The following is a 218623-nucleotide window of genomic DNA, read 5'->3' as shown; positions in this document are numbered from 1 at the left end:
TGCCATGTTGCCGCAGGAGTGTGTGTAAATGTCTGCAAGGATTCTGAAAAGTTTCAGAAAAAATTTCTCCTCGATGTGAGGAAAAAAGATGAATGATAATAAAGATATAATAAATTAATTGGGGTTTTAGTGCGTTGAAGGAGAATGCAAACCGCCCAGATCTGTCAAATCATCCAACAGATACCCAGGCAAGTTAAAACCTGAGCAAGGGATGGGGTGGTCCTAGCCACCCAGACAATAAAGACGACAGTGCTCTCTAGGACTCCTGAAAACCAGTGTAAACATTTTTTAAATGGTGGGTGGGTTAAGTAATTTTACACATACAAACAAGTGTGTCCTTTCAGATATTTTTGTAAAAAAAATTGCTCCTTCATTGGAATAACGAGGCTATTACATCTGTTACGCTGAAGAGACGCAAGACTGGTGTCAGCCCCACAAAAAAAAAAAAAAAACTCTAAACCAGCCACTGGGTAATGGTTTGTCTTAAAATTACAGATTCAAAATCATTGTTATGCTCCACTGAGCTGTAAAAGTGAGAGAAGTGTCTCTTGTTGCTACTCTGGGTTCAACACTGTAGAAACTGCACTATGTAATTTTGATGGAGAGTAGGAATATGGTGGTGTGTTCTTTTCAGAATGTTAAATGTTTGTGTTATTTATATACTTATCAACACACCAATAAGCCATAACATTATAACCACCCCTCCTTACAATGGCACCTCTACATTGATGACCATAGAGGAGCACTTGATAGGTCTGAAGTTACAGACTGGATCAGACACAGCAGTGCTGCTTGAGTATCTGAACACTTTCCACTCTATGAGACACTCCTCCCTCTTTGGTCCACCTGTCGCTGCACAGTGTTTGTGGGTTGTCCTCTAGTCTTATTCCTAGGACACAAGACACTGTCGGCTGGATGTTTTTGGTCAGTGGACTATTCACAGTCCAGCAGTGACACTGATGGGTTTAAAAACTCTTATCAACCTTGCTGTGTCTGATCCACTGGTACCAGTGCAACACACTACACCACCATTGAGTCAGTGTCAGTGAGAATGGACAGTGGGTGTAGAAACAAGAAGGTGGAGATAATATTTTACAGGTTATTGATATATGTTTTCCCACTGATATGTTTTATTTCTCACATGCTTCTGTGGTCTGACTGCTTCATCACATGCTGCTCAGTTTACAGCGTTTGGAAGAGTGTTGTCTTTGCATAAAAGTTGCTTCTGTCTTGTGGTTTGTGTCTGTATTTGGTGGATCACGTGTGTGCGTCTCATCTTGTTTTGCATGCTTTATATTCTGTGGTGGACTGTAATATGACTCAGACATAGCACAGGAAAGAGAGGAAGGCAGTAATTTATTAAAATATCTCTCTCTCTCTGTCTCTCTCTCTCTCTGTCTCTCTCTCTCTCTCTTTCTTTCTTGAGTGTAATTATAAAGTCACATACTCTAGACCCCCATCTCTGGATTCTGAGAGAAGGAAGCAGCTAGAGAAACGTTAGAATAATGCTGTGAATGATTAATGATTAATCAGTTTGCTGAAGTGACTCAGTCCTTGGACTTGGTGTAGTTCTTACTAAGGAACTTGCTGAGAATATACATGTGTGTGTGTGTTTGTGTGTGTGTGTGCAAGAGAGACTGAGCGTGAGAGTGACTTGGGTTTATGTATGTAAATGTGTGACAACCTGAAAGAAAATATTATACAATTAAATGAATAAGGAAATAATTCATTAAAAGGATAATTAATTAAATATTTCATTACATGATTAAAAATTGAAATAAAAGCTTAAATAATTTGATGGGACTTATTAAATCGTTATTTAAATGTGCATGTTAAATATATTTTTATTGTATTACTGTCCACCATCAGTCAGTGGGCGGATCCACTCTCAGATGATGGGTGATGTTGACAGATTTAATTATTTCATGGTGCAAGGAGGATCAAATAAATATATAAATAGTTAAGTAATTAAATTATTTAAAATTTTAAAAATATGCAAAATTCACATTTAAATAATGAATAAATAAATCACATCAAATCATTTAAGCTTTTATTTCAAATGTTAATGAAACATTTAATTAATTAATTCTCCTTTTTTAATTATTTCCTTATTCATTTAATTATATAATATTGTCACAAAAAACCCTCCATAAAAAGATACACTGGATCCAACTTTTATTTTTTTTTTTTTTTTTTTTTTGCGCTTCTCTGGAAAACATAGAGAACAATGGATCATCTGTGACAAGAGGAAAGATCATTTCTCTACACTTCTCTAATCTAGTCTAATAAAAGTGAGAGCGTGGTGGGGAAGAGTAACAAATGTTGGTGTGTTCAGTGTTGCACAGTTGCAGGTGACGTAGAGATTTACAGGTGTGAATACAGATTTTTACAAATACTGATTTACAGTGTCTTTTGTGTACAGTAAATAGTAAAACTGTCTCTCTAATATCTCTTGAAATATCGATGTGTTTGAGGGAGAATAACGACTGTTGTTGTATGTGGCTGAAGTGTAACGTGTTTGTAAGTTTTTATTCACTGAATTACCACAGACACTCATTTGTAACTCGAGTTGTTTAGTTTTGTAGCACTTTCGGTGATGCAATTAACCTTCTCCTGAGTTTGAAGACATTTCCTCCTTAAGTGATAACTCAGTATTTCCCACCAATGGAGCAGAAGTAGATCAATATCCTCATTTCAGCTCGTGATTTTCAATGTTTGGAGTTCTGTCCATTGTCTATAACAACTCCAAATGCCTCTGCCATGAGCACACACAGAGAGAGAGAGAGAGAGAGAGAGAGAGAGAGAGAGAGAACCTAGTCTATTGGACTGAGCCAGTTTGTTTTTTCATACATTTACAGACACTAGGGCTTTGGGTAACACTTTAAATTACAGCCCGCTTAATTACTGGGTAAGTACAGAGAAAATACCTGTTAAGTAAGCCATAAGATAAAACAAGTACTGAGTAAGTAAAGGGTATGATAGTAGAAATATGTAGTTATTAGTGGTATCTTACAAACACTTTACAAATAAGGCACATAACTATGTTCTGAATTCATTGTACTTCTGAGCATAATTATAGATTGAATTGAAAGTATGACAGTTTAAACAAGTGACTATTACTGTCATTTTTTAGAAATAATTTTTTGAATTCACTGAATGTAATTATAGATCCTTTAAAGTGATGTACAGTGCACCTACAGAGAAGGACATGGTCAGCTACTTTCATTACTTGCACTAGCAAAGTTTCAAGGTGCTTTGTACTCATTAGGTTCATGACATGTGATAGCAGACTAATGATGAATGGGTGTTTCTCCTTTCCTATGCATCAGCGTTGTCTTCCACACTTTCCTTCTTCCTCAGCTCAGCAGAATTACCTTTGGGTCATCGTCTTCAAACAAGAAGTCCTTGGCATATACCATTTCGTTTATATATTTAACATTCTTTGAACAACCCAGACAATGAAGTAAATGTGCACTCTCTAGACTTACCCTTAAGTGTTTTTAAGTACCCTGTAATACAGGTAGTGTGGACTGTAAATGAAAGTGTAGCTTAGTTCCCAGTACTTTCCTGTATCTTATCTTTAATTACCCTGTAATACTGGAAGTGTGGACTGTAAATAAAGTGTAGTTTAGTATCAGTAATTTCCTGTATCTTACTTTTAATTACTCTGTAATACAGGAAGTGTGGACTGTAAATTAAAGTGTAGCTTGGTCCCCGGTTCTTTCCTGTATATTTCCTTTAATTACCCTGTAATACAGGAAGTGTGGACTGTAAATTAAAGTGTAGCTTAGTACCAGTATTATCCTGTATCTTACCTTTAATTACCCTGTAATACAGGTAGTGTGGACTGTAAATTAAAGTGTAGCTTAGTACCAGTATTATCCTGTATCTTACCTTTAATTACCCTGTAATACAGGTAGTGTGGACTGTAAATGAAAGTGTAGCTTAGTCCCTAGTACTTTCCTGTATCTTATTTTTAATTACCCTGTAATACTGGAAGTGTGGACAATAAATGAAAGTGTAGCTTAGTATCAGTAAATTCCTGTATCTTAGCTTTAAATGCCCTATAATACAGGAAATGTGGACTGTAAATTAAAGTGTTGCTTGGTCCCCAGTTCTTTCCTGTATATTACCTTTAATTACCCTGTAATACAGGAAGTGTGGACTGTAAATTAAAGTGTAGCTTAGTACCAGTATTGTCCTGTATCTTACCTTTAACTACCCTGTAATACTGGAAGTTTGGACAATAAATGAAAGTGTAGCTTAGTATCAGTAATTTCCTGTATCTTAGCTTTAAATGCCCTGTAATACAGGAAGTGTGGACTGTAAATTATAGTGTAGCTTAGTACCAGTACTTCCCTGTATCTTACATTTAATTACCCTGTAATACAGGAAGTGTGGACTGTAAATTATAGTGTAGCTTAGTACCAGTACTTCCCTGTATCTTACCTTTAATTACCCTGTAATACAGGAAGTGTGGACTGTAAATAAAGTGTAGTTTAGTCCCCGGTACTTTCCTGCATATCACCTTTAATTACCCTGTTATACAGGAAGTGTGGACTGTAAATAAAGTGTAGTTTAGTCCCCGGTACTTTCCTGCATATCACCTTTAATTACCCTGTTATACAGGAAGTGTGGACTGTAAATTAAAGTGTAGCTTAGTCCCGGGTACTTTCCTGTATATTACCTTTAATTACCCTGTTATACAGGAATTGTGGACTGTAAATTAAAGTGTAGCTTGGTCCCCGGTACTTTCCTGTATAGTCGCAGGAATCTGAAAGTAATTTAGCACCCTCTGTAAATAGAAGCTAAAATATTCTTAATGTAATGCTAATGATGAGCGCAGACTGATATCTTTTAATTACGGACCAATACTAGAAATTCATGGAACAGAAACCCAGAATAGCAATAACTATCCACAAATCTAAGGTGGGCCATGCAAAAGAGTAAACTAGGTCAAGCTAAGTAAATCAGTACACTGGAAAAATCATTTACAGAACGCTTAGTAAAGCCACGTCAAGACAAAGGTAATGCTTTGCAAAGCACACTGGTGAGCTCTTCACTTAAATACCCTCCAGACAGGTGTCTAATCAGTACTCCAGGGAAACACAGCGTCCTTGAGATCTCTCATTAGTGTGGGAGCTGTCCATCAGCATCGTGATCTCCTGAGAATTGTCCTCTCCTCAGAGTTCCTGAGACTCTGTTGGGCATGGTCACTGGACAACATGAAACTTACCACGAAATACATGTTGACTAAGTAGTAAAAGACCAACTTGAACTCGTGTAAGTATTGCACCTACGTGACCTGGGCATAAGGCTGTCAACACAAGGTTTGCATCCATTATCTGTAACCGCTTATCCGTTTCAGGGGCGCGGTGGGTCCAGAGCCTACCTGGAATCATTGGGCCAAGGCAGGAATACACCCTGGAGGGGGCGCCAGTCCTTCACAGGGCAACACAAACACACACACATTCACTCACACCTACGGACACTTTTGAGTCACCAATCCACATACAAACGTGTTTTTGGACTGTGGTAGAACACAGACACGGGTAGAACACACCAAACTCCTCACAGACAGTCACCCGGAGCGGGAATCGAACCCAGAACCTCCAGGAGCTGTGTGACTGCGACACTACCTGCTGCGCCACCGTGCCGCCCCAAGGTTTGTTTTAAATTTAAAAAATAATTATTCAATTACTCAGCGAAATCAAAACATAATAGCTTGCATTTAAAAAAAAATACTTTTAATAGAATAATTTGTCAACAAAGACTCTGCATCCAGCCCACCAGAACACATAAACACAATCTGTGTACACAAACACCAACCAAAGCTTTATATGCTTCTCTTCTTTAATTACTCACCAGAAAAACACACAAACAAAATAAAAAAATATTATATTCTGCTTATTTTTCTTCTCCTTGTACTTTTCCTTATTCATTCTGTGGGACAGGTCGGATGGTGCATACCTTAAAACAAAAGTAATTGTTGACATCATAGATACTCAAGGCTCATAAATATTATTAGAATAGGCAGAGCAGACATTGGCTTATCATGGAAAAAAAAACAACATTTTGTGAGAATTACAGATTTACACAAACATTATTAGGTCTTCGGGGTTGACTTTTTTAGGCTTACACTTTAGAATTGTGGCTAAAAACTAGAGCCTATTTCATGTTAGTGGTGTTAGATTAACATGATACAAACTATAGCAAGCCACTAAAAGAGCACAAATCTCAAGCAAAATTTCAAAACGTGGATGCAATTGTAAAACAGGCCTAGCATTACCTGCAGCCCGCCCTACAACTAAACGGTTGCCTGTGGTGCCCAGCTCATTTTATTTACTTTGAGTATTTCCATCTACTTTGAATTTACCCAACTATAATCCCTGTGCATATAAAAACCTGAAAATATATCACAGAGGGAGCATGTTAACTAGCATGTTTAATCAATTATAACATTTCTTTAGCCTAGCGTTAGTCACTGGATGTAGATAAGGTTACATGTGACTTAAAGATAATAACAAACTATAATATAAGAAAGCCACACAGACAGTTACCCAGAGTGTGACTCAAACCCACAACCTCCAGGTTCCTGGAGCTGTGTGACTGCAACACTACCTGCTGCACCACTGTGTAACCTGACAGAAACCTGACAGACAGGCTCTGTTCTCCTTATCACATCTCAGTGGAGCATCACAATGATATCAAGCTCTAATTTCAAAGTAAAAATACCACCTAGTGTTATGTTACTTTAACTCTTGGCCTACGGAGTCCTGACAGTTTTGCCTGAATTGTTCACAAAGTGTAGGCACAGGGAACAATGTAGTTTGCTTGTCTAGGAAATAAGTAAATTCGTTTTAAAGAAAAGATTAGGCAGAAATCAGTTGGGCCAGGTTGGGACTAAAGGCTCTGAAGAGAAAAGTGTGTGTGAATGAATGGAAGAGAATGATATTGTGTGTGTGTGTTTATTAATGACATTTGTTCCTATTTATATACTTTTTACCCACCCACATTCCCCTCCTAATGTTACATAGCAGTCTTATCAGGTACAATATGGTCTCCCTGAGTTTCAGTAAACACTGTCCTCTTCCCTTTTTATGTGACTCTTTTAAATCGTTCAGAAGACATGGAGTCTTCTGAACCCCGAGAAAGAAAACGTTCTTTCTTCATTTTTCTCGTGGAGAGATCAGTTTAGTAAAATAATATTTTTACTGGTATGTCCTTCGTTTATTGATTAAAAATCGTTTAAATAGGACAAAATATGGACGAAAATACCATTCAAATTGATGAGGATTTGAAACAAGTACTTTCCGTTACAATACAAAGCTGTTAAACCAAGCTTCTTATTGGAATGTTCAGTTCCACCTTAAATTGTATAGCAGTTACAGCAACATTTAAGGTGGAATAGACAATTCCATAAAGCAAGTGAATCTTAGCCTCGTTTAGAGAATTTTGCTTTCGCTACTGCAAATTTAGCAGTGATATAAATGATTTTTTATACTTATTTGTCTGTAAAATGTGAAGAAAACCTGTTAAAACACAAAAACACCGCCGGTTTCAGTGTTGAAGTCTCCTCTCTGCCCTCTTGTGGCGAACAGTGGAACAGCGCGGTGAGTCGAGAGACCATGAGGTTGCACCAGAAAACAACGCCATGATTGTTTTTCAGTTATTTTGAGCTTTAATTCACATCTTTATGAAACTGAGACAGTTTTCACGATGAAAGTAATGACAGCACAAGCGCAATTGTTTTTAACCTGAAGTGACACCAAAACACATTTTAATGTGATACTGCCATGACTGTAATGACTAGATTACAAAATAACATTGATGTACATTATATTCACTACGCTACTCGTGATTTTGATCATACCTTAGTAAATATAAGGATCTGTGTTAGTTCTTTTTACTGTGCTTCTTGTTAAATATTCCCTTCATACAGAGATGTAAATATTGATTTTCACAGTCAGAGCTAGAAACCTGAGACGAGTTAAAGACTCTTCTAAAGTATTTCATACAATGTGAAAATTCCATACATTATAATAGAGTTAATTGCCAATTAGACCAGTAAATATGTAATAAAAACAAAAGCTTATTAAATGATCAGAAGTGTCTATATAATTAAATATTTACTGGAATATACCTTTATAAATACGTTTGGAATTAACAGTCTAAGTGACAGAAGAAATACGTAAAGTGCTTTGGATTTTTGGTACACACATATGGAGACCAAAGGGGTTGGGTGAAAAAAAAATATATAGAGATTTTTGTGGTAACAATTTGTGCATGTTTTTTTAATGTGTTCACAACTTACAGTTTGTCTTCTCCTATGTCTTTGAAATTGAGAAAATGTCCATTGGGTTATAAAAAATCTAACTGGGATACTTTATAACATGCAATTAAACATCCATCTGTGTATTAATATATATTCCAACTCAATTGTTTATTTTAAATACAGGTTATAAAAACTGTTACCTGAAGCACACTCAAAATTAGGGACAGAGGCATGTTTACAGCTGTGTTAAGTCACTTTTTCGATGTACACTACACGTTTTTCAGTTTTGCAAATGGAACTTTTGTTCATTTTGGCTTGATGTAAGACTTTAGCTGCTCAGCAGTCTGTGGTTAGCACGGTTTGATTCTCCTTGTCATGATGAGCCATAGGAGACAGATCTGGACTGTAGATATGTGGATGAAGAGCATGCTCTCTCTTTGGGGGATGCTCCTTTTTACCCAAATATAATACTCACCAATTCACTTTTAATAACGTAAACGTAACGTAAACATAAACGTTTTTGTCTTATTTTGTCTCATTTTTTGAGTGTGATGGAGGCCTCAAATCCTACATTTATTTATATTTATCAAAAACAATAAAGATTGTCAGTAACAACACTGGAGATGTTTACTTTTTATTTTGTCTGTTAAATAAATGTTAAGAAATTTAACTTAATTTAATAAAGATTCTGGTTTTTATTGCTTTTTTAATAAACTGCCACTGTGTCTTTATTGACATAAAATAATAAACATAATTAGCTCTGGTCTGATTTGGTGTCACATTCAGACAGCGTTAAAAACAATAAAATGAAATAAAAGTGAGTAAATGATAGAATCCGATAATAATAATATTTACATTTTATGTCAAATTCATTCATTTGACAAAAGTGGAGGAGATTAATTCTCTGTGATTAAAGCTCTTTGAACCATGTTAACGTCACACAGATAAAATACTGAAAATCAGATGTTGACCTCAGAATGTATCCAGCTGGACGAAGCGTGTACTGTTACAGCTTCATCTGGACATCAGCCGGTCCCTAACAGTGTGTGATGAGTGCTGTGTTGTGCAATGTTCCTTTATGACTCCCTCTCTGTGTCTGGATGGATATTCAGATGAAATGAGAACGATATTTAAACAAAGAAAACCCATTAAAAATCTGCCTGCATCAGGCATCATCGTGTATTTCTTTTTACCTTTTTATCTTCATTCAACTTCTGTTATTTCTCACAGCATCACAACAATCACATAAAACTTAAGGGTTCCTCAAAGGTCGTGGGCTTGGACGCCTGGTTCTAGGATGAGCCTTTATTTTATTTCACTCTTTAAGGGACTGTGACATCCTTCATCATTCTGTAGCACTCAAACACTCGGTGTGACATACTCGTATCCAGCAGCTGAACAGCCGTCCTCACCTACTTTCATCACTGTCTCTGACAGCTGTGCTTTTTCAACTTATACCCAGTAAATTCAGACGTACGTATCCTTGAGAATCGACTTCCTTAAAGTCATTTAGATTTCTTTCCATGTTTTTTTTAATAATAGTCAAGTGATTTATCTCATGTCCACAGAGGGTTTCCTGTCGTTGTTCCTTTCTCCCCCACGTTTTAAGGTTGACTTCTCATTGCCGTTCTTCATTTTTCCTGAGTCATGGCCAGTTTTAAGAAAAGCACGGATTTTCGAAGTGTGAAAAACCAAACATAATTCCAGCTTTTAAAAGTGTTATGATCAAATTCCCTTCTTTCTTGCTCCAGAGCATGATCTTCAGTCCAGGTTCTTTGCACCTCTCAAAGATGTCTCTTGCCTTTGTTTTCTGTCCCGTGTTTGTGGTCTGGGCTCCTTAGAAGTTGCTGAAGATCTGTTGTTTCTTGCTCCAGTCCATGGGGGGCGCTCTCTTGTTGGCTCTTTTGGCTTTGGCCTTCTGCCTGGCCTCAGCCGCTGTGGGGCTGAGCCATAATCCGCTCTCCAAAAATGCATCTGACTGTGCTTTTAACTCCTGCCTTGGACAGGGGGCGCTGTGGCGTTTGTGACGGTCCAAATCCAAAATCTGCGAAGAAAATACATCAGCTACTTTAAAATGATGATCATTTTGTTCCATACAGTGAGTGACACACAGTCTTGTATATGTGAATTGTGGGGACATAGACTTCCATTCATTTTATGGAGGCTTTCAATTTAATTGTCCATTAGCACGACCTTAATCCTAACCTTAACCCAACCCTAAAACATTAAAATATGATGATTTTACATATAACATGGTTGAGACCAGCTGGTGGCCCCCACAAGGAAGACAAGCCCCCACAATATGACTGTGTTAACACATTTTGGTCTCCACAACATGGTACATAAACACACACACACACACACCTTGTAGTTATTACTGAGCTCAAAGCTGGTCTCTGACAGGGTGGAGTGGGAGGAGGAGCTCCCGTATTTCTGGTGATTCAAAGAGCCGTTTTTAATTGGTCGATCGAACACGGTCACATTTACGACTGATGGAGAGTTAAGGGGGCTCTCTGTGATTGGTGAAGGTGAAGCAGAAGCAGAGTTGCGTGTGATTGGACGATCTGACACTGGGCTCTCTATCAGTGGTCCGTCCACACAGTCCTCTTTTAAAGAGAGAGAGCGAGAGAGAGAAGAAAACACAGAGATAACAGAGAAAATATGATTTTATTACCTTTATATAACAGTTTTTATCCTGTAATCATCTGTTACACCATTAACATACTTTTCACAAAAGGCAGATTAGTCTCAGATTGCCAGATTCCTTCAGGGAAAGTCTGGCACCTTTCGCCACTTACCATGACCAAGACCCGCCTATTACTGCAGGAAAAGAAATTTGACTCACACACAAAAGGACCAATCACAGGCCGGTTATTTTGGCATGATGTGTAGAAGTAGGCAGTTTTTATGGTTCACTTTGGACCAATACCAGAGTCAGTACAAACCCATACACAGAAGTGTTTATACGTGGATGTACAGAGAGTCAGTCAGAATGCAGCTGGCAGTGTCCGGACAGTGAGGAAAGGTTTGTGCACTGAAGAAATCAGTCTCCATCAACTTGTGGGTAGAGCCTCTGTGGCTGAGACTCAGATTTACAATCCGTAAGCTCTAAATGAACCTATCCATTCCCCGCCCACAAATGTGCTCTTCCGTAGTTATGGTTGCTAGGTTAGACAAGCTTTACCGAACACTGGCCAAAATCCCATTCATCCTAATGAGAAATTCTAACCCACATCAAATACAGAAATTGAGAGACATTAATCTGCATGTCTCTGATGAACAAAAATGTATATGCAATTTAAGAATTAAAATTAACAACAATAATAATAACAACAACAACAATAATAATAATAATATAACAAATAAATAAACAGAAAATCAAAGGCTAGTCAGAGTTCAAAAGCCTGCAGCCCACGTTGAAGTTCAGAGAGGTATTGATGGTGTACTCTACCTTTAAGGTGTTCTGTGGTGGGTGTAATTCCTAGTTTTTTAAACAGTGAGTCTGTTTCTGAGTCAACCACAAGCAGCTCTGTGTGCCCCCCATTTCCACGAATTAACGCCACAACATCCGAGTGCTTCAGACCCTCAACAATGCGATCGTTCACCTGTAACACACACAAAGAAGCGAGGGGTCAAAGGTGCACTTACACAGGAAGCATGTGACCACCAGATGGCGCAGCAGGCCAATTCTCGTCCCACTTTCTACTGTTGCTCTGTACTAATATAGAATTACACAGCAGTGAAGGAGTGACAGTGTGATCTCTGGAAAAAGAGGGAAATTTCTCTGCTGTGGAATTAATAAAAAATTACTCAAAAGGATACTCAGCTGTCTGCACATTTACATGTAACTTACCAGGAAAAAAAGTTGTACATACACATTTTTTTAAATCTTAATTACATTTTCCACAGCCTGAAACCTGTTTCTAAGACAAATATAAATAGGGAACTTGTCTATGTAGTATGAACAAACATGTTTAATGTGAACAACGCCCCCTGTACACAGTTTTCAGCAGCCAGCCACGTGTCAGAATACTTGGAGCATCCCGAAACAAGCATTTATATGTTATGGCATGTTTTCAAGTCTTAGAAATAGTTATAATTAACATGTGGTGCTTCAAAGCAACATTCTCTTTTGTTGTTGTATAGCAATAATCTTTTTTGTTGTTGTATAGTAACATTCTCTGTTGTTGTTGTATAAGCTACATTCTCGTTTGTTGTTGAATAACCACATTCCCTTTTGCTGTTGTATAGCAACATTCTCTTTTGTTATTGTATAGTAACATTCTCTTTTGTTATTGTATAGTAACATTCTCTTTTGTTATTGTATAGTAACAGTCTCGTTTTTTATTGTATAGTAACATTCTCTTTTGTTGTATGGCAACATTCTCTTTTGTTATTGTATAGTAACATTCTCTTTTGTTGTTGTATATCAACATTCTCTTGTTGTATAACAACATTCTTTTGTTGTTGTATAGCAACATTCTTTTTTTGTTGTATAGTAACATTCTCTTTTTTGCAAAGCAACATTCTTTTTTGTAGTTGTATAGTAACATTCTCTTTTATTGTTGTATAGTAACATTAATTTTTATTGTTGTATAGCAACATTCTTATTTGTTGTTGTATAGTAACATTCTTTTTTGTTGTTGTATAGCAACATTCTTATTTGTTGTTGTATTGTAACATTAATTTTTGTTGTTGTAATGTAAAATTATCTTTTGTTGTTGTATAGTAACATTCTCTTTTGTTGTTGTATAGTAACAACCGGATAGTATAATACAAAATAAAACACTTAACTTTTTATTAAAAAACAAAAATTATTTATTAAATGCTACAGTCATGATTGCTAGCACAGATCTTTAGCACAGCAGTTACCATAAAAGCACAAAAGAGTAGGAGAATTTTTGAATTCTCAATTACAATTATATGTTACACAAAAAATACTTATTTTGTACACCTAATACCTACTATTTTTTATGACATTGTTTTCATTGCAGACTGCGCTTCTTCTCATTTAGCACCAGCTGTAAGTTAAAAATGTCACTTACAGATTCTCTCCAGTTTTATCTGCGTGAATCTGATCTGCTAAAGGCCTGTCTGGTGTTTGAACTTTGCTTGTTTAATCTGCACTGGAGCCACGAGGCCAATGTTTCTAACAAATAATGAAAGGTTAAGTACATTATTATCTTCAGCCTAAAACATCACACTCTCCCCACACTGTGCCTATTTGTTAATTAATCTATAACAGACCCAATTGTTTTGTTTCTGCCATTATGAAATAGTGCAAGTTGCACAACCTTCTTCATGCCCATTTTTAGATTTAACAGACAAATATTTCCTTTCCCATTTTCTCTCCAGTGATTCTGATCTTAATCCGGGCTAATCCAGGTTAATCCCTGTGTTAATCTGAAGGTGCTCTGAGCTGGATTACCTGCACCACTCTGTCTCCAGGCCGTAGCCCAGCTCTCTCTGCTGGAGAGTCAGGATCCACAGAGCGGACAAACTGCCCCACGCGGCTCTTATCACAGTGAAGGTTAAAGCCATATCCTCCATCAGTCATCTCCATACAGCACAGACGAGGGCGGAGGTCCTGCATCACTTCATCTTCCTCCCCGAACACAGTGTGCTCCTACAAAGAGAGAGAGAGAGAGAGAATAAAATCAATACTCACACTAGAATACATCAGCAACCAATGAATCTACACATAATTTGTTTTGGTCAAAATACCACAAGAATCAAACCCTGCAGCAGCAGCGCTATGTGTTTAGTACAGTGTCGCCGTCACAGCACTTGAGCATTGGGACCCTCACAGACCAAAGGGACAGCGCCCCCTCTTGACCAAAACAACAAATACTGGCCCAAACCTACTTAGCTTCAGTGAATTTGCATAATTGTGTTGACTGTAGACGGTGTGTTCCCATGGTTTCACTTAGAAAAATCAACAAAATATGTAATTTAACCCGGAGCGCACACATAAAAGTTTTAAGAATCTGAGTATGATGCAACAAACCACGCCCTATACTCACACCGCTGATCATACGTCAGGTTGGAAAACCTTGGGTTTGTCCATCCACATCTTCACGCCAGACTCATTTTTCAAGAACCACTACTTAAAGCAATTCTAGGTAGAACTGTACCTTAAAATGTCAGCTTTAAAATCACTGTGATGATCCACTGAGCTGTAATAGGGAGAACAGAGCCTCAGTTGTCGCTACTCTGGGCTAAGCACTGCAGAAATTGCACTATGTAACTTTTGGAGGAGGGTAGGAAGCCATCCCCCTTGATTTCAGGAAAGTGAATTACATTCTGCAACTGTAGGAGGAGCCCAGGAGCAATAAAATTGTCTTTAATAGTTCACCTGAGGTCATTTTGAGATCATAACTTTGAACACAAGCGTTTTAATAATTTCATACCCGTGTCTATGGTTGTTTTATTCAATTAGGAAACAGAGTTTCACTTCCAGTGACCCAGATCAATATCTTTACTGCCCTGATGTGTTTTTGTAAGGATGTCATCAGCTGTGAGGCAGAGACTTTGATAAACCAGGTGTAAGTTAAAAATGGGCTCTTTCTAAATTTGAATAAACAAGTTTGCTCTCAGATCTGAACCCACAGAACCTGTTTCTTCAGATGGATTTGCATGATTTTAACAAGTCACTTACACCTGACACACACACACACACATACATACACCCACACACACACACACACACACACACACACAATCTTTTATCAGCAAATTGTGGGGACATTACATAAACTCCCTTTCATTTTGTGTACATGTACCAATTACTTTTCCATACATACTACTAGTTAAACCCCAATGCAACCTTAAAACATGCCGTCACCTTAAAATATAATGATTTACAATGTGGAGACCAGGTGGTGGTCCCCTCAAGAAAGACAAGTGTGTAAACATATTTTGGTCCCCACAATGTAAAATATTTGTGGTAGACACACACACAAGCAGTCATGTAAAAAGACAAATTCAGACAGTGGTGGTAGGCTGTTACTTAGGTGGATGTTTCTGTGTTCTGTTTTTTATAAAACGAAAAATAAGTTGTAGGGAAACACATGATACAACCTACAAATCAAACCTGAATGTAGTTTGTTAGGTAGTGTATTGTGTGCATCATTTCATTAAAGTGATATCACTGCTTTTATTGGAAATTGTGCCTTTAATTGTGCATTTAACTCATCTGTTACAGTGAAATACACACACAGACACACACTACTGCACTAGGGGCAGCGCACACACACACACATCCTCAGAGTAGCTGACAGCCATCTGCCAACTAGTTGGGGGTTAGGTGCCTTGTTCAAGGACACTTCAGCTGTGGATGTTGAGGGAAGAGACAGAGCTGTTCCTTGACTCCCAGGTAGAGGGGATCGAACCTGCTCATGATTTGACATTGTTTTACTGGAAACGTATTCAATAAAAGCAGAAGAGAGCTAATTTAATCAGTTTGAGGCTGATCTGGATATGAGCATCTGCTCAAAGAATAAACTGTGAATAAAGCTCCACTCCCTTTTTGTGAGCTTCTTGAATGAAGGAGGAAAAGTCCCTGTGAAGATCATAGGAAAACGTGCGTGTGTGTGTGTGTGTGAGAGAGAGAAAGAGATACTTTCAGCCTCTTTTCTAAAGAAAGTTAGCCAAAAACACCCAGCAGAGGCACAGGACATTCTTTAAGCCATGATGTCACTTCCTGTCCTCAAACAATGCAGGGATGGAGCCTGTTTTAATCGGATGAAGCACAGGCCCACATTTAGACACACACACACACACACACTTACACCCGAACACAAATGGACACAAAAGCAGTCACGTAAATAGTTTGAATACAAGACAATCCTCCCCAAAAAAATAAATAAAACCAAAAAGATCAGGCTACACAAACAGCCCTCCCTCTGTACACCGCTTTCACACGCACACATGAATGAACAGTGTCAAGGTGGTGTGTGTGTGTGTGTGTGTGTGTGTGTGTGCAGGTGTCCTGAGGGAAAGGGGAAAAAAAGAACGTAATCTAATCTCAACACACTCACAAACACACAAACACACACAATGAGCCTTTTCCTGACGCTTCTGGGAAAATACCCAGGAATCAAACACCTAGTTCTTCACACAACGAGAAAGTGAGGCATCACAGAGGCCCAAATACACAATCTTCTGAGGAGAGGACCTGCCTACGTCAGAAAAACATGGGATAAAGCGTGCCGTTCTGATTCTGATTCTCTTCTAATGTCAAGTGCAGAGACTTTAGAGTAGCCCCGTCCACTCTGAGTTTTTGTCCAATCACAGCGATGGAACCACTGGCTGTTTAGACAGGAAGAGGACACTGCTGTGGGGTTTGATCCTTGTGGTGTTTTGAATAAAGCAGCTCCCAGACTTTCCATTAAGTGGTGCAGAAAGAATGATATAGACCTATAGATATCTGCTGAGAAAATAAACAAAATGTGTAATTTGACCCATTTGTATATGTGCACCAACAATGAGCCGTCCTGAACTCTGATCTGCCACGCTTTCTGCACTCACGTGCTTTCATACATAGCTTGTGTGTGTGTGTGTGTGTGTACCTGTGTGTTGGTGGGTATTGTGCTGAGATCCGTGAGGCACTCGCTGCCTGTGTGTGATGAAGAGGGGGATGGAGGGATGCGAGGAGGACTGACGGGGTCAGCTCGCAGTGGCAGAGAGCCAAGTAACATTGATGGAGAGATGGGAGGAGTCTGTAAAAGAGAGAGAGAGAGAGAGAGAGAGAGAGAGAGAGAGAGAGAGAACAAGTCAACGTTTCTTCACCATTTCTTCAACTCCACCTAGGTGGAGATTCAATGTTCTCTCCGTGTCTGTGTGGGTTTCCTCCAGGGTCTCGGGTTTCCTCCCACAGGTCAATAACCTGGGGGTTTGGTGAATTGGCTTCTCTACTAACTGTCCTGTCCTGGTGTGTGAATGAGTGTGTGTGTGTGTGTGTGTGTACCTGTGTGTTGGTGGGTATTGTGCTGAGATCCGTGAGGCACTCGCTGCCTGTGTGTGATGAAGAGGGGGATGAAGGGATGCGAGGAGGACTGATGGGGTCAGCTCGCAGTGGCAGAGAGCCAAGTAACATTGATGGAGAGATGGGAGGAGTCTGTAAAAGAGAGAGAGAGAGAGAGAGAGAGAGAGAGAACAAGTCAACATTTCTTCACCATTTCTTCAACTCCATCTAGGTGGAGATTCAATGTTCTCTCCGTGTCTGTATGGGTTTCCTCCAGGGTCTCGGGTTTCCTCCCACAGGTCAAACTGTCCTGTCCTGGTGTGTGAATGAGTGTGTGTGTGTGTTTGTGTTGACTGAGTGTTGAATAGAATGCTGTTCTGTGCAGTGTTGACTGCAAAGCATCCTTGGGTGTCTACAAAGGTGCTATATAAGTTTAACTATTAAAATTATAAAGAAATAAACACTATTATAGGACAATGGCTTATAATCAGATGCAACAGTTTGGACACTATGTAATTATATTAGTTTATAATATTATTATAATTATTATATAATAATAATTATATTAGTTTCTGCCATTATACATGTGTCTAACCTGGTTTAACCTGACCTGTTGTGTGTGTGTGTGTGTGTGTGTGTGTGTGTGTGTGTGTGTGCACGTGTGTGTGTGTCAGGAGGTCACTCATGCTGATCCTCTGTTGTTGAGTTAATCCGAGTGCAGCGAGAAGTCAGAAACCAAATCTTTGTCCTTCTGACTGTACGCTCCTGACCAACACATTCACTTTATCAAAAACCAAACGCTCATTAATCGGCTGGAACTGATCTGACCTGAGTTTTGTAGCACAGTGAACAGAATCCCCTGGGGATGTGTTCAGATCTGAACTGAGACTGGAGCTTGATGCTCGCCTCTATAATAAACATACACTAGAAAATTCTGGAAACACTTTGAAAAAACCTTTAAAAGACTAAAGTCTGGCACTCTCTCACGTCTAAAGCCAGGTCACTTCACTGTCACTTCTTTATACAAATGGATTACTTTATTATTACAATACATTAATGGCCTTTTTGACTTTGAAAAAAATCACTGTAGTGCAGTGCTATAGTCCTACACTTTAACGCTAAGCTTTAAACAAAACATTAAACATGTCAAATGGACACTGTTTTAAACAGTCTGTTTCAAGAGACACTTACATACACACACACACACACACATTCTTTTCTTTCTTTTTGTCTCGGTTTGCGCTCCAAAGGGAGGGGCACACAAACACAATGGCTGCAAGGTTCAGTCTTCAGTTTCAGAAACAGGAATTTAGGGCAAAACTGGAAACTTGGAAACAGGAAAAATCACAAATCAAACATACACTTTCACACTGCAGCCTCTGCATAAAACACCACCACCCCCTGCCCCTCTGCCAACTGTAGACATTCAATAAAGATAACATTTCTACTTTATTTTAGCCTGGAGCTATAGCTAATGTAGCTAAGAGGTAATAATTAAAAAAACTTTAATTGGAAACTTGCAAACTACTGGTTTATAACATTATCTCACCTACACAGGAATATTCCGTTTCTGTCACACTGTTATAACCCTGAATACAAACAACAACAGAATTTAAGAACTGGGTTACCTGCGGCTACTCTTTTAGCTATGCTAATGTAGCTTTGTCCAGTCATTTGTGTAAAGTATGACTTCAGAGGCTAAACATTAGCTGATGGTTCTGACTAACAACAGTGGCTTATCTTAAACCTAAGTAATAACAAATTGCAAAGTGTGAGACATGAAATAAGGGTCACCAGAAATGACTGCATGTTTATATATATATATATATGTGTGTGTGTGTGTGTGTGTGTGTGTCTGTGCAGAAATATTTAACAACCTGGACAGCTGTATGTTTTGAGTTTGAACACCTTCAGAGCGGCAGGTTTCAGCGTCTGTTCCCTTAAATGATAACGAGCCACTTGCAGTTCACCCCGACCCCGAGTGCACAGCAATGAGGAGCAAGGAGAAGAAGCTCTGGTTTTTAGCCATTTTTGCTCACTTCTCTTTGTTCTCCATTCTCGTTCTTCTCCATTTTTCTCAGTGCTCTTATTTCTCCACACTTCTTGTGTCCACTTTGCTAAGTTTAACTCTGAGTTGTGCTCTCACATAAACATGGGTCCAGCGCTGTAATTGGACAGACCCAGTTGAGGGGGCGGGGCAATTCTGAAATCTCTGCACTCCATTTATATAGCTGCACAAAGTCAGAAAACCTCATGTTCTTACTTAGACAGCCAACAAAAATCAGACTGTATGGCCTTTTTTCACAGTGTGTGGGTTTGTAGACCCTACAGGACACGATTTTTCATATGTCTCATTTAAAACTAATTAATATTACTGCAACCATAATATCATTTTTGTATTAATATGTCAGCTATAATATTACAGTAGTTTTGAGACTTTTTTAGCTTGATATTCAAGAAGTTTACAGAAGAGAGAGAGTGTGTGTGTGTGTGTCCTTGTGTCTGTATCCTTTTCTGTTGTGGCAGACTTATCATCTTTCAGATTACACCACACAGATTTGTGTACTATTGTTTCAGTGGTCATATCCTGACCAGTGTAAATCCACTCTTCCGCTACAATTGTTCTAGTCCAGTCCCTACCAGCCCCTAGTCCCTAATCTGTAATATTTCTCACTTTGAGGACATCTTTCCACTGAAGGACATTTGCCCTTCTGTCCCTTTCTTAGTTTTACAGTATTATCTCCACTGTCATACTGGACATGGCCTGGAGCATGTTCTCTTTACTGTAAAGTCTAAATATAGGCCTTTGGGACTTGGCCCCTCTATAGGGCGTGGGTCCACTTCCTAGACTTCCTCCCAGACACTTACAGCCCACCCTTACACAATCACTCAACAAACAGCCAATCCCGAGACACGGAGAGGACACAGTAAAGGACTAAGATTCAGCTCTAAACACCACCACACACCGGATGTCCAACATTGCGTCCAAAATTGAGGGCCACACTCGAAACACCCCCTCCTACACATTCCACGCCCTACACTCAGCTTCCTGCACCACAGAACTTCCCATCCCACTGCTACCATGTCATCTCCCATTTCTCCAAGACTGCTTTCTCTCTCCTGCTGAGAGACTTTTTTGGGGAGAGGGGGTCCAGCTTCCGTTCCCACAGTAAACTCACCACGAACTCCTCCCCTGTCCCAAGCTCAGATTTAGGTGTGGTCAGTGTATTCAAATTGAAGTCTACATTATCAATAACAATCTTAGGTTTACAGAGGGGACATTTAACCTCATATCCCAGAACCTATGAACCATCTCTAAATGACTTGGGCCAATCATAAGTTGCCAAACAGCCAGGTGCTATGACATCACAATCACAACTGACTGACAGTACAGCCCACAATGTTTAACCATAAAAAGTAGATATACTGGATTTCATGGCAAAAATAACAGGACCGGACCTTAATTTAAAGTATTAAAATATTTTTCAATACCATATTTCCACCAAATAACTTATCCCTAAACTTTTGCTGGGACATTCTGCTGGCCATTATAGAGAGGCTACTGCAACAGATACAGGTACAAACACACAGGTCGCTCACAGCATCACTGTCCGACCAGCACCACAAACCTCCACAAATGTGACTTTACAGGGAAACGGAATAAAAGATTATCAGTGTAAATTAGTGTATGAGTTCAGTTTGGTCCATTTTTATTAGTTCATAAAGTTAAAAAGGATGCTGTTATTCAAATTATGTATAAAAAAATGTTTTCTCAATTAAAAAGGTCTGTTCTTCCCAAGATCTAGAATATATCATTTAGATGTAACTGTGTGTGTAAAGAGAGAGAGAGCATTTGTCCATGATGTTAAAGTCCTTGCTAACGTGTTCTGTCAGCCGTGTTCAGGGACTGAAGTGCTAACCTGGCGCTAACCCCCTCTCCCGCGGTGTGCCCTTCCTGCTAAAGCTATTATTCTGCCTTAGGTCAAAGACTGACTTACAGCAGCATTTCCACATTTGAGAACAGGAACTGTGTGTGTGTTTGTGAGTCAACCTCCCTGTGTGTTTTGTGCATGTGTGTGTATTTGTATGTGTTTGACAAGGAGAAGGATTTGTGTGGGTTTTGTTTCTGTCCAAGGTAAAACATAGGATCCACCATGACCCTGACCAAGAAGAAATGGTTACAGGAAATCAATAAGCATCACAAAAGTGCCTCAAGCATTAAGAATAGTATCAATTCTTCAACAGAGAATCTGGAGATCTGGAGTTCACCAGTCCACACTATGAAACAACAGCACACAGTCCGTTTTCTGTGGTATACATAAGACATCTTACAAAATGAGCCGCTCTGGTTTGGTACCACATCTCACATCAAGTGCAAAGACTTTATATTTATCCTGAGCAACTGAGCAAGAGAACTGAACAAAAACAGCTAAAAAAACAGAGCTTCTGCTCCTCGCTCCTCACTGCTGTGCACTCAGGGTCGGGGAACAGTGAGCGGCTCATTATCATTTAAAGGAACAGGTGCTGAAACCAGCCGTTCTGAACAGGGCTGTTTATACAGGGGGAGAATGCTACTGTGTGGTTTGATCCTTTTGGTGTCTTGACCAAAGCAGGTCACACATTAATTGTATTAACTTGTTCCCTTTAATATATAGACTAACTACACTGATAAGTGTTCCATTTCACCTACCAGAGTGTTCTGTGTATGCTTTAGTCTGTACGCTTTCATGGCTTATATACGGTCACTCCATCTCAGTTCCAAGTCTAAAAAATAAAGTGAATCTGAAGGACAGAATGACCCAACATTTACCAGTATGTAATCTGCACACACTACATCAATAAAGTCATGATGTCCAAAAAACTATAGGAGCCTGTAGAAGTCCTGGGCCATTCAGGATAATCCAATTAACCAACTTAGGCCCGGCAGCCCGCTGGGGCTCAGAGATTTTGGTAGGACCACACAGTGAGCAGGTTTTTCCACATCACCACCTGCTGATACAAGAGCTTGGCCTGACTCAGGCACCTCACTGTGATTTTCAAGAACTCTACTAATGACATTTCTGAGGTTTAATGTTCCTAAAATAGTCATGATGGGTATATGTAAATGACCTCTGTTGTGATTGGATGCCCACTGTTGTGCCTCACTCTAAAAGCAGTTTGGGCTGAAATATAGCTAACAAACTTTGAGATCCTCAGGTGCATTGAGAAAAAGGCTTAGTGTCTATATATATGAATTGTAAGCAGTATATAGAGAGACTTTAATATTAATAACTAGAATTATGATTATTTTATTATCATCATCTCAGTGATTCTTGTTTATTTTTTTTTATCTTATTCTTCTTGTTTTATACTGAACCATTTTAATGGTTGTTTATTATGTTAATTGACCTAATATTTTTATACTTAATTTATATAATTGTATAATTATTCATCTTTTAAATTAAAATCCAAAATGTTTAATTGTATTATATAATTTACTCTTATTCTTCTACTATGTTGTTTTCTTCTTAATGTTTTTAATATAATCTTTTTGACTCTTTGTCAATTTTAATTGATGAAATATTATTTGTATTTTGTTTTCAATCCTTGTCAAGAGTAATTACACAGCTACAGAGAAAATGAGGGTCATCCTCATTGTATTCTCTGAGTCAAAGTAAAGGTCGATTGATTGATTGATTGATTGATTGGCTGATTACATACTACCAAAATGCCCAGGAGGTTATTCCACAAAGCAAGATTTCTCAGTTTAGCCTGATAACATAAGTCAAGCTCCTCCAATAAGAAATAAGCTGAGAGGCATTCCTATTGGACAATCCTCAGTTCTGGGTTTAAGTTATCTGGTTAACTGCGAAATCTTCCTTTGTGGGATGTTGAAGTTACCTTGTTGCCGTTCCTAATGAAGGCCAATTTGTCCATCTCCTTGGCTGCGATGGCCATTCGGAGTTTATCGGCGGAGCTCCTGCTGAAGGGGGGAGTGATGGAGTCCCGTGGGGAGTTGGAGAGTGAGACATGAGGTGAAGAAGAGCAGGACGTTCTGGGAGAGGAGGCGAGAGAGGACGCACGAGGGGAGAGGCAGCCCATCTCCACGGCCAGGTCCTCAGTGCAGGGAATTCTGTGGAAGTGCAGGAACTCGTCCGTCTCCCTGTCCACCACCAGCAGCCTGGTCCTGTGCTCTACAGCCATGATCTTCTCAACCACCTGAGACAAAACCATGGACAATCAAACTGACCGATTCCCCCACAGCTCCTTATTTAATCACATTAATTTAATCTTATTTAATCACGTTCTTGTCCAGGATTCACAGTCAGATGTTGTCTATAGTTTTGTATAGTTTATATAGAGCTGGACGATGCAGACAAAATTTATATCACAATATATTTCTTAATTTCAGGTGATACAATATAACTCTGATATTGATTTGAACAATAAAAAAGGCACAGAACAACTGCCAAGAACTGAAAGAAACACGGCATTACCATCAAACAACAACCTCTTGGCTTTGTCAATATGAATATTTGTAAACTAACTTTAAAATTGAGTGCAATTAACCGACGACAGCTCCCTAATGACCATCAATCAGTGACCGATGCTGCAAATAATGTATACTGAAATATTGAAAAATTAAATATTGAAATGTTTAAAATTCATATTGTTACTGAAACATTTTATATTGCGATTATATATTGATATGGAATTATTGTCCAGCCCTTATGTTTCTGACCTATATTTGTTATTTACTCCTTCAGTTTGCAGGTGTTTCAGAAGGCATGACAATAAAGTAAACTTTGACTAGCCTATATCATAAGCCTGAAAAATCTTGGCAAACAGCTTTTCAGAATAGGTTTTAATAAATGGGCATGTTTTCTTTGTCTATTTGTATTAACACCTTAAACTAAAAAGCTGGTTAAAGTCCAACCTTGGGATTAAAGCCAAAGCCACACTTTAAATCTTGTGTGATGTCAGAACTTAAGAGTGCTCAAAGATTTCTGGCCCAAAGAACTTCAACATGTACTTTAATCAGTCATTTTAAAACGTCAAACGTGTTTAAAAAGATCAAAACCTGCTCTTCAAAGTAAGGATGAAACTCTGAAGAAACTCTGAAACTGAGTTTTGGATCTAAATATAGCATAAGCAGTAGAACTAATTTTCACAAACAAAACATGGTAACACTTTAAATTACAGCCTGCTAATTACTGGGTAAATACAGAGAAAGTACCTGTAAAGTAAGCCGTAAGATAAAATAAGTGCTGTGTATGATACTAGAAATATGTGGTTATTACTGGTATCTTACAAACATTTTACAAATAAGGCATGCTGTAAGTACAGAGTTAAGTTAGGTGTAAGAAAATGTAAGTACTGAGTAAGTAAAGGGTATGATACTACTTTCATTACAGGTGCTAGCAGAGTTTCAAGGTGCTTTGTACTCATTAGGTTCAGGATGTGTGATTTACCACAATAATCATCATTTATAAAATTAAAGATTTTTGTTAATTTACTGACAAGGAACAGCAAGAAAATCCCAAAAGCTGTCCTGAAAGTGTGTACAGGCCATGCACATGGACCTGAGTAAATGTGCTTAGTAGCTATTCAAATAAACTAAGATGAAACCCTGAGGGTGTGGAGCCTGCTTTGTCTCTTCCACAGAAGCCTTACAAGTGTGTATCTAAACATAATCAAGCACAAGTTCAACACCCATCAGAGGGCAGTGGATGGCTAATGCTAAATTATGCCCTATGACTGCTGGGTGCAGAGAAAGTGGGCCAACAGGTTTCCTGAACAAACAAAATAAGTATGACATACTGTTATCAATTGAACTGAGCCATAGTATGATGATCAAGCGTCTAAATGTGTGAATGTTAAATGTGAATATAAACTGTGCTGTGTTTTGCTATAAACTCTGTATGCAGCTACAATGGGGTATGGTTTGAGGATTTTGGGAAAATAGGTAATTATGATATAAATAAAATTATTTTCTATTATTTACACTGCAGACATGTCTTGTAATGAATGAATTCAGCTACTTTAACATGTGTAACAATTGCTGACAGGTGTACAGGTCCACAGAACGTACTGCCAATATCCTTGGAGACTCCGGAGCAGAGGCTAATCTCACCATTTTTCACCATAAAAAAGTAAATGCAATCTTTGATCCCAGTGCACCTGTTGATGGTCAGTGCTTATGGGTTCTCCCTGCATCTGCATGGGTTTCCTCTGGGTGCTCCGTTTTCCTCCCACAATCCAAAAACACACTTTGGTAGGTGGATTGGCGACTCAAAAGTGTCCCTAGGAGTGGGTGTGTGAGTGAATGTGTGTGTTGCCCTGTGAAGGACTGGCGCCCCCCTGCTCCCAGTGATTCCGGGTAGGCTCCTGACACACCGCGACCCTGAACTGGATAAGCGGTTACAGATAACGAATTAATTTTAACGTAATGAGAAAAATAAGGATTTAGGATTGCATAATTCGTATTTTAGACTAAATGTTCACCCCTATTTAGTCACTACCCATTACAACCATAGGACTCCCAACAAGACCCCTAGGCTCAACACGCTTGAAGGAGAACACAAACGGCCCAATTCCGTTACTCCATGTTGCCAGCATGGCGTAGACTAAGGGTCAAATTATTTCCCCTTAGATAATCAGGGCCATTGTGTTCTCTTGGCCTAGGATGGCTGGGGAATCATCAAGCTCACAATCTGCAGATGATAGTTCTTCATAACTCCATTAAATAAATAGTAATGACCATTTTGAACAAAGCAGCCCATGCCTTTCCATACAACTTTGTATTATACATCCGGAAACTCACCTCATGGTGTGCATCCTTCTCTACATTTTCTCCATTGACCTCCACCACTCGGTCACCAGAGCGAAGTCCAGCCAGGTCAGCAGGTGACCCAGGTTCAATCTTTCGAATGAACTGGGCTCCACGGTAGCGTTCCCCATGAAGATGGAAACCAAAGCCACAATCACCTTTGGTCAAATAGCAAAGTCTCGGCTGAAGGCCTCTGTCCAGCATCTCCTGCTCCAGACTGTATGTCATGTCAGCCATAATGTGTTAAAATAAAAACACCCAGACAGTCTTTAAAATATGCCAGGATTTCCAGAAATCAAGAATGTGTTAACATGTCAGACTACTGATGTGTGGTGATAATGTATGCTTCCATGAGAAAGTTACTAAATTAATCCTGCACCTATATTAGTCCTCAGAAAATGTTGTGTACTTAAAAATGTAGTCCTCTTAAAAGCTGAAAAATAATTTACATTGTAAAGTAACTCTTTGCCCAGGTGTACATCGTTGATTTAGGCGCCAAAATCCAAACTTTCTGTGCTCGAGCGCATTCCAATGAAAAAAAGGCGCCAAAATAACTTCTACAAAAAAAAAAAAAACGTTAAATGGCACCCATGCCAAATAGACCAAGAAAACAGGCAACAGCCATAATGCTACCACGAATGAGCCATGTGATACACAAAGCAGACAAAAACGGGAAAACTAACATTAATACGAAAAACAAAAAAGAAAGAAACAAAAGACGATTAAAACTGAAATAACTGAGTCTCTCGTGTTAAAATCCAACAGTCAGCCGCAGGAGGAGAGCAACAAGGTACTGGGTGTTCACTGTATGTTAATACCACTTGGAGAAAAGTGACCAGGAGGATTTACATAAACTGAGAGAAAGGGAGGGTACATAAAACCCAGTTTCACACACACACAGAGAGAGAGAGAGAGAGAGAGCGTTTGAGATCTATTTCAGGATAAGACAGTCAAACACATCCAGCAGGAACTCTTCCTCTCCCCACCATTGTTTCTGAGATTTTGGTGGGGAAAAGCGAGAGAATATTCTGGAACGTATTGAAGTCAACGCCAGAAGCTGCCATGCCCTGTCACCAATTTTTGTTCATCAGCTTCTGTTTTTCCCATGTGTATATAAAACTAAATTCATTAGAACAACGACAATGCATCGTTTGAATGTTATGTCACGTAGTACATTGCAGCATTGGCGTAGGAACCGCGGGGGATGTGGAGGACGTGTCCACACCCCAGTTCCAGATAAACAACCATTATTTTCATTTTGTTGCACCGTTTTCAGGTGTGTAGTGCTTTGCGCTTTTAATGCTGAACCTGTACTGCCCTCTAGTGAAATATGGACACAATCTCAACTTATTATCATCGTATATTTGCACATGCGAGTAAAGACACGCAACACAAGCTGTATTTTTATATTTAATGAACCATGTACAAGTAAGAAAATACAGCTATGACGTTAGTTATATAACATTAAATTCAAAGTTGTATGTTACAAAAACAGGTCACCTAAACACCAGTATGAAGATTGTGGTAAAATGTTAAACTTGGTTCATTTTTATAGCTCACAGTCTGTCAGACCTTTCTGAAGAGCTGTGGTTTACGTGAGTTGAGAGAGGTTTTGGGAATGTATTCATGGACATAATGTGGGTGGCTGTTAACTTGTGTTTTTTGGTAAGACATGAACTCCTCATGGAACTGGCATGTAATTCACTCAAAACATACTCGCTCACATTTAGGAACTGCACCACAAGCGGGCACTATCAGGAACATTTCTGGCTCTCCTCACACACAGACTCATAAAGACATTACCAGGATCTGTACAAGGGTCGGCAGGTTAAAGTCCTTGTAACGCCTGGTGAAACTGTTACAGACATTAGTGTTTACACACACAGCTCCTCCAGGTAATGTTCAGGAAAGTTCTGGGTTACCCATGCATGAGTGAAATGGACTTTTGTTCCTGGTGTAGGGTACATTTGGTAAAGTTAAGGGCTTGGAGTAAAAGTCAGTAGCAGGTTGTTTGGGTGGGTTATGAATACTGCTGTAAAGGCAGGTCATGAAACTGACCCTTGCTCTTGAGTGGTTGGCATTACTTAGGCCAATGTACATAACTTAGCATGTAAAAATCATTACACACTTGCTGTTTAGTAATCTCAAATAGACTTGTTTAAGTGGCTTCTGCCACTGTAAAACATACCCATATATGAACACAGACAAAATGACAAAAGATGGCTGCTGTTCTGCTAACACAGTGTCTGAAACCAAGAGCAAGTGAGATTACTTATCAACTCGATGTTGTCTGAGTACAGGACTAAACATCCAAGCTGCTCTCAGGGTGGAAAGGTGGACAATAAGCAACTTAGATTTTTCTTTTGCTTTAAAAAAGCGAATGCAGTATTTGATCGTAGTGCGCCTGTTGATGGTCAGTGCTTATGGGTTCTAGTTCTCAGTTTTGTAGAAGATGCAGGTCCACCTTTTTGCTTTTCTTTAATCCCTCCAGTAGGAACAGACAATCCTGTTTTCCCCTTCCGTTTCCTCAGTTTAACTGGTTGAGGCCCAGCCTGGACTTCTGACTGTGCTTTCTTCCCTTTGGTGCCAGAGGCCAAATGAACCACTGGCTGTTCTTCTTTAGGCTCTTTTGTGGCCACAGGTGCCTCTTCTGTGTTCCTGGCTCTTCTCCTATGGGAATGAACCGGCGAAAGAGGAATGTTGGTGGGCTCTTCCTTAATCTCCAGATTAATTTTGGGGTTCTTGTGCATGGTAGCAGGCTCTCTTGGTGAACCTGGAGAGCCAGGTTTGGGTCTTTTATTGGGTGAGGTGAGGTGGGCAGAGGGACAGATGTGCTGGTTTAGACAGGCAGAGCAAAACGGTCCAACTGGTAAACACACCTGCTGCCCAAAGCCCACCAGCAGCAAGTTTATCTCCTGCCATAGATCTCTACAGTGAGAGAGAGTGAGAGTAAGAACACTATACACACACACACTATAGTTTATAGCTAATATTGTGAGAGAAGTCGTATTTGACTATAGTGTTACCGTGGTAACCAGTCCTCTAGTGCCTTCCTGGTCTCTTCTGGGTTCTTGGTCTTGGTGCGAGTCCATCCCAGTCTGTTAGAGATACGATGGACATGTGTGTCCACCCCTACAGAGATATAAAGAGAGAGAACAGGAGTCTTACAGTGTTACAGAAGGTGACTACAAAAAATATGGACGACAAAGACAATGTTTAACTCTACTTCTGACATCACAAAAATTTAATAAAATTATTCACCTCTACTTTTCATACAACATCTTTCATTCTCAACAAACTTGAAGAATGGTATTTAGCCAGATGTGTTAGCTAAGAGTATCTAACCCACAGAGAGAGAGGAGAGAGAGAGAGAGAGAGAGAGAGAGAGAGAGAGAGAGAGAGAGAGAGAGAGAGAATATTGTCCTCTGGGAGTCAAGGCCTCCTATAGCTGAGCTGTTACAGAATAATTTACTTGTTCATTATCAGGGGTCCAAGTACATAACCTTGGCTATTACTATTATTATTATTATTACTACTACAACATATTGCCCTGTGAAGGACTGGCGCCCCCTCCAGGGTGTGATCCCACATTGTACCCAGTGATTCTGGGTAGGCTCCGGACCCACCGTGACCCTGAAGAGGATAAGCGCTTACAGACAATGAATGAATGAATTATTACATATTGAAATGTATTTTTTAACAGATCTATCACTAATAAGTGTCTGCTGACCGATGCCAGAGACTTGGTTCCAGGCGATGGCCATGGCGAGGTGGGCCATCTTGGGACCGACGCCAGGGAGCCGCACCAATCCCTCCAAAGTGTTAGGGATGTCTCCTCCAAACTCCCGATGGATAATCTCTGTCGTCTGCTTTATGTACTTCACCTTTGTCTGCGTGTTTGAAAGGCAGAGGGGAAAAATAAGGCCCCAGTGTCGCTCCTCAAGATCTACTACACAGAATTCATCTCCGCATTTGAGGTAAGCATCAGAGATAAGTCTATTTTAGAGTGAAGTTTGAGCCATATCTCTGATGCTATGGTTACGGGTTAATGGTTATACATCTTCTACAATTTTTGGCTACATTAACTCAACTCTATCATTTATCATTCATATTTGTCAGTATTAAATCTGGCACTTAAGATGTGGTGTGTATTGGGACACTTTGGTATAACAGGGAAGGCAAGACACTCTGGGAAAAGGGAATATAAAGTAGCAGGATTAGTCTTGTTAAATATAACAGTATCTGAGAGCTGTCTGAATATGTAGATGGTGTACAGCAGTAGCCCCCCTTTTGTAGATTTTTTTGAAGAATATTTCCGAGCCCCACCCCACTCCAAACACGCTTACAGATATTTTGCTTAAAACATCCAGTGGATTTTATTTTAAATATTATAATTCATACCAAACTGCAACTTTTAATTGAACAAAAAAAAGTCACAGTACACCTTTACAATGGAATTATTACAAAGGACATGTATGTATTTTGTTCATTTGTCTTGCTGTGCACTGCCTAATATTTCTACCCCCCCACACACACTTTGGGAAAACTGATGTGTGTGTGTGTGTGTGTGTGTGTGTGTTTTGGTACCCTCCAGAAGCCCACAGGGTAGATCAGTTTGCCAAGTGTGTCATCGTCAGTCTTGAGGATGGTTGGGACGGTGAGGCCGTGAGAGCGCAGTCGCTGCATCGCTGCAGCTGTCACCTGGTCCTTCGTTTGACTGGACAACATCAGAGACACCAACACCTGGTAACGCATCACCTGGAGGGGGAGGGGGAAAAAAAGCTGTCTGTTACCCTAAGTCGTCAAAGCCCAAATCACTGTAACATAGTAAAACGAGCACCACTGGGAATGCTCCCTCTGACTTTTAAATTGGTTTTAAGAGAACTTGATCACCTCAGGTGAGGCCTGAGGGTCATAGCATTTCTCTGCCCCCATGTGGTCCACAGGAGCGTCCCGCCCACTCCTCATCTCCCTGATGAAAGACAGCTGCCTCCTCCAGTCCGGCGGCTCCCAGGGCTCCCCCTTAATTTCAGGCACCTCCTTTTCATACTTCACTTTAACATGGCCCCTCCTCTTGGTCTGTAGTGATTTTAAAGGGGAAGGGCCCTCCCTCAGCTCTGCCAAAAAATAAAAAAATAAAATTAAGCAAGTAAGCTTATTGAATATGCAGCCAATCAGAACTGAGGTCATTTGCATATACAAATCTTAGAAGCCCCCGTTTCATTCTAAAGGGAGAAAGAGTGTATGGAAAGTGGTCATTTAAAAAGAAGCATGGCTGTTACAACTCCACATGAACATCTGGGAACATCAGACCTCAAAGAAAAACAAATCAAGAAAACAAGACAATTGGGCTATATTTAAACGCCTATAAGTTTTTTTTTAATGGATTTGTTAGGGCCCTACAAATACTACATTCATACTACTAAGTCATATACATTTTCAGCAAATCACTGCAAAGAAAGTAAGCTCCAGCTGTTCTATCGAAGCTTGTTCTTGAGCCCACCTGAAGGCTTTCCTAGTGCAGACTGAACAGGAGGAGACCCCCCAGTGTTAGAAACGCTGAGCTCATCGGTTTCTTCTTTTATTTGCGCCTCATTTCTCCCCTCTCCTTTAATAATGGTGTCTCTCAGTCTCCGGAGCCCCCGTCTTGTTAGTGAACTATCTTCTAGGAGTTCTCCAGGACCATCTTTGGAGCAGTGGGAGAGAACTCTGCTGTGAGGCTCACTGCTGAAATACGGAGAGCTCATTCTCAAACCCGAGTATTTGAGCGTGGAAACCAAACGGAGCGAGTGAAACATCAGCAGACGACTATTAGCTTCAGGTTACAGCAAGTCCATGTTGAAGAAATAACCAGACCAGCACTTTCCAGGGCTCGTTTTCGCGGCGTTAATGCAGTTGTAGTCTTTGCCGACTGGCTACTAAATAGATATGAACGGAAAGGCGAGCGCTTAAAGACTACATTTCCCACAATGCCCCGGATGCGTCGTTGTTTTTTAAGGAAGTCTAGGTTTGTGGGCTGATTGTGAGGGGGGTGGTTTGGTGGTGGGGAACAGGACAGAAATGTACATTAATTCATAAGAACTGGGCTTTTTTAAAATTACCTCCAGGAGTGTCCTCTGCTCCGAGACAAGCTTCATGACAAGATAACGACGCGTCGGTGCTAAAGCCCCGCGGTGAGAGCTGTGAAATCTGCTGCAGTTGGTCTGTGGGAGATATTTATTTATTTCGTCTTGTTTATTTGTTTGTTACTGGCTCTTATTTACAGCACATAACTCTCATACGCCAAAAAAAGCTTAATATTGTAAACGAAAGTGGCTCTGCTTTAATTAACCCGCGTTTTAACGGCGGATTTGTGATTAAAACAGGCACATGAAGGCTCCACAGCTTTCAGAGACCTCTTGACATGAAATATTCAGCTTGGCAACGTTGGGTCGACTTCTTTAAAGGGCCTTTACCGTTCAAATCTCAATCCTTCCTCGCCTGTTTGAAATAGGGCAATGAAATATAGCGAGTAAACCCTGTTGAATGTGTCTCTGCACGGGGTACACTGATTATTTGGTCAGATCCACGTTATAGTTCTAAAATTGCAGACTGCAGTCCATTTTTTGTTCTGCATACTTTAACCCTACTCTCCCTCTGTTCTTTAATTACCAGCAACCCCCGAGACCACAAGAGTACAGGAATCCCTTGGGTGGTGGATTATTCTCGGTGCTGCATTATGTGTTGCGCTATTATGAGTGGATCAGACAGAGCAGTTACTGCTGGAGTTTTTAAACTCTGTGTCCACGCACTGTCCACTCTGAGACACTCCTCCCTCGTTGGTCCACATTGTAGATGTAAAGTCAGAGTCAGTAGCTCATTTGTGGCTGCACAAGGTGTGTTGGTCGTCCTCTAGTCCTTCATCAGTGACGCAGGACGCTGTCGGCTGGATGTTATTCTCAGTCCAGACACTGAGGGGTTTAAAAACTCCAGCAGCACCGCTGTATCTGATCCACTTGCACCAGCACAACACTATACTAACACACCACCACCAGGTCAGTGTCACTGCAGCACTGAGAATGATCCACCACCACATCACACCTGCTCTGTGGGGGTCCTGAGCATTGAAGACCAGGGTGAAAATGTTTCTGCAATTGTAGACCTTTATAGATTGTATTTTCATATTTAGGTTCCAACCTTTTATTTTTCCTTTGAGACCCTTTAAGCGTTATGTATTTTAATGACCTTTGTTCCAACTGGCTCCCGTTTTATAGGGCCTTGTTCAGAAAGCAGTCTGGTCTGAAACACTCCTTATAACTTCAGTGTTTATGAGCAGAGGTTAGCTTCAGCAGGAATGTTTTTAAACATTATAATTCATACAAGAAGAAAGGAAAGTTTTTTTATTATTTGAACATGTGACATTTATATTTACCGACTGGAGAAAGTACAGACTGCAAGACCAGCTTCTGTAAAAAGAGTTTGAAAGCTGCAAACACCTGTTTTAAAGTTAAACTTTCAGTGAGGGTGTAAACTTAAAGCCTAACTTCATTATTACTCTGCTGGCTGTTGGGATACTAGCTCTGGTTTAGAAGGATTTCTCTTTCTGTTTCTCTCTGTGTCTCAGGAAGTTCCTCTCTTAGTGGGACGATGAATAAGCAACCAAGTAAGGAGTCTCTGAAGGAAAGGATTAAGGGTGTGTTTGGTCTTGGGCCGTCTCGTCTGCCGAGTAAACAGGCCGAGAGCAAACCGTCAGAGTTCATCATCACCTGTGACATCCTAAAGGTCAGACCTGCTGCACATCCTGGGCTCTGTGAAGCAGACCCTAATGAGATTCTGGCCTTGAATGCTGTTCCACAGTGTACCACTTATAGATTCATAATATAATCTCTCTCTCACTCTCGTTTATAAGGAGCTGGCTCCAGAGTGTGGGCTGAGTAACAGGATCAGGGTCATCAACCATGTGTGTGATCTTGCCAAGTCCAAAAAGTTTGAGGAGGTAAGGGAGATTTGTTATTAATCATCAATATACATCAAGTGTGCGCATGCTTACTATCAGATATGCTCAAAGGGTGTGTGTTTATTTCTGAGTCTCTCACTTTGTGTGCGTGTTAGCATGCAGTGGAGGCTTTATGGAATGCAGTGGGAGACATGATGCAGCCAGACCAACCCCCTGAAGCTCGACATGCTGTATTACTGCTACTTAGAGCTATTATACAGGGACAGGTAACTTTTACACACACACACACACACCCACACACACACGTGCGAAGCATAGATGTACATTTCAGTTTTCAATGTTCCCTTTGTTACCTGCTGACTACTACTACAAATTAAAAGTCATCAGACCACGGCTGACCAGATTTCTGTATTATTTTCTTTGTGGTGGAGACTCTGGTGAACACACCACACATTCTGGGCACATTCTGTGCTTTGTCTTATTAAACACACCTGATTCAAGCGAATAAGTAATAAACATACTCAGTTTGAGGGAAGGTCAGCACAGGGTTGGCAGAAACTGAACAGAAAACTTTGGGCTATGTTCTCTAGCAGGAAAACTAGTTATGTTTCTGTGGGGGCACAATCTGAATATGTGTGTGTGTGTGTGTGTGTAGGGGGAAAGGCTCGGTCCTCTGAGAGCTTATTTCTTTAAGATCATCTGGGAGTACCAGCCTGGTAATGAAGACCTACCTGAGAGACTCGGGGTGTTCAAGGCCCTCACGGAGAACGGGAAAGATGTCACATACATGGAGGATGAGATAGGTGAGACACACACACACACTCTTCTGCTATCTGAATGAGAAAGTTACTCATCGGATAAGGCTTATATATAATAATGTAACCTTTTTTGCCTGAGAGGCTGCTATTACCTTACAGCAACCTCAGAGTTATTGTGCAGCACTCATCCCAGCAGTTTACATTCACTCAATGTTTGTGTTCATTAGGAAGCATTAGTTTAGGTTTCCTTACCTACTTGGCTGGAAGGCAATGGCTACTTACTTGAATAGGAGGTTGAGTGCTCAAGTCCCTAATCTAAAACTCGATCTGTACGTTATCAGTGACCGTGCTCTACAAATCTGCTAGTCTCACAATTTTAAAGCAATAATAAGTAGTAAATTTACCTTAAATATACAGCTTCTAAATCATTGTTTTTTCACCAGTTTGTAATAGGGAGATCGAACGTCTGTTATAGCTACTCTGGGCCCAGCACTGAAGAAACTGCACTATGTAACTTTCTGTAGGGGAAGCCCAGAGGCAAAAATACCAAATCTTACCTTGTGTTCTTTCAATAGTCTCTCAGAAAGACCTTGCTTGTCCTCAGCTGAAGGCAGTTTTTGTGTGTTCTGTCCCTGTAGCTCGGTTTGTGGTGATGTGGATGGATATGGGTTTGAGTGCAGATTTTCTTCAAGTACTTGTCAACCTGGTGAAGTTCAACTCCTGCTACCTGGACCAGAACGTCTCACTGATGGTCCAGTAAGTTTATGTAACAGCACACACACCCACACATGTAAAGCTATGTGTGCTAGCTATAGACTTCAAGGCCATAGACTGTGTCTTATCACCTACAGCCAGTCAGAAGAGCTGGAGATTTGATTTATTACCAAAAGAATACACAGGATTTCACTCCCATCTCGAGTGTGTGCAGATTGCATTCCAGAGAGGAACATTTCATGTTCGTGGTCCCTCACAAAGAAGCTTCATTGAACAAAGGGCACAGAGTTGTTTTATATTTTGTACTTAATTAAGTATCAGCTCTTGGCTAATAAGATTTATACATTTTGTACTAATAACTGGTAATATAAAAGCTCTGAACAAGTTTTTCTCCCCTAAAAATACTTTTTGAAAGTGATATTTTGTTCTGTTCTTTGTTTCAGGAAAATCTGCTTGCTTTGTAACAGAACCACGTCCTCCACCGATATTGAGGTAGTTAATTTCTTACAACATTTAGAGCAAAGTGCCTACAGACCCCTTAAAGCAGTCTTATCAGAAATGTTTATTTCTGTGTCTTACTATGGTTACGCTTACTGTAGTTTACTTCTGTGTGCAATACACTAGTTTTGGTTCCTGTTATATTCAGGAACAAAAGAGGGCAAAGTCATCCAGTGTGTCCTGAGTTTCTTGCTGTTTGTTTGTGTTTAGGTGGCTTTGCAGGTGCTGGATGCAGTGGTGTGTTATAACTGCTTGCCCTCCGACTCTCTGGCCATCTTCATCGTCACACTCTGCAGAACCATCAACGTTAAGGAATTCTGCGAGTCTTGCTGGAAGGTGAGAGCCTGTGTTTGATTTGTAGACAAAGAGATGTTGTGTACTCTGCCTTTGGTCTGGAACTGAAACGAGGTACAATCTGTGTTTGGCGTCTGGGACTGAAATGAGGTACAGTCTGTGTTTGGCGTCTGGCACTGAAAGGCTGATGGGAACTGTAGTTTTGTAGGTAGAATCTGCGTTTGAGGTCTAGAAATGAAACGAGGTACAGTCTGTGTTTGGCTTCTGGCACTGAAACGAGGTACAGTCTGTGTTTGGCTTCTGGCACTGAAACGAGGTACAGTCTGTGTTTGGCTTCTGGCACTGAAACAAGGTACAGTCTGTGTTTGGCTTCTGGCACTGAAACGAGGTACAGTCTGTGTTTGGCTTCTGGCACTGAAATGAGGTACAGTCTGTGTTTGACGTCTGGCACTGAAACGAGGTACAGTCTGTGTTTGGCGTCTGGCACTGAAACGAGGTACAGTCTGTGTTTGGCGTCTGGCACTGAAAGGCTGATGGGAACTGTAGTTTTGTAGGTAGAATCTGTGTTTGGCGTCTGGCACTGAAACGAGGTACAGTCTGTGTTTGGCGTCTGGCACTGAAACGAGGTACAGTCTGTGTTTGGCGTCTGGCACTGAAAGGGTGATGGGAACTGTAGTTTTGTAGGTGGAATCTGCGTTTGAGGTCTAGAAATGAAATGAGGTACAGTCTGTGTTTGGCGTTTGGCACTGAAAAGAGGTACAGTCTGGCACTGAAACGAGGTACAGTCTGTGTTTGGCGTCTGGCACTGAAACGAGGTACAGTCTGTGTTTGGTGTCTGGCACTGAAACGAGGTACAGTCTGTGTTTGGCGTTTGGCACTGAAACGAGGTACAGTCTGTGTTTGGTGTCTGGCACTGAAACGAGGTACAGTCTGTGTTTGGCGTCTGGCACTGAAAGGCTGATGGGGACTGTAGTTTTGTAGGTAGAATCTGGGTTTGAGGTCTGGAAATGAAACGAGGTACAGTCTGTGTTTGGCGTCTGGTATTGAAACGAGGTACAGTCTGTGTTTGGCGTCTGGTATTGAAACGAGGTACAGTCTGTGTTTGGCGTCTGGCATTGAAACGAGGTACACTCTGTGTTTGGCGTCTGGAACTGAAACGAGGTACAGACTGTGTTTTTCAGTCCCAGAAGCCAGGCTGATGGGAACAGTAGTTTTGTAGGTAGAATCTCCGTTTGAGGTCTGGGACTGAAACGAGGTACAGTCTGTGTTTGGCGTCTGGGACTGAAACAAGGTACAGTCTGTGTTTGGCTTCTGGCACTGAAACGAGGTACAGTCTGTGTTTGACGTCTGGCACTGAAACGAGGTACAGTCTGTGTTTGGCGACTGGGACTGAAAGGCTGATGGGAACTGTAGTTTTGTAGGTAGAATCTGTGTTTGGCGTCTGGAACTGAAACGAGGTACAGACTGTGTTTTTCAGTCCCAGAAGCCAGGCTGATGGGAACAGTAGTTTTGTAGGTAGAATCTCCGTTTGAGGTCTGGAAATGAAACAAGGTACAGTCTGTGTTTGGCGTCTGGGACTGAAACGAGGTACAGTCTGTGTTTGGCGTCTGGGACTGAAACGAGGTACAGTCTGTGTTTGGCGTCTGGAACTGAAAGTCTGATGGGGTGTTGAGTGTGAGGTTACAATGTGAACATGTATCTCTGTGTGTGCAGCTGATGCGTAAAGTCCTGGGGACACACCTGGGCCACAGTGCCATCTACACCATGTGCCGCATTATGGAGGAAAGGTACTGACATTTACTAATTCTCTGTGTGTGTGTTTTCATAACTTGCAGGGTTCATAATTCGTTCATGTTAACAATCCGTCATTGTCCCTTTAAATCTGAATGGTCTGTTTTTATTTTAAAATGAATGTATGTAAATGACCTCTGTTCTGATTTGCTGCTCATTTTTGGGACAAGTTCAAAAGGTGTTCTTGGCTGAGACTCTGTGAATGGGACTGAACCTATATATAGGTTGAACTGTTGTTTTGTGAGATTGGCCGTTTAAATATCATGTGCATTCCAAATACACAAATGTCCTAAAAAAAATCTGAACTTGTCTGTGTGTGTGTGTGTGTGTGTGTGTGTGTGCTGGTCATTCTGACCTGGTTTCTTTATCAGGGCGTATATGGAGGACGCTGCTCTACTGAGGGGGGCTGTGTTTTTTGTCGGCATGGCCCTCTGGGGGGCTCATAGGCTTCCTACTCTCAAAAATACACCCACACTGGTCCTGCCTTCATTCTATAAGGTGTGTGTGAGGGAGAGAATACTAATACCGTTTTTATGTATATTAATATCCTTTTGTCTATGTCTACAGAACAGTGTACCCCACAGTTTTAGAAACCACTCGATTAAACGTTAAAGTAAACGTTCCTCTGTTAATTTTGCACTTGTGGCTCATAAGAAATGGAAGTCTGTGTCACTGAAGACGTCTGTGTGTGATAAATACCTGTTAAATTAGCCTGGTAACTCCAGCACCAATCTAGATACAACCTAGGCTTCTGCTGGACTGTACCCTTTGGTATTCCACACAGGCTTGGTTTTCTTGTTCTGATGTTTGACTTCTCTGATCCAGGCCATGAACTGTGCTAACGAGGTGGTCTCCTACGAAATCGTACTGTCTATCACACGACTTATAAAGAAATACGGCAAAGAGCTGCAGGTGGTCACCTGGGACATTCTGCTGGCCATTATAGAGAGGCTGCTGCAACAGATACAGGTACCAACACACAGCTTCACTGTCAGACCAGCACCACAAACCTCCACAAACGTGACTTTACAGGGAAACGGAATAAAAGATTCTCAGTGTAAATTAGTGTAACAGTTCAGTTTGGTCCATTTTTATTAGTTCATAAAGTTAAATGCTAAAATATTGTTTAACAAACTGATCAAAAATGTTTGTTCCTTCCAAGATCTACAGTATGTAAACTATGTGTCTGTGTGTGTGCCGTAGACTATAGGCAGTCCAGAGCTGAAGGCCATTGTGTTTGAGCTGTTGAGTACGGTGGAGGAACTATATGAACAGAATGATTTTCACGGCTCGTCGGAGCGGTTCTTCGGCCTGGTGGAGAAATGTGCAGATAAACGACCGGTCCGTCATCAGCTTTTTCCCACAAACACCAGAATTCATTATTGGTTCTTGTTTAATTTAAACAAGATTAATGTAATGTAAAATTCAGCTAAACTTTTAATTTTACATTTCAGTCTCTTTGATGTTCAGAAATTCAGAATTGCAAAATAATTGTTATTTTCTTATTATTTTTAAACCAATCAATGTATTGGTCTTCATGTCAGGCAAGTCTTGTCTTGCTTTGCCATGTGTAAATGAAGTTAATGTGTGTGTGTGTGTTGTAGGATGCATCAGTGTTGACTCTGATCTCATACCGAGCTCAGTCCATACAGCCTGCGAAAGATGGCTGGATCCAGAGCCTCCACCGCCTCATGGAGAAATTCTTCAGGTCTCACACACACACACACACACACACACATATACACACACACACACATATATATATGTGTATTTATGTATGTCACTGGGGGCGGGGGGTTGTCTAACAAATCATCCTCTGTGTGGGTTGGATGACCTCAGTATCACCCCATTTGTTAGCATAATGGTAGCCAGTGCAGCCCTCTGTTAGCTTACATAATTAGAACTGGGTCATTAGTATTCTCCTCCAAACATGCTGAGCTCCAGTGACATGTTTATAAAGAAGCAGTGGAGCTTAACATGTCTCAAAATCAGTCATCATTTGCCCAGCTTGGTAGCACTGTGTGACTGAGTCATATTTGGTTTTTCCCTGTGTTTCAACATCTCTCTCTCTCTCTCTCTCTCTCTCTCTCTCTCAGGAATGAGACACGTAGTGTGATCAGAATTAAAGTGTTGCACATCCTGTCATTTGTCCTCAGCACTAACCGTCAGCTCTATGAGGTCAGTGTTTTAAAACAAAACGTTCTCCAGCGTCTACCCCTCCAGCTAATACCCCATCAACGCTTAAACCTCAATCACGCACCTCTAAAGGACCTCTTATAACGTGGTGTCAATGCTAAAGAACTAAGTCATTTTAAGTCATACTTCTTGGTCTGTCAAGCATGTTTTTATTTATTATTGTTTTTATTTTGTTTACTGTTTCTCTCTCTGTGTTCTTGTGCCCCCTGCAGGAGGAGCTGATAGAGGTGGTAGTGATTCCTCAGCTGGGGCAGATTGCAGAGGACAGAGATCTATCCGTTCGTAAACAGGCCACACAGCTGCTGGTGGATCTGGCCGAGGGCTGCAACACACCCCATTTCAACAGCCTGCTGGACATCATCGAGAAGGTCAGGCACACGCTGTCCGAGGAGTTGGGGACGAAGCAGGGGTTTACACTTCTTTATCTGAGAGCCAAAGTTACACATTTACAGCCTTTAGCAGATGCACTTTTCCATGGGGTGGATTGTCCGAGATTTATGAAGGTTACCTCTGTCAGTTGATTTCTGTATGTGGTCATTGCATGGTGGAAGTCTCATTTATGTTGTACTTGGGGTTAAGTATCTTTACGGTAAAAATACTACCTAATGTTGCTTTAATTTTTAAATAACAATTCAAATCATATCATTAATTATTTGGCATGGAATAATAGAAAATGTGTGTTTTGTATGAATGCACCTGTCTTTATTCTGTAGGTGGCGAGTCGTCCGTTGACATGTTCTGTGGATGGAGAACGAGATCTTTCAGCTGAATCTCCAATGGAGGATGTTAAAACTGCTGTACTAGGCCTGCTGGAGATATTGCAGGTACACAGACACACACACCATGTTACCCTACTTGTCCTCCGTGTCCTTTCGTTAAAGCTACGTACACACAAATCTCTGCACTTTTCTAATCCGTCTGCTCCTGTTTGTTTTTTCCCCCTTTTAAAGTATTTTGTTAACATCCAAACAAAGCAGTGCTCCTCTTTCTCTGTCTCTCTGTCTGTAGAGTAAGCTGTACAGCCTTCCTGCCAGTCATGCAAGTCGAGTGTACGAGTTACTGATCAGCCACCTGCAGCTGCACTACAAATATAAATACGGCTCAGCCCTCGCCAGCTCCATACGTCTGCAGGTCAGAGCTCTACACTGGGACGTTACACAGAATAATTTTATTCCCCCCCTTTATTGATAACATCAGTGAATAGTGAGATATAAGAATCCCTTTTTCCCCCTCTTTCTCTCTCAGGTGTTTGATTTCTTATTGTTGATGAGGGCAGATTCGCTTCATCGTGTGGGATTCCCTAATAAAGATGGAGTCCTCAGATTCAGCCCCTACTGCTACTGTGACATGGGGTAAACGCACAAACACAGAGTCAGCGTAATGCAGCACAGGAAGTGATAGACCACAGTCCCATCATGGACTTCTAGCTCACTCACTCTGTCACACACTTGCTCACATGTGCTCACTCACATAGACTCTCACACATACGGTCACATGCATTCACTCACAGACTCACTCACTCATATGTGCTCACTTACATAGACTCACTCACTCAGTCTCAAACACACACACACACACATAGTCACATGCACTCACTCAATCACACATACAGTCACATGCACTCACTCAATCACACATACAGTCACATGCACTCAGTCACACACACTCACTCACTCAGTCACAGACACACATACAGTCACATGCACTCAGTCACACACTCACTCACTCACTCAGTCACACACATGCAGTCACATGCACTCACTCAATCACTCACTCAGTCACACACATACAGTCACATGCACTCAGTCACACACACTCACTCAGTCACAGACACGCATACAGTCACATGCACTCACTCACTCAGTCACAGACACGCATACAGTCACATGCACTCACTCACTCAGTCACAGACACGCATACAGTCACATGCACTCACTCACTCAGTCTCACACACACTCACTCAGTCACACACATGCAGTCACATGCACTCACTCAATCGCTCACTCAGTCACACACATACAGTCACATGCACTCAGACACATACAGTCACATGCACTCACTCAATCACTCACTCAGTCACACACATACAGTCACATGCACTCAGTCACACACACTCACTCAGTCACACACACTCACTCAGTCAGACACGCATACAGTCACATGCACTCACTCACTCAGTCACACACACATACAGTCACATGCACTCACTCACTCAGTCTCACACACACACTCACTCAGTCACACACATGCAGTCACATGCACTCACTCAATCACTCACTCAGTCACATACACACATGCAGTCACATGCACTCACTCAATCACTCACTCAGTCACATACACACATGCAGTCACATGCACTCACTCAATCACTCACTCAGTCACATACACACATGCAGTCACATGCACTCACTCAAGCACTCAGTCAGTCACATACACACATGCAGTCACATTCACTCACTCAGTCACATACACACATGCAGTCACATTCACTCACTCAGTCACATACACACATGCAGTCACATGCACTTAGTCACATACACACATGCAGTCACATGCACTTAGTCACATACACACATGCAGTCACATGCACTTAGTCACAGACACACATGCAGTCACATGCACTTAGTCACAGACACACATGCAGTCACATGCACTCACTCAGTCTCACATACAGTCACATGCACTCACTCAGTCACATGCACTCAGTCACACACACACACATACAGTCACATGCACTCACTCACTCAGTCACACTCTCGCTCACATGTGCTCACTCACTCACTGAGTTACACATATACAGTCACATGCACTCACTCAGTCACACACATACAGTCACATGCACTCAGTCACACAAGCACTCAGTCACACAAGCACTCACACAGTCACACACATACAGTCACAAGCACTCAGTCACACACACACACACACACATACAGTCACATGCACTCACTCACTCAGTCACACACTCGCTCACATGTGCTCACTCACTCACTGAGTTACACATATACAGTCACATGCACTCACTCACATTTAGAAACTGTTCCACAATGGGCATTATTCAGTGCTTCAGGTTTCCTTTGGAGATGATGACGTGGAAATGATGATCTTACATTTAAGCACAGTTTAATTAGGTTTATTTATTTATTTCATATTTGTAAATGTTTATTGCTAATTTTATGATTTAGGATAGTTTCATAAAACACTGTTTAAAATGTGAAAAAAATACCTGCCTCACTTAGTTTCTCTTGTGTATGAATCTGCAGAGGGACGGAGAAAAGGGAGGTGGAGAAAAAGCCAGCTGGGACAGTTTCACCACCAGCGGGAAGCCCTGCCCCGGCAGCCCCACCCACTGCCAACCGCACCGCCTACCTTCCCTATAACCTCGCCTTTAACGTGCTGCTGCAGTGCCTCAAGATGGTACAAATGCACCATCTGTCCTCTGTATATGTTAAAGGAATCTTTTAACATTGACTACTCCCACAGCGCTGTTAACACATTCATAAAAGGTTTCAATAAAGGTTTAAAATGTGTGTTTTGCAGGAGACAGACTGGAAAGTGCTGAAACTGGTTCTGGATAAAATGCCGTGGACCCTGCAATACAAAATCCTTCTGCTCACATCTCCTTGCAGTGTGGATCAGCTCTGCTCCACACTATGCGCCATGGTACAGGATTGACATAACCTGGGGACACCTACACAGCTTGTTTTATAGCATAGAATTCATACAACCCAGCGTCACGTCTATGGCTTGATTAGTAGCAGGGGCTTAATATAATCTGTAGTAATTTTTATAGTTTGTTATAGCACTGGATTAAAAAACTTGGACATGTTTTTATACTTTGCCACACATTGTGCTTCAAACACTACACCTACATTTTATACAATACTGTCAGTCATGATGAGTTTGCTAGTGTGTGTGTGTGTGTGTGTGTGTGTGATTGTAGGTCTCAGACAGGCTAAAGAGGACACCTGAGGGTTTCTCTAGAAATGATGTGCAACTGGCTGTTGTACCTGTGCTGACAGCCCTCACGTCTTACCACAGCTACCTGGAGCAATCCAGAAAGGTACACACAAACACACACACACACACACCCAACCCATTGATACACAGTAGTGATTCACTACACCAAAAAATATTAAAGCATCTGTAGGTTCTGACTAGGCAGAGTATTTTAAATGAAAGAAGAAATTTAAATAATTTGTTCCATCTTCAGCCATTTTAGGGATTTTTACACATGATTTGATTGCATTATATAAAAGTCTCACTGCAGTTTTTTAAACTGTTTTTGCCTGATCTCTAGTTGCTATGCATTTAAAAAAAAAGAAACTGAAATATACATAAATCTTTTATTTAACAAACTGCTGTCATTAGGCTTTTGTAAATTTCTCGGCTCCTTTTTCACTTTTATTTTCCATCTCCCTCGCTCTTGCTTTCTGTCTGTTTGTCACTCTTTCTGTCTGCATATGTCTCTCTCTTTTGCTCGCTCACAGAGGGAGCTTGTGCAGTGTTTGGAGACTGGATTAATCTATCGCTGTGCGAAGCAGTGTGTGGTTGCTCTCACTATGTGTACAGTGGAGATGCCCGACATCATGATCAAACTCCTGCCCGCCCTCATTGTCAAGCTCACACACATTTCCGCCACCGTTGCCATGGCGACACCCATGCTGGAGTTCCTGTCCAGTGAGTGACTGGCTCTACCCCAGACCCACAGCACACACAAATAGAAAGAATTAGACACTAAGTATGTTCCGGGTTTATTTATTTCATTGTATGCATATATACATCTCTCTCTCTCTCACAGCTCTTGTACGGTTGCCTCACCTGTACGCAAACTTTGTCGCAGAGCAGTATGTCAGTGTGTTTGCGATCTCACTTCCCTACACCAACCCCTCCAAGTGAGTCTTTAGAACATACAACCAAGAAAAACAAAGACCAAACAAGAAAGAAAATGAGGGAAGAAGTTATCTGAGTAAATGGAACTATGGATATGAACTAATTTCTATCACTGTCAATCCTAAATATAGCTTTTGTTCTTTATGTATGTTTATAACTTTCCTTTATGATTATTCTTAGTAAGAATATCTCTCTCTCTCTTTCTCTCTCTCTCTCTGTGTAGGTTTAATCAGTACATAGTGTCTCTCGCCCATCACGTGATTGCCATGTGGTTCATCCGCTGCAGATTGCCCTTCAGGAAAGACTTTGTTCAGTACATCACCAAGGTGTGTGTCTGTGTTTCACTGTCTCTCTTATGCCTACTTTGTTCTTTCTCTCTTCTCTGTTAAATCTCTCTCTCTCTCAGGGTCTTAGGTCTAATGCTCTGCTCCCCTTTGATGACACACATGAACAGAGCAGTTTCAGAGCACGCAGCACCAGCCTGAATGAAAGACCCAAGAGGTACACAAGCACATTATACACACACACACACACACAGATATACCCATTCACACATGACTGTGTTTTTGCTCGTACTTGTACCTTCAGGCATGATGACCATTGTTCGTTTATTTGCTCTTTGAGGATGTGTGCATTTATTTAGTATTGATTTCTAATTGACTGCGGTGACAGTGATTAATAATTCAGTGTTTGTTTAGTCATGTATTATTCCTGTTAATTTTGATGTGTTTATGGCAGGTCACAGTTTTTGTTTTTACTCATTCATTGGTCTGACTGTGGGACGTGTTGTGTCTTTTTAAACCTTATATTCTCATCCCTATTTCAACACTTAAACATATCCCACAGTCAAACAAACATCAACATGTGCATTACATACACTCACACCTACCTCAGACATGACTTATTTATGTCCTTTCCCTCGTACTGATCTCTGCGTGTGACTGACGAAAGCATTAGTAGCACGTCACGTCCCATTTTTGTCCCAGATGTGTTATTGTAATTCCCTCAACTGTTCCCAATGGCTGCCAGTCCACAGTCCCCTGAATAAGGACCAGTTAGAGAAGACCTTAACGGCAGTAGTCAGTAATAGTCCGGCCCCTTTTATGACTGACCTCTGTTTGGAGATAAACAGGAAATGTAAATACTGCCCAAACAGGAACTACTCCTTTCCTTCTCTTCACTTTCCTTGTCCCTGTCTTTTTTCACACTGAGTTCCTTTTTCTTTTTATATAACTTTTTTTTTTTTTTTCTAGTTTAATTAAATATTTTACTTTGACTTTCACTGAAAATTACGTTCCATTGAAGGTTTTTTTTCCTTCTGCTTTAATGTTTCTTTTTTGGAGATGCATGTTTTTCTTTAGACAGTGACAATATGTGGATAAACACACATATTACAAAAATAGAGGCATATATTTTGCATGTTTTTCTGGAAATGATGGCAATTCTCATTTTTGTCTGATTTTTAAGTAAAACTTCATTCTCTTTAAATTACTAAAATTCTCAAGATCTAAAATAACATTTCTTTTAAAGCATCTTTGAAATGCTGTGGTATACTTTCCCTTTCTCTGTTTTATTTACTTAATTATTATTATTTTGTTGTTTTGCCAAATCGTAAACCAAAGCACATGGCAGCCATGTAACTCCAAAATGTCCATCGTAACCGTCCCCAAGATAACCACGTTAATCTCATCGGTAACAGTCCATTCTGACATGTTAATTTTAACCAGTGCGCTTTTAAAAATCACAATAACCAATATAACCACTGTTCATCTGCAGTAACTGGTAACAATAACCCTTTCAAGGATTTGTCAGGATGCCTGTCCATAGCCACCACTTATTTATATATTTAATTTTTATTTATTTATTTATCTATCTTCCTCACCATAATCCCTCTCCCTGCTTTGTTTTTGTTGTTTGTTTAATGTCCATTGCTAGTGGAGTTGGAACAAGGGATTTAAGGTTTGAATTCCTGAATATGGTCAGCTTCAGCATCTAGAGCTCTAGCTGAAATTTTATTGCAGTTTAATGTGAAGAGGCTTCGTTAAAGGATAAGCTTCCCCCAACAGTTCCAGAGTGTAATTTGTTTTTGCAGCACTATTCTGAAATCAAGGTGAGTGGATAGAGGTGTGTGGGGCGGAGTTTCTACCCTTCTCCAAAAGTTACATAGTGCAGTTTCTGCAGTGCTGAACTCAGTAGCCAGAACAGATGCTCTATTCTCTCATTACAGATCAGTGGAGCACCACAATGATTTTGAAGCTGTAATTTTAAGGTGAAACTACCTAGTGTTACTTTAAATGATATGTACTCCCTCAGAGACTAGACAGAGAAAACCAATGGCCCAGTAATATCCCTTGTTTCCACTCTTCAGCTTAATATAGCAAAGCCTGGTTATTAATTTGTTGTATCATTTGTATAATTTGCTGCATGTCTCATATATATATATACACACACACACACACACACACACACCCACAGCTAGCACTGTGTCCTTCTATTGTGCTAATTGTTGATTTCCAGAATGATGAACATTGCAGGATGTATTTGCCTTCTCTTTCCTTTTAGACTCCTGTGTTCTGTTTTCTTTGTTTTCTTAATATTTTTCTTAATTGTTCATTCCTTCTGTGGAATGCAAACGATACGGCCTCCTCTATGGCTGGTTGTGTGTTTTATCTTTTTTGTGTTTCCTCTTTCTATCCTCTTAGTGTTCTGTTTCTTTCTATTTTAAAATGGGGTTTTCCACCATATTTTCAAATTGGCTTCCTAATTCAGTTGTTGAGATGTAGCCTCAGATGTTCAGAGTGTTTTGACCTGAAATGGCTCAGTGTAGAGTGCTGTACCGAGCTGGATTTCTCATGGTTGTGGTGACAAAGACCAGAAGTCTCAGAAATTCAGCCATTTTGTTTACTGTTCACATCACCAGTGAACCTACGGATGTCCTCTGTGATTTTATGTTTATAATACTGTAATGGGGTAAATTAAAAAAATAAATAAATTGTCTGGGGGCTATTTTGTGTAGATTAAGACTAAAATCATATTTGGAATCTTTTGCATGACAATATGGCCGACATTTTTTGAAGAGCTCCTCAGGCTCATCAGAGTTCTGTATCCTGTTAGCAAGACTGGGAACTGTATTTCACACCAAACCACTCTGAAGTTTCATTGGTCTGAACCTTTGAATTAGGCAGAAATTTTGAAATATTGGTGGCATTCCCCTTCAATGTTTCCTGTCTATTTTGTAGTCTGCACTGCTGACCAAGTTACTTTTTGTTTTGTTTTTTTCCTTTTACTTCCTATTTTGACTCCTCCCCCTCCTCCTCCTCTGATTGGGCTGTGTGGTGGGTGTGGTTTTGGGGCTCACCAACACTACGGATCCCTATCCTTCCATTCATTGGCCACCTCTGTGCCTCACGACTTTTGGCCCCGCCCCACCCCCATCGACCCTTCACTCGTCCGTTCCGGATTCGTGGACCGTTCTGACGTGGATGACCCTGTGACTTCATGGCCCTGACCCGACCCACCGCCCCTCCCCTCCCCTCCCCTACCCTCCCACCCTCTCTTCCCAAAAACAACTAATCTGATCTTTCCCTGCTTCCAAAAACCTCTTTGATGGCCCTGCCTCCCTTGGCCACACCCCCTTTTGGCAGTCTGCGGACCGCCAAAGTGGCCAAACAGAGCCAGAGCGCGAACTCCCCCGTTAAAGAGCTGAAAGATCTGTCGGCCATGGATGCCTTCCGTTCCCGAAGCATCAGCGTATCCGAGCACGCGGTGCGCAGGTAGAGCATTCTGGGTAACATTTCAAACACTGTCACCATAGCAACCGTCTCCGCTGTTTCTTTCCTGCTTTAAAGTTATTTTCTTTTGTCTTGTTTGAATTACTTTTTAAGGGAGGTAGTGGGAGGGGCTTTGGTTGGAATAAGGCTTATGGGTGGGTGGAAATCGAGTCGATGTCATGGCCATGCGGCAGGTGATGGGTGGTTGCCAGGACAACTCTGGGCGGGCCGTATTTCATTGGGTGGGAAAGGTGCATGCTGGAGGAGGCTTTTGTATTTCAAGTGTGTTTTTGTTTTTGTTTTTTTTTTTTTATTTGGTGACTTTTCGGCTTCTTGCATGCGCTTTGCAAGAGCTTTTCAGGACATCTAAATCTGTGCTGGTGTGCCTTCTTTTTGATTCAGCTTTAACCTCATGTTGCTTTTATGTTTGTCTGTGTAGATATTTGTGATTATTATTATTATTTTTATGCCTAACTGATAAACCTATAACAAATTGGCTGCATACAGAAGGCATGCACAGCAAAGGGTGGGGAATTTTGCTGACCAGTAGCCATGAAAACCAGTGGCCGATTTCATACTTACAGATAATCACAGGGCTGGATGGTGCATATATTTACTTTGGCACACTAGGAGGCGCCCTTGTATTATCCACCTGCTATGCCTGCTGACTGTTAGTGGCTCTTATTCCTTCACTTATTCTGTGAACAGTGTCTTGACACACATCGTATCACACATTCTGTTACCTAACTTGCAGGTAAAGTATGGGGTTTCAGTTTAATGTGATGGATTTGTTATTTTTATTCGAGAGACACAAAATAGTAGATACTCATTTCTGATGTTCTAATGTATGAGCACTCATGACATTTACAGTACTCAAATCAGAACCCATTCTTGGTTTGTTTAGTTTTCTATTCAAAATGGCTGTTACGTGCTACTCATTGATATGTCATTTATTTTTCAGAGTCTGGAAATAAAGCATAACACGTACAGTTTGCTAAAATATTACACGGAAGCCTCAGCTTGTAACACAGTACGCTTTAAAGTACTTCCTGGGTCCTCAGTTTGACTTCATTAAATATCCAAGAGCCTTGCTTTAAATTTTTATGAAACCTGCAAAGATATTAAAATTAAAAATAATAGCTTCTACTCATTGGCTGTTTTGATGGGAAAGTCTAACCAATGATGGGTGGTCTCTGATTATTGGTCAGTTTTGTACATGTCTTGAAATCTACAGATAATGTTTCACCAAGAGCTTAGCCCTCTTTTTGTTCTTCCTTCGGATGTGCTTGGGTGCAGTGAATTGTTTGGTTTTCACTGTACTTGGCTCTAATTAGTGTAAAGTTGTGTAACTGTGATTTAAGAACACTAGGGGGCAGTGTGGGATCAGAGCAGCCGTCACTAGCCTGAGGTGGAAACAGAAATGCTTGCTCCTTAAAATCTTTCTTCATATCGTTAACCTTTAACACTGTCATATGGTTTAGATCTATTCATCTGATAATTACAATTCCCCTAAAGATTATTTGCCTGCTTATATTGCCCTGCAGTCCACACCTACAGGTTAGGCTTTCTCCTCAGTGCAAGGACACTTGCAGGGACATGTGCTTGAATATTCATCACATCCATGGCAGTTTTTTCAGCAAGAGGGTTTTTTAAAAAAAATCCATTTATTTTCACTCTTGTTCCCTGGCCTTTATTTCAGTTTTTGAGCCAGTCTGCTTGGGAGATTTATTTTTCTGGATGTCAAAGTTGAGCGTTGCAGTGTAACAGGAGATTAGCCTTATGATGTGGAATACAAATATGGCTTGTCACCTACTAATCAGTAATTTCTAAGCGTTTAATACCCTACAGCAGTTTCTAAATTCCTCACTCATTTTCTGTTGTCCTTTTGTCCCTGGTATTGGATTCAGACTAGCTAATATTATTTAGCGTTGTGCTAATTGGCCCTGATGAATTTCCAGAATGAGATTTTTAAAAATCTATTCTCGGTGTATTTTGAATTTTTCTTCGTTGTCTCTCCATTGGCCTAAAGTTTCATAGTTTAATCATGTACTCATGGACATATCACAACTTTAGCAAACATTACCTAAGACTAAGTATAAACAGTAGCTAAGTAGTTAGCTTAATTAGCTAGCCAGCCTCATAATTTATAAGAGGAAATCTACTGCCCCTGCCATTGCTACTCCGGGCTCAGCACTGCAGACACTGCACTGTCTGCAGTGCACCACCACCCTTTTGTTTTCAGGACAGTGTAAAAGTGAATTACAGTTCATACACAAGTGAATTGCAGCTGTATGAGGAGCCCAGGAGGAAAAAAAAATGCAAAGCTAGGTACGATTTGGTAAAGCTGGGTTTGGTCTGGTATCATATTTTTATGATTATTTTAACCCCTCACAAATGGAGATGAATTCCAGTTCTCTAAGGTTTAAAGGCAGGTTTAAAAGCCCAGTTTTGGTTTATGTTCCACTCTTTGAGCATTGCGAGTAAATGTTGTATTGAATTGAATCAAATCTAGTTGGCTGAATTGCTTGTCAGCCATGTATTAGGAGTAAAGGATTACTCTTCCCAATCTGGCTTTAGCAGATCTGAAGCGGTGGACTGTGTTTACTGTAAAGTGCGCTAGAACATTAGTGTAATATAAGTCACTTCAAAAACAATCAAACAGTAATCTCTCAGATTTATACTAACCCGTATTTCCTCAACATCAGTGTAGCAACAGGTTGTCAAATCATGAACGAGGTGGCGTATTATGTTTTTCTCCCTCTCTGCGGCGGCAAATGGAATGGACAAAAATTGCAGTCTATTTGAAGAGCGAGGGAGCGAGCGAGTGGTGAAACATTGTCTGTTTATGTTGTTGCTGTTGTTGCAATGAGCGCAGAAAAGGGCGAGTGATGAGGGTGGCGTGATTCTCTTCTTGAGATCCATTAAGGGGAAAATTGCAGTGGCCCAGGCTAGCTATCATGGACACTCTCGAGTACAAAGAAAAAAACTCTACTTAAACCATCTCTGTTAGAATACTTAAATGGATATGGACTTTTCACTACAATGTGAAGCAAAAAAAAGCTCAACTTTGGCATTAACTTTGCTTAAAGGGGACATATGGGATTAAAAAATATTTTGTTCAGTGCCTGTGCATGTTAGGGGCTTAACAGGGCTTCAGAGTTGCCCTGCCCCCTTGTCCAAGTTTGTTGGTTACAGCTGTAGACCTGTGTTTATGTGAGAGCACTAAGAGGGAGGTTAAACACAGTGAAACAGACACAGTGAACGTAAAATGAAGCACTGGGTAAGAACGGAGAAAGGAGGAACAGAGAAGTAAGAGAACCAAGCAAAAAACAGCTAAAAACCCAGAGCTCCTGCTCCTTGCTCCTCACTGCTGCGTGCTCAGGGTCAGAGTGAACAGTGAGTGGCTCATTATCATTTAAAGGAACAGGTGCTGAAAGCGGGTGTTCTGAACAGGGCTGTTTACACAGGGGGAGAACACCGCTCTGATGTTTTGACCAAAGCAGGTCACACACTTCATTACAACACAGAACTCTGTTCACTTGTGAAAAATGTTATGGTATGTCCCCTTTTAAAGCAACAAACTCTTGCTCTTGATCAGACTGAAGTTAAAAAAGGTCAGAATGAATTGGAAAGGGCTTAAGTATGGAGATGAGTGTCCACCATAGTTCAGGGCCCTAACACTGTTTGATTTATAGCTGTGCTGCATTGATGGATTGATGGAAGTATGAATAGAAGCTGGGACTTGGGGCTTTGGAAGTTATGAGCCAGCCATTGTCACTCTCCAAAGAAAGACATGCATCTCCATTCTTGTGGATGTTATGCATGTTTTTATTTAGACAGTGACAATATCTAAAAGTTGTTCAGTAACTTCATATGGATTGGATCGTGGGGTTCGGATACTGTATTGTCGTGTTTATCTATGAACACGTATAGAAGTTCAGTCTTTTAAACTCAAGATGTTTTCCTTGTGTCTGCGTGGGTTTCCTCTGGGTGCTCTGGTTTCTTCCCACGCTCTGAAAAGACAAGGTGGTAGATGGGTTCGCGACTCAATTGTGTCCAAAGCTGTGTGTGTCGCTCTGTGAAGGACTGGTGCCCCTCCTGGGTGCGTTCCTGCCTTGCGCCCAGTGATTCCGGATCGGCTCCGGACCCACCACAACCCTGAACTGGATAAGGTTTACATTCATTAATTCATTGTCTGTAAGCGAAGTTCAGTCTTCTGAAATCCAGACTTCAAGATGTTTTCTTATGTCTGCATGGGTTTCCTCCCGGTGCCTCTATTTCCTGTGGATTGGCTGTAAAACAGTGCACACAGGTGTGAGTGTGTGTGTGTGTGTCTGTGCGTAAGTGTGTGAAAGACCCTGTGGTAGTCTTGACCTACTGCAGCCCTGGACAAGATGCAGCAGTTACAGAAAATGAATGAAAGATATACTTATGTCCACTTATATAGATGATTATTGTTTCCTGAGATAGTGACTGATACCTGCCTCATTTTAAAGGTTTTTAAAAGGAATAGTTTAGCTTTCCCCTGCTGTATTTGATCAGTCAAGACATGCTTGGTGTCCCGATTTTGCTTCTTTAGTGCTGAAGCGATGAGGCAAATGGTGCTAACGAACATTAAGTATCACTAGTCAATGCCCAGCTCTTCGTTAAAGGGTCCCAGGTTAGGGGCACAATCTCAACACCTTCAGTGTGTGACTGAACACTGACCAACCAAAGAGTTCAAGAGAACTCTGGGCTTTTGGAGGAGTTTGGGGACGTATTGATGGTAAACACTTGGATGACTGTTGCTTCCTTCTGTTTGTGTGTCTGAGTCACTCTGGTGGTCTTGCATATGCAGCGTGTATGTGCTGAGGTGTTGGTGGGTGACGCAGGTTTTAATAATGTTAAATTGCGGTTTCTAGCTTTTCTTAGTCTCTCCTGCGTCATCCCCCTCTCTTTCCCTCACCCTCTGTCCACCTGTCTTATCGTCCCCTGTCCCCCTCTCTGTCAGTAGAGATTTACAGAAGCAAGAGAGAGGTAAAGTAAGCGGAAGTGAGATTGTGGGGCTGCTTATATCATCACATGCTCCTGCACAGGCTCTGTCCCAGCTCCTGCCGTAAGTGTAGTGTATGAACTATAGGGGTGTGAGAATTAAGGCTGTCAGAAACCCGAAGAGAGACCTGGAGCGCACTCAGCTCAGCTGTGTTTTGAACACCAGGCTCTCAAAACCGTTTCAAAGTTTGAAAGCTCCTTTGTGCAGTTAAATTTACTTTTGACTCCATTTTCCATTGTTTTGGAGCTGGTTTTTGTGTGAAACCTCACAGGATCAGAGTGGATTGTGAGTAATAGATTTTACACTTGTCAGAAGTGTGTATTTAATGATAATTCAGGGACTCTAACACGCCTGCAGGGGAAAATACAAAAGATTAGACAGAGCTCTCTCTATCTATATGTAGATGGATAGATCTGGGCTTGTTTGATTTCCTTGATTAGCCTGTTGCCGTGGATACAGGGGAGCAAGTAGAGTGCAGAATGATGATCGGCAGCTGATCTACATTTAGATCCAAAGTGTTAAACTTGAACGAGTGCATGGAGAGGAACAAGTGTTTCTGGTTAGTATATGGAAAGAAGTGTCATGGAAGTGTGTGTGTGAGAGAGAGACATGACATAAAATCAGACTGCTTTGATACACAATATGGAGTGGACTGGGCAGTTGGACCAGACGTTTATTCAGAGTATTGTTTGTTTGTTTGTCTTTGTAAAAAACCAGAAAACTCCATCTGAGCCCAAATAATGCAGTAGATTTTAAGAATTATTGTGATTAGTTAAAATATTTTGTAACGTCCCTTTACTGATACAGATTCCGTGTATCATGACACATCACTGCACTTTCACAGCACTGGTGTGGATAAGTGTCTTTCGTCATGAATGATGGTGATGAAGTGTGTGTGTGTGGTTTGGCTGAGAACATTAAAAAAACTGAGCCAACCTTGGATAGACAGCAGGATACATTGCTTTGTGGTTTCCTTTTGTTGGATTTGATTGTAAGAAAAATGTTATTTGTAATTGCTTTGTTGTTGCTGTGGTAGTCAAGCAGCCGGAGGGCTGTGGAGGGATATTACAAGGCCAGCTTTTCTCACTCATAGGCCAAGTCCCAGCTTGTGTGTGTGTGTGTGTGTGTGTGATTGTTAAAGGAATCTCAGATGAAGGATTATAGCGAGGGGGGTATGTGGGATATGCATATGACTCATTTGTGAGTGTTTCTTCACTGTGTGTTTGCATGAGGCTGCTGTGTTTTCACCTCACCTTTAAAATCCCAGTTCATTACTCGCTCAAATCCCACTGTGAGTGACCTGCTAAAACCTTTCAGAAGCTCAGGAAATCAGACTCAGGGTTATGTATATATTAGGTGGCTAGTTTAGCAGAGACATCTATCTCGTACCACCTCTCAGTGGCCACTTTATCAGACACACCAGCCCTATAGAGTCACAGCAGAAGACTGTTGTCCATCTATTGCTGGGAATGTGGTCATCCCCATCTTCCTCCTTCATCATTGGACGAGCCCCCAGAAGCTGACCACTGATGAATGGTCAGAGGATGGAGAACCCGGACTCATGGGGCATAAGAAGTAGGTTTCTGATAAAGCGGATGATTCGTGTAACCTCAGGTAGATCAGGTACAAATGACCCAAGTGCTCATTTAACACTTTCGGATTTGAGCTTGTTCTGAGTTGAAGTTTCAAACTGAAGTGGCAGTGGTGGGCTTTTTTAAACTTTTGTCTGTCTGAATGTGTGTGTGTTTGTGTGTGTGCGTGTGTGTTTTCTGTTTGTGTAGAATGCACACCTCCACCACCACCTGTAGCCTTGGTTCTGCAGATGAGAGTGCAGTAGTCCAAGCTGACGATGCGCTGAAGACCGTCCACCTGGAGCTCACTGAAACCTGCCTGGACATGATGGCTCGCTATGTCTTTTCCAACTTCTCTGCCCTCCCAAAAAGGTGTGTGTGTGTGCGCGCTATAAAAATAAAGCAGTAATTAAATAATGGGACAGAATGCACTGCTTAGCACTAGTCTTTGTAGAAGATACCGGGTGATGAGGCTATGTTTCTCCAGGTCTTCCATTGCTGAATTCTTATTGGCTGGAGGACCCAGCATGACCTGGCTAGTGGGCAACAAACTAGTTACCATAACAACCAGTGGTGGGTCACGAACCCAAACCCTGCTGGGGCTCGACATGGCCGAGAGACCTGGTGGAGGAGAGATGACCAGGTAACTAACCCCCACACACACTTTTTTTGATGCTGTTTTTCTGTTTCATAAATACTGGCTGCCTCCTTCACTTGACTACATTGTTTACATATTGTTCACCAGCATTGTTTTACTTACTCACTCACTTTGCACTTTTACTTAACTATTAATCTACATGAAAGCACAAAATCTTGAATGTTTTCTTGCCAGTTACAATAAATTAATATATTTTGTCACTACTAGGTTTTGTTTTCATTAACAATAATAGCAGTGGTGAAACAGGGTTATCAGTGTGTACAAAACAGAACGCTGTCAGGAATATAATTCTCATTACTTGTTAGTAACAACAGATCTAAAACCTGAATCCTTTTGAATCCTCCATTAACAGTTTTCATACCACTGTCATACTGTCTCAAAATATTAACACTATATACGATATTACTGTGAGGTCTCATATCTACAAGTGTGGGTTGAATAAAGGGTTTTTGGCGCTGTGCAGTTCAGCTCAGCACAGTCAGCTTCTGAGAGAGCACAGTGACTGATGCTGGAGGAGAAAAGTTAGATATAAGATGGTTCTACACTGTTTAGGACAGGGATGGGCAAACACTGAGACTTAAAAAAATTGACAGGTGGGGATTTAATTATTTTACTTCTTTAATTAAATAATTAAATTATGTGAACATTTATGCATGAATGTGATTTTTGTAATTTTATTTTTAAATATTTGTTTAAAACCAATACAGAGTTTGAAGCAGCACTTCCAACAAAAGTCAATGGTTTATGTGTGACGACTTAAACTAGCCGAGTGGTTAGCTCACACTGCCGTAATCGGTGACTTCAGAAGGGTAGTAGCACTCAACTTAATGGCAAATGTGACGAATGAATATCAATAGACTTCAGGTAGGGAGGTTAGTAGTGTTCTAGTGGACTTAATGTGAAATTAATGCGGTTTTGGATAATTTTGTAAATAATGAAAGGGCTGGATTAAACAGCCTAAGAGGCAGTATATGGCCCGGCCCACAGCCCATAGTTTGCCAATCGCTGGTTTAAAAGCACAGCTAGCGCTAAGACACTTGTGATTTAGCACACCACAGCAGATGGTTTTCCAATGAAACTGAGGCTCAAATCACACACATTTAGAGATAAAGCCTCATAGCGGTGAACACAAAGTCAAGTGAAGGGTCTTCTGAGTATTTTGTCTGTTTTCAGCTACATTGCTCTGTTTTTTTTTTAACCCAAACTCAAAGCAGAGAATGAATAAATATTAAGAAACAGCTCTATCGGAAAGAAGACTGAGCTGATTTTCTTCTTTACGCTGCCCCCTGCAGGTCAGACCCAACTCTGCACAGACAAACCAAGGAGGCTCCAGCCAAACTGGAGTCCCAGTCCTCACAACATCTCAACAGAGCCACACGCATCAGAGTCCGCTCCATGTCTGGTAACACACACACACACACACACGGCCCCCTTCATAACACTTGAAATATGTGTGTTCTGGACAGTTAACGTCACTGATATATTGGAGAAGGTCTTGTTCTACACTCCCTCACTTAGTCTCTCTTTTCTCTTTCTCTCTCTCTCTTTCTGTCTCTTTCCTCTCACCCTTTTTCTTTCTCTCTATTCTCTCATTCTTTCTCACTTTTCTCTCTCTCTCTCAAGGTGGTCATGCTCTTCGAGCAGGTCCAGCTCAGAGCCTCAGTCCATTGGTGTCTCCCTCAGATGGAGAGTTTGGTGGTCCACTGCCCCCTCCAGGACCCCCGCTGGATGGGTCAAACTGCCCTAGAGCTGCTGAAGAAATGTCCCAGCCCAACCCTGCTGCCCTCCCTGTGAAAGATAAGACTGGGCTGGCTGAGTTTGTACCCATGCTGACCCAGGGGTGGGCTGAGATCTTCATACGCAGACCTTCAGGTGACAAGTGTGTGTGTGTGTGTAAGAAAACAGTTTTTGGGTCTGAATTCACCTTCTCTGGGTTTGCAGTGGAGTTAAGGCTGATACTTAACCACAAAACTGTTCTTTTTATTTCTTCTGCCCACGTATCACTGAAAGATATGACAATCCACGGTTCATTAACACCCACTCACAGAGCTGCAGGGGGGGCACATTTGAATGTGGTGCTAATAATACACTGCCTTAATGGAGTTTTCACCCTGACAGTGTCCTTTATCTCTGCGTTTAATACGTGTCTTTAGGGTAAAGTGTCCCGAGTCTGAGCCGAGTGCCCTCCGGAGCCGCTCTCCTCCTGTTTTTCTTCTCCCCACTCGGAGCCATGGACTTTTTTTATTTGAAAGGTTTTTCATACCAGACTCTTGCCTTTCTGCCGGTCCCCTGTGGTTCACACTCTAATTCTCAGTGGATCAGGCAAAGACACGTTTCTAACTCACTCATCTCAATTCTACACGCTCCCTGCTCCAAATGTACACATCTGCTGCTCTCCCTCTGCTCTCTTTATCCTCTCCGCTCATCACGCTCTTCCTTTCTGTCTTTTTGTTTTTCTATCTCTTCTGTTTCTTTCTTTCTGTTCATTTGTTTGTATCTTCTTATTTTCTTGCTTTCTCTCCTGTCTTCCTCTCCTTTCTTTTCTTTTTCTTTCTTTTTTCATTCTTTCTTTCTTTGCTTTCATCCTCCTTTCTTTTTCTTTCTCTGTCATCTTTTCTATCTTTCTTTTTCTTTTCTTTCATTCTCTCCTTTTTCTTTCTGTCATCTTTTCTTTCTTTCTCTGTCGTGTTTCTTCCTCTCATTTTTCTGTCTTTCTTTCTCTCCTTTCTTTCTTTCATTCATTCATTTGCTCAATTTCACCTCTGGTTTTCTTTCATGTCTCTGTTGAACACTTTATTTCTCTACTCCTCTATTACCTAGTGTGGTCTTCATTTATCTTTCTCTCATTTTTTCACTTTGCTCTCCTATACTGCTTTTTTGCTCCCTTCCTATCAATTCTCAATTAAAATACTCACTTTCTCACTTCTTTATATTGAAATGTCTTCTCTCTCTCACGTTGCTCTTGGACATGAATTAGTTAAAGTTATGTACATTTCACTGTGTTAGATAACAGCCTCTGCAGATGAATCAGCGTGTTTCTCCTCAGTTGTCTGGTAAATATAGTGATATACTCAACCCTGTGATGTGATGTTTTTAATTGCTGAAAATAATGCGTGAGCGACAGAAGAGCCTGACTGGCCCGAGGGACGCTTTCCCACAGCCTTTAAAAAGGCCTCATTTAAAGCCTGAACACACACAGGCCTTTCTCAAATGAAACCTGACGTCTTAAGCCTTGACGTTCACCTAATTTTGGCCTCTGTTGAATTAGCTCTGTAAATGCGTGTCCTACACTCTCCTCTAAGATGGATCCAGATTGTCTGAGCACATCCTGCGCCTGGCTGAGATGGGGCAGCCATGTTGTGAGAGCAGGCTGCCAGATGTTTCTCCACATGTTGAATAAATGGATATCGCTTTGGGCTAATCGAGTAGTCCCAGAAGCCATCACAACAGAGGGTCTACTGATGTTGATGGATTTGTTTTTATCGGAGCTCTGTGTGATCTGAAGATGGTCCTGCGGTGGTAGCAAAACAGATGTGCTGCAGAGTCTGATGGGGTAGTAGTGAGGATTGCGCTAAAAGATAAGTGAAAGATAAGACCACACTTTTCTTTGTATATCTTCCAAAGCTATAGCTAGAAAACGAAATGGATAAAGAATGAGTGAGCTTGCACCAGGACTGAACATTTGGACTGAGGTTTTATGGACTTCCTAGTTCTTAACATGAGTCTAAACTTAGATTGTGAGAAGCAGAGATATATATGTTATATAAATTACTGCATCCGAATCTTTGTGATGCTCGACTAAGCTTTAAAAGGGAGAATGGAGTCTTTCGACGTTGCTTCTCCGTGCTCAGCACTACAGAAAATGCACTATAACTTTTGGAGGAGGGTACGACCTCCCCCTTGATTTCAGGACAGTGCTGTAAAAGTGAATTACACTCTGCAACTGTAGGGGGTGTTCAAGAGCAAAAATATAAAATCTTATCTATTCTTTCATTCATTGTCTGTAACCCTTATCCAGTTCAGGGTCACGGTGGCGACACACACTCTCACATTCACTCACACACTCAAACCAGAGCACCTGGGGGAAGCCTATGTGGACACAGGGAGAACACACCAAACTTCTCACAGACAGTCACCCGGATCGGGACTCGAATCCACGACCCCAGGATCGTGAGACAGAGACACTGCCTGTTGCGCCTATGGTACAAGCTTACAGAACCTAGGGTCTTCCATCCAAGGGCTTACAAGGGCAGACCCTAGTTGGCTGCAAAGCTCAGCCAATAGCAGGTATTTTGAGAGGGGTATGACCACAGGCCAAATCTTACCTACTGTGTCCTTAAATAAATGAAGGGGGGTGTGTTTGACTCTGAAGATTTGATGGATGGTCATGTACATTAAGGCAATAATAAAAGTATGCAGTGCTAAAAGTGTAGCGTGTGTGTGTGTTGTATAGGTACCACCAGTTGGCTGATGTGTCTGGAGAACCCGCCGAGTCCATTCTCCTCAGAGTTGGGGAACATGCCTCTACAGGAGCTCTCCAGTGTCCTCATGGCCATGGAAGGAGTCAAAGAACCTCAGACTGACCAGCCTAGTGCCCCCTGTGATGCCCCCCAGAGCCACAGCAAGCCCAGCCTTATCCAGCGATCGAACACAGGTGAGAGTTAAGGCCAGACAGACATACATCGTCGATCCCTGAGTTCAGTCTGAAAGATGAGGGGCCTTTATAACACAAAGGTAGAAGGTTCGTAAACACCAGCGTTTCTTCTGAAATCATGGGATTAAGTCACAGTCTGTTCCTCTTTTGCTGCAGTAACAGATTCTACTCGTTATGTGTATGAACATTAGCTGTGAGGATTTGATGGTGCATGTTGGATTAGTTTTGGATCACAAACGCCACTCCAACTAACCCCAAATGTGTTTGATGGAGGTCCATCGCTCCAGAGAACACAGTTCCACTGCTCCACAGCCCAGGGCTGGAGGGCTTTGACGGCAGTCCGATCCTCACACACCATCTTCCTGTGTGTAGTTTAAAACCTTCCCAGAGGAGTAGATGGTACAACCGCAGCGAAATAGGACAAACTCCCAATGAATGCCCTGATACCTACCAAAAATTTGCTGTAAATTCTTGGAGAAACCACAGAAGTGACTCCAGTTCAGTCCAAACAGCAAGGATCATGGGTACAGAAATGCTGCGCATGTTCTGTTGTTGTTGTTACTCTTGTTCCTGCTGTCTCTACCTCGTGTTTTTGTTTCATTCCTTTGTTTGTGTTCATCTCTTTTAACTGTGGTTCTGCATTGCACTTTCCAAAGGATCCATAGTAATGCGCCTCAATTTAGCCCAATGTTTGTGTGCGTGCTTTGGTTATTTAATGAATCTGAACATTTTGCAGGGAATTGGACTCGCTGTGTACTTCTCTCTTCAAAACGAGCTTCAGCATGAGGCCGCCCCTGAGTGAACAAAGGAAAAATGATCAAGCCAAAGCCCCGAAATCACTGAGCCTCCCAAATGGCCACAGTTAAAAGATGAGGCAGTTGTGAAAGGTCGTTGTTGACCAGTCTGAATAGACGTGTCCTTGTTTAAACTCGAATACAAGTAGAGCGTTCAGGGTTTCTGTGGGTATTTTTAAATTTTTTTTATCAGACGTGAATGCTACGATGCTGGTGACCTGATCAATCGAGACGCATGTTAATGCCAGCTGTGAACACCATTCCTTTGTTTCCATAAACTCTCCTAAAAGGTATAAATAAAGATGAGGGAGATCACATCACCAAAACACAGCCTCCAGACGCCTCGTTCTATTTCACACTTCTGTTATGCAGTGGAAAATGGACACAGGGACTTTCACAGAATGCAGAGAGTTATGGGTTCGGTTTAGGGATGTGCACGGAATACTCAAGACAGTATCTGAAAACTGAAATCACTATCTGAGTATCTGCCAGAGGATTGAAGACCACCACAAAGAGAGTAGAAAGGATAAACAAAGAAAGCTAATGCCAACATGATGATAACTTATTTTATACATGAGTGGAAACTAGGGCTGCGCCGTATCGCATCATTTGGGATAATGTTGCTGTAATTTGTAAAACAGTTTAAAGAAATAAATCAATACTGTGCTAAGAGTGATATTCGGACTTGTTTACAAAATGAGGTCAGGTTAATTGGCATATGTTAATTACGGGGCTCATTACCTCGAGAAGAAGCACCCAGTTAAGTACAAGAAAAGTTAAAAACCCCACAAGGAGAGGTCAACAGACAATGAGAGCTCTAACCCAAGCAGGTAGACCCCACAGACTCATTATATTATCTTTTCTGTATTTGGTTTGTTATTAGATATATAGGTAGATTTATATGCTACGTTTTATACATCCATGTCTTATCACCAAGAATATCGTTATAGCCAGAATACCCTGAAATATCATGATATAATTTCAGGGCCATATCGCCCACCCCTAGTGGAAACTGGAATTTTTTATTTTTTTTGGGTCGCACTGTTTGGAAGAACGATGCGCAGTGATCATTTGTGGGACTCACAAACAAAGGGGATTTCCTCCTACTGGAGGAAACTGGACTTTTTATTGTTCCAGGTTCTGGACCTTTGGGTCTCCAATCGATGAACTGTTCACTAACTTTTACGGCTACTCGAATATTAAAAATCATTTTGAATGCACATCCCTAGTTCGGATTAGTAACTGAACCACACCATACCGCTCTGTCCAATGGAAAAACATCGTTAGTTTCCAATAATTAATATTAATGATAGGTTAAAATACAGTCAGTGCTCCCAAAAAAGAACTGGGCAGTTAGTATTCTCCTCCAAGCGTGTTGAACTGTCCGTTGGGTTTTGTGTTAGTGGCATTTGGAAAAGCATGTGCTGCCTTCGCCCTTCCCACTCGAGACCAAGACGATGAACCTTTCAGTTTCTGTCCTTCATTTTGCTGTTGTTTTTTTTTTGTTGTCATCTCTCGTTTTTGTGTCCTCTGCTCTCTCTCTAAGCTCCCAGTGTTGATTGGTTGTTGTGTTTTATTTGTTTGTTTTCATTGTTGTTTTTGTTTTTCCGTTTGTTTGTTTACTCCTGCTGGGTGTGTCGCTGCAGTGGGCTCTCTCTGCTCTCTCTGCCCCTTCGATCAGCCAGGCAGGTTACATAGGAGTATATCCTGGGCAGGTATATCTTACCTGTGCGTGTGTGTCTGTCTCTCTCTCTCTTTTTGACTCTCACACATTCTATCTCTTGCTCTTTCTCTCTCTCTCTCTCATACACACACACACACACACACTCTTTCATCTTGGTCTTATTAACGCTCAGTGAGAGTGTACTATGTAAAAAGACGGAAAACTATAACCAATCAGGATCAGTAATTTATCAATCAGCAAATGACAATGAGAAACCAATCAAGTTATTAGATTGGTGACTGATTTGTCTTAATGGAGTGGTAATTGTTCTCTTCACCTTTCCTGGACCCTTCTCTTGTGTCTTTTGACTCTTTTGTGTCTTGTGACCTTTGTTGGAGAATGTGACGTGAGAAGCAGCAGTCAAGCTCAGACCTTTTACCCGAACAGTTACAGGCCTTATGACATTTACAAAATCTTTTTGTAAAGGTGACACATTCTACCCCTTTTCAAAGAGTGAACACAGTTCTGAGGTCGAAATGAAACATTTGTGACCTGCTTTCGTCAAAACACCCCAACGATCAAACCCCACAGCAGCGTTCTCCCCCTGTATAAAAAGCCCCGTTCAGAGCGCCTGCTCTCAGCACCTGTTCCTTTAAATGATAATGGGCCGCTCGCTGTTCAACCCGACTCCAAGCGCACAGCAGTGAGGACAAGGAGCAGAAGCTCTGGTTTTTAGCCATTTTCACTCTGTTCTCTTACTTTGATTTTGTGCTCTCACATAAATGCAGGTTCAGAGTTGGGATTGGAGAGCTTCAGACCAGGTGGCGTGCAAAATTGAGAGTGGTCTTGTTTCACAGTGTGAGGGTTGTTGGGCTCCAGATTCACACATTAAGTGATTACATTGTATGCCCTTTTTCAAATTTTAATCAAATACTGAAATTACAGTCATTTTAATGTTCTATTAAAATCAAGAAGGTCATTATAAATGATTCCACCTCAGTTCACAAAATCTCCCCCCCACTATTTGTCCAGTGGACAGAGGTCTAATCTTGAGTGTTGCTGCTTGAATAACTGAACAGAGGACAGTATATATGTCAGTGGCACTACATATATATATATATATTTGCTTGTGCTTGAGTGTTTTTCTCTAAAACTGAAGAAATCATTGACAATCCTAATGGAGCATCTGCTTTTAGTCCTTGTGTGAAGCCTGTGTGTGAGATTATGCAGATCAGCGTGTTTTGATCTTGTCTAATTGACCGCTGTTTGTTTCAGTAGCTAGCGCAGTGGGAATGTAGACGAATGATGGCTTGTGTTTGTGGTTTCATGTAACGGAACGTAGCGTCTGTGTGTGTCACTGCTGCGTTGATCAGTGTGGCTTTATTATTTCTTGTTTGTGTTCTTCGGTCTATCAATGATCTGATTTCTTTGGCTTTCCGTAGCTAGTTTTTATACCACTGCTCTTTGTGTTTTATGCTAATAGCCCCCTGTTATTAACCCTGTTTTCCACCCCCCTCCCTCCACAGACTCTGTGGTGGTTTTAGAGGAAGGTGTACAGGGCAGAGGGCCTGATACACCCTCTGATTCTGGAGAAATACAGGAGTTTGAGGCCATTTCTTCGGAGCCCATCTTCATGAGCACTGAGCAGATCACCAAGACCCCAACCTCCATGCTGAGCAGAGTGAGTTCATGTGAATCTAAAGCAAGTGAAGTGTAAGCTCTAGGGATTTGAGAAACTGCAGATAAACAATCAGAATTTAAGCCATGTGTGAGGATTTCACCGTCTCTACACAGGAAAATAAAGAGTTATTTATAATCACGGTTAATAGTGTGCTACCACAGGGTTCAACACCCTTTACAGGACCACCAGAGGTTTCAGAAACAACTGGAAACACACCATAATTTTTAAAGGAACACTAGATAAGATTTTTTTTTTTTTGCTCCCTGGCTCCCCCTACATTCAAAGAGTGTAATTCACATTTACAGCACTGGGTGGCTTCCTACTCTCTCTTTAAAGTTTAATTTCAGTTTCTGCTGTGCTGAGCCCAGATTAGCAACATCAGTGGCTCTATTCATGTTCAAACTGAAGTTATAATTTTAAGGTAAAAAACATTGCTTTAATACAGAAAACAGAAAAACGCGAAAAGTAGAAATGTAAATCCCTGCCATCAAATTTAGATCATAGTAAAACTGTGACAAACACAAACACAGTCTGGATTGAAAGGTTTGAATCTGCTCTTTCAAGCGACCACCTTCATTTGAATCTGTGAGCTACGAATAAGAAAAAATCAAAATAACTTCGTGAAGGGGTGATTCAAGGCATATACAACATGAATCACCAAATTAGGTCAATAACCAAGCTGTTGAGAGTTATAGTCACTGTATTATGTTTGAGGAAACGGTAGAAAACAATTCAAATGCTGTGTTTACATTCTGACACTGATAAAACGCATTTCAATATCCAAAATCAAATGAGTTCAGTTTCTGGCGTAGTCTAGTGAAGCACAGATTTCATTATCAGATTTTATTATTTGATGTATTTATTTATTTATTAAAGACTATAATGACAATAACGTTCTCTTAAACATCTCAGACCAGAGTTGCGCTGATAACTGGTCCTTCTGTTTCCATCCTCCCCCTACAGTCCTCCTCCACCTCCAGTCAAGATGAAGAGAAGTCCACTCTGGAGGAGGTCAGTGAAGGCGGGATCCCAATCGACCAGCCGCCCTTGACCTTCTCCAGCGCCGCAGCGGATTCAGACCTGACCTTCCCTCACTCTCAAACTCTCAACAAGTCCAGCTCGTCTCCAGAGCTCCAGACCCTCCCTGAGGCTTTTGCGAAAGCTGTGAGCTCTGGATTCGGAGACATCCCCAGGTCCTGGACTCCAGTGGAGGGGAAGGTCCTTCCAACTCAGGCCTCAACTGAGAGAGAGGGTTCAGCAGACGCTGGGGGGCAGGGAGAAGGCCTGGGCTCAGCTGGACCCCCCAGCATCAGTGCCGCATCGAGTGTGTCCACGTCCTCTTCCTCTGCGTCTAAGATGAAGCTGGAGTTCCCCAGCGTACAGCCAGGAGCGCTCTCCCCCAGTGGGCACCGGCCTCGTGGGCACACCATCTCCGTATCTGCCCCCTCCTCTCGTAGGGAGAGGAAATCGGAGCGAGACTCCTACCACAACAGAGGGGGACCCAACAACGCAGAGAAGAGCTCCGGACTAAGCCCCAGGTAAAAACCCTGCCAGACTGAGTGAGGAGTAGTTCAGGCTAAGGCTGTAGGAACGTCTTGATTGACTGGTCCTGGGTATGTCCTCACCAGGTGGGTGTATTCTTGCTGCCATGTCTGAAAGAAAACAGTTCCTCAGTGACAGAGACAGCTTTGATAAAAAGTGAACTAGAGCTGTCATGCTTCTGTTATGAGATGTCCATGGTAGTTCCAGTTTGTGTAGAAATTTGTATTAAAAAGATTTAACAGTAATTACATATAAAACTATTAAAACCCAAAGGAATTCATTTCCAAACTAATCATCTTGGTGTTGAATTGACAGTCCAAATTGAATACATCTTAATTTAATTGTTTGTCAGTTTACTAGAGAGGATGAGACGGACGTGAGAGCGAGGATAGCCTTATTTTATTGTCCCATAAAAACAAAGAGCAAATGCATCCTTAATAATGCACTTCAGTCTGCGTTACTGCCATTAATCAGGCTCTACACTCGCTAACACACAGAGGCACGTCATGTGTTGCCGGTGTTTGCTGAAGAATTTCCTCAGATTGCCTTTATTCCTCTGCAGCAGCTCCTGCCCGAGCACAAGGCTGGTTTCTCATCTCTCATCAGAATAGCTCCTAATGCCAGTGACGTAACATTAATAATCAGAGAGAAGTGGTGCGAGCCGATTGAATTTCCTGTGATGCGTGTTCCCTTCATGTGGCCGAGCTCTGACTTGAAAAAGTGGATTTGATCCTTGACTCAGCTGGCGGCCGCTTTTCGCTTAATAAAACCCCCTGAGCTGTGATGGCCGCTCTTATTAAAGTAAATGAGAGGAGGTGACGGGCCATTCCCCCTCCTCCGGCACCGCACCATCGAGAAAGAAATGTTTTATTTTTCTACCTGCATATTTCAGTAGTCATTTTATGGAAGTCCATCTGTTTGGTCAGTTGCTTTCCTGACGCAAAATGTCTAATAAAGGGGACATACTATGGAATAAGAAAAAAGTGCATTTTAATATAGCAATCTGGAGCCCACCAATGTGTATAGTTTAAAACTAAACCACTCAGTTTTTATCAACCCAAGTCTGAAAACATGGGAGGAAATGGAGCCGTTCTGATTATATGCTACACCTTACATCAAGTGCAGAGACTTTAAAATTGAAAATTCTCCCACCCCTTTGTCAGAGTCTCTCCAACTACAGCGCTGCATGTGTTTGTGAGAACACAGATGAGAGCCGAGCAAAAACAGCTAAAAACCAGAGCTTCTGCTCCTCGCTCTTCTCTGCTGTGTACTCAGGGTCGGGGTGAACAGCGAGCGGCTCATTATCATTTATAGGAACAGACGCTGAATCCAGCGTTTCTGAACAGGGGCCAGGCTAGAACGCTGCTGTGGGGTTTGATCCTCGTGGTGTTTTGACCAAAGCAGGTCACAGCTGTTTAATTAGGAACCATTGTAGGTTTGTAATGAAATATCTGTGACCTGTTTCGTCAACATACGGTCATGGAGAAGGGGGAGAATGTGTCTCCTTTAATGTCCTGGAAGCTTCCAAACTTCAAGGGTGGAGCAGCCATAACAAACCTTCCTGTATAATCACAACAGAGGAGGATTCACGGGAGCAGATGTTAATATAACAGCAGCTGCTTCTGTTCCTCAGCTTAAAGCCAAGGCTAATATAATTAGCTTCATACAGGGGAATAAGGTCATTGCTACTTGAGGGGCCGCTCATAACAGTCTCTGCTCTTCAGTGCATCTGCGACGTTATCACAAACACAGGTCGTGGTGTTATTGCACCCTGTTTGCTGAAGTAATTTCAGAATACTTTAGGCGCAGTATTGCTGTGATCAGTCTTACAGCTAACCGCTGCAGAGGGGCTCTGGTTTGGCTGAAATGAGCTGTCCTCTGGTAATTAAATCCAGGATTATCAGGAGAGGTGCTTTGTAAGAGTTTCAGCAGGGTCTTGTTTTGGGGGGGACTTTCAAGCTTTTAAATGTCTTTAATTACCGTCCGTTCTGCTTTAGTGCTCTTCATGGACTCTTCCAGCTCATGTCTCTCTGACAGTGTGTAATTGGTTTGGCTTTTTCTTCTTGTAAAGATGTTTTGGGCTTGTTTTTGTGGTACATGGTTTACTTGTGAGTAACAATGCTGATAGTTAGTATGTAAATTTAGGGACGGGCGGTATCTGCATTTTTCCATACCGTAATACCGCCTCAAAATATTATCACGGTATTATACGGTATTCCCGTGGGGAGGGGGTGCTCTGTCAGACTGCGCTGAGCCTTATGTCTCTGAGCACGAAGTCGAGTGAATTTAGCTAAACACAGCCCGACAGGGCACACTGACGATAAAAGCTAATTTCAGCAGCTTGTGCTGAAGGAGCAGACAAGTTTGAAAATAAGGGAAATTAGATGGCTTTACACTGTTTAGAGACACAGCTGACGCTAACGGGCACTTGTGGTTTAGCACACCACAGCAGTTTTTCAGAGGCTCAAAACACATATTTAGAGGATAAAACCGTATACCTGTGAGCACAAAGTCGAGTGAAGGATTTTCTAAGAATTTTGTCTGTTTACAGCTTTCTTTCTCTCTTTTAAAACAAACTCAGCGTTAAACTTACATCTGTAGTGGGCTACAGGGCTGGTGTTTTTCTCCAACCGTTTTCAGCCCGTGACATCAGCAGTCAATGAGCTCCCACAGCGCCCCCTCCCTGTGACTCTTATTGGACCTCAATGAATATTTCACATTATTTTAGTTACTGACATATATAAGTATGAATTAAATGAAAATAGCAGCTTAATTTGCTTTAAAACTGACAATTTTATTAAATTGACGGAAAAACCCGAGCTCGCTACGGAAATTCTTGAACGCAACCGTGACGTCACCGGTGGACAACCGCTGAACAACGCCGCGGTAAAACACCGTTATGACCGATTTGCAAGCTAATTCCTTGAATTATTAAGAAATAACATGTTTTCTGACTATCAATAAACACAATTTAGGAACTCAAATTCCACTGTATTTACTTGTTTGACACTTTCATAGAGCTGGGGCTTAGCCTTTAAAGACACAAAACAGAAATTTGACACACCACATACACGTCATAAATACCGCCCTCATTTTAAGATACGGTCCACATATCATTATACCGCCCAATCTGATGACTGACCAATAGGAATCTCCATCTGTTCTGTTCTTATTGGACAGGCCTGCTTTTAAATTATCTATCTCGCTTAGTAGTAAACCCATCTGGTGTTGTATCAAAACATCTCTCTTTAGTAACACACTGTGAGGTTTGGTGTCTTTGCTCCTGGGCTTTGGGTCCTGAAATCAAGGAGGGGGGATTCTTCCCTTCTTTCTGCAGTACTGAGCCCAGAGTAGCAACGACGGGGCCTCTATTCCCTCAATTACAGCTCAGTGGAGCATCACAATGATTCTGAATGCTGTGATTTTAAGATAAAAATACTACCTGGTATTGCTTTAAAGATTTCGGTTTGAGAGACGCGAATGTCACCTTTCACTCTCTCTTCTGATCTGAACACATCCACAGCAGTGTGTGCGTGTGTAGGGAAAGGAATAAATAGAATGAAGTTTAAACCTAAAGTTTCTGTGTTTGTTTTCTTTATTGTGTTTGTAGGTAAGGTGAAGTAATGTTCTCTACTTGTTTCTCTTCAGTTTTGTGTTTCTGCAGCTCTACCATTCACCATTCTTTGGCAATGAGGCCAACAAGCCCCTCCTGCTGCCCAAATCTGAGGTCAGCTCACAGTCCGTCCACATAGTTTGTGAAATAATGGGTTGTATAAAAATGTTAAAAATGTTAAATAAAAAGCACTAAAATTGGAGAATAGTTCTGTGTGGAGACCATGTTGGCTTAACCTTTTCATTTAAATCATTAAAACCTGTCACTCACCCTGGGTTGTTTTCATACAGCCATGTCTAGTATAAATCAGAACCTTTTTTACTGGTAAGTTACTTGCCTAAGGGCTGGAAAACGCACTCTTTTTAATTTTTGGTTTCTCTGTCTCCAGCTGATTGATCGAGCTGTGAAAGTGTTGGATCAGATGCCACCATACGACACTCATAAAATCGGAGTGGTGTTTGTGGGACCTGGACAGGTAAGACTATAAATCCCAGTAAAAGTTTCTAATCACACACTGTCCTTTACATCTTCCAAGATCCAGAATATGCCTCTTTCATACTTTTTTTTTTCCCTATTGATCTGAAGTTGATCGATACATATCCAGCAATTTATGGCAGCTTTGTAGGACCCTGCACAATAACACCTGCAACTGATGTTTGTACTTTATTCTCACTCCATTTTTAGCAGGTTTTTGTTGCAAGTTCATAGAAAAACATTCAGAAATCGATGCACAGCTACAGTTGTAGTCTACCGAAAGGACACAATTATATCGGCCAGTGAAAGGTCACACTTTAAACCCTGCTCTCAGATTCATCTCCTCATCGTTCCGTCCAAACTGCTTGAGAAAATGGATACGAGAGAAATCACAAACCCAGGCTCAGGTTTTTCAGCGGAGGATGGTGTAAACCGTGGTGCAGATTTAATACAAATATTTAAATACGAATGCAAGTGAAACCTAAAGTGTAAAAACAAAGGTAAGTGAAATGGATGAGCTGAATCTGGAGTGTACACCTGCAGTGCTCATGGAGAACTGTCTTGTTTTGGTGTGAAGGCGAATAACGAGGTGGCGATTCTGTCGAACGAGTACGGCTCGAATCGTTACGCTCGCTTCCTGACTGGTTTGGGGAAGCTCATCCACCTGAAGGACTGTGACCCAGACCAGATCTTTCTGGGAGGACTGGACCACGGCAGATACGCTGATGACGGAGAGTTCACCTACTGCTGGCACGACGATATCATGCAGGGTTAGTGTGTGTCTCAGGACAAATATGCTGTTACACATGGGGGGGTCAATGTTTGTGCACCTCTGATCAAAAGATTTCTCCTCCTTTGCTTTTAATCGTAAAAATATGAAATAAAAACTTTTACATAAAGTAACAACACACAAAGCAGTGGATGTCCTGACAAATATAGTAATACGGTTAACCTTGTCTTTTTGTGTGAAATTCATATTTTAAACAAATAAAAAACACAATGCCATGAGTTTAATGCCCTCCCATTTGTCTTTGGCATGTTCAATATATATAAAGAAAGGAATATGACCGTGTTTAGAGCTGGTTTATGGACTTCACCTTCCTCAGGGCTTTGTTACACAATGTGTTTGTGTGTTTATCTCTCCTTCAGCCATTTTCCACATAGCCACACTGATGCCCAACAGAGAGAGTGATAAAAGCTGCTGTAATAAGAAACGACACATTGGGAATGACTTTGTGGTGGTGGTTTACAATGACTCAGGAGAAGAATACAAACTCGGTACTATTAAGGTGAGACACACACACACACACACACACACACACACAATCATGTATCTCTGAAATGTGGGGACATTACATAGACTTCCATTCATTTTGTGGAGACTTACCAATGAACTTTTCCATACATTCTGGTAGTTTAACCCTAACCTTAATCCTCAGCCCAATCTTAACCCAGTTTTCAAACCTGCTTTACCTTAAAGTATACAGGTGCTGGTCATAAAATTAGAATATCATGAAAAAGTTTTATTTATTTCAGTAATTCCATTCAAAAAGCAGGTGTTTTGAGTTAATTCGCTGATTAGAGTGTGGCACCAGGTGTCTTCAATATTGAACCTTTTCACAATATTCTAATTTTCTTAGATTCTGAATTTGGGGTTTTCATTAGTTGTCAGTTATAATCATCAAATTAAAAGAAATAAACACTTGAAATCTATCAGTCTGTGTGTAATGAATGAGTATAATATACAAGTTTAACTTTCTGAATGGAATTACTGAAATAAATCAACTTTTTCATGATATTCTAATATTTTAACCAGCACCTGTAATGATTTTCATTGTGGGGACCAAAATGAGTTTGTAAACAGGTTTTAGTTTTCAAAATGTGATATATTCCTGGTGAAAAACAGGGAATTTCGATTCTCTTGGTTCTGTTTACATTCAGTAGTCTTTTAAGATGGAACAGTGTGTTTGAGGAAAAAAAATGTCAGTTGTATGTGTGACGCTGAAATTGATCTTGTCTGGTAGTTTTTATTCATAATTCCCACAGAAACACATTTGTAAAACAAGTTGTTTAGTTTTGTAGCACTTTTCATTTCATTTTCAACTTTCATGCAGTTAGCAGTCTCCTGAATTAAGAGTCAGTCCGACACAGCAAAAATAAGTCGTTACCAACCTAGGGAGAGATCCTTTTTAAACCTGTTTACTGACACAGGCTTTGTAAACACATTAGACTGGTTTCAAGCACAAACAAACTGGACAGCAGCAAATGGTGAGGAAACATCTTCTGAATGATATTAAAGACATTTAATTTTATTATTATTATTTTATTATTATTTTTTTTTTTTTTATTAAAATCGTAGATGTCACCTTTTATGGGCTTATATTTCCATGATACGTAATTGGTTTCAAACCACAGGGATTATTGCACACACACACACACACACACACACACACACACAGCATTTGTACTGTATCTGATGAAGATGTTTGTGTTTGTTTAGGGCCAGTTTAACTTTGTGGAGGTGCTGATAAAGCCGCTGGATTACGAGAGCAATCTGGTCACTCTTCAGTGTCGCAGAGGTGATTACACCACCATACACACACTATGTGAAACTCCACTCACTCTCTGCTGTGTAAAACAGAGCTGAAGTTAACAAGATGTCCTGGGAGAAGTGGTGGTATGAATGACTGATGTTCTTGCAGAAAGACTTTAATAGCTGATATGTTCCCAACCGTTTCTCCGAGACGAGTTTTGTGCGTGCCCTCCCCAGAGAAATCACTCCAGCCAAATTTCAGTTCTGCATTCAGCCCATGAACCACACTCAGTCAGATGCAGTCCTCTGTTAAAAAAAATATATTTAAACATTATATATTATATTATATATTATATATATATTTGTCATGGACAGATTAATTAGTGTGACACCGTTAGCGCTACATTAAAGCCGAGTCTTCTCTTGTAAACAGTGGTTAGGGCAGTGGTGGATTACAGCTGAAGGAACAGATTAATCCTTTAATCATCTGAATCGCTAAGGACTCATCTCATTACACATTATTAACAGTAGAATAAATATTTAATGTGTTTATAAAACTCTTTAGAGAGATAATCTTCATAAAACGTAATCAATAACTTGTAGTAATTGTTCAGTATTTTGTATGAAGTGCTGAGTAATTCCCAAGGTATTTTATAGTAGTTACTGAAAATCTGGAATAATTACTGAGGATGATGTAGTAGTTACTGAATAATTCATAAAAACTCAGTAATTGAGTAATAGGCCATTTAAATATTTAACGTTAGATAGTGTGTGTGTGTGTTAGTTATATCACCATAAATCATCTGTCTTTAATTCCATTTTGCCCTTGTCTTTCAGACCTGGAGGGGTTAGTGGACACCACAGTAGCCAAAATTGTCTCCGACCAGAACCTTCCTCTGCTGGTCAGACAGATGGCCCTGCACGCTAATGTGAGTTCATTCTGTTTTCATATCTCTCTCTCCCCAGGGCTATTGTCTCTCTCTCTCACTCTCTCCCTGATGTACACATTGGCTGTGTGCCAGCTCATTCAAAGATCAAATTGTGCAGCAAATGATGGTGGAGTCAAACAATACCAGCATGATCTCAGTACCCTCGTTTCCGTCTTCACTTCCAGGTCTGGCATTTCACTGCGGATTGTTTCAACCCAAATGTATCCCTTCTGAATGAGATTCCCTCTTATTGCATAACAGATTGAGAACATACAGGTGCTGGTCCTAAAATTAGATTATCATGAAAAAATTGATTTATTTCAGTAATTCTACTCAAAAAGTGAAACTTGTGTATTATACTCATTCATTACACACAGACTGAGTGCTTATTTCTTTTAATTTGATGATTATAACTGACAACTAATGAAAACCCCAAATTCAGTATCTCAGAAAATTAGAATATTACTGAAGACCAATACAAAAAAAACAAACAAAGGATTTTTAGAAATGCTGCCCGACTGAAAAGTATGAGCATGTACAGCACTCAATACTTAGTTGGGGCTCCTTTTGCCTGAATTAAGTGCATCAATGTGGCGTTGCTTGGAGTTGATCAGTCTGTGGCACTGCTCAGGTGCTATATGAGTGCCCAGGTTGCTCTGACAGTGGCCTTCAGCTCTTCTGCATTGTTGGGTCTGGCGTATTGTATCTTCCCCTACACAATACCTCATAGGTTTTATGGGGTTAAGATCAGGCAAGTTTGCTGGCCAATTAAGAACAGGGATACCATGGTCCTTAAACCAGGTACTGGTAGCTTTGGCACTGTGTGCAGGTGCCAAGTTCTGTTGGAAAATGAAGCAGCAGGAAGCATACCATCTTCCTGGTAGATGGCTGCGTTGACCTTGGACCTCAGAAAACACAGTGGACCAACACCAGCAGATGACATGGCACCCCAAACCATCACTGAGTGTGGAAACTTTACACTGGACCTCAAGCAACGTGGATTCTGTGCCTCTCCTCTCTTCCTCCAAACTCTGGGACCTTGATTTCCAAAGGAAATGCAAAATTTACTTTCATCAGAGAACCTAATTTTGGACCACTCAGCAGCAGTCCAGTCCTTTTTGTCTTTAGCGCAGGTGAGACGCTTCTGACGCTGACTCTTGTTCAAGTGTGGCTTCACACAAAGAATGCGACAGCTGAAACCCATGTCTTGCATACGTCTGTGTGGTGGTGGTTCTTGAAGCACTGACTCCAGCTGCAGTCCAGTCTTTGTGAAAGTCCCCCACATTTTTGAATGGGTTTTGTTCCACAATCCTCTCCAGGGTGCGGTTTTCCCTATTGCTTTTTTCTACCACATCTTTTGCTGCCCTTCGCCTCTCTATTAATGTGCTTGGACACAGAGCTCTGTGAACAGCCAGCCTCTTTAGCAATGACCCCATGATTGTGTAGCCTACAGAACTAGACTGAGAGACAGTTTAAAGGCCTTTGCAGGTGTTTTGAGTTAATTAGCTAAACACTTGAAATATATCAGTCTGTGTAATGAGTATAATATACAAGTTTCACTTTTTGAAAGGAATTACTTTTCATGATATTTTAATTTTACAACCTGCACCTGTACATGAGAGAGGGGAGGAGTCAGTTTAGACAATCCTAACTCTAAATCCATGCTCCAGTGAAGGGAAAGAATCTTTGGTAAAACGAAAAGTAAAAGTACAGCACGAGAACAGGCTTAAAGACTAGGTAACTTCTAAAAAAAAAATCAGCACAGGATAAAAGAACAGCAGAAATGAAAAGCTAAAACCCCAGAGTCAGTGATGCCAAACTATCACAGACCAAAACACTTACCACACACACCCTCACACTACACACATCAACAACACACCCTCACAGTAAACACAGATGAAATATGAACCACTAAAACAGAACAGAGTGAGAAACTTGTGAATATACTTTACTCGGGAATATATTTCAGATTTAAAATTATTCCCACATAAAAACACTGAAATAAATGAGAATTAAATAAACCTATAGTGTGTATAGGCTTGACTGCACACACACACACACACACACACACACTCATTAATCTGGTTTCTATGGCTGCACCCAGAGAATTACCTGCTGATCGACAGTCTCTGGATGAAGCTGTTGGCGTCTGCTAAAGTTTGACTCAATTTTTTTCCCCCTTTAAAAAAAATGTTACAAAGAAAGTGAAAGTCATCAAAGCTCTTTTAATTGAGCACTCTATCAACCACAGCCTTGTCCTTTATATAAAACACTGACAGTGGAGCATTTTTCCAAAGCTTCATTAGAACTGTTATTTGGAAATGGAACATTTCAGCATGTCTTTTAAACGCCTGCGAGGAAAACTTTAACTCTCAGCAGTTTGAATGAATAAATGCCACTGAAATATTAACAGAAGAGTTTGAGGTCTGAAGCCTGTTGTGTTTTTCTTTCTCTCACTCACTCAAAGATGGCCTCGCTGGTCCACCAGTACAGAGCGAATCCGTCTGATGCCTACGCGTCTAAATGGCTGGCCCGACTCCGGCACATCAAGAGGATCCGAACCCGGGTCTGACACGAGTTTTCCTTTTTAATTTTGTTTTTTTCAGACTTTAGAGCAACATTTAAGTAGTATTTTTACCTTAAAACCATAATGATGCTTAGATGTAGCAAGGAGAATAAAGCTTTTGTCGTTGCTACTCTGGGCTCGGCACTGCAGAAACTGCACTATGTAACTTTTAGAGGTGGGTGGGAAACTAACACCTTTCCTCCTCCTTGATTTCAGGGCAGTGCTGTAAAAGTGACTTACACCCAACAAATATAGGGGGAGCCCAGGAGCAAAAAATACCAAATCTTACCTAGTGTTGTCAGGTTTGTTTCTGGAGCGGCGATGCTAATGTAACCAACAAGTAACTCCCCTATAAACATTAACAATAACTCAGAACAGTAGCAGCAGCCTTCTAGCTAGCTAGCTATGGGGCAATAGCCGGTTAAACAATAAACAAAGCCTCTGATATATCAAGTTGTTTCCTGGTGTGTAGGCTTGAAGAAATTCTGCAAAAAATCAGCACTCTCAACCTGGTTTTTAGAGATTTATTTATTATTATTATTTTATATAGGCAGCAGTTAGCTGTGTTAGCGTCGGAGCGCCAGTAAAACCAAAGCAGCAATGGAAATGTTGTCAAATGGGTGTGAAGAGTTTATCCTGAGCTAATTCTTAACGTTTCTGTCCCCTTTCTACACCCTAGGCTCAGGAGGAGATCCAGTCTCGCCCCACGCCTGGAATCTCCCTCACTCAGAGCCACGGCCCCATGCAGAACAAACCCACCCACCAGCCCTCGGCCCCCACCTCCAACCCCGACGCCGGCCAGAGGAAGCGTCTGGTCTCTACTGTCGACGACTTCACGGATTTCGTTTAGGACGACTGACTTTGTTCTGACCCCCACACAACACCCCCCACCCCCAAACACCTGCGCGGTTACACTCTCCTAACAAACACCATAGCCAAGGGAACCGAGGAGTCGCAGCTCTGTCTCAGAAAGAGTATCGTTTATTTAAAGGCCTGTGGGGCCAGAGAGAAGACCCTTTAAGAGCATCTCCACTGAGCTGAGAGATTACAGACGGTTCACAGAAAGGGGTTAGACATATCATTGGCTACAGGAAAAACGGACGACATTTCCACAGACATTTAGCACCCTGGGTCACTCTCAAATAATCAGCCCTTAGTTTGGGGAATAGTCACATGCCTCTGTCACGTGGTGAGAGACGAAAACTCTATATCCATAATTAATATCATTTCAACACAGCTCTGATTTTTCCCCTCACTCCCAGTCTGAATTATCTGTAACTGAGAGGCCTTCAGCAGCCGCCTGATTTTAATCCAGAACCTGATCCATCAGCCGGTCGCTTCTGAAAAGAGCTCTCAAAACAAATAAAGAACCTGCACATTTTTAACCCTCAAAAGTCCAAAGAAGTGCTGTGACTCATATCTCACATTCTTCTTATGTAGCACACACACACACACACACACACACACACACCTGAAGGAATTCACCACACTTTGTTCGACGTGGTTCTGTCTTTTTTCTGCTCTCCTTTTGCTTGCTGAGCAGACTTTGTAACCGTGTCTTGAAGCACTTTCACTTTCTTTACTTCAGTGTTGTCTTCTTTAAACACACACACACACACACACACACACTCTAGAGGTCTGCTTCTTGACCAAAGCCAGATTTTTTTTTTTTTTTAAGTAATGTGGTAAGTTAGTTTATATTTAAAGAAAAAAAAAATCCCAAATTTCTCTCCGTGCGTCTCTCGGTTCAGTTCTGACAGCTGGAGTGTGCTGTAGAAGTCTTACAGGCTAAAGACCCGGTCCTCAGTCTCTTGACTGATGAGAGAGAGGGAGAAAGAGAGAGAGTGTGTTGTGTGGTGCTAACTCTGAAGGAAGCTCTGTCCTGTTCTCTCTCTCAGTTCAGTAACCCAGCGACGCACTGTCTGCCTTCATCAGTCTCTGTTGACGTTAGTGTGTGACTGGGTTTGATTTAGGATCGTGTTTTATCTCCGGAGCTGTGCAGGTCTTTAATGCACTGTGGTGGAAGGTGACCACTAACCTGCTCCACACGCTGCTTCATCACCGAACACTGAGAGCTTTTATCTGTTATCAGCTGTGTGGGTGCTGAGGGAAAACTGAAAGTGTGTGTGAGAGAGAGAGAGAGATGCTGCTCATGTATTTGCACAGGTCCCTCCTGCTAACACACACTTGTTTCAGTGCATTTTGGGGACATTGATTTAATTTTGCCGAGACTAAATATAACCTTAACATGTCTTCACCTTAAAATTAAATGTACATTCTGTGGACCTGGTTATGGTCACCACAACGAGGACAAGTCTCTGCAATCTCTCTCTCTCTCTCTCTCTTTGTCCCTGCAGTAGTGCCAAAGCAGTGCCGGTGAATACTTATACGACTGTAAGTGATGGTTGTGCTGCTGAGAGACAGTGGTCTGAGGGGAGGGTTAGCTTTACTTCTCTGGAGGTAAATGAAGATTACTTTAAAATTGTTCATTGAATTGAAGGATTTTAGGAAAGACCCCCATCATTAAGGTGGACTCTGATAATGTGCCACACACGACTTTATCCCCAAAAAAAACACAACAAACAGCCGGCCCTGAGTCTGTAAACCAACATCCACTGTTCAGACTTTTAACGGTCACCTGACCATCCCTCGGCGAAGGCTGTGCGAATGTGTGCGCGCTTGTATTTGAAAATCCATTGATTTTACTGTTTGAATGACTGAAGTGGAGAAAAGCAGGAATAAACACTAAACCCTTTGTGAAACTACGATGTTTTTGCTTGTCTGTGTTCAATAAAATGTTGCAAAGCCAAAGCTTATGGTTCATAATTTTACTGTTTTATCAGTTTTTAATAGCATCTATTTCACCTTTTTATTATTAAAAGTCATTGAGTTGGTCTCGGTTAAGAACAGAGATGAGATGGTTTATGGGCCATTAACTCGGAGGGAATTTCTTAATATTTCAGTGTAAAAATGTCCTCTGATTTCTGTGCACTGCTGGTGATGGCAACCAGAAATCACTTTAAGTTTAAGCACCATTTTATTTACCATCTAGAACTACTGAGCGTTTATATTAATGAAAGTAAAATGGTGTTAAATCATAAATATTTTAAGGAATAATTTACTCTTCGCCACCCTGCAGGTTTCCCTCTGCTTAATGGATTTAAAAATGACTCTAGGCCATAATCTTCCCTCAAAGTAGTTTATTCATCACCATTCGATTTAAGATTTTTTCCGTGAGGACTTTTTAAAGACACGGAACTCCTACGACGTCTGGCTCCATTCACCACCACCACCCTGTGGGCTTCTGTAGATCACGGCACGTCACACCCAGCTCGCCTCAGTGACGGTTTCCGTCTGATTTAAGTCACAACAAATTAATAAACAAACCCTTTAATGGGATAGTTCCAGTTCAAACACGAGACACAAGTGAAAGGAATCCGCCGAGTGTAGCTGTCAAACTCTTTATTCGACTTTGTCAAGTGCAAAAGCGTTTTAGGCGAAGTGCTACAGACTTAATACAGCGGCATGAGAGGAATATAACACAGACACAGACGTTACACCAAACACGTCATAGAGAAGCACACCTCAGAACCGGAACTGGATTCGGCACCTGGTGTGAATCTTCCTTTACAACACAACCTCATTTAGACCAACACCGCCTCTAAGACCAGTTAAAGCAAAGCTTCTTTGGAACCATAAGCACATTTAACAAAAAGAAAAAAAAAACCTACACACGAGCAGGAGACCTTCCTTAGTGAACACACTCTTTAAACACGTTTCTGCTTTCCTCTGGGTGAATTTGTTCCGCGGAGAGGTGCGTTAAGTCCGAGTGAAGACTGGGCAGCGGTGTGGTCGGTGCAGGGCAGTTAGAGCACGACAAGAGAAAAGCGGAATAAACATCAGGGCGCACAAGATATGTACAAACCGCCTCACCGCTCTGTGAACGCCTCTGTGGCCCTAGAGGGCGCTACTTCCAAGCCGTGACATAGAGAGCACACATTCCGACAACTGCCGTCAGAAGGTGACACCCCGCCCAATATTAATTACGTAAATCTACTTAAACATGAAGGTTTATAAGGTTTATATGAAGATTCAGTGGGGGTCTTAAAGAGTTTTGCCGGGACTATGAAGTAGCGCCCTCTAGGGTCACAGACTTTGGCGTAACACCGGACAAAACACAATTCTGTTCCCGCTAAACGAGGAAGGTCTGAATTTTATTGTTTAGTGTTTAACATACGGAGCCCTGAGATTTCAAGGTACAACAACACATTTAGACTTAAAACACAATTCCTTAATTTAATAAATCAATCGCTAAATTTAACAAAATATTTTCTTAATTTAATAAACTGTTCCCTTGGTTTAACTAAAGTCTCCCCTCAATTTAATAAAGCCCAGCTCCGGTCATCAGTTAAACCCCTAAAAACTCATCTGCTCATCAGAATTACAGATCAAGAAAATATTCCAAGGAAAAATAAAAATCCCACCCCTCTAGAGCTTTGCCTTCATTCAGTATGCGAGGGTCTATAAGCATTAATTATTATCAACCTCTATCTCCACCCACCCCTCCACTGTTCACTTGCAGCTCAAAAGCCCCGCCCCCACAATTTGCCATGATTGGCTCCTTAGGTGTGTGAGGTATGAAACCCTGTCTGTCTGAATCAGCTATTTTTTTTTTAGTGAATAAACATCACCACACACACATCTGGTAAGTAGATTAAACATTTTCACAGGCGGGGGGTCTTTTAATGAATTCCCTTCACTCTAATAAACCGTTGCCTCCTGGTGGTGAAGTGGAATGAGGCACTAATCTGGGGCTTTGTTTAGTTTAAGCATTTTAAAAGCGTTTCTGAACCTTTGAGTACATTCGCATTAAAAGACCTTCACGTGTCCTAACGGAGACAGACTAGAACACAGAAACATACTTCAAACACTGTAACATCCTCCTGGTTTGGGTTATTCAGAGGGTCCCTGAGCAATTTCATGGTAAACAACACATTTATGGATAATTAGTCTTTCCAGGAAACATATATTTAAAAAAATGACACTGAAAAACTAGCGCAGATCAGATTCGTTTCCCGATTGTAAATACTCCAATGGACAGGGATTTGAGCAAAAGGACGAGAGAGAACGAACGATTACGAATGACGTCTTAAATACGGCGCAGCATTGAAGCTTAACATTGAAATAAAGTGCTAGGAATAAACAAAAACACCTCTTTTTTTTTTAGTTAAAATAAATCTCTTGACGCTTAAATGAAAAGCAATTCTTTGGCAAATTTACACGGAGCGTAATGTCCTCCAAACCTTCTCGTGTCTTCTCTGATTTCGTACCAAGCTTATTTTACTTTACATTTCTTCCAAAACAATAAAACAATTAAAAACAAGAACCCCCCCTCCCCCACACACACATTCGCTCGTCTGAGCGCCCCCTGCGTACGTCAATACAAAGTGCTTTTTAAATAAAACTAAAAACGTTTAGAAAGCCACAATAGTAATAAAAATAAAACATAACAGAACTTAGTACAATGAATAATGCACTCTGGCGTGTTCCTGATGGTGGCGCTGTGTGTGGTGAGTGAAGAACCTGAAAAGGCTGGTCCTGGCTTTAGTTACTGATCTTTCTTTTATCCGTTTCTTCCCTTTCTTCATTTTCCCCTCGCTGTGTCTTTCACTCTCTCATCTTCTCTCTCATTCTTGCTCCTCTTGCCTCTTTTCTTCCCTACCTTTAATTCCCTTTCAGCTCTTGCTCGCTCATTCAACTTTCTCAACCTCAGCGCTCACTCACTCTCTCTATCATTCACTCACTCACTGTCATTCACTCACTCACTGAGGTTCTTTGCATTTCATACATCTCTGGACATTAAATGAAGAATGCAGGAGTCAGTCTAGGATTTGTCCGTCACCGTACTGTGGTGTAGAACCTGCTGCGAAGTTGGAAAAGCTTCACAGAACGACAGTAAAGATCTCACTTAGCTTAAAAGAAGAGAGCCTCTGTCGTTGCTACTCCGTGGTCAGTACTGCAGAAACTGCACTATGTAACTTTTGAAGGTGAACAGTCCCCGGTTTCAGCCAGGAACTAGTCGTGTAGCGACTCTAGACACAGTGAGCTTCAAATCCTCCACAGTTTGAATGAGACTCTTTCATAATGTTCTTTAAAGCTTCTCCAACCTGGCACCAGCTGCTGGACAAGACACTTAATAAAAGGACTGTATGGAATAGTGAGCCTTGACGATAGTTTAGCACCCTGATAGGATTTATGGAAGTGTGTGTATGTGTATGTGTGTGTGTGTGTGTGTGTGTGTGTGTGTGAGGGAGTTACATACCTGTATGATAAGAAGCATGCATTATACATAAGTACCTGCAAGCATAGATCTATGTGCTTAATACTGATATGTTAGTCAATGTATATATCTATATATGTGTGTGTGTGTGTGTGTGTGTGTGTTGTTTGTGTTCAGCTTGTGAACAGACCGCACCAATGGGCAAACCTCTGCCCATGACATTGCAATAGCTTCCTTCTTTGAAACATCAAAAACTCTTAAAACATAAACAAAACAAAACATCTCTCACAAAAAACACAACTCAAACACTGTACAACATCATCGCTGCACCACAGACTTGTGATGTCACTTCCCGCCACCTCCGTGAGTTCGTTTTGTTGCTACGACAGCACGAGTTGTGCTCTTGTCGGTTTCGCCCGTCTGACCGCCAGGGTCATGGGGCTGGACTGAGGTCATTCGAAAAAGGGAAGGACTTGAGTCTGAGAGTGGGTTGGGGGCGAAGTCCGAAAAGGCGGCCAGCACCTTGCTGCAGACGGGGGCCACGGGGTCACCCCCTGAAAACCTCAGCTGCTCTGGGACTGACCGAGATTAAGGCAGCTGGGGTTCTGTCTGCTTTTCTTAACATGTAGGCTGTAGACTGTGGTCAAGACGTTCCTCTTCTGGAGGAACCGGAAACAGAACCTGCTGTACCCAGCGTCCCCCGGTCGAGAGTGTGGACCACTGATCTTCACCTGACTGCAATCTTACACGATCCTCTCTCCAATCATCCAATAGGAATCCATGGGTCCTCAAGGTTTGGGGTGTCCTGAGATAGGTTTGTCTGTGTTGGGATGGACCTTGTTTTTCAGGGGTGGGGGTTTGTGCTTGCGTTTGCGTGTGGGCATAGTAGTGGTGTGCGCTGGGTGATGGAAAAGGCTGGAGGGAAGGTCCTCACCACTGCTAGGTGGGAACCATTCAAGGGCACGAGGGATTGGGACTGGGGATACTATTGTTGAGCTAGGGGCAGAAGAAGGGGCAGTACTTGGAGTGGGTATTGGTGTTGGGGTGAGCATTGGTTTGCTGGCACAGCCAGCAGCCTCTGCATCTTTCAGGATGTTGGAGACCGCTCTATGTGGACCTTTGGCAGTCTTGTGGGCAGTTGCTTCTACCGTGCCTGGACTTGCTTTAGCCTCGATGGCACTATCCTCTGCCTTGGGACTCGAGTCTGCCTTGTGCGTATTCTTTTCAGTCTTACTGGCTAGCGAGTCTGTTTGCTTGAGTCTTGCTTGTGCTTTTTGAGGACCTACGTCTAGCCTTTGGGGACTTGCATCCTTTGGCAGTGAGTCCTTCTGAGGACCTGGAGGTGAAGTATCTCCCTTGCGGAGGACCTTATCAGGTTTGTGAGAACTTTTGTCACTTTTGTGATGAACCTTGTCCAAATTGCCAAGTCTGCTCTCGGCTTTATGGGGGCTATTCCTCGTCTCTGTGTGGGAGTGCCTGTGACCTTTCGCATGGGACCCCCTGTGTTCCCTGCTGTGTCTCCTCTGTCCTGCAGATTCAAGACCTCCACAGCTTCGCCCTCGGATTTTTCTTTGCACCTTCTCCAGCCTGCACTCGGTGCGGTACAGTTCCTCCGTAGCTTGGGTGACTCTGTCCAGCTGATGCAGCAAAGCGTCAAAGGCCGGCAGGACCCTTCTAAGCGTGGCCTCGGTTTCTGCCCTTTCCCTCCAGGTTTGGCCTCCTACCACCCCCCCGAGGCCTAAGCCAAGGCCCAGCCCAAGCCCTGGAGCCTCGGCCAGACTACAGGGGCTGCTGGATGCTGGGCGCCAGGAAACCTCTGAACCGCAGTCCACACTGTCAGGGGTAGGCGGAGCCTCTGGAGTGTCCAGTGGAGGTAAGCAAAGGGATTTACAATCGCTGGTGGAGGAGGAGCGAGATGGAGGGAGTTCCATACCCTCGAAACGCACCTTGTGGCGAAACTGTAAGGAAGAAAGCACAAATTGAATAGGGCAGATGAATAAATGGAGACTTGTACAGGTAAGTATTTAGATTTTCTTTCTAATCATCTCTTCCACTCATGGCTCATCTTTTCTCTGGCTGAGGTTAACATCTGTAATAATAATCTCACGTCCTCAGTGCATGTGCATATTAATGTGTGGATCTAGAACCCACCAACCCACACACAAGAGACCACCCAGTCAGTTTTCTGTGATCTGCATAAGTCAGAAAACATGGGATAAAACGAGCCATTTTGATCTTGCTCCGATTCTGACACCAAGTGCAGAGACTTTAGGATCGCCCCGCCCCCTCGTCCGAGAATGTCCAATCACAGCACTGGACCCGCGTTTATGTGAGAGTACAAAGACGAGGCTAAACTCAGCAAACCAGACACAACGAGCATGAAGAAATAAGAGCACTGAGTAAAAACAGAGAAGAAAGAGAACCGGCTAAAACGACTAAAAACCAGAGGTTCTGCTTCTTGAGAACGCTGCTCTGGGGTTCGATCCTTGTGGTGTTTTGACCAAAGCAAGTCACAGATGTTTCATTACGACTCAGAAATGTTTTCCCTTGTGGAAAAAAGAAGGAGATTATGTAGTTTAAATGTTTTCTTGTGACAGCAACAGAAGCACCTCCCTGACTGACGTTCAGAGTCCTAGATCTGAATGAACTTTATTTAAAGTGAAGAATACGTCAACACTCTGTGTATTGTGTACGCACCTCTTTTGTCCGACTGAGGCCCATCCACATCTTGAGGCGTCGTAGGAACAGCTCCACCATCTCGTAATCCTGCAGGTCCACCGCCGGCTGGTAAAGCTCCGCCCTCACGCGGTGATAGTTCCTTAGCAACACAGAGGTCACCAGCCACAGCAGGATGAGACGCAGCACCGTGAAGCTGACGTGGAACAGGAAACAGGACACAGAAAAAGAGGAGGAGAAGGTGCCTCCATCTGGTCGCCATGACAACGGGTCACGACTCCCAGAGCCCAACAATGACAGGCAGGCGGAGCCAACCGTCCCATAACCCTCCACCACCGAGTGGAAAAGCTAGAGAGAGAGAGAGAGAGGGGTTTGTCAGTTATAATACTTCTACACATATGATAGAGACTCAACAAAACTTTTGATCATGGTGCACAAACTTTATCATTCATACATTCATTCGTACATCTTCTGTAATCAAATCATCTGGTTCAGGGTCATGGTGGGTGTGGAGCCTACCCGGAATTATTAGGTACACATTCACTCAGTCACTCACACACACACACACTTGTGGACAATGTCACACTTTCACCCAGCTACTCTCACACACACACACACTTGTGGACAATGCCACACATTTACCCAGCCACTCACACACACACACACACACACACACACACACACACACTTGTGGACAATGTCACACTTTCACCCAGCTACTCTCACACACACACAAACACACACACACTTGTGGACAATGCCACACATTTACCCAGCCACTCACACACACACACACACACACACACTTGTGGACAATGTCACACTTTCACCCAGCTACTCTCACACACACACACACACACACACACATACACAAACACACACACACTTGTGGACAATGCCACACATTTACCCAGCCACTCACACACACACACACACACATACACAAACACACACACACACACACTTGTGAACGATGTCACACATTCACTCAGTCACTTAAACACACACACTTGTGGACACTGTCTCTCTCTCTCTCTCTTCACCCAGCCACTCTCTCTCACACACACACTCACACACACTTGTGGACAATGCCACACATTTACCCAGCCACTCACACACACACACACACACTTGTGGACAATGCCACACATTCACCCAGCCACTCTCACACACACACACACTTGTGAACAATGTCACACATTCACTCAGTCACTTACACACACACTTGTGGACACTGTCTTTCTCTCTCTCTCACACACACACACACTCATGGACTATTTCACTCACACACCTGTGGACAATGCCACACAGTTTGTGCATCTAGCAACATGTGTGTTTGCACTGTGGGAGGAAACTGGGGCACCCAGAGGAAACCCACACAGACACAGGGAGAACACAGAATTAAACCCAGCCCTCTGAGAACCTGGAGCTGCGCGGTAGTGACACAACCTGCAGCGCCCACATGTGGCCAACGACTTTAATATTCCATGTTCCATTGTTAAAAGCTGCAGGTGGAGTTTTCCCTCAGAGTTACCTTGAGCTGTGCATAATCACTGCTCATGACTCTAGACTCTACACTTCTACTCCTTTTATTCCTGAACACGCTTCCAACCACAGCTCTGTGAGAACGCTTTATTTTTAGGTCTGGACACAATGTGGATGTTGTATAACTGACAGATCCAAGGTCCCTAACCCAGTCTCTAAAATAAGTCCTAACCTGCAGGACGCCACACTTTTCCCCACTGTACTCTGCTCTCGCACAACAACTTGACTTTTGTTGCTCTAAGGTCAGTGGTGTCCTCCAGAATTGATGAGTAATGTGAATAAAAAAAGCAGCCAGGAACATTTCCAGCCAAAAACCCCATTACGTGGACACCATTTTTCAGGTGACCCTTTTGAGGAGATTAAGTTTAAAATATTCCAGAGGCATCAGAATGAATAAAACGAAGAAGCAGGGGTTTCCAATACTCTTCAAAATATGATTAAAGGAAATATCTCTGTAGCTTTCTCTGAAAAAACAGGTCTCCTGAAAAACTGGAGCTGCAACAAAAACTAAAGGTTACGACTACGTAAATAATTACAGAAAGGAAACTATATCTTGTTCAAGTGCAATTTGTTTAAATGGTTTCTTACTGAACAACGTAAGAAAAGGAAACACAAATGAAAGGCCTCTGAGAGCATCCCCTCATCCACGGCGTTCACCCTCCCCACTGCATCCCCACTGTGGACGGTGAAGGTGAGATCCTGCCAGTGTGTGTGTTTGTGTGTGTGTGTGTGTTTACCATGTGTGCTGTGTGTGAGTAGGCCAGCAGCAGCACCAGCAGAGCAAGCGCAACACTCATCAGCTCCCACATTGACCTCCTCAATGTCCGGCCAAACACTGCCCACTCCCGCAGAAACCGCAGCTGATGAGATGCCTAGAGAGAGAGAGAGGGAGAGAGAGAGAGAGAGAGAGAGAGGAGAGAAAGATGGAAAGATGAGTGAGAGCGAGAGAGAAGGAAAGAAAGATGCAAAGATGAGAGAGAGAGAGAGAGAAGGAGAGAAAGATGGAAAGATGAGCGAGAGAGAGAGAGAAGGAGAGAAAGATGGAAAGATGAACGAGAGAGAGGAGAGAAAGATGGAAAGATGAAAGAGAGAGAGGAGAGAAAGATGGAAAGACGAGTGAGAGAGAGGAGAGGGAAAGATGAGTGAGAGAGAGAGAAGGAGAGAAAGATGGAAAGATGAGTGAGAGAGAGAAGGAGAGAAAGATGGAAAGATGAGAGAGAAAGAGAGAGGAGAGAAAGATGGAAAGGAGAGAGAGAGAGGAGAAGAGAGGAGAGGAGAGGAGAGAAAGAGAGAGAGGTGCAGGTTTAGTCCTGATCCTTGTGTTAAGGAAAATAGTGCTACAACTGAAGTTACAGGTACAGGAGACCCTTCATGTTAGCTGCACGCCGTTAAACATCCAGGTCTTTGCTCTTCGTTTAAATTACGATTAATTTTGTGATTGTTGCTCCTCACCTTGAGCACCAGCAGGAAGAGCAGGGTGGAGCTGAGGCAGGTCAGGACCTGGCTCAGCTGGGCCAGGGGGAAGAAGTCAGTGAAGGATTCCCGTTGCTGTAGAAACGAGTCCCAGAGGTTGTTGGCGAGGGCGGAGCGACTGAAGTGGAGGGCGGTGACTGTGGCCGCCAGCAGCAGAGTACACACCCCCATCAAGTTCCACACTCGCAGGAGGTAGCTCCGCCCCTGCCGCCTCAGGGCCACGCCCTCTCGCACCGAGAAATACACTATCAATAACAGCAGCAGGAGCTGAGAGAATCAGAGAGACAGAGAGAGAGAGGTTAGTTCATATCTTCGTCTGTGAATAATGCAGCAGCTGCAGATCCAGACGTTGGGAGACACATATTTCTGTTGATGGCTGTAATTTGATATGAATCATTTCTCACTTGTCGCTCATTAAAAGACGTGGAGCAGGTTCTCATCTACAGCAGTCTACCTTTGTGTTTGTGAGGAGAAGTTATTACCGCGAGAAGGTCATGTTTTGAGGTGAAGAAAAATCCTTATACAGTGATAATAATCAGCGCAGACAGCTCAGAGCTGAAACACTCATCCTCCCTCAGCACCAGTAAACAACACAGAAGACCACACACTGCAGGGTGGGTATAAGCTCACGACTGCAGTGGGTAAAAACCCTCAGCAAGTGTCAAATCAGAGCATGTGTGCTTTTATTGCGTTGTTTCACTTTATTTATTTGAATTATTTTAATCAAATTTTTGATTCTTGTTCTTCTTTAATTGCTTTTTATTTATTTATTCTGTAAAGTACTTTGAATTGCCTTTGTGTATGAGAGGTGCTCTGTAAACAAACTTGAGTAAATCTCAAAGACTCAACTCCCTTTTAATCATTTTTATTATATATTCCATTTTAAATCTATTTTAATTCTTTTTAATTGTTTTTATTTTCTTTTACCTTTTAAATTCTACTGTAATTTCTCTGTATCGCACTTTGAATTGCCACTGTGTACAAAAGGTGCTCTATAAATAAACTTGCCTTGCCTTGCCTGAATGAAGGGAAGGTGCATCATACTCTGAATCAGTTCTGAATCACTTCTGAGGAACTGCTGGTGTCCTATAGCAGACTGGACGCAGCAGGCTGGTGATTTAACACGGCTCGCTCAGTCTGCTGTTGTAGCGGCACTTATGCTGCATTTACATTATAACAGCAGGTGGACAGCGGGAGATTCGGATGCACCGTCTTATTTAATGAACAGACTGGAGAATTCCGCCCCGGTGCCAGACGGCAGCATAACGCAGCAGCCAGGAGTGAGAATTCAGGAGAGATTTTCCTTTCAGAAATGTGTCTGTACAAGAAAACCCAGACTTCAAATAGCGTTTTTCCACCACCGAGAACCAGAAAAGTTCCAGTTTGTGAAATAAATTTGAAATCGTTCGGCACATTTCCACCGACATAAACTTGTTCACGAACCAGAAAACTTAGCTCCCAGCTGGAACCAAAGAAGAGTTGGTTTTTCAGCAAAAACTGCGATGTTGTCCAGGTTCAGTAACTCAAGTTTGAGCTCAGAGCCTCACACACAGCGTTATCGCCCAGTGGAGCCGAACGAGGTCATATAATGTTTCTTATAAATAAATAACAGGAAATAAAACAGGAACACTCTCCGTTTGTGTGTGTTTCTGGGGCTGTGTTTGGCGCGACACCACATTGATCAGTGCCACGGCTCTTGGTTATGTTTCTCCACTGTTCACAAGCTCAGCAGGACGCCTCTGAACTCGGCAACATTTACACAGTGTTATATCTCACTCTGGGCTGACTCCACGGTAAACAAAGAATAAACAATGACCCTGTCATGACTCTAACAGTTTATCTTTGGCTATTCACCCACAGCAACGCCCCCAGCTGATGACGTATTCCTGGCTTCCCACTAAACGTGTAGAAACGCAGCCGGTTCAATGGAAAGAACCAAGGTTCCAAGAATCAGGAACAGAATCAGTTCAAAAACCAGAGTTCTTTTGGTGGAAAAGTGCAAAAAGAGATCTTTAAAACCCCTTTAGGATAAAAGTGACTCCGGCCTGATCAGCATTTAACACACTTCTAATCTCAAAGAGGGTATTCAACTCATTATTCTGAGCCTTATCCTTTAATGCACACTTAATACAGGGTTCTTGGTCAAAGGAAACTATTCACCAGATAAACACCATTTAAACACAGAAAAATATTAATAAACACAACCAGTGTCTTTAATCGAGAAGCTTTTTTAAGAATACAACAAGGATCAGGGTGAGCTGTGTGTGTTACCGTGAGAAAAAGCGGCAAGTCCAGGCCCTGGTGGAGTATGTGTAAGCTGCAGATTTTCACATCCACGCTGGACTGAGCACGCTCAGACACTGGAAACTCCAGCAGCAAAGAGAAGACGGCCAGCAGGTCAGTGTTCGTGTTATAGAAAGAAAAATCCACAAACAGAGCCCTTGTCCTACACACACACACACACACACACACAAACACAATTACATAATGTAGTATTATAATCTCTGGTATTGGTCTGTACTATAAAGCCTCTGTGTGTGTGTGTGTGTGTGTGTGTGTGTACCAGAAATATATAACATTGTAGGGACCAAAACCTTTATACACACTTGCATTGTGGGGTCTTATCTTCTAGCTGGTCCTCACAATGTCAATCAGTACATTTTAAGTTGATGACATGTTTTAAGGTTATGTGTGTGTGATTGTGTGTGTGTGTTTGTGTGTGTGCAAACACTCACTGTGGATCCAGCCACTTGTGTGTGTGGAGTTGTTGGATGAGGGCTCCAGACTCTTCAGTGGTTCTGCTGAGCTCCTGTACAAACCCACCGCTGCTGTAGACAGACGCCTGACCCCAGTGCCATGCTCTATACACACACACACACACACACACACAGAGGGGAAAAAAGGTGTTAGCACAGTACACTGATAGTGAGACTGCTGTCCTCTGGTCTTAGGGAGTGTCTGTGTGCTCTTACCCGTCACTCTGAGCCACACTGCGTGTCCAGTTCTGTGCGTACTCAGCCATTGACTCCTCCCACCCGCCCGGGCCACACCCATACCAGGGGGCTGCTGGGAATCGGTCGCTGGTGGGGCAGACTGAGAGATACAGAGAGGTCATATGAGAGTCGTAATACTCTCCTGCTGTGTCTAGACACTGGTCCACACGGCTCTACCTCACTCAACCCCTCCCCCATGCTCACCTGGCTGTGATCTGATCTGACGGAGGCGGGGCTTCCCCAGCAGCAGGGTGCCCGTCTCCACCATGAGGGCGGAGCCATCCAGCAACCGTGGCAACAGCGAATCAGAGAGCCAGTCCAACACGGCCTCACGCCTGTACACAGATCGGTGTGTAGGACGAGACGTTGCATGTTTAGAAAATATACAAGATATATATTTACACACATCAGCCACAAGATTACAACCACTGAAGGGTGAAGTTAATTACACTGATTCCCTTGTAACCATCAGTGAGCATCGAGAGAAGACCACCTTTGTCAGGTACCAGCTACTGCACAATGGGCACACCCCACCAGACCTGTCAAAGTGAAGCTGCTCTGACCACAACATTGTGAACATCAGGGTTTGGCTCAGATACTTAGACTCCCTTAGGAGGGAATGAATCTGTGGACTTCATACTTGTGCTTCTCCTCGCTCTAACACAGTAAAACATGGTTTGTTTTGACTGTTTACTGGCTGAGAAGGGGTTAAATATTCTGACAGAACCAGTATATTTCAAGTCAATATAAATTTGGGAGAGAGAGAATGTGTGCTGTGGATTTAACCGATGTCTGATTATAGTCATTTTTCATCACTTATAGATGACTGTGAGTGAGAAGGACTTGCTCAGATCAGTGAAGCTTTAACTCCTCCCCTCTCCTCCTTACAAACACAAATGTGGGGTGGGGAATGTAAAGCTGCAAATCTGCATTTTCCATAGACACTTATTTTTTAAACAGGAAGTCTCCAAATAAAGCAGCAGTGTGTTAGGTGTTACCTGCTGATGTTACTGAAGCTGTGTGTGTGGAGGTAGTTCTCCAGCTGAGTGCGCAGTCTCAGTCGGTGAGAGTCTTTGGCTGAGTCGCTGTAGTTCAGAAGCAGGACCACCAGCAGGAACAGCATGTAGACCAGAAATCCCTGCAGAGAAAACACAAGTCATCTACCACCACGAGGCCACCACTGAAACACTGCAACGATTAGAGTCCACCACTCCACTCGCTCATCCATGCACCCTATGAGCAGCACTCTCTTTCACACACTTGCCACATTTCCACTGCATGGTACTGACTCTACGTGACTCTACTCTCTGATTGGTAACCCCGGTCCCTCGTTGGATTTCCACTACTACAGGCCCACCCCCTGAAACATGGTTGGTGTTGTCGCAAAACCGTGTCTCTAATGGTAACAGCAGGCTTTGAGCACCACAACAACGGCAGCGGTAACGTTAAGTGGTTTTTACTCATGGTGTATTGGTGTGTTGTTGTTGTTGTTGTTTTTTTTGTTTGGGACTGAACACAGCTCCGTCATCAGTTCAGACAGATCAGTAAAGTTTGTTCATTCCTTGTTGCAGTGTCCAGCTCTCGCTGGATTCTTTCATCGACCACCAATCCAAGTATCATTTGAACCTCTTCAACAGACCACGGCGTAATTTTACGAGCTGCCGTCGTGAGTCGGATAAAAACAAACGTGATCTCTGCTGCAGCTGGAGATTTTACAGATGGAGAGTTGGTGCTGGTCGTCTGCGTTGCGTGGCGTAGAGTGACGACTCTCTCTGGACAATCAGCGCTCTGCAAGGTTTAGTCCCTACTGGCTTCCATAATGGAAAAGCGATAAAAGCAGAGTAGAGCTGAGTGGAGTAGTGTGGAGAGCGTGCAGTGGAAATGGACTATTGCTCAGTGCAGTCCGACTCTCCCTGTGCACAGGTAACTGTCAGTCAGAGCAAGCATCATTCATTAGTAACGACCCTGGTTGGAGTACCATTGTTAGAGCTAAGATCCCTTCTTTCTGACAAAGTCCTCCATACACTTCCTTCCACCCACAGACGTCTTCCATTATTCAGAGAACAGCGGGTCCCCTGTCTCCGTGTTTACAGGGTTTCTGAAAACTGCTGATGTTGGGGTGTCCACAGATGCAGACAAATGAGCCCTGCTCTCTGGCCCCTTGACACTTTGTGCTAGTGTCTGTGTGAGTACAGGATACACACAGTATAATGAAAGGAGTGTGGGGTATGAAGTGTGTTCTTCTTTGTTTGATTTTTAATAGATATTGGGTAAAACTAGTAATACTATCATGGTACAATGTCATCCAGTCCTCACAGAACTTTACATCACTGCTTCAGTCCTTCAGACACCCAACTCCACACACACACACACACACACTTTCCTCTCATCACTGTGTTCTTCTCAGTGTGCAGCAGTCACCTGGTGTTTAAAGAAAAACAGCTCTCCCTCTATCTCTCAGCCCTATAAACACTTCTGGATCCTCTGTTGTTTGAGGTAACTGTAAAATCACCTGCTGATCTAAAGATCTATCTGTTCTCTCTGTCAGCTCCAAAACATCCTCAGCCTTCCTGATGAGCCTGAGCCCTCATCCACAACTCTGCCGGTCTGCAGTAATATCAGAGGAGCTCTGCTGGACTTTAGGTCTATTTAAGGCATCATTCACCTTCAGAAAAGTCTCACAATCTTATATTATATAACTCCTCACATGAATTCAGCTTCGTATTCAGCGGAATTTTCTTCAAAACCAGTTCCACCTTAAAAGCTGCAGTAGCATCAGGCACCAGAGTGTAAAAGCTTCAACTGGAACTGGATATGCACAGCTAACTACAGCGAAATCAGAGTACTGTGGGGATCTTACAAGCTGTTGGTGCACAGTTGTGTCCACAGTGTGTCTGTCCACCTTAAAGTAGAGGAAGAGGTGTGTAGAAATGCTTGGATGCAAATGCCTAGAGATATTAATGACCCATGAATGCCCCGACTGGCATGTAGTCATCACAAAACACAATCAGCAATAATAATTGGCTATTTTACCCTTTGCCCCTAACCCAGGGGTAGTTTGTCTAAATTCTTGTAGGATAGAGGAGATGGGTGAAGTGTGAGGGTGACATGGCCCTTCAAACAGAGTCACACTCCTAATGGAGGGTTATGACACCTTGTAAATCACCAGTGAGACGCTGCACAGGGAAAACATTGCACAGGGAAAACATCACCAGTAGTACACAGATCTAAGCAGTTAGCTGTGGGGGCTCGAGAGCTATAAAGCCCCCGAGGACTGGACTGAGGGGCAGTGGAACTGGGTTCTCTGGAGAAACTGAGGACCATTCAGTACTTTTAAGGCTGAGCAGTGGACTGTGCATTTTGTGATAGCATTTTGAAATATGCTTTTTATTTATCAGTGTGTGTGTGTATGTGTGTGTACCTTCAGCATGCTGTGCAGCAGGTGGATCTTGCGTGCCTCCTCTCTGGCCTGGTTCAGAGCGAAGCCCTGTGGTGGTCTCACTCTGGGAACTCGCTGGACCACTCGCTCCACCCGCGGGCAATCCACCAACACATCACCCTCCTCCGGCCTCAACCGGCCCACCAGCAGTCCGAAATACAGCCCCTCCAGCAGCACCTACACACACACACACACACATAAGTACTAGAGTATCAGTGGGTGTCTGGAGATAAAAGTTCATGAATCATTAAGGCACGTTGATCTGAAGGTGACGATGAAGGCTGCATCGATTTAGGAATCAGATACAGGGGATAATTTGATTATGGTGAGTGCCATTCCTAAAAAAGTTCAGTTCTAAACAAGCCACTGTGCATTTGTTATTAAGTATATAAAATATATATTATCCACCTCTGAGTTACGTGAACTGTTTCATCACAACCGTTCCCCTGAGAAACCCCTTCACTTTACTGTGCACTATGTTGCGGTTCTGTCATTTTATAATGGTGTCAGAAAACACAATGCACTGCAATAAGTGGTGTACAATCAATGTAGCCTAGTGGATAGCAGACACCCATAATACACTGGTAAAAACCCGCATGAGGCTGTGTCTGAAATCGTTCACTATCCTCCTGAATTCAGTTTCCTATAATAGTGCACTATATAGTGAGTAATGTAGGGAATAATGAGTAAGGAGCTATTTCGAACTCAGCTGGACATAGTCTAGAACTTATTACTATCTCTGATTGGTTCTATGACAGAGCTGATGTTACAAATGGCAAGTTTAGCCCCACCCCCTAAATCCAACAGAAAAAAAACTGCAGAAAAATATTTAAAAAAAAATCTCTCTAAAGATAAAAGCCTTGGTTATTCTCTCTGAACCACATCAGAGCACATTCACCATTAAGCAAACAGATCACGGTCTGAAATGAGTAAAGGGTGGGTTTTAAAAACCTTACATACAGTCTTCACTCTTTAAAATCTGTCTGAAGTGCCACCTGAGCAGAGGTCACCAACATTTAGAAAAGTAGAGGCTGTTACTGCAACAAAGCAGAGACAAACTCCCACTTTAAAAAAAAACACTAACTATTTTTACCTTCAATTTAATTAGAGCATCTGCTATTCTTACTCCAGGCTCAGCACTGCAGAAACTACACTATGTAACTTTTGGAGGATGCTGGGAAACCACACCTCTCCCCATCCCCACTGTTCATGAGCAGGTGTGTAGAATCTGATGGATGTATATAGTGTATATAATCGGTGTGTGCACCTTCAGAGGTTCCAGTACGCAGAATGACATCACGAAGCTGCTGAGGCAGGAGACCAGCCACATCAGTGCCACGCCCTCACTGAAGCCCCGCCCCAGCCAGATGGACAGGCTGGTGGATAGGAGTAGCACAGCCCAGCTCCCCCAGAGAGCAGACAGTCCACAGAGAGGAGGAAACGGCCTTGGCTTACACACATCTGTCACCACTGAGAGACGCACAGAGAGGATTTAATTATTAGATAATATATTAATATATATATGTGTGTGTGTGTGTGTGTGTGTGTGTGTGTGTGTGTGTGTGTACCTGTGCGTGAAGTAAAGGCTGTTTTAGGCGGATCTCTACGAAGAGCTGCAGGAAAAACAGGTTCATTCATCTTCTGCAGCAGAATAACCTCCGTCTTATCTCCAAATATACTGGAGCTACAAAAAACACACATACACACACACACACACACACACACACACACACACAGATTACCAACTACAGAAGGAGAAAAAGCTGTAAGGTTGAAAATCATGGAGCTGGAGGGACACTCACAGGTCGCCCATGTCACTGTCTGTTTGAGAGAGCAGCTGACCGTCCGCCAAGATTCGCTTGATCAGATCCTCATCTGTCAATCACAGCAATCACAGGATTAATATAACCTGGGGCTAGTTTATAGAGTGGGATTAATATAACCTGGGGCTAGTCTATAGAGTGGGATTAATATAACCTGGGAATAGTTTATAGAGTGGGATTAATATAACCTGGGGCTAGTTTATAGAGTGGGATTAATATAACCTGGGGCTAGTCTATAGAGTGGGATTAATATAACCTTGGGCTAGTTTATAGAGTGGGATTAATATAACCTGGGAATAGTTTATAGAGTGGGATTAATATAACCTAGGGGCTAGTTTATAGAGTGGGATTAATATAACCTGGGACTAGTTTATAGAGTGGGATTAATATAACCTGGGGCTAGTATATAGAGTGGGATTAATATAACCTTGGGCTAGTTTATAGAGTGGGATTAATATAACCTGGGACTAGTTTATAGAGTGGGATTAATATAACCTGGGGCTAGTTTATAGAATGGGATTAATATAACCTGGGACTAGTTTATAGTGTGGGATTAATATAACCTGGGACTAGTTTATAGAGTGGGATTAATATAACCTTGGGCTAGTTTATAGAGTGGGATTAATATAACCTTGGGCTAGTTTATAGAGTGGGATTAATATAACCTGGGGCTAGTTTATAGAGTGGGATTAATATAACCTGGGGCTAGTTTATAGAGTGGGATTAATATAACCTGGGATTAGTTTATAGAGTGGGATTAATATAACCTGGGGCTAGTTTATAGAGTGGGATTAATATAACCTGGGACTAGTTTATAGAGTGGGATTAATATAACCTGGGACTAGTTTATAGAGTGGGATTAATATAACCTTGGGCTAGTTTATAGAGTGGGATTAATATAACCTGGGGCTAGTTTATAGAGTGGGATTAATATAACCTTGGGCTAGTTTATAGAGTGGGATTAATATAACCTTGGGCTAGTTTATAGAGTGGGATTAATATAACCTGGGGCTAGTTTATAGAGTGGGATTAATATAACCTTGGGCTAGTTTATAGAGTGGGATTAATATAACCTTGGGCTAGTTTATAGAGTGGGATTAATATAACCTGGGGCTAGTTTATAGAGTGGGATTAATATAACCTTGGGCTAGTTTATAGAGTGGGATTAATATAACCTGGGACTAGTTTATAGAGTGGGATTAATATAACCTGGGACTAGTTTATAGAGTGGGATTAATATAACCTTGGGCTAGTTTATAGAGTGGGATTAATATAACCTGGGGCTAGTTTATAGAGTGGGATTAATATAACCTGGGACTAGTTTATAGAGTGGGATTAATATAACCTGGGGCTAGTTTATAGAGTGGGATTAATATAACCTTGGGCTAGTTTATAGAGTGGGATTAATATAACCTGGGACTAATTTATAGTGTGGGATTAATATAACCTGGGGCTAGTTTATAGAGTGGGATTAATATAACCTTGGGCTAGTTTATAGAGTGGGATTAATATAACCTGGGACTAGTTTATAGAGTGGGATTAATATAACCTGGGACTAGTTTATAGAGTGGGATTAATATAACCTTGGGCTAGTTTATAGAGTGGGATTAATATAACCTGGGACTAATTTATAGTGTGGGATTAATATAACCTGGGACTAGTTTATAGTGTGGGATTAATATAACCTGGGGCTAGTTTATAGAGTGGGATTAATATAACCTTGGGCTAGTTTATAGAGTGGGATTAATATAACCTGGGACTAGTTTACAGAGTGGGATTAATATAACCTGGGACTAGTTTATAGAGTGGGATTAATATAACCTTGGGCTAGTTTATAGAGTGGGATTAATATAACCTGGGACTAGTTTATAGTGTGGGATTAATATAACCTGGGGCTAGTTTATAGAGTGGGATTAATATAACCTGGGACTAGTTTATAGAGTGGGATTAATATAACCTGGGACTAGTTTATAGAGTGGGATTAATATAACCTGGGACTAGTTTATAGAGTGGGATTAATATAACCTTGGGCTAGTTTATAGAGTGGGATTAATATAACCTGGGACTAGTTTATAGAGTGGGATTAATATAACCTTGGGCTAGTTTATAGAGTGGGATTAATATAACCTGGGACTAGTTTATAGTGTGGGATTAATATAACCTGGGGCTAGTTTATAGAGTGGGATTAATATAACCTTGGGCTAGTTTATAGAGTGGGATTAATATAACCTGGGACTAGTTTATAGTGTGGGATTAATATAACCTGGGGCTAGTTTATAGAGTGGGATTAATATAACATGATCTAGAACAGACTCTGATGCCCCTGTGCGTATGAAGGCTGCTGGTATCAGGGGGCGGTGCTGGGATTAGTACACAGCAGAAGTGATAAGTTCTCAGTGAGTTTCGAGCTCTACCTGAAGATGTGAAGTATTTGTTCCTGTGGTCGTGTACCCCCATGGTGTCCTCCTCCTCTGGGTTAAAGGTCATGTCCACCCCCAGGTGTCTGCTGCCCTGACCTCTCTTCAGCCGAGGAGGAAACCCCGCCCCCAGCTCCACAGAGGGCTCGGTCAACACGTCCGGCCAATCAGCATCCGGAACACTCCACCTGCGCAGGGAGGGAGCAGACAAAAAGAATTAAAGGATGAATTTTCACACACATTGCTCAACAGTGCTGATACCTGTCAATCACCACAGCTGTCACCATGGAAACAGAGCACTCACCTTTTGGAGGAGGGAGTCGGCAGGTCGATGTTCGTCTCCTCTGAGTATGTCTACAAGAAACAAAGGAAGAAAAAGGGAGGGAGAGGTGGAGGAAGGAAGGAAAGAAAGGTACAGAGTGAAGGATTTTAGAAGGATGACAGCAAAGAAGAAAAGGGAGAAAGGAAGTAATTGATAGATAGATAAAAAAAGGGAGGGAGGGAGAGATGGAAAGAAGGAAGTAAGAAAGAAGTAAAAGAAGGAAGGAAAGAGTAAAGAAAAGGCAAGAAGGACGGAAGGAAAGAATTGAGAAGGAAGGAAATAGGAAAGAAAGAAGGAAGGAAGTAAAAAAAGAAGGCAGGGAGGGATAGATAGAGAGACAGAGGAATGAAGGAAAAAGGGAAGGGTAGAAGAGAAGTAGAAATGAAATAAGGAAGGAAAGCAGGACAAACGTGAGGAAGGGAGTGAGAGAGAGATGGTGGAATGCAGAAGGAAGATGGAGGAAGGAAGGAAGAAGGGAATGAGTGAGAAATGGACAGATGGAGGAAGAGAGGAAGGAAGAAAAGAAGGAAGGGGGTGAGGTAAATTGTCAGTGTTTTCCTGTTTCTCAGATTTCAGTCCATTTTAATATTGAGTGTTTTCTTGTGGAACGTAGGACTGCGCTTTTTCTTTTCTTTATGACACTATGGTGTAAAGAAAATCATCTCCAGAGAAACAGAGCGGTCCCGCCCTGAAACTCCATTTCCCACAATACCTCTGTGGGGATCCCATTAAAGATGAGGAAGGAGCTTCCCGTCATGGAGTTGTCCAGAAAGTCATCAATCTCCAGGGACTCCTGATCCACCTGCGGAGGGAGCTGTTCTACTGACACCTGACACACACACACACACACACACACACACACACACACACACAGCATATACACTATTACATTATTGTATGTGTTGTAGAGACTCTAATCCACACAGGGCATGATATTATTTCAGGTGTGTGTGTGTGCGTGTCTGACCTTGCTGCGGCTGAGTCTGAAGAGGCAGAAGACAAGCAGATAGAGAGGATACAGCACCAGACAACTGACCACACCCACGGCCACGGACTCCCAACTCAGAGACACCTGCTCTGAGACAGGAATAGAGCTGCAGCGCACAAACACACACACACACACACACACACACACACACACACACAGACACAAAGTCATTCACACCAACAGACATTACACAACTGTAATAAAAGTGGTTGTTAATGTTTTTACAATCGTTTATAGTTCTCCCCTGTGTTTAAAAATTATATAATTGTTATTGAAGCATTTTATATTGCGATATATATTGATATTTCGTAATATGTCCAGCCCTAGTGACAGCCAGGCTTTATTACATCTTAAACCTAAGAAACCAAACCCGTCAGCTTTTCCAGTCCTCTCATTAGAATGGAATAAGGACGGACATTTAATTAATGTAGCTATAGTGTATTCTAATTAAAGACTCCCACAAGAAGTGAGTCCGATTCCAGATGCTCCTCTTCAGGGTGGTCTCTCACCTGTTGTAGTGGGCTACAGTGGCGTACCACACGGTGTTGCACAGCAGCATGAGGTGCAGTAGCACTGAGCAGCAGGTGGCCCTCTGGAGGCGAGTGAAGGGGCTGCGTGGGGGTCTCTCCCAGAGCGAGAGCCACACATGAGTCTCACACAGCGCCCTCTGAAGCTCCCAAGAGAGGAGACGGGGCCAGTGACGGAGCTCTGATTCCTCTGTGAAAACAGGGCTGGGTTTAATCTGGGCTCAGAGACAGTGAGGATGGTTCTAGTGAACACAGTGGCTGTGGTGATTCAGCCTTGATACCTGACGCCTCCGCCTCGATCTCCACCCTGCCCTCCGTCCGCTCGTTATCCACAGACAGCCACTCCTCCACCAGGAAGAAATATGAGCTTCCGGTCTGCAGATCCTTCACCAGAACATACTGCAGATACCATGCAGGAGACAGGCCTGAGAGAGAGAGCGAGAGAGAGAGAGAGAGCGAGCGAGAGAGAGAGAGAGAGAGAGAGAGGGAAAGAGAGAGAATGTTCATAGCTGTCTCACCCTGACAGAAGAGTCCCACTCTGCACTAAACAAATGACACACACTCATCAGAGTCAAAGGTACTGAGTTAACTGTACCTTTCCCAGTATAAACTCAGCTCCCTCTGCCCCTCGCTCTGCCCCCTAAAACCCAGCTCCCTCTGCCCCTCGCTCTGCCCCTAAAATTCAGCTCCCTCTGCCGGTAGTCTGTCAGATCTGTGTTTCCGAGGTGTGTGGTCACCTTTGTTGTCGTGCCACACTCGGATCTTGAGCACACTGCCCAGGCTGCTGTCTGAGGCGATGTGGAAGATGTCCAGACTGTTCCGGCTGAACGCTCCAACTCTGTCCAAATGACGGTGACCACTGCGGCCCTCACTGCCCTGCAGACTGATACCAACATGAGCCGTCGTGCCTGAGAGAGAGAGAGAGAGAGAGAGAGAGATTTAACCTTTCATCTATCCATCCACCTTCTTCACTTCTCCATCAGTTCATCGAAACATGTACCATCCATTAATACATCCATCTTTCACTCACTTCTTCATTGATCCCCTACACACTTCTCTATGCATCCATCCATCATTCATCCATTCCTCCATCCCTCCCCCCACAGGGTCCCTGTGTAGTGCCATGTGACGCAGTGCTGTGGACACTGACCTGCTCCTCGTATCCAGCCGGTTTTGACCTGAATCTCGTATTTGTAAAGTCCGTCTTTTCCACACAGTGGAACCACAGAGGCTTGTCTCAGGTCCATCTGATCCAGCTTCCTCAACACAGCAGCAGCTACAGCATAACACACCACACACACCACACACACCAGCAGCACCACCATGCTGCGGCTCGGAGATGGGTCCTGTTACTCACACACACACACACACATATATATACATACATTATAGAAAAGTTAACTGCGCAGTACAATAATATGTAATGGGTCATAGTTAAACATCTGTGACTTCTTTTGGTCAAAACACAACAAGGATCAAACCCCACAGCAGTGCTCTCCCCGTCTAAACAGCCCTGCTCAGAACGCCCCTCGCTGTTCACCCCGACCCCGATCGCGCAGCAGTGAGGAGCGAGGAGCAGAAGGTTTTTGTGTTGTCTTAGCGTGCTCACATAAACACAGATCCAGCGCTGTGATTGGACAGACTCAGATGAGGGGGCGGGACAATTCTAAAGTCTCTGCACTCTGCGGAGATGAATCAGACTTATTTTATCCCTAGTTTTTTGACTTAGGGAGATGACAGAAAACTGAGTGGGTGGTCTTGTTTCACAGCGTGTGGGTTGGTGGACTCCAGACCCACACATTAATGTGTGCCCACACTGATCAGGTGATTACTATAATAGGTCAATTTTTGGTATAATTAAATAATATTTTAAAAATGTGCATGTTGTTTTTGTTTGTATTTGTTTGTGAGCCCCCACCCTTCCCTCTGCGCGTGAGACTCACGTGGATGATGAAGCTGACAGAGTTGAGGGGGACGAAGAGGCTGGCAGCGAAGGAGGTGAGGTGGCGAGTTCTGCATACAGCTTGTCTGGCGCTGCTCTGAGCCAGAGGTACCATCCCATCCGTCTGCCACCCCCGAGCTTGCTCGCTGAAGTACTGACACAGAGTAGTGAAGACCCCCACTTCCAGCTTCACACGCTCCGGCCATGCAGCACTGCAGCCCCCCGACACGTTAATGTAGTGGTCCTGCGTCGTGTCATACACACTGCATAAACACACACACACACACACACAGACAAACACAGAAAGATGTTAAACCCAAAGGATTTGGATGAAGCACCCTCAATCCAGAACACAGTTCCACTGCTCCACAGCCCAGTGCTAGGGGCTTTATACCCTCCCAGGTGGGCACTTTCACTTAGTTATCACTAATGGGGTCTTACTGGGCAGGTTTAAGTGGAGACTATTTCTGCTTTGTAGGTTTGGTCTGATCCTGCACAGTTAAACCCAACAGAAGACACAAAGGTCTACAGTGTCTGATGTAAACAGAGCGGCTCTTACAGTGGAGACAGGAAGAAGGTGAAGGGCTGGTGGTCCTGGCTCCGCCTCCTCGTCATGCCCAGGGTGATGTGTTTCCTGTCTGTGTTGTTGTACTCATTGGCCCATTGGGAGGTGTAGAGGTACGCTGTGATTGATGGGTCTGCGTCACGGCCATCTAGAGCTTCTACAGACACACACACACACACACACACACACACAAAAGATGTTTACATAACTGTGGACTACAGACTGACTATTTGGTAACAGCTCTATTGTAGTAAATGAGTGATTAAAGGGCCGGTCTATATTCTGCTTGCAGTCAGTGAGAGTACACTGACTATAGATTGACTCTTTAATACCAGTTCTTCAGTAGTTTACAAGTTAAAGAGCCAGTCTATAATTTGCTGGCAGTCTGTTGAGAGTCCAGTGATTGCAGATTGACACTTTGATACCAGTTCAGGAATATGCAAATTAAAGAGCCAGTATATAACCTGCTAGTAGTCAGCTATAGCCAGTCACTGATATATACAGTCCAGTAATATATCAGTGATTAAAAAGCCAGTATATAATCCGCTGGCGGTCAGTTGAGAGTACACTGACTACAGACTGACTCTTTAATAACAGCTCTCTGGTAATATGTATGTGATTCCAGTGCTGCCTCCTGGTGGACAGTATCCAGTCCTACCTTCTGCTGTGGTGAAGTTGAGTTGGATGTAGACTCCCGCTTGCTTGTTGTTGTTTCCTGTGCTGACCCTGACGATGACTGAGCCACAGCGGCTCACATTGACCACTCCGACCGGCTGCAGCAGCTGCTCGGACCCGTCTCCATCCAGCCCTGCCGCCGAGCCGTTGTTAACGGTCACTGTGATGGCCTGACTCTCGTCCAGGTGGGAGATGGGGATCTGCGTGCCGTTGATGGTGCGGAACTCCATGGACACCACCTCAGTGGTCACGGTGTGGTTGGGGACGTAGTTGAAGGGGAAGGGGTTCGGATCCACCTGAGGACATTTAAGAATGGACATTTAAGGGTGGACAAGTTTAGACCATAGTCATATAGGTTTGTGTGGCCTCATCCATCTGTACCTGGACAAGCAGCTGGACTACACCCCCTGTGGATGGTCTGAGGCTGGAGTTGAAAGCTCGGGGGATGGAGAAGCGCCGACACTCAGGGGAGTCGCTGTAGCCGTAGCAGAGCAGACTCTGAGGGTCCGCCCTCTTCCCCGCTGCGACGATCTCAGCCCCCCGCAGAATCAGCGGCTCCTCGTTCAGAACACGGGACAGCATCAGGATCCTCATCAGCTCCGAGGACAGAGTGTAGGCCTTAGCGGCCACTCTGAGGTGGGGAGGTTCTTCAGGAGCAGACCGAAGAGAGAGCCCCTCCTCAGGCTCCACAGAAACCACCGCCTCACTCACCTGCTGGATCAGATCACCTGCGCAAACAGGAGTAATCATTCATATCCCTACATTCATATCTCTGATATGTATGATTAAAAACTGCAGACTCTGTAACAGTGCGTGTGTGTGTGTGAGAGAGAGAAAGAGAGAGAGAGAGAGAGAGAGAGAGAGAGAGAGAGAGAGAGAGAGAGAGAGAGAGAGAGAGAGAGAGAGAGAGAGACTCACCCATGATATTGAGGATGTTATCAGCGATCTCAGTGGGGGTCACAGTGCCCTGTTTGCTGTCTGTCTGCAGAATCTCCAGCATGGACTCCAGTTTGTCCAGAGTGCTGTTCTGACACTCCTCACACACAAACTCACGGCTCACGGCCTAAACAAGTCACATACATATGCCATATTTTACCATTTTTGTTTTAGGAATCTCTGTAAAGCACATTTAGCTGCATATGAATGCATTTGTATGAAACGTGCTATATATATATATATACATACACACAGGGGTTAGACAATGAAACTGAAACACCAGGTTTTAGACCACAATAATTTATTAGTGTGGTGTAGGGCCTCCTTTTGTGGCCAATACAGCGTCAGTTCATCTTGGGAATGACATATACAAGTCCTGCACAGTGGTCAGAGGGATTTTAAGCCATTCTTCTTGCAGGATAGTGGCCAGGTCACTACGTGATGCTGGTGGAGGAAAATGTTTCCTGACTCGCTCCTCCAAAACACCCCACAGTGGCTCAATAATATATAGATCTGGTGACTGTGCAGGCCATGGGAGATGTTCAACCTCATTTTCATGTTCATCAAACCAATCTTTCACCAGTCTTGCTGTGTGTATTGGTGCATTGTCGTCCTGATACCCGTGTATCACTGACTTCAGGACACAATGTTTGAACCATTGGATGCACATGGTCTTACTGGTGCAATGTGCAATTAATGAAGATTGTCCACCAGGCTGCTCCAATTTAGCCAAGAAACCTCCCACACTAAAATGACAGGTGTTTCAGTTTCATTGTCTAACCCCTGTGTGTATATATAGAGAGAGGAGAGAGAGCCAGTGGAGCTGAGAGTGAGGATCCAGTGATCGTAGAGTGTGTATTTACACACTGTCACTGTCCACAAGAAACATGCAGGTTTTTACATATGTCTAATATGTTTTGTATATGTATGTATATATAATATTTTGTAGGTGTGTGTGTGTGTGTCTCACCGTGCACTGTGCAAGGGCGGCAGAGGTCTGCTGGATGTCACTGACCGTGTTGAGGTCCAATGACGTCAGAGCTCTGGTGATGTTCCCCCTCACACTCACTCGATACTGTCTCTCCAGTCTGTTTACGCGCTCACGCCTCATTGCCATTTCCTTCTCATACTGTGCATACACACACACACACACACACATACACACACACACACACACACACACACACACACACACACACACATAGAGGTTAAAGCTATAGAACACAGAGGTTGATTTACTGCTATACAACAGGAGAGCAAGGAGCAAGACTGTACTGTACACATTATTTGCTTATTTTAGTGCATATATATATATATTTTTAACATATTATTTTCAAATTTCTGTGCACAGAGAGAGAGAGCGAGAGAGAGAGAGAGCGAGAGAGAGAGAGAGCAAGAGAGAGAGAGAGAGCAAGAGAGAGAGTGAGCAAGAGAGAGAGAGAGAGAGAGAGAGAGAGAGAGGGAGAGGAAGAGACTGACCTCATTGAGAACAGTAATGAGGGTGAGGGAGAGTTCTCGGACCCTCTGAGAGTCGCCCTGGTTCAGCAGCTCTTTCAGAGTGGTGTCTGTCAGGACACTCAGCCAATGAGCCACACTGCTGAAACCCTCAGGAGCTTTGGGCAACACCACCACCATGGTCCTAAAAACATACACACACACACAGGGAAAAACATGAAACACAATGTTACACACTGGAGCGACTGCACATAAGCATCAGGACCCCTGACTCACTTGTTGATGGAGGTGTTGGACGCCCCCTGGTGGTCCTCCACCGTGACAGAGACGAACACTTTGTGGTGGGCGGAGCTGAAACCGGGCGGCAGGAAGGCGGAGTGTTCGGGGCTGGTGCCTTTATAAACACAGAAATCTTCACAGAGCAAATCAGAACAACGCAACACCAGCAAACTGTAAACCAGAGAAGTGGAAGTGCCCAGATCAGCATAACCTGCAGAGATATAGAAAAAGAGAGAGACAGAAAGAATGGAATGAGACAAAATTTTAGAAAATTTGAATCTCTTAACAAATTTTAGTTTAGTTTTAGTTTCCAGATATCCCCCCATCCCCTCACCATCTGTCCCCTCTCCACCTGTTCCAGCTGCCTCACCTGTCCTCTCTCCTCCTGTCTCACCTGTGCATTTGAAGTGGACTCTCTCCAGCAGTGTCTGCACCTCAGGCCCCTCCCCATCTGCCCACAGCATACAGGTCCCCCCAGTTGGAGGGTGGTTGGGCTGGAGCGTAACGCAGGCCACGCCCTCTCCGTCCATGCTGTCGTCAGTGACATGGAGGCTGAAGATGTAAGAGTCTCCGTCCCGCAGTGACCCCTTCCTCAGGACCAGGTTCATGCTGTCCTGCGCCGTGGTGATGGTGTTGTTGTCCAGGACCAGGGTCTCGTTCCGATGATTCACCGCCGTCCATCTCTAACGGAAACACACAGAGCGAGAAAACGGTCACTGAGCAGGACGGAGAAAAACGTCCTTCTGCTTGAGTAACAGATTCACACGAGAGAGTGTGTATTCTGATTAGCAGTATGTGTCTCTCTAAGCTTCTGGAACACCGCTGATCGGAGGCTGTGGTTTACTCAGACGCGGGTTTCATATTCCTGAGGCTTCATCCGCAACCTTGCAGCAAGTTGAGAAATGGTATTTACTTAGAAAATGTTTCAGAGCAAAGCACAACAACAAAACAAAAGCGCCATGCTTTACAAAGAGAGAGGGAAAGAAAAGAATGATAAGAATAAAAAATTAAACCCGATGTCGTTCTCTGAAAGTGAAGCTCTAAGAGTAAAGTTCTGAAAGTGAAGTTCTGAGAGTGAAGCTCTGAGAGTGAAGTTCTGCGAGTGAAGTTCTGCGAGTGAAGTTCTGAGAGTGAAGTTCTGAGAGTGAAGCTCTGAGAGTGAAGTTCTGAGAGTGAAGCTCTGAGAGTGAAGCTCTGAGAGTGAAGCTCAGAGTGAAGTTCTGAGAGTGAAGTTCTGAGAGTGAAGTTCTGAGAGTGAAGCTCTGAGAGTGAAGTTCTGAGAGTGAAGTTCTGAAAGTGAAGTTCTGAGAGTGAAGCTCTGAGAGTGAAGTTCTGAGAGTGAAGTTCTGAGAGTGAAGCTCTGAGAGTGAAGTTCTGAGAGTGAAGCTCTGAGAGTGAAGCTCTGAGAGTGAAGTTCTGAGAGTGAAGCTCTGAGAGTGAAGCTCAGAGTGAAGTTCTGAGAGTGAAGTTCTGAGAGTGAAGTTCTGAGAGTGAAGCTCTGAGAGTGAAGCTCTGAGAGTGAAGTTCTGAGAGTGAAGTTCTGCGAGTGAAGTTCTGAAAGTGAAGTTCTGAGAGTGAAGCTCTGAGAGTGAAGTTCTGCGAGTGAAGCTCTAAGAGTAAAGTTCTGAAAGTGAAGCTCTGAGAGTGAAGTTCTGAAAGTGAAGCTCTAAGAGTAAAGTTCTGAGAGTGAAGTTCTGAAAGTGAAGTTCTGTGAGTGAAGCTCTGAGAGTGAAGTTCTGAGAGTGAAGCTCTGAGAGTGAAGCTCTGAGAGTGAAGTTCTGAGAGTGAAGCTCTGAGAGTGAAGTTCTGAGAGTGAAGCTCTGAGAGTGAAGTTCTGAGAGTGAAGTTCTGAGAGTGAAGCTCTGAGAGTGAAGTTCTGAGAGTGAAGCTCTGAGAGTGAAGTTCTGAGAGTGAAGCTCTGAGAGTGAAGTTCTGAGAGTGAAGCTCTGAGAGTGAAGTTCTGAGAGTGAAGTTCTGAAAGTGAAGCTCTGAGAGTGAAGCTCTGAGAGTGAAGTTCTGAAAGTGAAGTTCTGAGAGTGAAGTTCTGAAAGTGAAGTTCTGAGAGTGAAGCTCTGAGAGTGAAGCTCTGAGAGTGAAGTTCTGCGAGTGAAGCTCTGAGAGTGAAGTTCTGAGAGTGAAGCTCTGAGAGTGAAGTTTTGAGAGTGAAGCTCTGAGAGTGAAGTTCTGAATGTTTGTTGTAAAAACTGAAGTAACTTTAGATTTAATTCAGTTTCAAATGTGGAAGATTCAAAGACAGAAACCCTGCTCACTGTATTTCAGACTGAGCTCTTTACTTTCAGATTCAGTTCACTGCCCAGAACCCGAATCTGAACCTCAATCAAACTGCACACGGGTGGCGAGGTGAAGGACACTGGGCAGGAGAACGCGTGTCTGAGTGCGCTGCACTGGCCAAACAGAGACAGCTAACAGCAGAGGAATGCATCACATCATGATGATGACATCATGCTCTACATCTCCTCTGCATTTCATTCCTTTTCTGAGGTCTGACATCATACAAAATAAACATTATGAGAGAGAGAGAGGGAGAGAGAGAGAGAGAGAGAGAGAGAGAGAGAGAGAGAGACAGACAGAGAGAGAGAATGTTGGGTGTGGGGGGAAAAATGACATTACTGTCAAAGAATCAGACACAAAGCAGACTTTGATTATTGTACAGAAGAGCTGCCTAAAGGTGGGAAAGCTGTGAAGGCTGTTAGAGCTGGTTCCGCAGTTCTGAAACTAGACAGAATCTCTATGGGATTTCTAACAGCGATAGTGCTAAGCTAACAAGCACTTTCTGGTAACTCTAAACATGAACATCTGAAACATGAAACAGGTGTTAAACCATAACTCTCTGCATGCAGAGACTTTAGAATTGCCCCACACCCTTGTCTGAGTCTGTCCAATCACAGCGCTGGACCCGCATTTATGTGAGAGCACAAAGACAGAGAAATAAGAGCAATGAGTAAAAACTGAGAAAATGAGAACGGAGAAGAAGGAGAACTGAGCGAAAACAGCTAAAAACCAGAGCTTCTGCTCCTCGCTCCTCACTGCTGTGCGCTCGGGGTCGGGGTGAACAGCGAGTGGCTCATTATCATTTAAAGGAACAGGCACTGAAACCAGCCGCTCTAAACAGAGCTGTTTAGACAGGGGGAGAACGCTGCTGTGGGGTTTGATCCTTGTGGTGTTTTGACCAAAGACGGTCTCAGGTGTTTCATTACGACCCAGAACATCTGTGGGAAAGGGGAGAACGTCTCCTTTAAGTGTGTTTCGCTGTACAGGGTGGATTCCAGAAACCAAACCCCTGTCTTTCGACCAAGGGAACCTCGTGTGTTCAGATGTAAACTCCAGTTACAGCCATGTTCCTCTCAGGCTTCTGGAACCTATTCTTCCTCTCATTAACTAATCACTCGTCACCTGATGTAGCCCTGAATCTCGCACTGGGCTGTGTTATGAGCTCATCTCTCTCGGGGCATGCTGGGAATGGGGCTGTGACCTCATCCCTCTCTGGGGCAGCTGGGTAGCTGTGTTTGGGCTGAGTGAGTCATGTTCAGGCTTCACAGTGATGGAGAGAGACAGCCGAGGTTTTGAAGACTGAGATGAGGTCATGACAAGGAAAAGACAACAAGCTTTTTCCCAGAATATGGATTTTCTTTTCTGTAATTTAGAATTCAAGAGAAGCTCTGCTGGTAGAACTTCACTGTAGTTAGATCTGGAGTCTTAGCCTTGGTATTGGAAAAAAATATTTAATGTAATTACAGTATTTCACTGTTTTGGTCAAAAACTAAAGGGTTAAAGTCCTTAAAAACACTGAAGTGAACATATACAACAAGACTTCCCACTGATTAGTATTTACGGAGCTGGACAGAAGGCTTTTCTCATTAAATACGTTCATTCATTCATGTTTTGTAACCACATCATCCTGGTTCAGTGTGACTGGGTGAGTGTGTGAAATCATACACAGGTGTGTGTGTGTGAGTGAGTGTGTCATGCACTGTCAAGTGTGTGTTACTTCCTTGCACACAATGATTCTTCTGAGTAGACTCTAGACCCACCAGGACACCTGTGCCGGGCTTCACACAGTCATCCTGTCACTCTCACACTCACCCTGTCATCAGCTCCATTAATATCAAGTCTAGGTTCTGTAAAGCTCCAACCAGTAGCTATGAGGCTAATGGACAGAGGAAAGGTCCAGACGGATTGCGTTGTATAGTGAATGAACAGTGTGTGTATGTGTGTGCGTGTGTGTGTGTGTGTGTGTGCACCTCACCCCTCTGTATGAGTCCAGGCAGTTGATGCAGGTTCCGGCCAAATAAACATAGGAGTTCTGACTGATCTCATAACCAGACTGAGCCTTACACGACACACACTCCAGAGACACAATCGGGATATGGCCACTCTTCACCAACACCTGGTACAAAGAGAGAGAGAGAGAGAGAGAGAGAGAGAGAGAGAGAGAGAGAGAGAGAGAGAGAGAGAGAGAGAGAGAAAAAGAAAAAGAGAGAACACAGCTCATTACAAGATGCTATATACAAACACAGGATATTTGCCTTATTTATCATTTGGGCCATAAGCAAAATTCATTCATCGTACTGCAATGGGATTAAATTCAAGGGGGTGCAGGTGTCATCCCTCATTTACAGACACTCCTCTGTGATTTTATTGCTGTCCAGATTGTCTCAGACTGTGTTTTTCTCCCTCCTTCTGTGAGAAAACGATTTAGCTGCTGTTCTACCCTCACTATCGCTGATTAAGCTGGACCCAAACTCGTTCCTAAACGCTGGGGGTTCTTTGGCTGGAGAAGGCTGCAGAAAACTCTGCTGCTCTTCCTCTGGCTCCAGGAATGTTTAACAGTGAGTTTTCAGTAAGTATTCATTCAACCTGTTCTTTTACTTCAAAAAACTTTTGTCACTGAAATACTTCCATAAAAGTCGCTCAGATGAACCCAACACTAACAGGCCTCTACTGCACTTTTGACCCTCTCTGATTCCCTCACAAATAAATCACAGAAAAAAACAGGGTACATTTTCAGATTTAAAGACAGAAGTGCACTGTAATATCAGCCCCTCGACCAGCAGCTAAAACAGGAGCACCTCTCATCTGCCTTTTTAAACCTGAGGCTATCAGAGAGAGAGAAAGAGAGAGAGAGAGAGAGAGTGAGAGAGGCGTACACACACTAATAGCCTATCAGAGATAATGGGAGAGGTAAAATTGGTAGATATTTCTTCCAAATTTCCCCTGCTCTTAAGAGTACCCTGCACATCGAGAGAAAGACAGCGAGAGAGAGAGAGAGAGAGAGAGAGAGAGAGACAGAGAGAGAGAGACAGAGAGAGAGAGAGAGAGAGAGAGACAGAGAGAGAGAGAGAGAGAGAGAGAGAGAGAGTCTAATAGAGAGAGTGAATGAGAATATTACACATTGGTATCCTCTCACTGAGCTGTATGAGGTCCTCAGTTTATGACACTGCGGGAATGAACAGGGCATAAAAGAGAGATGATTTCACTCAAATCTAATACTCACATTTGTAAGACACCTTGTTCCCAAAGAGTCGAATTAAAGCCCCGCTCCTCACCCAGACCACAAAACATCACAAGACAAGTGAATTCTGTCTAAAATTAATTAAACATAACTATGCAAATTACACCTCCTATTCATCTGGTACCTCTTCTTCCAATAAACCTAGTCACTTCCTGGCAGTTAGCTAGAAAACAGCAAGGCAATGAAGGGTTAGATAACAGACACAGAACAGGAATAACCATCAGACCTTAATACACAGTGTAGCTCTAAGGTAGCACTTTCTTTTGCATTAGTGATTAGACAGTCTTTCTACACTGAGAAAAACACTGCAGGCTCTGCACTGCTGTCTGGTGCAGTACTGAATTGTTAGAGAGAGTAATTTGCTTGGCCAAATGAGTTTTCTGTTAATTTTGTAGCAAAGACAAAGTTATAATAATAAAGACTTAATTCAGCCTGTTAAATGACTTCTTAGCTACATGTATTTTTTTTCTTAGCTACGTATTTTTAGCTAATGCTAATATGCTCATGTCTATTTTTAATAATAATTATGTATCATATAGTATAAGAAACATCTTAATTAATCTATTAGAGATTATTTAACATCTCTACACAGAAAAGTACATGGGGAAAGGTTTTAGTTGCAGTTAACAGTTCCTTTTACTTGTTAGCAACATTAGCCTCTTAGCCTCTTTGTTTTACTTATGAATTTATTCATAAATAGCTACTGGGGCTGAATAAAAGATCTTGCTGAGCTCATTAAGTGGACCTAGAGATGGGCAGTGGAATCCTCCATGGCCTGGTCATTTGGAAAAGCATCTCTTCAGTGAAACTCTACCGATACAATAGACTCTCTCCTTAGCGCTGAAGAAGCCTGCTTTTCCTTTTAACTATAAATACTCAAGACTTTTTTTCACGTTTTAGATCATGAAATGATAGAGGAAGAGCAGAGAGGCGGGATAATAAAATGAAGCAGGTCTCATATGGCCACTCTACTTCTGAAAGAATGAATTTTACATTTCAGTCATGCCTTTGATATTCTGCCTCACTTTCACCGAGCTTCGGCCAGATGAAGTTCAAAAACAACAGCAACCAAACAACAACGGAAAAGAATTACACTCGCTCTCCTTTCCTCCTGCTCTTTGCTTTTTGAATCAGCCACGGAATGAAGGAAATAATAATGCGAGGCAAGCAAGAGGGATAATTAAAAAAAGCTCAGTGTGCTCAGGTCACCTGCTCTTTTCGAATAGAAGCTAATAAATATAAAGATAAAAAGAATCAGAAGAAAGAGGCAGCGATATGAAAAGGCATTTTGAGTGCGTGGCCATTCTGGGTTCAAAAAGCTCATCTGATATTGTCAGGCTGTGATTGCTCAGCTACACCTTCTCAAAAAAAAAAATAAAGGTACGGTAGAGGTACATTATTGTCACTAAAGGAACAAACAGTGAAAATTCAAGTCCAGTTGTGTTCCTTAAAGGTTCATTTCATTCTCTTCACCAGAATAAGAGGGGGATATTTGTAATATATCATTACAGAACTGTGTAAAAAACAAAAAAGAACATAATATGAATCCTGGACACATAGTTGGGTGTATGAAATTAACACAATTTTAAAATTGCACTTAATAATATTAATAATAATAATGAATTTAATAGGGCGGCACGATGGCGCAGCAGGTAGTGTCGCAGTCACACAGCTCCAGGGTCCTGGAGGTTGTGGGTTCGATTCCCGCTCCGGGTGACTGTCTGTGAGGAGTTGGTGTGTTCTCCCCGTGTCCGCGTGGGTTTCCTCTGGGTGCTCCGGTTTCCTCCCACAGTCCAAAAACACACGTTGCAGGTGGATTGGTGACTCGAAAGTGTCCGTAGGTGTGAATGTGTGTGTGTGTGTGTGTGTGTGTGTGTGTGTATGTGTTGCCCTGTGAAGAACTGGCATCCCCTCCAGGGTGTATTACCGCCTTGCGCCCAATGATTCCAGGTAGGCTCTGGACCCCCCGCGACCCTAAATTGGATAAGCGCTTACAGATGATGGATGGATGAATGAATTTAATAAAAAAAAACAAAAAAACGGATTTGTCAAATGTAAAAAAAATGTTCTTATTGTCTTTGGCCAGTCATATCTGGTAATAATCAATAAAAACAAATATGAGCACCCAAGACAGTGGTACAAAAGATGGAAGGCACAAACCCAAACTACTGCGAATGCACCAGCATTATCTGTCTCTGTTGGACCTGGTTTATTGCTATTTATACACTTTGAGACCTATAAATCATGGACAGCTTCTACAACATAAACCTAGACTTCAACTGTCAGCTACAGCCCAGTCAATGCACAGCAATAACAAGGCAATAACATCTATTCATTAAAGCAGCGATATGTAAGGTTCACCAACACAAACTAGCCGTATTCAAGAATGTGATGAATATTTTTTACATATGTCTGCAACTGTCATGAGACGAAGATGATCCATAAAGGAAATCCCGCAGAATATATGATATTTCCAGGCCACCTGGTTTCAGAACATGAAGAAGAATAAATGGAGAAAATTGACTGAGTGCACCTTTAAAGTGGGCGTATATATAACGTTGAGGACTCACCTTCTGAGTGGTGGACTCTGGAGGAATGCCCTCTTTGCTGATAGTCAGACGGAACGTGTACTCAACGTCCACCTCCAGCTCCGACCCGGAGATGCCCAGAACAGGACCCCTCGGACCCAGGCCGAAATTCAGAGTAGAGCAGTGAGAGGCCCCCTGCAGCAGAGAGAAATGAGGAGAATTCATCAAAATAAGTAGAATATTACTTTATTTATAAAAGAGTTTAATTAAAGCTCTGTCCTGAGTCCCACTCCTCATCCAAACTAAATATAAAACTGAATACAGAACATATATGAATATAGAATATAGGTCGGTTCAAGTCCAGCTCTGGGTGACTGTCTGTTTTGGGGGGGTTTGGTGTGTTCTCCCCGTGTCTGCGTGGGTTTCCTCCGGGTGCTCCGGTTTCCTCCCACAGTCCAAACAACACACGTTGGTAGGTGGATTGGCGACTCAAAAGCGTCCCTAGGTGTGAGTCCTCACAGACAGTCACCTGGAGCAGGTCTCAAACCCACAACCTCCAGGTCCCTGGAGCTGTGTGACTGCGACACTACCTGCTGCACCACCGTGCCGCCCCTAAACAGATTATAAAAAACAGAAAGGGAAAAATCTGACAGTGTGATGGAGGTAGCGCAGCTAACCAGTGTCAACAGTGTCAACAATGTAAACAGTCCAGTGCAGTGCAGTTTTGGCCGTGTGGGGTATATCAGCCATAGTGTATGCCTTTAATAGATTTACTTTCTGAAATATGAACTTTGTTCTCTTTATACTGTATGTGTTGTTTTTGTCTTTTTGCTGTTGCGTTTCCATCACGATGAGCACAGACAGAAACCTCTCTCCCCTGGCACTATACACTGAATCTCAAAATCAAAACCAAAATAGACTTATCAATAAAATATTAAATAGTAACTGAATTTCAGACTCAGGTGGCGTCTCTCTTCTCCTCTGTGCTGTGTTTGTGTTCTTAGCCCTGATGTATCGGCCATTTCCTTTTTCCTCTGTCCTCCCTCCTTCAAACCCACTCCCTCCCTCCCTCCTTCATTCCTCACATCAGAGACAACACATCCAATTGGTTCTTGTTGAAAGATGATATGGTCTCTCTCTCTCTTCCTCCCTTCTCTGTTGTGTTCTCTCACTCCACCGGGAGCATGGACTCACTGCTCTAGCAACTAATACAAACACAAACAGGAGTAGATATAAACAAACAGAAAGGAGAAGCGAGCAATAGCTACTGATACAAGCATCCAATCAGCTCAAAGATTAATCAAAGACCAAAGGATTTCACACAGATAAGAATCCAGGTGCAAAAAGGTTCACGCTGCTTTCTTTGAATGATATTAAGACTCCACCAACACATTCAAAATGTGTTACAATGCAGTGTGTTTAAACATTCCAGCACTCTGTGCTGTGTCTGATCCACTCAGACCAGGTCAGTGATCCACCATACAAATCATACCTGCTCTGGGGGTCCTGACCATTGAAGAACAGGTTGAAAGGAGGGAAATAAAGTATTCAGAGTAACAGATGGAATACAGTCTGTAATTGTAGAACTACAAAGTGCTCCTGTGTGGTGAGTGGAGCTGAGAGAACGGGCAGTGAGTGTAGAAACAAGGTGCCTTTAAAGTTATGGCTGACTGGTGTGTACTGTATTTGTGAAAGTAAAGTTTGTTTTCCTCATTCTGATCTGTGTGTGTGTGTGTATCTTTGTGTTTTATCAGGTCTGGAGGTGGATCCAAGATGAAGGAATTTATATGCTCCATTATATAACCTCAACATATCCCTCTCTCTCTCTCTCTCTCTCTCTCTCTCTCTCTCTCTCTCTCTCTCTCGATCACACACACACCTACAATCTGCTACAGTTAGTCTCTCCTTACAGACACCTTTGAAATTTCTCACCACATCTACAGACTGTGGGTCTTATTTGCCTCGAGCAAACCTTAAAATTGGTCACAACAGATGTTAGACCACAGACACAACACACACACATACACACACACACACATCTAAAAACCCAGCCACGCAAACACCCACCCTCCAAACGACCACAGTCTCAGAAGTGTCCATCAAACCCTATATAACCCCTCCCCGGACCTCCACCACAACACAACCAGCTCTTACTCTTTCATTTGTTTATCTGAGTGGTTCGGATTTCTGAAAGAGGAGCAACGCAAAGCAGCCAATCAGAAAAGGGCTCATTTGCATATATCAGGCTTAAAGACATGTAAAACTGCGAAAGGGAAGGTTTTGAGATGTCCTTTAGACATATAAACGTCAGCCGAGTGAAATAATTAGATACATACCACTTTTGTTTTTGTCACAGAAAATACACACACGACAAATACACACATGGCTTGAGACTCTTTCATGATAATGGCACATATTTGGCACGGTGTTTTGCTAGACAGATTGACAGAATGGTCTCTCTCTCTCTCTCTCTCACTCTCCCAGCATTCCCCACCACTCCAGAATGTTTAGTCTTTAAACTGGAATATCCGAACTACACTAGATCCAGCCCCCGGAACTGTGCCAGGGAAGGAGAGCACTCAGCACAGGAATCTGACTCTTTTAGGAGGGGAAAATGAAGAAAAAACCGAAGCAGAGCAAAGCCAAGTTGGAGCATAAGCGCCTCCTTAGACCACATTGAGGGGGAAGAGAAAGGAGGGAAGAAAATACTTCAGCTTTAATTATGTTTTCCAGTCATTTGACTGGTTGAGTATCTGCTCCAACCCCCACCCCCCCTCCCTCCCCACAAATAACATCTTAAACAGAGGACGTTTTAAACTCGACAGTGCCCTGGCCATGCTTCATAAACATTCTCTTCAAAATATGAGAAGAAGGATCAAACCCATTGAGCTTTGACTGCTACAGGTCCAAGCGAGCAGCCATTGCACCTGAACACCAGGACCAGCAAACCCACTGACGCTAAACAGGAAACCCTGGAAAGCATAGGGGTCTGCTGGAAATGTTTGGTTTCAGCCAAACCTGGGGGCGCTGTCCCTGTGGTCAGTGTGGATCCCAATGGGAGGTCCCACCGATCCTTAGCAGGGTGACACATTCACACCTATGGGCACTTCTGATTAGCCAATCCAATTCTATTCTGTTTTATATTCATTCATTCATTCATTCATTATCTGTAACCCTTATCCAGTTCAGGGTCTGGGCGCCAGTCCTTCGCAGGGCAACACACACTCACACATTCACTCACACCTACGGACACTTTTGAGTCACCAATCCACCTACCAACGCATGTTTTTGGACTGCGGGAGGAAACCGGAGCACCCGGAGGAAACCCATGCGGACACAGGGAGAACACACCAACTCCTCACAGAGTAAGGCTCGAAACCACAACCTTCAGGTCCCTGGAGCTGTGTGACTGTGACACTACCTGCTGCACTATTAATTGTATATTAATTAATATTAATTGTAACTGTCTGTGCAAAAGCCTTTCTGGTGTTCTACTATAGATGTGAGGTTCTAATGGTTAGATATTTTTCAGTTTAATTCATTTCTTTAATGTTTTAATTCTTATTTTAATTTCAAATTAAATATTTTAAATAGCCATTTTTTAATCCTTCTGCTGTAATATTTCTATACTGTTCAGTAAAGCATTGTTAACTGCCATTGTGTACGAAAGGTGCTCTATAAATTAACTTGTTTTCTTTCAGATGAAATGTAAATCTGAGGCCCTGACTCTCTGAAGTCATTACGAATCTTTGGGCATTTCCTCGCACAGAGTCTGAGGGTGACCCAGATGCTCCACTAAATCTACCACTGTGGTCACTTCTGGTCTCTCATTCCTATCTTTAAATACACTGGCTCTATCACTGCTCTCTAATCCTCACTAACTAACAGCTGATGTGTGGTGAGGGGGCTGGAGTGGGTCAGCTGCTGTTGCATCTTCCAGGTAGACACTGCACATTGGGTGAGGCAGCTCCCTAATTTCCCAAAAATGTAGAAGGCATTGGGGGTCTAGAAAAGGGCTGCAGAACTCATTCATTCATTCATTCAAAATGCCACAGAAAACAGCTCACTGGGAAAGTAGATCTACAGTGTCTCAGTGATGGATCACTCTGTGTAACAGTACCTGGAGCTCCCTGGGCTCATAGGTCATGCTCATCAGGGCATGATCAATCATTTTCAATCTATAGTCATGAGTTAAGCCACTAAATCCACAGCATTAGTTCAGTACAACAGCTAATTACAGCTGTAAACATCTGACTTTGTGCACCTTGCTGAAAATAACATGGAACTGGGTCTAGAAATTCACTTTCCACTAGCCATTTTCCACTGTATGGTAACTGCTCTACTGGACTCCACTCTGTGTTTGGTACTCGGTATCTGTTCAATTTTCAACTACCACAACTCACTCCCTGAAATATAACTGGTGACATCACAAAACCACATCTGCACTCTTACCTTTGAGGTGTTCGTGCATTCCCAGTGGTAGTTGAGAAGCGTCTGACTGTTGGGCTCAAGATTAGGATCATAAGACTGCTCTGCATTCAGCTGCAGGTCCTGAGTCTTGGACCAGACACGATAAGTTCCACCTTCAATGATGGGCACCAACTTGGACAACATCACAGACAGCTGAAGACAGGCAGTCTTCCTCAAAGGAACACCTTTGTAGGACAGGGAGAAGACCAGGGTATAGTTCTTGGCAGCGAGTGACATCTTCGGTATTGAGAGCTGCAACCTTCTGACATCAACTTCTGCAGGAAGGTGGACTCTAGGAGCTGGAGGTGAAAGCTTTTTAACATCCTGGCAGTGTGGAGTCGAAAAGATCTCCCAAAGATAGTCAGCAATATAGCGAGCGCAGCCTTTCAAGTCCACCTTGGCTTCCACCAAAGCTGGTTTGGAATGCCAGATTGCCAACTTTGGAGCTTGAACCACCCTAACCTCTGGTTCGCTGCATTCTAGGTCCCTGATATTTACCTTGCAGTGAACAACAATCCAGCTAACCAGGTTGCTGATGTTCACCTGGACAGTGTACTGGCCTTTTAGAGAATAGGTATGATTGGTGTATGGATCACTGGAAGGCATGCCAATGGTCCCTTCACCGAAGTCCCACCGGTAAGTGAGAGAGGTGATCTGTACAGAAACCCTTGCCTGGAAGGTGACCATCTTGTTGATAAAAGTATCCTGAGGGTAAGCCTCTAATGTGGCTGATTTTAGGGTATGCTGAATCTGAATATGCTTGGTCTCATTTTGGATGCTAATTAAATTGAAGGCAGAGACGCTGACGGTCAACAAACCTGCTTCTTCAGGTACATAAGTCACTCTGGGGTAACTAGACTGTATTAACTTGTGCATCTTGCCTCCATGAAGGTCAAAGGTCCATAGGTAGTGCACAGGTTTGCCCTTCACTATGTAGGCTTCAAAGGTCTTGGGCACTCCCACGGGTAAGGCTTCTTCACAGCAGTTCCAGATGGTGAGCCCGGTTATAGGTTCCAAAACACAGATGTGCAAATTTCTCCGTTCTGAACTGATCTGATTCCAAGCAGTCAAGTTGACATAGTAGCTGTCCACTCTGTTGAACTGGTGTACGTAAGTCATGTTAGGGTGAACAGTTGCATCACCGCTCACGCTCAAGGTGTAGCTGACAGAGGTCCCAGATTGGACAGTGATAGTGAATTCCACACTCGTACCGACTGCAACAACCTGCTGGCCAGCCTTGAATTCAAGACCTTGAATTCGGTCTTGTACAAAGAAATCACGTGTCAACACCTGGCTACTGATGTTGTTTGAAACCTTCAAGGTGACTGTGAAGGTGCCTGGGGTTGGGAATATGTAGGATGTTGCCTGCTGGTTTGATTGTGCACCATTCGGTAATAGCCACAGCCACGAGACATTGGATCCAGTTTTGATGCTACCTAGTAGAGAAATATTGACCCCGGAGGCTACAAAGTTCTGCTCTGTTACATTAGTTGCAGTAATTGATAGCTCTTTAATCGGTTCTTGCACACTGATCAACACTGAGGCATCTTCCATACTAACTCTGTTTGAAACCTCCACGTTTACCAACTTCAGCCCCGGGCTGTCAAAGTAATGTAGGACTGAAGAGTCAACACATGGCAAATGGTGACCATCAACTGACCATCTGTACTGCAGATCACTGCCAATATGAGCAAACACTGTCAAGTTTGTTGCAGTGCTGACAGTTGTGGGGTTGGGAGATGCTTCAAGAGCCAACTTTCCAACCGGATCCAGGAACTCAATGGTGCGATTGACAGCTAGTTGGCCTAGCAGGTTGGTGGCCTTTAGAAAAACTTCACAGGGTCCTGGAGTGGAGAAATTTACCTCTATGTTCTTGCCTGAAAGATTGAGGGCGGCAGCATTTTCATGTCCCCTCAGAATGTTCCAGCTGAAAGACATGTTAGTGCCCTCTTTTAGTGATGCTTGCAAATGAAGGACACGATTGGTAGCGAAACAGCATCCCTCTTCAAGTTCATCTGATGATATCTGCAAGCCTTCCAGTTCCCGTTGTACAAATATGAAGATACTTGCCTGTGTGATGCTAATGTCATTCACAGCAGTTACAATGACATTAAACGTACCCACTGAGCGGAAGGTGTAGAACATGGTCTCAATGCCTAAAATGGAAGTACAGCGGTCACAAAGGATCCACGAGTACCTCACATCATCCCCTTGGTCAAGGTGGGCCTCAAAGTGGACCGAGGCATTCAAAGGGACGTTGATACGAGTGGCGTTGATGGTAAGTCCCTGAATAGGCGCTAAAACTGTCACAGGGATTTCAGTTTTGTTTTCACTCACTTCATTTTTACCAGTGAGACAGATATTGAAGGTGCCTGATGAATTATAAGAGTGGATAACATTGCAGCCTTGAAGGACAGTGCCATCTCCAAAATCCCAGAAGTAGGAGACATTACCTGAGTCTAAAATTGACCAAAAGGTGTAGTCCTGCCTCAAGGCGAGATTGTTTCCCATTGATCCATTGTGCTTTATCTGCAGGGATCCCACTGGCTGATGCACTTCAATCTGCACCGAGCAGTTGCTATCGGAAATGTTGTTGAGCACAGTGACGGTCACCAGATAGAGACCTGGACTTTTGTAAGTAAACGGCATCGTGTCCCTGCCTTGAATGGGACCCTTGGAGTCCCTTACTCCAAAATCCCACCGATAAATATAGTCAAAACTTGGAAGTGCTGTTACAGTGAATCGGCTTTCTTCTCCAAGTCTGATGTGTCTGCTCAAGGTCTCCAGAGTCACATTGGTGATTGCTGGCTGGACACAAATCCAGTTGAAGAAATTGGCCTTGTTGGCGCTACTTGACATGAGCAGAGAAAGGTGGTAGTTCCCACTACCATCATAAGAGTGGGTGATGCTTGGGGTCCCATAGTGAGTTGCATTGGTAGTTCCGTCCCCAAAACTCCAGACGTATTGGTGAGCTGATGCATTCCCAGACACGTAAGCGTGAAAGTTGACTTCTGCTTTCTCCTGCACACACCCTGCAGGCTCCAGCCATAAGACTTGCAGCACAAACACCTGGACGTGTACTGTCGCCCACTTGGAGCTGATGGCATTAGAGGCTGTGACGTTCACGGTGTAGTTTCCGTCTTTTATGTAGGTGTGCTCCACACGTGGTTCCACACCCGTTTGCACAGTACCATCGCCCATCGCAAAGCTCCAGCTGATATTGTTGCCAGTTTCAAGAGTAGCAGTAACAACTGTAGGGGTGTTGAGTTCGGTGGGAGAAGATGACATCACCTCCAAACCTTCAACGTCCTCGTACACCATCATATCAGCACAGCTGTCCATGCTGCTAATGGTGTTGTTCACATTCACACAGACCCTATAGATGCCGCTGCTTTCGTAAGTGTGATAGACCCTTCGCTCACGTCCTGCCTGTAAACTGGAGCTATCATTGAAATTCCAGGTATAGATGATTCCGTAAGGAGACGGCAAAGGATGAGCCTCAAACTCCGCAGTCTTTCCCGCATGGAGAAGCTCCGGATCGGACTTGATGTCCACCACTGTTAAAATGCTGTACACGTACACATGGACGCTTTGGGTCCTGTTTTCATAGCGGTTGGAGACAGAGACTGTTAGGGTGTACTTTCCTAAAATGAAGACAGAGGAAGACACATGGTTATTAACTTTATCTGGAGGTGATTTATCAGTATTTTTGGAAAACAGAAGTTAACAAAGTCACTTCAGGCAAGTTTGGCTGACACACTCCTCATGAAAACTACAAATTTATAACTCTTATCTCTTAAAACTACAATTTCCTTCGGGATCGGTAAAGTGTTTTCTTATCTCATCTTATCTTTATGCTTTGTCTGACCTCTTTAAACACTGAATGTTGTTTAATGAAAGAATGCTGTTCCTGCATCCCGTACTGTTGCTAGTCTCTATTATCATTTTTTCAGCGAATACACAGTCTCTTCTAGTTTGTCCATGAATGTCAGGGTTGGAATGATAAGGGTATTTACCTGGCTGAGTGTATGTGTATTTGATCGCATTCGTCAGGAGAACCTGTTCTGTAGAAGGGTCTTCCTTCTGGAACGTATCCTTGTACGGTGGTTTAAAGTGAACCGTCGTATTACCTCCATCTCCAAACGACCACCTGCAACACAGAGAAATGTTCATAACATTGTCCACAAACGCACACAAGCGCACAGTACAACAGAAACCCTTATCATGCTCAATGTCAAATGAGACACTGTTTCTTATTGGTCAAACGCATGGACAGGAAGTTCACCAGCTGCGTTACTGTGCCCATGACTGTTGCTGATAGGTCTCCTGCAAGCGTGTTGAGACGTCCTTTGATGCTTTGTATTTGACTTCAGCAGTTTTTGGCTTCACATGTCTCAGAGGAAGTATGTGCTTTGTATCACAGAGTCTTAGCTGGAACTAGCTGTGACTAAATTGGGGCGAGATAACTACAATTATAACTCACAATATCAGTTACAATAATAGAGAGTCGCAGTCAATCTTTGCTGAGAGCACAGACTGCAATTGCAATTGGAGTATGGAGACCAAGGCAAAATGATACAGACTCCAAGACAAGTCTGAGACAAGAAAAAAAAAAAAAAACAGGGCTCAAGTCCAGACTTGAACACCACAGCACTACTTCAGCACACGGGGCGACTCTGGCGAAAGAGGGTAAAGAGTGAATTGAGTTGGGGGACTCATCTGAATCTCTTCCAAAAGTACATTAAGTTGAAAGCATGAGGGCACATGCAGTGGCAGATGTGTCTGGAAAAGAGCGAGGGAGAGGGAATGCGAGTGAGAAAAGAGAGTGAGAGAGGGACAGAGGGAGAGAAAATGGAAAGTTTGGAAGCGGAGTTAAGCTCAGTGGCAGGAGCGGCGCAGGGGGAAAATTCTTGTCAGCAATCTTCACTGACCACAGGCTGTAAATTGAGAGCAGTCGTGCGCACTGTAGAGTGCCATTACAGGGCATGCTCTGTGTGTGTGTGTGTGTGTGTGTGTGTGTGTGTGTCAGAGGTGAGAGAATGCGAGCTGTTAAAATGTGTACGGAGCGTTTGTTAGAACACGTGGGAGTGAATGTGTGTGTTTCTGCCCCTCGAGCCGACTGTACGTTCTCACAGGGGTCTGTGTGTAAAGACTCTACATCTGGAAAGTCCCCTCCCAGTTGAGTTCCAGGAAATGTCTCCAAGTCTTCCATAGAATATCCAAATCACAGCCTTTCGTTTGGTGATGAAAGACATCAGATACAGCATGTGCTGACTAAATGACCCCTTGATTAAAGCAGAACGCAGCGTGGAAAGATCTGGTAGACATTACAGCAACTAAATAGCCATCCAGAATACGCTCAGTGATACAAGCTCTCTGTAGTACCCTCCAAACACTCAAATATAAATAACCACCACCCTTTCAGGCACAGAATGAAGGGTGTCTCGATTCCTGCGCTAATTTGCTGTAGAGAAGTACGACTGTCCCAGTGTTGGCCCTTCCGTCGCTGAACATGCCGAAGAAAGCCAGTGAGGGCATCTGTGAGCTGATGTAAGATTTTGGCAGTTGGTGTTCTCCTCCAAGTGTGTTGAGCTGGAAGCGCTGTCATTGTATTCATGTCTCAGAGGAGACATAAACAATAAAAACCAGGCATCATTATCACGGATGCAGTCCAAACAGATCATCTTGCCTGCAGCAGAGTATAGAAGCTAAATTGACAAAAATCATGGCTAGAAAATAATGTGGCAATTAAAGAAAGCCACCACAGGGGGCTCCCAAGCAGTTTACTCTAAAAGTTACCTAGTGCAGTTTCTGCAGTGCTGAGTCTAGAGTAGCAACAACGGGGGCTCTATTCTCCCTATTACAGCTCAGTGGGGCATCAAAATGATTTAGAAGCTGTCATTTTAAGGTAAAAATACTATCTAGTGTTATTTTGTGTCCAAATATATTTAACTTGCTATGAATAGGTTTTAAGTTGAAAGTCACAGACCCACCAACAGCATCTCCTCTTTCAGGGTTATTTACCCACATCAAAACTGCCAGCAAACTGCCTCTCAACTCATATTTTTCTTGCTGAGCGCACATAAGAAATCTTCACTAGTAAATACGCCAGGTCTCTGATTATTATTCAAATCACAGCTCTGGCTGTGAGCTGAGGCTGGATTAACTCCAACAGGCTAAAAAAATCAGTTCTCCTTCAGGAAAACTCCAAAACACACACCAGCCCATCAGTCGGAGAGCAAACAGACACCGTTATAACATCAGGCTTTAAGCAAATGACCTAAACAAACATATTCACTTAGTAAATGGAGAAATGGACGTCAGTGTATAGAAACAGGGCTCAATTACTGTCAGTATAAGTGGACTGATTCAAAACCAAGTGTAAGGATTCATACATTCAGTCATTTTCTGTAACTGCTTCATCTTGTTCAGCATTGGCGTGGGTTCCAGTCTACACTCACACACTCACACCTGTGTGTACAGTCACACACTCACACCTGTGGACAGCTTCATACACTCACCCAGTCACTCACACACTCACACCTGTGGACAGCTTCACACACTCAACCAGTCACTCACACACTCACACCTGTGGACAGCTTCACACACTCACCTAGTCACTCACATACTCACAGCTGTGGACAGTTTCACATACTCACCCAGTCACTCACACACTCACACCTGTGGACAGTTTCACACACTCACCCAGTCACTCACACCTGTGGACAGTTTCACACACTCACCCAGACACTCACACACACACACCTGTGGACAGCTTCACACACTCACCTAGTCACTCACACACTCACACCTGTGGACAGTTTCATACATTCACCCAGTCACTCACACACACACACCTGTGGACAGCTTCACACACTCACCCAGTCACTCACACACTCACCCAGACACTCACACACACACACCTGTGGACAGTTTCACACACTCACCCAGTCACTCACACCTGTGGACAGTTTCACACACTCACCCAGACACTCACACACACACACCTGTGGACAGCTTCACACACTCACCTAGTCACTCACACACTCACACCTGTGGACAGTTTCATACATTCACCCAGTCACTCACATACTCACACCTGTGGACAGCTTCACACACTCACCCAGTGACTCTCACACTCACCCAGACACTCACACACACACACCTGTGGACAGTTTCACACACTCACCCAGTCACTCACACACTCACACCTGTGGACAGTTTCACACACTCACCCAGTCACTCACACCTGTGGACAGTTTCACACACTCACCCAGACACTCACACACACACACCTGTGGACAGCTTCACACACTCACCTAGTCACTCACACACTCACACCTGTGGACAGTTTCATACATTCACCCAGTCACTCACATACTCACACCTGTGGACAGCTTCACACACTCACCCAGTCACTCACACACTCACCCAGTCACTCACACACTCACCCAGACACTCACACACACACACCTGTGGACAGCTTCATACACTCACCCAGACACTCACACACCACCTGTGGACAGCTTCACACACTCACCCAGTCACTCACACACTCACCCAGACTCTCACACACTCACCTAGTCACTCACACACTCACACCTGTGGACAGTTTCACACACTCACCCAGTCACTCACACCTGTGGACAGCTTCACACACTCACACAGTCACTCACACCTGTGGACAGCTTCACACACTCACCCAGTCACTCATACACTCACCCAGACACTCACACACACACACACCTGTGGACAGCTTCACACACTCACCCAGTCACTCACACACTCACCTAGACTCTCACACACTCACCTAGTCACTCACACACTCACACCTGTGGACAGTTTCACACACTCACCCAGTCACTCACACCTGTGGACAGCTTCACACACTCACCTAGTCACTCACATACTCACAGCTGTGGACAGTTTCACATACTCACCCAGTCACTCACACACTCACACCTGTGGACAGTTTCACACACTCACCCAGTCACTCACACCTGTGGACAGTTTCACACACTCACCCAGTCACTCACACCTGTGGACAGCTTCACACACTCACCCAGTCACTCACACACTCATCTAGTCACTCACACACTCACACCTGTGGACAGTTTCATACATTCACCCAGTCACTCACATACTCACACCTGTGGACAGCTTCACACACTCACCCAGTCACTCACATACTCACCCAGACACTCACACACACACCTGTGGACAGTTTCATACACTCACCTAGTCACTCACACACCACCTGTGGACAGCTTCACACACTCACTCAGTCACTCACACTCACCCAGTCACTCACACACTCACAACTGTGGACAGTTTCACACACTCACCCAGTCACTCACAGTCTACGTTAAAATATGATATTCAAAAACACTTTTATGGTGAATACTACAACACAAGTAACCAAACCAACCGGAACGTTGCGTCCACTGAGATGTCCACTTCCAGTGATGCGGAGAGGGTCTGAAGAGACCCCTGAGTCACAATGTCCGGGACCCCACTCACAGTGATCTGGCTCATGGGGTTCATCCTATCCACTGTCACATTGAAGTCCTCCGTCAGGCTGCTCACATTGTTCGTGGCTGTTACCTAGGAAAGCAGACAAGGTTCCTCAGTCCAGAAAATAACACTGACCCCTCACCTACTACGCTCTGTCCTAAATAACAATCTCCTCCCTAAATAGGGCACTTCAAAGATTTATAGAGTAATTCTACTACACCACTGCATTGGCTACTATGTAGTGTAGAGTAAGATGTTTGAGATTCAGCCCTAGTGGGGTGGCAGTGCAATTGCAGAATGATGCCGGCAATAATGCAGAAGTATAAATGCTTGCAACAGCATAGGGCTCTTGCGTAGGCTCCGCGTTGAGTCAACGCAGAAGTATACATTGGCCTTCACACACACATCACACATTGTAGCCATATTCAGAATCAATAGATCAATAAAGAGCTTGTCTACTCCACCAGGAAGGCTCAGTTTGCATCATGCTAATAGCTGGGATTAAGCATCTGTCTCTTCTTGGCTGCGTTATCTTATATCAAATCTTATATTACATCTCATATCACTTGTCTCTCCTCTCTCAAACTAAAGAAGCTTCCAATATGGAAAGGTGTGTTGGCAGCTCAGTTGCTGGAGACAGATGATCCGTGGCCAAACGAATGCTGACGACACTTCACCGAGCTTGGCACAACTGCGCCTTCCATATCAGTGAGAGACTGGACAGCATCTATCAAAACAGAGCTAAGCAGTTAGTGTTCTCATCCAAGCGTGTTGAGCTCCAGGGAGCTTCTTGAAGGAGTGAAGCTTTGTGTGCTTCGAAGGAAGCGTGCTCTACATCTGGTCCACTCTTCTTGGTTGGATCATGTGACTGAGGGAGAAAACGGTGATTAACCCTTGCCTGACCGGACGACTATGCTTTTTAAACAGGCTTACTGTGAGTTTATAGACAGCGTCGTTCTGGTAGATGATGTTGAGCAAGGTGTTGTAATACGTGAAGTACGGCTTATCGTCCACTGTCCACCGGAAAGATGGGTCAGTTCCTCCTTCCACAGATGCTGTGTAGCTCTGATGGAGAGAGAGAGAGAGAGAGAGAGAGAGAGAGAGAGAGAGAGAGAGAGAGAAGCTATGTGAGAGAAAGCTGTATATATAAAAAATGTGAGAAAGGGAGTGATAGACCAAAGCGGAAGAGAAGAACAAAGCCAGGTCATTTAAAAACATGAGGCTGGACGTGAGGAAAAGCGAAGTCATTAGTGTCTGATGGATAATTAGAAGTGGGCAGGAGAAAAAAGATGTGAACATCAGGGTCAGAAGAATGTCAAGAGGGGGAGAGGTAATGAGCAGCCATAAAAATGGAGGGCAGCTGGAGCATGTCTCCAGACATGGACTTTATGAAGGAAAGCCTTAAATATGTGCTAAAGGCCCTTAGAGTAATGCTGCTGATTCAGAGACAACCTGAAAAGTGATCAAATATTCAGTGAAGGAGTTTATATATAATTACATCTAGTCACTTCCTCCTACAGGGTCTTACGTCCAATCCCACTTCTTATTTTTACCCCATCCCTTGTTTTTAAGTGTCATCTTTCCCATTGGAGTTAAAGGGTGCAGTGGGTTCAAATCTTCCACGTCCCTTCAAGAGCCTGAGACCTCATCAGTATATCAGAGGAGCTGCTGGATTTATATTAAATTTAGTGTGTCATACACAGTCAGAAGAGTTTGCCAATCATATCATATTATCACCCTCTCCTCACTCTTTGTGAAAAGAAACTGAATTCAGATTCATATTCGGCAGCTTTATCTTCAAACCTTCCAGTTCCCATGCTTCAGTAGTCTCAGGTGCCAGAATGTATTTGCTTCACTGGAAATTAACAGCAATCTACAGAGACATCAGTGTACTGCTTGTGATGTTTCATGCTATCATGATTTCTGGATAGTTTTGGACAAACACCTTGTGTCTGTGAATTGTGGGGACTTTACATAGAAGTCCATTCATTTTGTAGACACTTACTATTAATTTTCCATCAATACTACAAGCTTAATCCTAACCTAAACCCAACCCTAAAACATGTCTTCCACCTTAAATGTAACAGGTTACAATGTGAGAAGCAGCTGATGGTCTCCACAAGGAAGGTAAGTCCCCACAGTGTGTAAACATGTTTTAGTCCCATCAATGTGATATATGCTTGTTACACATACACACACAGGGTTCATAGAAACACTAATGTAGCACCATTAGAGTAGTGAAGTAGACAATGTCACGTCCAGTACTAGGGTCTTACCACAACAGACTCCATCAGGACCCTGTGGCTGGGGTGTGGATGGATATGAAGACCCCTCAGTGGCTCCTCCACCTTTGCCTGAATCTCCAGTACAGCCTCCGTCACCTCGCTGTGGGCCTGTAGCACCACGCTGATCTGACGGGGGGTGGAGCCCAGCTCAAGGTCAAGCCAGGCCCAAAGGGTGTGGTTATTTGTGTCTAGTGTCTTGCATTCGGGCACCTTGGAGACCAGTGTTGGGGGACACGAGGGCTGGAATGGCATGGTTTTATTGGTGCCCTGCCAGCCAATCACAGCGCTGTGCTCAGAGTGTACTCTGACCAGAATTGATGACTGATTGGGCAGAAAGTAGACCATCCCGTTCGGATTGGCCGGAAAGATCACGGTGAGGCCCAGAGGTGGGACGACGTGGATGGGACAAGAAGCGGTCACTGGGAAGTCAGGATCGTCTGAGGTCACCTCCAGGCTGTAGTCGCCCGTCTGGGGGAGTCCAGCTTTGAGAAATGGACCCCGCAGTTTGGTTTCGTTCTGGCCCACGTACAGCAGCCTGATCTGACACACAGACTCCACCCACTTTTCCTCTCCGCCCGCCTCCAGAGTCTCATTGGCGTCCACCCAGTCGGAGCGGTTCTGGACCAGGTAGCTCTGCTTCCATGGCGAGGACGGGTCAGCAGGGCAGTCGAGCAGGCCGTCCGGTCCGGCATCGTGCTGGAGGGCGATGAAGTCACCGGGGACAGCCAGGAGGTCCTCCAGCTCCTTCTGGACCTGAAACGAAACAGCAGCGGTCAGCTCAGCAGAGGAGGTATGAGTGGAAATGTGGAAACCGGTGGAGTTACAGTAGAGTATAGTTATACACACATTTTGTTCAGGTCCACTGTCTCAGACTTCCTGTACAAGTGACTCTTTAAAGTTACAGTAGGTAATGTTTACACCTTATAATTACAGCCTCAAAATTATTGTGATGCTCCACAGTGCTGTAAAAGGGAGAATAGGACGTCTGTCGTTGCTACTCCAGGCTCAGCAGTACTGAAACAGCACTATGTAACTTTTGGAGGAGTGTAGGATTACCCTTCTTCGTTTCTGTCTCTGCTCATATGACATCATATTATTTAAAAGGCTTTACTTTTGTTTTTGTTATGACTTTTGTCCACTTCAAACACTCTTCTGTTTTTTAATGACATCACAGAGATTTGAAATGTGGAGGTCTGTTTGCTAACAGAATTGGGCAGTCTCCTGCAAGCGTGTTGAGCTGTCCAATGATGTTGCATTAGCAGCAGTTGGAAATGAAATTTGGGAACATTGTGTGATTTTGGGAAAAGTAGCTAACGGATATGATTCATACTTAATAAACGGTGACGTAAATGACTAAAACAAGGTGGAAAATTGTCTAAACATAAAAAAATGCTGATAAATAATACAGAAATGTGAGTTGCGACATGCAACATTAATCCAGCTTCTTCAACACTGACAACAGTCTTCAGCAGCAAAAACTGTTTCATTTGTCCACTTTTGAGCTCCCAACTTATTCCATGACAACACTACTACCCTAAAGGCAGAAAAATAGAGCCTTACTCTGGAGCTGAAGTTCCCCTTCCATTTCCCACCTCGACACTAACGGCTTCCTCTCTGCCTTTAAATCAAACAGCAGCATTTCACACACTGTATATAATTATCTCTCTTCCCCAATGGACTGTTAAGTGCTTTAGCGTAATGCTGCTGTAAGCAGGGGCGAGTACTTAACACCAGACTGAAAATTAATTGACAGCTTTCGAAAAGTGTGTATCCTGAAAAGCAGTAATGCTACCTGTTCACACTCGCTCCTGCTCAATTACAGCTTCACTGAAGGACCAGTAGGAGCTTCTTCGAGAAACAGGAGCATAATCTGCCAAACTGGAGAAAAAGTTTCACGACTTAAATTTCCTAAAGATTCGAGGAGAACTGTGGAAGCTCAGAGGAAACAGTCAGAGCTAATGAAGAAGTATTTTCCCAGTGTTTAAACCTTAGATGTCGCAGTTATCTGAGGTGATTATGTGCTGCTATTAATTATGAACTACAATTATTCCTCCCACACTGTAACGGTTAGGGGGTCACCCCCTCAATCTGGAACAGTTGTAAAATTGTGGGCCTTTACTTTTGTACCAGAGAGGTGTGAATGTATTCTTATTGCAGTAGAGTGATAGGCCAGACAGCAGTCAGTGTCTTATAGCATGTTTGTGTAACGTAGTCATTCATAATTCAAACATTTTCCCGCTCTTTTGTAATTTTACGGTGACTGTTGCGTAGCGTTGTCATTTTATTCAACAAAAAATGTATGTTCTCTCTCCCTCTCCCAGTTCTGCAGTTTGTTCCAGTCCAGGTTTTGTTCATCTGTCCAGAGTTCGTTCCACACTCCAGTCCATGTGTTCTGTCTGTCACTGTTTCCTGTACGTCTTCTTACCGGGAATCATAAACTTACAATAGTAAACTTTTGTAAATACGTGCATCGTGTATGTATTTTTTCACCAGAGTAGAGTTGGCTGTCGTTTGTTTTGGGAGTGGGATTTGTGTGTGTTTTTGTACATAGTCAGGGAGTGAGGTAAGCTTTTTGTTTCTATTAGGTACGTTTGAGTTGTCTTTGGTCAGTTAAGTGGGCTGTTTGTTATTTTGTCGGCATAAGGCCACCCTGAAGTTCCCTGGTTTGTAAATATCACATATACAATATATTCTGTCCATTATCCTTCCTGTGTTTCCGATTGTGTCCTTTTCGTCCGCATATTTTTTGTCCACATTCTCATCTGTTACAGTTATTCATTTCCCACATTCCAATCACAACACACACCTCATACTGTAACGGCTCCACACCAGACTGTGTCGTAATACTAAAAGTTAAGTCGTTTTGAAAGTTGAGCTCCATCAGGAAAAAGTGCTGCAAAATCATGTGATTAATTTGTTCTGTTCTTGAGGATAATATTGTGTCTAAAAGCACGTGTGAGTGTAGGTTCGGACGATTTAAAGATGGTGACTTCAGTGTTAGTGATCGTGAACGTAGAGAATTAATACTTAATTTTAATTTACTCTGCTTTGTTTTTTACTAAAAATAACAACTGTCTTTTATAATACTACACTAGAGTTACAATAGAACAAAAAGAGTGGGAGAAGCTTTGAATTTTGAATTACAATTATATATTACACAAACTGCCTTATAACATTTGTAAACCTAACACTGACCTCAAATACAGTGTGAACATTAATTAAAAATACAAAACAAATACAAGAATTTTTCAAGAATAATATTAACATCCGGCTTTTACTGCATTTTACGCATTTATGAGATATGGGATTCTGCATAACTCCCTTATACCGTTATTCATTCATTCATTGACTGTAACCCTTATCCAGTTCAGGGTCCACAGTCTACCTGGAATCATTGGGCGCAAGGCAGGTATACACCTTGGAGGGGGCGCCAGTCCTTCACAGGTCGACACACACACACACACACAGATTCACTCACACACTCGCACCTATGAACACTTTTGAGTCGCCCTTCCACCTACCAATGTGTTTTTGACCGGGGGAGGAAACCGGAGCACCCGGAGGAAACCCATGCAGACACAGGGAGAACACACCAAACGCCTCACAGACAATCACCTGGAGGAAACCCACACAGACACAGGGAGAACACACCACACTCCTCACAGACAGTCACCTGGAGGAAACCCACGCAGACACAGGGAGAACACACCACATTCCTCACAGACAGTCACCTGGAGGAAACCCACGCAGACACAGGGAGAACACACCAAACTCCTCACAGACAGTCACCCGGAGGAAACCCATGCAGACACAGGGAGAACACACCAAACTCCTCACAGACAGTCACCCGGAGGAAACCCACGCAGACACAGGGAGAACACACCACACTCCTCACAGACAGTCACACAAAGGAAGCCTGGAGCTGTGTGACTGCGACACTACCTGCTGCACCACCGTGCCACCCTTCCCTTATACAACTCCCATTAAATGTTTTGTGCAACCTCTGATTTATCGAGACTGCACTGAAGAAGGGATAACTGTATATTCAATAACATTCAAAAAAATATATTTTGTCTAATAACAAATGCATTTAAAATTGATGTGCTGCACTGTGCCACAGAGACAGCTTCTATTTTTCTGGAAAGACATTTCTGTGAATTCTTGACTGCATTCAGAGCCCCAGTGAGGTCAGGTTCTCATTTTGGATTAGTTTTACATCTCAAAGTCCACTCTAATTCATCCCCATCACTCCAGACACCACAGATCTGCTCCACAATCCAATACAGAAGGGCATTAAACCCCACTATCCAACAACTGGCCTTGAGCATGACAGGATTAGGCTCATTGTGCAGTTACTCCCGAGTGTCTCTTTGCTTTATGCGAGCTTTGTCCGTGCCACCGCTCACCAGAATGTGTTTGGAGGGTCCAGGGGGCAGTGTGAAGTGGACCTCCGAGACCAGGCTGTAGTGCGGCCGCTGGGTTTCCAGGCCGCTGGGGCAGGGTCTCGGCACACAGGGGCTTCTGAGGGGCAGACAAGAGGACGTGTGTGGACACCACTGCTGCAGCATGGGGCAGGGCTCTGCATGAGGAGTCAATGAGGAGCTGCCATTGGGAAGGTCGTCCAGAGGCAGACACATGGCGATGGAACTGCACAGGTTACTGCCATCTAGAACAGGGTCAGATATTAGAAATGTATCACAATCATATCTGCCGATCAAGACCATAATAACCAGTGACATCAGGCTGAAATCTGAGGAGGTTACAGCATTGTAATTATCAGAGACTAGGCATGGTATTAATATCATATCCTAGCATCATCAGACCAGTTTCTGAGACTGGTATCAGACTAGTATCAGATACAGGCTGATTATCAGATACCATTAAAGGGTCAATACCAGGTGTAGCTCTATCAGGCTAAAATTACACAGTGCTTCTCTTCTCACAGCTTCCTCTTCAGCCTTAAAAAGACAGTTCTCCAAGGGTTCTTTAGTAAAGACGCACTGGAAGAACCCTTTGCATGGTTTGCACAGTGAAGGGGTTCTTCAGATTGATAGAGAATGGGCTACAGAGGGTTCTATACAGCACCTTTAAGCGAAGGTCATGATTGTTATGATGTCAAGCTTGTTACAACAGAGGAGCCGTTTTTGATGCCACATAGAATCTTTTTCAAAAAAGGTGCTGTATAGAACCCTCTGTAGCACATTCTCCATCATTCTGAAGAACCCCTTCACTGTGCAAGAACCTGTTAATCATGCAAAATATTCTTTCAGTGTTCAGGGTTCTATATAGAACCATTTCTTTACTAAAGAACCCTTGTAGATCCATCATTTTTAAGTGTGTAGAGGAACCCTTGTTGGTGCCATAAAGAACCCTTCACAGCCCTGTATCCTGCAAAGGGCACGTCCAGTGTTCAGGGTTCTACAGAGAACCATTTTCTTTTCAAAAGAACCCTTATAGAACTAGTGTTTTTTAGCATGCTCCCTTCTGCTGAGGCGGAGAGAGAGAGAGAGAGAGAGAGAGAGAGAGAGAGTGTGGAGTGGTAAAATAAATGTCTTTTTATTTAGTATCAGTTCATTCTCCTGACTCTCTCCCTCTCTCGGTCGACTGTCCTCTGTTGACCACAGTGTCCTTCTCTTCTCTGCTCCACTTAGGCCTCGGAGGCTGGTTGCAACAGAACGCGTGTTTTGTTCGGTCCCCCTTCTCCAGCGCATTCTGTCGTTCTGCGGGAATGAATGGATGAAAGCGGAGAGCAGGCGCTCATTGTCCACTGGAGTCGTGTTGAGGGATAAGACGCAGCGAAGGACTCTAAGTGAAGGTGGAGGAAGGTGAGGGAGTTCTAAAGGCAACCGACCTTGTACTGTGTTAGACGTCTCTCTTTCTTTCCATTCTTTCTATCTCTATTTCTGTGGATTTCATTCTTTTTTCTTTTATTCTTTCTTTCTTTTTCTTTCTTTCTTTCTTTCTTTCTTTCTTTCTCCTCCCTCCCCTTGCTTGTTTCTTTTTTCTTTTCCTCTTTCTTCTTTTTTCCAGTTGTGCACTGAAGATAAAAGCCTGTAGCTAATAAGAACTGGAAGTTTACATAGAATTATAAGCACTTTGCTACCTGCGTAAATCATCACACACTCCCCTTGAACTGTGTCTCTGCTGATTCATCTCTAAATGATTGATTTATTGATTGATAACTGTCTGATGTCGTCTGACACACAGTGTTCTTTAAAAATGGAGAAGGTACTGCTACAGTGTTTAGTTAAAACTTCTGTCCATGTTTATAATACAGTCAGTGTGTGTGTGTGCGTTTGTGTGTGTGTGTGTATGTGTGTGTGTGTGTGCACGTGTTACCTGGCAGGTGCAGGTTTACTCCAGGCTGAGGGCAGTGTGGGCGATACACCTGGAATCGAACCTGTGTGTGTGAGCTCAGAGACGTTGTGATCAGCTCCAGAGACGAGAGACGGCCTTCGTAACCAAAACTCAGAGCAGGGAAGAGGAGCAGCTGCAGTGCGCGCACAGACACACACACACACACACACACACACACACACATACATACACAGATGAAAAACAACAACAACAAAAAAGAACATCAGAATGTGAACCGATAGTGTGTTTGTACTTAGTACTATAAAACCTTAATGTATTGTTGAACACACACACACACACACACACACACACACATACACACACACACACACACACACACACACATGCTGAGTGGACAGACCTCTCCATGAGTATTTAATGCCATAAGACTGTAACGTAGAGATGAGGACAGGTGTTTTAGAGGTTTACCTCCACACTGTTGGACACTGGGTGAGCTGAAGGAGACAGGGACACATTTGGAGTGAAGAGGCTTCTCTGGACATTAAACACCGCCGGACCCACCCTGTACACACCAGCCTCGGATACACTCACTACAGAGAGAGAGAGAGAGAGAGAGAGAGAGAGAGAGAGAGAGATAATAAGAGTTATTGGAGAAGTGATTCAGTGGTTAGTCCAGACACAGAGATGAAGACGGCCTTTCATCTTCAGCATCATTCTTTAATATTCTCTCAGCGTGAGAAAGTGCACCACTCTCCATCACCCGTGTGTGTGTGTGTGTGTGTGTGTGTGTGTGTGCACAAACAAACAAAATATTCTGAATTCAGCTGGAGTGTGTCTGCTCATTATACCGACTGCTGTTATCAAACAACGACTGTCAGCACGTCTGACAGTCTCACACACACACACACACACGAGACACAGCACAGCTATCAGTTCCATCAACCAATGAGACTCTCAATAATTCACTAACCAGCTCAGAGATAAGACCACTCAGGACCCTCGGTGAAAGAAAGAGAGAGAGAGAGAGAGAGACAGACAGACAGACAGAGAGAGTCATAATGAGGCGTGACTGATGTGTAGTAGCTCAGAGACAGTGAGCTCCAGTGGAATATCATCGCTGTTGGAACAAAACCTCGTTCAGTCACCTCACATTTTACACAAGTTCATAATCCACAGATCTGAAATAACGCTACAGGTTATTAAGGGAAATATGGATCCATTATGTGGCAAATAAGAACATTACGCATATGAGCCCCCCCTCGCTGAGCCAAGCCACCCCCCAGCACCTCCTACACATACTCTCCAGCCCCTCCTACACATACTCTCCAGCCCCTCCTATACAACCCCCCCAGCCCCTCCTACACAACCCCCCAGCCCCTCCTACACATACTCTCCAGCCCCTCCTACACAACCCCCCAGCCCCTCCTACACAACCCCCCAGCCCCTCCTACACAACCCCCCAGCCCCTCCTACACAACCCCCCCAGCCCCTCCTACACAACCCCCCCAGCCCCTCCTACACAACCCCCCAGCCCCTCCTACACATACTCTCCAGCCCCTTCTAAACATACCCCCCCAGCCCCTCCTACACATACCCCCAAGCCCCTCCTACACACACCCCCAGCCCCTCCTACACATACCCTTTTTAATAAGCAGCTCCCACACTCCCACACATCCTTTTCAATAAGCCGCTTTGATTTCCTTCCCCTATGGAGTTACGAGGTTTTGTCCCGACGACGACGCTGTTCCCCTCCAGAGCCTTTATCCCAGAGCCCGCTCTGTGTTAAACTAATGTTGTAAACAACGTGTCAGCCAGGGCAAGGGCCTGAGGTAGTGTTCTCCTCTGAGCATGATGAACTGCAGCTGCAGGGTCGGAGCAGAGCTGCTCAAGCCTGTGAGATGAGCTCCTCAGTGAGGTGTGTACCTTGGTGTGTGAACTGGCAGACGTAGGCGCGTTTGGCGTTACAGGGGTGGGCACTGGTCAGTCCCGAGTGGTCCAGAGACACACACACATTTCCTCCCACCAGCGTGGCCCGATCCCTTGCTCCGTCTTCCCCCGGCAGAGCTGCAGATCCATCCACCCAGCGCAGAGAGCCCGGAGAGTCCACATCACTGAGACCCAGCCACACGCCACGCTCCCTAGAAACAAACACACACACACACACACACACACACACACACACACACACACAGAGGGTCAGGCATATGTTCCACAATCTAGAACAGTGTGCTTCAAAATGAGCAAGTTGTAGCTATTGGTTCCTCAAAGCATCTGCTCACTGACTGTATAATAGGTGCATGTTAAAGGGACAGGTCCTAGCTATTTGTTCTTTAAAGAAACACTTGATAATATTTTTACCTTGAAATTACAGCTTCAAAATTGTTGTGATACTCCACTGAGCTATAATGGGGAGAATAGAGCCTCTGTCATTGCCACTCTAGGCTCAGCACTGCAGAAACTGCACTATGTAACTGCTGGAAGAGGGTAGTCACAATCTTTCTGAATCCTAAAGTCAAATTCGAGTGTGGTTTTGAGGGCAATGCAAACTTCAACAATGCACTTATCATTAACAGTAAACATCGTCGTTCACTACATGAGCTGAATGTGGACCAGGATGCATTGCAAGTTTCTTTGTTACCAAGCAACGGACAGTGGACGTGTCTGAATTCATCTGTGTTTCACTACTTAGTGAACTGAATAGAGCCTCACTACACTGCACAACAGTAATGAGGGATTAGGGAGCCTTTTCGGACACAGAGCCTTGTAAGATACATCTACCCGTTAGTGGATGTGAGAAAACAAACAAACAAACAAATTAATAAATAAGTGAACACACCCTCTACAGAGAACACACTTCTACTCCTTCAAATACACAACCACTGCCCACTTACAGAAATCACACACTACACAAACACAACAGAGAGTGTGGCCTCGGAGGGAAAAACTTACACCATCTTTAATAATTAAATTTTTATTTCTTCAAAGCGTCTTGCTTATAAACCTCGGGCCTTTACTGCCTCTGACCACTGACCTGTACTGACCAGACGTCAAGACAAAAAAGCAAATCACACACACACACACACACACACACACACACACACTGTGCAGAAGAATGCGGCACACACTGATTTTGTTTTGATTTTTTTTCTTCTCAAGATCAAGTTTCTGAGGGGATAGAGCCAGCAGCTCACATCTGTGAAAGCTACAAATAACTTGAAAAACACAATAAAAACAAAAGTAAGGAGACAGTGACAGAGAGAGAGAGAGAGAGAGAGAGAGAGAGAGAAAGAGAGAGAGAGAGAGAGAGAGAGAAAGAGAAAGAGTTGGAGTTGTGCCAAAACAGAACCATTAAAAAAACGTGTTGTGTTCATTTGTGTTCATTCTTACATAAGATTGAGGGGTGGAGAGAGAGAGAGAGAGAGAGAGAGAGAGAGAGAGAGAGAGAGAGAGAGAGAGAGAGAGAGAGAATGTGTATCCATCCCATCTGGTACAGGTTAAACAGAAAAAGAAGAAAAAAGCTGTTAAAATTCACATCACCTCCCCTTCTCATTCTACCTCTCTCTCTCTCTCTCTCTCGCTCTCATTCTTTCTCCCTCTCTCCCCTTCTCTTTGTGTTTTCTCTCATTTCTTGTAATGCTCCAATTCCTTCTGTCTCTGCTTCTCCCACTGTTTTTTCTCTCTTTGCCTGCCTTTCACTTTCTTTCCCCATCTATGTGTCTCATTCTCTCTCTCAATTTCTCTCTCTCTCTCTCTGTTCCACTTTCTCTGTCTCTCTCTCTCTCTCTCTCTCTCTCTCTCTCTCCTTAGTAGAAATGTAAATCTCCGATTAATGATGGGTGTGGAACGGGAGACGGGAAATACACACACATTCTCTCTCTCTCTCTTTCTAACACACACACACACACACACACACACACACACAGACACACACACACACACACACACACACACACACACACACACACACACACACAAACACACACAGTACCACAGATAAACACTTATACACTGATGTTTCCTCCCAGCCTGGGTGGAAAATGTTTCCATAGCTCTGTGTGTGTGTGTGTGTGTGTCCAAAGACCAAGTGTTGTGCACTATAGTTAAGTCTGTGACACACAAGGGTCCTCGCTGCAGAACCAGGTCGAAGATCAACTCACTTCTTTAAAAGCTTCTGTTTTCACATTTTTCTTTTGATTCTAGATTGTTCCAGATTGTTCTTTTACTCCGAGTCAGTCCGGGCACAAATGAACATCAGTGTCTACATTTAAAGTATCTGACTTTATTCATTAGAAATGGTGTCTACAAACCTTTGGCCATATAAAGGTACAGTGTGTAATTATGTGGAGATGTGGGTGAAATCCACTGTGAATCAGGCTCGGGACGAGCAGATTTCAGCCGGAGGTCACTCGTGTGCTCTGTTATTAAACAGAGAACCTGGAATATTTAGTGTACCATTACCACCCAGTCAGTTTCCTGCGGGCTTCCGCATGGAGATCTGAAAGACCAAACAGTGGCCTGTAGTCAATGTCCACAGATTAGTTCAGTCAAATAGTGACACTGAGGGGTTTAAAAACTCCAGCAGCACTGCTGTGTCTGATCCACTCGTACCAGCACGACACACACTAACACACCACCACCACCACCACCACGTCAGTCACTGCAGCTCTGAGAATGATCCACCACCGGGGCTCCTGAGCGTTGAAAACTATTTTTAAAAGTATGCAGAGCAACAGGTGGACTACAGTGTGTAACTGTAGAACTACAGAGTAGGAATAAATCTCTCCCTCTCTCTCTCTCTCTGGCATTATCACCACGTCCCCTCTGCACTCTTCGAGCTGTATTCTGTGGTTTTCTAGCAAATTCCCAGAGGGAAAGAAGCATAAGCTGCTGGAGGAAAAAGAAAAACAACAGACAGAGGGGTTGGACAGAGACGTTCCTCCAACACAAGAATGGCCTGAGCTTCTCCGAGTGCCATCCTGATCTCTGCTGCAGCTAAATAACACACACACACACACACACACAATGTTGCATCTGTGAACTGTGGGGGCATTACACAGACTTCCATTCCATTGTGTGGAGACTTGGCATTAACCATAAATAATATAAGTGTAACCCTAATTCTAATCCTTAAAGGGAAGATGGTGGGGAAATGCAGCTTTAGGCTCTGCATTTTTTAAGGTGGAATGATATGTTTCAGGGGGATTGTTGTTGGATGAAGTGTAACGTGTCTAAGTTTTTATTCACGGTTTGAATTACCACAGAAACTCATTTGTAACTCGACTTGTTTAGTTTTATAGCACTGTTGCTAATGCCGAGTTTGGAGACATTTCCACCTTAAGTGATGAGAAACATAAAAAATAAGCTAATATTTCCCACCTATGAAGCACGAATAGAGCAATATCCTCATTTCGAATTGTGCTTTTCAACGTTTGGAGTTCTCTCCGCTTTCTAAAAAACTTCAGATGCCTCTGCCGTAAGTCTATCATACCGGACTGTTTATTTTTATACTCATTACTGGTTTGTAAACGCTAGGGGTGGGCGATATGGCCCTTAAATAATATCACAATATTTCAGGGTGTTTTGGAAATAACGATATTCTTGGCGATATTAAATAATAAATATGAAAAATACTTGTAATAATTTCAAAAACAATCTATTTAAATAAAATAAACATTATATTAATATGACTTATATTAAATTAAATATATTTAATATACATTCATAATATTAAAGGCTTCTTTGATTTTTAATACAATACCATGGTTTATTGTACACTGTGAACTTGTAACCAAACCACCTCCACAAGCCACTCCACTTTTTTTAGAGCAAATTCTTCCACCTCAGTGTGGCTAAATGTAAAGAATGTATGCCGTGTTATGGGTAACTGCATGACATCATTACAAGTCTGAATATCACTAATATCACGATATTGTTTATTTTTATCGTTTTATCGTTTGCGATATGATACAATAAGGCACGATGCTAGTAAACACATTAGACTGGTACTGGAAACGGAAATGAAGAGCAGCAAATGGTGAGGAAACATCTTCTGAATTAAACCTTAATCCTACAACTAACATTAAAACTAACCCTAAAAACTAATAATTAACCTCAACCCTAAACTTAGCACTAACCCTAACCCTAACCCTAAACCTTAAATCATGGTCGAGACCAGCTGGTGTTCCCCACTAAGAACAAATGTCCCCACATACGCAGAACACACGTAAGGCTTTTAAAGTCTACATTATGACGCACATCACAGTCTAGAACCCTTTCCTGTTACAGTCTCAGCACTGCGGCATTGTGGGTAATTGCTGTTGTTGAAAGCTTTTAAAGGAACATTAAAAGCCCACTCTCCTGTGCAGTACGAGCGCCCCCACCGAGAACACACACATCTTTAACGACAGATGACTGTTTCGCTCCAGGAGTAAAAGCCTCTGGTTCCGAAACAAAAGCACTTTCCAACATGTGTTTATCAGCCACTTTAAGAGCGGGAGGGAAGATGTTCTGTTCCTATTTCTGTTCACAGGACAACAAGGATTTCAACTTAAATCTTCACACAGAACAAAATTGACCACTGGTGGAAATCAGAAAATCAGGATATTTGGCATTTGTCAACAACGTGTTTGATCCCTGAGAAACACTACTACCATCTGGTGCCTGGAGACCTACCCTCCCAGGTCAGAAGCATGGCGAGGCTCCACTGTGATGTTCAGAGGGCTGTACTCACTGCGTGATGTGAGGAGCGAGCAGCTTCCGAACGTCTGGATTTCTGACCACGGCCAGATTTCCGCCACGAGCCGAACACTGGCGCCGAGCATCGGACCAGCTGAACTCGCCCGGTACCAGCTGGAAACAGCGCAATGAGTCCTCATGATGCACAGCATCTGGTACACACACAGGTTCCGCTACACACACACACACAGGAGAAAGAGGGAATAAACATCATTATATGGCAGATACTCATCTCATGGTGGCTAAAAGATAACATTTCTTCATTGTTACTGTAGTATGTCTCTGTTGCATGATCTCAGAAGCCTGTAATATGTAGATGAGCCATCTGTTGCACAAAATCACTATTTGGATTCTGGATCAAATGGATGTCAAAGCGGTCTATGAATCCCCGAGCATCCAAGACACAACGTAATATGGGGATCTATAAGCGGATTCAACAGAATTGGCAGGTTGTGCTCTCCTCCAATCACGTTATATTAGCACCTTAGCTCTTTAGGTCTGAAGTAGAACAGCTTTCTGGGTGTGCTCACTCATACTTCGATTAAAACTCACTGTAACGCCCTCAATCATATCTAGGAACTGCTCCACATAGGGGGTGCTCTGCAACAAAGACACTATGTCCTTGTTAAAGCAACACTAGGTAGTGTTTTACCTTAAAATAACAGCTTCAAAATCACTGTGATGCTCCGCTTAGCTATAACAGGGAGAACAGAGGCTTTTTTGTAGCTATTTGGGCTCAGCTCATGTAACTCATGAAGGAGGGTAGGAAGCATAAACAGCAGCACTAAAGATGCATGAGTTCATTGATATTATTATTATTATTGGGAATCCCGCTGTCTAACACTGTAATGCTTTAATGTTTGTAGAAAATTGTTCTGATTTTCATGCTATCAAAAAATAACTAAACTATCTGAATATTAAACATGAAAAGGAGAGAGATTACAGAGATGATTTTGGTGAGATGTGTATGTGATATTTTTGAGTCTGAAAAACCTTCTAACCTGAGTGTAGGGAAAATGATTAAAGTCTTTTCCAAGTGCCATAAAGTAACGCCATTTAGATCATGGCAGCACACATTCATCAAAATTTCTCTCTCTCTCTTTCTCTCTCTCTCTCTCTCTCTCTCTCTCTCTCTCTCTCTGTTCTATTCCCTTCCCTCTCTCCTGAGATCACACCTTCAGTCTTTTTATCTACTCTCACCAAGCTAACAATGATGGATGGAGTGGGGCAGGGTTCGCCAAACAATAAACATGCACAGCAACACATTCACATGGCTGTGGGGGGACGGGGACGGTGGGGGTGTATGAGAAGAGATGCAGAGGGAAAGAAAGAGCTGAAAGAAAAAAGAGGAAAAAAAGGTTTATTATTTATAAGCTTCAATCTCCCCACAACATACCCACGCTCCCCTCACTGTCGAACAGATTCGAGGCTTGTTCACGCCAAGAGACATTTTTTTTATGTTTAGTTTACTGCATCATCTGAACACAGCATCCTTCACACTGTCACTGTGTCCAAAACTATATAGTGCCCTATTTTGGTGTTCCGCCATTTTGTAGCAGTGTCCGAAAACATAGCGGACAATATTCAGTGCCCTCAAACAATCCCACAATGCACCGCTGATATGTGTCAATAGTGGATACCCATAATGCACCACGCTGTTTGGTAAAAACAAACGAGGTAGTGTCTGAAATCGTTCACTACCCTCCTGACTTCAGTTCCCTATAATAGTGCACTGTATAGTGAGTAATATAGGGAATAGTGAACAGGAAGCCATTTCGGACACAGGATGTGTGAACATATCATGACAAATGGACCAATAGAAATGCTCCAAAAATGACTTGGAATTCAATCTTCTTGCATTGACCACTGAAAGTTATGGAGCATTAGTGCTTTTCCCGTACAGTTACCATTTTGGAGATACATGTTTTTCTTTAAACAGCAATGACATGCACATAATACAATAAAAGTGGGTTAATTAATTAATTAATTAATTATTATTATTATTATTATAACTGCATGTGTTCTCAGAACAATGGAGTTGCCCCAGGAGCCCTGACCTCAGCATCACTGAATGTGTTTGGGATTACTTGGATAATCAGAAGCAGAGAGGGCAACCATTGTCCAAGAAGATGGTATTCAGTTTATTCTGGACACTGGAAAAAAAGATGCCTCAGCCACCTTTTAAAGAATTTGGATGGTATTTACACATGAATATTTGGATTTAGGTCCCAACAACCCAGAAGTCTCAGATCATAGTTTAAAACAAGTCGTTTAGATTTTGTGCTGCATCATATGTTGTTGATATGTGAGAACAGAGACAGGGTTAAACTGAGCAAAACAGACAAAACATGTGCAGAGAAATAAGAGCACTGAGTGAAAACAGAGAAAACAAGAGCTGAGAAGAAAGAGAAATGAGTGAAAACAACTAAAAACCAGAGCTGGTGCCCCTCGCTCCTCACTGCTGGGCACTCGGGGTCAGGGTGAAGAGCGAGCGGCTCATTATCATTTAAAGGAACAGGTGCTGAAATCAGGCCTTCTGAACAGGGCTGTTTACACAGGGGGAGAACGCTGCTGTGAGGTTTGATCCTTGTGATGACTCTGGACAGGGTGGGTTCCAGAAACCAAATCTCTCAAGTCTTTTGAGCGGGGGACTCTGTCTGCTACTCCAGCACTCAGCCTGTTATTTAAGCATTCATCAGGTTCTGGTTCTTGACGCTGTGATTTTCTATCTCCACGCCTCTGATGTGACTGTGGACATTTTTTGACTGAGTTATGAAACATATTCATTAAATCTTCCAGTCTCTGCGGCTTTTTACGACAATATAAACTGAATATTTATAAAAAGAGCTTTCAAACACACTTTCGGACACGGGAAACCAATTTAAATCAGTTATGGAGAATTTCCACAAACATCTGGACATTGTTTAATGGTTAGTCTCCACAAAATGAATGGAAATCTATGCAATGTCCCCATAATTCACAGATACAAGTTTGTGTGTGTGTCTTGTATCTCCCTCTCACCTCGGGCCACCTCCTTCCCCTCCTTCTTGATGGTCCAGTTCACAGCCACGCCCAATCCGCCCCAGTTCACCAGGGTCACCTCCTCCTCCAGGCTGTGATTGGCCACCAGCAGTGACGGGCAGTGGAGCTCCAGTTTCGGCGGCAGCTCCACGGTGACCTCGCCCACAGTGGTCACCTCTTTGTGCTCGGTTGAAGCGACGAGCCGCACGCTGTAGAGGCCTGGGACGGCGAACTTGTGAGACGCTTTAGTGTCGGGGCTGGAGGTGTTGAGATGAGGTGAAAGGTCACCAAAGTCCCAGGACAGGGAGACAGGCAGCACGGACGAGGAGGCGGTCAGGTGGGCCTCAGAGTGGACGCTGGTGCGGACCCCCAACACACGCACGGAGAAGTCCACCTGCATCGGTAAATTAGACATAATGCACACAAATAAAAGACCTATAAATATAAATCACTAGAGAGAGACAGAGAGAGAGAAGCGGTGTTAGATAAAACCTAACAGGGCTCCAGTCACACACCTGAAAAACGTCCGGGGCGATGGTCAGGCCGCACTCCCTCCTGACGTGTGGGTCTGAGCAGGCGGCAGAGCACTGGGCCTCGCTGATGTGGTTCGGTTCCGAGTTGGTGCTGCACAGACACTCGCCCCTCGCCCCAAGACCACCGTACAGCTGTTTATCATTGAAACACTTGGAGTTACACTCCTCCCGAGAGAAATTCCCTGGCACTGAGTAGGAGAAGATGACCAGCTCACTGCCCCCGTGATGACCATCGTCCTTCAGACAGCCTGCATAGTACAGCTCTGAGAGAGAGAGAGAGAGAGAGAGAGAGAGAGAGAGAGAGAGAGAGAGAGAGAGAGAGAGAGAGAGAGAGAGGAGGTTGATCATGGATTATCTATGCTAGCTGTGTTCTAAGGGCTCCCTACTCACTATTCCCTACATTACTCAATATACAGTGCATTGTTATAGGCAACTGATTTCAGGAGCATAGCAAATGATTGCAGTAGGATACCTTAGTTGTACACACACACACTCACCCAGTCACTCACATACTCACCCAGTCACACTCACATACTCACCCAGTCACACTCACACACTCACCCAGTCACTCACACACTCACCCACTCACCCAGTCACACTCACCCAGTCACTCACACACTCACTCAGTCACACTCACACACTCACCCAGTCACTCCCACACTCACCCAGTCACTCACACACTTACCCAGTCACACTCACCCAGTCACTCACACACTCACCCACTCACACTCACCCATTCACTCACACACTCACCCAGTCACTCACACACTTACCCAGTCACACTCACCCAGTCACACTCACCCAGTCACTCACACACTCACCCAGTCACTCACACACTCACCCAGTCACACTCACCCACTCACACTCACCCAGTCACTCACACACTCACCCAGTCACTCACACACTCACAGCTATGGACAGTTTCACACACTCACCCAGTCACTCACACAGTCACTCACACACACACTCACCCAGTCACTCACACACTCACAGCTATGGACAGTTTCACACACTCACAGCTATGGACAGTTTCACACACTCACCCAGTCACTCACACACTCATACCTGTGGACAGTTTCACATACTCACCCAGTCATTCACACACTCACGACAGTGGACAGTTTCACACACTCACCCAGTCACTCACACACTCACAACTGTGGACAGTTTCACATACTCACAACTGTGGACAGTTTCACACACTAACCCAGTCACTCACACACTCACAACTGTGGACAGTTTCACACACTCACCCAGACACTCACAAACTAACAACTGTGGACAGTTTCACACACTCACTCAAAACTGTGGACAGTTTCACATACTCACCCAGTCACTCACACACTCACAACTGTGGACAGTTTCACACACTCACTCACAACTGTGGACAGTTTCACATACTCACCCAGTCACTCACACACTCACAACTGTGGACAGTTTCACACACTCGCCCAGTCACTCACACACTCACGCCTGTGGACAGTTTCACATACTCACCCAGTCACTCACACACTCACAACTGTGGACAGTTTCACACACTCACCCAGTCACTCACACACTCACAACTGTGGATAGTTTCACATACTCACCCAGTCACTCACACACTCACAACTGTGGACAGTTTCACACACTCACACCTGTGGACAGTTTCACATACTCACCCAGTCACTCACACACTCACACCTGTGGACAGTTTCACACACTCACCCAGTCACTCACACACTCACACCTGTGGACAGTTTCACACACTCACCCAGTCACTCACACACTCACAACTGTGGACAGTTTCACACACTCACCCAGTCACTCACACACTCATAACTGTGGATAGTTTCACATACTCACCCAGTCATTCACACACTCACAACGGTGGACAGTTTCACACACTCACACCTGTGGACAGTTTCACATACTCACCCAGTCACTCACACACTCACACCTGTGGACAGTTTCACACACTCACCCAGTCACTCACACACTCACAACTGTGGACAGTTTCACACACTCACCCAGTCACTCACACACTCAAAACTGTGGACAGTTTCACATACTCACCCAGTCACTCACACACTCACACCTGTGGACAGTTTCACACACTCACCCAGTCACTCACACACACACACCTGTGGACAGTTTCACACGATCACCCAGTCACTCACACACACACACACCTGTGGACAGTTTCACACACTCACCCAGTCACTCACACACACACCTGTGGACATTTTCACACACTCACCCAGTCACTCACACACATACTCACACCTGTGGACAGTTTCACACACTCACCCAGTCACTCACACACACACCTGTGGACAGTTTCACACACTCTCCCAGTCACTCACACACTCACCCAGTCACTCACACCTGTGGACAGTTTCACCCAGCTGCTCCAGCTATTAACATGTGTTTGGACTATGGGTGGAAACCCACACAGACAGAGGGAGAACACTCCACACTCCTCAAACACAGTGACCTGAGGAGATGATGGATCCCTGGCCCTCGAGACCCTGTGGAGAGACCTGCAGCCTCACTGTTTCGGTCCATTTTCAAAAGCCTTTGCCTGTACTGCGAAAGCCGGCTCTGCTCAGACGGGAGTTTATTGATCGCTTTATCTCAGAGTCTCTTTCATGTGTTGGTTATATCTCAGCCGTATTTATTCACACACACGCAGGAGATGTTTCTCTGCTCTTTATTGATTCTCTTTCTTCCTCTCTCTCTGCTGGGACATGACCGCGGATTATTCGCGGAGGTCCGGAAGAGCAGCAGCGCACAGAGCCTGGACAGAGTTGTGTGATGTGTTTAAGTTCCATTAAATCACCACACGGCACGTGAGACCCCAGAGACTACAGTAAAGCACCAGGTTAATGGCTTTTACACTCAATTTGTTCTGATGTCCAAGGTCTGGACACCCGTTCATTCTAGATTTCCTGTGAAACGTGGGTCGTAACAGAGTGTTGGCCTCCCTTCCATGAAGTAACAGCTGCTACGTTTCTAGAAACACTTAAAGCAACACTAGGTGGAATTTCGCTCTCTGGGTCCATCACTGCAGAAAAGACACTATGTAACTAGGTCACCCCCTCCCTCCACCTCAATTCAGGACAGTGCTGCAAACGTGAATTACTTTACTGCAGCTGTAAAGAGAGACCAGGAGCAAAAACACCAACTCCCACTTAGTGTTGCTTTAATAGTGATGCTTGAACATTGCTGTGAGGACTTGATGGTATTAGTGAGGTCAGATACTAATGTTGGGTGATTAGTTCTGGATCACAAACACCACTCCAACTCACTGTTTATGAACACGGCCTAGTGATGCTCATTGTTATTTACGGTTAAATGTTTTAAAATCACAACCCCATAATGATATCTCTCAGGGATTTGAGACGCTGTCAGAACAACATTAATTTCAGCATTTTTATACGTCGTCATAATCGCATTTTGAAATGTCAGTGCACAGACTAATAAAAGGAAAATGATTTTACATCCCAAACATGTTTGTTTTTACATTTATCAAGGAGAAAGCAGTTTAGTCACAGGCGCAGTGTGTACGACTGAGGGTGATATATGAGTATGAATGGAGGACATTATACAAACCCCTGTATTCATTAGTGTTTCTTAGAATCAGCCCTTCATCTACAAAGGGTGTGGGTCGTCTTCTAACAGAGAGCGACGTGTTGTTTCTACAACAGCGGCAGTTATATCTCATGCTTGTACAGCAGCCGAAAACGAATACTCTTTGAAACTGAAGCGACAGCTTATAAAGGGAGGGGTGAGGGTGAGGGTGGGGGGCTTTCAGTTAGATGCAACTCAGAACAACCCCCAGCATAACAGAGCCTGCCTTTGCGCTCTAGTAGTCTCTAGTTATTCTTTGCATTTGAGAGTTATAGACTGCTTTCCTTATGGTTTCTGCAGGGGCATCTAAAGCTCAGGGCAGTTGTGCTTTCAAAACTGTGTAAATTAACAGAATATTTGGCATCATTTTGTACAGTTCACAAAGTAAACAGGGATGCATTGTGTCTTTGAGTCAAATCACTGAATAACAGCCACTTCTGGTGCTGTTCATAAACGTATGTGAGAAATAGCACTATTTCTCACATATTCTTGTGCAGTTCCCTAAACTAAGGCAGTGAGTGAGTGAGTTTCAAGCCAGTTCCCATCTAAAATCATGGCAGAATTAGTCAACCACATTAAATATCTTGTATATCTAGGGTTAAAGGTGAGAGCAGAGAATAAAAAATCAACTAATATATTTATAGTTATTGATTGTAATTGATTAATTAAGGAAAGGTACATTCCCCAATAATTCTGTTGTCAGACCTTCTCCACTTCTCCTGAGCAATGAGGGATGAAACAGGTGAAGACCCCCAGCTGTGAGGACACTTCCCACCTTTCCACACAGACAGCTGTGGGAAATCTGTCACTAAATATAGGCTCATAATGTCTCAAGATAAAATCCCCCTGGATGGAAACACAGCTGTGTGGGTGCTGATGGCCGATGGAGCCGAGCGGAGTGTGACTCACTGCAGTTGTGTGAGCTGATGTTGAGCAGGGGCTGGTCCTTCAGTTCTGGTGGGTTATCACAGAGTGTGTGGTCCGACCTCCTCAGAGTGACCCCTCTCCTCTTCAGCTCACTGACCAACTGCTCCAGCATACAGTCGCACACAAAGGGGTTCCCACTCAGATCACTGAGAGAGAGAGAGAGAGAGAGAGAGAGAGAGAGAGAGAGAGAGAGAGAGAGAGAGATTGAGTGAATTTTTGTGTGTGTGTGTGTGAGAGAGAGAGAGAGAGAGAGAGAGAGAGAAAGACAGAAGGAAAAAAGAAGTGGAGGAGATATGAGAAGAGGAGAGTCACAAAGATGCAAAAGAAAAATGAGGGACAGAGATACTAGGAAAGGAGAATAACACATGAGATAGCAAGCAAGAGACAGACAGGGAGAGATAGATAGATAGAGAGACAGAGAGAGAGAGAGAGAGAGAGAGAGAGAGAGAGAGAGAGAGAGATTGAGTGAATGTTTGTGTGCGTGTGTGTGTGTGTGTGTATGTGTGTATGTGTGTGTGTGTGTGTGATTTGACAGTCCAGCAGCGGTTTGGTGTGCATTACAAGAACTGGTCACTTCTGATAAGTATAATGACATCATAAGCATCAAAAAGTGAACGCCTCATTCATAAAACCAGGGAGAGAGAGAGAGAGAGAGAGAGAGAGAGAGAGAGAGAGAGAGAGAGATGGATTCAGCGTAACAGTGGTAACTGGAAGAGCTTGACTGGGTGCTCTCATTCCCGCTATAAAAGAAAGATTTAGTCTCTTCCTCCTGACAGTGGAGTTGAGGTGTAGCCATCAGTTTGTCTTTATTTGACACCAGCCATCACCGAAGCCAGAGCTCCTATTACGACTTACATAAGAGGGCAATAAAACACGTCATTACTGAAACGCACGGTGCTGGAAGAGGACAGTGAAAAGGAAAAAAATAAATAAAAAATACAGAAAACACAGCAATGTACTGTTTCCGCTTCTGAACATTGCACAATGAGCTCTGTTTCAGATGTTGGATGCGTGAGACCATTTTACGAGCCTGTGGGGACAGTCTAACAGAACAAGCTTATCAAACAAGCCTTAAAAACAATTCTAACAACATTTTAAACCATTTGTATCTTGAATAGGCTCATGAAGAATAAACGATTTTGACACATATCCATGGAAACTTGCAATGTAAACAATTACATAAGCTACATTAGCTCAAACGTTGGCTAACTCAAAAGGCTACAAGGTTAATCTTGCTGTTTAGCTGTTATTTCTACCATGCGATCTGTATGCAAAGTCAGAATGCTCACTTTGCTGTCTTACCTAAGCTATAACTAGTTAGCATCATTAGCTAGAGCAGCACTGGTGCCTATATAGCAGTCTTCTCATTTCCGGCCACTGCCGTAAATGGTGCAATTCCGCTCTCTGTTCGCTAATTGCAGGGGTAAAACAATAACATGTAAGTTCACGCCTTTAAACATCTGTCTGGCAAAAAATCACATACCTAAACAATATTTAAGTATCTCTAACAATGTTGTAATTCTGTGTGTGCAAAACTGCATGTAGAACACAACCCATTTCCATTTCACGACAGACATTTCCCTCAGTGTAAAAATTAGCTTACTGGTTAGCTTCCTTTTCTCTGAGGGGAAAAATCTGTCCTTACACGTAGAATACGGATACCAACACAGGACAAACGTAATCTCATTGTAAACCTCTGAAAACCATTGAATATGGTAGCAACTGTCTCATTTGACTGTCACAAGCAGGGGAGGTGGCCAAATTTAGGGGGCGCCAATAATCTTAGCAGTACTGGCACCTACTTTAACAAAAGTGTTTTAACTAAAAACATATTTTCTTTCAAAGTCAAGCAAGTCTTTGACATTAATCTACACACATATGACTCCTGGAAAATGTGGCTTTGAGTAAACTCCTTCTATTTATCTACAGTTAGCTAAGATTTCCATTGTTGTATTTACAAGTGGCCGGAACTAGGTGTATCGACGCTAACATTAGCGAGTTTGCTAATATGACCTAACTAATGAAATGCTAAAGCAGTTTAAGCAGTGGGGGTATTGCGGGGGCTCGACCGGTTGGTTCCAGCATCGCTGTGACTGAATTCAGCCAGAGTCATGGTTTATCCACTGTTGGTGGGTCATCTGCTGAGTTGGTGAACAGAGGAGAAAATTAGCCTGTGTCCCATGTTGTTCTGAACACACCCCCAGAAAATATACACAAACTGAGCAATTTTCTGTTTAGATTTGCTGTTATTTGCTTATATAACATGCTGCAAATGACCACGGCCAGCTCCACTGTAGGTGGGTTTCCATCCCAAACCTTTGTATATATATTGGGTAATAAAGAAATATCGGCCGAAAAAAATGAAAAATTTCCATCCAATGCACTTTTGCGAATAAATTGTATATCAAAAAGCTTGATTTCATATTTTTTTTGTTGGGCATCTGTGTCATTTCTGTGGTGTGGAGCTTGTTCTTAATGTTTTGAGTGGATAGTAAAATGCTGTGTGTCTACTATATTGAATGCACCTGCACTAAAATAAGAAGCTTGGGTGCTGGTGTGAAAACAGAGTAGTAAAATTGGGAGAGGAGAGAAGGGGAAGGTCAGAGGGGAGTCGGTTAAGAGTCAGTGGTCGTGGAAACAGTTTAGCATGAGAAATATTGATTTAAGTTTGGTTGATGAATGAATCAACGAATATAAGCTTAAATCCAAAATCTTGTTTATTTTCCCACCAGTCTACTACCAGTGAATTGGTCAATTTGTCTGACATGGACTTTGACATTTTGCTTCTGAATGTGAACCCCGACGTGTTGACCGGCGACACTGTTTGAATTACAGTGATCCCTCGCTACTTCGCGGTTCATCTTTCGCAGATTCGCTACTTCGCGGGTTTTTTCAAGGGGGCTTTTTATTATTTACATGTATTAGACTAGGTCTGTAGGTGACAAAATATATCATTTACAAGTATTTCTTACGTACTGTAGAGTATTGTCCACATCCGAGTGAAATTTACTGACGCTAAATCACAGTTTAGGAATTACTCTATTAAAGAAACTGGTAGGATATCACATGTAGTTCCAGCTGAAAAACATTATAGAATGACTGTTTAATGCAAAGGGTGGGTTGTTAACAGTAACAGGGAGGGTTTAAAAGTCCAAATACTCGTTAAATACATAAAAAAAATATTTCCTCTACTTCGCGGAAATTTGTTTTTCGTGGGTGGTCTTGGAACGCTTCCCCCGTGAAAAACGAGGGGTCACTGTACTGTTAACATTACTGACCTGGGCGCTAGCCCCAACATGTTTTGCGCTGAGGTGGTAACGAACGGTGGAAGTGCTCCTGTGATAAGCAAACTCCTTCCTGCATAACGTGCAAATAACAACGTTTTTTTTTGTACTTCCATCTGGAGGTTTCTTGTATTTAAATTTCCCATCCACCAGCGTAGTCTCTTCCGTCATCTCCATCATGTTCATCACATATAATCTGTATGCCTGGAACTCATGCACTGAGGAACTTTCCATGGTGCAAAGTGCGATTAAAATGCGTTACATTTTTTATTTAGTTATTTTCCCTGTAATTAATTAATCGAAATTAACACATTAAAGTCCCACCCCTAGTATAAACCATTGTTATTTTAAAACCCCCTTTTGCTCATTTGCGCTTTAGTGATATTCTAACATTTCTAAGCTCGTCCGAACGTAAAACTCTTTTTGCAATTTTCCATCCAGGTTTTTTATGCACTTTTTCATAATTCACAAAACGGCGGTGGATGGAAAACCTCCTTGTGTAACAACTGCTCCACATCAGTTTCACAAAAGAATCTCTCTTTTTCTCTCACTCTCTAAATCTGTCACACATCTTCTCTCTGTCACTTTTCAAACTGTGTGTGTGTGTGTGTGTGTGTGTGTGTGTGTATGAATGTACTCACATTGTAGTTAAATTAAATAAGTTTTCACATATTCTTCCCTCAATGGTTGTGACCTGATTGTTGCTCAAATCCCTGTGAGAAGAGAGAGAGAGAGAGAGAGAGAGAGAGAGAGAGAGAGAGAGACAGTAAGAAAGAGAGATACAGAGACAGTGAAAGAGTGGTTAGTAAATGACTATTTTTCTGCACTCCATTTCTCCTATTACTACTCTCTCTTTCGCTCTGTCTCTTCATTTACTCTTTACGTCTATCATCTCATTAATTCTCTCTCTGTCTCTCTTCGGGGGATAAAGGGAGAGGGGGGGTTGTATTACAATAATTATAATAATTTGACAAAAAGTATACGTAAAAGTCTCTCTTGTTCCCTCTCTCTTGTTCCCTTTCTCTCTCTCTCTCTCTCTCTCTCTCTCTCTCTCTTGCTCTCTCTCTCTCTCTCTCTCTCTCTCTCTTGCTCTCTCTCTCTCTCTCTCTCTCTCTCTCTTTGAATAATGCTTCCCTTGTCTGGCTGTTGGAGCAGCATATGGAAAAGCTCTGGAGTGATTTTGGTGTACCAGACAGGGATGAAGGTGTGTGTGTATGTGTGTGTGTGTGTGTGTGTGTGTGGCAAGACTGGAAAATGGAGCAGTTGCTGCCAGAGGCGATGAGATTTAATTGGTCTTAATGGCCTTGTGATTGGACAGACTGTGTGTGTGTATGTGAGTGTGTGTGACTGACATTCTCCAGAGACGTCCTGTGTGTTTTAATTCCTGAAACGTTAAAACTGTTCGGTTCATTTGTGAGTCGTTTAAACTCTCGCTGATTCAGCCACAGAACACAGTTAATGCTTCATTTGTCCAGTCACTGGTTCCTTTATTTGACCTGATGTTATGCCCTAGATCCATTTGACTCATTTGAAGTGATTCACTGTGGATATGTGCCCTTCAGATTTGTATGAATCACTGGCCTGATTTGTTTCCCAGATAGCAGAGACATTTGGGTCAAATCTGTCTCACGTTTGGCACAGGAGAGTGTTGTGGTGCTGGACTTTGTGAGCTGGGCTTGACTGGGTTATGGCGCGTGTTGTGTGGGCCAGACGTGGGCCAGCCATCCATTTGGCCCGGATTTGTTCCACAACACCTGACACATGACCTGGCCCATATCGGGTGGAGCTGTGGCTGAGTTGAGGCAGTCAGCCTCACTCTGAGTCAACACCGTCGTTCAAGACCAAATTTGGGCCATGAGAAAAGTGCAGATGTGTCACATCTGGGCCAAACATTGACTGCTATCTGGGATGTTTCTGAGAACTGTGTTTTGACGTAGTTATATTTCGCTGATTTAATTCTGGAGAGGGAAATTATTAATTCATTCATTGTCTGTAACCCTTATCCAGTTCAGGGTCATGGTGGGTCCAGAGTCACCAGGAATCACTAGGCGCAAGGCAGGAACACACCCTGGAGGGGGCGCTAGTCTTTTGCAAGGCAACACACACTCACATATTCACACCTGTGTGGAAACATGAGCACCCGGAGGAAACCCACTTCACAGACCCCCAACCCCAGGTCCCCGGAGCTGTGTGACAGTGACACTATCTGCTACACCACTGTGCCACCCACAGTGCCACCTCACTTAGTATCCAGTTCATTTAGTCAGAACGGTTTGCAGCTTCAGCCCTGGTCCTACACTGTGCTACAGTTTTGGAAAATAAAATCAATTCCATATTTAACCTCCCCACATACCCCTGGAGGTAATCCCTGGGCATTAAAATTCTCTAAAGTGGAATGGGAAGGTTTTACCAGCAGACCCTCAGAATTACAGACATCATCAGTTTGCCAGTGGTTGAGGGGGTGGGTCAGTTTTTTTTAAAACATACCACGTGCCTGCAATTCCTCTGGGAAGTAACCCATCGTGGTGCGTATATATGATGCATATACAAATCTCTTAAAGTTGTGGAGAAGTAAGCGAGGAAATTGATTTTGAACTGAGGGCTAGTCAAGCATATTTGATTCAGTTATATGATTCATCATCTTTAGTCTCAAAGTATTATATGACTCACTAGAGAGAATCAGTTTTTGTTTTTAAATCTGTTCATTTCGGATTGTGTTTGACACTGCAGTTTTTCTGCTTGTTTAATATAAAGTCATTTCCACTCAGTGGAAACTGAGGTTTGCTGCTCATTCGTTATCAGTTCTCATTTCTTGAATCTTTATTCGTTCTGGATCATTAATATTTGAACTGATTCGGTGTAAATGTGTCAGTGTCAATGCTGCAGTTTTAATTCCCAGGGGAATCGGTTTGTATGTTTCTGATTCAGTTCAGTTGGGTCTCATTCTGTTTGGGAGGACTAACCCCAAACACCAGATGAGCACAGAAAAATGTCTGAGAAACTAGAACACAGTTCCACCGCCCACACACACCCACCCACACACACACACACACACACACACACACACACACATTACTTACAGCACAGTTAATGAGGCACATCCTAAAAGTCTGTGTGGAAGAGCTGTAATACGGTTATTCTGGAGATACCTAAAAAAAGAGAGAGAGAGAGTGAAGGACAGGGAAACGTATGAAGAAAATGGTGATAATTTTGACACTCATCATCAATGGTTTCTCTGATCACTACACACACTTACAGCTCCTTGACAGAGTTCAGATGATCAAACAGGCTGGGGTCCACAGAGGTGAGGCGGTTTCTGGACAGATCGCTACAGGACAGAAGATAACAAGCAGACAGTTAAAGTGCAGCAAACACACGAACCATTAACCGGACCTAAAATGTGTACATCGTCTCCTTGTTAATATAAAATATATGATCAAAAACATTTAATTATGGTATCCGTGGGTTTTAGTATGGGACTAATGTAAATTGAAGTTTACATTTATCAAACTTTGTAACAAATCTACTATGAAACAGCGGGTCTTTTTGTTAGATCTGAACTCACAACGCTAAAAGACCATTATATATGGATTGTATGTGAATCCATTTCTGCACAATGCAGCAAGCACAGAGAAATAAGGGTATTGAGTATAAGTGAGAAAACAAGAATGGAAGAGAAAGATAACAGAGCGAAAATGGCAAAAAATCAGCTCATTATCATTTAAAGGAAAAAGCGCCGTTCTAAATTAGGTTGAATGCTGCTGTGGGGTTTGATCAAAGCAAGTCAGAGATGTTTCATTAAGAACTGTGCTTCCTTTTGGAAACAGGGAGAATTTAAATGACGTGCTTGATTAAAGAGCTCATTTTAAAGCTTAGTGTTTTTGAAAGAAGAAAATTATTATCAGTGTTTGCTTAAAATCAGGGTCTGTATCTGTAAGGGTCAAGGGAGCTGCATGTGCAGCCCAGATGATTTACACAGGCACACACACTCATGTAAAAATAGATTGTGTGCATATGAAAATAAATTTGCACAATACACTTTTTACATCAGCTTTAGAAGAGTAGGAGTGTCATAATTATAGAGGAAACCACACACAAATGAACCACACACACAGGTTCTGTTTGTATTTATATAAAAATACACAGTACACAGTATCTCAGCTTCAGAAGAGGAAAGCCAATCATAATTACAGAGACACCCATGCGCATAGGAACCAACCACAAACACACACACAATGTAACCCAATCCCTGCAGTTTTTACACACTACAAGGTTACTGCTGGTTACCTGTGGCTCAGTTTGAATCAAACATCTCCATACTCCGAACAGCTCCACCACATATACACCACCGCTTACATCATTACGACTTCTATCATTTTCTTCAACATCAGTTTATGCCACAGCAAAGAACACAGAACTGGCTGTAGTTGCAACAAAACTGACAACATCATACTCCATGACGTTTAAAAAGAGCTGTGACATCTAAAAGGACATGCTGATTATAAACAGGGCTTGTAATGAAGGGTATAAATTGTGTTTGGTAGAAGCTGTGCCCTCAATCTTTAAAACAACATCAAATAATTGTTTTTATTAACATAATTTGTTAAAAGGGTTAATAAAATGTTAAATTATCAAAGGACGTACAGTATTAGTGACATTATGGTGTTGCTTATAGGGTTTTTTAGGGTGTGTAGGTCATATTTTAAAGGGTTTATCTGATATTTATTGGGTTGTAAGTCCGGGATGGCAGGGGGAACCAAGGCAAAGTGTTTTTATGTAAAGAAATGTTACAGAGACAAACCTGCAAGCCTGTCCCCAAATGGTGTGTCTGGGCTCCAACTTAACAGCACTTTTCACTACATGTTCAAGTAAAGGTAGAATTAGCTAAAGTGATGGCTACAGTTAGCCTTTGTATTGGAGTAACATTTCTACTAGAACAGAACCAGCAGATAGCAAGCATTAGCACAGAGGCTAACTCTGCCATTGTCTTTTACAATATGCTTGGTCCACGTATGAATGTTTAGTAGCGTTTATGTTACCATGGAGACCGTGTAAAGCCAACTTTAGCTTAGTGAGTAATTATGTTGTTGTCTTTTTAATGTTTCAGAGTCCATCCTGGGGGAGTAGTCTGTTACATTAACATTGGTTAGCAGAGTGGCTATATAAAGCTAACAATTTTCAGTTTGTTACTCTGTGGGTTTATTTTTTTCTCACTGGCCTAGTCCAGCTTGGTAAAGAATATAAATCCGCCACTGCAGAGCTCATATTAGCGTGGAGGCTAATTCTGTCATCATAGCCAACTTGCCTAGACTAGTCCAGTGGAGCAGCATTTACATTAGCACCTCTGCTACAAAAGGCATATTTTAACAATAACAGGAGAGAAGAAACAACAACTGACTGAATAGGATAAGACTGAGCACAGTTTACGGAACCAGAGAGAGAGAGAGAGAGAGAGAGAGAGAGAGAGAGAGAGAGAGAGAATAAGAATGAGGTGTGTGGCGGTTTCTGAGGAATTAGCAGGAGGAAATTTGGACGGACGGAGTGAAAAGTGGAGGGGAAGAAAAATGAATGAGGGGAATGAGACCGGATGAGGAAAAGAAGCAGAGTAGATGTGAAAGAAGACAGGAAATGAAAGGGAACTGAACCAGATGGAGGAGAGATGGAGAGACTGAGGGAGGATGACAATGAGAGAAGAAAGTCAAAAAGGCACAAGGCATGTGAATGAGTGTGTATGAGTGGGGGGTCACAATAAGGCAGAGTTGTGCTCACACAGAGCTTTTAAAGTAATGCTAAGTATTGTGCTCCTTAGCACTCCCTACAGAGTCTAATTCTGTTTTATGGCACTGTCCTGAAATCAATAGGGATGGGGAAGAAGAAGGTGGTTTCCTACCCTCCTCCAAACACTCCACAGTGCAGTTTCTGCAATGCTGAACCTGAAGTAGCAATGCCAGAAGCTCTGTTCTCCCAATTACAGCTCAGTGGAACATCACAATGATTTTGAAGCCATAATTTAAAGGTAAAAATGCTACCTACGGTTGCTTTAATCACACTGGGGCTTGGGCCATCCTTGTTCTGTTCATCAGTTGATTTAGTTTCAGCCTTCAATTTGTTCAGATCTTATTGCATTATATGCAGAATGCAGAGAAACACAGCTGCAGCAGATGTGCAGTGCAGCAGGAGTGTGTGTGTGTGTGTGTGTGTGTGTGTGTGTGTGTAAGAACAGCGTTCCCAAAAGGAAACATCTGTCCATTCCAGACAGACTGTGTAAGAGGGAGGGGAGCGTCCATGAATGTGTGTGTGTGGGGGTGTGTATAGGTGTGTGTGTGTCACTCCTGGTACAGTCGTTAGTGCTGTGGCTCGTTCTCAGCTCTGTCTAACGTCTGTCTGTCACACATCATCTGCTTGCATAATGGAGAGGTGGGCGGAGCTAGAGTCGCCATAGAAACTCTTTTGCTTAAAACTTTGTGAGAAGGTTCTACTTTGGCAAACCACTTTTATGAATGTGATTGTGTGTGTGTGTGTGTGTGTGTGTATGTGTGTGTACGCTCCTGCAGCTGTGCTTTATAAACAGTGCTAAAGGAACACTTCTGTTTGAACTTCAGATACGCTGCAGTTGGCCAAACTTCCAGAACAATCCTTTCATCGGATTTAAAGCCACAGTTCAGTAGGAAAAGGCCCTAAAATTTACACGCTCCCAAACCTACACACACACACACTTTGAACGCAGTCACTCAGCCGAGACCTGCCTGGTGCCTGAAGCTAACGCAGCTAGTATCACATTCTATAGGAGAGGAGAGAGGGGAGAGAGAAAGCCCCCAGAGCTGGAGTGTGTTCTGTTCGTATGAGCAGAAAAGAGGGGTGGGGGTCTAATTCTGAATACCTCTGCTCTATATGATAGAAGTGTATATGAACCCCATATTCAGGCAATGCGTATGGAATTCATTCATTCGTTCATTATCTGTAAGCGCTTATCCAGTTCAGGGTCGCGGTGGGTCCAGAGCCTACCTGAAATCATTGGGCGCAAGGCAGGAATACACCCTGGAGGGGGCACCAGTCCTTCACAGGGCAACACAGACACACACACATTCACTCACACTCACACCTACGGACACTTTTTGAGTCGCTAATCCACCTACCAACGTGTGTTTTTGGACTGTGGGAGGAAACCGGAGCACCCAGAGGAAACTCACGCGGACACGGGGAGAACACACCAACTCCTCACAGACAGTCACCCGGAGCAGGACTCGAACCCACAACCTCCGGGTCCCTGGAGCTGTGATAGAGACACTACCTGCTGCACCACCGTGCCGCCCATGTGTATGGAATATAACCCTTAAATCTACACCCCCTCCATCCTTAGTGCTAACAGACACTGTCCAGCTTTCGCAGGATTCTTTTGTCGGAAACAGATATAAGGAGCGTTTGAACCTCTTCAAAAGACCATGGTGTCATTTTACGAGCTGCCGTCGTGAATCGGATAAAAACAAATGTGATCACTGCTGCAGCTGGAGATTATACAGATGGAGAGTTGGTGCTGGTCGTCTGCGTTGTGTGGCGTAGAGTGACGACTCTCTCTGGACAATCAGCGCTCTGCAAGGTTTACACGCCACGGTTTAGTCCCTACTCGGCTCGCTTTGAACCACAAGAGAACAGCGACTAAACAAGCACCCGCTTCCAGGACCAAGACCAGATAGAGAAGAAGAAAAGGAGAGCAGAACCAAGTCGAACAGTGTAGGGACCATGCAGGGAGCCATGGTGAGGTTTCTGATATAAACCTGAAGTACAGAACAAACACACACTCTGCTTCTGGAGGGAAGCACACACCCAGCTGTGTTTCTCAAAGCCGTTTAGCAACAGAGGTCAACTGGACTCTGAGACTCAGACTCTCTGAGTTTCCTCACAGTGGTCAGTGACTGTAGGCGATTTTGAGAGGGGTGGGTTTTCCCCTTTAGTGAACCTCCTCATTCTGGTACTATGATCATACTCTGACATCATTCACTCTATGAACATGGCTTGTTTCATTCAATCCAGTAACACAGCAACAAAACTGTTAAAAACAACATATGTCAAATAAGTTTAATTAATTAGTTAATTAATTAATCATTCAGAATAACTACAGAAATACAGAATACATTAATTAAAATACGAATACACTGCAACTGCGACTACTAAATGAGATATGAGATACTAAATGAGAGAGAGAGAGAGAGAGAGAGAGAGAGACAGAGAGAACATACAATGAGTGAGCGAAGGAAAGAACAGAAAAAGAGAAAAGGACAACATCAATGTGAGACTGAGATTGAGAGAGAGACAGAGGGAAGGACAGAGAGAACACACACAAAGAGGGAGAAAGAGAGAGAGATATTTTCCAGTCCCAGTGCAGCTAAACTCCCATGAGTCAATGGAAAGTATATCTATGACATCATAATCCTGCAGCAGAACATGGAGTACAGAACGGTCGGAGCCGGACAGACGTGAGGTCACCCACCACCATCCCAAACCCATCAAACCTACCAGACCCCTCCAACACGGTCAGTTTCTCTCGTCCACATGGGCTACAACAATCTGTACATACAGACTCAGAATGGCATCCTCCATAAGTTACATAGTGCAGTTTCTGCAGTGCTGAGCCTACAAAGACAGTGCTGAGCAAAGACAGAAGCTCTATTATCCTTATTACTCTTCAGCAGAGCATCACAATGATTCTGAAGCTGTAATTTAAGGTTAAAAAATTACTACCTATTGTTGCTTTAACTCGAAAGAACACAGTTCCATTGCACCTCAGCCCGACGTTAATGGGCTTGATACCCCTCTCGTGGTCATTTAGCACTGCACATGCCTTAGGCTCATGTGCAGCTGCTCCAGAGCATCTAATTCTATGGGTCAATGCTTTTGAGATTATCCACTAAATATGTGACCTCACTGGTCACAAACGGAGTCCACAAACTTGTGGCCACCACACATGTAGCCTCTATGTAGATTTGTATGTGTCAGAGCATACACAGCACCCTGTAGCTGTAGGTCAGCGTGTGCGCCCAAATCCTGACCTCTCTAACAGGAATTAGGCTCCTGTGCGCAGCTCAGCCACAGAGCCCGAGCCCCATAGCGGAGCTGCGTAAGGGGGCCCGCGAGCAGCATATGGTTCTGCTTTGCGCTGGGTGATTGCTCCGCTGCCTTATAAGGGCCGTCTGCTGCCCCTCGACTCCGGGCGGACGACAGGAAAGGGGGAGGAAAGAGAGGAGGAGGTGGGGGGGGGCAACACTTTACCACCATGGCAGTGTAGAAGGCTGTAAAAGAGAGAGGGGCAATCAGAGGGGGAGTTAATTTGGTGCTGTTGAAAAAGACTGAGAGAGGAGATGAAGGGAGGCGGAGAGAATGAAGAGAAAGAGAGGGAGAGATGGTGAGAAAGGCAGCAGAAGAAGAATAAAGATCACATGAAAGGCGGCAGAGTAAAATCAGAACGTTCCATAAAGTGGAGACTGTGAAATGAACGGTAGACTGTGACAGATCTGAGATTTAGAGAGTCGTCCGGTCAAAGTCTGAATGACCACAGTTACGTGTGCAGGCCACAGGCGACCGTAACCACGGTTACACACTAACCCACTAAACAGCAGCTCTCTGATGTGGGGAGAGAGAGAGAGAGAGAGAGAGAGATGGTTGAAGAAAAAGAGAAGGAAAAATTGGAGAGTGTTTCTCTGCACTACGTCAAGTTTATGTTTAAAAATTGAGGAGGAGGGGCACTGAGATACAATGACCACCACTGTGTGTGTGTGTGTGTCTGTAGAAAAAGAGAATTTGGTAGGAAAGTAGGACTTCAGTATGTGTTTCCTCTGCATATGTGTGTTTATATATGTGTGTGTGTGTGAATGTGTAAAACTTGCCTTCTGTGTGTGTATTGTGTGTGTATGTGGTAGTAAAGTGTGCCTACACTGTCGCTCTGTCTGGAACTGTGCTCTATTCACAACACAGAGCACTATATTGGGGTTCCGCCATTTTGTAGCAGTGTCTGAAAACATAGTGGACTATTTTCAGTGCACTCAAACCCATAATACATTGCGCTGTTTGGTAAAAAACCCACATGAGGCTGTGTCTGAAATCATTCACTATCCTCCTGAATACAGTTCCTTATAATAGTGCACTATACAGTCAATAATATAGAGAAAAATGAATAGGGAGCCATTTCGAAGGTGTGTGTATGCCCTATACGTACATGTGTGTGTGTGTGTGTATCTGGGCCTGGTACATTAATGTGTTTACTACTAAAGCAGGGGTTCAGTCCTCACAGGAGACGTCTAATAAACTCAGAGCTGAGTCTAATGCTGCTGACAAAACACAACAGTTAAAACTCAGCTGACGCTTTTCTGTAAATACATCCTCAGACCCTCTCTGACACCTGCCCACACACACACACACACCCTCGTGTCCATGGCCAGGATTCACAAAACTGGCTTAAGAAACATATTCTTCTTAAATATAATGTTTTTCTTGACTTCATATCGTTGCGGTCCAAAGAAAACCACACACTCAACGCCTTAGAGTTGAGTTCAGGTAAAACTTCAAAAGTGATCAATGTAAAGAGCCGGATCACTATAAATGTCTAATTGAACATGATTAAAGTGTTTTTAAAGCATGGCCAACCTGCTGTCTGTTTCCTCCACCTTCACTTTGAGTTCTTGTTTACTAAAAATGTGTAATGCTTTGATTCTGCTTCATGTTCATTTTGCTACTTGCTCCAGGGATTTAACGGAACACTGATAATAACATGGCATTAATCAATTCGTTTGTAAAAATGCCTCTTGTGGCATTTATAAACGGTACAATGCCTCAGGAAAGGTTTCATTAGATAGAAAGAAAAAACAATGAAGCGTGTGTTTTAAAAATATTAAGAAAATATCTTAAGGAAAAAAAAATGTCCCCAGGTCTTTATTAAAGTCACAGGTTTCTGGTTAATGTTCTCCTTCAAGCGTGTTGAGCTGTTTGCTGTGGTTGTGTGGAACTATGTTATGAAAGTTTAACATGTTCGGTGCATGAGAACGTTAATGTGTGAATCTGGAGCCCACCAACCCAAACACTGAGAAACAAGAACCCCCCCCCAAAATGGGTTAAAACGAGCTGTTCTCATTCTGACATCAAGTGCATAGACTTGAGAATTGCTCCGCCCCTTTGTCTGAGTGTGTCCAATCACAGCGCTGGACCAGCGTTTATGTGAGAGCTCGTTATCATTTAAAGGAACAGGCGCTGAAACTGGCCGCTCTGAACAGGGCTTTTTAGTCATGGGGGAGAACGCTGCTGTGGTGTTTGATCCTTGTGGTGGTTTGACCAAAGACTTTCTCAGCTGTTTCATTACAACTCAGAACTGTGTTGACTCGTGGAAAAAGAGGAGAATATGGCACTGAACTGGACTGTGTTGTTGCAGTCAGTAGGAAGCAGGCCGTCTGTAAACAACAACTTTGAGTAGTTTTGTCATTTTAAACTAAGTGTGACCTTTCACGCACTTCCACAATAAAAGTTCTGCACTAGATTCTCAGTAGGTTGATGGAAATTGTTGTGAAGTAGGCGTCCAAACATCGATGGACTGGAGATGCTCAGGCTACACACACACACACACACACACACACACACACACACAAGCTCATCACAGCTGGAGCAGAACTACAGGGTACTTTCCAAACAGAGAGAGAAAGAGAGTGGGAGAATGATGGAGAATGTGTAAAGAGGGAGGGAAAGGTGTGTGTGTTCCTGGGAGTTGGGGACCCACCCCCTTTCCGCCTCCTCTAAACCACAAAATCTCTCTCTCTCTCCCCCCTCCTTTACCGCATCTGTCTGTCTCTCTCTCTCTCTGTCTCTCCCTCTCTCATCTTCACTGCCTCTATGGTATTCTCTATGGCTTATCTTCGTTCCCCATTTCTCTCCTGTTCTTTCTTTTCCGCTCTTCATTACCTCTCTCTTGCTCTTTCTTTTACCTTCTATCTCTCGTCTTCACTACCTCTCTATCTTTCCTTCTCTCTGTCGTTATTGCCAATCTTGTTCTTTTTTTCTTTCTGCTTTCTTGTATTTTGTCTTTTTTGCTCCACTCTCTCCTCCTCCCCTCTTCTCTGGTACATTCTGTTCTTTTTCTCTCTGCTGCCTGCAGTCCAGCTGGCTAGTGTGAAAACACACACACACACACACACAGAGAGAGAGAGAGAGAGAGAGAGAGAGAGGGAGAGGGGGACCAGTGTACAGTGGGCTGAGAGGGTAAAGCAGAGACCCTCCTGCACTTGTCATGTTCATATTCTCCTAATCAAAGAAGAACTAGAAATCACGTGATCATTCCTCACTGTGAACTACATTCACTCATTCATCTTCTCTCCGCACTTCACCCAGAATCATTCAGAGCAAGGTAGGAACACGACATAGACACAAAGCCAGTCCATCACACACTCACCCTGTCACTCTCACTCTATCACTCACCCTGTCACTCACACACTCACTGTGTCACTCTCACACTCACTCTGTCACTCTCACACTCACCCTGTCACTCACACACTCACAGTGTCACTCTCACACTCACTCTGTCACTCTCACACTCACCCTGTCACTCACACACTCACAGTGTCACTCTCACACTCACTCTGTCACTCACACACTCTCTTTCCTGTGGACTGATTCACACACACACTCACCCTGTCACTCTCACACTCACTCTGTCACTCACACACTCTCTTTCCTGTGGACTGATTCACACACACACTCACCCTGTCACTCACACACTCACAGTGTCACTCTCACACTCGCTCTGTCACTCACACATTCTCTTTTCTGTGGACTGATTCACACACACACTCACCCTGTCACTCACACACTCTCTTACCTGTGGACAGTTTCACACACACTCTCACCCTGTCACTCTCACATTCACCCTGTCACTCTCACACTCGCTTATCTGTGGACAGTTTCACACACACTCACCCTGTCACTCTCACACTCTTTTACCTGTGGACAGTTTCACACACACTCACCCTGTCACTCACACACTCTTTTACCTCAGGACAGTTTCACACACACTCACCCTGTCACTCTCACACTCACCCTGACACTCACACACTCTTTTACCTGTGGACAGTTTCACACACACTCACCCTGTCATTCACACACTCTCTTACCTGAGGACAGTTTCACACACACTCTCACCCTGTCACTCTCACATTCACCCTGTCACTCTCACATTCGCTTATCTGTGGACAGTTTCACACACACTCATCCTGTCACTCTCACACTCTTTTACCTGTGGACAGTTTCACACACACTCACCCTGTCACTCTCACACTCACCCTGACACTCACACACTCTTTTACCTGTGGACAGTTTCACACACACTCACCCTGTCACTCTCACACTCGCTTGTCTGTGGACAGTTTCACACACACTCACCCTGTCACTCACACACTCTCTTATCTGTAGACAGTTTCACACACACTCACCCTGTCACTCACACATTCTCTTACCTGAGGACAGTTTCACACACACACACACACCCACACACACACGACCTGCAGGGCCATGTACAGCTCAGTGCACATAAACTGCCCTTAAAGCAGTGGTCCACAGTCAGTGTCTGGGTCTGGGACATCACTCAGCAGCAGTTACGCTGTGCTCATCAAAAGCTGCTCGGCCAAACCACTGAAGCAGGTCTATGTCACGTCCAAAACAGAAACGGCATCCTCGGAATTGTTCTGGACAAGGAGAAGTGGACAGTGAAAACTGACTGACCTTCAGCTCTATGAGACCTCTGTGATCCCTGACTTAAAGTCAATGTAGATGATTCTGGAGGACTACAGTTCTCACAGTAAAACAAACTCCCCCTCCTGATCATTCAGAAGCGCCGCATGTTTTAAGGTGGAATGGTGTGTTTGAGAAAGAAGCCGAATGTTGTTTGTAAGTTTAATTTAAGTACGTTTTTATTCAGGGGCAGCACAGTGGAGCAGTAGGGATCAGTCACACAGCTCCAGGGATCTGGAGGTTGTGGGTTTAATTCCCGCTCCGGGTGACTGTCTGTGAGGAGTTGGTGTGTTCTCCCTGTGTCTGCGTGGGTTTCCTCCGGGTGCTCCGGTTTCCTCTCACAGTCCAAAAACACACGTTGGTAGGTGGACTGGTACTCAAAAGTGTCCATAGGTGTGACCGAATGTGTGTGTGTCGCCCTGTGTAGGACTGGCGCCCCCTCCAGGGTGTGTTCCTGCCTTGCGCCCAGTGATTAAGTGATGAAGCATTTATTCACTGTTTGAATTCCCACAGAAATTCATTTGTAACTTGAGCTGTTTAGTTTTGTAGCTATGGAGCAGAAATAGAGCAACACCCTCATCTCTTTTCACGCTTTTCAAAACTTGGAGGTCTCTCCACCGTCTAAATGCCTCCAGACACTGTCTCTCAGTCATGGCTCAGCAGCGATGCAGACAGAGAACGTCTGAGACGCACAGTTAGTTTCCCATTTCCAGTGCCTCAACATCACTGGAGGTATTTGAGATTTACTGGGGTCATGTCACAGATCCGTCTCCGGCGGAGCACACCCAGCGCTCCGCCCCTCCTGAGTGCTACCACCTGCGGCCCCTTCCCTCTGCTCATCACCTGCCCACAACACACACCACCGCAGTCACTGCATCCCAAGTGTGTACTATATCAGCTTCAGCAGGGAAACAAGACGTGAGAGCTGTCAAACAGTGTTTTACACACACAAACACTCTCTCTCTCTCTCTCTCTCTCTCCCTCTTTCTCTCTCTCTCTCCCCAGACAGCCACCCGGTTAATTACAGCATGACAAATTAAATGATTGCTTTCTCTAAGCCCTGTCTTTAACAGTAGAAAATTACAGACTCTGAGTGTGGGGGAAGAGAGAGATTTGAGGGAGGGGGCAGGGAAAGAGAATGAGGAAGTGAGAAAGAAAAAGATAGTGAGAAACAAAGAGAGAGGGAAAGAGGGAAGAAAGCTAGACAGAAAAGAGAGAGAAAAAGACAGAAATAGAGAGATGGCCACAATGAAAGACGGAGATGGGAAAAGATGAAGAGAAAAGGCAGGAGGGGAGAGATGTTAAAGGATGGTTGAGGGAGTTACACTTAGACACATCTATTGTGATCTATTGTGCTCAAAATGACATCACCAGTGTGTGATTAACCCTTGAAATGCCTCATATGACATGGCTCAAACACACACAGACAACAACAGGAGCAGAAATCTGGGTCAGCACCCGCACGCCACCAGCATCTGGAGTCTCAGAGACTGAGACAAGGGAAACAGTCACACACACTTCACTGCTGTGGATGATCAGGTGTTCCCTGTTGTCTGGGACGTCTGATGACTCCATCCTGTAATGTCCAGAGTAAGCTGTTTTTCTGTTAAGCTTATTGCCAGCCCTGGTTTGGTTTTGGAGCTCCAGTCCGGTCGAGGCAAACAAACCTCTCTGACCTGCTTTGGTCAAAACACAGCAAACCAACATTTCAGACAGAAATCCACCCCAACCTCTGACCACTCCATTGCTGTTCATTCGGGCAGTTAATCAGACACCACTCCTCCTTCTTCAAACTGTACGCCAAACGACAGCCGAAGAAGCTCAAATTCAGCAGGATTTTGTGTGGTTCGGTTTGAGACGAACAGGATTAAATCTCAGCCTATGACCAACGTGGCATGGATTTAAAGTTTAGGACGTGTACTTTCCACACAATCTTTCCATCTGCTGCAGTGAGAAATCACCACCGTAAACCTGCAGCCTGCCTCCCTTTACCATTACCATGACTACAAAGGGTTAACTGTGATATTGAACTCCAATGAACATGAAGTGACTTTACCAAGCACCTATCAAAATACTGCAACACACACACACACACACACACAAAGAGAGATCTGCACTACAGTGATATAACAGAAGCAGCTGCAATGACTCACTGAGTCATTTGTTAATCAACTCATTGAATCATTGTCTGAATAACTGAGTCAAACTGAGCCAAACTGAGTCAGCTGCTTCTGCTGAGAACTCTTTTTTCCCCATAAACGGAGAACAAGATGTTTACTCTCTCTCTCTTTCTCTCTCTCTCTCTCACACACACACACAGAGTCACAATCCTGTGCCTCTGTTGTGCTCATTGGAGCTGAATATGGAGTTACACACACATCCCAAAACAGTGACTCTTCCACAAAACCAAAACAGGTCCTGCCTCAAACAGGAATTCTTGCTGCTTTTCACAATGTCACATGGCTCTGCTCGCCACGTGGGCGTTTCTCTGACATCACAGACATTGAGTAAATACTCAGAGCAGGACTTGTCTGCTCACGGCAAACTTCCTAAAGACAATGTGGCTGCCACAATCATTTGAATGAAGCTGGACTTGCTTTGTGTCGAGTCTGAATCAGTCCCACTTAGTTACCACAAGGATCAAACCCCACAGCAGTGTTCTACCATGGCCCCTGTTCGCAGCGGCCGATTTCAGCGCCTGTTCCTTTACATGATAATGATCCGCTCACTGTTCACCCGCTACTTGGAGCGCACAGCAGTGAGGAAAGAGGAGCAGAAGCTCTGGTTTTTAGCCGTTTACGCTCGGTTCTCCTTCTTCTCCGTTTTTACTCAGTGCTCTTATTTCTTGTTGTGTCTGTTCTGCTGCGTTTAACCTTGTATTTGTGCTTTTACATAACAAACTTGCAGTGCTGTGATTGGACAGACTCAGAGGGGGCGGGGCAATTCTAAAGTCTCTGGACTTGACATCACAGGAGGATCAGAATCAGAACGGCTCGTTTTATCCCATGTTTTCTGACTTAGGCAGCACACAGAAAACTGACTGGGTGGTCTCTTGTTTCACAGTGTGTGGGTTGGTAGGTGCTCTGGATCCCTACATTAACATGCACATGCTCTGAAATAATGAATCCTTTAAAAGAATCCTGCTTTATAACTGACATTGAACTTCAAAACAGAAGAACTGACCTTTATGAAATGACTCAGTGAATCAAATTACAACAACCACCTGAAAGAATGAACCTTATGCGCTGAGGCAGGACTGTGAGAAGTGTCTGTTTGAGTCTTATATGACTCAGTGAATCAGTGATTCAGTAGATCGCACTGAGTTTGCATTTATTAAATGTAATAATCAACGTTCCATGAAGATTGCTCATTATTTCTCTGGCACATGCCACAGTGTTATGATTCATCTCATCCACAGCAGAACCAAACAGAGAATCTGAATCAATTATTTCAATTAATTGGTGCTTTCATCTTCTTTAATAAGAAGCTCATTAACAACTGTGATAATAGACGTCTTAGACGGTTACTGGGACATGATTCAAGCATCTGAAGACCATGCAAGGGAAAAAAAACAAGGAACATATTGAAAAACAAATCAACCAGATACATTCAATCAACCAGAGCTCCTTGTTCACTGCACAACGCCAAAGGTCCACGGGTTTAAGGAGTCCGTCTGCAGATTTATCTTCCCACAGCTCCCTGAGACACTGCCAACACAAAATGAAGCCTGCAAGCCATGTCAAGTCTTAAAGGGGACATGACATGGAAAAATTACTTGTTCAGTGCGTGTGTACATTAATGTCAATATCTGGAGCCCACCAACCCACACACTGTGAAACAAGACCACCCAGTTAGTTTTCTGTGTGCTGCCTAATCAGAAAACATGGGATAAACTGAGTCGTTCTGATTCTGATCCTCCTCTGACATCAAGCGTGGAGATTTTAGAATCGCCCCGCCCCCTCGTCTGAGTCTGTCCAATCACAGCAGCTTAAAACCAGAGCTTCTGCTCCTCGCTCCTCACTGCTGTGCGCTCGAAGTCGGGGTGAACAGCAAGTGGCCCACTATCATTTAAGGGAACAGGCGCTGAAACCAGCCGCTCTGAACAGGGCTGTTTAGACAGGGGGAGAACGCTACTGTGTGGTTTGATCCTGGTGGTGTTTTGACCAAAGCTCTGCCACTCTTTCTCATCTCTCTCTCTCTCTCTCTCTCTCTCTCTCTCTCTCTCTCTCTCTCACACACACACACACACACACTCTCAGCCCTGCCACTCCATCTTTCTCTTTCTCACAGCCCTGCCACTCTTTCTCAGCCACATCTATCTCTCTCTCTCTCTGTTCCCCATCACGCTGCAGTATTCTCCTGTCTTCAGGGTGATAAAGCCTCTCTGACAGTGGAGTTGGGAGGGATTTTTACAGAAAGACACTGGATCTAATGAGAGAGAGAGACGGACATGAAAAAGAGAAACAGGAATCGAGAAAAACATTTCAGTGTTATTAATATTCTCATTATTCTCCTGTTCCACCCACACACATCAATACGGTGAGAGAGTGGAGGGCTATAAACCTCACTTCAACTGCATACTCTTTATTCATTATATACATTTCAATAAACCACCAAAATTGCTTAGAGACCACCAACACTGCCCCCATCAGGCACACACACACACACACACACACACACGCACATCTGCAGCTGTCTGTGTCCATCCTTTCACTATGAGAAGAACACCTCAACACTGTGGGTCTGAAAGGACGTGGAGCCCTTACCGGCTCATACTCAGGGTGATGGAGTGAGGTGGTCTCTGACTCTGCACAGTTCTGTATAAAGGGGAGGGGCCTCAGCTTAAGGTTAGAGAAGTTGCCGGGTCGATCCCCTAGAACAGCCGGAAATTTGGGGATGTAGCAGAGTGAAGGAACAGCACTGTCTCCTCCTTCAACATCCACAAATGAGATACCCTAGAGAAAGACACCCTTAGACTTAACAGCTCCCGGCACTGGGGATATCTGCCTGCCTCTGTGTGTGTGTGTGTGTGTGCACTGACTGCAACTGATGGGTTAAATGCAGGCACAACAAATATAAAACATTAACAGCTCTCATTGTTAGACTGAGCTCGTTATAAGCAATATGTATAAGGGTGCAATGACACACACACACACACACACACACAGACAGAGAAAGAGAAAGAGAGAGAGAAAGACAAAGAGAGGGGTGTAAATGTGGATATTTCATTTGCCATCTCCTCACACTGAGGGATGAGAAGTCGTGTCTGAGCAGATGAGAGATGCTATTTTTGACCCGTCGGGAAAGAACAGAATCAGACGAGGAGAAATGAAGGAGGGGAAGGAGGAATACAGCTTTATTGAGGGTGGCAACAGCGCACTTCTACCACTGAGAATAAAACCAAAAATAAATCTACTGACTGCTGCCAAAAATAAGGCTTTGTCTGTCTCTCTGACACACACCCACCCACACACACACACACATATTTTGTGTGCGGACAGTACATTGACTTACATTCAGTTCACCCTAAACTTAACCTTAACTTAGAGTTATCTAAACCTAACTTATCTAACCTTCACACACTGCTGTAAACGCCCTTTAGCAGAGTGGAGCTGAGAGTGGAACACAGCCAGAACCGAAACAGTGGAAACAGTGACCCAGCAACAGTTTCTCAGGAGCAGAACCAGCACCGTTCCAGCAATGTTCCACAAACACACACAAACCAATCACAACACTGAGGAATAAATTAAGTGTTCTGTGGTTGGCTGGTGTGGTTGGCTAACACACTCACACCTGTGGACAGTTTCACACACTCACCCAGTCACTCACACACTCACACCTGTGGACACCTGTGCATCCTCAACCAATAGCACTGCTGCTTTAGGCTTAACTGTGCTGAAGGGGCGGGTCTTTGTGGTGTAGTACTCGTGATACAGGAAACACTAACTGTAGCCGAGCGTGAGGAGGATGTTTAATATAAAACAGTAAATTATAAAATGGTTTATAATCAAGAGGTGAGCTGGAGTGTGGTCTGTTTGGAGGGTGTACATCTCCTTCAGTGTTTAGTTTTTACTGTTTATGGTGGGTGAGTTAGCTGGTTTCTTAGCTAAACACACCAAAATAAACGACCGGTGGCACAAGAGAACTCTGGCGCGACTCTGGCCCCGCCCATTTCACTGAGTGATGTAACTGCAAATGTAACGTGAGAACCACTGACAGATTTACACCGAGCACTTGTGGAGACGTTAATGCAGCATTGAGATAAATCTCTCTCTCTCTCTCTCTCTCTATTACATTCTCTCCATCTTTCTCTCTATTTATGACTTTCCAGAAAGTCCATACTTCTGTGTGGAGGTGATGTCATGATGTACGGTTTCCATGGCAACAAAACAATCCTCCCTGGCACATATGGCCAGTGAATTCACACACACACATACACACACACACACATACACACTGCTCTTAACTTCTAGACGCATCTAAAATGTGTGCTCCTTCTTGCTCTCTCCGTTTCTCTCTCATTCTATGTCTCTTCCTGCCCTTCCCTCTTTCTCTCTGTTTCCCTCTGTCCGGGCTCTGAGGAGGATTGTGGGTAAGAGAGAGTCCCCAGTGGATTCTGGGAGACTGGAGAAAGAGGCAGTGAGGCCCGAGACGGGGAAACCGATCAGAGCAGCACAGTCCAGCGGCAACTGGATCCAACCAGAACTGCAGCTAAAGACCAGCACTGCTGCTACATAATCACCCCCTCAACATCGGCACACAGAGAGAGAAAGAAAGAGAGAGAGAGAGAGAGAGAGAGAGAGAGAGAGAGAGAGAGAGGGAGAGAGAGAGAGGGAGAGAGAGAGAGATCTGTGTTGTATTGGTCTAATAATTCTGACTAATTGACTGCCACCACTGTTCAGATGAAGTTTCTGATTGGCTGAGAGAGGAGTCGGAAAATCCTAAAGAACTCATGTGAAATACGACCAATAAGAAATGACAAGAACTGACAGATTTCTGCATTTTTAAAGTTCACACTCAATGCAATGTCCAAACATGCAGAGCGTACACTAACAAAGAACAGACCAAGGCAATACACTGTGCAGGACACTTTCAGGTTTGGAAAGTGAAAGTAGAACTTCGTTCAGCAGCTGAGACTCCTGAAACAGATGGAGGATAAAATACTGCCTCATCTTTATCGTTGGAAAATGAACATCGGGTTGGCAGAAATAAATCACACTGAACGTGATTTCACATTAATTTGAATCATTAGAAATGTACATAATAAAATACAAAGAAAATGAATCTACAACGTGAAAGTTTGGATGGGCGACAGTACCCAATAAGAAGCGGCATAATCAAGACACAGCCAATCAGTGCTCAGTTGCTTTTACAACAACAACAACAACTATGGTCTCAGAGAGCGAGAGTGAGAGCAAGAGAGAGAGAGAGAGAGAGAGAGAGAGAGAGAGAGGGGGAGAGAGAAAGCAAGAGAGAGAGAGAGAGAGAGGGAGAGAGAAAGCGAGAGAGAGAGAGAGAGAGAGAGAGAGAGAGAGAGAGAGGGGGAGAGAGAAAGCAAGAGAGAGAGAGAGAGAGGGAGAGAGAAAGCGAGAGAGAGAGAGAGAGAGAGAGAGAGAGAGAGAGAGAGAGAGAGAGAGAGAGAGAGAGAGAGAGTAAATATAACATAACTCACTTAAAACAGTTCAGAAAAACTGGCTCAAAATATGGAGGGATTTTGGATGTTGTTGATATGGAATGGAGTCAATGGATGGCTGTAGGGTTAGTGTGTATGTGTGTGTGTGTGTGTGTGTTAGAGGGTGATTTCATACTAAATGACGCCACCTAAATGAAAAAAATAAACACACTGTGATTGCTGTAGTGTAATGAGCACAGGAGACTCACTCAGCTGACCATGGAAAGTGTGTGTGTGTGTGTGTGTGTATTTTTGTTTGTAGGTCTCTTTGGTCTCCATGGACCTTCTTGTGGTCAGTTAATCAGTCACTCATCTGAAGTTCAGAACCCTGGCACTCCCCACCACAGACCCTCACAGAACTGCACTAACTCAGCCCGAGTCAAACCCCTCATCATTACGCCCTTTACTGAGAGAGGACACCGTCCTCCAGCTCGGCTGCAAACACTGCATGTTTACATCAGTGTTCAACAGAACTAGAACCGGACACTGCTTCATACTAGAACCCTGTTTTGCTGCACAACAATAATGCACACAGCACAATGAAGCAGTGTTCTAGAATATTGCTTTGCTGTGTTATTCTAGAACCTTGCTTTATTCTACAATAAAAAAATTGTAGAATAAAATTTTGTTTATTTTAAAAGCTTCATTTACGATCATTTCATATTCACACTTGAGTTTACGATTTTAACCCTGATGTAGTCATTCAGTTAGAGTCATGCCAAAAGGCTAATGTAGCTAACAAGGAGCTTATATTCCTACAATTAGCATCACTCCAACTTTTAATTCGCCACACACGCTGTTGAAAAGTTTATAAATGCCTTAGAGACTAGTTTATGACATCATGTAACACACTGCTATACAAAGACATATGAAAATACATTAGCATTTGCTAAAAACAATGATATCAGCCATCTACATCTACATCTAAGATTTTTCCCACAGGGTCTCAGCAGTTTTCTGAGGTCTGACTTACAGTTATATCTGAACACGTGAGGACAAAGGAAGAGGAAAGGTCTTGGAGGGAAACAGATGTGTAGTTCCACATCAGTTCCACAGCAGTTCCAGAAAAGATGGGACAGTGGGTGAAATTAAAATAGAAACAGAAAGCAGTGATGTGTAAACCTGTATTTAAAATAACACTGTACAGATATTTTTGTTTTAGTAGTTATTAATCTGAATTTATTTATACCTCTATCTCCTCTTGTTAGCATTAGCATATAAATCCGACTATTTTCGACCTGATGTTCATATTTTTGAGGTTGATGTATGACTTTATCCCACCACACCTGTTTTAGTGGCTGACTTGCAAACGTAAGAAAGGAAAGAGCTGATGCATCTGAATGGGAGAATATTGATCATTACGGCTAGAACCGTTCTATGGTCTAATGAAGCCTCATGCTGCTGGAAAATCATTCAGCAAATGGCCTTCAGCTCACAACAGCGTTCTTCTCTCGCAGAATGAGGTGCATGAAAAATGACAGTTCACTTAAGTTCACTTAAGGAGAGGGACACACTGCAAATACTGCTGCAAAATTTCTTACAATTTACCACAGTCTCTCTCTCTCTCTCTCACACACACAAACACACATTAACCCTCTCATTCCCAGCTTTTACACTTGGTGAAGAAATACGCCACAGAACTTGAACTGATTGTTCTGAGCTGAATTTTTGTTGTTGTCATAGCTTAGATGAATATACAGCAGTACTTACAGGAATGCTTCTGACTACATGCTATTTTCACATATTAAAATTTAACTCAGTCAGATGGTGAGTTTTCTACAGCTTTCTAATTAACTCAGTGGTTTGATATGAAAAAAAAATTGCCATTCCCCATTTGGAGTCCCAATGATACTCCTTGGGCAAGACTCCTAACTTTACATTCACACTATACATGCTGGTGTGTGCCTTTAAAATAAATATTAGTGCTCTTTTAATTCTTGAGTTATTAAGCGATTATTATTGAATGTGTGGAATCACCAGCCCCTCATCAGTGACCAAATTGCACCAAAGTGGCCTCCTTCGTTAGTACTGCATTTGTGCTGATTTACTACAGTGTAGGGTACAGCATAGTGCTGGCTCAACGCAGAAGAATAATTTGACCTTATGTCAAACAATGACAAGCATGGGGACCTCGAATACTGTGTCAAGCCTGAGGACCTCAAAAAGTGTGGAGACTTGTGACCTTAAACAGTGTTGAGACTAAGGACCTTAAACAGTGTTGAGGCTGAGGACCTCAAACAGTGTTGAGGCTGAGGACCTCAAACAATGTGGAGACTGGGGGCCTTAAACAGTGTTGAGGCTGAGGACCTTAAACGGTGTGGAGACTGAGGACCTCAAACGGTGTGGAGACTGAGGACCTCAAACAGTGTGGAGACTGAGGACCTTAAACAGTGTGGAGACTGAGGACCTCTAACAGTGTGGAGACTGAGGACCTCTAACAGTGTCAAGGCTGAGGACCTTAAACAGTGTGGAGACTGAGGACCTCTAACAGTGTGGAGACTGAGGACCTCTAACAGTGTCAAGGCTGAGGACCTTAAACAGTGTGGAGACTGAGGACCTCAAACAGTGTTGAGACTGAGGACCTTAAACAGTGTGGAGACTGAGGACCTCAAACAGTGTGGAGACTGAGGACCTTAAACAGTGTGGAGACTGAGGACCTCAAACAGTGTGGAGACTGAGGACCTTAAACAGTGTGGAGACTGAGGACCTCTAACAGTGTCAAGGCTGAGGACCTTAAACGGTGTGGAGACTGGGGGCCTTAAACAGTGTGGAGACTGAGGACCTTAAACAGTGTGGAGACTGAGCACCTCTAACAGTGTCAAGGCTGAGGACCTTAAACAGTGTGGAGACTGAGGACCTCTAACAGTGTGGAGACTGAGGACCTTAAACAGTGTGGAGACTGAGGACCTCTAACAGTGTCAAGGCTGAGGACCTTAAACGGTGTGGAGACTGGGGGCCTTAAACAATGTGGAGACTGAGGACCTCAAATAGTGTCAAGGCTGAGGACCTTAAACGGTGTCAAGAATGAGGACCTCAAACAGTGTGGAGACTGAGGACCTCAAACAGTGTCGAAGCTGAGGACCTCAAACATTGTCAAGGCTGAGGACCTTAAACTGTGTCGAGACTGAGGACCTCAAACAGTGTCAAGGCTGAGGACCTCAAACAATGTGGAGCCTGGGGGCCTTAAACAGTGTGGAGACTGAGGACCTCAAACAGTGTGGAGACTGAGGACCTTAAACAGTGTGGAGACTGAGGACCTCAAACAGTGTCAAGGCTGAGGACCTTAAACAGTGTTGAGGCTGGGAACTTTAAAATAGGTGATCTTTTTGTATTACTGCATCTCTGCATTGTTCCTCATTTATTTACTGTATAAAATCTCAACTAAATTCTTAGATTAGTAGTTTGTAGTTCATGGTCCTGTTTCTTGCCACCCAACAGCAGTTAATCATCGCCTGCTCTCGTAGAAAATGAATGTACCCCTGTCACTCTGTTGTCTCCTAGTGTGAACAGTGGGTGACACTGCATTCGCCTGCATCTGTAACAAGATTAACATCTGGAAAATTACATCAAACGCCAAATGGCTTGCACTGATATTTCCGTAAGAGTTCATACACAGACACTGGAGTTTACATTCCTATTTCTGTTGATGTTGAAGTACTGTCTGGACATCATTATGGGACAGCTCTCAGGAAAAGTGAAACTGGTAAACACCTTTTACCGCTTTAGCGTAACCTGTTTTAGACACAAACCAAATATTTGTTTACATGTTTGTCCATTGCTTATATTCTCTTCTGATACATCCCATATGTCCCGAATATTTCCTCTGCCATTTATATCAATAGGCCAATCACATTTCTAAATTATAGTTGAATTTCTGTTGAATCTGTGGCTGTTTCTGCAGAAGATGATTGACTTAAAAACCCACAAATCAGATGGAGATGATTGGAAAAGGGTTCAGTTTAATGCAGCGAGCCCTGAAATCGAAACTAATCCAATTTACTTGCAGCCAAACTGTGAGCCAATCTGATGAGAGAGAGAGAGAGAGAGAGAGAGAGAGAGAGAGAGAGAGAGAGAGAGAGAGAGAGAGAGAGAGGACAACACAGAAAAGAGCAAATGTAAGAAAAAAACAGCCTACACATGCTGAAACAAACATGATAAAATAAGAATGAGAGAGAGAACGAGACAGAGAGTGGTAGATAAATTAAAGGAAAAAGAAACGACTGAAGAGTCAGTGGAAGAGACAGAATAAGTGAGAGAAACATAACAACAAACACCTAACCAACCCAAACAACACCAGTCTGAAAAGTATAGAAGAAAAACAACAAGATAATAGTAAAGTGAAAGAAAGAAATAAGAAAGAAAGAAAAAGTTATATCACTTCCATGTTGAACACAAAATCTGTGGGAAAAACAAAGTGAGAGAGAAAACAGAGCTAAAGGGTGATAGAATGAAAGAGAAAGAACATATAAATAGTGAAAGGAAAGGATATTCAATCAAACTGCTTCATCCCATCAGACTGAACACAAAACAACTTCTACTCTGAGAAAGAGAGGAGAGGGTGAGAAAAAAATTAATGAAATCGAGAAGAAAGCTAGGGAAGGAAAGCTGAGAGAGAGAGAGAGAGAGAGAGAGAGAGAGAGAGAGAGAGAGAGAGAGAGAGAATAAGGCAGAAGGACACACACTGCTGAAAATAATAGAGAAATAAACAATGAGAGAATGGGAGCGATGGCTACAGAGATAAAAAGAGGGACAGGACAGCGAGAGAAGTAGGAGAGCCAAAGAATGAGACAGTCAGACACACAGAGAGAGAGAGAGAGAGAGAGAGAGAGAGAGAGAGAGACCCGAGGCTCCTACACGTCAACAACAAGACCGCGCGCGCACAAACACCCTGTGGCGTTTTTTAAAGCCCCTCAACGTTTCAAAGTAAACAGAGACTGAGCAGTGATGATGTATAAAATAACGGTCAATAACGGTCTCACTCACAGAGTGCTGGTGTCGTGAGGCAGGTCCGCGGCCGCCGGGGCCCACTCCAGCGCGCGGCCCGAGCAGTTCACCACGCACGAGTCCCGGGCTCCGGACGGCACCGCTGTACAGCTGCAATTCCCGGGGCACGGGCTACAGGCCCCGGTGCCTCCCGAGCCCGAGACCCCCAAGCAACCGAGCGCGAGCAGCAGCAGCAGCGCCGTAGAGAGCAGCTCGAGCCCGCGCCCGTGTTTCCGCTTCTTCGGCACCGTGTGTCCATTGCTCCACGGCATCGCTCAGTCCCCTCGCATCGTAGTCCTCCACCGGGGCTCACGCGACCAAAACACAGCCCTCGAGGCGTTCATAAGAAAAGGAACGCGGGTGAAATTCGTTTTGCTTCGACTTTAACTTCTTTACCGGTTCTGCCCCGAATGTCTCCTCTCGGCCCTTAACGGAAAATTCGGCGGAACGTGAAAAATCCCCGTCCCAAACTCCGCAAAAACTTCAACAGCAAACTTCCGTTATTCTCCACCCGTATTCCGACAGGCCCCGCCTCCAGCGCGATTCCACAACGAATAGCACCCGTTTTCGGGTAAGTCCCGCCTCCACCTGGATTCCAGAAGTTATTCCCCCACCCGTATTCGAACAAGCCCCGTTTCCAGAACCAATTTCACAACGAAGAACTGCTATTCTCCTTTCTCTAATTAAAAAACACTCTGCTAAGACTGTTCCATGAAATCATATCCCCAGCCGTATTCCGACAAACCTGCTGTTTTACACAAAATCCCACACGTATTCCCAGAGTTCCCGCTTCCATAGCTATTTTACACAAAATCATTTTGTTTTCCCACCCGTATTCAGTCAAATCCATCCCTCCCCCGCGCTATTCCCACCGGAAACTCTACATAGAGTTCAAGTTCTGCTTTGTCCTCGAGTACAGACAGATTCAAAACCTCGCCCTTTCACGTGGAACGCAACATAAGCGTTTCAGACTCTATCTGAAGGCTGATTGTCTTATCTTTATTCCCACTCCGGTTATTCTAAGTTACATTCCCACCCGTTTTCAGGCAAATCCCGCCTCCTGGGTTAGACACTGAACTTCTTTCCAATCACAGTTCAGGAAGCGGTATCACCAGCCAATCAGAGTAGAGTATGCGGGATCTGTATGAAAACAGTTGGAGGGGAAAATGCAACAAGTGAAACGTTGCCTCTGGAGACTAAGAGTTTCCCGAATCGCTGTTATTCAGTATTAGACGTTTATGTACACTGAAGATTCAGTATCACAAGAATCAGCATTAGTTGGATTAAGCAGAAAAGAAGATGATGATAATGATGAGAAGAGGTGGCTGTAAAACCCTTCGTGTGTATTTCTCGTGCTGAACACAAGGGGGTGTCACTACCACTGACACCGTACATTTCAACTCAAGGCACTTCTACAGTTAATGATGCTTTCTGCTAAAGATACTGTCCTTGAGCAGCTGTCCACAGTCGTTCATCCGCACTTCTAATGAGCATCGCCGGTGGACGCTCCCCAGATCCACTGAGGGTAACCACAACTCAAACAAACAAAAAAGAACTTGGGAAGAACCACAGATTAAGTGTCCAATAAAACCATGTAAACAAGCAGAACTCAGGATTTAAAAATAAAAAAATAACATTAAGAAGGACTAGTGAGTGGAACCACCTCCAGAAAAACCTCCTCAGAACATAACAAAACAGAGACATAGAAAGTAAGGACCACTAAGAAGGAACCAGACTCAAAAGGTGAAACCTACTGAAGAAGAATTTTTGGGAGAAACCAAGACTCGGAAAGAAAAACTTCTTAAGATTAGGAGGAAGGAAAAAATACTGAGAAGAGCCAATGCTCAAAATGAAAGACCTCCACAGACCACGAGAGGAACCAAGACTCAAAAGGAGATACAACCTTAGAACACAAGGAAGAACCACTGAGAAGACCCACGTCTCGAAACGAAAAATCAAACCTCCTTACAAAAGGAAGAAGAGCCTCTGAGAGGAACCAAGACAAAGATGAAAGATGAAGAACCACTGAGCAGAACCCAGCCTCAACAAGATGAAAGTCAGAGAGAGCATGCAGACCCACTAATACAGTCACATGCAGGTCACATAGGAGTGTTGTACAGTTATAAACATCAGCCCAAACCTGCACCACCCTCACACTGGTACAGACCCCATCCAGGGGTCAAAAGGGCATTCTATCATTTGTTCATTCGTTCATTCATTCATTCATTCATTCATTCATTCATTCATTCATTATCCTTAGTTTTTGCTTAATCTCCCCCTGCTCCTCCAACCCTCAATTTCCCTCTCTCTCTCTCGCTCACACACACATACACACACACACACACACACAAAATCTGCTTAATCTATTCTGATGTTCAATAAGGTCACCTGTCATTGAAAGGCCTTCTCTCTCTCTCTCTCTCTCTCTCTCTCTCTCTCTCTCTCTCTCTCTCTCCTCTCTCTCTTTCTCCAGTGTGTCAATTATCTTCCTGCCCTTTGTGAAATGGACAGTATTTATTATTCCTGGATCATTAAAGGGCTCATGTTTTACATTTCTCTTCTGTTTTGTTTTCCCCTGAGGTCAATTTCCAGCACTCAAACCTGATCAGGAATTTATCACTGTTTTGTTAACCATAATACAGTGCTGTGCAAAAGTCAAAGACCACCCATTATAATTATGCTGAGAGTTTCTCTGTCTCAGGCCTTCGTTACAGCTCCTGAATTCGTAAACAGTTACAGACCTCACTCTGCTCTGCAGCTATTACATGTAGAATCAGACAGGGGTATCAGACGTCCCCTTTAAAATGAAGGTTTTTTTGGTTTTTTTTACGTTACATTAATATTTAGCACCTTTCTAGAAACCCAAGGATGCTTTATAATCAACACTCAATCCACACACTGTCACACAGCAGTCAAATGCGCACAGCGTATTCTCAACCAGGAACAAGCATCCATCTGGAGGACCGCATTGGGCACTAGGGTTTCACCCAGGATAGAGCGCCAATCCATATCTGGGCACATACACATTCACTCACATACATACAGACATTCTTTCACATAGACACTCAAAGGAGTGTGTTATTAGTGTTTTTTGGACTGTGGGAAACCAGAGACCCCGGAGGAAACCCACGGGGAGAACATTGGAACGCCACCCAAATGGGACTTGAACCCAAGATCCCAGCGCAGAGAGGCAAACATGCTAACCACTAAGCCACCGTGCTAAGTTACAGATGTTTGCCAGAAATCAGGACAATAAGGGTCTGCTGTACAGTTTGTTTAAAACAGTAACCCTCAGTTGTATTTAAAAAATCACAGGATTGTGATGTAATAATGGGTGGGTGTGGCTTAATTAGAATATGGTAATTATGTTGTGTTTTTGTGTTATTACAATATACTCTGTTAATGTGTGCATGTGCGTGTGTGTGTGTGTATATATATATATATATATGTGTGTGTGGTATAGTTGTCGTGAGGTTCCTAACCGCTGGGGGGCGCCTGTAACAAAAGTAAAAAGTGCTAGTGGAGGAGTCAGTGGTGTAGTGGAGGCATCAGTGGTGCAATGGAGTCAGTTGTGGAGGGGTAAATGTGTGTGTGTGCGGGGGTTGTTATATAAAGAGTGAAATGCTCCCAGGTCATTGTGATAAAACTATAATTGTGACACTATTGCCAGGCATATAGTTATTAGCCACACAATACAATTAGTATCTGTTAGATATTTGTGTTATTATTAATATAGATTTATCTCTGATGTCAGTGATATTATGAGTGATATAAGGGATATTAGTGATATAGTTCGAATCAATAATATTAGTGAAATGAATCATATTAAGTGATAATAGGGGTATATTTTAGAGCTGTGATGTGAGTGTTAGTAGTTGTATTAGTGTTATCAGTGATATTAGCTCGTCTGCGCAGCTGTCATTGTTCTCTGCAGCTGTTTTAGATCAAATTAATTTCTTCTTTTTTCTTCTTTCTGTCGTGAGGTGTGAAATCAAGAGAGGGAATCAGTGATGGTGTGTGTGTGTGTGATGTGTGTGTTTGTGTGTGTGTGTGGTGTGTGTGTGTTGCGTGATGAAAGGCAACATCTGCAGCTGTGAGATCTCAGTGTGTGTTAAATCAAGATATTTTCATTTGGTCTCATCATAGAGCCCTGAGCCGCACAGCCCAGACACATTGTTCAAATGTTCACACATCTGGCCAGCTCTGACTAAAGCCTCGGTCAAGAGATGGCAATGGCCAACAGCTTTTGAGAATATGTGCGGCCCAACAGAACCAAGAGCACACCAACCACCAGAGAAAAGCACAAAGAGGTCTGCATGGAGCAGTGGAACTGATGAGTAAGAGGGCCAGATCTAATCCTGAAACATCAGCACCTGACCTCACAATTGCAGGCTTTTTTTGTGGCTGCCATCAAATCCTCACAGCAAAGTTTGTTCCAGCATCTAATGTAAAGCCGGTTCAGAAGAGCAGAGACTGTTACTGCAGCAAAGAGGGACAAACGCACTAATGATTCTCCTCACGCCTGCAGAGGCACTGGATGAACAAGTGTCCACAAACTTCTGGATAGAGAGGCTATCAGTTAATACCACCCCCCCAACCCACTCTAACCTCCACTCTAACCCCTACTTCCCAACCAACACTCCCACCTCCAAAAGCTGAGTGAAACTATAATGTTTCAGAGCACTTGTCTCTCTCTGAGCCTGGTACCAGGGGAGAGAGAGCAAGAGAGAGAGAGAGAGAGAGAGAGAGAGAGAGAGAGAGAGAGAGAGAGAGAGAGGGGGAGAGAGAGAGAGTGAGATGCTGACATTTGGAGGGAGTCTGATTCTGGTGTGATTGATGAGGTTAATATGAGAGGGGGATGTGTTTATAAAATGCTGTAATCTAACGGTGTTCTTGACTCAGTATTTTTCATGCAGAGCTGGATGGTCAGAATGATCTAGAAACCTGCTCTGTAAAGACTGGGATTAATATAACCTGAGATTATGTCCACACAACAGTTTACAGTCTGGGATTAATATAACCTGAGATTATGTCCACACAACAGTTTGCACTCTGGGATTAATATAACATGAGATTATGTCCACACAACAGTTTGCATTCTGGAATTAATATAACCTGAGATTATGTCCACACAACAGTTTACAGTCTGGGATTAATATAACCTAAGATTATGTCCACAAACTGGTTTACAGTCTGGGATTAATATAACCTGAGATTACGTCCACAAACTGATTTACAGTCTGGGATTAATATAATCTGAGATTATGATCACAAACCGGTTTACAGCCTGGGATTAATATAACCTGAGATTACGTCCACAAACCGGTTTACATTCTGGGATTAATATAACCTGAGATTACGTCCACAAACCGGTTTAGAGTTTGGGAATAATATAACCTGAGATTACGTCCACAAACCGATTTACAGTCTGGGATTAATATAACCTGAGATTACGTCCACAAACCGGTTTACAGTCTGGTATTATTATAACCTGAGATTACATCCACAAACAGGTTTACATTCTGGGATTAATATAAACTGAGATTACGTCCACAAACCGGTTTAGAGTTTTGGATTAATATAACCTGAGATTACGTCCACAAACCGGTTTACAGTCTGGGATTAATATAACCTGAGATTACGTCCACAAACCGGTTTACAGTCTGGTATTATTATAACCTGAGATTACATCCACAAACAGGTTTACAGTTTTGGATTAATATAACCTGAGATTACATCCACACAACAGTTTACAGTCTGGAATTAATATAACCTGAGATTATGTCCACACAACAGTTTACAGTCTGGGATTAATATAACCTGAGATTATGTCCACACAACAGTTTACAGTCTGGTATTATTATAACCTGAGATTACATCCACACAACAGTTTACAGTTTGGGATTAATATAACCTGAGATTATGTCCACAAACCGGTTTACAGTCTGGGATTAATATAACCTGAGATTACATCCACAAACCGGTTTACAGTCTGGGATTAATACAACCTGAGATTACGTCCACAAACCAGTTTACAGTCTGGGATTAATATAACCTGAGATTACATCCACAAACCGGTTTACAGTCTGGGATTAATACAACCTGAGATTACGTCCACAAACCAGTTTACAGTCTGGGATTAATATAACCTGAGATTACGTTCAAAAACCAGTTTATAGTCTGGGATTAATATAATCTGAGATTACGTCCACACATCAGAGTGACACGTGAGTGTAATTTTAATACGGAAAGAAAAACCTCTGACAGAAAAAAAAACAGATCCGCCCGCCAGCTCGGACTTTACAGTGCTTTACAAGGAAACTCTCAGCAGTTTTGTTCTTCTGACTGAAATGCAGGTGTGACTGGGTGAGTGTGTGAAATTGTCCACAGGTGTGGATGTGTGAGTGTGTGATGAACTGAGGGACTGGAGCCCTGTGCAGGGTGTTTTTCTGCCTTGTGCCCAATGATTCCGGGTGGGCTCTGGACCCAGCACCACTCTGAGTAGGATGAAACCATTACAGAAATCTTCTTCTTTTACTCCTGAAAACCGTGAGTGGTCCAGACACCAGACTTGGAGGGTAGATGTAGTTGTTATGCCTCTCTCCAGCAACAAAAATGACACTGATTGGCCTAACGGTGGTTAACGGTGCAAACTTCGAGGTCAATATCTTCTACACTGTACGACTTAGAGTGTACGTCGTAGAGTACAGAGATCAGACTCTACAGAATAGAATCACGCTCCCATAAGCCCCGCCCACTGAGAGTTAGAGCTAATTTGCATAATACGCAAAATAACACGTTCTGGAGCGTGAACTAGTTTTGATGTGGTTCTCCTTCTTTGAACTGAATAGAAACAGAAGGGAAACATCAGGAACATGTGCTAAATCTGAGAGTGCAGCATTGTGCAATGTTTTGTGGGGAGTACCATTAGATACCAACACATTTCACAACACCAGCAGGGACAGGGGTCTTTAGGTTCTTTCTCTGTTGCAATAAACATCCCAGTGCTGCCAGAAGGAGCTTTCTCCCCTGCTCTGCGTCTCCCTGCAGGAGCCCTGAGGCCCGTATTCTAAGTCTGATACATGTCTTTGATGATGAACCGATAACAGGCCGTTTCCGCAGTCCCGGGTCCGTGCCTGAACCGGGATGGGAACCGTGTTTTGAACCTTTAATGGTGTTTACATACAACAGAGTCAAAGTCTTTCATTTTAAACAGCATGGAACATTAGGCTGAGCATGGACCCTCTGGGCATTATTTGGGATTGCAACATCTAGAACATGTGTTCTGTCTGTGTTCTGGGCCTGAGGTGGAACTCAGCCTCCCCCTCCATGTCCTCCGGGTCCCGGCCTGATCATAGACGGCTGATGTTTGACTCTACAAACTTTGCTTTGTTTTTTCTTACTACTTACACCCTGTTAGTTCTGCTCCTACTGCTTTCACTGCACTGTTTTGGTCCAACACACACACGCATGGGATTAATCTACCATTTGCTTTATAGCTTGGGGTTAATATAAACATTGGCTATTTCATGTTAATATAAAACATGAGTGGATCAGACACAGCAGTGCTGCAGCAGTGTCCACTCACTCTCCACTCTGTGAGACACTCCTCCCTCATTGGTCCATCTTGTAGATGTAAAGTCTGAGACGGTAGCTCATCGGTCGCTGCACAGTGTGTGTTGGTCGTCCTCTAGTCCTTCATCAGTGACACAGGACGCTGTCGGCTGGATGTTTTTGGTCAGTGGACTATTCTCAGTCCAGACACTGAGGGGTTTAAAAACTCGAACAGCACTGCTGTGTCTGATCCACTCGCACCAGCACAACACTACACTAACACACCACCACCACCACGTCAGTGTCACCGCAGCACTGAGAACGATCCCCCCTCCACAACACACCTGCTCTGTGGGGCTCCTGAGCGCTTAAGACCTGGGTGAAAGAGGGATAAGAAAGTATGCACCGCAACATGTGTGTTGCAGTTTGTAATTATAGAACTACAAAGCTGATCAATGATAAACACACACACACACACACACACACACATGTAGCTCTCTGTGTGTCAGAGTGCGAGCGCGTGTATCTCGGTCTGTAAAGAAGCTGATTCTTCGTATCTCCGTATCATCACGTTTTTAAAACGGCTCATGCGTGTCATGCGTAAACGTCACACACACACAAAACTGCTCACACACACTCCTGGCACTGGGCACGTGCAGGAATGTGCTGAAATGAGCGCGAGCAGCAGTGCGGACAGTGATAATCCAGCGCGTGGGGAAGCGCGCGCAGGTCCCACCGCGCTCTGATCGGGATTACGGCGCGCGCGTTTGGATGAACAGAACCCGAGGACATTCAGACCCCAGGTAAGCCCCCACTATCATCACACTTTTCTCGGTTCATCTATTTTTCTTTTTCTTTTCTCTCAGTTTATCTGTTCTCTTTTTTTCCCTATCTTCCCTATTCCCCCTTCTTTCCCTGTCTTCTACGTTAGTCTTTTTTCTCTTTCGCTTCACAATCCATCTCCGCTTTCTCTTAGTTCACTTCTCTCTCTCTCTCTCTCTCTCTCTCTCTGCGCCCGTTTGGAGGTTATTGTGCACACTCACAACGTCTTGAGTGAGTGAACAGAGAAGTGTGCTGGGGCAGTTGAAATGAAAAGGCCCGCTCGCGGGAGCAGCTGGACATGAATATACATTAGTAATTCTATGCTTTCGAGGTTTCTATGCTAATTTAACAGTGTCGATGCTATTTCCTATGGTGTGTCAACACTGCAAAGTATTAAGTCAACAATGTAAATTCAATGCTAATCGAACACATTAAATTGAGAAATAGGGCAGCACAGTGGTGCAGCAGGGATCAGTCACACAGCTCCAGCCCAGTAATCAATTAGCCGTTGATTCAACGTTGAAATAACGTAATGACTGCCGTCTAATCAACGTTCTCTTAAGGTTGAAAATGAAAGTTGAAAAGACGTCCAAACACAGACATTGAAAAGACGACTATTAGACGTATTTTGGACGTCCATTGACGTTATTAATTGGTCCCGAAATAAATTACTTGTATAAAACGCGTTTTGGACGTCCACTGACGTTATCGATTGGTCACCACTTAACTAACTTATTAAGATGGATTTTAGACGTCCATTGACGTTTAAAATATAAGACTACTTTTAGACCTATTTTGAACGTCCAGGGACGTTCCTTGTTTACTGGTAGGGACCTGGAGGTTGTGGGTTCGAGTCCCGCTTCGGGTGACTGTCTTTGAGGAGTTGGTGTGTTCTCCCTGTGTCCGCATTGGTTTCCTCCGGGTGCTCCGGTTTCCTCCCACGGTCCAAAAACACATGTTGGTGGGTGGATTGTTGACTGAAAAGTGTCCGTGTGTGTGAGTGAATGTGTGAGTGAAAAATTGAGATATAATTTTGACACATTTATATGTTACTACAACATAGTAGATTCTAGATTAATTAAACACTGGAGCTCATAGAGCAAATTCAGCATAGTAGCTGCTAGTTGTTATGCTAAATGAACACTATTTGTTCTATGGTAAACATAAAATTTGCCTTTCTCTAATTTAACACTAAATTATATATTTCTATGATGAAAGAGATACCTTCTACACAATTTCATGTAGAAATGTGTCTATGCTAATTCAACGCTGTAGATGTTTGTTATGCTAATTCAGCAGCGTAAATTCGTTTTTTAGGATGATGTAGATGATTGAACACCGTATATAGTTTTCTATGGACTCTGTAAATGCTTGTTATACAGGTACACCAGTGGGGATGCTAATTAAGCTCCCTTTTACCTCAGTAATATTATTTCCGCTGCGACGGTTGTAGTGTTAATTCACGTCCTGCTGGATTCATAATTAAACCCTGTAGCAGTTCGTTCAGCCTTGCTAATCCATTCATTCATTCATTCATTCATTTCTGTGCGGCTTTAATTCACCGCTGGGGGGTTATTTTGCTGCTGCTGCGAGTCTGAGAGCCAGGGAGGTGTGTTGTAGATCCTCATCTGAACTTTACAGCGGCAGAAATACCGAGAGGAACCTGATTGAGAGAATGTAGCTCCACAGGTCTGAGCTCCTCTCGCAGATTCACGGTCAGACGCATTCGTCCGGAGGTGGACATTAGACCTTAGGCTCAGAGCGGGGTTTCTTCTTTCTGAAGACACTTAGCGGTGTGCTGTGTTTGGCTGAGGGCTGGCACTGTGTGAAACAACGAGGGATGAGTTTCTCCTCCGAGACTGGCGCTGTTTCTGAGGGGAAATATAACCCGGTGAGAGAACATGAGCCCGTGAGGCGAGTATCCACAGCTTCTGTTTCTTCATGCCACACACTTTGTGTCCGTTTAAGGCTTTTTTGAAGGCTATGTGCTTGTGGTTCGTTGTTTAGATAGGAATTAAGACGCACTTGCATTTCTAAACGTCCTTCATCTGTCAGAAAAGCCATTCATTTGAAATGATTGAGATTTTAGATTCAAAAATTGCAGCCAGGTTAATAATACTCAACTTCTCTGGAGGTGTGTGCTGATCCAATCAACAACACACTGTTGTTTACGACCACACCCCTGATTTTCTGCATTAGTTTGGCACATGTGGTCACTGAGATGGACAGAGAGAGTTGTATCTGTTGACTGGGGCGTGGGGACATCACCTGGACTTTCATTAATTTGTCGAGACTTACCATTAAGTTTTTTATTAGTATTACTAGCTTAACCTTAACTTTAACCCTTTATTAAAACAACTCTTCATCCTCAAATGTAAGGATCACATTGTGGGGACGTGCTGGTGTTTCCCAAAAGGAAGACAAGTCCCCAAATATCAGTGTGTAAACAGTTTTTGGTCCCCACAATGAGATATATGCCTGGTATACACACACACACACCACACACACAGAGAGAGATACACAGGGCAGCCAGAGCCTCCTCCACTAAATCACAACAGTGACTAACGCTGCATGGATAGCAGGTACAATCTGTGCAGTGGGTGTTTTTTGAACTCGCACTTCTCTCTAAATCTGTCTAATTCCCTCTGATTCTTTCTCTCTCTCTCTCTCTCTCTCTCTCTCTCTCTCTCTCTCTCTCTCTCTCCACAGCATCCAAGAGTCCAAACTGTGACAACAGCCCGTGGGCGTCCAAGACTACTGACGTGTCCCTTCTCCATCCCTTCTGCACTCATTCTTATCCTTCCACTCCTCACACCCTCGGACTTTGCTCCCTGGCTCTGTATCTCTCTGTTCCCTCTTGGTTCAGAAATGGAGCCGGGGGCAAGATCTGGATGGGAGGGGTCCCTTCAGGAGACCTTTAACACAACTGGAACTCTGGGAACTACACCAGCGCAGAGGATGTCTGGACTCTTGGGGAATTTCTCGTCAAACGTCTCTGACCAGAGCATGCCGTTCCAGGGCGGCAGCACCATGGTAACTGCGGTCATATCGCTGACCGTTTTCATTGTGGGCCTCATCGGGAACACACTGGCCATATACGTGGTCCTCCGTTACGCCAAGATGAAAACGGTCACCAACATCTACATACTAAACTTGGCGGTGGCTGATGAACTCTACATCCTGGGTCTTCCCTTCCTGACCACGCAGAACGTGCTCTCGTACTGGCCGTTCGGATCCTTCCTGTGCCGGGTCGTCATGACCGCGGACTCTCTGAACCAGTTCACCAGTATCTTCTGCCTCACAGTCATGAGCATTGACCGCTACCTAGCTGTGGTGCACCCCATCCGCTCCACCAGGTGGCGCCGGCCCAGAGTAGCCAAAGCCGTGAGTGCAGCGGTGTGGGGCATTTCTTTCGTGGTGGTTCTGCCCGTGGTCATCTTCTCCGACGTTCAGGACACATTCTACTCCTGCAACATGAGCTGGCCAGAGCCGCGGGACATCTGGTCCATGGCCTTCATCCTCTACACGGCCATACTCGGATTCTTTGGCCCCCTGCTGGTCATATGCATGTGCTACCTGCTTATCATCGTCAAGGTGAGGTGTCTTTTGATAACTTTGATCTTTTTTCTGTTTTTTTCTCTTGAATGTTTCAGTCATGTTGTTTATTGTCTGTTTTTAGTGCTTGTTGTGTTTTTAAGCTAGGGTAGTACACATCACACTTGCTAATAACGAGGTAGCTGGGGAGGAAGTGTATAGCAATGTACAAAACTGTAACAGAAACACATTCTGTATTCTGTTAAGGTATGGCAATTTATGTGGTAACAAGCACTGTGTCCAAAACTGTGCCCTGATCACTATATAGTGCACTATTTTGGTGTTTAATCATTTTTGTAGTAGTGTCTGAAAACATTTTTTGGTGCAATGCAATCCCACAATGCTCTGCAAAAAGTAGTGTAGAATCCATGTATGCAATGGCACTTTTCCACTGCATGGAACCTACATGACTCTACTCTACTCTATTTGGCTCGACTCTTTTGTTTTTCCACTGGCCAAATCTGGTCCTGTTTCCTGGAACCAGGTAACTTTTCAGTCCCAGCTCGCTCCGTGTCCTTACCGAGTCGAGTAGGTACTAAACCCTGCAGAGTGCTGATTGGCCAGAGCCATGTCAATCACCACAAAATGCAGAGCTCATTCAAATCCAGCACAAACCACAGCTTGTAAAATGTCTAAAGTTACAGCAGCTTTCACATTTATTTTTTTCGGATTCACAATGGCAGCTCGTAACTTTGCCTCGAGGGGTTTTGAAGAGGTTTAAATACTCCTTGGGCTGGTGGCTGACGATAATTTCCAGTAAAAATAGAACGAGCAGCAAGTAACTGATCTGTGAGAACTGGGGCGCTGAGCCGTGTTCAGTCCAAAGAACAAAACTCGTGAAATAAAAAAACCACAAACGAATACACAATGAGTAAACAGCGTGTATTTTACCACCGCTGTTGTGGTTTTTAAAGCCAGTGAGTCCTGTTAGAGACAGGGTTTCATAATATCACCGGCTCCATTTCACGGAGGGAGCCCTGCCAGTGCAGAAGCAACAAAGCAAGCAGAGCTGTGTTGTGTCGAGTCGTGTAGAGCCGGACCCATGCAGTAGAAAAGAGACATTAGTGGATAGCAGATACCCATAATCCATTGCGCTGTTTGGTATAACCCACCTAAGGTAGTGCCCAAAATCATTCAATACCCTCTTGAACTTTGTTCCCTATTATTGTGCACTGTGTAGTGAGTAATGTAGGGAATAAAGAGTAGGGAGCCATTAGAGAAGTGGCTCTTACTGGTTCGATACCCAGGACCAATAGAACAATAGGGAGTTTAGATTGAAGGAACAGTGCAGTCTCCTCCCTCAACATCCACAGCTGAAGTGCCCTTGGGCAAGGAACCCAACCCCTACTGATACCCAGGTGAAGCTGGCTGCAGATCTCCCTGGAGGTGTGTGTATTTGCATGTGTGTGTGTGTGTGTGTGCAGGCTTACTATCCCAAACTTGAGAGTGACTTGGTGAGGGAAAGAAATTGTTCACAGGTGTGAGTATGTGAGTGACTGGGTGAATATCAGAAACTGTCCACAGGTGTGAGTGTGTGAGTGACTTTGTGAGTGTGTGTGACTGGGTGAATATCTGAAATTGTCGACAGGTGTGAGTGACTGGGTGAGTGTGAGTAACTGGGTGAATATCTGAAACTCTCCACAGCTGTGAGTGACTGGGTGAGTGTGTGTGACTGGGTGAATATCTGAAACTGTCAACAGGTGTGAGTGACTGGGTGAGTGTGAGTAACTGGGTGAATATCTGAAACTCTCCACAGGTGTGAGTGACTGGGTGAGTGTGTGTGACTGGGTGAGTGTGTGTAACTGAGTGAATATCTGAAACTGTCGACAGGCATGAGTGAATGGGTGAGTGTGAATGACTGGGTGAATATCTGAAACTCTCCACAGGTGTGAGTGACTGGGTGAGTGTGTGTGACTGGGTGAATATCTGAAACTGTCAACAGGTGTGAGCGACTGGGTGAGTGTGTGTGACTGGGTGAATATCTGAAACTCTCCACAGGTGTGAGTGACTGGGTGAGTGTGTGTGACTGGGTGAATATCTGAAACTGTCAACAGGTGTGAGCGACTGGGTGAGTGTGTGTGACTGGGTGAATATCTGAAACTCTCCACAGGTGTGAGTGACTGGGTGAGTGTGTGTAACTGAGTGAATATCTGAAACTGTCGACAGGCATGAGTGAATGGGTGAGTGTGAGTGACTGGGTGAATATCTGAAACTCTCCACAGGTGTGAGTGACTGGGTGAGTGTGTGTGACTGAGTTAATATCTGAAACTGTCGACAGGTATGAGTGAATGGGTGAGTGTGAGTGACTGGGTGAATATCTGAAACTCTCCACAGGTGTGAGTGACTGGGTGAGTGTGTGTGACTGAGTTAATATCTGAAACTGTCGACAGGTATGAGTGAATGGGTGAGTGTGAGTGACTGGGTGAATATCTGAAACTCTTCACAGGAGTGTCTGGGTGAGTGTGTGAAACTGTCCACAAGTGTGTGTGTGTGTGTGAGATTGTCTGGGTGAGTGTGTGATTGTCTGGGTTAGTGTGTGAAACTGTCCACAAGTGTGAGTGACTGGGTGAGTGTGTGAAACTGTCCATAGGTGTGAGTGACTGGTTGAGTGTGTGAAACTGTCCACAGGTGCGAGTGAGTGTGTGAGGGTGTGAGTGACTGGGTGTGAGTACAATGCCCTGGATTGGCTGGTGTCCTGTCCATTTTCTGAGACCCAGGTGAAGTGGGAGTGATATTTATCTTGTGAGAGTGCTGTGCGTCTGCTCCTAGCCCCTGTCCCATAGTGCAGCAGTGCAGTGTGGGTGTATAAACATTGTGTAGAGCTACAGACCCCTTCAGGACACTGAAGAACAGTACAGACGTGTGCAGATAGAGTCAGGACCACCGCCATAAGCACAGGTATCTTTTGAGCCACTGTCTTATCAGCTTGACTTAAAGCAACAGTAGGTAGTATTTTTACATTAAAAGTACAGCTTCAAAATTATTGTGATGCTCCACAGAGCTGTAATAGGGAGAACAGAGCCTCTGCCATTGCTACTCTAGACTCAGCCCTTCAGAAACTGCACTATGTAACTTATAGAGGACGGTAGCAAAAGACCTCTCGCACTCCCCATTCCTTGATTCCCACTGAACCTGAATTACACTCTGTAACTGTAGGGGAAGCCCAGGAGCAAAAATACCAACTTTTCCCCAGTGTTCCTTTAACTTCTGTATACAAGAAATACACCACACCATAAACATGACCCCCTAATTAATAAAGGGTATTGTTTGATTGAAGGTGAAGTCGTCCGGAGCGCGTGCAGGATTCACCAAGCGGAGGCGCTCTGAGCGGAAGGTGACCCGGATGGTGGTGGTGATCGTGGTGGTCTTCGTGCTCTGCTGGCTGCCGTTCTTCATCATCAACATTGTCAACCTCATCGTCATCCTCCCGGAGAACAGCCTGATGGTGGGCGTTTACTTCTTCGCCGTCATTCTGTCGTACGCCAACAGCTGCGCCAACCCCTTCCTCTACGGCTTCCTCTCGGACAACTTCAAGCAGAGTTTCCGGAAGGTGCTGTGTGTGCGGAAAGCCAACGGCATCGAGGATGGGGACCCCAGCGTCCCGCGCACGGAGAAAACCACCACACACGACTTCGTCCTGCCGCCAAGAAATAACGACTACAACGGACACGTGCAGAGCTGCCAGGTAACACAACACAACAACAACTACTCAGCATAACTTACTGTGTGTGTGTGTGTGTGTGTGTGTGTGTGTGTGTGTGTGTATACATATACAACTGTGCAAAGTCAGATTGTACACTTTACTTATTTAACATTCTCTCAAAGCCATCCCTAAGTTTTAAATATTTCTAGACATTTTTCTAGATCTAATTGAATCCGCACAAAAAAAATTAAAAGGAAGAAATCAAGTGAAAAATATAACTATTAAATGCAGAGACTCATAACAACCACGCCACAGTCACCATCAAATAAGCAGCAGTTAATACATGTATCTTTAAGGGATAGGAGAGAATTAAGCTCCAGATTAGCTTCATATCTGACCACATCCTCCACTGTTTGTGTCCATCCTACTGGTGTGAGAACAACTCAAGCCTATGGGTCTGAAAGGATGGGGAGCAGTTAAGGAGCCCACACCGAGAAAAGAAAAAAGACACAAAAGAAGACCCTTTGTACCAGACGGAGGAGTCTACATCTGTAATAATAAAAAGGTGATTATGTCATTATTGTCATAAAAGAACATAGTTTACCTCTCCATTAAACCCATCACACACACATATATTTATAAGCGCAGCAGGCATCCATCCCAGCACCCTGAGAGCTGTTAGTGGTGAGGGGCCTCAGCTCAAAGGCACCTCAGCCGTGGATGTTAAGGGAGGATACAGCACTGTTCCTCAACTCCAATCATCCAGTTTTTTCCAGCCTCTCGAGGGCTTCCAATCAACGAACTTACAATCAGAAGACCACGGCTGCCCCCAACCCGAAGGCTTATAAAGTGCAGCGATCCCTTCCAACTTCTAAGACTGAACCTTTGAGGAGTGTAAAAGTGTCCCTGCAGGCGCCCGAAAACACTTCAGTCTGACACTACACACTGAGATGTGATATTTCATTTCACTGTCGAGTTTGAAGAGTTGTGTAGTGTACAATGTCTTCAGAAAATCTGAAATGAAACATCTGAAGTGTGGTCTCTGACTTTTGCACAGCACTGTATCTGTCGGCGCAGTATTAAGTTGTATACCTTTTTCTGTCTGGGCCCTGTTTTGGACTCAGCTTGTGTTTTGCACACGTTTTGCCTTGGTTTGCGATGTGTAGAGTATCACTATAGTCACAGCCTGAAGGCGTTTTTACTGTGTGTGTGTGTGTGTGTGTGTGTGTGTGTGTCTGTGTATTCTCATAAACTGGTAACGTGCCCTTATTTAGAGTGCTGTTATCAGATGCAACGCTCCATGGTAAAGGTCATGCTAACTCAGGCACTTTAGTTTGACGTGTCGTTCACTGCGGCGTAAATTTCCCGGCAGTTAGAGTGACTCCACGCTGACTCTATGAAGGGGGGCCACGGGTTAAACACTGTGTTTATCACCAGCGCTCATTACATGAAACTCTTTTAAAGGTGCCGTCCTTATTTTGGAAAACTAAACATTTTTCAAAAAACAACAAAAAAAACAAAACAAACAAAAAAAACAAAAACAAAGCTAGTGATCCCCAAAAAACCCCCATCTCATTTACAAATACCACCTTAGTCTGACTAAAGCAAGCAGCCACAGCACTAGAACACTACAACATCCAACATCCACTGGAGCTAAGTCTACCCACCTCCAAAAGTTACACAGTTCTGTTTCTGCAGTGCTGAGCCTGGATTAGCAAGGACAGAGTCTCTATTCTCTCAGTTACAGCTCTGTGGAGCATCACAGTGACATTGAAGCTGTAATTTTAATGTAAAAATATTACCTACTGTTGCTTTAAGGACATTAGGTCGATGGTGCTGATGTTTTCACATGAATAATTTCCCCTTGCTGTGACATCATAACCATGATTCAAGTCCAAAAGAGCTGTTTTTTATGGCTGTTTCTTTATATGGTCTGGGGAGTGAAGGGTCTGTCTTCAAACTCATGAATTATAGAAAGCAAGGTAATTACATTTTTCAGAATGAGGATAAGACCCCTGCCAAGTTGGCGTCATTTAATAAACCTTGAGCGGAGAGGCCGGATCAGTTTTATGAATTCGTTTTCGTAGTCGAGGCTGGGGAAAACTGAGGATATTGGGAGGTAATAGTCATCGACAGGTGCGAAATTGGCCAGAGGCAATCGAGTACAAGCCCACTGGAGCATGGACGAGTCCCGGCACTGACCCTCCCAGGAGCGCAGCCTTTGACAGACACAGGAACGAAGAGGCCGAGGTAACACCACTTGACGACAGACGTGGACAGTAATCAACATGTTATTCTCAAAGCCTCAGTTGTTCCGGCCACAAACACCAAAAACCTAACCACAGCTCGGCTGGACTCCATAGGCGTGTAATATTGACTTATTTTTGCTGTTTCAGATCATTTAAGGTGGAAATGTCTCCTAACCCAGTAAACAATTAGCCGTTGATTCAACGTTGAAATAACGTAATGACTGCCGTCTAATCAACGTTCTCTTAAGGTTGAAATTGAAAGTTGAAAAGACGTCCAAACACAGACATTGAAAAGACGACTATTAGACGTATTTTGGACGTCCGTTGACGTTATTAATTGGTCCCGAAATAAATTACTTGTATAAAACGTCCACTGACGTTATCGATTGGTCACCACTTAACTAACTTATTAAGATGGATTTTGGACGTCAATTGACGTTTAAAATCTGTCCTTGACGGACAGACTACTTTTAGACCTATTTTGAACGTCCAGGGACGTTCCTTGTTTACTGGGAACTCTGGAGACGGCTTACTGTATTAGCGACAGAGCTACAAAACTAAACAGCTCGAATTACAAATGACTTTCTGTGGCTATTCAAACAATGAATAAAAAAAATCCACCTTAAAAGACACGGCGCTCCAGAACGTAAACAAACTACGTTTCCCCACAAACGTAGACTTCCCCTTTAAGAGGGCGTCAGGGATTCGCCAGAGGGTGAGTTAGAATCAGAACTGAAGCGCAGTCGGTCTGGTGCGTTAGCATTAGCATATATAGCTATTGTGTCATACCGACCGGCCATTTTAAAATCCCGGCTTGGATCCTAGTCTGGATTCGAAGACCTCTGCACTAGGTGTTCCATTGCTCCACAGTTTATTGCAGGGTTGGCTTTATACCCCTCTAGCCAACACTTGGCCTTAAGCCTGGGCTGTCTCAGGCTCATGTGCAGCGTGTGTATGGTCTCGTGGATTGTAAATGAACATTGCATTTTCCCATACAGAGTTAACTGAGTTTGTACCATTGGCTGATCTAGAGCAGAGGAACAGCAGATTGGAAGATGCCCCCTCACTGTTTCTGAGCGACTGGGGGAGGCGTGGTGGAGGCAGAGGGCTTTTATATCTCGCTCTTGTTGTGGTGAAGTACACAGCTCATAGCCACAACAAACGACAGCAGAACTGATAAGTGAAGTCAGCATTGCCACCAGCCCTGACCCTGTTTCTCAGAGATAAGGCCTCTGAGTCCACTCTTGTTCTGGAGTCCAGTCGATTGGGCGGAGGAGGGCCGTGTTCCAGGTGCTGGATTAGGACTCTGTCTTCACTGGAATCCAAAGAGACTTTCAGGGTGTGATGGGAATGAAGTCTCCAGTGCCCTGTGGTTTTCTAGTCCTGCTCCAGAGCGTTCTGTCCTGTTTAGACCAGTTCAGAGAAGCGGATGTTTCACATTTGTTTCTCTTCACAGTAACTCAGAGCTGAAGGCGAACACTGGGGGGCGGATATGGGCTGGGGGTTAGGGGGCGCTGTTAGGGGACCCCGACTTTTTAGGAACTTCAGAGCACATGAGACACAGCATGGAACTGTTAACTAGAACCTGGTGTGTGACAGAGTGTGTGTGTGTGTGTGGGAGGGGGGTGAATGAGAGAGAAATATTTGTGTGGGGGTGTATGTGTTTGTGAGTGTTTGAGAGAGAGAGAGAGAGAGAGAGAGAGAGAGAGTTTTTGTGAAAGTGATTGTGTTTATGGAGCAGTGTGTGTGTGAGAGAGAGAGAGAGAGAGAGAGAGAATGACAGTGAGTACATATGAGTTGTGAAGTACGTATGTGAAATTTTCAGAATTGTGTGTGTGTGTGTGTGTGCCACCGTATGTATTTGTAGGGGTGTGTGTGTCTTTGTGAAAGTGATTATTTTTATGGGAGTGGGTGTGTGTGTGTGTGTGAGAGATGATGTATTTATTGGGGGGTATGTGTTTGTGAGAGTGTTCGTGTTTGTGGGAGTGTGTTCTGAGATTGTGAAAGTGATGATTGTGTTCATGGGAATATATGTGTGTTTTTGAGTGTGTGAACGTGTGTGTGTGTGTGAGAGAGAGAGAGAGAGAGAAGGTCAGTGTGGGAGAAGTGAGGAACGCAGAGATGGAACGGTTTTTTAAAAGTAATAAATTCTTGGTCTTCGTCTAAAAAACAAATCCCAGTCATTCAACACTCTCTCTCTCTCTCTCTCTCTCTCTCTCTCTCTCTCTCTCTCTCTCTCTCTCTCTCTCTCTCTCTCTGTCTCTCTCTCTTTCCACTCATTAAATCTACCTCTATTCATCTGTCCTCTGCTCTATGCTTCTCTCTTCACCTATCTTCTCTTTCCATCCACTCCTCCCTTCTGCCCTCTGTTTTGTCCTCTCCGCTGTTGTTCAGAAATGTACCTCAGAGCTGAGAGAGAGAGAGAGAGAGAGAGAGAGAGAGAGAGAGAGAGAGAGAGAGAGAGAGAGAGAGAGAGAGAGAGAGAGAGAACGAGAACGAACTCCCTATAGATCGCGTGGAATGTAGAGGATTACGCAGTGTTTGGACTCCAGCAGCCAATCTTGGTTATACACTCTGTTCCACTTCTAGTATCAGCACACACACACACAGAAGGACTTGCTGACCCACTCGAGAAGAGTAATGCTATGCATTATCATGGTCCTAAACACATGTTCTGTGTGAATGAGGGTCCCTGCTGACCCACTCTTATTGCACAAAAAATAATAGGACCACTTCCTTTAGGGAAGAATTAAAGACATGTTATTTATCCCCGTAAGTGTGTGTGTGTGAGAGAGAGGTGGTTCATTTAATCTGATTTTATCTCAGAGAAGTAGTATATAGAATTAAGAATTGAAGATTATAATATGTATAATATAAGCACACACACACACACACACTAAAAACTGCTGTGTCAGATCTAGTCATACAGGCACAACACACACTAACACACCACCACCACGTCAGTGTCACTGCAGCGCTGAGAACAATTCACCACCACATCACACCTGCTCTGTGTGGGGCTAAGGCTTCACATCCCCATCCTTTCAGACCCATAGCATTGACCTGTGCTTTGGACTTTTTTTTTTAAGATTTGGACTTGATGGGCTTTTCTAGGGCCCCATTTATTCCATTTTATTTTTCCCCAGTTTTATTTTCTTTGGATTTTTTTCCCTTTAAAGTAACATTAAGCAAAGCTACTCGAGTCCTACCTCCCCGTAACACATATGGCCCGTGTGATTGGCTGTGCCTTTCCTTGCTGTCACATGAGACTCTGTAGTTTGTTGAGCAGTGCCAAAACTGGAAGGATAACTTTCCAGTCATAAGCAAGTATTACTGAGCAACACTCAGGTGCATTGTGGGTGACACACTGGGGGTCAAAAGCGAGTGAAGATGGCAGAAAAAAGGAAGGTGGACATGAGCTATTTTTGAAAAAAAGGTGTAAGTCACTTAAAGTCAAGTTCGCTAATGAAATGAGTCCATCATAATAACGTCAGGCTGAAGTCTGTAGCTATGAATAACATGGTTTGGGAATTAACTGCACAACAAACTGCCAACTGTCAGTTCTCTTACAGTGTTGTTTTATCACGGAGCAAAGGGATAAAAAAAGAAAAGATTCATAGGTCCCCACCAATGTCAGGAGCAAATCTACGCCATTGGACACAAGGTAATAAAATAAACCAACATTCAGTTAAAAAATGTATATATTTACAAACAAAAAGAACATCACAACAAACTACTCCTCCACCACACAGTGTAGTCCATTAACACTGTTGCTGGGCAAGATGAGGCAAAGCCACCTAATGAAATGATATCTGTATTCAGTGTTGTTTAGTTGATTTCCTTTAGTTTAGTTGAGTAGAAAAGCACAGATTTTTGTCGTCTTTCTAAAGGGACTCTGAAGGAGAAGTGCTTGTCTGGGGCTGTGTTTTTAGCCTTGAGCTCAAGAAGCCGTCTGAGTATCATTAACTTATCTAAACAATCTGTAGCGCTGTATTTCTGCCCTGGGCACTGACGTCGTTAGACCTGTATTAAGGGGCCTACAGCCCCACTCCCGTCAACGTTACTGCAAGCCCAGCCCCACTCAGCTCCACCCAGCTCCACTCAGAAATCTCTAGGGATGGCCCTGTTTCAGAGAGAACTGATTAAATCGTGCGTTAATATGCAGTTCAGATGTTGTGCGGTGGTCAGGTGTGTGTATATGGTGTATTTTAAAATGGTTTTGAAAGCTGCTCAATCAAATTGATATTAGGACCGAATCTATCCTTTTTATAACCCTTTTTATTACTCGGTTCACGCCCCACTGTCTGTCTCTGTTCAGAACACATACAGTTATTACACATGCTGAATATATTAGAGGCACTAGGACACACATGCTGAATTGGACAGACAGCAACCCATATCACAGGTCGTTTGTCTTCCTGACCAGAGCTCTGACAGTTTCTGACCCCTCCCAGGATGAGTTTCAGGGGTGTGAGCCAATTGTGTGTAAACGTCGAAGGGATGTAAAACTCCCCCCGCACCCTTCCACTTCCACCGCAGAACACAGGGGCCAAGGAAACCAGAGCAACCCTTTAACCCCGAAATATACAGAGGTTTCCCTATCCGCCCTCACACACTGGACCCAAGGGCAGGAGGGGAGGTTAGGGCAGCAGGGCAGTAAGAGTGTCACATCGCCGTCTGCATGGGGGAAATGTCAGCTCTGTGGTGTTACAGTGTTGTAGCATGTTCGAAATAACACAGAGCTGGTGAACTGTCTGTAGGGGATTTACACCAATCACGATCAGCAGGACATTTTAATCTATAATAGGGCTGGACGACACAGCCAAAGTTTATATCGCAATATATTTCTTAGCCTGTGTCGATATCATTCTGATATCAATATGAACAATAAGAAAGACACTGAAAAATTGCCAGGAAGAAACAAGAAACATGACGTCACAGACAAACCTAAACTTCTTGGCTTTGTCAATATTAATAAATGTATACTACATTTCAATGTAATAAAAAATACGGTGGTGCAGCAGGTTAGTGTCGCAGTCACAGCTCCAGGGACATGGAGGTTGTGGATTTGAGTCCCGCTCCGGGTGACTGTCTGTGAGTGTGTTCTCCCTGTGTCTGCATGGGTTTCCTCCAGGTGCTCTGGTTTCCTCCCACGGTCCAAAAACACGTTGGTAGGTGGATTGGCGACTCAAATGTGTCCACAGGTGTGTGAACGTATGAGTGTGTGTCTCCTTGTGAAGGACTGGCACCCCCTCCAGGGTGTGTTCCCACCTTGCGCCCAGTGATTCCGGGTAGGCACTGGACCCACCTGGATAAGGTGACTCTGGATCCTGAACTGGATAAGTGTTACAGACAATGAATGAATGAATGAATTTTAATCCGAGTTTAATGAACTGATGGCCGCGCCCTGTAATGGCCGTAAGTCAGAGACTGTAAATAATGTATACTGAAATACTGAAAATGTGTATAAATATCATATCATTGTATTGAAAGAGAGAGTGGGGTAAGGATAGAGAGAGGGGGGTAGGGACAGAGAGAGCAAGAGAAGAGAAGGGAAGGGACAGAGATAGAGGGGTAGGGACAGAGAGAAAGACTTTGAGGCACAGAGAAAGAGAGGCAGTGTAAGAGACGTGAGAGATCTCAGGAGGACAGTTGGAGGGTCGTCTGTAGTCTGGTCATGTTGTAGATCTGCTCCCTCCTTCCCCAGTCTTGGTCGTATTTGTAAACGTTTGTCCCCCTAATGGTCTCAGACTCCCAGACGGTCTTTCAGAACCGCGACAGACCTGTGGAGTCAAAGGAAATCATCTCCTCTGGGTGTGTTTGCTGTGTCCACATCTGTCTGGTCCAAATAGAAGGACACTGCTGGACCCTGGGCACAAGGGACACCAGTTACTGTTTTCTAAACTGTCACACACACACACACACACACACACAGGAGATGTGCTTGTTTAGGAAATACTGATTTATGAAGTAACAGATGCAGCGTGCGAGGAATGTGATAGGAGTGAGAGCAGCTGGTGTGTGTGTGTGTGTGTAGGGGGTCTCTGCAGGGCACTGTGTTGAAGGATAGTTAGAATTTTTATTGTAATATGTAATTTGACCCAATTCCAGTTTTACATGATTTATCTGTTTTCTTTTCACTGAAGGGATGAGAAAGCGAGAGAGGGAGAGAGAGTGAAGGAACAAAGAGAGCGAGAGAGAAGAGAAAGGTATAAAGAGAGAGGGATAGAGAGAAATACAGGGTGAGTCAAAAGCCTCAGGACACACTTTTATTTCAGAAAGGAAGGGAAAATGACATATCTGAACACCCCAGCGAGTAATGTGGGAGGGGCCTGTCTTTTAGGCTTTGTCAGGAACATGGCCGCCATATTGAAAGACGTTGTATTGGATCAAGGGCAAGTTTTTCCAGAGGGAAGATGGCCATGTAGAATATCAGCGACGACCAGAATCATTTGCCACAATCAGATTTGCAATATCTCTTTTGGTTCAAATATGATCAACACAGAAATTTCAGAACTTTTGTTATTTGTTACAGGCTTGTTATGGGCTCGACCGGACCCTAAAGACTCAGCGCTACCTGACAGTGCTACAGGAAACAGCTAATCGTTTAAGGTCTGGTCGAGTCTGTAACAAACAAACAAATTAGAAGTTTCAGTGTTGATAACTTTTGAACCAGAGGAGATATTGCACATCTGATTGTGGCAATGATTCTGGCAAAAGCTCTGGAAAAACTTGCCCTTGATCCAATACAATGTCTTTCAAGATGGCGGCCATGTTGCAGACAAAGCCTAAAAGACAGGCCCCTCCCCATTACTCGCTGGGGTGTTCAGAAAGAGAAAAAAGGTAGGGAGAGTGAGAGAAAGGTAAGGAAAGAGAATGATGGGCAGTAAAGTGTTGAAGCTTTGAAGAGATATAGAAAGAGAAGTTGAGAGAGAGAAAGAGAAAGGAATGGAGAGAACCAGAGGGATATAGAGAGAAGCCAATCCAGATCTGATCCGGACATGATCCACATTCGAAGCACAGTGAGGCACTCAGTGCAGGAGTCCTGCCCAAGGACACTTTATTCATAGTGTTCCTGCTCTGTTTTGTCTCTTCCTTCTCCGCTCTCGTTTACACAGTTTTAACTCTGTTCTCTTTCTTCTCCGCCCTTGTTTTCACCTGTTTCTTCATGTCCTTTGTGGCGAGGTGGTAGTGGTCAGGAGGAATATACACTAAAGTGATCCTGCCGACTACGCCAAGATGTGGCGAGGTGGTAGTGGTCAGGAGGAATCTACAATAAAATGATGTAGCACGACTACGCCACCTAAGGGACTTTCACCCCTAGGAAATAAAAAAGGGGCGTTAAGGCCCAGAGGAAAGAAAAGAAATGAGAAAGACACTCAGGTTCGTTCACACCAAGAGGCCAGAGACGTATTTCCAACACTTCCAAATTTATTAACAATAGGTTTTAAATCAGTTTCATGTAACCAACAGGACTGGGAGAACTATCAGCAGTAAAATAATTACTAGACAAGACTAAGTAGTAGAACAGGGCTGGGCTTACCACGGCAGAGACTGAGCTCAGAGGGAGTCCCCTATACCACCACCATATGTAATCACACCACACAGGTTACACACCCAGTGCTCTACACTGCAGGACGAATGACCGGGACTCCACAAACCAACCCTATAACCTCCTGCCGTGACCCACAGCTCCTGTCTAAACAGGAGAGAGAGAGAGAGAGAAGATCAGAGGACACAAATGTAGAAAATAATAAAAGAAAACTCAATTCACTCCAAAAAAAACACCACTCTTCACATCAAACACACACACACACACACACACACACCGAGCGCTTGCGGGTAATGGTGATAACTAACAAATTCAAATGAAAAAAATACAGAAGAAATCACAGAAACAAAACAAACTAAAACAAAACGAAGGCAAAACAATGTAGTCTTTGAAACAAAAAACCCAAGACAAAACAATGTAGTATTTGAAACAAAACAAAACCCAAGACAAAGCAGCAGCACCGCAGGAACTGGACAAAAGCCAGGACCACCCAGGCTCAGGAACCTAAAAAAAACACAAACACTAAACAATACATTCGACTAAAATCTCATTTTTAAAAGTAAGATAATCGGCATACATACCAACAGACAGTAGCACAGCGTTCCCCACTGCGGTCAAAATCAGAGAGTACAGCAGCAGTAACGACCCAACCATGCAGCACGGTTGCTACTATCACCCACCAGATTAAAAGAAATATTAGTATCTCCCAGTCTGATCATTAATAAAACGGGTCAACTAGCGTTAACATACCCTCGCTATGATGCAAACACCGGAATCCAACCAGCCGACACCGGCAATCCAAGCACAAGCCAACGGTTTCCGATCGTCACGGAGCAAGCCACAAACTTCAGCGACGTTAAACACTGCCAATACAGGGATCAGACGCCGGAAGAGAAACAGGAAATGCCTTGGCAAGCAACCCACCACTGCCGATACATATAGCGCAAGGAAGGCCCGCCCCCCTCATTAATTTGAAAGTCCCACCCCAAAATCCTCAGACTGGGGAGTATAGGAGGTAAAACCAATGGCAGAACTCCATCCTGCTACAATCCACCCCCCCTTTTTGCATCGTCGACCCGACGATGAACGAGATGAAAAAAAAACTAACACCAAGGTCTAAACAGGGCAGACTGTGCATTCAATACAAAACCTAATGGTTCACCTACCACCTCATCGACACTACCAGCTGGGCGGGGGAGATGATGAATATTAGAGTGCTGACCAGCTGTGGAACGAGCAGTCCGTCGCAAAGATGACAATCCAGAACATGATTGACCATCTAAACGCAACAAAGAATCCTGAGACTGAGAACTTCCCTGTGCAGCTATTTCCTCTGGACGCTGATCTACCAATACTCCCCCCAGGGGAACTGTAGGACTGGAGTTACTTAAAACAGATTCATGAGGTGGTAAACCCTCAGATATCAAGAGGCAAATGTCATCCTCTTCGCTGGAACTGTCCCCAGGAACTACTGAAATAGGAACCTGAGAATTCCTAGGAGGAGAAGGAAAGGCTTCAGTCCGAACACAAGCTTTCAACATTCTCCGATGGACATGCCTGACCTTACTTAAGTCATTGACTGGGGCAATAGCATAGACAGACCCATCACCTGAAGGGGCCCTCACCACCCGGTATACTACAGAACTCCAAACGTCCTGAATCTTATGCCGCCCCCGAGTACTAAGATCCCGGAGGTAAACCGACTGTCCTTCCTGTAAGGGTGCATCCCGAACCTGCCGATCATGCCGCTCCTTCCTACGACCAGCAGCTGCTAACAACCGTTCATGAGCTCCCTCAAATGCCAACTTAAGCCTTGCCTGGTGCTCTGCCACCCAATCCTGGGTTTCCCCAGGCACAGGCTCTAGAACTCGACCCAACAAAAAGTCTATGGGAAGCCTAGGTTGCTGGCCAAACATTAAAAAGTAGGGAGATTCGCCAGTGCCCTGATGGGGAGTGGTATTATAACAAAAAACCACCTGTGGCAAATTCGATGCCCAGTCCCGCTTCTGGGAAGATGGTAACGTACGCAAAAGATTATGAAGAGTTCTGTTAAAGCGCTCACACTGCCCATTACCAGCAGGGTGATATGGGGTCGTCCTAGACCGTTCTACCCCATAGAGGCGACATAATTGCTGCATCAGGACACTTTCAAAGCTCCTACCCTGATCAGAATGAATACGGCTAGGAACACCGAACTTAAAGAACCACTCCATCAGCAGTACCTGTGCTACCGTCGAAGCTCGCTGATCCCGAGTGGGAACTGCTACGGTATATTTGCTGAACACATCCGTCATCACAAGCACAGTGTCCAACCCGTTTCGAGAAGGTTCCAACACCGTAAAATCAATAGCTAAGATTTCATTTGGCCTTGATGCTAGCAAATGTCCCATAAAACTATGCGGTACCTGCCCAGAATCTTTTGCAACTTGACACCGCTCGCACGCTTGACACCACTGTTTAATGTCCTCAAACATCCCTGGCCAATAACAACGCTGCCTCACCAATTCTGAGGTCCGCTCAATTCCCTGGTGGCCATGTTCCTGATGCAGGCGTTGCAAGGTCTCCTGTCTAAGAACTGTGGGCAAGATAAGTTGGAAATTATCTTCCCCCCCATCGGAACGAAACACCCGACGATATAACAGCCCATCACGTTCCACCAACCGATCCCACTGGCGCAATAGTGCCATAGCGGGCCTAGAGACCTGGCGTCGCTCCGCCGGAGAGGGCCGAACTCGTCTCCGCCAAAACCCCAAAATCTCTCCAAGAAGGGGGTCTGCATCTTGCAGGGACCGAAGGTCTAATGAGGAGTTACTTGGAAAAACAGAGACCACTGACTGAGTTACAAATGCCGCAGGACCCACCCGTGAGGCCTGTTGAACTGACGTAGGGACAGAAGTACCTGGAACAACATGCTCAGCCAAATGGGGACCTGACAGATACTGGCGGGACAATGCATCAGCATTCTTATTACTGCGCCCAGACCGATACTTAATTTCGAAATCAAAAGCCGCAAGTTGTGCCGACCATCGATGTTCAGTGGCTCCCAATTTTGCCGACTGAAGGTAACTCAGGGGATTATTGTCTGTAAAGACCACGCATTTATGCCCCAAGAGATATTCGCGAAATTTTTCAGTCATTGCCCACTTAAGTGCAAGAAATTCCAACTTCATAGAACTATAATTGTCCATATTTCGCTCTGAGGGGCGAAGGCCCCGACTAGCGTAAGCCACTGGCCGAACACTACCCTCATGCTCCTGAGAAAGCACGGCTCCAAGACCACTATGACTGGCGTCAATCTCAAGGATGAAGGGCTGCGAAAAATTGGCATATGCCAAGACCGGAGCAGATACCAACTTTGCCTTTAGGAGTTCAAAGCTCTGTTCGCACTGTGGGGTCCAAACTGACCCCAAGGCCTGTCCAGAACCTTTTTTAGTCTTCGTACCTACAAGGGCAGCCACCAATTTATGCAGAGGACCTGCCAACTGAGCAAAACCCTCTACAAAGCGCCTATAATAACTGGCAAACCCCAGAAAGGAACGCAGCTCAGACACACTGCGGGGACGTTGCCACTGGGCTACTGCCTCTATCTTAGCAGGGTCAGTGGAAACCCCCTTGCTTGAAATAACATGCCCCAAATACCTAACTTCTTGTTGGAAAAAGACACATTTACTCAACTTGGCTTTTAAACCCTCTTTTTGCAAACGCCCGAGAACCTGTTCCAGTCGTTGCAGATGCTGGGAAACAGATGAGGAAAACACAATAATATCATCCAAATAAAGAAGCAACGACTGATACTGCTGATCTCCAAACATCCGTTGCATTAACCGCTGAAATGTGCTTGGAGCATTACAAAGCCCAAATGGCATTCGATTCCATTCAAATAAGCCAAAGGGGGTACAAAAAGCTGTCTTGGACTTATCTTGTTCGGCCACTGGAACTTGATTATACCCACTGGCCAGATCTAAAGTAGAAAACCAGCGGGCTCCTGAAAGGGCATCCAGGCTCTCCTCGATACGAGGCAAAGGAAAGGCATCTTTGCGTGTCTTACTATTAAGCAATCGGTAGTCCACACACATACGCAGACTCCCGTCCTTTTTTTTAACCAGGACGATAGGGGACGCGTAAGGACTACTACTCTCTCTCACGACCTGAGCCTCCAGGAGCTGATCAATATGAGCCTTTACCAACTCATACTCTGATGGAGGAATACGTCTATACCTCTGCCGAACTGGGACATTATCTAGCAAGGGAATCTCATGGGCAATGAGGTTGGTGCAACCTAGATCACTCTCATGAGCAGAAAAAACTGAGCTATAGCTCTGTAAAAGAGATCTAACCCCCTTCTGTTCTAGATCTGTCAAACCCGATAAATCTAAAGCCTCTATCCCCTTCTGCACTTCGCTATCCACTACTTGGGACGACACCGTGGCAGCAGCGGCTCTAACCTCCGAAACCCCAGCCGGTAGGCTAACAACCTGAGCGCTTCTTAAAAAGCCAAGACAGGTATGGGGATAAAGCAAGACTTCTGTGGTCCCTACATTAACTATTGGAATATGGACAGTGCCTCGAGCAACCTGGACAAGACAGGGAGACGTCAACAAACCAGCGGGCAGCCCAGACTCTGAAGGCTCAAAGAGTGCAGACAAGCCACCAGATAGCTCCGGACAAGTGCTAATAACCACCTTCATCACACCACCAGGTATACGCACCGCACCCGGGCCTCGAACCCTTACAGCACCCATCGGGTCCCTAGGAACTTGGGCCGCAGACCGATGACACTGTTGCAAGGCCTCAATAACTGGGCCCGGAGCATGTGCCACTGAAGGCACATCGAAGAAAGAGGGACCATATAAACCGAAAAGCTCCCGATAGCACCGGCTAATAACATTCATCCCCAGGACACCAGGGACTGCCGGCAAAGCACCAGGGGGATCCTTCACAACCAGGATCCCACAGTGAGACATCACCTTATTACACAACAAGACATCCAGCTCCAAATACCCTATGTAAGGAATATCAAGCCCATTAGCTGCCCGAAGCTGTAGCCATTGACAAGACTGGAGACGTTCATAACCCCAGGGTTCAAATTGCTTTGAAAAAAAGCTCTCGGTTACCGTAGACACCATGGAACCCGTGTCTAAAAGACAAGAAACAGTAACACCACCAATTAAAACATCAATCACTGGACAGGAGGAGATTAGCCTAGCCACCGTACCTGCCCTTGAGCCTGATGACACTCCCTCTGAGCCGTGGCTCCGCAGCTCAGCGGGCTTCAGTTTTCCGGCTGCTGGCAGGAACGAGAAGGTCTAGCTAGATTCTGAGGCAAGACCCTAGGAGAAGGGGAAACACGCTCCCCCTCACAGTCACGAGCAAAATGACCTGGCTGTTGACATCTCCGGCAAATAACACGCCCCTGACGAGGAGAATAACTAGGTCCAGAGGAGGTCTGTAATGAAAGCACAGTTCGAGTTAATTGATTAAGCTGCTCTTGCTGACGTTTCAACATGTCCTTTAACTCCCCCAATTCTGATGACTGAACAACACCCAATGGGGCTGGGCAGGCACTTCCTTGTACGCCATACTGTAAACCACAGGCCAATGGTAGAGATAAACTACGTCCCCTTGCACTGCCAGGCAACCCTTCCCTCTCCCATCGGATGGCTTCCCCTCGTACCTCCAGTAGGGTAGCAGTAGGCCGTTGACGAACAAACTGTTTCAACTCCCTACGAAGAGCACCATCCAAAACATGCTCCACAAACTGATCTCGAAGTAAAACCCCTACATTCATAGTCCCCTCAGGTGCATGTTGCTTTACAGACTCCATTAAGGCCATTAAAGCCAATGAGTACTCCTGCAAGGTTTCTCCTTCCTGCTGTTTCCTTGAAAAAAAGGCCTGTTGCAAGGTAACATAAGACTGAGAACAGCCGTAAAGCTCTTTCAAAATGGCTAGAACTTTTTCAGGGTCTCCCCTCTTTACACCAGGACGATACTTTATCTCCTCTCTAGCCTCTCCTTCTAAATGATCAAAAATAAAGAACGCCTGATCTTGCCCAGAGAGGTGACGGACTCGCATACAACCCTGTATCTCTTCTACCCATTCCGTTATCCCAATCCCAGTCTTACCATTAAAAAATGGGCACTTTCGATCACGAGGAACTACCACCAGACGCTCAGTAACAGCACTAGAAACAGCAGGCAAAACATCACTCACTGCAACAGAAACAACTGGGGTAGATGCATTAGAGCCAGTGGAAACAGCGGCCATTTCTTGATGTAACCGCTCATTATCAGCCTTAAGCTGCAACACCAGCTCCCTAAGCTGCTGCACCTCCTCCTCCATCCCCACATAGGGAAATCTGCACCAAGTCTCAGGTCAAGAAAGAAAAAAAACAATATATTTATACACTTTCCTCTCAGTTCCTCAACAAATGCTGCTGCTTTGCCTTAAATAAAACTATATATTAAATACTTATCAAACCCAAAATTAACAGGAAGGAAGTACGTCTCTTGCTCTCAGAGTGTGATCCTGCCGACTACGCCAAGATGTGGCGAGGTGGTAGTGGTCAGGAGGAATATACACTAAAGTGATCCTGCCGACTACGCCAAGATGTGGCGAGGTGGTAGTGGTCAGGAGGAATCTACAATAAAATGATGTAGCACGACTACGCCACCTAAGGGACTTTCACCCCTAGGAAATAAAAAAGGGGCGTTAAGGCCCAGAGGAAAGAAAAGAAATGAGAAAGACACTCAGGTTCGTTCACACCAAGAGGCCAGAGACGTATTTCCAACACTTCCAAATTTATTAACAATAGGTTTTAAATCAGTTTCATGTAACCAACAGGACTGGGAGAACTATCAGCAGTAAAATAATTACTAGACAAGACTAAGTAGTAGAACAGGGCTGGGCTTACCACGGCAGAGACTGAGCTCAGAGGGAGTCCCCTATACCACCACCATATGTAATCACACCACACAGGTTACACACCCAGTGCTCTACACTGCAGGACGAATGACCGGGACTCCACAAACCAACCCTATAACCTCCTGCCGTGACCCACAGCTCCTGTCTAAACAGGAGAGAGAGAGAGAGAGAAGATCAGAGGACACAAATGTAGAAAATAATAAAAGAAAACTCAATTCACTCCAAAAAAAACACCACTCTTCACATCAAACACACACACACACACACACACACACACACCGAGCGCTTGCGGGTAATGGTGATAACTAACAAATTCAAATGAAAAAAATACAGAAGAAATCACAGAAACAAAACAAACTAAAACAAAACGAAGGCAAAACAATGTAGTCTTTGAAACAAAAAACCCAAGACAAAACAATGTAGTATTTGAAACAAAACAAAACCCAAGACAAAGCAGCAGCACCGCAGGAACTGGACAAAAGCCAGGACCACCCAGGCTCAGGAACCTAAAAAAAACACAAACACTAAACAATACATTCGACTAAAATCTCATTTTTAAAAGTAAGATAATCGGCATACATACCAACAGACAGTAGCACAGCGTTCCCCACTGCGGTCAAAATCAGAGAGTACAGCAGCAGTAACGACCCAACCATGCAGCACGGTTGCTACTATCACCCACCAGATTAAAAGAAATATTAGTATCTCCCAGTCTGATCATTAATAAAACGGGTCAACTAGCGTTAACATACCCTCGCTATGATGCAAACACCGGAATCCAACCAGCCGACACCGGCAATCCAAGCACAAGCCAACGGTTTCCGATCGTCACGGAGCAAGCCACAAACTTCAGCGACGTTAAACACTGCCAATACAGGGATCAGACGCCGGAAGAGAAACAGGAAATGCCTTGGCAAGCAACCCACCACTGCCGATACATATAGCGCAAGGAAGGCCCGCCCCCCTCATTAATTTGAAAGTCCCACCCCAAAATCCTCAGACTGGGGAGTATAGGAGGTAAAACCAATGGCAGAACTCCATCCTGCTACAATCTTCTCTGGTCATGTCTGTGTACAAGGTTTAACCCCACCATTGGTCACATGAACGTGACCTGCTCTGTGATTGGAGAGACTGGTCTTCAGTCCTGTCCATGTTGTGTAGAGGACCCGAGTGCTGGAGCGTTCCCTGCCTTGTTCCTCACAGATTCAACTCATTTGAATGTTTTGTTTTCTGAAGTGTGAAAAATCTGAGCGCTATGACCCAGTTTTGTAACTGAGAAAAACTTCAATTCTTTTTGTATTGCTTGTAGTGTGTGTGTGTGTGTGTGTGTGTGTGTGTGTGTGTGTGTGTAAATCACAGCTTGACCACACAGTAATGATAAGGGTGAGCTGTTCTCATTATCATTAATGGAGTTGCTGCCCTGTTCTGCTGCTGAAGGCCTGATAAGTGCCCCGGCCTTGTCCTGCTGTTGTAGTTTAATTAAAAAAGTGTGCAATTAGCTCGAGCGTAATAATTAAATTTTACATAATTTGTAAGCACTCTCACTCTCTCTCACACACACACAAACACAGTTGAAGATAAGCTAAATTCAAAAGTCTCCTGGGCTCCCCCTACATTTGCAAAGTGCAGCTGACTTGTGCAGCACTGTCCTGAACACAAGGGGGAGGTGCGTGGGAGTGGCTCCCTACACGTCTCCGAAAGTTATAAAGTGCAGTTTCTGCAGTGATGAGTTCAGAGTACCTACGACAGAGGCTCTGTTCTCCCTGTTACAGCTCAGTGCATCAAAGTGATTTTGAAGGTGTAATTTTAAGGCATAAATACTGCCTAGTGTTGCTTTAAACAACAACAGTGTAACTTTTGAAAAATGTAATAACGCATCACTCCAGTATTTCAACTTGTTTTCTACTGATTCCTATGACAGGAGGAATGTGGTTTTTCAGAGTAATTTGTAGTGTTAGCGTTTGCTTAATGTCACGTGCTGTGCTTTTATTGTTATTGCACAGCAATGAAACATAGACTCCACTCAAACTCTCACTCACACACACACACACACACAGCTGTGGACAGCCAGCCACAGCACCAGGGAGCAGAACAGAGCCAGGGGGAGCTAAAAACCTTTTCCCCCTTTATTTAGATCATCTGCATTTGTCTTTCTCACAGGAAAGAACCGGTCCCGCAGGTGAATGGTTTTGGGGAAATGCAGGCCCTGTATTTTTCCCCTAATATATTTACATTCATCTGCATTAGGTGTGAGCGGTGGGGTGGGTCACAAACATAGCCCACCTCACATTATAGTGCCACCCCACAGTGGCACTAGTTTTCAGTAACTACATAGTAACATCTATTTTAGTAAGTTTATGGGGATTGTGACATGCTGCACATTGCTATTCCTGCTAGACTAGAGGCTTATTATTGTTGTGGCTAATTGTGGCCAAAAAGTAGACTATTGGAGCTTTCCCACTTCATGGTGCCTACTCAACTCAACTCGGCTCTACACATTTCTTGGCATGTGGTACCTGGATAGATACGACAAGTTCAGCTCAGTGGGCTTTGGAAACCACAACAACGGCGGTGGTAACGTTAAGTGTTGATTACTCATGGTGTATTGGCGTGTTGTTGTTTGGGACTGAACACAGCTCCGTCATCAGTTCAGACAGATCAGTAGAGTTTGTTCCTTCCTTGCTGCAGTGTCCAGCTCTCGCTGGATTCTTTCGTTGGCCACTGATCCAAGGTGCGTTTGAACCTCCTCAAAAGACCACAGGGTAATTTTACGAGCTGCCGTCGTGAGTCAAATAAAACAAATGTGATGTCTGCTGCAGCTGGAGATTTTACAGATGGAGAGTTGGTGCTGGACATCTACATTGTGTGGTGTAGAGTGAGGACTCCAGTTTTGGGATGTGAAATGTCCTTCTGTTTGGGATTTGCTTTAACGCATCAGTTTAAGCCCTGCCTTCTCAATCATTGGTTTCCCCACCACAGCTGAATGACTTCAGCCTAAAACAATGTGAATATTATAATTTTATTGATGTATTTATTATGTTGCACTGTGAAGGACTGGTACCCCCTCCAGGGTGTGTTCCCACCTTGCGCCCAGTGATTCTGGGTCACCTGACCCACCACATCCCTGAACTGGATAAGCGCTTACAGATAATTAATTAATTAATTAATTACTGTATTTACTAATATAAATGTATACATTGACATGAAAATAATAATTAAAAAATAAAATGTTGTAAAACTGAAATAATAGGAGATGATTTAGCAGCAGGTAGTGTCGCAGTCACACAGTGTCGGAGTCCCGCTCCGGGTGACTGTCTGTGAGGAGTTTGGTGTGTTCTCCCTGTGTCCGTGTGGGTTTCCTCCGGGTGACTGTCTGTGAGGAGTGTGGTGTGTTCTCCCTGTGTCTGTGTGGGTTTCCTCCGGGTGACTGTTTGTGAGGAGTTTGGTGTGTTCTCCCTGTGTCTGTGTGGGTTTCCTCCGGGTGACTGTCTGTGAGGAGTTTGGTGTGTTCTCCCTGTGTCTGTGTGGGTTTCCTCCGGGTGACTGTCTGTGAGGAGTTTGGTGTGTTCTCCCTGTGTCTGTGTGGGTTTCCTCCGGGTGACTGTCTGTGAGGAGTTTGGTGTGTTCTCCCTGTGTCTGTGTGGGTTTCCTCCGGGTGACTGTCTGTGAGGAGTGTGGTGTGTTCTCCCTGTGTCTGTGTGGGTTTCCTCCGGGTGACTGTCTGTGAGGAGTTTGGTGTGTTCTCCCTGTGTCTGTGTGGGTTTCCTCCGGGTGACTGTCTGTGAGGAGTTTGGTGTGTTCTCCCTGTGTCTGTGTGGGTTTCCTCCGGGTGACTGTCTGTGAGGAGTTTGGTGTGTTCTCCCTGTGTCTGTGTGGGTTTCCTCCGGGTGCTCTGGTTTCAACCCACCCTCAGAAACATACGTTGGTAAATGGACTGGCGACTCAAAAGTGTCCGTAGGTGTGAGTGAGTGAATGTGTGAGTGTGTGTTGCCCTGTGAAGGACTGGCGCCCCCTTCAGGGTGTGTTCCTGCCTTGCGCCCAGTGATTCTGTGTAGCCTCCGGACCCACCAACACCCTGAATTGGATAAGAGTTACAGTCAATGAATGAATGATTTTGCAGTATTGTCTATTAGAATATTAAGCCCACTATTGTAGTAAGTTTATTCTTGACAAATAAGTAAATGTTCATGTATTAATGTTTTTTAAAATATTTGCATGAATTTAGAGGCATTTAACCTTCTCCTATCCTCACACACACATTGTGCCACGGTCCTAAAACATAAACCACCAGCTGCAGCATCGGACGCCAGTGTGTCTCCAGTGTCCTCTATTTTAAAAACTGAAGTATGGTCACCCTTGTGTGCAGTGACGTGGCATTTACGGCCATGAGAAAAGAGGCGCTGTCTCAGAGGAAGCCTGTGCTGGTGGTGGTGGCATTGTGTGTGTTTGGGGGATGTAACTGGAGATGAAATATGATTGGGTGAATGTGGTATTATGTTTTAATGTTTAGTCCCTTCTCTGAGAACAGAGGTAGGTCCCTGCCGGAGTGGTTCCACTGTGTGTGTCCTGTTGTGTGTTTCTCCACAGGACGTGCAGCTGGAGCCTTGCTCGGGCGCAGCACAGGAGCCTGAAAGGCCCAAAATCATTGGCCAGTCCTCGCTTTAAACCCTGCACTCTCTCCTTTCTCTTCTCTTTCTGTCTGTCATCCGTCTCTCTCTCTCTCTCTCCCCCCCCACCGTCTGTCTGTTTAAACGTCTTTCTGTCGCTTGCTTCCGGTGGAAGGTGTGGCCTCATACCCCAACTCCGCCCTCTAGGAGGCCTGTGACCCCGCCCACACCAACAGCAGCGCTCAGCCTTCACCAGGCGCCCTCTGCTGCCTTGGAGAGCTCCAGCCTGGACCTTTGACCTCATAACTTCATATCCCACCAACAGTTTGTGTCAATAAGAAGACTCCACCCTCTGAGACACCAGTGACTCCACCCCAAGACATCACTGACTCCACCCACTCACAAGCACCATCTGCTGTTAAAAGGAATTCCTGGACTGTTGACCTCATGTAACTACCATCATACAAAGCCAGTTGTGCAACTCTGCCCCCTGAGATAACGGTGACTCTGCCCCCTCCCACGCACCATCTTTACGGAAGGGTGGTTTCCCACACTCCTCA

General features: G+C 43.6%; 5 protein-coding genes across 14 annotated transcripts; 2 read left to right on the top strand and 3 right to left on the bottom strand.

The window, feature by feature from the left end:
• Positions 1 to 5768: 5768 nt before the first annotated feature.
• Positions 5769 to 26715, bottom strand: LOC136687601 (Na(+)/H(+) exchange regulatory cofactor NHE-RF2). 2 transcript variants are annotated; one of them, XM_066662105.1, is made up of 8 exons: positions 26044 to 26715; positions 23121 to 23438; positions 17244 to 17393; positions 16846 to 16995; positions 13704 to 13901; positions 11727 to 11880; positions 10640 to 10881; positions 5769 to 10319 (listed from the first exon to the last, which is right to left on the bottom strand). In XM_066662105.1, exons 1-8 carry the CDS (start codon positions 26284 to 26286, stop codon positions 10113 to 10115), a joined length of 1662 nt encoding a protein of 553 aa, XP_066518202.1. In that variant the 5' UTR covers positions 26287 to 26715; the 3' UTR covers positions 5769 to 10112. The 2 variants fall into 2 exon arrangements, with proteins under 2 accessions (XP_066518202.1, XP_066518203.1); XM_066662106.1 differs by lacking the exon at positions 23121 to 23438.
• Positions 26716 to 27480: 765 nt separating this feature from the next.
• Positions 27481 to 32442, bottom strand: nthl1 (nth-like DNA glycosylase 1). 2 transcript variants are annotated; one of them, XM_066660805.1, is made up of 6 exons: positions 31553 to 31999; positions 30943 to 31166; positions 30637 to 30807; positions 29780 to 29939; positions 29076 to 29181; positions 27481 to 28977 (listed from the first exon to the last, which is right to left on the bottom strand). In XM_066660805.1, the coding sequence occupies exons 1-6, from the start codon at positions 31845 to 31847 to the stop codon at positions 28464 to 28466; spliced, it is 1470 nt and encodes a 489-aa protein (XP_066516902.1). In that variant the 5' UTR covers positions 31848 to 31999; the 3' UTR covers positions 27481 to 28463. The 2 variants fall into 2 exon arrangements, with proteins under 2 accessions (XP_066516902.1, XP_066516903.1); XM_066660806.1 differs by lacking the exon at positions 31553 to 31999 and adding an exon at positions 32151 to 32442 and having other exon boundaries at positions 27482 to 28977.
• On the top strand, positions 31895 to 79414 carry tsc2 (TSC complex subunit 2). 5 transcript variants are annotated; one of them, XM_066660802.1, is made up of 42 exons: positions 31895 to 32222; positions 33653 to 33810; positions 33938 to 34024; positions 34141 to 34251; positions 34641 to 34788; positions 35382 to 35499; positions 35901 to 35949; positions 36166 to 36291; positions 37963 to 38036; positions 38412 to 38538; positions 38866 to 39009; positions 39244 to 39381; positions 39645 to 39748; positions 40137 to 40218; positions 40449 to 40604; positions 40950 to 41060; positions 41245 to 41367; positions 41482 to 41588; positions 43500 to 43653; positions 43777 to 43899; positions 44180 to 44299; positions 44727 to 44916; positions 45038 to 45131; positions 45353 to 45455; positions 45536 to 45630; positions 48774 to 48902; positions 55713 to 55874; positions 55990 to 56145; positions 57453 to 57562; positions 57784 to 58032; positions 60614 to 60814; positions 63255 to 63293; positions 64798 to 64952; positions 65916 to 66490; positions 70143 to 70221; positions 70496 to 70582; positions 71159 to 71351; positions 71731 to 71870; positions 73082 to 73160; positions 73952 to 74043; positions 76511 to 76609; positions 77289 to 79414. In XM_066660802.1, exons 2-42 carry the CDS (start codon positions 33676 to 33678, stop codon positions 77457 to 77459), a joined length of 5535 nt encoding a protein of 1844 aa, XP_066516899.1. In that variant the 5' UTR covers positions 31895 to 32222; positions 33653 to 33675; the 3' UTR covers positions 77460 to 79414. The 5 variants fall into 5 exon arrangements, with proteins under 5 accessions (XP_066516899.1, XP_066516897.1, XP_066516898.1 ...); XM_066660800.1 differs by having other exon boundaries at positions 63255 to 63323; XM_066660801.1 differs by having other exon boundaries at positions 31895 to 32250; positions 63255 to 63323.
• Positions 79415 to 79924: 510 nt separating this feature from the next.
• pkd1a (polycystic kidney disease 1a) lies at positions 79925 to 181696 on the bottom strand. Its single transcript, XM_066660797.1, has 48 exons — positions 181121 to 181696; positions 157961 to 158032; positions 157785 to 157853; positions 151403 to 151566; positions 146864 to 147144; positions 146349 to 146742; positions 143323 to 143500; positions 138516 to 138730; positions 137061 to 137182; positions 136614 to 136764; positions 134681 to 134940; positions 130266 to 131027; positions 128923 to 129054; positions 127904 to 128079; positions 123492 to 123625; positions 119458 to 123119; positions 115048 to 115200; positions 111212 to 111352; positions 107339 to 107627; positions 106942 to 107155; positions 106690 to 106849; positions 106181 to 106339; positions 105193 to 105337; positions 104656 to 105002; positions 104258 to 104570; positions 103594 to 103756; positions 103036 to 103297; positions 102243 to 102438; positions 101830 to 102000; positions 101374 to 101517; positions 101075 to 101282; positions 100545 to 100671; positions 100290 to 100406; positions 99560 to 99609; positions 99253 to 99443; positions 96818 to 96890; positions 96584 to 96699; positions 96283 to 96485; positions 94998 to 95192; positions 92575 to 92714; positions 91781 to 91911; positions 91556 to 91676; positions 91319 to 91444; positions 90855 to 91029; positions 88563 to 88850; positions 87848 to 87982; positions 85587 to 85913; positions 79925 to 84847 (listed from the first exon to the last, which is right to left on the bottom strand). Exons 1-48 carry the CDS (start codon positions 181390 to 181392, stop codon positions 83678 to 83680), a joined length of 13794 nt encoding a protein of 4597 aa, XP_066516894.1. The 5' UTR covers positions 181393 to 181696; the 3' UTR covers positions 79925 to 83677.
• Positions 181697 to 189295: 7599 nt separating this feature from the next.
• On the top strand, positions 189296 to 218256 carry LOC136686803 (somatostatin receptor type 5). 4 transcript variants are annotated; one of them, XM_066660794.1, is made up of 5 exons: positions 190383 to 190457; positions 191178 to 191387; positions 192206 to 193090; positions 196368 to 196775; positions 218044 to 218256. In XM_066660794.1, exons 2-5 carry the CDS (start codon positions 191337 to 191339, stop codon positions 218119 to 218121), a joined length of 1422 nt encoding a protein of 473 aa, XP_066516891.1. In that variant the 5' UTR covers positions 190383 to 190457; positions 191178 to 191336; the 3' UTR covers positions 218122 to 218256. The 4 variants fall into 4 exon arrangements, with proteins under 4 accessions (XP_066516893.1, XP_066516891.1, XP_066516892.1 ...); XM_066660796.1 differs by lacking the exons at positions 190383 to 190457; positions 191178 to 191387 and adding an exon at positions 189296 to 189477; XM_066660795.1 differs by lacking the exon at positions 191178 to 191387 and having other exon boundaries at positions 190389 to 190457.
• The last annotated feature ends 367 nt before the right edge of the window (positions 218257 to 218623 follow it).

Source organism: Hoplias malabaricus, chromosome 2 (genome assembly GCF_029633855.1).
Source record: "Hoplias malabaricus isolate fHopMal1 chromosome 2, fHopMal1.hap1, whole genome shotgun sequence".
NCBI classification, from domain to species: Eukaryota; Metazoa; Chordata; class Actinopteri; order Characiformes; family Erythrinidae; genus Hoplias; species Hoplias malabaricus.
Note: the sequence above shows the minus strand (reverse complement) of the source record. Positions and strands in the feature narration are given on the sequence as shown.

Bases quoted from the DNA above. Each gene is read 5' to 3' on its own strand.
- pkd1a (XM_066660797.1), bottom strand. From the start codon at position 181,392: ATGCCGTGGAGCAATGGACACACGGTGCCGAAGAAGCGGAAACACGGG. The intron at 157,854-157,960 runs GTAAGTGTGTGT...CTCTTTTTTTAG, and splicing joins CTGAACTCTGTCAAGGAGCT to GTATCTCCAGAATAACCGTA. The intron at 146,743-146,863 runs GTGTGTGACTGG...TTACCGATGCAG, and splicing joins TCGCCCCGGACGTTTTTCAG to GTGGACTTCTCCGTGCGTGT.
- LOC136687601 (XM_066662105.1), bottom strand. From the start codon at position 26,286: ATGGCTGACATGACATACAGTCTGGAGCAGGAGATGCTGGACAGAGGC. The intron at 17,394-23,120 runs GTAACTTCAACA...TCTCTTTTACAG, and splicing joins TCATTAGGAACGGCAACAAG to ACTCCTCCCATCTCTCCATC. The intron at 13,902-16,845 runs GTACACACACAC...CTCTCTTTGTAG, and splicing joins CAATACCCACCAACACACAG to GAGCACACTGTGTTCGGGGA.
- LOC136686803 (XM_066660794.1), top strand. From the start codon at position 191,337: ATGAGTTTCTCCTCCGAGACTGGCGCTGTTTCTGAGGGGAAATATAAC. The intron at 191,388-192,205 runs GTGAGAGAACAT...CTCTCTCCACAG, and splicing joins CTGAGGGGAAATATAACCCG to CATCCAAGAGTCCAAACTGT. The intron at 193,091-196,367 runs GTGAGGTGTCTT...GTTTGATTGAAG, and splicing joins ACCTGCTTATCATCGTCAAG to GTGAAGTCGTCCGGAGCGCG.
- nthl1 (XM_066660805.1), bottom strand. From the start codon at position 31,847: ATGTTTCACTCGCTCCGTTTGGTTTCCACGCTCAAATACTCGGGTTTG. The intron at 30,808-30,942 runs GTGATCAAGTTC...CTCCCCCTCCAG, and splicing joins ACCCTCAGGCCTCACCTGAG to GTGATGCGTTACCAGGTGTT. The intron at 28,978-29,075 runs GTAACACTATAG...CTCTCACTGTAG, and splicing joins CTAGAGGACTGGTTACCACG to AGATCTATGGCAGGAGATAA.
- tsc2 (XM_066660800.1), top strand. From the start codon at position 33,676: ATGAATAAGCAACCAAGTAAGGAGTCTCTGAAGGAAAGGATTAAGGGT. The intron at 45,631-48,773 runs GTACACAAGCAC...CCCTTTTGGCAG, and splicing joins CTGAATGAAAGACCCAAGAG to TCTGCGGACCGCCAAAGTGG. The intron at 74,044-76,510 runs GTGAGTTCATTC...ACTCACTCAAAG, and splicing joins AGATGGCCCTGCACGCTAAT to ATGGCCTCGCTGGTCCACCA.